At 41.1% G+C, this 228,741-nt stretch overlaps 9 protein-coding genes across 9 annotated transcripts; 2 read left to right on the top strand and 7 right to left on the bottom strand.

Moving 5' to 3' along the window:
- Nucleotides 1-5,814: 5,814 nt before the first annotated feature.
- LOC124151938 (sodium/glucose cotransporter 4-like) lies at nucleotides 5,815-25,739 on the bottom strand. Its single transcript, XM_046524637.2, has 15 exons — nucleotides 25,197-25,739; nucleotides 24,026-24,097; nucleotides 22,341-22,445; nucleotides 21,378-21,437; nucleotides 20,588-20,692; nucleotides 19,684-19,789; nucleotides 18,973-19,053; nucleotides 16,853-17,061; nucleotides 14,528-14,663; nucleotides 13,905-14,012; nucleotides 12,688-12,838; nucleotides 11,854-12,022; nucleotides 10,880-11,095; nucleotides 7,446-7,575; nucleotides 5,815-6,922 (listed from the first exon to the last, which is right to left on the bottom strand). The coding sequence occupies exons 1-15, from the start codon at nucleotides 25,272-25,274 to the stop codon at nucleotides 6,714-6,716; spliced, it is 1,935 nt and encodes a 644-aa protein (XP_046380593.2). The 5' UTR covers nucleotides 25,275-25,739; the 3' UTR covers nucleotides 5,815-6,713.
- Nucleotides 25,740-30,379: 4,640 nt separating this feature from the next.
- Nucleotides 30,380-35,754, bottom strand: LOC124151936. The gene has a single exon (XM_046524635.2). It carries the CDS (start codon nucleotides 35,628-35,630, stop codon nucleotides 34,317-34,319), a length of 1,314 nt encoding a protein of 437 aa, XP_046380591.2. The 5' UTR covers nucleotides 35,631-35,754; the 3' UTR covers nucleotides 30,380-34,316.
- Nucleotides 35,755-46,902: 11,148 nt separating this feature from the next.
- On the bottom strand, nucleotides 46,903-61,746 carry LOC124151935 (gem-associated protein 4-like). The gene is made up of 16 exons (XM_048389541.1): nucleotides 61,594-61,746; nucleotides 60,632-61,018; nucleotides 58,356-59,023; nucleotides 57,667-57,824; nucleotides 56,837-56,891; nucleotides 55,296-55,425; nucleotides 54,817-54,981; nucleotides 53,297-53,404; nucleotides 52,707-52,865; nucleotides 52,144-52,507; nucleotides 51,387-51,502; nucleotides 50,509-50,548; nucleotides 50,041-50,168; nucleotides 49,469-49,601; nucleotides 47,824-47,948; nucleotides 46,903-47,282 (listed from the first exon to the last, which is right to left on the bottom strand). Exons 1-16 carry the CDS (start codon nucleotides 61,651-61,653, stop codon nucleotides 46,962-46,964), a joined length of 3,117 nt encoding a protein of 1,038 aa, XP_048245498.1. The 5' UTR covers nucleotides 61,654-61,746; the 3' UTR covers nucleotides 46,903-46,961.
- A 3,523-nt stretch (nucleotides 61,747-65,269) lies between these two features.
- On the bottom strand, nucleotides 65,270-87,802 carry LOC124120244 (coiled-coil alpha-helical rod protein 1-like). The gene is made up of 20 exons (XM_048389464.1): nucleotides 87,732-87,802; nucleotides 86,853-87,000; nucleotides 86,443-86,476; nucleotides 85,159-85,413; nucleotides 83,348-83,535; nucleotides 82,618-82,753; nucleotides 81,677-81,784; nucleotides 80,202-80,254; nucleotides 79,043-79,130; nucleotides 77,694-77,804; nucleotides 77,186-77,292; nucleotides 76,019-76,131; nucleotides 75,125-75,212; nucleotides 74,157-74,281; nucleotides 73,710-73,780; nucleotides 72,420-72,537; nucleotides 72,045-72,146; nucleotides 69,489-69,640; nucleotides 67,806-67,914; nucleotides 65,270-66,707 (listed from the first exon to the last, which is right to left on the bottom strand). Exons 1-20 carry the CDS (start codon nucleotides 87,781-87,783, stop codon nucleotides 66,610-66,612), a joined length of 2,256 nt encoding a protein of 751 aa, XP_048245421.1. The 5' UTR covers nucleotides 87,784-87,802; the 3' UTR covers nucleotides 65,270-66,609.
- Nucleotides 87,803-91,456: 3,654 nt separating this feature from the next.
- LOC124120231 (tubulin polyglutamylase TTLL11-like) lies at nucleotides 91,457-145,298 on the top strand. Its single transcript, XM_046483003.2, has 7 exons — nucleotides 91,457-92,379; nucleotides 101,180-101,279; nucleotides 104,985-105,685; nucleotides 132,766-132,977; nucleotides 133,696-134,178; nucleotides 134,679-134,782; nucleotides 136,320-145,298. The coding sequence occupies exons 1-7, from the start codon at nucleotides 91,696-91,698 to the stop codon at nucleotides 136,700-136,702; spliced, it is 2,667 nt and encodes an 888-aa protein (XP_046338959.2). The 5' UTR covers nucleotides 91,457-91,695; the 3' UTR covers nucleotides 136,703-145,298.
- On the bottom strand, nucleotides 115,293-122,588 carry LOC124120232. Its single transcript, XM_046483004.2, has 2 exons — nucleotides 121,936-122,588; nucleotides 115,293-118,745 (listed from the first exon to the last, which is right to left on the bottom strand). The coding sequence occupies exons 1-2, from the start codon at nucleotides 122,042-122,044 to the stop codon at nucleotides 116,371-116,373; spliced, it is 2,484 nt and encodes an 827-aa protein (XP_046338960.2). The 5' UTR covers nucleotides 122,045-122,588; the 3' UTR covers nucleotides 115,293-116,370.
- Nucleotides 145,299-147,405: 2,107 nt separating the features above from the next.
- Nucleotides 147,406-177,853, bottom strand: LOC124120238 (integrator complex subunit 5-like). Its single transcript, XM_048389038.1, has 22 exons — nucleotides 177,803-177,853; nucleotides 177,298-177,502; nucleotides 176,164-176,267; nucleotides 175,349-175,503; nucleotides 174,242-174,334; nucleotides 172,932-173,133; nucleotides 171,800-171,917; nucleotides 168,109-168,184; nucleotides 167,314-167,414; nucleotides 166,123-166,181; nucleotides 164,826-164,965; nucleotides 164,024-164,132; nucleotides 163,545-163,735; nucleotides 162,750-162,946; nucleotides 162,119-162,237; nucleotides 161,492-161,692; nucleotides 153,956-154,203; nucleotides 153,747-153,817; nucleotides 153,291-153,439; nucleotides 150,480-150,584; nucleotides 149,868-149,910; nucleotides 147,406-148,160 (listed from the first exon to the last, which is right to left on the bottom strand). Exons 1-22 carry the CDS (start codon nucleotides 177,845-177,847, stop codon nucleotides 148,051-148,053), a joined length of 2,841 nt encoding a protein of 946 aa, XP_048244995.1. The 5' UTR covers nucleotides 177,848-177,853; the 3' UTR covers nucleotides 147,406-148,050.
- A 206-nt stretch (nucleotides 177,854-178,059) lies between these two features.
- Nucleotides 178,060-196,521, top strand: LOC124120243 (mitoguardin-like). Its single transcript, XM_046483019.2, has 13 exons — nucleotides 178,060-178,255; nucleotides 178,860-179,142; nucleotides 183,623-183,796; nucleotides 184,797-184,888; nucleotides 185,656-185,874; nucleotides 187,230-187,342; nucleotides 188,566-188,638; nucleotides 189,630-189,716; nucleotides 191,398-191,496; nucleotides 192,515-192,649; nucleotides 194,683-194,736; nucleotides 195,718-195,834; nucleotides 196,247-196,521. Exons 2-13 carry the CDS (start codon nucleotides 178,893-178,895, stop codon nucleotides 196,385-196,387), a joined length of 1,554 nt encoding a protein of 517 aa, XP_046338975.1. The 5' UTR covers nucleotides 178,060-178,255; nucleotides 178,860-178,892; the 3' UTR covers nucleotides 196,388-196,521.
- Nucleotides 196,522-210,669: 14,148 nt separating this feature from the next.
- LOC124120237 lies at nucleotides 210,670-220,594 on the bottom strand. The gene is made up of 7 exons (XM_046483008.2): nucleotides 220,505-220,594; nucleotides 218,700-218,832; nucleotides 217,390-217,658; nucleotides 216,711-216,861; nucleotides 216,088-216,326; nucleotides 213,534-213,681; nucleotides 210,670-210,854 (listed from the first exon to the last, which is right to left on the bottom strand). Exons 2-7 carry the CDS (start codon nucleotides 218,782-218,784, stop codon nucleotides 210,670-210,672), a joined length of 1,077 nt encoding a protein of 358 aa, XP_046338964.2. The 5' UTR covers nucleotides 218,785-218,832; nucleotides 220,505-220,594.
- Nucleotides 220,595-228,741: the final 8,147 nt, after the last annotated feature.

Here is a 228,741-nt window from a genome sequence, read left to right as displayed (position 1 = left end):
GAGTCTACAGAACGTGTTGTTTCTAATACAGTTGTTGTTGTCTGTATACATTTTTTTAATATACCAGTTTGAGTCTACATGTGAACACAATCGATGGTTGAAATGTTAGTCTAAGAACAAAACATGAACTAATTCTAAAGAACTCTGATGTATAAAGTTACCTTCATCTTTGATTGACTGATGTATTTTCAATCTTTAAGTTTATGAATAAACTGTTATAAAATATTCATAAAGTATCAGGGGTCATTTCAACTTGCAAAATGATTGACATAGTCCTTTATAGAGCGAGGATTGGGCTGTTTTCTCACCCGATTGACTGACATACAACATTCACATGGTTTAGAATGGTACAATGAATGGTAAAGCATGCAAATTACTCTATTACGCGATATTTCATAAGAAAATATCATATCTCCGTTAAAACATAAAACCAATATTTATGAGTCTACATATTGATATAAGACTTGATCACTGTATCCAATTCCAACATTTTAGATATAAACTTTCGGACAGTTCAGTTCAAAATTCTTCAACCTTTAATACATCACAGGGATTTGTAGCTAGACGACGGGAATCTACAGTCTTGACTGTGTGTGTGTTTTTTTATGAGAATGCTTCTCACCGACCTCAGCGTGTAGGGGTGTGATGTCCTGGGCAGGAAATGACAGTGTTTTGACTACTCGTCTTTCATTAATTAACGTTATGGGCATCCCTAATTAACATTTACTAATTCATGTTAAACCAACACAGGATGTTTTCTGGAAGTGGACAATCGCGAATGTAATAGGGCTGACACGACATGTGTTAATAACTGTCCTAGAACTTCTTAAGTTACTAAACATTCTTTATATCTAACGACTAAGATTATATCCACCTATATACCACTTTATTGTCTCATATTGCGGTAGTAAAGAAAACACAGTGCTCAAAGTGAAGCCCTTTTCACTCCACATTCTCAACATCGTCTCTATCAGAAGTGTTTGGCAACTATTGAACTGCATGGCAAGTATTTATAACACGACCGGGGGAGGAAATATTCTGGGGGGAGATTTTATTTCGTAGGGTGGGGGAGAATTTATTTCGAGAGGGGCGGAACTGTACCAGTATAAATGACACCGGCCGCATGGAACTCTGGGTTGGAGAGTGTAGTTGTCGCAGCGCGCATTGATCCGGGAACCAGACCGGAAGTGACAGTTTGGACCGTCGCTTATATCATTTCAAAAGGAGAGTTATTTCCCTTTGGAACAAAAAGATTGCCCAATAGTCAGTGTTGATAAGTCAATAATGATCGGTTAATCATCACACGAACAGTGATGATGGCGTTGAAATATGAGCACATACAGTCGTGCTGTGACTCGATTGATTGAATTTGTTGTTATTTATTGTCAAAAAAGAAAGACGATATTTGCAATTGCAATAAGCTCCCAATTTATGCATCACACAATATGTTATTGCAAATTTCCATTTCATCTACCCTGAGCCTTTTTCCAATATTAAATGTTCAGCTCTTACAAGGAACGTCACAGAAAGTAGTATAGGTAATGGTGATTCTGCCGCAACCCCACTGGAGCCAGATTTATATACCTATACTGCTACTACAGGGGGAATTTTTTATGTGTAAACGCTGATGCGATTCAACGATCGTCGTGAGATTAAGTTAAATTGACTCTAGCTCACCACTACCTTGAGTCAATCAATGATACCATAGAGGGAATTTTTAGCACAAAAACGATGATGAGACTAAACTAAATTGTAATGAAAATATTCTCTATTATTTTTACTCATACGCATACCATAATTTTTTAACAAAGTGATATTCAACATTTTTACTAAGTTCTTCGTTCATTTTACTAGGAGACAAGACTATATACTCTTCTTGGTAATTGGAAAGAAACAATTGATGACCGTATTTGGTTGGTCTGACATCATTGATATAATATATACCTTGTGGTAATTCTCTCCATTTGATAAATTTCTCCCTGAGCATAAATGCTTCGATAGCTTTTTCGAGTTCTTCCTTTGTTGGTTTGTAATTCTCCATTATTATATATTTATGTAAGCATTCGTTTAAATGAATGTATGATTTGTTATGCGGTGCGATCCAATGATAGGAAACAATCTATTTTTAATCTCCAACCAGTTCTTTGGTTTTGGCACGGAATAATTGACGCGCTTGTGTCCCCTGTTCTATGTACTTTTTTTCTCGTCTTCGCTAATACCACTGATCTTACGATATTAAGATCGAATCTCCTGCTTTATTGTGTTGTATTTGGTGAGTTCTGACAACACTGAACGAAAATCCTCCTCGGATATCTTACAATCAGCCAGTGCTGTTGAAATATGATCCTCAATGCTGTTCAACTTTGCTTCGGCGAGTATCGGGGGCACGGGTGGCCCAGTCGTCTAAGGCAGAGTTGCGTCCCTTGGGCACGCCAGAAACATATGATTGTGGGTTCGAATCCCGCTTCGCCCCGATTATGTTTCTAGGTTTGTCAGCACCATACCCGTGCTCGTGGGTTTCACCGAAGTGCTAAACGTCTGAGACCTGCATCACTTCGGGCTTTCCTCCCACATTAAGCTGACACGCCGTGATGTAACTGGAATACTGTTAAAAGCGGCGTTAAACCCAACTCACTCACTCATTCGGGGGCGAATATATTTCGTGACACCGGAACTACTGATGTAACTGATTTCAGAGATCTTATTAATCCTCGCAAACATTCGGATTAAATCTACTTGGCGGTGAATATTAATGAAGAACATCTTGTTAAAAAGACACACCGAAACTGATTTGCATAACTGATGACCACAACATATTGCAAAATATCAAAATAGTAAAAAGAATACAGTTTAACCTCACACAGAAGAGAAAACAAGAACGACACAGAAAAGTAAAATAGTACGTCATATAGAACTGAGATAAAGTAATCTGAGAAGGGATTCATACGTTATATACAACTTAAAAATATATTATTATGAAAAACGAAAGGAAAGGTGGGACACCCCCCACCCCCCACCACACACCCCACACAAGTAACTAAATGTATAATTCAGAAAAAATAAAGGAGATAAAAAAAAATGAATAAAAAAACACATAAACAAATTAACATTAAAACTATTGGCAACTGCAGGGCAAGTATTTATAAAACGACCGGGGGAGGAAATATTCTGGGGGGAGATTTTATTTCGTAGGGTGGGGGAGAGTTTATTTCGAGAGGGGCGGAACTGTACCGGTATAAATTCGCCGGGGGGAGATTTTATTCTGAGGGCGAATATATTTCGTGACACCGTCATAAAGCTGTAATATTGCTGAGTGCGGCATTAAACAAAAAAGAAACAAACAAACAAAACACACAGACTTGGAATGTTTATCGTCTCTACATACAAGAAGAAGAAGAAGAAGTGAGTATGGTTTTACGCCGCTTTTAGCAATATTCCAGCAATATCACGGCGGGGGACACCAGAAATGGGCTTCACACATTGTACCCATGTCGGGAATCGAACCGGGTCTTCGGCGTGACGAGCGAACGCTTTAACCACTAGGCTACCCGACCGCCCTCTACATACAAACATCACCTCGTGGTGATTCCGGGTTCGAACTGGTCCACAGCAACCTATGCTGGTCGTGAGAGGTGGTCAGGCTCGGCGACTGGTTGATTGCCTGGCATTGTACCGGACAGCGTAGATCATTGCTCATAATATCGATCACTGGATTGTCTGGTCCAGACTCGATTAATTACAGCCGCCGCCATAGAGCTGGAATATTGCTGAATGCGGCATTAAACAAGACACGCGCACACGCGTATAAAGTTTGACACCTGGCCATATTTAATAATGATAGATGAACCCCAGTCTCTCGAGACAGTCTATACATCAAATAACACCCACTTTATTGTTATGGAAGCAACGTGATTCTCTAGTCTTGTCTCGAGTTCTTCGGTGGTGATAAGTTTGGACTATATATCGAGCATCGAGCTTGGTATTGACTTGATCTTTCCGTGTACGGGAAATGTGTAAATACGAAGTCTATTTATGAAAGAAATCAAGTATATTTTCAAATTTTGTTTTCAATTCCAACGTTTCTATAAGACTTGAGAGTAAGACATGAGTCAGAAAGATGCTGAAGATATTGTACATGCACTTCAATGAGTTCGTGAACTGATATGTCGAGTTAACTTCGCTGAAATGTTTTACACCCGCTTGCGCCAGGTTCTACTACACCAAATCAAAATAAGTCGTTCAACAAGCAGTTTTCGTCGTTCAACAAGCAGTTTGAGAATCTACAAGTAGTTACACAAAAAACTGAATACCTATCAAGTTGTCTCAAAATTAGGTGACACAGTGGTCAGTTGCCCTGCCTCACTGTGGAGAGATGCCTCCCTTAGCCAGTTCTACCTCTACTGGCTCAGTGTTTCAGGGTCTACAACGCCAAATCAGAATGAGTTGTTCAACAAGCAGTTTTGGTTGTTTGCCTTCAGTGCAGATTGAATTATCTGGCGTGCGATTGGATGATTTCGTGTAAGATTTTATGTTGATGTAACGTACGTCCATCCAGTAATTAAAACTATCCATATTTTTCTATATTTTCTATATTGTCTTTTTCAACATGATGACTTTTGCTGAATGTGATCACAGATATTTTCAAGCCAGTGTCATTTGGTGCGGAACTGGGGGTGGTGTTTTTAGCTTCCTGTATTCGGAAAAGGAGCTGGCTAAGCTAGTCTTTGGTGTGTTTTTTGCTGCTCTGAGACCGAACTGTAAACACACGTACAGGTATTCATTGTTGGATGCTTAGTTATTTTTAAAAAAAACCTTATAACGTTACTATAGAGGTCTATGGGGAAAAACTTGGTTGCGTGGAACCTCCAACGTATCTCTAGGAGGCGCTTGTACAACATGTATAGGCCTATATATTTCTACAGCGAAGCGTCTGTGGTAGTATCATCATCTGTGAACTTTTCAATTTTTGTTTGACAGTGTTATTGTTTAAGTGTACATAGCCTTATACTTTTGAGATGACGTTTTCTTTTCGAGACAGGCGTTGTTTTGTTTCAAGTTTTTTTCCAATATTGTTTCATAGGTCTCTCTTTTTACGTTGTTTGAACCGGATACCGCAGTAAACGGATGAATCAACACATCACAGAAGGAAGTATGTATATATATTTTAATTTTACGAACATATGAAAGACATATGACACAACAAAAATAACCGCGTCACTCACTACCCGTGAAGATCCGGGTAAGAATAGGTCTTCAGCAATCCATGCTTGTCTCCCGTGAAGATCCGGGTTAGAATGGGTCTTCAGCAACCCATGCTTGTCGTTAGAGACGGGGAACGGCGGGGACACCAGAAATGGGCTTAACGCTTTTTACCCATGTGGGGAATTGAACCTGGGCATTCGGCATGATGAGCGAACGCTTTAACCACCAGGCTACCTCACTGTCCACGTACCTTGCCATGATTGCCGTAAAAGGCAACCATGCTTGTCGTTAGAGGCGACCAACGGGATAGGGTGGTCAGGCTCGCTGACATGGTTGATGCATGTCATCGTGTCCCAATTGTGTGGATCGATGCTCATGATGTCAATCACTGGATTTTTGGTCCACACTCGATTATTTACAGACCAAGACCGCAGTCACATAGCTGGAATATTGCTGAGTGCGGCATTAAACAACAAACAAACCAATCTCTGTGTATCTACTAAGTACAAGATACTTATAGAAAGTTCAGGACAATATTGACATTGAGTCATTACCAGTAACTGTCTTCAAAATATATCTGTTTATAGAAAACAAAATTAAACCCACCAGTACTGTGTCCCTACTACCACTACCACTACCACTACCACTACCACTACCACTACCAGAACCTAGCTTACGATTACCACATCCCCCCTAGCCCTTCATCACCAAAAAAGCAGAACAGATTTCAGAAACCAAGATGGCCGCCAGCCTAAAACTGCTAACGGCTTTCATTTTGGCTTTTGAATCGTGATTAGTGAGTAGACATATATATTTGGAGGTAAATACGGAAGATATCTAGGTTATTAAAACATGTAGAAGGGCACTTACGAGGCTGATTGGCAGACTTTTTGACGTGACCATCCGTATCCCTAAGAGTGACATATTGGGCAGCTGCTGTAGCAGCTCTTTGGCGCAATAAGTATATTCCATATTGTTATCTCAATAATCTGAATATGAGGAAATTTATCCAACTGATGCATATTATTATTGAAAAGATCATTATTTTTGTAGCAAAATATTTATATTATATATTGTAAAATAACTGTTTTTATTCTACAGAGGCGATATCTCCGTTTGATAACGTTGGCCGGAAATGGACACTTGACAGTTGCAATGCTGTTATAATACGATCCCGTTAAACTGATTTTAATGCACAATCTGAGAGAGGAATACAACTGACGGAAGGGTCAGTCATTCTTACCACTCGTTGGCGTTCACTTAAAAAAAGGCGATTAGTTACGAATGCGGGTCAGGGTCACCATGACATGACATACTGAGTATTGTGGGTAAAAGCTACAAATACTCTGAGATTAAGCAGTGTTCTATATCCTGTAAGTACTGCAACCAATGAGACAGTGTTAATAAAAGCGACTAAACCCTTTCCATATTCATAAGAAATCTCTGCTAATAGCAGAGTCGATTGTACGATTCCGATTATATCATGAGCATGACATGTGTTTAAATCATTCCTAAGCGAACAGGCCCAGAAGAAACACCGTTACGCCCATCACAATAATGGCATTTAAGTCCAAGAACTTGCTGACCCAGGGAGCCTCGTCCTTGCCTCTGTAGCGCATCGCTTCCGCTTCCTCCATCGCCTTGGTTACTGGTTTAGGTTTGAAGCTGGAGTAGCAGCACAGGATGTTGTATACTTTCTCCTTGAAATTAAATTTTCCATCTGGAAAAAATTTAAAGATCCCAATTAGAATACGGATAGAACACGAATAGGTAGTGCGTGCGTGCGTGCTTGTTGTTTGTTTCTTTGTTGTTTAACGCCGCACTCAGCAATATTCCAGCTATGTGACGACGGTCTGTAAATAATCATGTCTGAACCAGACAATCCGGTGATTGAAATCATGAGCTTCGATACACGCTATTGGGATCGATGACATGCATCATTCAAGTCAGCGAGCCTGACCACCCGTACTAGACCGGCCTCATGCCGGTTTTATAGTGGTAGCTCACTGAGATACCATGCCTCAGACTCATGCCGTCCTTGTTATATCCTCTTTATCTACCTTCGCATCAGCAACATCTGATTCAAGATTGTTGCACTTATATAGCGACGTGCACGTGTGTGCGTGGCCGCTTGTCCTAGTCCGGACTAATGCCGACTTTATGGTGCTAGCCCACTGTTTCTTTCTTTGTTGTTTAACGCCATTAAAAACAAAACAAATTCTCTCACCCTTCCCCAAACATACCTGTTTCCACTTCTTCATCCGTTTCTTGGTGTACGTCAGCGTTCCTAGCAGCTTCGTTGTCGTAGTCCTCTTCATCGTCCGTGTCCTCTCGTGGCTCGGAGTAACGAGTGCTCCACGTGACCCTCCGTAGCTGCAGGAAGACGTTGACGATTAAATGATGGTAAATTATGACCTTGAGTGTTTTCATGCCAACCAGTTACAAGACGTTAAATCTGAGCAATATGACGGTAATGTTCAATTAATATACGATTAATACTGGCTTGCCTGTCATAAAAATCTACGAGTGAATTCATGCAGAGACCATAAAATAAAGGGATCTAGCCTATGCGCGAAACCATCAGCGCTACGGCTTGTACTGCGCAGGCTAACCGGAAGCTGTCGTAAACGCGTTCACTGAAGTAACTGTTGTCGCCTTATTTTTCATGAAAAGGATATATTTCAAAATATATATTTACGCTCATGTATTTTTTAACATTGTCAACATTACAACTGAGATATATTAGTGCGCTAAAGCATATCGTTGTCATTGTATTCGCTGAATCTGGTCACACTTCGTCTTTGTCCGAGTGAGCGAAATGGCGCACATCTACAATCGGCAAAAGTGCAGATTGTGATTTTCAATAACGGACACTTATTCTCAATGAAAGACTTTAGTTCTAAGGTCTATAAAAACAACACATGTTTAAAATTAGTTTAGTGTCTTAACAAATCTAGGGCGATCGCGCAATTTGTGATTTGGACTCCAGAAATGCGACTAAATCTGATTTTTTTCCGAAATAATTACAACACCACAACACTTAATTTCCGCCTGCTTTCATTCCTATTATCGATCATGAAATGAATATGTTTATATACACCAGATTTCCCCTTTGGCTTGGTACCAAAATCATTTAGGTACGATCTGTATTTATGTTTTTTTATATATTTTTGGCGCAAACCCAAATATTTACGTCATATATTTATAGTTAAATTACCATTAAGGAGACGGCATCATATGCATTTTGTCTGTGATTATGGTCCGAATATATTTTTTGAAAAATACTAGAAAGTTTTTATTTTTGTTTGTTTGTTTGTTTGTTTAACGCCGCACTCAGCAATATTCCATCTATATGACGGCTCCTAAGGTTAACATAACATGATAACTATTTACTTTGTTTCAGTTAGGCCTCTATCACATAGCGCTGAAGAAAAGTGTACATATTTTGACGATGATAATATTTATATTCTGCAGATTTTGTCTTTATTAATTATAACAATTAATTTATTTTTCTGTTTTATACCGTATATGTAATGCAATAAGAATATTTCCTAAATATACTGAGTCAAATTAAAAACTTCACATTTTTAAAAGTAATCCCATATATGATATACAATGGACAAATGTATCAGAGAAGGTAATTTTTAATCATTAATGTCCAAAGAAGGATTTTAATTAACGGTGGTAACCATAATTTGTTCAAAGCACCTACGGTATTCGGTAATAACATCAACAGTTTAAATCATAAGTCCCAAGTACGAGAATCTGATGGCACACAAGTTCAGTAGCGTGTATGGCCACCATGTGCGTTGACAACTGCCACACAACGCCTCCGCATGGACCTTGTGATGCTTGTGAACACATGATTGGGAAGACGACGCCATTGTTGCTGCAAAATGGTGCCAAGATCTTTCAAATTCTGTGGTTGGTTCTGGAGAGTGCGCAGACTTCTGCCAAGAGCATCCTAGACGTGTTTGATGGGATTGAGGTCGGGAGACCTTGACGGCCAGTCCATGACGTTGACTCCCGCATTCTGAAGGAAATTCCTTGTCAAAATTGCTGTGTGGGGTCTGGCATTGTCGTGTTTGAAGTTCTGGTGCCAGTACCTAGTCGCGGTGAGCAGCAGCGTTGAGGTTGCCACGGATGACAAGAAGCCTGGAACGTGCATTGCCACAGAAAGCACCCCACACCATGACACTTCCGCCTCGAAATCTGTCAACTTCCTGTACACAACACTGGGCGTAACGTTTATGACGGCGCCTCCAAACCCTCGCCCTTCCATCAGCAAATCGAAGATTAAATCGGGATTCATCACTGAAGACGACTTGATTCTAATTCCTCTGAGTCAATCGTAAGTGTCGCTGTGCCCACAATTGACGTTGACGTCTGTGTAATTGAGTCCTTGCGACTTCAGCTACGGACGTTCCCGTCTGCAACATGCCGATGGCAAGTTCACTTTGCACATTTGAAAGGCGTGGCATGACAAATGGCCGTAAAGACTTTTGTTTTCTTGTGTTTTTCATTTTTTGTAAATGACTGCTAACAAGTATGGCTGAAAACACGTGCGGTATTATGGCCACGTGACCAGTTGCACGTGAAAAAACACTTTTGCCACTATAGTGCTGTGCACATGATTTTAATCGATTCACCTGCACAAAAACGGGTGTTATCTGAAGACAATACGTGTCCATTACTGCTTAAATACACAATAAGGACCCACAATGATAACTGGTCAAAATGTTAAAATATTCGGATTGTGAAGTTTTTAATTTGGTTCAGTATATGAATTATGCGCTTTATATGATCTAAGGTACAACTGACTTTGTGTATTAGACAACATTGAAATCATATAAAAATAATAATTCATTGTATGAAATATTTATATCATGAAATTATCATTTGCTTGTGGATGCCAAGAAAAAAGAAGGTTAATATTGGCAGTCGTTGGAAGGGCTACTCCAAGAGGACAAGAAGGTGTCAGTAACATATATAGATCATGGATTGGTTGGTTTGGTGTTTAACGCCGCACTCAGCATTATATCAGCTGTATGACGGGCGGTCTGCAAATAATCGAGTCTGGACCAGACAATCCAGTAACTGATATCATGATCATCGATCCACGCAATTGGGATCGATGACATGCTTCAATCAAGTCAGCGAGCCTGACCACCCGATCCCGTTAGTCGCCTCTTACGACAAGCATAGTCGCCTTTTACGGCAAGCATGGGTTGCTGAAGACCTATTCTACCCCGGATTTTCACGGGTAAGATGATGGATTGTCCTTTTCTAAAGCTAATACATTAACATATCAGAGTTTGTGATATTTTGTTTTGTTTAATAGTAAAGGTGCATGTCTCCTGCCAAATTATTGTATGATCATGTGAGTATAAATGTAGTCGCACAAAGAACATGTCAAACGTTGAAGAGGAAGTCCCGTGTTAAATACCCCACATGGGTATAATGTGTGAAGCCCATTTCTAAGCCCATATTGCTAAAAGCGGTATGCAATCCAATTCCCTCACTCACCTGATTGGTTAAACCGTGAAAGAACAGTGTAATTTGATTGGATGTCTATTTTTAGCGTGATGTTATTCAAACCAGCTTCAAAACAAAGGCTCGGGCGGTATGATGCATGTCATTTATATAATTCAAAATGGCCGCACTACCCTTGGCCTACCTTCGCTTCTGGTCTCTTCTCGGTCACGAGACTGATAACGGTGCAGACGACGGTGACTATGACGGTCAGGATAATTGCGAAGTACAGGTAGTTCACTTTGTAAAGGACTTCCGGTCTGGTCTCGTCCTCGCCGCACGCAGGTTTGGAGTAGGCGAGATCCATGATCAACCGACTCATTCCGACAGCGAGTCCCAACATCAGGCTCCAGAAAGCCGCCTTGTGACAGAAGCATTATATGAAAAACAATGTTACCAACACATTTTCAGTAATTGGAGATAGTACAATGTATTTAGACCCTAGTTAAAAATATTGGTTACGTCATGACGACCCGTCTCGATCCGGAAAACAACAACAAAACAGTCTCAGCTCCACGACTATCGCAGCTTTGTTTGTTGTTTAACGCCAGCCTCGGCAATATTCCAATTAAATAATGGTGGCCTGCAAATAATCGACCCTGAACCATACATACAAGTGATTGATATTATGAGTAGCGTCCGAAACCATTCAACAAAGTCAACTAGACTGACCACTCGATCCATAGAGTGACCTCTTACAGGCATATGTTGTTGGGGGCCTATTCTTCCCACGTGGTAGACACAGTGGTAGTGCTTGAATATTAATAAAGTCGTGGTAAATCAAACTCCATTTTAAATGCTTGAATGCTGCCAAAGTCATCGTAAGCCAAACCCACTCGTTAAGTCAGCTATGATTTGGCTTGGTTTGTTTGTTGTTTAACGCCGGGCACAGCAATATTCAATCTTCATGACGGCGGTCTGTAATACTAGCGTCTGGACCAGACAATCCAGTGATTGACATCACGAGCATCGATCTACGCATTTGGGATACGATGACATTCATCAACCAAGTCAGCGAGCCTGACCGCCAGATCCTCTTAGTCGCCTCTTGCGACAAGCATAGTCGCCTCTTATGACAAGCATGGGTTGCTCACGGGTAAAGTCAGCTAGGGAGGTCACCTTTTCTGTAGTCCTCTTCCAGACAATTCCCATTATGAAGACCACGACCCATGGTGGGGACAGATACGACTGCATGGCTTGCACGTATGTCCAGAGTTGTCCCCCTTGGGCGACGTTCAGGATAGGGATCCATGCAATGCTGACAGCTACCAATACCAGGATGAACAGTCTGGGAAGAAGAGGAGATAAGGGTCATTCATTGAAATTAATGATGAATCAGCGTCTTTGATATGATAACAATATCAATTCAGTTGCACATTACCTGTGGAAATACTGGTTCGTATTTGAGGAATGCGTCCCTTGGGTACGTGGGTTTGAATCCCGGTTCGCCCCGATTATGTTTCTATGTTTGTCAGCACCATACCCGTGCTCGTGGGTTTCACCAAAGTGGTAAACGTCTAAGACCTGCATCACTTCCGGCTCTCCTCCCACATTAAGCTGACACGCCGCGATATAATTGGAATACTGTTAAAAGCGGCGTTAACTGATGCGAATTGATGCGTAAGACCCGTATAATTACATAGCTAACATTAAAGATCTGGATTATAGCTCAGATCGTCTTTAATGGGCGCGGCGATTTTGTTTGAAGCAAATGCAAGTGATATGAGAGGTGGAATCTGATTGGTCAAAAGGAGGGACATAGAAGGGACATAACTCGAAATAACCACTTGTGGGGCTACAACCGAGCCCAGAAATCCCAATCCACTTCGGCAAGTGTGGAAACTGGACTTTTACGTCAATATACTTCCTTGCCTGGGGAAGATGACGTTGATCTAATATCACGATTGAACACACGATCTGCTGTAAAGAAAGCAAAACGTTCACAGGCATTACCTCCCAACAATCATCAGCTCCCTCTCTGATGACTTGGGTCGACATCTTGTATACAGATCTAGTGTGAAGAGGCTACTCGCGCTGTTGAAGACCGACGTCAGTGTGCTCATCAGCGCCGACAACATACACGCCAGCATCAGACCACGAACGCCTGTAAACAACATGGTCGCCTTAAAGGGGGACTAAGCTAGGGCTGGTTGACACTCCCAGCAAACTTGATTCACGTCTGAAATAAGCTAAAGGCTTCTGAGCATGTGGACTGGTGACATCAGGAACCTGCTGGGAACACTTGACTTGCCTTTGCACGTGTTTATGACGGTTGCCACATGTGTGGCAGGATACGCTCGCCCTTTCGCCAATAGGGAATACCTGGTTTCATCTCTAGTTGATAATGATTCACAAACAAATGTTCGGCCGGGGATCGAACCCCGTACCTTCCGCTCTCCGGGCGGACGCTCTACCACTAGACCACGGAGGCGGTCTATACACAGCCGAACAACCACGGGAGTAGATGCTACAAATCAAAAGATAGCATTGCATCGAACATCATTTTGGTCATTGATGCCTCAAATTTGTCCTCCACATACCGGTAGGGCTGAACAGGCTTACCCTTTTCGCGAACAACTGGTGTCATCACTGAATTTCACTGATCAATTCCTAAAATGTCCACCGCAATTTTGACTTTTGAAATGGAAGCCTTTCAATTCACTGGATGAATCCTAATGATGTTTTTCTTCCTCTGTTATGTATATATTTACATTCTCCTATCAATATCATATCATTCAGGTTAAATCAAATGTTTCATCTATAGCACGTCTTTCTATCAGACATTATCAAGCCACTCCCACTCTCACTGTGACTTTTGCTAATTTAAGGCATGACACATTTTCTTTTGCACCAGCTTGTTCTTTCTACCACAGTGAGATTATACATGGCCACAAAACCAACACACATACCCAATGCGTATATTTAACATTAATAAACTACTTGTACATTAAAAAAACCCAAGTCTTTCTCTACCATTCCACGAGGGAGTGGTTGTAGTCAAAGCCTTGTTAAATGTCGAACACGTTGTGATGAATGGATTTATATTATGAAATGTTTTCATTTCTCTGCTGGTTACTGGGTTTACCCGAGGTTGTCAGGAACCAAATGCAATTTAGGGTGATAGTTTTATAAGAAATGTTTGCATTTCTTGATTCTCGTTGTTTTCTTACCTATAGGCAAAATGTTGACGACCAGTTTTGCATATGCGATGTTGGAGCAGCCATTGCGGTTCTCACAGACGCTCTCGCAGATGTCAGGGTCAACACAGCCAACTTCATCTGAAGGCGACATCACAACATACGTCAACGAAAAAACACGAACACTAATTTTATAAACCTACTCCCGCCTTTGTCTATTGTATTGGGGTGAGGTGAGGTGAAATGGGGCTTAACGTCGCGTCCAAGATTATTGCACTTATAAAGCGACTGACTCTGAGCCGACCAGTCCTTGTTTTAGCCCCTAAATGCCGAGCGCCAAACAGGGTAAGAACAAGTACCATCTTTTAACGTCTTTTGGTATGACGCTCTCCAGGCGGACGCTCTACCACCAGACGGTTCTATTGTATTGTAGGTATATCTTCTTTCGTGTGATAACGTTAGGGGAGGCTTTACTTTCTCCAAGTAAAACCTGGTGTGAGGGTTTACCTTTAGCTTGTAAGACCTGATGATTTGAGTAGCTGATGGAATTTGGACTTAAAAATGTTTAAAAAATGTTCTAAAATCGGAGACAAGAAAAGACACTTTTGTCATTATGGATGACGGTAATCAAATCTGCAACCTGCAATTGTACCTACCCGGAAACAGAACCCTTCCCATCATTCCCGGCAAGATGACGATGAAGAAACTGAGGAGTTTGAGCCAGCCGGCCAGAAGTACCCCGCCCTTGGCGTGAGAGTGGGTCTTGGCGGATAGAACTCGCTGAACCATCACCTGAAGCAGGAACAGACCCAGTGAAATAGACGGTGGTGGCCAGGAAGCGACCTCGATTATCCAGTGTATTAAGGAACAGACCCAGTGAAATGACGGCGGTGGCCAGGAGGCAACCTCGATTATCCAGTGCATTAAGGAACAGACCCTGTGAAATAGACGGTGGTGGACAGGGGGCAACCTCGATTATCCAGTGTATTAGGGAACAGACCCAGTGAAATAGACGGTGGTGGACAGGTGGCAACCTCGATTATCCAGTGTATTAGGGAACAGACCCAGTGAAATAGACGGTGGTGGACAGGGGGCAACCTCGATTATCCAGTGTATTAGGGAACAGACCCAGTGAAATAGACGGTGGTGGACAGGGGGCAACTTCGATTATCCAGTGTATTAGGGAACAGACCCAGTGAAATAGACGGTGGTGGACAGGGGGCAACCTCGATTATCCAGTGTATTAGGGAACAGACCCAGTGAAATAGACGGTGGTGGAAAGGGGGCAACCTCGATTATCCAGTGTATTAGGGAACAGACCCAGTAAAATAGAGCAACCTCGATTATCCAGTGTATTAAGGAACAGACCCAGTGAAATAGACGGTGGTGGACAGGTGGCAACCTCGATTATCCAGTGTATTAGGGAACAGACCCAGTGAAATAGACGGCGGTGGCAAGGAGGCAACCTCGATTATCCAGTGTATTAGGGAACAGACCCAGTGAAATAGACGGTGGTGGACAGGTGGCAACCTCGATTATCCAGTGTATTAGGGAACAGACCCAGTGAAATAGACGGTGGTGGACAGGGGGCAACCTCGATTATCCAGTGTATTAGGGAACAGACCCAGTGAAATAGACGGTGGTGGACAGGGGGCAACTTCGATTATCCAGTGTATTAGGGAACAGACCCAGTGAAATAGACGGTGGTGGACAGGGGGCAACCTCGATTATCCAGTGTATTAGGGAACAGACCCAGTGAAATAGACGGTGGTGGAAAGGGGGCAACCTCGATTATCCAGTGTATTAGGGAACAGACCCAGTGAAATAGAGCAACCTCGATTATCCAGTGTATTAAGGAACAGACCCAGTGAAATAGACGGTGGTGGACAGGTGGCAACCTCGATTATCCAGTGTATTAGGGAAAGACCCAGTGAAATAGACGGCGGTGGCAAGGAGGCAACCTCGATTATCCAGTGTATTAGGGAACAGACCCAGTGAAATAGACGGTGGTGGACAGGTGGCAACCTCGATTATCCAGTGTATTAGGGAACAGACCCAGTGAAATAGACGGTGGTGGACAGGGGGCAACCTCGATTATCCAGTGTATTAGGGAACAGACCCAGTGAAATAGACGGTGGTGGACAGGGGGCAACCTCGATTATCCAGTGTATTAGGGAACAGACCCAGTGAAATAGACGGTGGTGGACAGGGGGCAACCTCGATTATCCAGTGTATTAGGGAACAGACCCAGTGAAATAGACGGTGGTGGAAAGGGGGCAACCTCGATTATCCAGTGTATTAGGGAACAGACCCAGTGAAATAGAGCAACCTCGATTATCCAGTGTATTAAGGAACAGACCCAGTGAAATAGACGGTGGTGGACAGGTGGCAACCTCGATTATCCAGTGTATTAGGGAACAGACCCAGTGAAATAGACGGCGGTGGCAAGGAGGCAACCTCGATTATCCAGTGTATTAGGGAACAGACCCAGTGAAATAGACGGCGGTGGCAAGGAGGCAACCTCGATTATCCAGTGTATTATGGAACAGACCTTGTGAAAAAGACGGAGCTTTGGTGGCGACTGGGTCGATGGTATTTATCACACTAGATTGAGAAAATAATACACTGGATAACTGAGGGTGAGGAAGAGGATCGTGATAACACGGGGGATAGATGCGAGCAAATAGGCAGTCTACATATTGCCTTCTGGTTCAATTCGTTGCCCTTTACACAGGGAGAATGTCTCAGGGATTAATTCATTGAATTGTGCGCTCTGTCTTCACTGCAACAATATACTCCAAAATATTCTGGATCACTGGCTTCTTTTGTTCAGTATAGGTTTATATAGAGTGTCAGTGCTCGTTAGTATGGGACATAATTTGTAGCTCTCATCCCGCATCAAGCTGACACGCCGTGATATAACTGAAATACCGTTCAAAGCGGCGTCAATCTACTCACTCACTACCCAATAGGTTACTGACCTGGTCCGTGCACCACGCCAAGATGGCCATGGAAGTGAGGCCAAAGATGGCGCCGGGCCACGGGATGTCTCCGTCGATGGCGTCGCGGAAGATGTGGAGGGAGTCGGCGCGAGGGAAGCCGCTGGTAGTGTTACCGCATGTGGTGACGTTGGGGACGGAGTGCATGTACTTCTCGAACAACTCGTCCATGCCGCCCACGTTGAGGAAGCCTGGAATACGTGTAGCACCATCACCAACACATACATGTATTGCAGCAACATAACTGTAGAGAGTATTCCATGTGTCGAGTGAGTGAGTGTGGTTTTACGCCGTTTAACAATATTCCAGCAATATCACACCAGAAATGGGCTTCACACAGTGTGCCCATGTCGGGATTCGAACCAGCGTCTTCGGCGTGACGAGCGAACGCTTTAACCACCAGGCTACCCGACCGCCCCATGTGTCGAGTGAAATATCATGTCATTTTATTCTCCAGTGTGAAATACTGAGTTTTGTGAAGATGAGAAATGTGATAATTTCATTTCAGTGAACATAACACTTTGACGGAACTATTGTCTTAGAATAGTTACCTCCTCGTAAATTATCTCCCCTTCATCGTAAGTGTTCCGACCAAAGGTGTGAAACCGCACTTGTCTTTTAATCAACACTAACACCTAGGTTAGTGTCGTGATCCCAACAGAAAAAAGCCTAAATTTGATTCCAAGGGCCTTTACAAAATTACTTAACTGACGTTTTACAAAGTTTTAGTAGCCCTACGGCATGCTCATGATGTCAATCATTAGATTGTCTGGTCCATACTCCATTATGCACAGATTGCCGTCACACAGCTGGAATATTTCTAGGTGCGGCGTTAAACAACAACCAACCAACAACACCCCGTTCAAAATCCTAGATTCACTGTCTAAAGAATTATTATTCCTAAAAAGATACTCAATAGCAGGCCCAGTCCATACATCAACATATACCTAGACAGATCATATTATGATAAAGTACATCACGATTTTTTATAGCATTTTCATGCATAACGGTAACCAGTATGTATGGCCTCCATGATGGGGATGTTGACACAGTGTTATGTTGTCTCGACTTGCTTTGTCATTGTGGTTAAACACTCACCTTGCAGTCGTGACTCATGGAAATTTGACTCGATATCAACTGAAAGGATGACAATGCAGGTTCCACGATCTGGTGCCATGCAGGTGTCCGCACCCTCTACCCCTCTCTCACCACCCCCCACGGGACATTGGTTTGGGACCAGGATATTGTTGTTTGGTGTGGCGACTCGAGTCATATGGGCCTCGCCCCACAACGCGATAATATCCTTACGACTGACGTAACCCGTGCTCTATGACTTACAAGTGACTTAACGCACATACTCTGTGACTTACCACCCCTTAATACACATCCTCTGTGACTTACGAGTGACTTAACACACATCCTCTGTGACTTACGAGTGACTTAACGCACATACTCTGTGACTTACGAGTGACTTAACGCACATACTCTGTGACTTACGAGTGACTTAACGCACATACTCTGTGACTTACGAGTGACTTAACGCACATACTCTGTGACTTACGACTGACTTAACGCACATACTCTGTGACTTACGACTGACATAACGCACATACTCTCAGTAAATTACGACTGACCTAACGCACATACTCTCTGACTTAAGATTTACTTAGAGCACATACTCTGACTTACGACTAACATAACGCACATTCACTGTGACTTACGATTGACCTAACGCACGTACTATGTGACTTACGACTGACATAACGCACATACTCTGTGACTTACGACTGACATAACGCACATACTCTGTGACTTACGACTGACATAACGCACATACTCTGTGACTTACGACTGACATAACGCACATACTCTGTGACTTACGACTGACATAACGCAAATACTCTGTGACTTACGACTGACATAACGCACATACTCTGTGACTAAGACTGACATAACGCACATACTCTGTGACTAAGACTGACATAACGCACATACTCTGTGACTTACGACTGACATAACGCACATACTCTGTGACTTACGACTGACATAACGCACATACTCTGTGACTTACACCATGACGTCAGTGTACACTGCCGACGTACCTGCCACGACCAGCCAAAGAGACCCAAACACCATGATGACCGTCTGCAAAGCGTCTGTCCATATCACCGCCGACAAACCGCCTGAGAAGAAGACATATTATTTTATACAGAAAATATACTGCTGGGGCTGTATATAATGCCACCTTCTATATAGTTTACACGTGCATTAGAAACAACTGCGGATTATTTACATTCGCACATCTTGGTATCTCTAGAGTGTCTTTGTCGCCATGTGATTGCAATATTGGCGATATATTAATATACGGTGGTCTTGACTGGTCATTTTCACAGCAGGGTCTGTAGCGAAGATATGGCAGAAAACAACACACATGTATATATACTGAGAATAAGTAACTTTGACATTTGACCTTTAAATGACATGCGCAAAAGGCAGGACTACTGTAAGTCTTTGGTAGAATATAATACACATTCAAAATTCTTTGCGCAGTATCTGAGAGTGAAATCACTGACAGTGGGAGTCAAATTCAGACCAAATTTTCAAAGCAGCCTGGTTCCCTGGGTACGCTGCGCTGGCGCTACAAAGTAGCCCAACTCCATAGATGCATTGGTTTATGTGACTAGTCCGAACTGTTCATCAAGATTAGACGGAAAAATGCAATATTAAACAGTTCACTGCTGGAATATTGCTGAGTGCGGCGTAAGACAGCAAAACAACCAACCACTGACCGCAAAGTGCGCTTTTCTACCAACCTATGATGGTATAGACAGCGGTTATGAGGGTAACGCTGACGATTGACGAGTACATGTCCCAGCCCACGGACTGCTGAATGAAGACAGCTCCAGCATACATGGCCACCTGACAGGGAGAACGAGCATTGGTTAATTTGTATCATAACCATAAAGCAAAATTCCAGGTATATAAGCCACCGACCATTTGATATTCTTGAGGGGGTATGGGCTTGGATTTTAAACATTTTCCCTGGAAATCATGAAAGAAAATAATTATGTTTCAGGCCTTTGAAAAATAATACCTGCCACAAAAACTACATAGTTGCAATATGAAATGGTTGGTCCCCAACGGCGGTGATTGAGATTATGAACGACACACGACGTCGGGTAATGATGCTGAGTCTCGCCCACAGTTTGTCACCTCTTACGACAAGCATGAGTGGGCTTCTGGAAACTCCAAAGTGGGAGAGGGAAAGGGTTTTTCTCGAGACCCAGGGCGCCGTTTCATAAGCGATCGTAGCACTGCGACAATCGTAAGTCTATGTTAAAGTATGAGAGTTACGATCTCTTAGCGCTAATTTTTAAGATACCTTCGTGGAATGGACCCAAGGTTCGATTCGCTTCATTGGTTTGGGTTTGGGTTGTTTTTGTTGTTTAACGCCGCCCTCAGCAATATTCCAGCTATATGACGGCGGTCTGTAAATAATCGAGTCTGGACCAGACAATCCAGTGTTGGCATCATGAGCATCGATCCGCGCAATAGGGATACGATGACATTAATCAACGAAGTCAGCGAGCGTGACCACCCGATCCCCTTAGTCGCCTCTTACAACAAGCATAGTCACCTTTTACAGCAGCTTCATTGGTAAAAACGTGCGGCGTTAAACTACAAACACATTCTGGGGAGGAGCACGAAGATTCTCACTGATATTTTCTGTACGATGAGAAGAAAGATGGCGAGACAGGAGAGGTAGATACGTAGACGTCGTCCCCCGAACCTCTTCTTCAGGTACTGCGGCATCGTGTACGCCTGAAAAGGGAGATAACCGTATGCCTTAATATTCTGTTAAGTTATAAACAGATTGAAAAAGACATATACTTTGTTCAAGTTCGAGCCTATGTCCTGACTTTTACTTTCCAAAATCAAGATTCAAACACTTTCCAAAACTATAATTAAATTGTACTTTTATATTGTGACAAAGGTTCAACCTTTAATTGATTGCAAATCGACACGACAGTGGTGATATTCACCACTAGTTTTCCTAACAACAAAACGTTTTTCATAGTTCTCTGTAGTGAGTGAGTGAGTATGGTTTTACGCCGCTTTTAGCAATATTCCAGCAATATCACGGCGGGGGACACCAGAAATGGGCTTCACACATTGTACCCATGTCGGAAATCGAACCCGGGTCTTTGGCGTGACGAGGGAACGCTTTAACCACTAGGCTACCCGACCGACCCTTCTTACAGAGAACCATGGGCGGTCGGGTAGCCTCGTGGTGAAAGCATTCGCTCGTCACGCCGAAGACCCGGTTTCGATTCCCCATATTGGTACAAAGTGTGAAACCCATTTCTTGTGTCCCAGGCCGTGATATTGCTGGAATATTGCTAAAAGCGGCGTAAAAACATACTCACTCACTCTCTGAAAGCATCATTGAACATCACTGTTTAAGGTGGATATATGGGAGGACACAGGTTCTGTGGTAAGCGCTTACCCCCGAGGCGACATACACCGGCACGAAGAGCCACCCAAGCAGACACAGCATAAACACAGCCTGGAAGTAGAAAGTAGATACAGCGATACCTCGCTAATCCGGACGCTACCACACTCTTAATATGTACTTCCTGTTATGACCGGAAGTGCAATAGCTTCGCAAACTAGCTTCATGGCTGACGCTTTTTTGGCAATCTTACAGCAATAATAACTTTGGTGCAAGGAAACCAAATATCGAGTTTGAGAGATGACTATTAATAGAAATGAATTAATGTCGTGATCATTTACTATTATTTCACCATAGCCCCGTGCAGATCAAATACACTTGTTCCATCTCTTCTCTTCGGGGTCTTGTACAAAACAGGGATAATTGCCATGAGCCAGTTCCACAAAGCCATCATGGCTCTAAGACTGTCGTAAGTGTCTGATAAAGTATGAGAGTTACGATCAGATTAGCGCTTAAATCGCTTTGTTGAACGGGCCCGTGACAATTATCCCTGTGTTGTACAATGTCAAGCCTTGGTCTTTCAACCAGCCCTCCACAGCAGCATCAATTGTTGCTCCTCGTTAAGTCTCTAACCACTTAAGTGTTTGGGTTGTTTTTTCAAAATTGAAAACGGCTTAAAGTCACTCGCGCCCAGATCTGGTGGATGGGATAGAAGCTTGTATCCCCATTCCCCTACAACAGCCATTGCGACATGATAGATGTATATTGGAGTAACACTCAATGCTGAGGAATAAGGTCAATTATCACTGGACGCCAAGATGACTCAACAAACTCAAGTCAATACTAATATATACGTCACACGTATAACCATGGCCACAACCCAGATATGCCAGGCTATAAAAACCGTATCACCTCATATATTTTTAACAACTTATCTTTTAACTCAGATGGACTTCAATACAAAAACAAATTAGGTTAATGCATGTTTCGCTTTTAAATGTCAGTCCATGTACTTACGTGCCACTCGTAGATGGTGACTCCGATGCCCCCCGCGGCCGCCGATCCCGCCATCCCCACAAAAAAATGGCTGCCAAAATTGGTGGCGTAGATGGAGGCGCCCACCTAAATAGGAGTTGAACAAACATGGAGAATGTCTTCAGCGCAAGAAGAAGAAGCGCCATAGATTAATGAAGGTGGCAGACATAAATATACCTCGGGGTTTAAAATGATGTACTCAATTTATTCTTTGAACAAGGTTTGAGATGAAAATCAGTTTTTGTTAGTTTGCTGCAAATAATGAAATCAGAAAATAAGTATGGAACGACAATATTTTGGGTTTTCAGTTTGTCACCGCATATATCAGGGATGTGAGCAGGTTTTCCTGAAAAAAGAGGAAAAGTCTAGGGGGGCCCAGAAATTTTTTAAACATTTGATTGCATTTTAAGCAATTTCGTGCAGTTTGGACATTATTCACACCAAGAAATGTAATAAGTCAATGGCAAAAGTCAATAAGTAAAAAAAACAAGATGGCAGATGCAGTAAAATTTCGAAGTTAAATCAGTACTTTTAAAAAATTGGGCGTAGCTTCCGCGCACCTGGCTACCCGCCAGGTCTGGGAGCAATACTGCCATAAACTTCAACCCCCCATCCCCCAGACACAAGGACAACTGTCACAAGCGTGCAATGTCTGACCCTTTCCCCATGTTGAAGCATATTGAAAAAAATTTACCTTGTACTTACCAGAGACCATATGGTCTCTGTACTTACTTACCTTTTGTTGAAAAAAAGCCAAAACTCCATTGCAAACATAAGACATTAATATAACATATAATATTATATCCCAATGTTATGGGTTTTTGGACGCTGAAGAAACATCCATAGTTTTCTCGCTTATCACATGAACAACTGTAAATCATCTCATTCACTCATTCACAGGCTAAAAGACAAATTTATCTTAAAAACAAGCCATCATCTGACTCAGAGTATTTACAATTTCTGTGTGACGCCACACCCCACGTTATAGTGCAAGTATTCGTGATAGAAAACGTATGATACCCGAAAACCTATGCTGCTGAAAGCTCTGGTCGAAAACAGAACAATCCGCGACGGTTGTCCGGTTTTCGATCATATTTTTCAGAGTGTTTTTTTTTAAATCTTTGATTATATTTTTACGCGGAAGATGATTTTTTCCGAGGACTACTGTTTAAAAAAAGCGATTTTCCGCGCTTCCGCGGAGATTTCACACCCCTGATATATGTGTTGTTCTTAATTTCTTCTGTATGTAATCGTATTGCTATGTGTCTATATGATTGTTACTTGATCTGTCTGGATGTTCTTGTCTTGTTATCTCGAATGGCCGGATATGTCCAAGTTACAACACGGTCCGGCTAAGAACGAGATAACGGGGTTCGAGAGTACATCCAAATAAACATAAATTTACTTCCAACAACACGATAATTTGTAACCTTTCACTGTTTATAGATCATGCAATGTCACAAAGACATTTATCGTTGTAGATTCTTCAACCGCTTCTGTATCCACGGGCCTGTTGCTTACAGTGCTACTCAGATAAACTTATCTATCTATAAACATAAGAATGTCTTCAGCAGAGAACAAACTGATGCCCGAAATAACATATTCAGTGCAACGCTGACAAAAGCGTGTGTGTTGTGTACTTGTATACATGGAACGTTCAAACTTACGGGGATCCATATCATGTCCCTTCCCGCCATGAAGTAACCTTTGACACTGCCGGTGTTGGTCGTGCATGATGACTGAAAGCAGACATATAGGGTAGGACACTGAGAAGTAAATATTTATTTACGAGCGCAAATATTTACATTTTTAAATTAACAATTTTAAATCTCTATCCCTTGTTAAAAAAGAAGCTCTGTTTTCATGGTACTGTTTGAGATATAGACTGGAGAATTAACCTAGTCATTGGCAGAGCACTGGATTTCAAGTCAAAAACACACCCATGACACACCTCGATTCACATAGTGAAAAATGGACGCCAGAGATCCTCTACGTTATCCTTGTCATCATATCTCCATTCTATCATGAATCATACCCTGGAACCAGGTACTACAACAGCTTCGATTTGAGTCGGATACAAATTAAGCTTCGATAAAAGGTTTCGTCCAATCAAATTGCACTCATGAGCGAGAGAAATTCTGTGTGACGCTACTGACAAGACATACGGAGGGGATGATATCGTTTATTTGACGAACTATAGTGGCGAATGGGTCCAGGATATTTATCAAAATAAAATACCCTATATAATCGAGGCTGGAATGCAAATCTAGTTCAAAGGGATATTATCACACATGCATTCCTGTTTTCTGAATATAAGTACAACAGAGTCGTTATTAAATGAACTAAGTGTTACGACATCTTCAGGTCATAAGACACCAGCAATCTGATGTTATGCATTGTACGGGAACAATGCGCTTCCTGTGGCCTTGACCTCACAAAACAACAGACTCATGACTGTTTAATTACTAGTAATTATGAGAAATTCACCCGGGGTAGAATAGGTCCCCACCAACCCATGCATGTTAGTCGAATGATGCGTATGATATCACATTTTATCTACATTTGTTCAAAGGTCACTCAGTTTATACCTTTCCTGAAACTGATGGCGCCAGATTACAGAAATCCCCCATGGTCGATGGTGAGTGAGTATGGTTTTACGCCGATTTTAGCAATATTCCAGCAATATCACGGCGGGGGACACCACAAATTGGCTTCACACATTGTACCCATGTAGGGAATAGAAACCGGGACTTCGGCATGACGAGCGAACGCTTGAACCACTAGGCTACCCCACTGCCCAGCAGGGAAAATATAAAGTTGTCACAGTTCAATTCTTACCCACAATCCAACAGCCATGACCAGTATGAAATATACAACGAGGACAATTATATCCTCCACGTGCAGTTCAAGCGCCATCGTTACTAGTTCCAAGATTCACTTTCCACGTTTTCACCAAAAATATATTACGTGATGTATTATTCAATGATTACAAAATGTAATCAAAGCAGGAATGGTTCTGTTCGCAAGAACACCAAACAGCTTAAACCGAAGGCTTAAACACGAACTTATATACGTTGGACACAGGTGTCAGTTATTATAAAAAAATGTCTCGGAAAAAGATTTTGCTGGGATGGTTCAACAAACAAGTCCACTTGTCTCGTCTGCTTGTCGTCTGCTTTGGCTTCCTGCGATAATACAACTACGGGACCATCTTCTTGTTTCTAGATGAATTGATTCCCAAACACTACGTCTTCCACGAGCAGCTCTCGCAGACCCGCCACCACTGATGTATGTGAACAGCGGACTGGAAATACTCAGCCAAGGCCTCTGTTAAGAGTATATATGCACCGTCACCTTGACATTTGCATTAATGTTAACAGTGACGAAGCAGACGACACAGATAACTAAAATGCGTGCACTCGATATTGACAGCAAACAAGCTTGTGTGAACATCTTTGAGGTAAACGTTACCATGCAGATAACCCGATCTATATCTTGAACTATATATACAAAGTAAAAAATATAAAAAATCGTGCATAAATTTGTTGTCAGTATTCAACAGCAGTTACCTCCCTTGAGTTGCACACACGGTCTTATTTTTTCGTGTCCGGGACCAGAGTGAGTGAGTGAGTGAGGTTTTACGCCGCTTTTAGCAATATACCAGCAATATCACGGCGGGGGACACCAGAAATGGGCTTCACACATTGTACCCATGTCGGGAATCGAACCCGGGTCTTCGGCGTGACGAGCTAACGCTTTAACCACTAGGCTACCCGACCGCCCCTTCCGGGACCAGAATATTAATAAGAGACTGTTCGATAGACAGTGTTGTTGAGATTTTAATTGTTTGTACATGCAGCATAAATTACATCGAGGAGAACGTCTTACCTTGACGGGAGGGTCGATGAAACTACAAAAACAAGGTCTCTCCAGTAATTAAATATGGCGTGAACATAATATTATACGGATAACAGAATATCGGGGCTTTTTCTTTGTAAAATATGGATCATGTGCATGTATGTATTATCTCTCGCTTCCGTCTCTCAGGTCATGTAGGTGATACTAGCGTCTTCATGTACACATCTTATGTTTGTTTGTTTGTTGTTTAACGCCGCACGCAGCAATATTCAAGCTTCATGACGGCGGTCTGTTAATAATGGAGTCTAGAACAGACAATCCAGTCCACGACATCATGAGCATCGATCATCGAACTGGGATACGATGACATGCATCAACCAAGTCATCGAGCCTGGCCACCCGACCCCGTTAGTCGCCTCTTACGACAAGCATAGTCGCCTTTACGGCAAGCAGGAGTTGTTGAAGACCTATTCTACCCCGGATCTTAACGGGTGTACGTTACAAGTGGATCTTAGTGATCATGGCCCCGTTCCACAAAGCCATCTTAGCGCTAAGGTGATCGTAACTCCCATACTTTAACACTGGTTTACGACAATCATAGCGCTAAAATCGCTTTGTGGAACGGTGCCCAGACCCTGTATCTTAACGGTGAACTCAGATACAATTTGATACTAAACGCTTGATCGTCCTCTCAACAGGCACAGTTTGTGAACTGGTTGTTATCAGCAGTGTTGGGAGAGATAATGACAGTAACACCTAACAGCATGCACATGTGTACGGTAAAGTTGGGTAAGCTAATGCTTTTAAAGTTAATGAAAGAAATCATTGCGTTAAAACATACTTCACGCGATTGTGTGTTTGTTGTTTACGCAATATTTCTGCAAGGTGACGGCGGTCTATAAATAATCGAATCTAGACCAGACAATCCAGTGGTTGACATCCGCATCGCATGCAGTAAACCAAGTCAGCGAGCACCTGATATACTTAGTAGCCTCTTACAACAATCATAAGTATACTGCCACCCGGAATCCCCAAAGTTCTAATTCACAAGTTTTGTTTGTGTATTTGTTGTTTAACGCCGCATTCAGCAATATTCCGGCTATATGACGGCGGTCTGTTAATAATCGAGGCTGGACCAGACAAGCCGGTGATTGATATTATGAGCATATATCAAGGGAATTGGGATACGATGACATGCATCAACCAAGTCAGCGAGCCTGACCACCCGATCCCGTTAGTTGCCTCTTACGACAAGCATGGGTTGCTGAAGACCTATTCTAACCCGGAACTTCACGAGTGTACTTCACAAGTAATTAACTTGACATTCAATATGAGCCAAAACTGTTATCAACATTATTTTGTACAGAAGAAGTTATAAAGAATCTGGCCTATGAAGTGAACACAGATCCAGATACCGTTTTTCAGATAGTTGCCATAGCAACCGTTTCTCATTTTTCAAAACGATAACACTTACAATTGTGTTGGGAAAGATCTCATAAATGTGCTCCATAATCTTCAAAATAAACTGTAGGAGAGATGCCAAAAATGCCAATTTATATTTGTTTAAAAATCATATTTCGTTTTAGGCTATCATTTTCCAAAGGTGGAACTCTCTTGATTTTCTTTTTATATCTGCATTATATTTGCGCGAGTGGTTAATAAAGACTCTGACAGCAACTGACAAGACATGTTGGTCATCAAGTAGAATCAATAACATATATGTTCCTAAAAAACGTAGGTGAAAAGAAACGCAGAGGTGGTAACAACACTAAATTTGGTGGAGTGAAAGCATTCCATTTGGCACTGCTACATGAGAATAAAGTCTACGTGTTCGTTGTGTTCTTGCCTTTGACATTTATTTGGGAAAATGAAAAGCGCTTTTCCCGTGCAAGTCATGGAATTTGTCACGGGTGTCTTAGGCAAGTTTATGACCCATGTTGTTTCCACAAATAATCCAGTTAAACGACGTGAATTTTGAAAATCGCCATGCCAAGACTCAGTTATCATGCTGGAGCGTATACATGAAGTCCACTGATTCTGTGGAGGAAGTGTCATGATGTGGGGAGCCATCTCTTGTAGCCGGAGACACATCTTGTTCCTCCCCGGGGCGTTGTCGTGGTGAGGACATAAACGTACTGCCATGGTCGTCAAGGTCGCCGAATTTGATCTGTTGGATGAGTTATAAATTTCACTTAACGCCTACAGGCCACAGCATCGGTAGCAATTAGCCAATGCAAGCTCTTCGACATGGTGACATCTGCAGGCTACTTGGTTCTGCGGCAGAGGTGTCGTGCGGTCATTCTGGCCAGTGATAGACACACGATACTTGACTTTTCGACTTCCGTGCTTGAGATAGTGACGTAACTGGTACATGTTACGACTTCACCGTTAACGTTTGTTGAACTCTATTTCAGCTTGTAATCTTACAAACACACACATGTTCCAGGTATCGGTTATTAAGCCTTGTAAAATTCTTTTGAAAACCACATATGCGTTTTGTTTGGGGAGTATATATTATATATATATTTTGAAAGACATTTGCACATATACGATATGTCGAGGATTAATGATCTGGCATTTGGTTCCAAACATATAATATAAAGTGAGCGTATCCTTCCGCGACGTCATTGGTGGCAAGTTGGCGGATTACAGGCCTCACCGACAATGGCAAACTGGTTCGACGGTGACAGAGTACTAATGTTGGATAAAATACAACGTGCATGCACCTCTCTCACCAACGTGCATGCACCTGTGTGTGCGTGCGTGCGTGCGTGCGCGCGCGCGTCTGTCCGTCTGCTTGTAGTGCTAGCACACTTAGAAAGCCCACTCAGGCAATATTCGGACTTGTTCATGACCAGTTCATGTTTTATCCTCTGAATGCCAAACGCCAGGCAGGGTCGTCTTTCAATAAGGCAATATTAGACTGTGTAACAGCAGCATTGCTACTGCACCACAATGTCCTCCCGTGGCCTGATTTTAACCAGATAGAGTGGAGTAAGTGAGTTTGGTTTTACGCCGCTTTTAGCAATATTCCAGCAATATCACGGGGGGGGGGTCACCAGTCATGGGCTTCACACATTGTACCCATGTCGGGAATCGAACTCAGGTCTTCGGCGTGACGAGCGAACGCTTTAACCACTAGGCTACCCAACCACCCTTTTTTGTGTGTGTGTGCTAGTCCAGACAGATGCCGATTCAAAGTGCTAGCCCACTGAGATACCATTCCGCAGTTTAACATGAATACTGACTCCGAGCCGACCAGTCCCCTTAATGCCTAGTGCCAGACAGGGTAACAACAACTGCCATCTTTTGACGTCTTTTGGTATGACGCAGACAGGATCAAACCTCCGACCTTCCGCTTTCCTCTGGGTGGACGTTCTACCACAAGACCATGGAGGCGGTCTTAACAAGACAGAACTGCAGACGCTGCAATAGCTTGCACATGCACTGCAGGCCGAGTTGGCCAACATTGCACAACAGGTGATAATTTCCCAGGCAACAACAGTTTGGTTATGCTTGGACATTAAAATAGTTTCTACAAATATCATGAATTTGTTTCTATTGGAAATTTACTAAATGTTTCTTGGAAAATTGGTATTCACAGTCATTTTTTTCACTTTAGTTGCATTTGAACTTCTTTAGAGTTGTATATATTTTCCTGTATCAACGGAGCATATTGATTGAATATGTCGTCGGACCAGTTGTATACTGAGTAATCGCTTCTATAACTATCGTTTTTTATGACAACTGATGATTTGTTTGTTTGTTTCTTTCTTTATTGACGTAGCACTCCGCAATATTCCAGCTATATGACGCAGTCTGTAATCCAGTCTGGATCACACAATCCAGTGATGTACGTCATAAGCATCAATCAAGGCAATTGGGATACATGACATCCATCAACCAAGTCAGCGAGTCTGACCACCTGACCCCTTCAGCAAGCATGGGTTGCTGAAGACCTATTCTCTTCAGGGGCCCAGTTATGCATGTCACATGTTTAGGAGTATGGCTAGCTTATGGAGTTTTATATCTAGGAATCTGTAAGGCATAATTAAAGCAGGTGTGAAGACAACTCTGCGAAACGCTTGTGCAGGGAACCATTTTTTGTTTCCATATTTTTATAAACATATTGATGATTTTGTCTGGTCACAAAAAAAGTTGGGTAGTAAGAAGTTGATCAGCTTGATGACTGAAACTGGTTTAGGACCATAACTCAGACAAGAACTGCAAGGGCAGTTCCAGCATTTTCAAAAGGGGAGGTCCAAAGTATCAAAATCCCCTCTAGATAATGTTACTGCCTACAACATACCACATTTGGTTTTCAAAAGGGGCGTGTCCAGACCTCCTGGAACGAATCTTTGAAACAAAAAACAAGCAACAAAGTATAACTAATTATGTGTATTTCAAACAGTTGTGTCACCAAAATGCACATCCATAAACCTTACATGAAAGTGATTTCAATAACAGTTGCACCAAACTGATCATGGTAACATAATTTCACACATTATCATAAGCATACCATATTCAGTGTAAACTTTAAAAGCATGAAAAGGGTCATAGCAGTTGTCATGACAACCATACCACAAAGTGGTCCCTTATATGTACAAGAGAGCAAACCAATTCATGACAATCAGCTTGTATTGGCAGTGATCATACTAATCATTACGACACAAACACAGCTCATCACTAGCATAATACAACTAAATTAGACCATACAAACTAAATTGGGTTTTTTTAATGTGAAAAAAAAGATCAGGGACAAATATATTACTGGACTGGGCATAGTCATATTTTTAGCCCTTTTTTGTGCATAACAGGCACCTGTTTTAGAGAATGAAAAGCTGCACTTTTCCTTCTGGTGAAGTCCTTGGTGTACAAGGTGTAGTAGTAGTAAGAACAAATATTGTAAAAAATGTCAATGGAATCGTAAATTTTGACATAAAATTTATAATAGACTTTATTACTCCTCCTTAGAATATATTTGTCTTTTTTAGAAAATGGCTAAAAAATGACAGGTGCTTCTTGAAAACAAGTACTTAATTTGAACTGACCATATTATTATTACACTGACTAAGCAACAGGACTTGGTGAGCTCTATATGCTGACTATATAACATAGACGATTATGTTGTAAAATATAGGCCATTTAGTCTTATGGAAATCATGCCAAAGGACAAGTCCAGACTACCAGTCAATAAGGTTTTATTGCAGTGAGAGAGTGAGCTGGTTTAACAGTATATCAGTCATATCAGGGCATCTCAGCTTCATGTGAAGGAAAGCCCAGACGTTTACCACTTTGGTGAACCAACAAGCACAGGTACTGTGCTGACAAACCAAGCATCACAATTGGATTCAAACCCAATATCAGCGACAAAAAACAAGGGACACAATTCTGAAGAATGAATTGCTCTGGAACACTTGGACACCTAAGCCCCCTTTTTTGGTACAGACTACTTTCAACTGACATATGTTTCAAAATTTAATATCATAAATCCTCATGGACATCTAGTCCTTTGTTTTTGCTTTGATCATTTTCATTTCTCTTGGGTTGTTAAAAGGTCTCATATTCTGTTTACATGTTTATCTAAGATGAGGCCTCTGTTCATAGATTGACAGTGTGAATACATTTAAGGTTAGAAACGATACTTTGTGTGCGAATGTGATCGATACCTGATTGAGAAGCAAAAATTGCGATCGACCGATGCATCGGTGTATCGCCCCACTACTACTAATTATGCTAATAAAGTGTATCATAACCTTGATAACTAATGATAATTCTACCACAAATATCACAGATGCTCTGAATGATAACCTTCAATCATAGTCAATCATAACCCTTCAGAGCAATCAATACATCAATGAACACTGATGAAGGAACTGCCGTATACCTGAGAGCATAAGCATAGGTTTGAAACTTATTATCTTTATAAAACTGAATAGCACTCATCAAAGCTATGAGATTTGGGGTTTAATGTTGGTTTAAATACCAATACCAGTTTTACTAAACATGCTAAAGGGAAAATCCACCTTGAAACCCACTATAATGATGTTGGAATTTCGGGCTGTAACAATTCACCGATGCCTATATCATCAATACTTATGTACACAAGATACTTGAATCGTCAGTTTGTGAGATCAAAATATGCTATAAATAGAACAGGAATTAATAGAGTTACCTCCCATAATGGCAGAAGTGGCATTGTGCCACCTCTAAAAATGGCAGAGCATAGGGACATGGTGGCTGAGGAAATGCCGACTATCTGTTACATTTCATAGCCATCCTTTTAAATAAAACTGCTTTGTTCATGCGGTTTTCTTTGTTAAAGCTTATGAGGTGGAAATAAATAAATGTATGAAGAAAGAGTTTTAGAGCTGAATTTCAGTGATTTCATCATTTCTTACTATTTGATGTGGTGTATCGTGATATCAGTAGTATCGTCAGTCCATATCGTGATACGAATCGTTTCGCAAGATACCAGGTGATACTCAGCTGTACTGGGTATGGTGCTGGCAGTGTGAGGATTAACATACCGAAGTACTCTGGATTCTTTTTATACACATGATATAGTTCACCAGAGTCCCTAGGAAGCTAGCTAACTGCATATAAACAATGTGGATATTCAGCTAAAACACCATTGTATTCTGATATATTACTGTGTAATCAATATGGAGAGTAGTTGACAAATATACACATTAATCACGTTAATCATGACAACTATTTAAACATCACTTGCATATGATGATATAAGGGTTGTATCTCGATGTATTGTATCATGGGCCTCCTATCGCAATACAGTACTGTAGAACCGTATCATTAAACCATGAATATATGCGTGCATTTGTAAAGCTTAACACATATGTTATATTCCTAATCTATATTTATGACAGAGAAACACACAAGGTAAATAATATCTTTGTCAATCTTAAAATAATCAAATATTAAGACATATTTTCATTCACTAATATAACAGGAAGACAATGACTGCCCTATTTATAATACAGCACCAAATGATTTCCAGCTATGTTCATTTACATATGCACTCAAACATCGGGAAACCATACCTAAAGTTTTCGGAATCTGTATGCAAAGGTTTTGGAGCCAGTGGGCATCAGTGAGTGAGTATGGTTTTACGCCGCTTTTAGCAATATTCCAGCAATATCACGGCGGGGGACACCAGAAACGGGCTTCACACATTGTACCCATGTCAGGAATCGAACCTGGGTCTTCGGCGTGACGAGCGAACGCTTTAACCACTAGGCTACCCGACCGCCCCCAGTGGGCATCAGATGTACATGAACAGTTCTTACGACAAGTTGTTCCTACTAGATGACCTCATTTGCATATTTCTCGTATTGTGGTACCAAGTTAATTGGATTGCATGCTTTATAACATCAATTACACTGACCATTATCTTGATTATGTGATAGCCCCAAACAATAATCTAGCCGAACATGATGAAAAACGAGAAATAATCAAAACATAGCATACATCATGTACACAAACATAACTTGCTCCTGATTTGAGTGGAATGAAACTGTTTATGAAACAAAAAATGATCTGACTGTGTTGCAGTCTATTGTCAATAAATTTGGTAGCACTGTTACCATGGTTACACCATAGGCTCTGCATTGTATTTACAGATGACCCTTACTACAACTGTGTACAGACACATAAATAATGATATATATACAGGATATATCTACGAACTACATGACACATAAGTTATTGTTGGCAGTAGTTATACAAGGTATTGTGACATGATATTCAATGAAATGGTAATAGCACTAAGCATGCTAAGATGACTAAGCTTTTGCTTATGACAGGCAATCAGTACATGTACCATGTTGTCAAGGTAGTAAAATTATCTTATTTTTCTTGGCGCAAAATGATAATATTCTACAAAGTTTCATCTACCTTATGGGAAAGTAGAAGTTTACAAGGAAATGTCACTATTCCCTTCTTATTTTACTCGTCTCAGACTAGTGGACATATCACATCATAATTTGTAAACCTGAATCAGCATATTTCAAAAGTGAAGAGTATGAAACCTTTCAAAAGATTCATTCACAGGTAGCATGGTTACAATTATCAAGCTCTCTATCACACAAATACATCCATAACCTTTTGAATTCTTTGTCTGCATAATGGGCAAACACGTCTTTCTATCAATCGAGATCGGACAATTCGATTTGCACAGTCTACACACAAGCACATATGCCGACATGGCAAAATGAGAACTGACTTCGTCTGATCTTGACATACAACACATTTCCTCTTGTCTTTCTCTCGTTCAATTTCAATTTCATACTCATGGGTACTCATTTCCAGCTTCTGTGCCCTGCTTGGTGTGGAAGATCGACTCCGTAAACTGTACCTCTCAGCTGGACTAGGGAGCTGGACTTCAATTTCATGGTCACTATCATCTGAGGAAAAAGTTTGAGAATTCAAAGACCCTTCACTCTCATCATCATCTTCATCATCATCATCCGAATCTTCATCACTCCCATCTTCATCATCACTACCTCCTGTCAATGTTTCATTGTCATCACTGACATACTCATTCTCTTCACTTTCATAGTCTTGATCATCAAAATCAAAGTCACTCTCAAAGTCATTGTCAATATCAAATATATTGTGTGCCCTTCGGTGCTGTCTTCTCACTCCTCGTCGCCACCAACTCAAAAATGAAAAACCTCTGTTCTGAAAAAACTTGATCAGCTCGGATACGATGACATAAAACATACAACACAACAGAATACCCAGGTACACTTCCTTTGAGAACGTAAACGTTTCTGAGAGATTTGTTGTCACATTGTCCCAGGCATTGCACAATTTGTCTCCAAGTTTCCACACACACTCAAGCAAGGATGCAAACCCATACCCAAGGCCACTGAAGACACCTTTGACAATAGATACTGTCAAAGTTCCAATCATTGAGAAACCGCCAACGACAGTGTCAACAAAGTTTCTCGACATGTCAATACCATAGTTCCATGTAGATCCACACGTTTCAATGACATCTGTTGCAGAATGCTTTAAGGTTGTTAAAGTCACATAGCTTCCAGTCCATATGCACACTGCAATTGTTTCAATTCCAGTCAAAACAAAACAAACAACTTTGTACAACAACAATAATATTCTCCAAATAAGGGCACAGAGAGTGCAGAAACACCCAAACAAATCTGTTGCGAAGTCAAAGATGTGATGTCCTACGTCCATTGTTGCACAGACGATCCTCTCTAACGCCCAGGCAAGTGTTGTGACAATCAACGATGCGTAATGACACACCGTCGACATAACTTGGTAGTTTGTATACACAACATAACTGACAATTTCACAGATCGTTGCTACGGTCTGGGACATCGTTGAACAAAATGTACAAAATCCCTGAGATACTGCTTCCACAGTGACCATCTTTGTAACACGTGTTAGCAATTATCTTCTGAATTTCATAAGTTCTGTTTCCGTTTATTGAAAAAATGATAAACACTTGAACAGAACCTGCAAGTACGCTGACACGACGCCATTTTTCTAGAGCACGGGCACTTGTTTCCGGTTTCGAAAAGAAATTCTATCAGATACAACTTATTATGCTTTAAGAATTTCATGGGATGAACAAATGACTTAGACGTGAAACAGAAGCTCAATTGACTTACAATAACGCAATCCTGTCTTTTCTTATACAGTTCGGACAGATAATAAACTTCTATATGATACTTGATTGAAATCTCAACATTTATGGTTGAATTTATGTAAGTAGTTGTAAGGAAAACATTAAGAGAATGACATAACCGGAAGGGAATTCCGTGTATCGAAAGAAGCTAAGGGATGCATCTATTTATACATGTCAAGAAGACCTTTTGCAGTAAAATGGTGCCGGCTTGATAGCATAAATTGCGCTGTGTTCAAATAGGCATCAGATCTGGCTTAATCAGGGATTTTGATAAAAAAAACTGACAATGGCAATTGAATATACCGCGTGCAAGCCATGTTGTTTACATTGGTTGCAGGATCTTTCCTGATTTCAGTGGCTGGTTGCGTTTGTGTGACATTGAAGATATACTACGCTATGCCTCCCAATCTGACGTCAGGTCTCCGCTACACCTTTGACTTTATTGTAGCATTGGCAGAATTTATCCTAAAACTCGCATACATCATTATTTTATTTGTGATAAACATTGTTACGTATGTTTTATCAAGCATACTGCAGTTTGTGCCATATTTGTTCAAGACATTTTCCTCCCTCCTCTCGTTCCTGTTCTGGATTTTGACACAGCTCATTCGAGGAATATTTGGAATGGGAGACAAGACAACAAACACGCTAAGCTGGCTGTTCTTACTGTGTTCAGTGTATTTATACTTTGATCATAAAGGATATTTTTTCAGGTCTAAGACTCCAGAACAAACTCCAGAAAACCAGGATAACAGACAGAATGTTAGAACACAAAATAATAGAACTCCGAGGGAAAATCGTAGGAACGAACCAGAAGGACGCCCACGTAATGATAATGAAAATGCACGACAGCGCATAGGGAGAGTAGTGGGAGAACGAATAAATGCAAACGACAGAGCAAGTGGAAATCAAAATCAAACAGACAGGCTGCGCGAAGTTCAACGGCCACAAGCTCAGGAAATCAGGGCAGAGACTATTCAACGTCCACAAGCACAAGAAATTGTGGCTGGGGATATTCCTGATGATGCAAATGATGACACCCAACAACTTGAAGCCGAGAATCGCGAGAATGAAAATGAAGCCAACTCCCAAGAAGAAGCAGATAGAACAAGAATGCGTGATGACAATGTTCGGAACACGGAACGGGAACTGTACGATGGTGCGGCACCACCTAGGGCAGAGGAGAATATCGATACCACTCTGTGTGTAATATGTTTGGACAGAGAACGGAACGTTGCTGTGTTTCCGTGCGGCCACACCCATCTTTGCCTGACCTGTGTCCAGCGGCTGAGAGAAGAAAATGGACTGTGTCCCATGTGTCAGAGACATATCAAAGAATACAGACAGATTTTTGTGTAAATGTTGTGGATGATTCCAACATATAATTATTAATATCAATGGTCACAGTAAATCTTGTTTGTTAATATTTTCTTTCACTTTTTGTCAATTCGTGCTTAAACTGATTTTGTTTTTGTCAGTGAAATGTTTAACATGTTTAACTCAAAGTACATACTACGTTACTCTTTTGAGCCTGAATACATGCTGGTTGTAGAGGCTGGAACCTGTGGGATAAACCATGTACATGGTTCATAATATTATAATTTCGTGAATACAATATGTGATTTGTAAATGGTGGTCACATTAAAAATTAATTTTTAAATGCAGAAAAGTAAACAGTTATCAAATCATTGCTTATCCAACTGATAAATATTAATATTCCTTTTTGTACCATATTTCACCCATCTTAAACATTTTAAACTATTTGCAGAAATGGTTTGATTTAAATACTTTTTACAATTAATCTTGTTAAGACAAACCTGATTGTGTCTGAAGGAACCTCCCTGTGAAATAGCCTAGCTTGGAAAAATGTTTTCTCTTGATGAACTGGAATTCAAGAGTATTATCTATTTGTTTGTTGTGTTTATTCCTCTTTCATATTTTTTGTATGATTTGAGGCGAGTCCTACCTACATGTTGTAATGCATGCCCTGCTGCCAGTCAATTCATATCAAAATATCATCCAATATACCCATCATTGATGTGATCCCCTTCAGTATATCTTGATTACAGTATTTGTAATGGTCTATGTGAAAACATTGCTGTGTTTGTGCTTCCAGGATCCAGGCAATCCTATTTCATTGTATTTGTTACCATGGTTATTTAGAGGACTTTAATTGATTATGTTGTTCATGAAAGTGTATTGCAATCCATTTGAAACCTCACACTGACTCAATTGGTTTCAAATTAATTTCAGAGGTTTCAAATCTCAATATTCAAAACACAATAGATTTATGTTAGACGTGTATTGAAATTTACCCCCAGTGTTAAATCTGATCTCCCAGTACCTATTAATCTAGCCATGTCAGAAAGGTCAACTGTAGTGAGCCAGTCAGCATGCTCAGATTACATGTTGATAAAAATATAAAACAATAGATTTTAGCCTTTAAATCAATATCAAAAGCTGCACTGAACATGATTTTTCTGATGTGTATCACTGTGTATTGTGTGTCACGTTATATAATGAATGTTGTATGTAATTCAGTGGATATACAAGTATTATGGTAGAATTGTCAATAATATCAAGACAGCCAGAGGGGATTCCAGGTGAAACTTGGTCACCAGCAACGTATGCTTGTCATGCCAGATGCTTGTCATACCAGATGACTTAATAATCGGGTGGTGAGACTTGGTCACCAGCAACGTATGCTTGTCATGCCAGATGACTTAATAATCAGGTGGTCAGACTTCGTCACCAGCAACATACGCTTGTCATGCCAGATGCTTGTCATACCAGATGACTTAATAATCGGGTGGTGAGACTTGGTCACCAGCAGCTTATGCTTGTCATGCCAGATGCTTGTCATACCAGATGACTTAATAATCGGGTGGTGAGACTTGGTCACCAGCAACGTATGCTTGTCATGCCAGATGACTTAATAATCAGGTGGTCAGACTTCGTCACCAGCAACATACGCTTGTCATGCCAGATGCTTGTCATACCAGATGACTTAATAATCGGGTGGTGAGACTTGGTCACCAGCAACGTATGCTTGTCATGCCAGATGCTTGTCATACCAGATGACTTAATAATCGGGTGGTGAGACTTGGTCACCAGCAACGTATGCTTGTCATGCCAGATGCTTGTCATACCAGATGATTTAATAATCGGGTGGTGAGACTTGGACACCAGCAACGTATGCTTGTCATGCCAGATGCTTGTCATACCAGATGACTTAATAATCAGGTGGTCAGACTTGGTCACCAGCAACATACGCTTGTCATACCAGATGCTTGTCATACCAGATGACTTAATAATTGGTTGGTGAGACTTGGTCACCAGCAACGTATGCTTGTCATACCAGATGACTTAATAATCAGGTGGTCAGACTTGGTCACCAGCAACATACGCTTGTCATACCAGATGCTTGTCATACCAGATGACTTAATAATTGGTTGGTGAGACTTGGTCACCAGCAACGTATGCTTGTCATGCCAGATGCTTGTCATACCAGATGACTTAATAATCAGGTGGTCAGACTTGGTCACCAGCAACATACGCTTGTCATACCAGATGACTTAATAATTGGTTGGTGAGACTTGGTCACCAGCAACGTATGCTTGTCATACCAGATGCTTGTCATACCAGATGCTTGTCATACCAGATGACTTAATCATCGGTTGGTGAGACTTGGTCACCAGCAACGTATGCTTGTCATACCAGATGCTTGTCATACCAGATGAGTTCATGAACAGAGTGGTGACACTCAGTGACTTGGATTACAGCATGTCATCTTACCAAGACAGATTGGTTCTTTGCTGATATCAATCCCTGGTTTGTCTGGTACTGACTCAATTGAGTGCGGCATTAAACAACAAACAAATCAACACTGTGCAATAGATGCGTCCTTGGTCATGCCAAGTTATGACATATGTTTTAATAATGCATTTTTCTTGAAATTGCCCATTTGAGCAGAGGCAAGTGTCATCTGTCTCTACAAGTAGTCAAAACAATCTAAAAAAACATATCTTAATACTTGCTACCACTAAACAATTGTGTAGCAATAGCAAGCATTAAGATCTGATTTTAATGAGATTGTAATCATGTGACAAGTGAAAATACTGGTTTCCTCAGGTATGTTAAAAAAAGTCATCACTATTTGAATACACAAATACATTTCTCAATTCTCATCTCCAGGGGGGCACGGGTGGCCCAGTCGTCTAAGGCGCCGCGATTCGCTGTTCAGAGTTGCGTCCCTTGGGCACGCCAGAAACCTATGATTGTGGGTTCGAATCCCGGTTCGCCCCAATTATGTTTCTAGGTTTGTCAGCACCATACCCGTGCTCGTGGGTTTCACCGAAGTGGTAAACGTCTGAGACCTGCATCACTTCAGGCTTTCCTCCCACATTAAGCTGACACGCCGTGATATAACTGGAATACTGTTAAAAGCGGCGTTAAACCCAACTCACTCACTCACTCACTCACTCATCTCCAGGGTTTAATTCTAAGTCACATTTGAATGACTGAAGATCCTCTTGCAAATACAATCTCAGAATAAATCTCAATTCCGGGTTTTATATTTTTTCAGTCACATTTTAATGACTGAAGATCCTAAATTTGATCAGGATCATTTTCTAACTTACCGGTAACTGTTTTAGTTTTACAGTTCTAGTTCCCAGCATTCCACGCCAATCATGGAAGTATCGTAGATACGCCCTCTTTTGTTAAAGGAAGGGTATAGCATCATGTGCGTTCTGTATACAATTCATCACAGTTTATTAATGTTGTGTATGGGTAAACATGTTGAACACAGTCTCCCATGTGCTGTATTGTCACTTTTTACCGTATATACCACAAAGTGCTTTAATTGTGGCAGCCTTTTGCTGCTGGCTATGCATTACCTGTCATGTCTGTGACGAATACAATCTCATTAAAATCAGACCTTAGTTCTCGCTACCGCTAAACAAAGATCTGAAGACATCCCATTAGGGGTCACGTCAGAACGACCTTTCATCAGACCAATCAGAGCGTCGCTTACCAGATCATTAAAGTGACAGTCGGAATGTGATTTCTAATCATACAACAACTTTAACATGGGGTATTCTGAACGATAGTTACCGGTTTAACGACTGAATCCATACAATCTAGACCATCTATTAGCCATTCCAGAATGTTCTTTTGTTTAGGATTCAAATTTGTGATCGAGAATTTGTCAAAATATGTTGCAAAGCGTTTTCGCCAATTTGAAATTAGTGCCGTAAAGCACGAGAAGGCTGCCTTCTGATTGGTCATTCCATTGGTCAGTCAAAGTTCGCGCAAGGTCGGTCTGACGTGACCCGTAATGGGATGTCCTCAGATCTTTGTTAAGCGTTGCGAGAACTAAGATCTGATTTTAATTAGATTGGTGACTAATACTGATTTTTTCAACTTGGTGCAATGAGAAATATGTGAATGTACAGTATTATATTTTGAAGTCATGACAATCTGATTAGCTTGCTTCTATATCATGTACACTGTTGTTAAATCTCTGACTAACAGCAGTGTTTGAAATTAAGGGGGCCCTGTGGTCCTTGAATCAAGGGACCCCCTAAATTTTAAACTTTTAACATTAATGTTATTAAACTTTCATGTTTAACTTTAAGCAGTGTAACATTACAGGGGTGGAACATGCTATTGCTGAACAGCATTTATCTATATGTCAAGCCATAATTTTCATAAAAATCTAAATTGGAAACAGTGTCACTGATCTAACTTATTATGAGTATGTATTCTTACCAATACTTATTTCAAGTATAAACAATGTGGTTAAACATAATATTCATAAGGCTGATATGCAGTGTACTCGTGACACCGGCCTCTTCAGTCAAACAGTGATATGAGGCCATGCATTAGTTATGGAAGTGAGAACCCTACTGTTGTTGGAGTAGATGGCCACAAGGCTGTAGCACGTTACACGATAATTATTGACGTTTTGATTTAATCCGAGCACTGACTGGTTTCCTGCCCGCTGGAACTGGGCTGAGTGAGTGAGTGAGAGAGTGAGTATGGTTTTACACCGCTTTTAGCAATATTCCAGCAATATCACGGCGGGGGACACTAGAAATGGGCTTCATACAATGTACCCATGTCGGGAATCGAACCTGGGTCTTCTGCGTGACGAGCGAATGCTTTTACAACTAGGCTACCCGACCGCCCCACTTCTGGGCTGAGCCATTACACTGCAAAGTTGCAGAGTGTTGGAGGCATGTAGCGTGGACAAACCTGTGAAGGTTTGACAAGACGTGTATAACAGTATAACCTAATAATAGGTTTTGGAGTCTGAAATATGATGTTGCACAATGTGTTTAATGTCAGGCCATATTCTTGTTATTGACATTTGACTTGCTGATTTTTCCACCCCTGAAATAAACTTATAGTATGTTATGTATGTGTTATGGAAAATGATCTGTCATATCTAATTTCTTTTATGTTTACTGTTGATTTGACTTGAACCTACAATCAAAATGAATGTGATCTGGCGCCATGATTATTGTAACCTAGCAACCTGTTGCTTTGAATCTCGTTGTTATGGAAACGTCATTCAATTTAGAAGTTTGAACTTTAATGGTTCTTTTTCATGCAAAATGTAAAGGTAATGGGACATTTTTGTTTCACAAAATATGGAAAGTGATTGGACTGATTCAATAAAGCAGCTTTCCGCCATTTTAACTGCTCAGCAGCTGAAAGCTTGGGGGACTTAGCAACAGTATCCATGTAGGCGTGGCTTGGAGATGTCCGTCAGACCTATGCATTTGTTATACGAGGGTCGGACCAATGGGTTAGTGCAATGTTTTTACTCAGCCATTTGATACATGATAGTACCTGATCGTGCAGGATACACTGAACCAAAACAGTTAAGGATCATGGATATTCAGGGGGTTATTTTGATGAAAGTGTGTGTTCAATCTTCACTAAAAAATACATATCCCCCAAATATTCCTGATCCCTAGTTTCTTTTATTCAGTATATATGAATAACTTCTCATTAGTAAAAACATGCAGGAAATGTCAGCTTTAGTTTGTGGTGTTCCCAGTACTGAGTTTATGTACTGTTTATGACAGTTTGTCGGATGTCTTTATTGCATAATATACTGCAGGGGTAGAACTGAAGTCTTTTCAAGTGTGCCATGGGGCACTTCTAAAGATGTTTATGTGTGCCCAGTGTTCGAAATACCTGCCTGCCTGACCGTCCGAGACGGGTTGATTTCAACTCGGGCTGCCAGATTTTCAAATCCCCCTGCCCGACGGTCGGGTTATATTTCATATGTGACAATATTCTAAATATTTCCCGATGATAATCATTAATTCACATGTAAAGATGAATGATAAAATGTAACCAAAAAGAAACCCCGTTAGCTTATCCTGAGAAACATATGATTATAGTGGGCAGGCAGGTTTTGGTCAGGGCTGGCAAGTATTTCAGCTAGCCAGTCCTGTGGTCTGGCTGAAATTTTTGGGAGTTTCATACCCTGGTGTGCCCTTTGGAACTAAGTGAGCCCACCAGAAAACTTTTCAATGAAAATCTAAATGTGTTTGTACGGATTATATGTGCGAAATAAATTTCTCGTCTCCAAAGAGCAAACATTATCTCAAGGTACTTTTGTCATGTGATTTCTAAGTGTACCCTTCAGGCACCAGTGCCGGATCTGAAACATGTCATTATGATTTACACATGGCACTGTATCAATAGGGAACCCTGTACTGATAAACAGTTTTAGTCCACTAGTCCTTGTAATAACATACAGCAAAACCCTTAAAACAAATTCCTACTACCATATTTTCTTGAGTATAGTGCGCACCCATGTATAATGCACACCCCCCTCTAGTGGATTCAGTATTTTGGAGAGAAAAAAATCGAATGTCAAGCGCAGAAAAAAATTACCCCTTCAGCGAATTCTGGTAAACGAGCGGGTGATGAGAAACTTAGTCAGTACAAATTCGAAATTTGAGATAAAAAATTACCAGACATGTTGATTTACCGTTTAAATTGTATTCTTTTTGTTCTGCTAGGCATATTTATATATCCAGGGATTAAGATTACCTTGTGTATTTTCTTGTAAACTAAGCCGGAAACAGCAATCAGCTGTACACACCTTTTCTTGGAATCTACCGATGATTCGGTCAAGACACACCCAACAGTATAACTTTACAGGATTTTCATGCAAGCATCGGCAAAAATTGTATCTGAAACTATTTTTTTTCAGGAATAATATATCCCAATATTTGGTAATTTAGTTGCAGCTTTTACTGGTCTGATGGTCCTGATGGTACCTCAACTACTGGGCAGTTTAGCAAGGACTACCCCGGTATGTCATTAGTGCCAATTAGTAATGCAGGGCACCTGTTGTCAAATTTTACTTTTATCTGTGTAGTTTTTGATAACCAACCCAAATTATGCGCAGACGATTACATAAATAGTGATCGAGTTTGAAGTAAATCTTGCATCACAACTGCTTGATTGGTCAATATTTTTCTCTCAATTTCCTACTGAGCTACTAGCATGGGCATGATATTGTTTCTGGACTTGTATACTGAAGGTGAAACTAAGGGAACAAATGGAAATAAGCAGATGGAAATCGGCCACCCGATTCTAATATTTTACTGAAGTTAATCCGTCATGCCATGTAACTATGAACAGTAATATGAAAGAATTGGATGGTCCTTAACCCTTTTAGTAATATGTATCTGAAGAAAGAAACATTACTATCTCTGTTCACTTCCGTATCTGTGTTTGGTAATACCAATTCATCAGTCAGAGTGACCTCTTGAAAATGTTTTCAATTCAAACTTTCTTTCCATGTACTTGGGAAAAGACACTGACATACCGTATTCGACGTAATAAGCGCCCCGCTCTAATAAGCGCCCACGGCGATATTTGCTAATATATTGGCGAGTGAACAAACCCAATTAGCACCCCTTCCGATTGATCAATGTACACAAGACTTATTTATTCGCGTATAATACGCACTCATGTGTTATATGCACCCTTAATTATGGGCAAATACATTCTGGAAAAATATATCTGTCGTATATAAACATATAAGGCTGTCAGCATAAACCACGAAATTTATCTTTTAACTCTGTTTTTTTTCACCAAAATAATATTCTAATAAGAGCCCCCTATTTCTAATTTTGAGAGCGCCCTGGGCGCTTATTACGTCGAATACGGTATACGCAAGATGACTTGCATTGCCCCTGTAATGGGGTCACCGCTTTTGACCAATTCCTGGCCCTTGTTACCAAACACTGCCTCTCTTAAAGCTTACTTTAGTTTTTTCCTTCAGAATAAGTACAACTTGTTTGTCATGCTCATAATTATTGCCAAATAGTTGTGTCCATTTGTCCTAAATAGCAATTTGCTGGGTCCCTTTCAAGTCAGGCTTCGACTTTAATACTTTTATATTGCAGCCATGTAATACGTTTATATATTGCAGTCTTCAGTGACTTCTGTTGCTAATTAAAACAGTTTGGTATGATGGCTTTGTTTGTCATCCTTCCTCTATTGTGTTTGTGGTTTGGGTCACTTTTAACAGTATTCCAGTTAATTCACAGCGAGTCAGCCTAATGTGATGCCGGTCTCTGATGTTTACCATTTTGGTGGAACCCCAATTAATGTATGGTGCTGACAAACGTGAAAGATAACCATGAGAGCAAGTATTCAAACTCATTATCATAGGTTCCTGGCGTGCCCAAGGGACACAACTCTACGCCTTAGACTGGCTCATCCGTGCCCCCTGTTACGCTTGATACACACACATGCACACCGAGGACTTTTACCAATTTGGTGAAACCCACTGGTGAGGTGGCGACAAACCAAGAACAATAATCAGTACGGTCTAATCTTGGATCTGTGTCTACAATCGTGGAATTTTTTCAGGCCTAAGGGACACCACTCTGCTCAGCAAGCTGTCACTCTTAGACGTCTGGGCAACCTTCCACCCAACCCCCATCCCCCCCCTGATACCCATGGATTTTAAGCATGAATGAGTTTGGTGTGTGTCTAACCAAAACCATAAGGGTCATAGTGGCTCCCAGTATCACATGTTTTTGTTTGTTTGTTGTTTAACGCTGCACTCAGCAATTTTCCAGCTATATGACGGTGGTCTGTAAATAATCAAGTTTGGACCAGACAATCCAGTGACTGACATTATGAGCATCGATCTACGCAAGTGGGATATGATGACATGCATCAACCAAGTCAGCGAGCCTGACCACCCGTTCTCGCCTCTTACAACAAGCATAGCACAATTCATGTAAGACCACACTAATGTGAACTGGACTTGTGTGTCAGTATCTGGCAACATCTCTCATCAGAAATGGACGAAACTTTTCAGTTTTTCTGTTGGACTGCCGCATGTAACAATACAAAACACTAAGTGTAATGTTTTATGTACTGATACACTGCAGATCCAGGGAGGGAGCAAGGGAAGTGAACCCCTTTTCCAGACACCTTACATGACAAATGGCTAAAGGTAATCAGGGGGCACAGGTGGCCCAGTTGTCTAAGGTGCCGCCATTCGCTGTGAAGAGTTGCGTCCCTTGGGCATGCCAGAAACCTATGATTGTGGGTTTGAATCCCGGTTCGCCCCAATTATGTTTCTAGGTTTGTCAGCACCATACCCGTGCTCGCGGGTTTCACCGAAGTGGTAAACGTCTGAGATCTGCATCACTTCGGGCTTTCCTCCCACATTAAGCTGACACGCCATGATATAACTGGAATACTGTTAAAAGTGGCGTTAAACCAAACTCACTCACTCACTAAAGGTCATCAAGGGCAGGTAACTTAAGATGTGGATCAGTCCCTCGTTGAGTGTAATATGAAATGTGAGCCCTGGAGATATAGAGGATTATTGTGACTTGACTTTTTCAAAATCCTGGATCCACTTCTGTAATACATAAGACTTGCACATCCTTGGATAGACATGGCCACTTGCCGGTTAGTCCGAGAGAAGTGAAAATCTAGACTAGATTTGAAATACCAGCTTGATATGACGTAAGGTTTGACCTATGACATCCATGTTTTTATTTAATGAACACTCATTTCTGCAAACCTGTCTCCTGCTTTTTCTCAAATAGTTTTTTCAACAATGTCTCCTGTCTGCTGTTGTCCTCCATCAGACCCACAGCTTGCACGACAACCTGGTCCAGTTCCCGGAATTTCAGGATGTTGCTGGGAGATTGTCTCCCTTTCTTAAGGTCACTGTATTTGCCTAGCAAGTCCAGCAGAAAGACATACAAGGGTTCTGATTGGTCCGAGTCCATTGTAGTCATGGCAACAGTCACATGACTTAACATCTGAATGAGTGTAAATGACACAATTTTTCTGTCCTGGACAGCCGTAAGAACCTTGGTCTGTTCCTGAAACAAGAAGGTCATGTGGTTTCCTTTAAAATCTTTTTCAGGTCCAAGGCATCAACATATTTTGTGTATTAATCAAGTAAGTTTCAATAAAGATCCCATGGTGGCCATTTTGAAAATAGGACCAGAATTATGAAGCACTAACATGCACAATTTTAGCTTCAACAAGTTAAATGCAGTATCAGCAGATTACAGAAAATAGTATTGTCTGGTCCAGACTTGATTATTTGCAGATCACCGTCATATAGCTGGAATATTGCCGAGTACGGCGTTAAACAAACAAACAAACAAAACATAAGACAGCAAGTGTAAGGTATCAAATGGCCACAAAGATCAAACAATAAAGAGTAGGATAGAGATTGTGACATCACTTCCACAATGAAGCTTTGGTGGCGTATGGATCCAGGGTATGTATGTCATAATGGCATGGAGATATAATGCTCTGGTTGATCAAGGACAGGTTCCAGACCGGGAAGCATAATTTCAATACAATATGTGGAACTAGTCAATAACAAAGGGAACAATCATCAATCAGCATTACCTGCAGAACTGTTACATAGCAGGTGTTGACATGCTGGACAGCAGACGCAGGAGCAGACGTGTCACTAGAGGTTGCCATGACAACGTTAGACAGTATCTGAGTCAAAGTCAGCAAACACTTCACCTCTGGAAATATAAATGGCAGACCTTAAAATGAAAGGCACAGCTTATAACTTAGAAAACTAACAAACAAAAATCCATCAATATTTCTTGTTTATTTTCACTCACTGACTCGCTCACTATTTTACTTTTCACATTGACATAGGCATTGACATTGCTAATCAGCCCCATGGGCACCTGGGGTAGAATGTGTCCCCAGCGCTCAATTGCTAATCAGCCCCATGGCACCCAGGGTAGAATGTGTCCCCAGCGCTCAATTGCTAATCAGCCCCATGGCACCCAGGGTAGAATGTGTCCCCAGCGCTCAATTGCTAATCAGCCCCATGGCACCTGGGGTAGAATGTGTCCCAAGCACCTCATTGCTAATCCGCCCCATGGCACCTGGGGTAGAATGTGTCCCAAGCACCTCATTGCTAATCAACCCCATGGCACCCAGGGTAGAATGTGTCCCAAGCACCTCATTGCTAATCAGCCCCATGGCACCCAGGGTAGAATGTGTCCCAAGCACCTCATTGCTAATCAGCCCCATGGCACCTGGGGTAGAATGTGTCCCAAGCACCTCATTGCTAATCAACCCCATGGCACCCAGGGTAGAATGTGTCCCAAGCACCTCATTGCTAATCAGCCCCATGGCACCTGGGGTAGAATGTGTCCCAAGCACCTCATTGCTAATCAACCCCATGGCACCCAGGGTAGAATGTGTCCCCAGCACCCCATTGCTAATCAGCCCCATGGCACCTGGGGTAGAATGTGTCCCCAGCACTCAATTGCTAATCAGCCCCATGACACCTGGGGTAGAATGTGTCCCAAGCACTCAATTGCTAATCAGCCCCATGACACCTGGGGTAGAATGTGTCCCAAGCACCTCATTGCTAATCAACCCCATGGCACCCAGGGTAGAATGTGTCCCAAGCACCTCATTGCTAATCAGCCCCATGGCACCTGGGGTAGAATGTGTCCCAAGCACCTCATTGCTAATCAACCCCATGGCACCCAGGGTAGAATGTGTCCCAAGCACCCCATTGCTAATCAGCCCCATGGCACCTGGGGTAGAATGTGTCCCAAGCACCTCATTGCTAATCAACCCCATGGCACCCAGGGTAGAATGTGTCCCCAGCACCCCATTGCTAATCAGCCCCATGGCACCTGGGGTAGAATGTGTCCCAAGCACCTCATTGCTAATCAACCCCATGGCACCCAGGGTAGAATGTGTCCCCAGCACCCCATTGCTAATCAGCCCCATGACACCCGGGGTAGAATGTGTCCCCAGCACCCCATTGCTAATCAGCCCCATGGCACCCGGGGTAGAATGTGTCCCCAGCACCCCATTGCTAATCAGCCCCATGGGCACTTAAGGGGAACTGTCTGTATACCCTAGTATACTACTTTTCTTTTGAGAAGTACATACCAACAATATCAGCAAAGGGGACATGACAATTGTGTACAAACCGGGAGAATCAAACCCCAGTCTTTGGGTTCATTTCTAGTATTCCCCACAGCCCTAAGATTTCTGCGAGTATATTTACCATTTTTTGTTGCCAACACAACCTTGTTATCCAATAGCAGCCTGTAGGGAGGAGTCAGGCAGTCGTGGGTGATGAGGGTCCACAGACAGCCGCTCACCCGTCTCCACTCCATCAGCAGCAGATTCCGCAGCATCTGCAACACCACATACGTCACCATGAGGGCAACACCAGCAGGCACTTATCTCACAATGTGCAAGGACAAGCTACACCAGCAGGATAAGGACCTTTATGGCCCACTGGAAATGGCAAATTTAAAAGATGAGGACATTGATAAGATATTGCTATTGTCATATGGCAGTGTATTTTATAGTTTAACAATGATTGTAGCTGTGCTGCATTGTGTTGTATTTTGCCAGTCGTCAGGAATGTAGTACTATTTAAGGTAAGGTCGTCAGGAAGTTACTATATTTAGAAGCTAGAGTGGTGTGGTAATTTCCGGAAACGGTGAGACCTGTCCAGCATTGTATAGAGCCTTACAGCACTGTCTAGAAAGTTCTGGAAGCTACCGGTAGTTGGACAGTATGAGAGAGATGATACAGAGATGATACAGTCCTGAGACCAATCTCACCAACCTGGGACAGAGCAGACGTAAGGACATCAGGGGAGATAACTCTGTGGCCAGATGGGATTCGCTGGTTGATGGCGGTTGCTGTTTCATCAGAGATGCTGGCACACCTCAGTAGTGGCAAGCAGTTGTCAGCTGGTAGGAACAGACAAATCTTTCTCATTTTATCACTGAGCTGAACTATAAGAAATAAGTTGTCGTATACTACACTGCTAAGGGACTCCAAAGATATGTTTTCTCCCCTTTTCTGACATACACACTTCTATCAATCAATTTTGAACAAAAAGAGTGAATGATATTTGACATCCAATATAACGATATCACAGATATAATTGTCTGGGTCCATGAAAGTATTAAAAATCTGTGCCATCAGGTCCCAATGACATGCACCAGCCATGGGACTACCAGATCCTGTTTAATCACAGGGAACTCTGGGCACCTATTCCCCTTTGTATCAGAGGAAGCCAAAACTCACCACAGCCTCGTATCACATGGTCAGCTAGGTCCTCAACAAACTACAACAGAAAAAGTGGCAAAAACTTGATGCAGGTCAAGCAAAATGATATAACCATGAAAATATTCATGTTTACACTCTTGTCACAGCTTAAATGGTCACCATTTTGAATTGTGTCATTCTGACGTGACCCGTAATGGAATGTCCTCAGATCCTTGTTTAGCGGCAGCGCGAACTAAGATCTGATTTTAATGAGATTAAGAAAATCATATTATTTGATTCGGAGGAAGCTCCAAAAGTGTCCATCATTACTACTAATCAATCTACTCCAACTCCAAGCCTTTGAAACTCACGCTAGTCCATCAGCCTAAGGCTACTAAATTGTGCTTGTAGTCGTCATCGACCATGTTGACTACAAGCATTTGAGGCAAGGTAGACGCAATTTTATGGATAACAACTTCTTTTCTACTGTGAAAAACAACGTTTCGATATAGATCCTTATACCGTTGTCAAGCAAGACTGATATAAGGATCTATACCGAAACGTCGTTTTTCACAGTATTAAAGGAGTTGTTATCCATAAAATTGTGTCTACCTCGTCATCCGTCAACTTCTAAGTAATGCCTATCAAACAATTTAAGCATTTGAGGGCTATAAATCTGAACCAGTTCTCAATTGTTCAATTTTGCTACAAACTGGAACTGAATATATATGACAGAACAAGTAAACATAGCAGTCTCATTCACGCAGGATTAGTTACAAACGCCAAGTGAAATAACGGTTTCACTCATCTTTAAAAAAACTAATTTTTAAGGCTGCCACTTGGCTAAACAATTAGGTCATTAACTTGAATCATTGGCCGACATTGTGGATTTGACTGAGATTGCCCTGTAAACCTACCACCTGGTGTCCAGCGGCCTGTGTTGTGTCCAGGCAGGACAGAGTCTTCTGAAGGTGGACCAGAACCGTCCAATCAAGATCCTTCGTTTTCGATTTCAACCAATCAGCAGCCATCACTGCAAAATAGTCGGAAAATACACATTGATATGATTTGAAGCAAATACAAATGATAGGCCTTCCATTAAAAGGACCTTTAACATAATCAGGGCCCACTTACACAAAGTGATCTTAGCGCAAAGAAGATCGTAACGCCCATACTTTAACATAGGCTTACAATAGTCTTAGCGCTAAGATCGCTTTGTGCAAGTGGGCCCAGGTATAAAAATAACGTCAGTCAAATATCACAATACCAATACATGTCACTGAACACTGCATAAATTAGTTTTCAGATAATTATTTTTTATATATAGGGTCAGTTGGTGGTCAACATGTTCATAATAAAATTGCATAGATATATTTTTGAAGCGACATCTCTGTGGTTGATAGGATAGAATATGTGAAATACATTTGAAGAAACTTCACTTTCTACACTGAGCTACTTAATGGAAGATGTTCAGTGAAATCATAACCGTGAGGAAAAAAGAAAGAAGAAAAATGATATTTTCTTTCCATATGATTCAACTTTTTTACTACTGAAATCAGACATGGTACAAAAGAAAACCCAAACTTCAAGTTTTCATCTTATTTCATATTTCCATAATTTTGGGTTGACAGATATACAAACAATGTAACCAAATATCACAATTTAGATGCTGACCGTGCAATTTGGAGAAAATTCCAGCACATTTTGCCTGCATCAGCTGGAGACATCTCAAGCAGGACTGTTTTATACCGGACTTGTTCACTCGACCATCCCACAACTCCACACAATCATCAAGTAGCTCAAACAGACATAGAAGTAGCGTCTGTGGCTGTAGTTCAATCAACCAGTCACAGTCCTTGTCACTTCTCTCCAGTACACAGATGAAGAGCCTCAAAGCAAGCTCTGTGTTGATTGGCTGTTCTTGATCTCCTGAGTTACATGAGCCAATGAAAGGCAAGATAGCTGCAGAGGCAAACTCTGCTGGGGGTAAGATGGCAGCTTCTTCAAATGTGTAGCCATTGACTTCTCTGTGAAAACTCTGAAAAGATTAATGATAACTTTATTGTCTACAACCTTACAAACAAGCTATTCTTATATCAACATCGTATATGTCAGCAATTTTTCGCTATCAATTTTTCGCTATCATGGGATATAACCAATACCTGATAAAAAACCGAAGGCCACAATCTTGTCACTGAAATATTTCATAAAGGCCAAGTTAGAAAGTGACCTCTCACCTGCACAGCAGTAGAAATAAACTTGATTAAATTCTTCTCTTCATTTCGATCAAGTTTGTTCACCAGCAAATACTTGGTGATCACATGACATAGGAGAGATTTCTCAGGTTGGTGGCTGCCATAGCAACAACGACACAAGTCCGGCATCGAGTTGAAAATCTGAGAATGAATGTAAAGAAATATTTTTGTTTAGTTTTTTATGCTGGATAGGACCTGGTACATACTTGTGAGGGAGAGAGAGAGGGAGTTAGAATGGTTTAACACCTCTTTTAGCAATATTCCAGCGATATCATCAGAAATGGGCTTCACACACTGTACCCATGTCGGGAATATTGAACACAGATCTTCGGGCGGGGTGAGCGAAGGCTTTAATCACTAGACTACCTGACCGCCCCAAGGGAGGGAGGAAGTGGGTGTATGGGTGTGCGGGAGGTTTTGCATCTTATATCACAGTGTCCCGTAAGTAATCAAGTCTGGTCAAGTGGATTATAAGATAAGTCACAATGGATGACAGACTATCAATATTTACACTTTCAACATTCATGTGGTGCTGGGTACATATTTTGGTGGGAGTCAGGTGAGTGAGATACCTTCAGTACGACTGGAATCTGTCCTGAACTTTTGACTGCAACAGTGACAGCATACTCCACCACAGCTACAGGGTCGACCAGGGACAGCCTCAACACAGCTCGGAGGTCCTGGCAGTAAAGAGATGCAAAGAGTGTGTGAGTGACATTTGTTTTAAATGCCACCTGGAACAGCATCAGCTTGATGTTTGAGGAAAGCCCCAAGTGATGCAGGTCTTACATATTGACCACTTTGGTAAAATGGGTACGTGCTGACAAACCTAGAAACATAAACACAGAGAATCTGGGACCAAATTGATGGTGCCTTAGATGACTGGGCTACCCTGCACTAGATATCAAGTGGATTCTACCATGGGTTTGGACACAAGAAAAGAAGCCAAAAGCCATCAGAAGCCATCAGAAGAAAAAAAGGACCCTTCCTGAATTCCATCTCAATAAAATCCGAACTTGTACTCAGAGACCCTACCATGCTGCATGCAGATATGTTTGTTTGTTTGTTGTTGTTTAACGCCGCACTCAGCACTTTTCCAGCTATATGACAGCAGTCTGTAAATAATCGAGTCTGGAACAGGCAATCCAGTGATTGAAATCATGAGCATCGATCCACACAAATGGGATACGATGACATGCCTCAACCAAGTTGGTGAGTCTGACCACCCGATCCTGTTAGTCGCCTCTTACAACAAACATAGTCGCCTCTTACGGCAAGCATGGGTTGCTGAAGACCTATTCTAAACCGGATCTTCACGGCAAGCATGGTTTGCTGAAGACCTATTCTAAACCGGATCTTCACGGCAAGCATGGGTTGCTGAAGACCTATTCGAAATCTAACCTGCATGAAGATATGAGGACACCAACAAATGTTACACCAGTTGAGCTTTCTAATCAGCCAATCAGCATCAAGGCTTCTAGATTCTCAATACAAGTGAGCAAAGCATTCAGACAGCATATCTGGTTTCAGTATTTTGATAACAAATATTGTTGGGGTTAATGTGCTCGGTTTCAAATAAACATAAGAGGTATCTAATGTACAGTTTGACTACCTCAAATTTCAGAACACAGTAGCACTTATTAGGTTTCAGAGACAGACACTGAAGAAAAATATCAATCAGAAGCTTCATTTTATGCTTGGTACTTTAGGCCAGACTTTTTTAATTATAAATTTCACGGATTTATTCCAGCTTTTCCACACAAGGTCGGTCATATTTAAAATAAAGAGCTATGTCAGTCATTTATTTATTTATATGAGTCATTCTGCTGTGGAGTAATAACTGCAGCTGGCTTCTTGAATGACTGACAGTGATGTAGACATGGAATTGATACATAACATTTTATATTCTATCAGAGGGTCTAGCAGGAGACATTATAAAAACAAATATTTTAATGTTTCATTTATTTCTTTTCCAGCTGCTTTTCAGTTGGGATGGCGGCCCGTGAAACGAAAAATACAAATTGTATGGCCTTAAGATGCTAATGCATTCTCTCAGTAAATCAAGTAAAGCAATTAGTCAGGCTTTACTTACTTTTTCTGATGTTTCGCTGGTGAACTGGTTGAAGGCAATGTTCATCTCCTGGTGGAAGCTGCCCACAGAGGAGAGAAGGTCAGGGTCATCACAAGACAGGAAGTTCTCAAGGATTATCTTCTCTTGGGTCAAGATTGGTAATCTTGAAAAGGCATCTAACAAAATCTACAACCATAAGAATATATAAGGAATTCAATATACCCGATAAGAATTGGAAGTGCATGTATTGTCTTTTTAATGTTATATTTCAAAATATATTTTAGTGTTTGTTGTGGTATATTACTTTTGAAGTTTTAAAACAAGTCCATGATGGATTTTGAGACATGGCTACTCAAGACATGGGTCTTGGAGACATTTTTATCTTGGAGACATGATAGGGAAATTATATATTTCACAACTGAGGCAAATTATCAACTTTTCATCGAGACCTCCTGGGGTACCACAAAAAGTAAATGAACTGACAACATCAGGAAATGTACCTGCAGGACTGGGGCTAAAGGTAGACCTTGACATTCGACCCTGATTAATGTCCGTAGTGTCCGAAGGAGAGCTTGGATGTCGGACTCAGAAAACAACAAATCACAGTTCTCTCGCAATAAATATGTGTATCTGAAAAGAGAGATGAAAACGAAACCATTGGTGCAAGTATTGTGATTATTTCCTTGAAGGTGATCCAATAAAAAAACTTGATTATCCAGTATCCAGTGTATCGTATGACAGATTATAGGGGGCTGCCAGGTGAGGTTGGTCTTAGCACTGGATCATACTTTGCCGAACCATTTTATGTAACATGTTTCCATGCCCCCAACCCCCCCCTCCCAAATTAATTTTTCGTCACTCCCCAAACAAAGTTGTCATTCATAAATTTTGCTGACCCTTTCCTCTATAATAAATATATAAATGACCAGTCCCTTAGCCCCTTATCTCGAGCCCGTTGCTACAATTGGCCATCGAGTCACAATTCTCAAAGCAGTGTTTCCAACAATTTTACTCCCAATAAGCCAGCCAGACTCATAAATCTAACGAGCCTGTCTTGTCAGTTGCTGACCCACAATTGTATGCACATGCTAGAATAGATAATCAATAGTATTTGTATTAGACTGACTTTACTCTGTGCCTCCAACCTTTACAGCTTAAACATGTTTGTAATTACATGCTTAGCTTTTGATCTCAGTTAAGTGAGTCACATGCCAATGTCTGATTTAACACTGTCAGCAGCAAGGAAATTTTGTAATAGACAGTTCATCAAATCGGAAAATATTACATCTGTCCCGAAAGAAACAATACCACATATGAAATAGCAAGCAGGCAGCTATTTCTGGTGATAAGTTAGAGACAGATTAAGGTGGTGACATCCCTTCTGAAACAAAGCTAAAGAGGCCAATGGCTCCAGGGTATTTATCCAAAATGAATGCAGATGAAATAAATTGGACAACCAAGGATCCAATGAATATTGGATTTGAGCAAAATAACAAACATTATCAAATGTTACTACATGTTTTTTGTTTGTTGGTTTGTTGTTTAACGGCGCACTCAGCAATATTCCAGCTATATGACGGCGGTCTGTAAATAATCGAGTCTGGACCAGACAATCCAGTGATTGACATCATGAGCATCAATCCACGCAATTGGGATCAATGACATGCATCAACCAAGTCAGCGAGCCTGACCACCTGATCCCGTTAGTCGCCTCTCACAACAAGCATAGTCGCCTTTTAGGGCAAGCAAGGGTTGCTGAAGACCTATTCTACCCCGGACCTTCACGAGATATGTTACAACATGTACAATAGTTTGATCTGTTGTGCGATACTCATTGATATGAAGCATGTAAATTTGCCTATAATACCCGTATCACATATCAAATACATCACAATCGAAAAACCATTTCTGGTTTGTATTATCTTTAGACACCCATCATCAACCAAGGGTGGATACTTTCTTGTGTCTGGCCGTATATATTCTGAACTGGCTACATCAATATAATACCAACAAGATCGATTTTCAAACATCTATTTATTACCTTTCATTCCTCCAACAAGCAGGATCACAGCAAGTTACGATTCTTGTAATGCATGCTGAAACAGAGTTGTTAGCTGAAACACATGCTTAGAAAAAGACAAGATTCTAAAAGGTTTTCTCTGTCTCTCTCTCTGTCTCTCTGTGTGCCTCTCCACAAGACGATTGTAGCACACGACAGTTGTACACTTATGTTATATTAGAGTTATATTAACCTTAGTGCCACCCTATAGTGACATACAAACCCTTCCACTGAGTCTGGTGACTTCGCATTTGGAAAATATTTTGACAAAGTTCTCAATTCAAAATTTGAAAACTGAACAAAAGAATATATTGGAATATCTAATAAATGGCCTTGATTGTAAGGCAGTACTTCCATGGGCAATGCAAATCCGTTCCTCTTGAGGTGACAGATAGATAACGACGAATTCAATCGTAAAGTCAGTAACTGTTTCTGGAATACCCTGTGATAAATGTTTTGAGGTTCCATGATTAGAAAACACATTCTGACTGTCACTTTCCTTATCTGGTAAGCAATGCTCTGATTGGTTGGATGAAAGGTCGTTCTGATGTAAACTGGTTATGGGATGTCCTCAGATCTTTGTTTTAGCAGAACGAGAACTAAGATCTGATTCGAATGAGCAACAAAATCCATGTCTTCTTATGACAAGCATAGGTTGCTGGGGACCAATTCTAATTAGAATCCCAACAGCATACAGCTCATAGCAACTCTCATTGTGCCCACTTGATCCCCACTTTGAAAAGGAATGGGGTCACCAAGATTTTAAGGGTGGCGTGTCCAATAGCTGGTGTGGAGGGATCGTCAAGTCTTACCCTCAAAGCCAGCCAATCTCCCAAACAATATTTCCTCAAGAGTTATCTTCCCCTGCCTCTCTTCCTCCTCCTTCTGTTTCAGTGCCATCTGGTGGCAGCGATGGGATTCAAATGATGCCAGGAACTGATGTACTGTAGACATCCTCGTATCTCCAGAGCTGCAAAAAGCATCTGCATGAAAAGTGGCTTTAAACCCAACTCTGCATAGTAAAGTGAGTGAGTGAGTGAGTGAGTGAGTGAGTGAGTGAGTGAGTGAGTGAGTGAGTGAGTGAGTGAGTGAGTGAGTGAGTGAGTGAGTGAGTGAGTGAGTGAGTGAGTGTGAGTGAGTGAGTGAGTGAGTGAGTGAGTGAGTGAGTGAGTGAGTGAGCGAGCAATATAACCACGAGGATACCCCAAAGGCCCCACAGTAAATTGCACAGTAAATTAGACGACTAGGCCACTCACGTCCCCCCTGCATGACCTGGGAAAGAAAGTAATAGATGTTGGAAATATGTACTCAGTCTCTCAACCCCATGTTCATATGAGGAATATGAAATGTTTACATGTTCAAACACACAACTTAATTACAAAACTTGACCACACTCATCATAAAATAAAAAATTGTTATTCAAAGTCTAAACATTTTTTTCAGCAACTGTTAAGTAACGACAGTTATATTTCTGAAATTTCCAATCCAAAAGTGCAATTACCTATCACTTTTGGTTGTTTCAAGTAATCTCTCATAAAAAGAAATCACATTCAAGTCCATTATGCCAAGATCTAGAGTTGTCTCCCTTGCCAGGTCTTCCATTAATGCAGCGTTTCTTCCTAATTGGCTCTCTCCTTCACTGTTCAAGTCTTTCAGAAAAGAAGCTGAAACCTCCAACCATGTTAGCTTTGGAAAACCTTGGTGAATCCTCTGTAGTAATTCTGAAAAGTTATTTTCACAATCTTGTCTTGTTCTTGACTTCAAAAGTCCTAAAATCCTCGTTGTTTCTCGATGAACAACAGTTTTATCTTTTCCCTGTTCTGACTGTAAGAGCAATGTTCTTAACTCAGTAATACAGATTTCATTACAACAAACACATCCAAGAAGGACAAGTACATGAATAATTTCAATTAATAATCCTTTAGACAGTAGCTCTTGTTGGTTAATCTTATTCAAATGCTGGTGAAACCAATCTACAGTATGTTCCATTGTCATGGCAACATTAAGCTGGCCCTGGTTGTGATTGGCTGACTTGATCACCAACCAGAAGAGGTATTTCTGACAGGTGACCACAAGTTCAAGGTTGTTGGGGTCATCTGATGACTTGACCTCTTCAATAATGGACTCGACAACTATTGCTGCTTCAGATTCATTCAGGACTTGCAAACACTGAAAACAGAAATAAGATTAAATAAAGAGAATAAGATCCGATAATCCCTAACTGTGAATCCAAATGCTCAAGTTCACAGAGATGATCACAGATGTTGATTATATTAATTACCCAAAAAGGTAGACTAACATCTAGTCTCTGAAATGAACATATCTTACTGCAAAAACAGTTGTTAAATTATCTTAATAAAAATATAATAAAAAGGAGCTCACAGACTCTCGTCATTTCCAGATACTGCAGCTGCAGTAGTCTAGACTTGCCAAACATTATAGTGAGTGAGTGAATTGGGTTTAACGCCGCTTTTAACAGTATTCCAGTTATATCGCGGCGTGTCAGCTTCATGTGGGAGGAAAGCCTGAAGTGATGCAGGTCTCAGATGTTTACCACTTCGGTGAAACCCACAAGCACGGGTATGGTGCTGACAAACCTAGAAACATAATCGGGGCGAGCCGGGATTCGAAACCACAATCGTAGGTTTCTGGCGTGCCCAAGGGACGCAACTCTGCACAGCCTGTATGATTGACTACCAAAAAGGCTGATTATCACTTTACACTATTTGAAAGTGTTAAGCATCACAGTATAGCAGAGCTCCAGATAAGCTGCGTATCTGCGTGAAATACGCATCAGAAATGCAGAAATACGCAGTAAAATAAAATCCAAGCGTATCAAATACGCAAGGAACATTACAGATACGCTACAAAAATAAAACTTGTGCGTATCATCAAAATATTGTGAAGTAACCCTGCGTATTCGATTAGCGAATCAGCAACTTATTTTGAAATTATACACGGGCATTCTGTCAACCTTGCCAAACTCCACGATGACAGTTACATCATGATCATTTGCCAGCACACTTTCTTGTGGAAGTATCGTGGTATTTGTGAGTCCTATAAAGCTCTCTAACCCACATGACATCAGTTTGCAGGGACTAGATGAATAGTGTTGTTAAATATTTAACTTAAATACCCACATGTGTAAAAACTAGTGGGTTACAGAAATTTCAATACTCAGATAGAATTACTGATACCCAATGATTTTAAAATGCATGGGTAAACACCAACAACAACAAAAACTTATCTGGAGCTCTGGTATAGTGTGGAATGCTTAATAAATATTAGTTACACGTTGGTCTAGAAGTTGGTCAGGGAGAACTTCATACAGAATACAGTATCCTGAGAATCCTGAAATACATACCTGCAGTAACCATGGTAACAGTGCTACATACCATATTCGACGTAATAAGCGCGCCGCTCCAATAAGCGCCCACGGCGACATTTGCTAAGATATTGGCTAGTGAACAATCCCAATTAGCACCCCTTCCGATTGATCAATGTACACAAGACTTATTTATTCGCGTATAATACACACTCGTGTGTTATATGCACCATTAATTATTGGCATTTAATTCTGGAAAAATATATCTGTCGTACATAAACATTTCAGGCTGTCAGCATAAACCACGAAATTTATCTTTCAACTCAGTTTTTTTCACCAAAATAACCTTCTAATAAGAGCCCCCTATTTCTAATTTTGAGACCGCCCTGGGCGCTTATTACGTCGAATACGGTACACCTTGATTACAAGCCTAGACTCATGAAAACACTCACCTCAAGAAGCTGTCCATTCCACTTAAACCTCTTAACAAGCTCAAAAAGGATTGCTAGATTCAAGCATGGGAAATGTTGAAAAATGTGATCAGCTGTTTTGGAGCCCTTGTTGTCAGTGACTGTCAGTGCCTCTGCCTTATCCAGAGATCTGTCATTACTGTTGGAAGCTCCATTTTCTTTGACTGCATCAACCTGCTGGTCCTTGTTGTGGCTGTTCTTCAAGATGTGTGTCAGCAGGAAAGACAGCAGCTTGAAGTTCCACACATTTCTGTCCAAGAGACTGCGCTCACTGTCCAGCCCATCGAGGATCTCACGGACAGATGGTGATATCAGGTCAGTGAATTTCTGCACTTCGTCCGAATCTGTAATGTCAGCTGGACTTGGAAACTGTCAGATGGAACAAAGAATGCACAAGCACTTAGTCAATGTCTTTTAAATAATAACACATTTTTTTCGAAAGGACCATTCCTCTTCTTCAAGCAAACTAGACTTGTTGAGTTTGATGTATACTTGCCTAGGCTTTTAGTAAAACAAAATACCTGAAAAATATCAATTCCACAGTCATGGTGCAGGACTATCAGCAATAGTCTATAGCCATATAGCTACATGACAGCGGTCTGTAAATAATCTTGTCTGGATCAGACGATCCAGTGATTGACATGAGAATCCATCGACGCAATTGCGATACGATGGTTCGAGTAAGTCGGTTGATAATATAGTATCTTCCTTTACTGCTTTAGTTTACTTGTTGAGCAGAAAGAGAATATTTGCTTAGAAAATTGACATTCTGACAATATAAACTACACCTATCCAGTAATGTAAACAGATACCGCCCATGAATGTAAGTGACATGATATGGAGTGGGGGCTGAACAATTGTTGAAATGTCTATCGTGGCTAGATGGCAGCGAGCAAAATGACACACAGCATGCATCTGTTGGCGAAATATAATTTAATTCGTACCTCTAACGTTGCGAATTTCGCTGCAGACTGAAAAACAGCTAGTTCTGCACAGAATTCCATCACCGTATTGACATGACAAAGCTCTCCTAATAAAAACGATGTTTAGAAAACAAATTCACGTGCGTTTTCCTAGACACCGGAACCGAACACAATCTTTACCTCCAAGTCATAAAGAGTTACATAATTATCTCCCTTCTGTCGTATCTTCTCTTAACGATAATTATTAAGGACATAATTGGAGCGGAACTGTCTTGATAAACGAGGTTGTACAGTATGAGTGCAGCATGTAAATTGTAAAACCATTTATTCAGAAATGTTATGAGATATCAAGTTAGCTGGCTGGGTTAACAAGGGAAACTGTGAGCGAAATACGCAAATAGTCGGAAAGCGCACGTTAAATCCCCCATAGTAAGTAAGTAGGTAAGACTAGGGGAGGGGCTATCCACGCTTAATATTAATTAAGTGGACAACTGACGTGATTGAATTAATTTTCTAAATGACGTTTTGGAGTAACACAAAACAGAAATATTTTAAATCATTTGACGATTTGGCAATTAAGTCTGTTTAGCCTTAGATTAATGAAAAAAATATGTTCTGTGTGCAATTTTTAAATTGATATAATTAAAACTAATTATAATGAAATCATATCTTTATATGGGATTGCATTCTGTCAAGACATGAAAAACAAGATCTTTATTGGTCAAAGTATGATTATTTGTCAAGGAGGAAAACAATTTTTTCAGTTTGTGTGTTTAGTGTTGATGTTTAACAGAAATATCCTCAGACTTCAAATGTTACCCGTCCGGAATTGCATTAAGTTACAAATAGTGAAAGAGTGAGTGAGTGAGTTTGGTTTAACGCCGCTTTTAATAGTATTCCAGTTATATCACGGCGTGTCAGCTTAATGTGGAAGGAAAGCCCGAAGTGATGCAGGTCTCAGACGTTTACGTATTGGAGAAAACACGCTTACCTCGGTTTTGGTAGACAGAGCATGCCCTGGTGAGAGGGAAAAACCGCGGGGGGAAACCGAGGGAAAGTGTTTTTCCATACTTATAAACCGTCTAAATTGATTAAATGTTATAACGAGCATCTATAAATGAGGCGCTTCGTAAAAGCGTTTCCTTGAAGACGTGATATCATAACTTGCACGTGAAATTCGCTGACTTGCCAGGCGTTCAAGAGCACTTGGATGTGTCAAAAACAAAACACAACTAAAATACTTACTTTTAAATGAAAGTGAAATCTTCGGTTTCTAAATGTTTGTGTTGCAATATTCCACTTCTTTTAAACTTTTCAAAACGAAAATTCGCAAATTTTAAAGGTGTTTTTTTGCTTTGCAAGATTTTCGACTTTAAACAATCGAACTGTTACATAGAGGTAGTTGTGACGTAACGGCTAGCAGTTACTGCACGTGCAAATTGTGCAGCATTGATAAGCACTTGTTTAAAAGCACGTGTTTTGAAACCTCGCTGTCCTTTCACCAGAGACTCTGAAGTGATGTCGCTTTTAAATGTCCACGCGGAACTCCAAATGACATTCAATTTTAATTGAATTAAAATTTTGAATTGCTACTTGTTGTCATTTTTCAGTTACTTGGTTAAACCTGGGATTTGAGGTTTTACATTCAAAGTAAAACCTCCCGAACGAAAATAAAACCTCATAATAGGTTTTACTTTGAAAGTAAAACCTCTTAATAGGTTTTACTTTGAAAGTAAAACCTCACAATAGGTTTCAATGCCTATAGAAAGAACTCTCTTACTTAATAGAGATCCCAATGAATAGGTTTATAACACTTCCGTAGAACCCACGAGCACGGGTATGGTGCTGACAAACCTAGAAACATAATCGGGGCGAACCGGGATTCGAACCCACAATCATAGGTTTCTGGCGTGCCCAAGGGACGCAACTCTGCACAGCGAATCGCGGCACCTTAGATGACTGGTCCACCCGTGCCCCCCTACAAATAGTGAAAGAAGTGATGGCCACAATCTCTTCAGCAAGTGTCCCAATGTATCTGGACTTTGGGTGGGCTGTGACAAAAAAAACTTTTTTCCATCTGTTTGATTGGTTGGTAATATCTCTGGTTTTCTTAAGTTTGTTGTGTGTGGACAGGTGGCCCGGTCATCTTAGGCACTCCAATTAACTGTACGGAGTTGCTTCCCCTGGGCACATCAGCAACCTTTGATCTTGGTTTCGAATCCCGGTTTGCCCCGATTATGTTTCTAGGTCTGTCAGCACTATACCTGTGCTCATGGGTTTCACTAAAGTGGTAAACGTCTGAGACCTGCATCACTTCAGGCTTTCCTGCCATGCTACTACCACAAAGTTTGTTTATTGTTGAATGCTGCACTCAGCAATATTCCAGCTATAGGACAACGGTCTGTAAAATAATCAAGTCTGCATAAGACAATCCACTGATTGACATCAAGAGCATTGATCAACACAATTGGGATACAATGATATGCAGCAACCAAGCTAGTGAGCCTGACAACCCGATCGCCTCTTACGACAAGAATTGTCGCCTTTTACAAATTACCACAAAGAGACTTTGTAGCTGATGTATAGGTTTCATTGTTTAGCTGATTGTGTCCTCATAACCTTTGTTGCCTGATCATGTTTGTTGCCAATCATTGATGTTGCTGTTCACTGCTGTGGCTATCAACACTTGGTTTGTCCTCTCAGCTTTCATTATATACAGGCAGTGATTATACAGCCGCACACTTGCTCATGTTCGGTCTTTAACACAAATACAATCATGCAGGAACATATTTCTGATTCCAGTGTTATCTAAATATTCATGCGCACTCAATATAGAGGTTAGGCGTGCGGCAGAGATTATGAGTGCTGGACACAGCGGCTTCGAGTCCATTGTATTAAAGTGTACATGGAGTATTCAAGAATATATTTTACTGAAATTTGGCATTAAAGGGGGAACTGTTTCAAGCCCATTTCAAATGTAAATCTAGATGTTGTAAGTAATATAACCCCGCAAGATTCCAGCTATATGAAGACGGCCTGTAAATAATTGAGTCTGGAGAGTCTGGAGCAAGACAATCAGTGATTGATCATAGGCGGATACAGAGGATCCTTTTGAGTGAGTGAGTGAGTTGGGTTTAACCCCGCTTTTAACAGTATTCCAGTTATATCACGGCGTGTCAGCTTCATGTGGGAGAAAAGCTTGAAGCGATGCAGGTCTAAGACGTTTACCACTTCGGTGAAACCCACGAGCACGGGTATGGTGCTGACAAACCTAGAAACATAATCGGGGCAAACCGGGATTCGAAACCATAATCATAGGTTTGGATCCTTTTGAAAACCAAATGTTTGTTGTAGACAATCTCCCCACTGGAAGAGGATTTTGATATTTTGGACCCCTCAGTTTTAAAATGCTGGAACCGCCTATAATGATATTGTGAGCAGGATCGTTGATGTAGGATGACATGCAATCGACCAAGTCACGGGTCTGACCATCCATTCCATTTGGTCGCCTCTAACGACCAGCATAGGTAGCAATGACCAATTCCGACCCAGAATCCAGACAGAGGTCGAAACTTATACACAACTCCTTTGTGTAGATGCCATTGTCCTCATAAATGACAGGGGGGGATATTGTGATATTAATGAGATGGAATCCCCCATGACAACGCATAGCATCCAAATAAGACGCACACACACACTGGATGCTTGTGTTGATTTTATTTTTGTATTATTTACAAAATATTCACAATATAATACATTGGATTGTGTCACAAATAAGAAGCACTTTTTGACAACAGGTCCAATATTTTTGCAAAGCCTATATGTTTCATAGATATTCAGAGAAGGTACAGTGAAAACTCCTGAACTCAACCACCAAACAGTGAGAGAGTGAGTATAGTTCTATGCTGCTTTTAGCAATATTCCAGCAATAGCATGGTGGGAATACCAGAAATGAGCTTCACACATTGTACCCAAGACTAACATTTAGTCTATGAAATCTTATGTTACACAATATCCTTCTTGACCCTAAAAATAAAATTCCCTATACTGATTTCATGTGGAACAGAGCAAGCTAGAGCTGGCCAGACTTGCTTTTGTATGCATTTCTAGATTAATCTTTTTTTTCATAAAATAAATGTATTCCACAGTCATTGTGCAGGACTACTTGTACCCATGAAGCAGACAATACATGTATAACCTAATCTCCATACTTGACAACTGACATTGTGTTGAACAAACAAGTTCATTGTGTGCTCAGTTGTGTTTGTTGGTATTCTTGGTGTGAAAAGAATAAAAACTGTTTGTCCCTCATCACTTAACTTTTCAATAAAAGAATCTAAACATGTCACACCACCGTCATTTTTGGAGAATAAAGTGACTGAGAAACTGCAGAACTACTATCATATCACAGATACAACTCGGACGGAATGTTATAGTAATATGTTATAATAAAATTATTGAAATATCTTTTTCTCACAGGATGAATATGATGTACAAGTGAGTGAGTAGCTACATGCCACTCTCTGCAATATTTCAGACACACCACAGCGAAGGCACAAGACACGGGACTCGCACACTGTACTATGTGAGCAATCTGGGGTGGCAATCAAACACTTTACCCACTATGCTAACCCTACCCAGAACAAAAACTCTCAAGATTCACAAAATATGTGTTTGTTGTGTCTCCAGCTATCTGCTTGCTGAAAGAATAATGTCTCCTTAACTTCACAAGTTTTGCATTATAATATATCATGACCATAATATATATTTGCATCTTATCCGAACGATGTGTTACAACCCTTATCTTGAGTGAGTGAGTGAGTAGGGTTTTACACAACTTGTTGCAACATTCCAGCCACATCATGTCTGTGGACACCAGAAATCAGATTCAGGCTTTGTATCCATTTGGGAACAGAACCTGGTCTTAGATGTGTGGAGCCAATGGTTCTACTACTAGGCTACCCCACTGCCCCTATTCTTGACAATGTACAAGTAGTGAATGGTTAGGCCATGATGAGACTTGTCTCCTTGTTCAAGTTAGTCTTCCTCCTCCTCGTCTTCCGATTCATCTCCCTCCTCCAGCACCGCCGCCGTCAGTGACCGCAGGTCCTCTAGCACTGATGTAATGGGCTCTCCTGCAATGTGAAGTCGAGAGATTACTTCACAACTTCCACATCATACAGTATTTATTTAACTCATCTCCTCTTCCTCTCCATCCTCAATTATCCAGTGTTATGTCTTCGTTATAATATATACTACTCAAAAGAAGTTAAAGAACACACAATTCTTTCATATAAACAATACTTAATCTGTCATCTGTAGTAATATGAGAAAATAGGGCGGTCCTTAACTTTTTTTTTAGTAGTATATAATACTCTGGAGCCATTTACCACCATGGTGAGTGAGTGAGTATGGTTTTACGCCGCTTTTAGCAATATTCCAGCAATATCACGGCAGGGGACACCAGAAATGGGCTTCACACATTGTACCCATGTCGGGAATCGAACCCGGGTCTTCGGCATGACAAGTGAACGCTTTAACCAGTAGGCTACCCGACCGCTCCTTACCACCATGGAATCATTTAAGTCAAACTCAAATGACACAATGCAATAAACAAGTGCCTGTCACTCCAAGGTAAGAGAAACTGTCAAGGAAGTTACCGGTACTGAGAAGAGGCTTGGCATGGAAGTGATTGGCAATGTGCTATGTATTGATCATGACAGAACAGAGAGACAATACACTAGATAATCGAGGATACTTACCCACATTCCCTGACCTTCCAACAGTGTTTTCCATACAACTATTACATATGCTATACCACGCAAGCTTTGATAGGGTCATCAGATACTTCCTATTTAAATATAGACTTAAATATAGACTTGACATAATATGAGAATCGTTTTTTTGTAAAATGCAAAGATAAAAATATCTCTTTCAAAAGTTGAGTAGCATATATTGACTCATTGTTCATTGAATGTGTTGCCAATTTTCAGTGCAGTCTATGTCAAAACCTTTTGAGACAACCAGCCTGAAACATGGCTCTTCGTATCCTTTTCAGAAGACTTTAATGTTATGATATGGACTATTATTAACTGAGCTAGACTTTTATGAGACTCAGGCTTCAGACTAGTGGCTAAAGTCGCAGACTGTCAGTGTGAATGATTAATGACTCTTCAGTCTTACAGTTGAAGATATTATTTGCCTTATTTTAGTGTAATCAGTATATAACCCACCTTTACTGTTGGCTGTGGGCTGAGTCTGTACCTCCTCACACTGGAGAGTGACGGGTTCCCCACGATCACATCGCACTTTGCTCAGCAGCCCCTCCTGGCGCAGAGTGGCCTGCAAACAGGGAGAATACAACTGAAGTAACAGAAGCAAACAGCTGAAGTAACAGAAGCACACAACTGAAGTAACAGGATACAGCTGAAGTAACAGAAGTACACAGCTGAAGTAACAGAAGCATACAGCTGAAGTAACAGAAGCACACAGCTGAAGTAACAGAAGCACACAGCTGAAGTAACAGAGGCACATGGCTGAAGTAACAGAAGCACACAGCTGAAGTAACAGAAGCACACAGCTGAAGTAACAGGATACAGCTGAAGTAACAGAGGCACACGGCTGAAGTAACAGAAGCACACAGCTGAAGTAACAGAGGCACACGGCTGAAGTAACAGAAGCACACAGCTGAAGTAACAGAAGCACACAGCTGAAGTAACAGAAGCACACAGCTGAAGTAACAGAAGCATACAGCTGAAGTAACAGGAGCATTAACAGAAGCATACAGCTGAAGTAACAGAAGCATACAGCTGAAGTAACAGGAGCATTAACAGAAGCATACAGCTGAAGTAACAGGAGCATACAGCTGAAGTAACAGGAGAATACAGCTGAAGTACCAGAAGCACACAGCTGAAGTAACAGAGGCATACAGCTGAAGTAACAGAAGCATATAGCTGAAGTAACAGAAGCATACAGCTGAAGTAACAGATGCACACAGCTGAAGTAACAGAAGCATACAGCTGAAGCAACAGAAGCATACAGCTGAAGCAACAGAAGCATACAGCTGAAGTAACAGAAGCATACAGCTGAAGTAACAGAAGCACACAGCTGAAGCAACATAAGCATATAGCTGAAGTAACAGAAGCGTACAGCTGAAGTAACAGAAGCATACAGCTGAAGCAACAGAAGCACACAGCTGAAGTAACAGAAGCATACAGCTGAAGTAACAGAAGCATACAGCTGAAGTAACAGGAGCATACAGCTGAAGTAACAGAAGCATACAGCTGAAGTAACAGAAGCATACAGCTGAAGCAACAGAAGCATACAGCTGAAGTAACAGAAGCACACAGCTGAAGTAACAGAAGTACACAGCTGAAGTAACAGAAGCACACAGCTGAAGTAACAGAAGCATACAGCTGAAGTAACAGAAGCATACAGCTGAAGCAACAGAAGCACACAGCTGAAGTAACAGAAGCACACAGCTGAAGCAACAGAAGCATACAGCTGAAGTAACAGAAGCACACAGCTGAAGTAACAGAAGCATACAGCTGAAGCAACAGAAGCATACAGCTGAAGCAACAGAAGCATACAGCTGAACTAACAGAAGCACACAGCTGAAGTAACAGAAGCACACAGCTGAAGTAACAGAAGTACACAGCTGAAGTAACAGAAGCATACAGCTGAAGTAACAAAAGCATACAGCTGAAGTAACAAAAGCATACAGCTGAAGTAACAGAAGTACACAGCTGAAGTAACAGAAGCATACAGCTGAAGTAACAGAACCACACAGCTGAAGTAACAGAACCACACAGCTGAAGTAACAGAACAACACAGCTGAAGTAACACAAGCATACAGCTGAAGTAACACAAGCATACAGCTGAAGTGACACAAGCATACAGCTGACAACACACATTACCATCATCATGTTTCTCTCTTTCTCCACCAGGATGAGCTGCTGCTGTAGTTTATCCACCTGACGCTTGAAGTGTTCCTCCACTGTCTGCATCTCCTCTCTCAGTCTCTCCCTCTCTCGGCCGCTCTGTCTCTCCAGCTGACGCACAGACACAACTGTAACACACGAGGGTAGCTCACTTACTTCCCTTGAACTGACAGGGGAAGATGTCAAGGGCCTGTCATTTATTTTCAAAGCAGATCCCGAATTGAAAAAAGGGGCTTGCAGACCATACCACAGTTTTCCTAGACACAGATCCCAGAGCATACGAAATATTCTGTATACTCGTATATTCTGTGAAACAATCACACCCATTCAAGGATTGTAGTTGTATTTGTTGACGTTCATCAGCTGATGAAGACAGTGCCTCACGTGAGCAAATTCCATGATGTACGAAGCGCTTCATGGTAAATTTGCTCACGTGAGGCACTGTCTTCATCAGCTGATGAACGTCAACAAATACAACTTCAATCCTTACATTGACAGACACATAAATCATGACAAAACGATCCATTAAACATCAAACTTTAATAATTGAAAGCGAACTATATCAACACGGAGAGTTGTGACATCGTGAAGTCATCCGTCCCAAACATTCATCGGGAAATGAATGACATGTCAGCTTGGTAGTGTTCATCTAGGCGAGGTCACCCGCTACTGTCAATATTCGATACTGATGCCTTTCTCATCCACAATCATCCCCCTCTTCAGCAGACTTATTTTAGAGACTTGACTGTTCCTTTTTAGAATTATTATTTTATTTAACCTCCTACAAAACTTTATTTCAAGGACTGTATATTAGACTAACTCTATAAAAAGCCACATTGTAAACTAAAACACATGATGACTGAACCGCAAATGTTTGTGTGTTAAGGTAGGTGGGTGGGTCGGAAGGAAGGAGTGTATCAAACTACAAGTAAGGACTACCCAGGACCCCATTCATAGTCATACTGTAAATCTTGAAATTAACGCAAGCATGAATTAAATGCGAAAAATGCGAGTGGTCTTTGCTTGCATTTTTAAACATCGCATTAATATCAACAATAAGACATTTTGGATAGCAAAAATACCAACTTAGACATACGCTGATGTATTCCACACCACTGTTTATTGAGCAGCACTTGTATATAAAGTATATAAACAATATCATCCAAACACTAATTACGTCCTGTGAATTGTCACTGCTGGGGTGAAGATAAGAGTTCTACTCACTTATGTCAATACTGATCACACCTGCAAGTCCAGACAGACATCACCCTTTGTTCTTTGCGACTGCGTCAAAGGCCGACATGAGCCAGCGCGCATGTATTGTTTTTGCGGAAATACTTTACTCAGCGCTAATAAGCGGTGCTATTTGGTGTGTGATTGGATTAATGTAAGGTTGGATTAAGGTGAGGATTCTAAACCTGACTGAGGACATCCTTAGATAGAAATCCACTGATGCTTGAGAGGAGGGGGTGTCGCATTCATAGTGAGTCGCATTTTTGGCTAGGGTCCAGTGGTCGCATTCTTTTGGAGACGCAATAATTTCACGATTTACAGTTTATACTTCTCAAGAGACGTTAACAAACACCCGATTCTTTCATATGCCATGGCATGACTGATTAACAAATGAAAGAATTGGGTGTTGCTTAACTTCTTTTGAGTAGTATATGAGCAAAAGCATATATACTTTAACATTGGTTTACAACAAGACATGATGAGCTGTCACTGTGAAACTCAAACTTGTCATGCTTGGATCAGTGTCATGCCAGTTATCTGATAAACTATTTGCGCACAGCTGGAATGTGGAGAATCATTGACAGAAACAATATGAAGTGCTACAGGTTGTCGTGTCAGCAATCCATCGATGTGTTTATTTCTTCTATGAGATATCCACATTAAGAACAACCTCTTTTAGGATGTTAGTAAAAAGAACACGCTTTAAAAATATTTACCTGTATTTATATCTTAAATGATTTAAATAATCTCACAATTTTCATGTCAATTATCTGTACCTTTTCTCCCATTACTGATTGTCATACCTCTCCCACTTTTGAAAGCGATTGTTCAGCCATTCCGTTTATCTAGGTTGCCCAGCTACATCTAGGGGGAACAACTCACCAGACACTTCCCTCTCAAAAATAACGTCGTCCAATTTACGATATCACCAAGTCGTATGTTCAAATCTCCAGAAATTAGGTCATGATAGAACAATGTTTTATCATATAATAAACCATGCTTCGTCATTGTTTTTCGTGATTTATCACGTAAATATCTATGTTTGCTGATAATGATGCACTCAGCAACATTCCAGCTATATGATGGCAGTCTGTAAATGATCCAGTCAGTGTCAGACAATCCAGTGATTGACATTGTGAGCAGCGATCCACGTCATCAGGGTACGCTGCCAAGCATCAACCAAGTTGAGCCTAACCATCCAATCCACTTTGTTGCCTCTCACAACCAGCCAAGGCTGCTCGGGACTTATTCCATATATCCACAATCAAGTCTTGTCAAGACCAGCTGTAGTTCACTCACCAGCCTTGGTGTGCTCCCTGCGAGCCTCGTTCAACTTGCGGTCCATCTCTGCCAGCTGCTCAGCGTATTCGTCTCGGTCTTGTTTCCTCTGTTCTTCCAGAGCTGCAGCATATAATGGATAAAAGTGTGCAACCGGTTCAGACCCATGAGAAGGTTCCAGTTTCTGCATAAATTGGAAGAGGGTCCTCTTGGCCCACTGGCAATGTCAAATGCAATGTTGAGGAAAACTAACTGTTTCAGTCATCTAGTCCTAATAATGATAACATATAGCAAAACCCTTAATAATGGCAAATTTCTACTTGTTCTTATGATACCTGAAATATTGGACAGTTAGGACTACAGGACGAGTGCCAAATCCTAACGCTGTGGATGTACCTGTCTGTGTGGCAAACTCCTGTTTTGCCAGTTCAGATCTCAACACGTCTGCCCTGTCCTTGACGTCGTCTAGCTCCATCTGCGTCTGCTCCAGTTTCTCGCTCAGACTGGCACATGTCTGCAGACACATCAACAAGACACTGGGTTTGTAGACTAAAGCCAAACGTACATTCTTGTCAAAGACAAGCACAGATGCAGCTGTTTGGAAAAGAAGGCTTCATTTTGTGTCATTCATGTTCAGTAATCGTGTAATTTTGACAAATGAGTCATAATGTTGTCACATGTTTGAACCTCACATGTGTATCCTCGAGCCAAAGGGCATGGACGCACAAGGCAAACCTGGGACTCAAAACATCAGCAAAGATCCAATTTAGTCGCCTCTTACTGTCAGCGATAGGTGCTGGGGGACATATACAAGTCCCCAGGGGGTTGAAAATGTGTCTTTGACTCATTGACTTCAATATATTCATCCACATTTTCTGCCTTTTTTGCCTTTACAGACATTTCAGCTGGTATGGTTGTGGTGATATATTAAGAACACCTTCCATTGTTGGCTGTGATTCTTTCCACAGGCAAGTTGCTAAACATGGCTCATACACAGTTTCAGCCTTTTTAGGACCTTTTTAAGTCCTATCAAAGCAATGATCTACCTTTCAAGGCTTAATGTTATAAAACAGATTTATTAGGACATTCTTACCATCTTTCACTGTCAGAAAGGCTCGATTTGCCGTAAAAAGCAACTATGCTTGTCGTAAGAGGCGACTAACGGGAACGGGTGGTCAGACTCGCTGACATGGTTGATGCATGTCATCGATCCCAATTGTGTGGATCGATGTACATGTCAATCACTGGATTGTCTGGTCCAGACTAGATTATTTACAGACTGCCATCATATAGCTGGAATATTGCTGAATGAGGCGTTAAACAACAAACAAACAAACCATTCAAAGGTAAAACATGAGTGCTTCAACATTATTTATCAAATGCGTATAAACAGACCAATCTTTTGCTACATGATATAATATCATGACACATTATTGAAGAAAACGTTATTGTAATATATCTTAGTGATATCCGAGTTAACCAAATTCAAGGCAGATTCAAATTCAAGGCAGATTCATATTCAAGGCAGATTCATATTCTTCAAGTTAGATTCAAATTCAAGGCCTATTCCATGCTGGACTGCTACATTTAAGGCAACAGTAGGCTAGTTCTGTATTAAAATATTTCAAATGCTGGTTCGTCTTCCTGAATACTGCCCTAGATGTAAGGAAGGGAACCAAGCCTTACTTGTGATTTCTGTTGAACGCTAACTTCCAGATCTTCAACTGTTTGCTTCAGGCTTGTGATCTCTCCCTCATCTGCAACAGAACACAATCATTTGGACAGTGGATTTAGGCAGTGGATTTTCATGTTAACTTCATGAATCTGGAGCACACATGGAGGTGAACTTAATTACCCATGCAAAACTTAACAACAAACACTCGGACACAGAATTGCTAAAGTTTCACGTTTGAGTGAGTGAGTGAGTATGGTTTTACGCCGCTTTTAGAAATATTCCAGCAATATCACGGCGGGGGACACCAGAAATGGGCTTCACACATTGTACCCATGTCGGGAATCGAACCCGGGTCTTCGGTGTGACGAGCGAACGCTTTAACCACTAGTCTACCCCACCACCCCTTCTGTTAGACCAGTGAGGGTGACACATGTAGTGAGAGTTGAAGCAGTCCTTACACTCCGCTCTCGCCATGTCCAGCTTGTGGGAGAGAAGCTCGGCGTCCTGCTGGATCTGGCTGGCGAGCAGGTTCCTCTCACCCAGGACTCTCTCCAGCTCCTGGCTCAGATGGCTGGTGTCAGCCCTGTCGGGGGAAGATACACTGAGAATCAGAAGCTAATTTTAGCTACAATCTCTTAATCACATCTTTAACTCCGCTTTGATACCTCTCTCCACAAAGATCTGACAACCCTCCATAGGTGGTTGCGTCTGCTGAACTTTGTATTCAGCAATCAGCAATCAGCATTAAGGCATTCAATTCTTGGTAGGAGCAAGTGAAGAATTTTTAGCAGAAAATTTTATTTCTGAACACAGACAGGCAGTCCTGAGCGGAAATGATAAAGGTCATGCTGTACATGTTGTTGACATTCTATACATCCTGTTCTTTCTGAGCACCATTGACACCAAAAAGGGAGTACTATCAAGGAAATATTTATGTTTAGTGTGGATTTTCTCTTGTTTCGAAACAAGGTGGTAATGAAAAGAAACTTAATCATGTTGTGGGTGGCTGTCAAGAATTTACTTACACAGAGATGTGCATGTGTGCATGTGCATGTGCATTTGCGTATGTGGCTGCTTGTACTAGTCCGGACTAAATGCTGGTCTTAAAGTGCTAGACCCCTGAGATACCATGCCACAGTTAACATTGATACCCCACTGAGACACATAATACTGAGTCCGAGTTGGACAGTCTTTATTCTATCCCCTTAATGCCAAGCACAGGGCAGGGTAACAACAAGTACCATCCTTTAACAGATATTCGTATGACCCTCAGGGTTCGAACCACTGACTTTCAGCTCTCCAGGCAGATGCTCTATCCACTACACCATGCTACAATACAGAGGAAGTCTCCAACTGAGAAAACATTCCCACCGTCAGTGATATTGAAGTGTTGCAGCCGTGTCACCCCTGAGTCTAGCCTACCTACCGAGGACTTGTCTCTGTCTCTGTCTCCTGGTCCACATCTTGGCTCTTGGCCTGTAACCGTAGCAACGCTTCCTTCCTTGCAAACTGACCTTGAAAATGTTAGACAAAACACACTGACATTATTACAGTTTTGGATCAACAACCTGTACTGAGATGCCATGGAAACACATTCTGATTATAGATGATTTAAGAGACTTACTCTTTACAATATTTTATCAATTTTAATTTTTGATCAACCAAAACCACTCAGATGTATACAAATTGGGGAGAATCTGGTATTCCAATCCTGAATCAGCGGATCATCACACACATAAGGGACACAACTCTGCAAATTTAAATTAGAGCCAAGTAGATTCCAATAGCTGTGGTCACTATGGCCTTGGACCCAGATTCATACTTCAAGCTCGACCCAAGAAGATCCGGGTTAGAATAGGTCTTCAGCAACCAATGCTTGTCGAAAAAGGTGACTGTGCTTGTTGTAAGAGACGACTAACGGGATCGGGTGGTCAGGCTCGCAGACTTAGTTGATGCATGTCATCATATCCCAATTGCGTAGATCAATGCTCATGATGTCAATCACTGGATTGTCTGGTCTAGACTCGATTATTTACAGACCGCCGTCATATAGTTGGAATATTGCTGAGTGCAGCGTTAAACAACAAACAACCACAACTTCAAGCTCATAGGGGCATGGCCAAAAGGTCACATGGTACTTGTGCTATGGCTTCCATGTGTACCATAGGCGCATCCAGATGGTACAAGGGGTCTGGACCACCCTCTTTTGAAAACCAAATGTGGTATGTAGTAAACAATCCCAAACCCCCAACCCCCACGGAGGGAGGATTTTGTTATTGAATGCCTCCCTTTTAAAAACGCTGGATCCACCCTTGTGTACCTTGCAGCATCTGGACCCTGTGTCCGGCAAAGCTGATCCTCTGTCCGTGTGTCTGGAGAATACCCATCATGTCCTGCAGTACCTTCAGCTTCTCCTCAAACTGACCACTCACGCTGGAATTGGAAAAAGGGGGACAACTCATACATGATGAAAGGGCATTGATGTTGCTAGAGACAAAAGGCATAAGGCTAAAAAAAATAGTATTGGTTCTCAGGCACCGCCTGCATCATCATAAACTTTGCTGAGTGTTTCATTTTTATTTCCATATTTTAAAAAATAAATAATCCTCAAATATTCCAAGTCCAACGGTAGTCAAATACTGTATTCCAGTATTTTAACTCCCAGGTTGATTGTAAACAACTGTTTATTAGGCTGCACAACTTTTTATTTGGTAACATACTAGTTTGAACAACAAACCAATTCTTTTATTTTTTTAAGCCTAATATGCATGATTTATTTTGATAGGACATTTTTCCATATCAAACCAAATCTGAATAAATCTTTTGGACATTTTGAAAGGTTTTTTTTACCGGTATGTTCATCTTGACTGTCAAAAAGAATTGCTCTTTGAAAACGTCTGCTCCAGTCTTTGATAAACATTTAGAAGTAGGAAGAACATGAAGACTGATAAGAAGAATAATAAAGAATAATAAAGAAGTTATCATTCATAAACATGTCATGTCTTCAAACCATCTGCTATTGACGCGCTTTGTCCCATATGCTTCCAAAAGAAAAATGAACTTGATAACAAATATTTCAGCTTATTGTCTCACAATTCTAACAAGCTGGAGACAATGTTTGTTTTGATTGTTGTTTAACGCCGCACTCAGCAATATTCCAGCTATATGACGGTGGTAAATAATCGAGTCTGGACCAGACAATCCAGTGATTGACATCATGAGCATTGATCTACGCAATTGGGAACAATGACATGCATCAACCCAGTCGGCGAGCCTGACCACCCGATCCCGTTAGTCGCCTCTTACGACAAGCATAGTCGCCTCTTACGACAAGCATAGTCGCCTTTTAGGACAAGCATGGGTTGCTGAAGACGTAGTCTACCCTGGATCTTCACGGATCAGCTGGAGACAATGAACTAGATCACTATGGAAGAATTGCAGCAGGCAGACACAGAACAATCCAATAATTTGAGAAAGTGTTTGGTACCTCTGTGCCAACTGTTGCAGACCCTCGGCACTGGTTCTGTTCTGAGATAGGTTGTCATCGAGACACAGTGCCACCTGCTGGGCTTGAGTTATCTCCTCTTGGTATCTCTATTTTAAGCGAAGACAGGAAACAGATCACATAAGTGAACGAGCACAGTAAGTTAAAACTGAAACTGGGAAAGACAAAATTTGGTTCAAAATTTATAAAAATCTGGGTAAATTTAAGATTTCATTCAATTCCAAAATGTAAAACTACCGGTAAACATTTAAGACTCTTCCTTTTTTACGGTTCCTGTTGTCATTGACATGTAAGTCAATAACATGAGTTATAACAAGAAAAACAGGAATTCTTAATTCCAATTTTGTTCTGACATTTGCTTCCCATCTGACCCAGATATCAGCCTCTCAGAAAGTCTTGATAAATCCCTGAATGGCAAGTCATACCACTACAGTCGCTGTGTGATAGGGGCCATGTGACTTGAACACTCAAACAGGAGACGTTCCACTACCTGACAGTTGTTCTGTTCCATCTGCAGCTGGGCGTTCTTCTCCATCAGTGAGTGAGTGAGCACCTCGACCCGACTCCCACTAGACACCAGCTGCTCCTCCAAGTGCTTCACCTGGTCAGTTAGTCAGGATTAATGTTACTTGATTTGTTTGTTTGTTTATTTGTTTGTTTGTTTGTTGTTTAACGCTGCACTCAGCAATATTCTAGCTATATAGCAACAACAGTCTGTAAATAATCGAGTCTGGACCAGACAATCCAGTGATTGACATCATCAGCATCAATCTTCACAATTGGGATACGATGACATGCATCAACCAAGTCAGCGAGCCCGACCACCCGATCCCGTTAGTCGCCTCTTATGGCAAGCACAGGTTGCTGAAGACCTATTCTCACATCACAGTATATTTGCTTTATATGGGAGGAAAGCCCAAAGAAATGTCTTAGAGAATGTTGTTGCAAACAGCAAATTTCCTGCAACAACCCAGCAGCCTTGAATGGATGAAGTCTGAACCAGACAAACCAGTGGTTGATATTATGAGCCCTGTCCCCCACATTTGGTGTATATTGCTCTCACTAGGGAAATACGAGACTTTAGACACTCGTGTCATACACATAGCATGACAGAAAACACTCATAAAATATCCTCTATCTATGATCGATGGGAAGAAGTAGTAACGATTATCAATATGAAATTGTTGTCTTTGATAATAACTTACATAAACTAATGTGATGAAATAAAGTTTAGATTTACCGAAACAGACTTGTTATTGTCAATCATGTCAATTGTCAAAGATGGATAGCAACGGCTTTTGTTATATCTCAAATGTCCACAAAGTAATCGATGCATATATGTGTCACTGCTCACCAGTGGCATGAAATGTGTTGATTTCTTTCGGGACTTTTGTGTATTTGCTTAAAGTTACTTCTCAAATATTTATCAACAATTGCTTGATATTAAGTAAGTGATTATCGATCTCTATGATCTATATTGATAGCCAGCCTTTGGTGTATATTGAAAGCCTGACCAGCTGATATTACTGGGGATCAGCTCTAACCAATAATCTAACCAAGTGATGTAGGTGGACATTTAAAACTTCATTGAAACCCATCACCATACAGTAAAGGTTGACACAGTTGTGGAATAATAGAAACTGCATTAAAGTTGCTTATTCAGAGTCTTGTCAGCTTTGTTAGTGAGTGAGTCAGTGAGTTTGGTTTTACTCTGCTTTTAGCAATCCACCCTTCAAAATATTTTAACTTTGTGTGTTAGCTTCATGGATCTTTTGACCAGACCCATAGCTAGCAAGTATCAACCACCCGAAATCTCCCACCTCCCTACCACACTCTCACCTTCTCTCTCCAGTTCTGTTCATTCTTCTTCGCTACAATATCAGCAGATTTCTGCTGAACCAAAAGTGCGAAAACTTTGTCCCGCCACCTAGAACACAGACACACCTGAGGTCAAAACAAGGGCACATACAGCCTTAAGACATAGGCGAAATAATGGGGGTGCACTAGTACTGTGAAAATAACAGAAATAACCCGGAAAACAATTGTTAGCCCGAAATTAGACAATTGCTACCCAACAGGAGAAAGGGGACCTTATGGGTAAGAGTATACATTTGTGCTGTGTCATCATTAAGAAAGATGTTTGATGTCGACTTACTTCCGTAAATATCGCAATGTGTGCGGACTGTACAAAAATACTAGATATCCAAGATATTTTTTATATTTGTATACTTATCCTACATTACTTAATTCTTATTTTTCTCCCCTTAGTTCGTAATGTAATAAAATCATTATTTCAGCATACATGTCAAGGTTAAATTAATCTGACATCATATCTAAAACCTGCAGTTATTACATAAACGGGGGCACGGGTGGCCCAGTCGTCTAAGGCGCCGCGATTTGCTGTGCAGAGTTGCGTCCCTTGGACACGCCAGAAACCTATGATTGTGAGTTCGTATCCCGGTTCACCCCGATTATGTTTCTAGGTTTGTCAGCACCATACCCGTGCTCGTGGGTTTCACAGAAGTGGTGAACGTCTAAGACCTTTCGGCTTGCCTCCGACATTAAGCTGACACGCCATGATATAACTGGAATAATGTTAAAAGCGGCGTTACACCCAACTCACTCACTCATTATTAATATTACATTAACAGTTATGAGTCTGAAAATGGGACTTTGCAGAAAATGAGTCCAAATATTTAATGCCATGTATCTCTGTAATAAATATGAACTGACACTTGTGATTTGTATTTTTGTGTTCCTAAGATACTGTAGTTTTAAAATATAACGAGAAGTCAATATGAGATTTTTCACCCATAAGGTCACAATTGTTGTTTTTGTTCAAACATTCCCATATGATTCAGTTATAGCATTTAAATACGTCAACATAGGTATACTTCAAAAAGGGGCGTGGAGCTGCATATCCATGCACCAACCTCAGGATCATAAACATAACGAAACATGCAAAACAAAACGTAAGTCCACGTCAGTATATTCCTACCTGGTCAGGAGCAAAGCTTCCTGCTTACTACTGGAAATATTCTCACACTTGGCCTGCAAGATAAATGTACACCACCTAAAACTCACACTATTCACAATCACAAAATTCTAGAGTTATTTATATGAACTACCGTATTCGACATAATAAGTGCCCAGGGCGCTCTCAAATTTTGAAATAGGGGCTCTTATCAGAATATTATTTTGGTGGAAAAAACAGAGTTGAAAGATTGTAAATTTCGTGGTTTATGCTGACAGCCTGAAATGTTTATATACGACAGATATATTTTTCCAGAGTTTAATTGCCCATAATTAAGGGTGCATCTAACAAACGAGTGCGTATTATACACGAATAAATAAGTCTTGTGTACATTGATCAATCGGAAAGGGTGCTTATTGGGATTGTTCACTAGCCAATATATTACTATTATTAGCAAATATCGCCATGGGCGCTTATTAGAACAGAGCGATTATTACGTCGAATACGGTATTATATCAGATGAGGTTACGGACTGAACCAAACTTCACTAAAGATGCCTCTAAAGTGAACAAGTACCACATGCCATGACAGATAAATTACAGTAATATGAAATAATTGGGTGTTCTTTAACTTCTTTTGCGTACAGTGTCTCAATCTGTTCACACCTTCAACCAATTAGAATTTTGTTTGTTTGTTGTGTAACGTTGCATTCAGCAATATTCCAGCTCTATACTGGCAGCCTGTGAATAATTAAGTCTCAACCAGACAAACCAGTGATTAGTATTATGAGCAACGATCGACACTGACAGAGTATTATCAACGAAGTGACACAGCCTGTGAACCAATTCTAACCCGGAATCCCCACTGTGGACCAATTCTGACCTAGAATCTCCACTGGGAACCAATTCTAATCTGCAATCGTGACTGCGGACCAAATCTCATTTGGAATCCCAAATGGAGATTAATTCTAACTTGGAATCCCAACAGGGACCAATTCTAACCTGAAATTCCCACTGGCGACCAATTCTAACCTAGAATCTCCACTTGGAACCAATTCTAATCTGCAATCCTGACTGGGGACCAATTCAAACTTGGAATCCCGACTGGAGATTAATTCTAACTTGGATTCCCGACTGGGTACCAATTTCTAACCAAGAATCCCCACTGGGGACCAATTCTAACCCGGAATCCCCAGTGGAAACCAATTCTAACCAGGAATCCACACAGGAGACCAGTTCTAACCAGGAATCCACACTGTAGACCATTTCTAACCTGGAATTCCCACTGGGGAATACTACATGCATCAATACCACACAAGGATATTGGTCAGTAAGCATGAGAAAAACAGCAAGAAAAACACATTGTTGTTGAAAATGATTGCCATGATATATACAGACATCTCTAACTGTTTTGTATTTATTGTTTACATTGATTACAATTAAAGCTATATTGTTTGTTACACATATTCTGGAGCTACTGACAAGTTCATATTGACATACCTTGGACAGCTCTGCTTCCTGTACATTGAGAATCTCGGACATTGACTTGAGTCGGATGTTGACCAGCTCCATGTTGGATTCTAGATTGTCCTTCTCAGCAGCGTAAATCTGAAACACCACCGAAAACATCATGATGCTGAGAACATACAACCTTATCATGAAACTGAGAACATGGCAACAACAGCCTTGACATGACACTGAGAACATGGAAACAACGGCCTTGACATGACACTGACAACATGGAAACAACAGTCTTGACATGGCACTGAGAACATGGAAACAACAGCCTTGACATGACACTGACAACATGGAAACAACAACCTTGACATGACACTGATAACATGGAAACAACAGCCTTGACATGACACTGATAACATGGAAACAACAGCCTTGACATGACACTGACAACATGGAAACAACAACCTTGACATGGCACTGAGAACATGGAAACAACAGCCTTGACATGACACTGATAACATGGAAACAACAGCCTTGACATGACACTGAGAACATGGAAACAACAGCCTTGACATGACACTGAGAACATGGAAACAACAGCCTTGAGATGACACTGAGAACATGGAAACAACAGCCTTGACATGACACTGAGAACATGGAAACAACAGCCTTGACATGACACTGAGAACATGGAAACAACAGTCTTGACAAGAGGATTCAAACAATTGATGCATGACTTTTGAGTGGGTTTAACACCACGTGAAGTATTTCAGTCATATCATAGTTTGTCAGGTAATGACAATTTAGTTAACCCACAAGCACAGGTTCAGTGTTGAAAACCTAGGTAAAAATCTGAGCACACCTGGATTTAGAAACCCATGACCAACTGATCCTGGCATTGAAAAGGGTTGCAACTCTGCAAAGCAAATTGCTTCACCACAACACCATCAACCAGTGAGTCGAGCTTGGTTTGATGGACTGACCTTGATTCTGTTATTGAGCGTCTCCCTCTCTCTCCTCCACACCTCTGCTGGCTGGTACGTCTTCTCTGTCTCCCCGATGTAGGTCTTCAGTTGCAAGATTTGCTGATTCTGATTGTCAGCAAGCATAGACTTTGATCTGGAGACCAAAAGCATCATCATGTTTACATCATCATCATCATCATTAATAACAACATTTTCATCATCACTCTGATGTGTCTCAGGAGAATGACACTGAAGAATTCTGACAAATGGTATATTTACAGGACAAGTCGTCCATCATGTAACATAGATGCTGTCCTTAAGTTAACACATCAATTCTGTTTCATTGGAATTAATCTCCACACTAACCTCACCTCCACATGCACCTTGAGCTGAGCTATGGTTGCAGAAGAAAGACTCAATGACTCAATCTTACCTGATCTCTGCCTGGAGGTAAAAGACTCAATCTCTCTACACTAACCTGATCTCTGCCTAGAGGTAAAAGCCTCAATCTCTCCACACTAACCTGATCTCTTCCTAGAGGTAAAAGACTCAATCTCTCCACACTAACCTGATCTCTGCCTAGAGGTAAAAGACTCAATCTCTCTACACTAACCTGATGTCTGCCTAGAGGTAAAAGACTCAATCTCTCCACACTAACCTGATCTCTGCCTAGAGGTAAAAGACTCAATCTCTCCACACTAACCTGATCTTTGCCTAGAGGTAAAAGACTCAATCTCTCCACACTAACCTGACTTCTGCCTCAAGCTGAGCGATGGTGGCAGCAGATTCTGATCTGAGAGATTCAATCTCGGTCTCCAGACCACGCAGGCGAGCCACGTACTGCGACTTTGTTTCGGCTAGCTCCCTGGTGGTGTTGTCCAGTGCAGAGTTGATGTCGTCCACCTCCTTCTGATGCTGATGACTCAGTCGGTCCACCTGGGGATCAGTATGGTACACTCTAGATTGGTGGGTGGTCAGATCAAAGGCAGTATATATATATATGTGTTGTTTAATGCTGCACTACGCAATATTACAGCTATATGGTAGCGGACTGTAAATATTCAAAACAAAGATACAATCTAGTGATCGATATTGTGAGCAACGATCCATGTCGTCAGGTTATGATGACATGCAATCAACCAGGTCACCGAGTCCCTAAACCTAATGTTAATGGTTGAAAATTTGGGGGGTCTCTTGATAGGGGTGAAAGATACAGCAAGGTACGATATGATACCTATCACGATACATGGATCACAATATGATACATATGGTGATGTGCATATTTACATCAAATCGAGTGGAAACTTCTTAATAAACATTTCAAAGCAGGTTCAAAAGGAAAAGCTAGCTGTAGACACATATTTGTAGAGGCTATTTTTAATAGTGAACTTGAAACGCTAATTACAACACATCTTGTGATATTTGACTGACAGAAATGCTTACGGTCATTAAACGTGTTAAATGAGTAGGAAGCATTATATTTCAGCAAGTGTTTTGTCTGTATGTATCAATTCAGAAAAAAACATATCACGTTGCAACAATTTATCGTTTCACCCTTATCTCTAGATGCAAATACTGTAGGAGCAAACCTCAGGGACCCCAGTGCCCACTTGCACAAAGCAATCTAGGCGCTAAGATGATCGTAACTCCAATACTTTAACATAAGCTTACGATAGTCTTAGCGCTAAGATTGCTTTGTGCAAGTCGGCCCAGGACCCTTAAGTTCAAAAACTGCAAGATAATGGACACTTTTATCACAATTGGCTTGCTAAATGGGCTGCAAAATGGACTGTCCACTTACTATCACTGAGTGATATAACAATAGTTTAGTTTTGCTCATCTTCCTGTGGCAAGGGATTTAACTGACAATAGAAGTCCAGTTTAGTTACCACCCTTGCCGAACTAGGCTGGAATTTCGTGGCTCGATAGTAGCACACGAGTGGCTATTAAGAGTTATGTCCCTTCAAGTCCCTCCTATTGACCAATCAGATTGCACCTATCATATTACCTTCATTTACTCAATACAAAATGGCAGCCTAGTTTGGCAAGGGTGGAAACTGGACTCTTATAATCAATTAGCTCCCTTGATCTAGCTACATTGATTTGCAATTATCAATGGTCCAATTGCAATACATTGATGACATATAAAGATATCAATAATCAACATCAATCTCTCTCAAAGATTGCCTTCTGACTTCAAAGAAAGAGTGAGTGAGTGAGTGAGTTGGGTTTAACGCTGCTTTTAACAGTATTTCAGTTATATCGCGGCGTGTCAGCTTAATGTGGGAGGAAAGCCCCAAGTGATGCAGGTCTCAGACGTTTACCACACGGGTAGGGTGCTGACAAACCTAGAAACATAAACCAGGTGAACCGAGATTCGAACCCACAATCATAGGTTTCTGGCATGCCCAAGGGATGCAACTCTGCACAGCGAATCACGGCGCCTTAGACGACTGGGCCACCCATGCCCCCTCAAAGAAAGAGAAAAGCCTAGTGACCTTGCCAGTTGGAATAACAAACTTGCAGCCCCATTTAATTAGAGTCAGTATGAGGAAGTACCTGTTGCTCATATCTCTCCTCACTCTCCCGCACAGCCATCTCCAGCCCGGACACCCGGTGATTGGCCTCCCGCTCCTGCAGCGCCATCTGTCTCTCCACGTCAGACATGTTCTCCTTGTGCTCATGCTGGAGAGATCGTATCTCACTCTTCAGGTTCTCAATCTCCCGGGACTGACGACTGATGAGTTCATCGGCATATTTAGTTTCTTCTTTTGATGACGGCTGGTGTACAATGTGAACCTTAGGTGCTTGTGTCTAAAATGATATAAATTATAATGATAATTGTCCATTTGTATGGCACTTTTACATGCTCGATATCACGCTCAAACCATACAGAGAATTATTACCCCGGTCATTGAATCAGTGTGTACTAGAATTTCATTCTCAGCTCCCTGGAGAGCATACAAGCTGCCTGTGGGGTCCTAGAAGGTTAAAAGTCACATTTCTGTAGCACATGTGGTGTGTCCTTGGGCAAGTGATTTTGTTCCAAATATGCTTCTCTTTGTCAAGTAGTGAATGGCTACCTGGTAGAATGAGATGGTAGTGTGACCTTCCTTCAAAAGGAAGCCTTGGTTGTATACTCCCCAGGGAGCTGAGAATGAAATTTGAGTGCACACTGATCCATTGGGGTAATATTGTAGTGCTTTGAGCATGTTTTGGGGTGTGCATTTGGCACATCATATACTGTAAACAGGGAATATTTTGCGACCATTTTATTATTGCGAGTTTTGCGAACGAGACTCAATCGCAAAAGTTAAAAAAGCAAAAATATGTATAAATAATACATACATACTTTATTCATTGCAACACGTCATCAAATGTTGAAATCATCAACCCGAACCACAAGTTACTCAATAAGTTAAAAACACGAATGCATGCAGAATGGTCACACAATACATCACAAATGACAGTGTAAACAGACCAATTAGTGTCTTCTTATATAGTTTGCATTCAAACTCACAGTCATGACACTGAGTTGAGTCAATTATCGTATTAGATAATTGGTCGCAATCCCTTCCGGTCAACTTTCCGGCCAACTCAGATTTACTAGCTTCGGAGAGAAGCTGTCTATTGTTTGGTAATCGAGGGGTCATCTCAACACGGCAACTCGCAAAAATATCTCGTCGCAGTATTGTCTTTGGTGTGGTATTCGCAATATTTTAACGGCGCAGAAATAAAGCTGTTTACAGTATGTATCCACATTATTATTATTATTGTAGTCTGTTTGACATTAAACTGTATCTTAGATAGGTCAATTGTGTTATAAGGAAAGAGACAGCTTACCTCTGGGACTACAGCAGATCTTTGCCTTTCAATTCTGTGACAAAAAATAAACAAATAATAAGCATTCAAAATTTCCAAAACAGTTTTTGCTTTTAATTCAAAGCTATCTTAGTCATGATTAACGATGGTGATAATTATATTAATTCACTTCTGCAAAGAAACCAGTCATTACCATATATAAACAAAACACAGGTCAATCAAGATAAAGTGAAAGAGGGATAGGATATTGGGCTAACACCTAAGAGTAATCTCTTTTTAATCAAGAGAAAGTGAGTTTGTTTTGAAGCCACTTTGAATAGTATTTCAGCGATATCATGGTTTGTCTACTTAAAGTGCAAGAAAAGCCCGAAATACAGCAGGTGTTAGATGTTTACTACTTTGGCATGCTGATCACCACACATGGTTTATACCTCAAGTTTTCAATTTCTTGTTTGAGTTTGTTGAACTCCTCCTTGGCACGGGCGACTTCTTGCCAAGGGTCTTCCTGGGTCTTCACGTTCTTCCTCTGGCTGCTGCTCTCGAACACACTGGGGGGCATCAACTCCAGGGGATTCATGTCTGTAGGGACAGTTAGCATCATGAACGTATGAGGGTATGAGTTAGCTATCTCATCTCTTTTAACAAAATAGTCTTATGCAATTTGAGGAAGATCCCTACATTTTTATGAAGTTTGGCAGAGAAAATGGCTACTGTGTATTTGCATAAAGGTAAACAATCAGTGCTCATCACTTGGTAAATGAGCACTTGTTATTTCTAATAGCGCCTGTGATCCATGGTAAAGTGTTTGCTAATTAGATTAACTCTTTAGCCTCGCTTAGCTTCTAGCTGGCAACTTGACCTCGATCCTGTGTGCGGCGCTAATTGAATCCGAAATATTCAAGTCTATATTGAAATACAATTTCTCAAGAACTGTCTAGAGAGATTGGCACTGAATACGGAATAGATCTAGGCCTAACATCCAAGGAAAATCAGCAAGTAAAACTATAAACAGTGAACATGGTGAAATCGCATAACGTTTCCTTGGGTATTATAGCAGTACGTCAATACAGATGTTATTGTGTTCGTCAGAGTTGCCCCGTGGAATGTTGTGAACGTCGTGAAATACAAACGATAAATGTTGTCATCACGAACTTATAAGCATGTCCAGTGCGCGCAAGCCTCAACATGTCAGTGACACAAACATGTCAAAAGTGTACATAATCAGGCATAAACTTCATGTGAAACAAACAATTAATCATAAAAGATAGATATGTTATCATTCTCGACGGTTGGATCGACCTAAAACATACTTGGTACATTTGGTTTGAAGAAATCACTCGGCTTATTCAAAAACGCCGCCATTGTTGTTTACATTTTAAAGGGCGACAACTCGTTCATAACTAACCCAATACTCCTTACTAAGCAGATTCTTGATAAAATGACTCTGTTAGGAGTTTTTAAATACACATAACCAGAAAGGGCTTCTTGTTATATAAATCTTTGAACGAGGCGAAACACACAAATGAACAGGTCTTCAATGCGCCAAATGCACACTCTAAAGCATGCTCAAAGCGGTACATTATTACCCAGGAAGAGTGTGCGCTCGATTTTCTATCTCAGCTCCCTGGGGAGTATGAAACCCGTGCTGCCTGTGAGGCTCTAGAAGGTAAACAGTCATCTTATCCTACCGGGTATCCATTCACTACTGGGTGAACATTCAGCATATACAAAAACAACATGGGTAGCCTGTTAATCGTTAGATGAACAAGCCATGTTGTAATTACAAAACGAAATATTGTTAAGGAAACTTTTAGTTTAGTCAGAGATCAAATACCAATATATGGTCTCTGGTTTAGTTTATAAATTTATATATCCACCTTTTAAGCAACCCTGCACAATGACTGCGGAATATCTTCATTTCATCAAAGTAAATCTAGATGATAGTAGGTGATAAAACAAGCAAATCAAGCTGGCAAAATTCCACACAAAACATTCGCATTAGAACAAAAATGAAACTGACACATTTCTTGTGTAATACAACATTTCTTAAGGGTATATGTATATGTCTATCTTTTAGTTTGGTTTTGGTTTGGTTTGTTGTTTAACGGCGCACTCAACAATATTCCAGCTTTATGACGGCGGTCTGTAAATAATCGAGTCTGGACCAGACAATCCAGTGATTGACAACATGAGCATCGATCCACGCAATTGGGACCGATGACATGCATCAACCAAGTCAGCGAGCCTGACCACCCAATCCCGTTAGTCGCCTTTTACGACAAGCATAGTCGCCTTTTACGGCAAGCACGGATTACTGAAGACCTATTCTACCCCGAATCTTCACGGGCCTACCTTTCAGTCCAATGACTGGTTTCTTTGGGTGAAGTGAGGTTGTAAAATGTTTGAAGTGAAATGTGGCCAGTGAATAGATAATGGAGGTTGCCTTCCTGGTGACAATACCATCAATGAAAGGATCAAACTTATAACTAAATACACTCTCCCCAAAATGGCTGGGTGTACTAGTTCGGTTGTATAGTGCTAGCAGACTGAGATACCATGCCACAGTTTAACATGGATAGCCCACCCAGACAAAGTGTACTGACTCCGAACCGACACGTTCGTGTTTTATCCCTTTGGTGTCGAGCTAGGCCGGGTAACAACAAGTACCATGTTGAATTTTGGTAATTTAAGTATTTTGGTATGGGTGAGTGAGTTGGGTTTAACGCCGCTTTTAACAGTGTTCCAGTTATATCACGGCGTGTCAGCTTAATGTGGGAGGAAAGCCCGAAGTGATGCAGGTTTCAGACGTTTACCACTTCGGTGAAACCCACGAGCACTGATATGGTGCTGACAAACCTAGAAATGTAATCGGAAGAACCGGGATTCGAACCCACAATCATAAGGGACGCAACTCTGCACAGCGAATCGCGGCGCCTTAGACGACTGGGCCACCCGTGCCCCCTATTTTGGTATGACGAGACCAGGGATATCAAAACACTTACTTTCCGCTCTCCGGGCAGACACTGTATCCTCTAGTCCACGGGAGTTATGATTAAGTACACGACCAAGACCTACGCCCCAAATATCTCATTATCGTGGAGCGATTCTTAAATTATGTTGTTGCTTTTTCGATTGACGACAAATGTTTTGCACATTTTACGAATGCTTCCAGTAGTGGGGATTTCGTACTGATCGTGGAATGACATTCTGTAGAGCATGATTTAAAAATACTTTAAAAAGTTAATAAACGAATCTCAAGAATTAAACATACATCAGTTAACGAATATAAATGTATACAGAAACACATTTGTATATACAAGTAATGTCACTGTGTCCTATACAGACGTGGAGTGGAAGTGTAAATTAAATATAAATTAGCAGCTAATTAATTCCAGCACGATATTTACGGATATGCGTCAAATCATCAGTGACACGTGAAGGTCCGGGGTAGAATAGGTCTTCAGCAACCCTTGCTTGCCGTAAAAGGCGACTACCGGGTATGCTTGTCGTAAGAGGTCACTTACCGGATCGGGTGGTCAGACTCGCTGACTTGGTTGATGCATATCATCGATCCCAATTGCGTGGGTCGATGCTCATGATGACAATCACTGGACTGTCTGGTCCAGATTCGATTATTTACAGACCGCCGTCATATAGCTGGAATATTGCTGAGTGCGGCGTTAATAAATAAACAACAACAACAAACAAACAAATCATCAGTTGTCATATAAACGATAGTTATACAAGCGATTACTTAATGTACAGCCTGGTCCCACGACATATTCAATAAATATACTCCGCCGATACAGGAAAATATATACAAATCAAAAGAAGTTAAAATGCAACTAAAGTGAAAAATAAATGACTGCAAATACCAATTTTCCAAGAAACATTTAGTCAATTTTCAAGAGAAAAAATTAATAATATTCGTATAAACTATTTAAATGTCCAAGTGAAAGTGCTGAAATCACACGCTCCGCAATCGGGCCCGTTCCACAAAGCTATCTTAGCGCTACGATTGTCGTAAGTCAGTGTTAAAGAATGGGAGTTACGATCGACTTAGCGCTAAAATCACTTTGTGGAACGGGGCCCGGGCCTAAAATTTCCGGCGCATCGGTGACAAATGTTTTCATTTGCCGATATGTTTGCCGTGGGTATCTTTCTGGTGATTCTTAGCCGTTTTACAGTTCCTGTTTCTGCTATTTCTATTAATCCTACAAAAAAAAATAACATTACATACATTGTTGAAGATCTTTGATCTTGACATTGTGAATAATTAAAATAACAATCAACAATCGGTCACTGGCGTTTATTGCCAACAAATAACACAGAAAACACCAGCAACCGCCGGTCCTATTCCACACAGTAAATGCCTGTCAGAGATTAATCCCTTGTGTAAATGAATAATCATCAATGACACGCGCTTTTTATGATAATTTTCTTATATTCATATTTGAACAATATTTTTATTATACATATTTTTCATAATAAAATGGAAATATAACACTCTGTATTTTCGAGGATGATTATTGCCCGATGAATTATTTTCACTTCCGTTATTCTTCTTATTTTTTAAAAGGGAGGTGTCCAAAATATCAAAATCTTCTCTCAGTGTGTGAGGATGAGTACGCCATATTACATTTGGTTTTCAAAAGGTGGAGAGGGGCGTCCGGACTCTCTGGATGCCCCTCCGCTATTTTATTAGAAACAAAAAACTAAGTTTGTAACCATTAAACACGAGTCGGAAATTGATTCAGTCGAGCGAATCCAATACATTTTACGTGCGACTCGATCAATTGTCAAACTCTTTAAGAATGTTTTAATCTCAGAAGCCGAGAAGAATATTTACTTCGACAAAGACTGTTTATATCTGTTTAGATACAGTAGTTACAATAGCGGGTATCGACCAGTGCTGCCCGAGGCTCTATGTATTCCAATCAAGCCCGGCAGGGCGGGAGGGGCTGTTGCCATGGACGCAAGTACACAAAATGTCGGGAGCTTCCCCTATGTGAATGATTAATGAATAACAATGGATTCTATGGCGCGGCCGTCAAAAGCTATTTCGGTGGAGGGGTATGATCCAATACAGCATAGTGACATGGTATATACAAACACATAGATTACGCGACCAATTTGACTGTGTGCCGGACCTGTATTCGCTGGAGAGATTTTTCAGTGTCGTTATCGCCAATATCTTGGCCTTGACAGGTGCCCGTTTACTTGAAACAAAATGTGCCTCTTAACAATGTAATCAGATATGGCATAAATTGAAGCATGAGTGCCCCGTTGGAAAATAGGCTGGAAAACAGCCCATATAGCAAGCCCCAAGACCACAGTCGTCGGGACTTAGCTTTGAAGAAAGCAGCACAGTTGCGACGGGAGAGGTTAGCGAAAGAAGCGAATGACTCGAAACAACGGGAAGAGAAAAGGTTTCGCGAGGAAACTGACATGAGACATCGCGAGGACAGAGAGAGGAGATATCGAGAGGACGTGGACATGAGACACCGAGAAGAGAGAGAACTGAGACGACGTGAGATATCTTATAGAGAAGAGAGTCTTAAGAATGACACGCGACACCGAGAGGAGAGAGACTCCAGGTTAAGACAAGATAAAAGTTCGGGTGATCAGAAAGTTGAAAGTCAGGACAGTCGCCACCCACGGGACGACAGTCGGCACCGTAAGGATGAAAGTCGCCTACCTCGGGACGACAGTCGCCACCGTAAGGATGAAGGTCGCCTACCACGGGACGACAGCCGCCACCGTAAGGATGACGGCCGACAGCCTAGGGAGGACCGGCGCCACCCTGATACATCAGCGACGCTGGTGGTACCCCCAGCGGTGCGGCCACCCCCACTGTTGAAGCCTATATACAGGGGACATGTGACGGTGGATACTTCCAAAGCACGGTCTAATATTGATGTAGTTCGAAGATGCATTCACGATTTGGGCTGGAGAGAGGTAGGTTAATTTAAGTGACAATTGTTTAAATTTTGTTAATTAATTTAGAAAAGTTATTCTTTAGTAATGAAATTCCAAACTGTTTGAAAGGTGACAAATTAAACTTTTTCAGTTACCTATCATGCCTGTTTCATAAAGTTTTAAAGTAAAGTAAACTTGGAACTATTAAAAACATTGTTTCAAAAACTTCATGGAAAGTAGATAGAAAACTGTATAGAAGTTTAGGGTATTGAAATTTACTTATCATGCCTGTTTCATAAAGTTTAAAAAGTGATGTGAAAAATCATAACTATTCAAAACATTGTTTCAACAATTTCATGGAAAGTGAATATAGTATACTTTATAGAAGTTTAGGGTATTGAAATTTATTGAACTGACTGAAAATGTGTGTATTGTAAATACAACATATATTGTGGAAAAGCCATATATTTGATTCATGTATTAGAAACTACATGTAGTCACCACATTGTTGCAACAGCTATGTTAAATGAGTTTATACCATGGTTTAATACTGTATATTGAATTATGATCTTATTTTATGTTACCATATGTTGTAGAATAGATTGTTATATTTTTAAAAAGTCATTAAATGGTTCAGATATATAAAAATGTGCAGATATGTTTGGCATATGTTTCCTGGCTGTTTTTGTAATTGTCATTTTGTCATTAGGGTTTGTAATCATATCAACATATAACTACAAGATATAATTAATCATAATCATACTTTATAATTTAATAAATGCAACCAAATAATAAATTTTTAACACTTTATTCATTGTAAAACGAAAATTTATTTTGAAAGATATAAATTTGAAATATAGTTAACTTCAATATTTGTGAGTGAATGTAAATATTTTAAAATTGAGATTTTTAAGTCAGATACACAACCTCAAGTGTTTTAAAAAAATCACATGAAGGTTGAAAATAGCTTTGTCATGTTTCAAGTAAAACTTGATACCATCTGTGATGGAGCATTTTAATGCAGTTGTTTTGGCATGTTCAAGATTGACTCAAACTGCCTGTGTCAATCAGTCTATTTCTTCAAGACAAATGTTACATTGCATTACGGTATGTACTGGCGTGATAGGTCAGTTATATAATTGAGCCACCAGAGCACTCCCTTGATTAGACCTGTCCGTGTCGAGGGGTCTGGAGTCAAACCAACACATGACCTTTGCATGGAAATATGCACTTTGTGGCGTAACGTAAAACAAGAAGATTGGTTGATCGAACTGTAGCAGTTACCATGGGTACAGGATTGCAATTAGAGGTGATCTTGATGTAATGAGGGGCTTTGATGTAAAACCTCACTCACTCACTCACTCACTGAGTTTCAGTGTTTAAATTACTATGTCTAAGTTAATTCATGAACCTAACAAATACACAGGTATGTGTGTATACTAGACCGATGCCAGTAACATTATTCTGGACCACTAAATTTGTTGACAGTAACAAGAATGTACAGATTAAGCTATCACAGAAGAGTAATATCCTACTAAATATGCAAAGCAGTTGGAACTATAAAATAGTGATGCTGTTCCCTTTACCTGGCCCATCCTAATGTGAGGTGGCGAACCATAGATTTTTAGCACACCAGGACGGAAGATATATAAAGTTCATGGCATAGTGCATTGCCGTCTCAGTCTGTCACCATATCTGGAAAATAAAATGCCAAGAGAGTTACAAAGTTAAAAATATATAGACTAAAGACCTACCCTGTTCTTGATAAACAATTATTAATATTTCCCAAACATAATTGGTTTTGGGCCTCAGAATGACAAATGAAATGTCTGTACGCTTTAAATCCAGCTGGGGCAGCGGGGTAGCCTAGTGGTTAAAGCGTTTGCTCGTCACACCAAAGACCCAGGTTCGATTCCCCACATGGGTACAATGTGTGAAGCCCATTCCTGGTGTCCCCTGCCGTGGAATTGCTAAAATGTTGCTGAAAGTGGCATAAAACCATACTCACTCACTCACTCACTCACTTTAAATCCAGCCATGATATACCTGGAATAATGATCTAAGAGGTGTAAAACCATACTCACTCACTCACTTTGCATTTTAAAACTGTGAGATGTGTGAATTAATCAGGATTCATCCATGGGTCAGTATATTACCTGGGTATGTAGTCCTGTGTGAATTGCTGTCATTTCAACAATACTAAGTTTCATCGTGATGTTGAAAAGCATTTTCTTTTCCTCAGAGCTTAGAACAATAGCCTACTAACAGAACCAGATTTATCACTTTAACTTATTACTTATATCTTATTTCCATTGCCCTAAACGACAAATTATATGACTTGTAAAAGAAACTGCATAATCTAAAAAAAAATTCTTGAAACACATAAATAGCATAGATTTTGCAATCTACATACAAAGTATTTTCTATTCATACACAGATATATTTTTTTTATATGGTTATTTTTGATATTATTTTAAATGATTTTAGATTATTAAAAAAAATATTCTTAACTAATATACATTATCGCCAAACATCTACCAAATTAAATTTTTGAACCACACACACACTTCACAATCTGTTCCCTGTAATTCTCCTAGATTTACCTGTACAGGTAGGTACTTGGTAGCAGTTTAATAAAGAATACACGGTACAGGTTATTGACAATTCATATTTTCGATAAGCCACACCTAGAGTGTGTACACACAACTAACATGAGGCGGTGTTGTCACACACAAACACGAGAAGTAGTGACCGTGTCATAATATCAATGTCCAACACAACTGTGTAAACATATCACATGTAGAGTACAAATACATAAAGATAGTCAAGCCAATCAAACATATTTGTTTATTCCAAATCAATAATTATCCCGCAGCAAGTACATTAAACTTGCAAATATTCTCTCTCCATGATTGTCTTGTCAGCACCGCTGGGCCCGAGATAATCCACTCGGAGCTGGTCGATCAAGAATATAGATAGGCTGGGCATGCATTTCATATCGACGTAAGGCATTGATCCGTGGAATGGGTTTATTATTTGGTTACTGCGTGTGACAGGAGATTAAACTGATTGGTTAATGTCAGAGTTACTTTAAAATGGAATGAGCATTCTTATAATTGGAGGGACAGTGAGGTAGCCTAGTGGTTACAGCGTTTGCTCATCACGCTGAAGACCCGGGTTCGATTTTCCACATGGGTACTATGTGTGAAGTCCATTTCTAGTGTCCCCCGCCGTGATATTTATTGAATATCTTAAAAGATAAATTATGTGAATCACTTCGAAATGCCTTTCAAAGAGCATCTTGAAAAGCTGTGTAATACCATACCCACTCACTCACTCACTCTAATTTGGGTTTTAAGAAAGTCGGTCCCTAGCAACCTCCGCCCTTCTTGTAACATACCGTACAGTAAACTACCGTTATAACGAACTCAAAGGGACCACTAATGTTAGTTCATAATAACCGTAGTTCGTTATAAGCATATTTATAGCATATATATACAACAGATGGCTGGGGCTAAAAAATAAGTTTGTTATATCGGTCAGTTCGTTATAAGCGTGTTCGTTATAAACGTAGTTTACTATGCCTTGAACCTGTTACATTCTGTAGTTTTTTAGATATTAGGGTATTACAATTAAACTGCAAGTGGTTCAGTGGTATTTGATCAGCTAACCAAGCAGTATTTTTTGTTTATATATATTGTTTATAAAAAACAAAATTAGGCGATGCCCACGAACAGACTATTCTTTCCTGATGGGACTTCCCGTATTTAGGCCAACTCATAATTATGTTCATGAGCCTTCTTTAGGCCAATGGACTTAAATTCAGATATTTATTTTGAATTGATCCTCCTTAAGTTAATAACTTACTCCCTTCGAAAGTTAATACGTGGCAATGCACTAAACGAGGCAAATTCTAATGTGCATTCAACAGTCTGGTTCAAAGTTAAAATTCATGTTTTATATTTTCTCAGTTAAATCAACTTAACAGTTTCTGACGTATTTAGCAAAGGGTGTCCCCTATTTAGGTAAGAAAGTGTTAGCTTCCCAAATTGGTGGGCTTAATTTCGGATATATTTTAAATGAGAAAATTCTATTTAGTTTAATAAATAAATGCGAAAATTCTATTTTCCGTAATGAATCCTGGGGCTTAAATACAACACAAAATTTGGTGTTTTTGAGAAAACGACACCACTATCAGTATGAATTCCCAACATCCACAATGCACCCTCCCTTTCCAATCAGCTGTACCCCAACCTGAAACTTGTTCCCGATTAAAGTCACACAAAAGAATTGAGGAATATCTTAGACAAAAGAATTATTCATATATTTTTACCCATCAGCAACAGCCCTCGAAGTGAGTAAACCCACCTTTAACAATATCAACACATAATAAAATTGCTGTATTGATTTTGTATGCTACAAAGTAACCACGATTACTCATCCGTGGATAATCATACCTACCAATCCTAGTTTTATATCTCCCCCGAGATCAACGACGCTTGACTCTGAATGTTGTTTAATTCCACACTTGGGTACCTGTGACCGGTTACACATCAATAATGGAGGTCTACACACACGGCAGGAGGTAAACTGCGACAGCTGTACGTGAGATCGTGAGCAACGGACTTGAACTGTTGGACGGTCCATCAGGCAACACTATTTTATGTTTCCCATTTACAAATCGACTGACCGGAATGAATGGTTAGCAACAACAAAATAAATACAGAATTTTTATTATGTTTTTTCTGTTTTCTCAGTTTGTTACACCAGTGGATAATACAATGAAAACAATAGACTAGTTTGACGGTTTGTGAGGTTATGTATGTTTTTTATTGTTTACAGATCAACTGAACAGAATAAATCAGAATTTTAAGAAAAACAGTAATTAAAATTTATTTTCCTGTTTGTTTATCTGTTCTTTCATGGATTGGTAAAACAAAATGATGCAACTACAAGGGTGTGTTTGTTGTTTAACGCCGCCCTCAGCAATATTCCAGCTATATGATGGCAGTCTGTAAATAATCAAGTCTGGACCAGACAATCCAGTGATTGACATCATGAGCATCGATCCATGCAATTGGGATCGATGACATGGATCAACCAAGTCAGCGAGTCAGACCACCCGATCCCGTTAGTCGCCTTTTACGACAAGCATAGTCGCCTTTTATGGCAAGCATGGGTTGCTGAAGACCTATTCTACCCCGGATCTTCTCAGACTCCAACTACAAAAAGCAACAAATAGCAATAAAGAGCAACTTATTTTTTTAGAGTAATCACTGAGTCAGTGCATATTATTTATAATTATAAAACAACCAATAAAGAAAACAAGTCTGACAGAAGCAATTACTGTAAACACGATAAACATCCAAAGCTAAAGAGTTGTACTATGATAGCTTGTGTTTAAGTCGCGACTCACCACACCGACCATCAGGGCAGTGATTCCAGCCATGAACAATGCGTCCAGCCTATTCTTCATGTCTATCGAGTCTCCATTAATATTTCTTGTGCTGTGTCAATAGAACCATACAATAATAGAAGGTAGTCTTTTATTCAATATGGACTTGACTACAGATCCATATACTGTGATATGGCCCACTGCAGTGTATGTGGTACAATGTGTAATCAATGTGACAGTATTTTTCTCCTAACAAGCATTGCATTGTAAATATTTAAACTAATACTATGGGCAATATGTTCTTGCTTATTTGGCATTAATACAACTTATTTAATGATGGCATTGTTACATATTTCAAGGGCAAATATTTCTCTCTCAAATTAAACTATTCTGAACAGACAAGTATGAAAGGTATTCACATCTGGCAATGCTCTCATATCTACCAGTTTCAATTTGTAGATTACGACAACTTGAACAGAACCTTGTCAAAGCTGTCCTAAATTTATCAAGTGAGATAACATTAATAACATTTTCACAACCAAATACATATTTAATACAACTACCATATTCAGCGTAATAAGCGCCCAGGGAGCTGTCAAAATTAGAAACAGGGGGCGTTTATTAGAATATTATTTTGAGTTCGTGAAAAACTGTAAATTTCGTGGTTTATGCTAACAGCCTGAAATATTACATACGACAGATATATTTTTCAAGAATTTAATTGCCCATAATTAAGGGTGATATAACACACAAGTGCGTATTATACAAGAAAAAATAAGTCTTGTGTGCATTGATCAATCGGAAGGGGTGCTGATTGGGATTGTTCACTAGCCAATATATTAGCAAATATCGCCATGGGCGCTTATTAGAGCGGGGCGCTTATTACGTCGAATACGGTAAATGTGTATGTGTTAGAACCACTGGAAAATGCACAATGTCTTGTACATGATGCCTTAAAACATAACTTGATTTCAGAAAGAAATTGTTTGACATTACCTGCAGCTGGAGTGCTCCAAACATGACCAGATCCCAATTTACAAATCAGCGTCAGTAATTTAGTAACCCATCTTGAATAAATGACTATATAATAGAAACCAGAATTAAAGAATGTTCAGAAACTCAAATATATTTTATCTTTTATCTCAACCTACTGAGGCTTATGTGTCTGAAATAAAACACATGAGCCAAAAACAAGTGTGACCTTTAAAGCTCACAATGGTAACAACGAAAAATGAGCTGACATTTAGATCTGTACATGACTCTATAGATATGACTATACGGTTTGTGTGACATTGGACCTCGTTGTCCATAGCTTCCTTTCACAATTGCCATCTTTTTCAGTCTGTTTCCTTGTATGTTTTATTCGTAACTGGATAGTGCGTATGTCTTTGTAGAGGGGTTTTCTAACTTGTAAGAAATTGTCCACAATCTATTTCACTGATGTGAATAAAATATTCACAATACAATGAGGTGCAAGTCAGGCTTAGTATCTCCCTGTGGCTGTGAGTTTTGCGTTGAACCTCACAACTGATTAAATTTGACGAACAAATAACTTAACCTGAGCAGGTTTTTAAACAAAATATGTTTTCCTGAATCAAAATAGTTCAATCTCTTTACCACCTCTTCATCTTTCAAATTATGTAACCATGGTTACTGACACAGCAATATTTGACACATTAGAAGTACTCCTATGTCAAACTCCTGCTATCATGTAACATTTTTATCTTATTTTTTTGGGAAAATAACTTGAGATGCATCTTTCAAATAATATCTTGATTTTGTTACTATAAATCTAACATTACTGAGAATGTTTTTAATTGAATTTTAGTCAACATGTTTCAATTTTGAGTCCTGACTTCATTTTAAATTATACATATTTTTTTATATTTTTATTGATTTTTTTAAACACAACTTTCCTTGGCAATTCTTCTGTGTTGTTACCATGTATACTGCAGGCAACATACATGTAAATACAATCACTGCTTTAACAAGCCATTAATTGAATTACTAGACTGCATTAAGTCTCCATTTTAACTATATTAACATATAAAAAATACCATTCTCATAATTTAATCTAAAACTATTGAAAAAATTAATATGATTTAGTTTTCAAAATAATTCTGAAAAACTAGAATGGAATATTGAGGTTTAATAATTTGTGGTTAGTGGCGCCTGAGCGAGGCTATCAAGTCTTGGCTATGCTATTGATTTATGTTATATAAAGACAGGATTAAGTGAGACCACACGAACAACATGTGATTGTCGTCAGCACGCCCGGTATGATGGCGGCTGTGGATGAGTGTAACAAACAATGTTGTACATGCAAATCAAATCGAAACTCAAGCGTTGGATAATGCTTTATTTGAATCTACTGGAGGCGTTTTAAGCCATTTTGAGTGGTTTGTCTTTTGTTAGAGAAAGGACTGATTGATCATGGGAAGTCAATGGCAATAGACTTGCTGCAAGTCACTGCAGTGGAAGAATTAGACAAGTGCTAGGAGATTAGACCAAACCAGACTTACCATTATCTCGTTCTTTATGGATGCTGCAAACTTATGTATACTACTCAAAAGAAGTTAAGAACACTCTTTTTTTTTCAAAAGACTTCTGCAGATTAAAAATTGATGTCACAATGCCTGAGGAAAAAATAGGATATGTGTGAAGGAAGGAAATATAAATATTAAATTAATAAAAAAGAATTTATTTTTTAAAGATTGGACTACTTCTATGTTCCCCCAAACAGTCTTGATCTTAGAAATGAAAAAAAAGCTGTAACCAAGCAGGCATAAATGTCAGTTTATTTTCAGTTTACACAAAATTTTGTCTTATTGTAAATTAGAAATGAAAAAAAAGCTGTAACCAAGCAGGCATAAATGTCAGCTTATTTTCGGTTTACACAAAATTTTGTCTTATTGTAAATTGAGTGTATGTTTACCTCTAAAACAAGGCCACAATTGATGGGTTCAGTTATTTCAAAATGCTACTTTGATTTGACCTTGTGTTTGGAACATGTTCTTAAATTTATATATGTTGGTAGTGTTTGACACTGATTGATACTTATTGGACATGCAGATGCTTTTTTCTATGTACTAAAGTAAGTATTACTCAGAATGGTCAGTTGTCGCCATTTTTTTGCCATGGATACAGGGGAGATAACAATGTGAGAGAAAAATCACTTCCACTTTTCCGCTGTTTTGTCAATCGTTTTCAAAGGGAAACATCATTTGTGAATGAATTTCTGTGTAGATTTTAGTTCAAACAATACAAATGATAACGAAACTTGATATATTTGTGTTACCCAATATACCACAAAACAGAAACAATATGGCTGGCATACTGATAATACCATTGGCCGAGACTCGAGTGTTGCCATGATATTGAAGCGATGTTGCTGACTGTAGAGTAGATGAGCATTCCCTCACTCACTCTACTCCTATGTTCCAGGTCATCATGCCCCGGAGAGAACCATGTGACTTCTACTGGCACGCGATTGGCTTCCAGGACCACAGCGACCTCACATCGGGGAGAGTCAACAAATTTCCAGGTCTGTTGTCCTCCTGGGAATAAATCTTTCCCATTTGTTCTTACATCGGAATTCTGTTAGAAACAGGGAAAATATAAAAAATAGCTTTTAAGATCCCTGTGCTAAAATATATGCATAAATTAATGTGAAATCCAAACATGGTTATCGGCTAAAAATAGAAATAGAAATATCATAGACAATGCCAACAGAGCATTATTACTGTCATTTCTTCACACTTTAGACCCAGGTTTGATTCCCTATGTGGGTGCCATGTGTGAAGCCAATTGCTAATAGTGGTATAAAAACCTAGTTCCCTGATGTTTTCGTTGTACATTTCCCAATATCACTAAGTTTGTGATATGCAGAGTTGCTTCTCTTTGGTGTGTCAGGATCCTCTGAACATTAGTTCGAATTGTGGGTTCATCCCGCTTTTGTTCCTTGGTTTTTCAGACAATGTTCAATGGTTTTTATTAAAGTGGTAAATGTTTGGGATCTGCACCACTCCAGGTGAGAGATCCCACATTAAGCGGACATGCTATGACATAACTGATATATTGTATTAACACAGACGGTCTGGGATTTGAGAAAAGGGGGACAATATGGCAACTTAATAAATTGAACCCAAAGAGACATCCCCCCACTACATCCACACCCACACACCTACACACCACTCATCCACCCTTCACCACACCCTCATACTCACCCACCCCCACCTCATCCACCCTACACCCACACCACCACCCCACCACCCTACCAACCCACACCACCAGCACCCAGCCCACACACCTACACACCACTCATCCACCCTCCACCAACACCCTCATACTCACCCACCCCCACCTCATCCACCCTACACCCACACCACCACCCCACCACCCTACCAACCCACACCACCAGCACCCAGCCCACACACCTACACACCACTCATCCACCCTTCACCACACCCTCATACTCACCCACCCCCACCTCATCCACCCTACACCCACACCACCACCCCACCACCCTACCAACCCACACCACCAGCACCCAGCCCACACACCTACACACCACTCATCCACCCTCCACCAACACCCTCATACTCACCCACCCCCACCTCATCCACCCTACACCCACACCACCACCCCACCACCCTACCAACCCACACCACCAGCACCCAGCCCCCACACCTACACATCACTCATCCACCCTCCACCAACACCCTCATACTCACCCACCCCAACTTCATCCACCCTACACCCACCCCACCAGCACCCAGCCCCCACACCTACACATCACTCATCTACCCTCCACCAGCACCCTCATACTCACCCACCCCCACCTCACCCACCCCACCCCCACCCCACCTCACCCCCTACACCCCCAGCACCCACACCCTACACCCATTACCCCAACCACGATCCGCCAGTGATGATTAATCCCAACTCATTGACTGTGAAAGAGCCAATACCTGAGACAGCCTGGCAACGGAAGTAGTTCGAGTGTGGGTGTGACATGTCACATATTGGTTAACTAAGTTTCCTTCTGTAGCCTAAAGAAACTGCTGCAAATTCCTTCAAATGTATTGATTCATATGCACATCATACGATGTCTATTACCATGGGTAATACAAATATTTAACGTCACGGGCATTGCAGTATCATTGAAGCAGGCCGTTTCGAACATTCATTTGTGATTTGGCTAATATCAGTTCTTGCATAATGTGTACCAAAGTTCTCATGCCCCTCGTAAAGACACTCACAGATGCCCTATTAATTTCAGGGTATGTTTTTTAACTGCTTTTAACACTTGACTTTAGTCAATGAATGAGTAGGTGTTGGTATGTCTGACGAGGTCAGTGCTGCTGTGGTAAATCACCTTGTCAGGTCTGATAAGGGTGTGTTTACAAGGGCTGAAACAACGGGGTGCAAAGAATGATTGATTCAGGCGATTGTCCATGGGACATTGATAAGTACTTTAAATATTTATAGTCAACATTGGTGCCATGCTCTGCTGTGAAGGTGTTGATAAAATGAAATATTTGTGTTGGTAGCGTTTCCATTATTTGTATAGTGAGTGAGTGAGTATGGTTTTACGCCGCTTTTAGCAATATTCCAGCAATATCACGGCGGTATTTGTATAGACATATCAATATTCATTCACAGCTATTGGTGAAAATATTCTAATGAAGACTGTATTCATAGTCACACCACTAGGGTTGCTGTATCCATTTTTCCACAGGTTGTCCTTTTGTAACTACCCTGTATGTGCCATGCCGAGGGTGGATGATTTGATTTTGATGAGAGGGGAGTGAGCTTTGACTCAGGTTTTGCATTACTGTGTAAAGGGCTTCATGGTTGTAGCCCAGGTGGTGTAAGCAGGTTAGCATCTCCCCCTACAGGTGATTTGAACTCTCCCATTAGAAGTGAGTGAGTGAGTTGGGTTTAACGCCGCTTTTAACAGTATTCCAGTTATATCGCTGCGTGTCAGCTTAATGTGGGAGGAAAGCCCGAAGTGAAGCAGGTCTTAGACGTTTACCACTTTGGTGAAACCCACGAGCACGGGTATGGTGCTGACAAACCTAGAAACATAATTGGGTCGAACCGGGATTCAAACCCACAATCATAGGTTTCTGGCGTGCCCAAGGGATGCAACTCTGCACAGCGAATCGCGGCGCCTTAGACGACTGGGCCACCCGTGCCCCCTCTCCCATTAGCACGGCATGTCACCTTAATGTGGGAGGAAAGCCCGAAGTGAGGCAGGTCTTAGATGTTAACCACTAAGTGAAGCTGGCGAGCATGGGGTGCAAACAAACCTAAAACAATAATCGAGGCAAATGGGGATTTGAACCCACAATCGTAGGTTTCGGGCATGCCCAAGTGAGGCAACACTGCACAGCGAATTGAGGCGTTTTAGACGACCTGTGCCCCCGAAAACATCATAGGAGAGAACGTGATATTTGGTATAGAAAATAATATTGGTTGCATGTTTGTATAGATCTGTATCTGATTCACATGATACCTCAAACTTGAGGGTTTGTTCTCAGCTCGAGTAATCTACAGTAAACAACATTTATAACCAACATGCTCATAACGAACTGACGGATATAACACACTATTTCTTCAGTCTCGGCCATTGGCTGTATATTTTATAAAAAAAAATAATGGATATAATGAACATGCTTATAACGAAATAACGGATATAGCGAACTCAATTTGTGGTCCCACGTGTACTCTGTCAGTGACAATGCTTTTCCTTATAATGAACTGGGGTAGTCGGGTAGCCCAGTGGTTAGAGCATTCGCTTGTCACGCCGAAGACCCAGGTTCGATTCCTGACATGGGTTCAATGTGTGAAGCCCATTTCTGGTGTCCCCCCGTGATATTGTTGGAATATTGCAAAAAGCAGCGTAAAACCATACTCACTCACTCACTCACTTATAATGAACTGTTAATCTCTGAGCTGCTCACGTGACACCGATCAGCCAATCAAAACATTTGCGGCCACGTGATTAACTGGATTAGTACTGAGACCTTGACCCCAATTAACACTCACAGTTAACGATAGTAAAACAGTGATTGGGCTATAGTCTTTGAAAGTCTTTAAATGCAACGACTACAGAGGAAATTCAGTCGAAATGCTTATAACGAATACGGTTATAACGAACTAACATTAGTGGTCCCTTTGAGTTTGTTATAACCGTAGTTTATTGTATATGTATTTTAGAAAAAATATTGCATTTTCATTGCAGGGATACAAGAAATGTTAAGTAAAATCAATCTGTGTCGAACACTGGACTTCATGAGGAATCTGTTCCCAAGTGATTATGACTTCTATCCCCGCTCATGGTTTTTACCCTACCAGTTTCACGAGTTCAGCAACGAGGTCCGACAGCTGACCGAGAAAAAGGTGAAACCGAAACCCACGTATATTGTCAAACCGAGCGAGGGCTCGCAGGGCGAGGGTATCTACCTTCTCCGGGAACCCACGCAGTACAACAGCCATAATGGCCGCTGCCATATAGTCCAGGAATATTTGTCCAATGTGTTTTTGTTGGAGAAATTCAAATTTGATCTCCGAGTGTATGTGACAGTGACGAGCGTGGAACCGCTGGAGTTTTATATATGTAAAGAGGGCCTTGCCCGATTTTCTACCATTCCATACGAAAATCCGACCAATAAAAACTTGCAAGAAGTGTTCATGCATTTGACGAATTATTCATTGAATAAGCGAAGTAGTACTTTCAACCAATCGGAGAAGGACGAGGAAGGGAGTAAGCGTAAGCTGACATCAGTATTCCAGCAGATGAACGCGATGGGTCACGATACAGAGTGGATCTGGGAAGAGATTGAACGAATTGTGTGCAAGACGATGATCGCAGTTGTTGGCGATCTGAAGATTCATGCTCAGACCTCCATGCCGACCGGAAAACCAGGCCCCAGGTGCTTCCAGGTGAGATATAATGCTGTGTGTTGGGGTGAAACGATACAAGATGGTCACGATACAATATGTATCATCATACAAGCTGGTCACAATACAATACGTATGACAATACAAGCTGGTCATGATACAAAAGGTATCACAATACAAGCTGGTCACGATACAATACGTATGACGATACAAGCTGTTCATGATACAAAATGTATCACGATACAAGCTGGTCACGATACAATACGTATGACGATACAAGCTGGTCACGATACAATACGTATGACAATATAAGCTGTTCACGGTTCAATACGTATCACGATACAAGCTGGTCATGTTACAGTACATATGATGATTCATAGATTGCGATATGTAGCGTTATGCAGTATGCATATTTTCGTCAAATTTCATAGAAACTTCTTAACTATAAATGGTTCAAAGGGAAAGGCTAGCTGTAGACACATTTTCGTAGTGGCTGTTTTTAATAACTGGAAATGCTAATTACATTTTGCAGTACTGACTGACCAAAAACGCTTGGGGGTCATTAAATGAGTTAGAAATATTTTATTTTAGCGAGTGTATCATCTTGTATCGATACAGTAAAAAATGTATCGTGTATCGTATTGTTGTAATAAGACTCAAGATGCATCAGCAACATCTTAGACCTGTGGACTTTTCAGGTATTGTTTTATGAATTAGTGGTGTAATATCTGTGAAAAGCCATATGTGAGGTCACAACAGATCTGTGACCAACGTAAGGTCACCACAGAGCTGTGACCAACGTAAAGTCACCACAGATCTGTGACAAACGTAAGGTCACCACAGATCTGTGACCAATATACATGACCTTGTATTTTCTAAAAAGAAGGTATTTAAAATTTACACTCAAAGCAAAGCATGTTCTAACATATACTTATACCGAACTCCTCATGCATGTGTACTGCGCTACTTGCCTAATTATTACCTATGATCTGATTACAGATCAATCGCAAAGTAGCCTCTGACTGTGTCTCATGTTCTGATGTTGTAACTCGTGCAATCAGTCATGTGATATGTGTCAATATGGTAATTCCGTTTAGGAATGTAAAGTGCCCACTTATAAGGCCAGGTTGATCAATACCTGCAGTGGGGCGAGCAGGACAAGTCATGCCTGGCCTTTGTATACTGTATTCCAACTAAAAAATGTCTACCACACACAACCATTAGACTTGAACATGCCCTTGAACCCCATGCTTGGTGTAGTGGATAGAGCATGGTTTGGAGACTGGGACTTGCATGTTTGATCCCCCGGCCGCGTCATAGCAAAAGATGTTATAAGATGGTACTTGTTGTTACCCTGGATGGCGCTCAGAATTAAGGGGCTAAAACAAGGACTGGTCGGCTCAAAGTCAGTGTCATGTGCCTGAGTGGGGTATCTGTGTTCAATTGCATCATGGTATCGAAGTGTGCTAGTACTATTAAACTGGCATATGTCCTGACTAGTACAAGCAGACACACACACATGCATGTCGCTATATAAGTGATATTAACCCTATTTTACCTAACTTCACCTCACATCGCCTTGAACACACCAGTCACGTTCCAGAAGGGAATCTCAGTTGTGTCAGTGTTAAAGTATGGCAGTTACAATAATCTTAGTATACGATCGCTTTATGGAATAGTTTCAATACCAGTGAATATCTACATTCCGGTATTTGTTTTCTTACGAATCTAGTTGCTACATAGACCACAAGTCTGAAAAGAGCTGTGGATTATTATTTATATTCTCTATAAAAGTAAGTATTTTTGTACGCAATGACTGCACATATTATGTTACCTGTACATTGTTCATAGAAAGGTAGAACGATGGTACTCTATTTTATTACCTACAAGGGCAAACATATCGGGCTTCATAATAATCATATGTACCCTCGGGTCATATCACGTCACGAGACAACAGTGTATTGTTTCCATCATCCAGATGTCATTGTTGACGTCATTCGAATCTTATTGTGATGTGAGGTCTGAATGACGTCACATTGAAAATGATGCCATTGCTGAAGATTGTTGATGTCATTCAAATCTTATTGTGATGCGAGGTCGGAATGACGTCACACTGAAAACGATGCCATAGCTGAAGATTGTTGAACATTCAACAACTTGCTGTCTTTATAGCTAAACACTCAAATTCGTCTCTGTATGTAGACATCTTCTTCTGTAATAAATAGAACATTATATTCGTGTTCATGTCATAGTATGACATAAAACACTCACATAATATCCTCTATATAATGGCTTTTATCATGTCGCAATACACAGGTTAAACTCTCTGGTCATCTTTGTGTCCTAACAAGCACAATGTTGCTTACACCTACCAACAAGGAGCATGTGGGTTAAATACGGTAATAATGTTCACAATCTGCTTGATCTCTTACTTGCATAGGTGATTATCTCAAATACCTCATAAATCTCTTAAGCCTAATTCCATTACTCCACTCCAGGAGTTGCAAGGCTCTGTCTCAGAGCTTAGGGCACAGCAAGCCAACATTTGCCCTTACTTGATCTAACATTAATCTTCTTAACACGCCCTAGCTAGAATACTCAGCAGTCGCCCTTCACAAGTTTCTACTTCTGGTGGCTTTGTTCACAGACCTGCAGCAAAATTTATTATGGCCTCAGAAAGTTTTGCATGTCCTGGGCGATTGTAGCACCAAGCTGATCGTAACTCTCATACTTTAACATAGACTTACGATAGTCGTAACACTACGATCACTTTGTGGAGCAGGGCCCGGAGTGCTGAGCTGATCATAAGTCTCATACATTAACATAGACTTACAACAAACGTAGCACTGTGATCGACATACGACAGTCGTAACACTACGATCACTTTGGGGAGCAGGGCCCGGAGTGCTGAGCTGATCGTAACTCTCATACATTAACATAGACTTACGACAGTCGTAACACTACGATCACTTTGGGGAGCAGGGCCCTGAGTGCTGAGCTGATCGTAAGTCTCATACATTAACATAGACTTACGACAGTCGTAACACTACGATCACTTTGGGGAGCAGGGCCCTGAGTGCTGAGCTGATCGTAAGTCTCATACATTAACATAGACTTACAACAAACGTAGCACTGTGATCGACATACGACAGTCGTAACACTACGATCACTTTGGGGAGCAGGGCCCGGAGTGCTGAGCTGATCGTAACTCTCATACATTAACATAGACTTATGACAGTCGTAACACTACGATCACTTTGGGGAGCAGGGCCCTGAGAGCTGAGCTGATCGTAAGTCTCATACATTAACATAGACTTACAACAAACGTAGCACTGTGATCGACATACGACAGTCGTAACACTAGGATCACTTTGGGGAGCAGGGCCCGGAGTGCTGAGCTGATCGTAACTCTCATACATTAACATAGACTTACAACAAACGTAGCACTGTGATCGACATACGACAGTCGTAACACTATGATTGCTTTGTGGAGCAGGGCTCGGAGTGCTGAGCTGATCGTAACTCTCATACATTAACATAGACTTACAACAAACGTAGCACTGTGATCAACATACGACAGTCGTAACACTATGATTGCTTTGTGGAGCAGGGCCCTGAGCCCTAAGACCATAGTAAATCCCACACTTTAATATAGACTTACAACAAACAAAGTGCTGTGATCGATTTGTGGAACAGGGCCCGGAGTGCCTAGATGATCGTAAGTCTCATAATTTAAGCTAGACTTACGACAGTCGTAGCTCTGCGATCAATTTGTGGAACAGGGCCCGGAGTGCTAAGATGATCCTAAATCTCATAATTTAACATAGACATATGACAGTCGTAGCTCTGCGATCAATCAATTTTGTGGAACAGGGCCCGGAGTGCTAAGATGATCGTAAGTCTCATAATTTATCATAGACTTACGACAGTCGTAGCTCTGCGATCGATTTATGGAACAGGGCCCGGAGTGCTAAGATGATCATAAGTCCCATACTTTAACATAGATTTACGACTGTCATAGTGCTAAGATTACTTTGTGGAGCAGGACCCAGAGTGCTTAGCAGATCGTAAGTCCCATAGTATAACATAGACTTACGACAGTCGTAGAGCTACGATCACTTTGGGGAAAGATTATGTGTTGTAATGGTGAAAGTGACATGGTGGCAGCTGTTTCAGGGTGGCAGCTGACTGTGGAATTTGTTAAATCTTTTAAAACCAGTCAGGGCATTAGTAACAAGGATTTATGAATATAGTGTCGTATCACTCATGGATTTATGCAGTGTAAACACCTCCCTAAATGAAAATATTTAAGTCCATCCTTAAATATCAGGTTTTTTTGTAGCCTTATTCAGAATTCACTGTTGACAAATAAACATATACATATTTGAAACAAGGGATTAAGAAAAAACTGGTATGTAGACTGGAACTAGTTTATGATTTGCAGCCAATCAGAGATGTGCGTGCTGCACATGGGCAGACAACCCATAGTCCCAGTACAGATTTTATAAAGTTGATTTTAAAGGGGCACTGATCTAACGCAATTCCCCGGGACTGGTTGTTGCCTTTGTTATTGTTTTTTCCCAGTGAGTACCCGGATGTATAGCAGAAATCTAGACTAGTTCGCGACCTCTGCTGCGCCATTCGTAAGCGCGTTAGTCACTTGTATGGGTAGTTATAAGGGCGTATTGTCACATTGATCAACAAAATGAAATACAGTTTTCGAGATAATAAGGAAATGTAGGTATCTTTGTGGGTAGCATCGGTAATGGTGACGAAGTTTTGATAAAACACTTGCTTAGTAATTTTGCGATTTTCGTTTACACTATTTTGACTTGCAATACAAAGTAAATATTTCACCTGAGCATTGCTTTTATATAGTGTGTATATTTTTTTACTGTCAAAATGTGTAACATTTTCAAATTTATTAAACGCCTAAATATTCAGTTATTTTACAAAGTGACTGAAAAACATTTTCATCTGTATTATTATGATAACGAATTCCAAACATTTTGATGTTTAATGTCATCACCAAGAGACTGAAAATGTTACGTTGAAAAGTACATTTCTATGTTGTTTGGCTTCTAATCCTACAGAATAATCAGTTGTGATGTTTGTAGGCCCTTTTGATCGTCTTAATCAATCTGGACAGATTTTTTAGTCAAAATGACTGAAATATTTACACATTTTATAAATTGCCTGAGAGAATCACATTTTACAAATTGAAGGTAATATATACACGCTTACAAAGGAAAAGGCCTGTGAAAACAACGTCTATCGCGCAGTGAAGAATTTCCCAACCAAGACGTAGAGGAACAAGGACGAATCGGTTCAATGCTACAGCAAATGAAGGAAAACAAAATGCAAATACCATAATTACAACCTACCAAATTTATGTGTATAAATTTTAGGCAGCTTCCTTGTTCGAGGAATGTATCCATGAATATCCACACAAAGGAACAATATCCCACTCGTCTGCAGCTGTACAAAGAAACTTATTCGTTGTCACGTGTCTCTGTAACAATCACATATTTTAAAAGCTATATATCGTTTTGGGATATTTTAACCCGTGTTCGTTTCTCAACTGATCACTTGGATTGTTTCAGGTGTTTCACATAGGTGTCAAGTCTCAAGGGTCAGCTGAGAAAGCCCACGTGACAACTATTTTCATAACGTCCACAGTTCCTAAAAAATCCATTGAGTGATAGATAACAATGATCAATCAATCAACGTATAATCAGTTAACCCTTTGAACAAAGTATGTTGTTTTTACATCGGCACTTCACGCCATGATATGAGTGTATTCCCTTTGTTTTAGTAAACCTAGACATGTAAACACTCACTTTTGACATATCCACTGTGCAAGATATTAACAGTGATTAATCAATCAACATATTTTCTGTTAATCCTTTGATGACTAGGAACGATCCGTTGATTTACACAAAAAAAGGAAATCAACTGATCATTCACCTCTTGCTGGTCTGCCACGTGCATATTACATAACACACATTTCACCTCACTTCAAACCTGGATTTAGATTGAATAATTACCCCAGACACAATAAATGCCAAATGGGAACCTTTGTCAGGTAATCTAAGTGGTTCTACCACTAATTGTACCTGTAATAAATTCATTAACTCAGCTTGAAGTGAATGACGACAAATACACAAGTGTAGGGTTATACGAGAAAACGTGGATGACAACAAGGGAGTAGATATCGTATTATCGACGCAATCCGAAATCCGAAAATGCTTTCACTGCATGGATACTTTTTTTAGTATTAAACTATGACCATCTGGGGTATTTCCAAATGACGACATCCGATGGGCTCCGCCGTTCTTTTTGTCTGTTTGTTTAGGTTGAAGAAATTAATTAACATGCGCCCTTTGTCGAAATTTTTATAGATCACGGTTAACCAATCAGTGTTTATGCAAAAATGCGTAAAACAAATATTGCCTCCAGCCTCCAAGTTTATTTAGCTGTCCTTGCAGACGGTAGCCCAGTCTCTGGTCACGCTCAGTTGCGTTGCGTATCATCCGGGTACTCACGGGGAAAAAACAATAACAAAGGCAACAACCAGTCCAGGGAATTCCATTAGATCAGTGCCCCTTTAAATGATGAAAGGACGAGTGGACACAATAGCGGCAGGCAGGAGATAGTTATATGTGCAGTGAAGTGATCATCAAATTTGAGATATATTAAGATTTAAAACTTCTGATCGACCAATCAGAATACAAAAGTTCTTGTAGAAAGAGCGACTGATTTATAAATAAGTGTGCTGTAGAAAGAATGAGTGATTGAGTGCTCAACTGTTGAAATATTCACATCTTGCAATTCTATTATATCGTGAAGTTTATTAATGTTAATCACCATTCTGTTTGATTAGCAAGCAAACGTTTATTGATTATTGATTATTGATCTGTATACTGTTATAATGATTGTTGATACTTGCTTTTTCCTAAGGCAGTAATATGATCCAGGTGCCAACGCTTGTCCTTGGAACAATTGGAAGCCAGATTGTGTTTGTGTGACGAGTGATGTATTCTTATTGATTACTGACGCAGTTCTTGTAATGCATGACGAGAATACTGAAATCTAATTTCCTCTGTACTCAAGCTTTGATTGTGTACCGAGGCATCTGTCTGGTGTGTGATGAAGAAACACGACTACAATGACTGAAAATTTGGAAGTTAACGATGTAGCTCTTATTACATTTGCTATTTAATCTAAATCTGCTTTTTAAATCACAGGGTTCAGTGTCAAAAGACATACATACATACATACATACATACATACATACATACATACATACATACATACATATACACACGCACGCACGCGCACACATGCACGCGCACATACACGAACACACACACACAGAACACACACACACACAGAGAACACACACACACACACACACACACACACACACACACACACACACACACACACACACACACACACACACACACACACACACACACAGAACATACATACATACATACATTTTTTGTAGACTTTTTGTGACAAAAATAGAATACATCAATGTTTATTAATACATGTTTGTTTTTTAAATATTTAGAAAATCAAGATGTTTTAGTAGTAATGACCTCCTACATGGTCTAGTGGATGGAGTGTCTGCCTGGTGAGAGGTCTGGTGTTCGATCCCTGGATGCGTCATACCAAAGATGTTAAAAGATGGTACTTCTTGTTACCCTGCCTGGTGCTTCGCATTAAGAGTATAAAACAAGTACTGGTTGTCAGTTTTCTGTGTCTGAGTGGGGTATCTATGTTAAACTGCAGCATGGTATCTCAGTGGGTTAGCACTATAAATTCGGCATCAGTCCAGACTAGTACAATCATCCACAAACACAGAAACACACACACACACACAGTCCTGCATGTCCTGCAGCCCTGATTGTGTTTCTAAATGGTCGACCTCATAGGTCAGGTGATACTTTAGGTCTTCCAGCCTTTACTTCCAGTATGGCTTGATGACTACCTCTAAGACAAGGGTCATCCAAAAAACATGGAAATTAATTGGTCTGGTGTTAGCCTGCAGGCACTGTCAAACATTTAATTACAAACATGTTTCACTTTGAGTACAGTTTAATTCTCATAAGTCAAACTACACAATCAATATTTTGGTTGTCACTATAAAAGACGCCATATTTTACACATCATGGTATCTGCATTGATAACATGGATTTGTGTTGTAGTGTTATACACCTTGGCTTTGTGAAAATGTGAAGAAGTCACAGCACATGTTTTACTTCAGTAACTAGTTTTCAATGACTACCCGGTAGACATTTCTTAAATAATACTGAAAACAAATAATTCTTTGGTTGCTAGGAAACTCTGAAATATTCAAAACATTAGAATTTGTTAACATGACACGGAAGGTATAAATATAATGCTAGATTTTGGGGAGGGGCACTGACAAAATGGATGGCTATTTGCCTGTTACAATATTCTACATTTATATTTTATTTTTGTAAAAAGTCATGAAAGGAAATCAGACCCAACAAAATATGAGGTGAAAATAGATTTTAGATATATATTTGCCATTCTTTTGCCAAATGTTTAGATACATGGCACTTTCATATATATACCAGACAAAAGAAGTTAAAGAAAACCCAATTTTTTCATATGACTATAGTTAATCTGTCATGGCTTGGGGGTATTGCAACACACAGCCTTCCTCCAATTGTGGGTGTTCTTTAACTTGTTTTAAACGAGTAGTATATATATTCTTCACCTGACATGAATGCTTCAATGGAGACAGCTTAAGCTACAACTATAGGAGTCTAAAGGCTTTAGTCTATGTGTTGAGTGAGCACCTTGTGTAGAATGGGGGTAATCTGTTGCTGATGGCGTGTACGAGATAATAACAGTCAACAAGCAAAGTTAAACTTGCCAGGACTGCCGGGACCCAAGTCATGCCATTTACTTAAGTTTGTGAAGCTCTGGGTCCATATGCACAAAGTGATTTTAGCGCTGTGATGATTGTAACTCTTATGCTATATCATCGACTGAGCGTTAAGATCATTTTGTGCATGTGATCCCAGCATCATGCCACTTATACGAAGTCATGCCATTTACTAAAGTTTATCAAGATCTGGGTCCATATGCACAAAGTGATTTTAGCACTATGATGATCGTAACTCTTATGCTATATCATAGACTGAGCGTTATGATCATTTTGTGCATGTGATCCCAGCATCATGCCACTTATACGAAGTCATGCCATTTACTTAAGTTTGTCAAGCTCTAGGTCCATATGCACAAAGTGATTTTAGCGCTGTGATGATCATAACTCTTATGCTATATCATCGACTGAGCATTAAGATCATTTTGTGCATGTGATCCCAGCATCATGCCACTTATACGAAGTCGTGCCATTTACTTAAGTTTGTCAAGCTCTGGGTCCATATGCACAAAGTGATTTTAGCGCTGTGATGATCGTAACTCTTATGCTATATCATCAACTGAGCGTTAAGATCATTTTGTGCATGTGATCCAAGCATCATGCCACTTATACGAAGTCATGCCATTTACTTAAGTTTTCAAGATCTGGGTCCATATGCACAAAGTGATTTTAGCGCTGTGATGATCATAACTCTTATGCTATATCATCAACTGAGTGTTGTGCATGTGATCCCAGCATCTTGCCGCCTAAGTGGTAATACCTGCAGCCCAAGAAGGAACGATGAGGCCAACATTTAATATTACTTGGATCACAGAGGAGGAACTTAACATATTATTACCCCCAAAACTCTGGAACATCCAGCAATTTTTTTTTTTCATAAAACCCGAGGACAAATTATCTCTTTCACAGCATTTTGCAAAAACGACTTTTTGAGAACCCCTCAGAAAATCAAACAGTGAGTCCCATGGCAGTATTGCAGATTTACCTAACTGAGTGAATTATCTACATCTGACATATGAAAACATGCATACATGTTCAGAAAAAAAATTAATCAGTAAAATTAATTTTAATTTTTTCCAAATTTTTAGAAAACAGGTGATCCAATATGAAAAAAGCAAATGTTGATCTTATAACATGGATGGACATAACTTGGAGTGGTTCAAAGTAAGGGGGAGTATGGCAGTTCTTTTAAGTCTTGTAGCACCTACATACTCTTTTACAGAAAGATGTTTAAAACAGGAAATAATTTAAACTACTTTGTAGTTTTTAAGAGTGCAGAATGAACTGTTCAGACAGTATATACTGTATATTTCTTTGAAGAAGTGCCATTTACTCAAGATCTGGGTCCATATGCACAAAGTGATTTTAGCACTATGATGATCATAACTCTTATGCTATATCACAGACTGAGCATTAAGATGATTTTGTGCATGTGATCCCAGCATCTTGCCGCTTATACCAATCGTGCCATTTACTAAAGTTTATCAAGATCTGGGTCCATATGCACAAAGTGATTTTAGCACTATGATGATCGTAACTCTTATGCTATATCATAGACTGAGCATTAAGATGATTTTGTGCAGCAAGAACTGTTTAGACAGTATATACTGTATATTTCTTTGAAGAAGTGCCATTTACTTCAGTTTATCAAGATCTGGGTCCATATGCACAAAGTGATTTTAGCACTATGATGATCGTAACTCTTATGCTATATCATAAACTGAGCGTTAAGATAATTTTGTGCCGAAAGAACTGTTTAGACAGTATACTGTATATTTCTTTGAAGAAGTGTCTTTTGTGGTCAATGATGTGGATTTTCAGATTTGACTCTGACAATGTTCTCAATGTCTTGTATTGAACTAAGGCTAGCCTGGGAGTCGGACTCAGATTCCTGCTGACTCAGGGATTCGTTCATGATTCTCTGTTCCCGCTTCGTTGGCCTCTTGCCAAGTCTCCGATCTCGCACATACTTTCTCCGATTCTGAAGAGCTTCACCCAGCCTTCTCCACAACATGTCCCGGAAAGGGACGAGGTTTGGTGCCAGTGTGAACGCGCACTGGTAGAACACTTTTTTCTGGTGTTCACTGATGGCCCGTATGCTCTGAGGAACGTCCTGCCACAGTTTGGCCATCATGGCTGACTCGCGGATCACCTGTTGTCCGAGTCGCTGTGGCTCGGAAGGCTTACCTTGCTTTGATTTCTTTGTCAAGAGTTCTTCGCCGGTGTACTGGGCTATTCCTCGGTCTATCGTACTGTAGATTCTCATTTCAGGGACTTCCTCCATCACAAAAGAGTCCCACATGCCCGAGTTCTCCAGATCTTCGTTTGAGACAGCATCATCAGACTCTTGATCAGTCCTCATGATGAAGTTTGATGACTGTTGTTCATCACAGGAGGTCTGCAGCGGGGGTTCAAACAAGTCGACAGGTTTCCTGTCTATGTGACGGTCATATTGAACAGGTCCTGTTCGGATGTGATGGTGTCTGGAATCAGATTTGGACATAAACAGCCGTTTGTGGAGGTTCACCTTCTCAATGTCAGCAGGTGGCTCACATCGCGTATCCACTTGCCCATCCTCAAAGTCCACCATGTGGAAGTCTTCCGAATATCTTTGCCTTTTGATTTCAGTCCTGTATCTCATCTCAGCTTCTTCCTTGAGAGCAGAACAGGCAGCAGAGGACAGGAGAGACAGGTTCTGGGAGCTGGAGGAAGAACAGTCCAGAGCACTCCTCTTCCTCCGGAACACTTCTTCGTTGTCTCTCACCATCTGCTGCTTGTGGTCTGCCTCGGACTCTGCACTGTTCTGAGTGTCCATTGTGGAGTCCGGGTATGTCTGTCTGTCTTCATCTTCAGCAGTGTTGTACATCATCGGGACCTGATTGTCGGAGATGTCTGGTCGACTTAGGGTGGAGCTGGGGCCATTATTCCAGTTGGGTGGTTTCCTTGCTCTGTCGCCCTGACTAGATGAGGTGGAAGTATCCGGTACCTGGTCCTCAAAGTCTTCAGCAGGTTCCGGAGAGTCGCAGTAGTCCAAATCAATGACATCTACATCCGAAGAAGCTGACTGTTCATCCAGCCTCTTACCACGTTTGCCCAGTACCTTGTCTCGGAGGTATTTACGGCGGTTCAACAGAGCTTCTCCAAGTCTCTTCCACAACAGGTCCTTGTACTCTCTCAGATTGGGAGCCATGAAAAATGAATACTCAAAGAACATCTCCTTCTGCATGGTAGTGAGGAGCTGAAGACAAGGAGGATCATCCCAAATGCCTGCGCGTGACGACGCCTCCCGGACCACCATCTGCCCAAGTCTCTGGGCCTCACTGGGTTTTCCCTGCTTTGCCTTCCTGCTGAGAAGGTCCAGACCAGAAAACTGGGTCAGTCGGTGGGTCAACACTGATGGAATAAACTTGGAATCCGTCAGCTCATGTTCTGCCTGAAACGGGGACTGATGTCTGTTGGATTGGGAAAGATCTGCCGGGGCATGAGACTCATTCTCAGCAGCTAGCCGTGACTTGCTTTGAATGAAGTGTGATAGTGCAGCATGGGAAGATTGTCTTGGGTATTCTCTGTAGTCAGTTCCAATGGTGCTTGCTTTGGTAGAAGCTTTTGATGACCCGTCTTGGCTTAAGTTCTGAGGTTTTAGATGATGAGGTAGGGAATCTCTTGTAGAGCTGTTTTGAATGAATGTAAAATGTTTCAAGGGTTCTGTCACAGATTTGCTGTAAGATAATGGCATCGGAACATGATGAGTTTGTGTCTCAGTCTGGTTGTCATGGATACTGGTGCCATGAGGATTTTTGCACAGTCCTTGGTACGTGTTGACATCAGCTCTATAACAAGCACCTGTTGTGTCTGTTAGTTTCTCAAAGGATCGAATCAGGTGAAACTGCTCCTCTGACAGAACGTTATCTTTCGTACCAGCTGCGTAAGATCCAAATCCACTGTCACTTCGAACATTTCTGATTGATTCGGAAACATGACTGTTGGCAGTTTTCTGAACTCTGATTGGCTCTGGGGTTGGTATATCCTTGGTTTTGATTGGATGTGTTTGAACAGGGTTGTTGTCCTTTCCTTGAAGGATCTTCCTGACAAGATGTCTGTCTTTGAAGATGCTGAACAAATCCTTGATGTCATTGTCCGTCAGCTCCGTGAACACCTCACCATCCACCTGGTGCTCTGAAACAATAACAGATAAGAAAAAGGAGTGAATAAGATTTAATGCTGCTTTGAACAGTGTAAAGTCATATCACAGCATGTCAGCTTGATGTGGGAGGAAAGCCCCAAATGATGCAGGTCTTAGATGAATTGTTTGGCGTTACTTAGAAGTTGACGAATGATAAAATAGAGATAATTTTATGGTTGGTTGGTTGGTTGGTTGGTTGGTTTGTTGTTTTATGCTGCACCCAGCAATATTCCAGCTATATGACGGCGGTCTGTAAATAATCGAGTCTGGACCAGACAATCCAGTGATTAATTTCATGAGCATCGATCCACGCAATTGGGATCGATGACATGCATCAACCAAGTCAGCGAGCCTGACCACCCGATCCCGTTAGTCGCCTTTTACAACAAGCATAGTGGCCTTTTACGGCAAGCATGGGTTGCTGAAGACCTATTCTACCCCGGATCTTCACGGGTCTGATTTTATGGATAACAACTTCTTTATTTACTGTAAAGGCAACGGTTCAGTATATAAAGAAGTTGTTATCCATAAAATTATCCCTACTTTGTCAGGTCTTAGATGTTTATCACTTTGGTGAAACCCACAAGTATGGGTATGGTGCTGACAAACCTGGATCATAAGCTTCTGGCATGCCTTAGATAGGCAACTCGGCAGAGTGAATTGTGGCACCTCAGACAACTGAGCCACCTGCACCCAAAAATCAGAGTTAGTGAGTGAGTATGGTTTTATGCCGCTTTTAGCAATATTCCAGCAATATCACGGCAATTAACCACTAGACTGCCTGCTCGCCCGCCCGCCCGCCCGCCCGCCCGCCCGCCCGCCCGCCCGCCCCAATTCAGAATAGGACTACCGCCATAATCAGCGTAATTAGTGACCCAATGTCATGACCTCTCCTTATATTTTTTCTTTCATGGCATTGGGCGGTGGGGTAGCTTAGTGGTTAGGGCATTCACTTGTCATGCCAAAGACCTGGGTTCGAGGATATTTTTCAAATTTCACGTCTCATGTGAAGCATACTCTGTTTTCCATAAAATAAAATGCTTGACAACTGACGTTGAATAAAAGTGCCAAGCTCAGTGTGTTTGAAGTTATGTTTACTGGTTTTCTTGGTGGGGAAAAAGCTGTCCAGGAAATATAGAACTAACATGCTTTAGATGTTCATTTGGAATCTTAACAGCAAATCAAATCTTGACATTCAAGTCTTTACAGTATGATAACTATTCTTGAGTACTTGAAATCTAGTCTTGACATTTTGGGATGTAGGTCCTGACAAATTTGAATCTAGGTCTTGAGAAATGTAGGACTGTCTTGACAATTTGAAATCTTGTCTGCCAATTCAGACTTAGTGTCCCACGTGACATTTAAACACATCAACATTTAAAGAGTGTAATCAGTTTTAATAGTTCTACAAAATATTGAGTTAGCCAACAAAGAAAAGCTTTATTTCGATGACATAACTTAATCAATCCCTGAGACAACCTCAACTGTATTTAAGCCATGGCCATTTACAGACTCCAGGTTATGTTTAAAGAGCACAAAAGAAATTCTATCAATGGATGTTTTTTTCTCATCTGAACTTAATTATTTATCGTTTTGTGAAATAAAAAAAAATAGTTTAACAGATAGATTTGATCAGTAACACTTTATATCCTTAGTTTTATCCTTAGTTGTATCCTTACTTGTTGGAAAACATTCTGAGCTTTTCTAAAATGTCTTTTTTGTTATCACAAATATTTTTAGTCTATTTGTGAGCGACAATTTATCAAAGAACACAGTTACCTTCCCTGTGAAAAACATCTATACAAGAAGAAGCATACCGTATTCGACATAAATTAGAAATGGGGGGCTCTTATTAGAATATTATTTTGGTGGAAAAAACAGAGTTCAAAGATAAATTTCGTGGTTTATGCCGACAGCCTGAAATGTTTATGTACGACAGATATATTTTTCCAGAATTAAATGCCCATAATTAAGGGTGCATATAACACGCGAGTGCGTATTATACGCGAATAAATAAGTCTTGTGTACATTGATCAATCGGAAGGGGTGCTAATTGGGATTGTTCATTAGCCAATATCTTAGCAAATGTCGCCATGGGTGCTTATTAGAGTGGGGCGCTTATTACGTCGAATACGGTAAGTGTTTTAAAATCATGATAATAAGTTTCTGTTATTTTTAACTCTACTCTGTAGACACGCTGCTGTATTTCTACTTGCGATAAAGGCAGACAACTCCAGGCATGTGTTGTGCCAAAGGTTTAGGGAGTTTGATGAAAATGTTCAGTCACAGTTGGTATTCTATGTACAAAATTAATAGGGACAAATCACAGTAGTTTTATGCATTGAAAAATAATGAAATTATGAAATATAAATAGAAAAAAACACTTTTCATCTTTCAATGTAGCATGGATGATACCTTGGAAAATAAAAGCTATTATTTCAGAAAATTTCATTTGGATATTTTTAAAACTTTTTCTGCCATGCATGAGGTTTCGTTTTATTTGTTTGTTGTTTAACGCCACACTCAGCAATATTCCAGCAATATGATGACGGTCTGTAAATTATCGAGACTGGACCTGACAATCCAGTGATTGACATCTGAGGTATTCAGTATCTACAAAAACTAAACTGCAAATTAGAAATATTGATACGATTGATATAAAATATTATCATATTTTTTTGACAAACTGGCAATTTGGTAATTTGAGGGGGAGATCAGGAAAAAAAAGGAAAAAATGACACAGCGAAAGATGGGGAGGTGTGGGGTCAGTTCTGTTTTTTCAAATAATCATTATTATGAATTTAAACATTATTTAAAGACCGGTCCTTTATTATATTATAGGGGAGGGTGCAAGACAAAATGTTACATGGATATAGGGGTGGGGATGAGTGTGTGTGAGGGGGGGTCATGAAAATATGTTGATACATATAATACAGTCGTACCACCAGTCTCACCCTCCTTTCCCCACCCCAATAATAAATGACCAGTCCCTTAATGTATATCTATGAAACAAAAAAGTAAAACCTATTTTATACAAAACTTTATATTTATAAATCATAACAAATATAAAGCCAATCAAAGGAATACAATTTTTCCAGATGGATTGTAATAAATTATTCAATATGAAACCCAAGATATGACAAAAGATTAGGATTATGAAAAAAACTCTTTTAGAATAAATACCTCGAACAGCGTTCACACCAGTGGCACTGACACCAAGTTTGGACAAATACTCAGCAATATTGCTGCAAGACATGTGATTCAGTGCCCCGCGTCCAGTCATCGCAGACATTAGTCCAGATTACAGTTCAAACACCAAACTGTCAAAATCCTTGGTTTCCACTGAACAGAATCTGCCATCATTCTCAGTTATCAGCTAGATCCACGCCATCACATTCACCAGACTGTTTTTTCCACGGACAAACTTCGCAAGACTGTAATTGTTTCAGGGTTCATGGCAAGAAGTGCCATTAGCGACCTGCGATCACTGTAGCACGCTTCAAAGGTTACTGATCGTGGGTATCCTCCATGTTTTTTTATATGTTAGATAATGCAGGTGTGAAAAACTGCTTGCAGCTTATGGAACACTGATGACTTTTGAATAATCCGAGCACGTCTAGCCACTGACTAGAGTAATGGTGTGGTGGCTGTTATCAGAATTCTGGATTATATTTACACAGATAGAGACACATTTAGCCAATTATGGCATCGGAGATGGAGGCAACTTATCCTTGTGTCTGACTGGCAGTGAAATTCATCATCAAATAATATGTCTAAGCTGGCGATTGGTTAAAATAATGGACCTCACAGTGAATCCATTACTGCCTGGTCATGAAAACTAGGTCATCCCCATTATTCACCATGGCAACAGTCCATTAAATACCAGCTGTCAGAGAAGAAATGGAGTTCCCCTCACTTTACATCCTCGCTATAATGCGGAAATGGGAGACGTATGTTTTTGAACATTTTGGCTATATCGGTAATAGAGTTTTTCTATAAGACTGATTTGATTGTAGCAATGTCATAAATTAATTGTTTATTTGATGACAATGATGGTTATAATATGCTTTATAGCGAGGTTAACAGGTCTATTAATACTTAGAGATGTGGGTTACAGCTCAATCTGATGTAATGTATTGACTGTCTTTGGTAAAACTATAGAAATATCACTGGAAGTCCATTTGATATTAGGTTAAAGAGATAACTTAACTAATAGATATCATCAAAGGCAACAAGCACTTGCTTGAGGAAATACATCCTTGTCAATAAGGTCTCTTAAGATAAGATAAGAAATTTATTGCAAAGAACATCCCATATTTGAAACAGATTGCAAAATGCGCTACATTACATAAACATAAGACTAAAGAAGGATGTGTGGAAGTGATATTGAAAGTTGGTGTACGATAGGTTACATTACTGACGTTGTAGAGGGAAATATTATATCCTGCAACATTGAATAAATGGGAACAGATACTACTGGTACTGAAACATTATTTCACATGTTTTAAAAGGAATCTTAATTTATTAGGCATGTTTTTGAAGGATCATAGTCTTTTAGCTTTCTGAAAAAGTCATTTTTTGTCAATTAAATCATTTTTGGAATGTAATAGCTTGTATATTGATGTGCCCACTTCCTGAAATTATTATGATATGTTGAGAGAAATTCTCTAAAAAATATAAAGTATTTTTCAGGATGTCTTTTAATAAATTTCAGTAATAAAAAACACCCACCAAATTAGAATGACATGAAAAGGGATGTCTTCCTCAAATATAAAAAATGGTTGGAGATATTATTAGAGGAAAAGAACTTGGGATATTAGAAACAAAATATAAGTGGAAACAAATCAGAAAAGTCTTTTAGTTTTCATTCAGCAAATCCAAAATGTTTGTACACGTATTTACTAAAATAAAACTTTGTCAAAGTACAAGACTGGCATGTCGAACACAGCACACATAAATTCAGAATATGTTTTAAAGAAGAAAAATAAAATTCAAGTAATTAAAATTGGTTCCTCAACTACAGACAAGGATTTTTTGCTAAAAACCTAAGAAATAAAAAAAGTGTAGGCAAAAATTAAATTTGCATGTTAATTAGGAGTCCATTTATAATGCACTCAATTCCATTCACCAAGTGAGAGCTCACGGCGCCACATCATCACCCTGGTCAATGGATCAGTGTGCACTAAATTCCATTCACCAAGTGAGAGCTCACAGCACCACATTATCACCCTGGTCAATGGATCAGTGTGCACTAAATTCCATTCACCAAGTGAGACCTCACGGCGCCACATTATCGCCCTGGTCAATGGATCAGTGTGCACTAAATTCCATTCACCAAGTGAGACCTCACGGCGCCACATCATCACCCTGGTCAATGGATCAGTGTGCACTAAATTTTCATTCTCAGCTCCCTGGGAAGTATCCAACCCAAATATATGTTTTATTTCTTTTACAAATAATATTATGTATTGAAGTAAAAAAAGAAATAATAAGTCAAAAAACCCAAGTTTGTATCCTTTATTTATTGTTTTAATTTCATGTTGGCACATTTGTGAATCGAAAACAAGAACATAAATATCTGGTGGTGTAATGAAAAACAGAAGGAAGGCATTGATAGATAAATGTAAACTCACACTTTGGGAAGAAGATATCCCTCTACCTAGCGAAACTCTAAGGTAAATAAGGTCTAAACTCATAAGTAAATAGATACTAATGTTCATCAGTATTAGACCCGTGAAGATCCGGGGTAGAATAGGTCTTCAGCAACCCATGCTGGCCGTAAAAGGCGACTATGCTTGTCATAAAAGGCGACTAACGGGATCAGGTGGTCAGGCTCGCTGACTTGGTTGATGCATGTCATCGATCCCAATTGCGTCGATCGATGCTCATGATGTTACTGGATTGTCTGGTCCAGACTCGATTATTTACAGACCGCCGTCATATAGCTGGAATATTACTGAGTGTGGCGTAAAACAACAGTAGAATAATAGTTTGATAAATACAAACAGAAAGTTTGTTATAAGCACACAATTTCAATAAAACACTGCAGTTTTAACATATTTTTCCATTCTAAAACATGAATTGGTCTAGTTATATGGATAGAATTAACCAAAAAGATAAAGTTTACTTGTGTGATGTGTTACCATCAAAGACATTGCCTGAAGCTGAGGAATGACATGCATTTTGCCGAGAACGTACTTATCTGTTTTTGTTGACTTTTTAAGCTTGAAAATAATAATGTCATTATGTAAGACATGGATCCACTTGCACAAATCCATCTTAGCTCTAAGATTATACCAACTCCCATACTTTAACATCACCTTATGATAGTCATAGTGCTAAGTTCGCTTTGTGCAAGTGGGGCCAGGTGAGCTACAGCGGTGTGACACACTTATTTAAATGCTTGGGTCAGAATATAAGTCATATGTTACGAGTTGAATATTTCTCAGGATTTAAAATGTACAATCAAAGAATAGAGCTGGAAATATTTTATCAATACATTTGGTATTTGGTTGAATTCTTCCATGGTGGAACGAAGGCCTGTGCCAAGACTTCAGTGACGGTGCGTTTGGAACGGACAATGTATGCCCGGTTTGTATTCTCTGTACGTGTGCTACATACACGTATATGCTGTCTCTACTGAATCCATTAGGAGTGTTTGTTAAGGGGGTGGGGCCCTGTGTGAGGAAAGTACCTTCTTGATCTTTCTATTGGCAGTCATACTTGCTTTATCACCCACATATTTATGGGGTCAGGAGAGTGGGTTTTCAAATGTAGACTGTTTGCTTAATCTACAGTAGTCAATGTTCCCCACCGAATGATGGGATTTTGCTTTTGTTTTAGATGTTTGTTTGTCAAAATATACTTTAATGTTTTGTTTATCATATGATTTGAATTTTTGCATGTTGGTTGTTTTGGGGCAATATCAAACTGTTTGTTCAGAGAAGTAATCATCAGTCATTCAAGAATAATTATTTGATTGGCATTCTATGAGGGTTGATTGATAAGTTGACAGAAGGAATTGTGTAATAGTGAAATCTTTAGTTGTCAGTGAGTGAGTTGGGTTTAACAACGCCGCTTTTAACAGTATTCCAGTTATATCGCGGCGTGTCAGCTTAATGTGGGAGGAAAGCCCGCAGTGATGCAGGTCTCAGACGAAACCCATGAGCACGGGTATGGTGCTGACAAACCTAGAAACATAATCAGGGGGAACAGGGATTCGAACCAACAATCATAGGTTTCTGGTGTGCCGAAGGGACGCAACTCTGCATAGGGAATCGCAGCGCCTTAGACGACTGGGCTGCCCGTGCCCCCTTTTGCTGTGGACATTACATGATGTCATAGAGGTATTGAGTCAGTTGAGGAAATTGTTTAGCTGTGACAACTCAATAAAGAAGCAGTGTTCTGTGACCTTTGAAAAATGATCAAACATTAGAACCATGCAGTGACCAAGTACTTTCAGACACAAACCCATCTATGTAGATATGAGTACAACACAATGGAAGGATTCTCCTTCCTATGCCACTTACCGTGGACAGCAGAGTTTAAGCTTGGCAGAGAGAGCCTTGAAGACAACTCATCTCTATCATTCAGCAACACCAGACATTATCAAGAGAGTACACGATATGTAGACGACCAGCCGGCTAATGACTGGGTGTCATATTGCTAGTTCAGTAGGCTTTTGCCAGGAGAGCGTACATTTGGCAGTAAAGAAAGTATCAGCTGGGTTCCAAAGCTTCTCTCTGGGACAAGATGGCTAATAATAACCTATCTGTTTGAAGCTGATCCAGTAAGTTTCTTGCAACAATTAGTGACTTGATGAAATCTGGGTTCACTATAAAAATTAAACAATCAAAGAAGTGGAAGCATTTGACATCACAAACCCCAGAGTAGGAATAGACTGTCTCATCAGCTGGAAAGATTATTGCATTCTTGTTCTGGGATGCCAATATGGACCAAAAGCCATCCATGGAGATATGAGCACCAGCAACGGATGCCCCTTCATAAAAGAGGTGGGCAGCAGAGTTTAAGTTATGCAGGGAGAGCCTTGAAGACGACCACCCTCCTTGAAGGCCTGTGATGTCAGCAACACCAGAAATGATCCAGAGAATCCACAATATGATAACTTTCCGGCGAATGACTAAGCATCATATTGTGAGTTCAGTAGGCATTTCCTACGAGAGAGTACACCCATTGTCACAGGAAAGTTTGAAATAATGAAAGTATCAGCTTGTTGGGTTCTATATCATCTGACATCTAATCAAAAACGCACCAGGCACAACATGCTTTGTGATAATATAACTCTGTTTGAAGCTGATTCAGAAAGGTTCTTGCAATGATTAGTAGCTATCAATGAAACCTAGGTTCACCTGTTCCAGTTCAAACAACAATCAAAACAGTGGAAACATTGACATCACCACCACCAAAGAAGGCAAAGGCTGTCCCATCTTCCAAACAGCTAGACAATGTAAGACGATATAAGACAACAAACAAACAAAAACATAGGGTTACACAGTACGTGTTACGTATCATTACATAAATGAAAACCATTTGTAATAATTAATATTTTACAGATTTCGTATTAGTGGCTATCTTTGTCAACATTGTAAACTGTTCACTACAAATCTAGGTGAGCTATAATGCTGTGGCACTATTTCTTTTTCTGTAAGTATATTTATGCTATTCAACAAAGGAAATGTCTACCATGGGTAAGCTGACAATGACAGCAAAACCAGATGAAAGGAGCCAAGCCAACCATCTGAGTAGCCATTCATCACGTCAACAACAGATCAACAAAGTATTTCAAGGACCTTTTTCAACAACATATCCACTGACTTTCAATATTTATGATCTCTTATGATTGGTCTGTGTGTCACATGTCTAGATTTTGGAGTATCATAGCGTCGCCTGATCCTATAACTCTTGTATGTGGCATGTTATCGTGTCATGTCCGTAGGGGAATAAATACACTACACCATAGGCTGATATGAATAAATAACACTACACCATAGGCTGATATGAATAAATGACACTATTGATACTATTTGTGATATGATAATTAGTTCATGAAGTTCTCTGTGCGGGCCTCTGCTAGTGCCTTGTTAGTTGTGGTTTCCTTTTTCTTATCTCACCTGACTAAAAGTCCCATGCTTCATTATCCAATCTCATTATAATCTGATCTCTTACTCCGATACAACACCCCTCCCCGTGAAGATCTGAGGACCTTCATTGGAGGTCGTGTCAGGTGAACTTTCTAATCAGCCAATCAGAGTCAAGGCTTCTAATTCTCAGTGTGAGCGAGGGAAGCATTTAAGTGTCACATGAGTGAGTGAGTGAGTGAATAAGTTGGGTTTAACACCGCTGTTAACAGTATTCCAGTTATATCACGGCATGTCAGCTTAATGTGGGAGGAAAGCCCGAAGTGATGCAGGTCTCAGATATTTACCACTTTGGTGAAACCAACGAGCACGGATATGGTGCCGACAAACCTAGAAACATAATCGGGGTGAACCAGGATTCAAACCCACAATCATAGGTTTCTGGCGTGTCCAAGGGATGCAACTCTGCACAGCAAATCGCAGCGCCTTAGACGACTGGGCCACCCATGCCCCTGCGTCACATGTGACATAACATACCAGTATGTTTGTTTGCGTATCGAACCAATCTAATATCTCTTGAATATGAGTAATTCTTCATATATTGTTTTCGCGTTTCTCTTGGCATCAGTATATCATAGTGATCTTAGCACTGTGAGAGTTAAAATATCGGAATCAGGATCATCTTAGGGATAAGATCACTTTGTAAAATGGATCCCACAACAGACTCATAAACTGTGATGTCTGTTCCGCATTTCCCACCTTGACATATAGTAGACAAGAAGTAAGTTCTCTGCTCAAAATATCAATCACTGTCTGGTCCTGACTCGATTATTTACAGACTGAGTTGCTGACTGTGGCGCTAAACAAGCAGTGTAACATTTGATGGCAACATCAGATAGAGAGTTCTGGTTTTATTGAGTAATTGATGAGTACACAATAGTTATGCAGATTCTTGAAACATGTTTGTATTGCCAACTGGAATATTAATAACCTGTCTCAGCACCGGATGTCTTGCATGCTGTTGCGGCTCTCACTGGTGTTGTTGTTAAATATTTATTGGTTCCTTTTGACTCGTAACTAAGGGACTTTTTATTGGATTACAGATCATATTTTAAAAACCAGAGTCAGTGGCTAAAGGGGAAATGAAGCTACTTTCTGTTAAATATTGTTTCTCAAAAGAATGGTCTGTAGATGAAATAAGAAATTAATACATTCTGCTTTGACTGTTTCTTTGAGAGTCATATTTCCCATTCCTATATGGGGGGCACGGGTGGCCCAGTCGTCTAAGGCGCTACGATTCGCTGTGCAGAGTTGCATCCCTTGGGCACGCCAGAAACCTATGATTGTGGGTTTGAATCCCGGTTCGCCCTGATTATGTTTCTAGGTTTGTCAGCACCATACCCATGCTCGTGGGTTTCACCAAAGTGGTAAACGTCTGAGACCTGCATCATTTCGGGCTTTCCTCCCACATTAAGCTGACTCACAGTGATATAACTGGAATACTGTCAAAAGTGGCGTTAAACCAAACTCACCCAACTCATTCCTATATGACTACATGTATTGTGGGTAAAGAATTTGATGCTATAGTGTAGGCCTGTTGTGAATGGCATACAATTTCAAGGGAACAGTCTGCAGAAAGTAAAAACAGGCTGCAAAGACTTACATCCACTTCATCAAAACCACAAACATTTGCCATGTAACACCCTAGGTATAATCATGTCTTCAGCAACCCATGCTTGGCATAAAAGGTGACTATGCTTGTCGTAAAAGGCGACTAACAGGATCGGGTGGTCAGGCTTGCTGACATGGTTAATGCATATCATCGATCCCAATTGCGTGGATCGATGCTCATTATATTAATCACTGGATTGTCTGGTCCAGACTCCATTATTTACAGACCGCCGTCATATAGCTGGAATATTGTGGAGTGCGGCGTTAAACAACAAACCAAACCAAACCAAAACCTAAGGTATGATCATGTGATTTTCTTTTCTTTTTTAAAAAACACTAAAATTTTAACTCTGGATTGTCATCTATTCTCCAAGTCTCAGTCTTTGTGGACATTTGGAAGTTATAAATAAGACAAGACATATTGTAGATAAAAACTTCTTTATTGATATTTACATAAGAAAATTTTATTCATAACAATCTTTGCTTTATTATATTTTTGAATAGAAGGAGCCCAGGGAATCTCATCATGTTTAGAAGAAATCTAGACTTGCCAAATAATTGTAGACTTGCTTGGGATTTTATGGATTATTTTAACTCATTCACTATGGTATTTATCTAGAGAGGAGCTGTTTTTGTTTTGTTTAATAACAGCTTATAAGAAAACATTCTTGTACTGGTAGTAGGGCCGAGACGAGTCCAAATTTACTACCCGGGTACCCGCCACCCTATTACCCGGCCTTACCCAGATACCCGCTATAGGTCTCAAGAGTTGGGTACAAGAAATGTGAACATTAGCTGTACTTGTAGTGTAACCATTGAGTTTTATTGTTAATGTCATAAACAGTATGTCACGTGACTAACCACGGGTCTGGGTAGTCATGTGGGTACCCGTGTCCTACTCAGGACCCACCCGACCCGAGTACCCGAGTTACCCGTCCCATCCCTACCTGGTAGTTACTTCCCAGATTCTATTTGGGGCCGGACTAGTTGAAAAGAAGTGCCTGCATTTTAAGAAAGACAAGAAGTGTTAATAAACAAAATCGTTAAACCCTAAAACCGTCAAGCTGGAGAGCGTGATCATATAAAAGTACACAAGTTAGCTGCACTAGTCACACAACCTGCCGAACAGGTGGGAGAAGTGATTAATATTTCATTTCTAGTCGGCGATGAGAAAGTCCTGTATTGCTGGGTGTGTTGGTCACAGCGGCTGTTTACAGATATTTACCACAGTAACCACACTGGACTGAAACCAATTCCTTGGGTTGTATTTGTCGTTGCTGTGTGCGGAGTATTTTATCGTGCCGAGGACAGGCGACATGAGGCTGAAGGCGTTGAACATTAATTTGATTTCAGCAATGAAAACATCAAAATTGATTTCTTCAATGTTACTTGGGTCTCAAAATATTCGGATTGACATAATTCAATTTATCAAGCCCTCTGAGCTATTTTTTTCATGAACTGAAAACATCCAAATTGATTTCTTCTATTTTACTTGAGTATCCAAATATTTGGGATGACCAGGTTCAGTTTAAGCATTGATCCAGTTCACACTCACCAAATGTTTTGAAACAATATCTTATCTGTCTTTGAAAACAGTTCTCAGATCGAAGTTTTCACTTTCTCACAATCAGGTTAGGAATAGAGTTGAAATGACAGTTTATATATGAATTCACCACTGAACCATAGTATGTACCCTTGTCCCCTAATGAGTGAGTGAGTTTGGTTTTACGCCGCTTTTAGCAATATTCCAGCAATATCACAGGGGGACACCAGAAATGGGCTTCACACATTGCACCCATGTCGGGAATCGAACCCGGGTCTTCGGCATGACGAGCGAACGCTTTAACCACTAGGCTACCCGACCGCCCCTTGCCCCCTAATGAGTCGAATACAGTATTAGCTGTTGTTATTTAACAAATTATTTATGATTATCCAAAACCAATATTTCTATGAATAGTGAAACAATAGTTCAATGAATGATAAAAATAAACATAAAATACACATTCTACCTTGAACAACAGTGGCATCCATAATCTTAGTTAAGTGTCAGTATTTGTTAGTTACCTGTTAACTCGAATCAAGATGAGCTATAGTGTCATGGCACTTTTTAGATTTACTGTATTTGACGTAATAAGTGCCCAGGGCGCTCTCAAAATTAGAAATAGTGGGCTCTTATTAGAATATCATTTGGGTGAGAAAAAAAACAGAGTTGAAAGATGGTATATTTCGTGGTTTATGCTGACAGCCTGAAATGATACAAAAGAAAAGTCTGTGCATATTATACACGACAGATATATTTTCCAGAATTTATTTGCCCATAATTAAGGGTGCATATAACATACAAGTGCGTATTATACACGAATGAATAAGTCTTTGTACATTGACCAATCGGAAGGGTTGCTAATTGGGATTGTTCACTAACCAATATATTAGCAAATATCGCCCTGGGCGCTTGTTACAGGGAAAGCGGTACTTACTTAAAGATTTGACTGTTTAATGATTTGTAATCTTATGATGGTTTGTGAGGAATCATTATTAACTGACCAAAATAATTGAAGAAAATGGCCCCAAAATTCCTTGACACTAAGGAGTAATTGTTGTGGACCAGAACAAATTGATCTATCATTTTCACCACCATCACAGTACCGTCTATATTTCACTAGCATAAAGTTGTTGTGCAGATTACTGTTTTCAAAGAAGAAACAAAGATTAAAATACTCCCTCCAAATATATATATATATATATATATATATATATATATATATATATATATATATAATTGGAGGGGGTATCTATATAGGGACATATAATATTTATATAGGGATATATATATATATATATATATTTTAATGAGGGTAAAATAGGGAACACATGCATATTTGTCTCGGCCTAAGACAGAACAAGCCAGCCAGCCTAGTGTTGTGGGGTTGTGGCCTTCTATATCCCACTGGAATAGATGGTATATTATATTGAACAAAAAAAGTTAGGGATCTTGAGTATTCTTTGGATATTTTTATGATATTATGTGTATGGTCTCTACTACAAAAAAACCCCCAAAATATTCATGATCCCTTAACTTCAGTTTCACAACCAAAAAATACCCCCATCCCCCCAAAAAAAGAAAGAAAAAAAAAGAAAAGAAGAAATATTCATGATCCAGGATGCAGTGATGGACATCTCAAATATTCAAATATTCAACTTTTTTTGTTCAGAATGTCTTATTCTCTTGGTGTTTTTTTTTCAGATTCTGGGCTTTGATATCCTTCTGTTGAAGAACTTGAAGCCCATCCTCCTGGAGGTGAACGCCAACCCAAGCCTCAGCATCTTCGGGGAGCAGGAGGTGCTCCCGGGGGTGTTCGAGTGTGTGGAGAGTCTCAAGGACGAAGAAGTCAAGGTTCCTCTTGTCAAGGACACGTTCCTCCTCATTGCGCCCAAAAATAAATTCACACGTAAAAAGTAAGTCATAATTCTAAGTTGCCCATGTGCACTTAGGAGTTATTGAGTAAATGATCGTCTTGGACTGTGTCATCTGTGTCATTAACCAGATCATAATCTTCATCGTTGTCGTCATCATTATCTGCATCAGGGAAGAGGATTTATGGATGTCAGCTTCTATATTATGTAGTTGACAGCCATAAATTCTCTTCGTTATATGTATCACTTCTAAATGCCTTTCATAGACCTCATTATCTGCATCATTGTCTGTGTCATTAACTAGATCATTATCCAGTGATTGACATCATGAGCATCCATCCACACAATTGGGATCGATGACATGTATCAATCATGTCAGCGAGCCTGACCACCCGATCCTCTTCGTTGCTTCTTACAACAAGCATGGGTTGCTGAGGACTTATTCTAACCCGGAATTTTCACGGGACTATTTTGACAGTGAAGCCAAAGGATTTGCCTCCCAAAGCTGATTTTGCGACCGATGAGGTCTGTTTCGACTGGGTGCACTGGTTGTTTTGTAATACATGTCACTATCAACATTACATTATGGCAGATTCCAGATCTTCAGGGGTCTTATCTAGATTCGTCACTTTCTTCATCATCATGTAGATCATTATCTTCATCGTAATCTAGATCCTTATATTGTCCAGATAATTCTCTTCTACATAATCTTTAACACAATCTTCATCACCATCGTCATCATTTGCATCTTCTTCATCAGTTGCAGACAACACCGCAGACGGAGAAATGAAAACAACGCCAACAATCAGCAGAGACAGGGCGAGACGGCCATCATCATCAAGATGGAGGAGATGACCGTTGTCAAGGAGACCGCCATCAGGATCATGGACCCCAGCATGGAGGTTGACGACGGCGACAAGAAGGATGACAGCAATGACAAGAGTGCCGATGACAGTGACGCGAGAACGGACAGTGATGATCGAGGCACGGACTCAGATAACAAAATGGAGGAAGGTGACAGTGGGCGAGAAGAATACGACTCAGGAGAGGAAGGAGATGAAGAGGAGGAGGAGAAAGACGATGAAGACAAGGAGTCGTGTTTGAAGCGGATATATCCTGATGTCTATGGCACCCAGTTTGACTATCTGCGGCTGATGGAGAGACTCGCTACACTGTTCACAAAGTCATTAGGGGTGCGAGGAGCTCATCGGATAGGGTCAACAGCTTTCAGAATGTTTGCAAGGTAAATTTTCTTTTATCCTTTGTGAGTGAGTGAGTGTGGTTTTACACCACTTTTAGCAATATTCCAGCAAAATCACGGCGGGGGACACCAGAAATGGGCTTCACACGATGTACCCATGTCGGGAATCGAACCCGGGTCTTCGGCATGATGAACACGCTTTAACCACTAGGCTTCCTGACTGCCCCTCTTTTATCTTTAAGTGTGACTTGTCTGTCATAGATCATATGCTTATTAATAAGTGGAATTTTAGAACAAGAGTTGGATATGGCTTTGAAAAAAGTTGAAATCCATGAAGTCAATTCCGGACTTCAATATCATATTAAATCAGTTTTTGATAAGGATTAGATACTGAGCAAAAGTATGAAAAATTCACATTTTTAATAGGTTTTGATTCTTTTCTCAACTTTTTACTCAGGTATGAATTATTGTTTGTATCTTTTTGATTTTGGTTTTGGTTAAGTTAAAGTTTAAATAATGTTATCGTTCATGTACAATTTCAGAAAATGTCGTCTGAATCGCCGAGGAGTAACGAATGCATCCGTGGACATCCTGTACATAGATTATCAAAGGAAGTGGGAGTTTATGAACCCTGACCGTACATCAGGTAACTCAAAAGTCAAGGTCATTTGACTATTGAAGTTGTGGAAAACGTTAAATACATTATCAGGCCAAAATTTGGAATTGTTTGGCAACACATCTTACCATTATTCATCGTAAAATCTGATTGGAGGAACACCATCGTGTTAAACCCAGATGTCGGACCTGCCTTGATGTCATAATGTTGGTTCTGACATCACTTCCTTGCCTATAGATGTTGATCCTGTTGTCAATATTCATCTTCATTATTGAAAAGTGATTGAGTGAGTGAGTGAGTTGGGTGTAACGCCACTTTTAACAGTATTCCAGTTATATCACGACATGTCAGCATAATGTGGGAGGAAAGCCCGAAATGATTCAGGTCTCAGACGTTTACCACTTCGGTGAAACCCACGAGCACGGGTTTGGTGCTGATAAACCTAGAAACATAATTGGGGCGAACCGGGATCCAAACCGACAATCAAAGGTTTCTGGCGTGCCCAAGGTTCGCAACTCGGCACAGCGAATCGTGGCGCCTTAGACGACCCCCCTGCCACAAAAGAGATCTATTTGTCACATCAAAATATTTTGAATAAACATAGATTTTGATTGGTTGTGAACTTAGATACAAATAGTAACAAGCATCAACAATGGTGTTTATGGAATTTATGAGATATTCATGGAGTGAGTGAGTGAGTTGGGTTTATCCAATTTTTAGCAATATTCCACAAATAAGGCTTCACCATTGTAACCATCGAGGAATCGAACCCAAGCCTTCATCATCACAAGTGAACGCTTTAACCACTAGGGTAACTCATCATCCTGAGTTGTATGTGTTCCTGTCCACCTTGTCAACTACCATACACCCTACAGTTGTGTCATAGGCTTTAACTGTAATGTAATGGGAGTGTGTACTGCAGTCTGATTGGTTTATAAACATTGAAAGGGATTCGATCTTGGAAAGTTTTTTAACTTTTTACTTTGTATTAATACTTTTCTTGATGTTTTATCTTCTATTCCTCAAACCTACATTTGAAGAAAATGTATCATTCAGCTTGACAAACAGAATACCACCACACTAGTTCAATATTAAGTTTGATCAATATTCATCAGAACAACTTATGTTAAAGAGAGAGAATTTAGAGATGTCAACGTCTTTGTTAAGAGGTTCACAACGTTTCAGAATATATGGTAAATCTGGTAATATATCATGATGGTGAAAGCATATACTCCCGAAATGTTGTGTTCCTCACAATAAAGAAGTTGACATCCATAAATTCTCTCCCTCACGTGAAATTCTCTCTCTGAAAAGGGGGCTGTCGGGTAGCCTAGTGGTTAAAGCGTTCGCTCGTCACGCCGAAGACCCGGGTTCGATTCCCGACATGATTACAATGTGTTAAGCCCATTTCTGGTGTCCCCCGCCGTGATATTGCTGGAATATTGCTAAAAGCGGCGTAAAACCATATTCACTCACTCACTCTCTGAAAAGATTTAATGTCTGTCTCCAACATGTCTCAGTCAGCCCGGATGCAGTAATGGACATCTCTCTCTTGTCTGTATTTCAGGTTTGGGATTCCAGGGTTTCGTTGACGCCTGTTTCGAGATTTCCAGACGCAAGTTCTTCAAGACGAACCGTCGTGACATGTTGGAATCCTTCATCTGTTACTGTGAGGAGGGGCTGAACGAACATAAGCAGGAAGAGGAGGCGCTCCGACGCAGGTTCTCACGGCCACCACGACGCCTCCTCCGACGTCCTGTTCATTTGTTTCAGAGAGCCACAGTTACCTCCCTTGAAGAGGAGTCCGTCCATAGTGTGTATGAACACCCTCTTGTCAGGAGGAGTCTGACTTTTGCGAAATCCTCCGAGTTTAGCATGTTGATGAGCCAAAAGAGGAAGCAGACGTACAAACCCAAGCCATTAAGTCTGTACTCTTCTGATGATGACTGACTAGGCAGGGTGTGGCACTAACTTAAAGGAAGTCTTCAAGCGCTGTTGGAAATCTTCCAGTGTCTGAGCCCATTTTTTCACTTGTTGACATATTTTCTTCCTCAAAACCATATATTGTCAAAAGTGTTTGCAAGTGAAAACAGTACCTGTTAAAGTGTGATCGGTATGATGAAATATAAAAAAGAAAAGAAAATATATAAAAAGAAGCTGCTTGGAAAGTTTTTTGGAATTTCAAGTCAAAGAGTTATGTCCCTTTTCTTCCTCCAAACCATATATTGTCAAAATTGTTTACAAGTGGTAAGAGTACTTGTTAAAGTATGGCCGGTATGATGATATATGCAAACTTACAAGAGAAACTTTTTGGAAAGTTTCTTTGAATTCCATGTCAAAGAGTTGTTCCATTTCTTCCTCAAAACCGCATATTGTCAAATATAATTGCAAAAACATTTTTTGTGGTAACGGTACTTTTTAAGGATCAAACATAAAGATTTACTTAAAGAAACATGCTGTTTGGATAGATTCTTGGAATTGCAAGTCAAAGAGTAATGTCCCTTTTGTTATTTCTATACTGTGGGAGTTTTTCCTGCTGAAATACTAAGAAGAAAGGGGTTTTCTTTATATCCATTATATTCCACAAGTGTGACAGTTTGGGTTGGCAGTTTACTCTTGTCAAGAGATCATGTCAATCTACTGACATTGTTTCCTAATCAGATGTATTTATATGTACACATTTTGTTGATTTATTCCCTTGGAGAGTAATTCAGAAAGCTTCCTGTATCTCCTCCATCAGAGATATATGGTAGCCTCTGTGACCTATGATTAATTACTGTAAGTGCAATAAGTGGAATTTGTTTGACCAATGTGACATATTTATGGATGGACCAATTTCATAGATCAACTTTTATAAAGAAAAACAAAAAGACTGAAAATAAGTTTATATTATCCCCAACTTGCTATCTGCTCTCTTAAATATATTTGAAGACTATATTTTCTTTTTGGTAAAAAAAAAGTTGAAGTAGGTGGATAGTAAGTACAAGTGATTCAAGTTTAGGACAGACAACTGGTCTGACGGCACTTGAACAAAGGGAGATCACTCAATTGTGTACATATATCAAGGGAGATCACTCCAGCTTCTTCATCAAAGCTCCTCCCAGCAATAGCCTGTTCACAGAGCTCTCTATACTATCGCTGCTTCCAGTCCAAATTCCCCACTGTGATAGGTGGCCTCAACCATGCTTGGAGCTGAACTCGCAGCCCACTGACCTTTTCAAAATTCACTATGGTGGCATTCCCAAAGACATAAACAAAAGTATAAACGATACTACATTTGGGGTTAGAGGGCAAATTTCAAAAGTCTTGTAATGGCTGTGCCAACACTGGTGGCAGTGATGTTACCGAGAATGTAACGAAGGTGTCACGAGTTGGGAACAAGCTTGCTTCTACATCATGTCAAGGGAGATCACTCCCATTTCTATATAAAGTCTACACAAGGCTCTATCACAGTGGTAGTTTTAATTTTGATGAATATTTGTCAAAATGAGGCATCACGTGACTGGTATGGAAGCCATCTTCCTGCTGTTTTAACACAAGCCTGCTTGATTGGTGCTCCAAGATTTCCTTTAAGTTAGGTTTTATGCATATGGTCCATTTCAATACTAAGTCTTTGTCTGAGCCCACATTAAGCTGACATGCAGTGATATAACTGGAATACTGTTAAAAGCGGTGTTAAACCCAACACACTCACACCACACAACTGGACAAAAGAACAGGATATATATGCCTGGCTCCCAGGCACTCCTGTCATCAAAGTGATCTGAAACTTCTTTGAGAACACAGCCCCAGTGGACACAGATGCCATGCCATTATTTTGGAGTAGGAGTAAGGATTCATCGATTCATATTGAATTGTGATGTTTGAAATAGGGATGTATGAATAGAATCACTTGAGGATTCATCCTAGTCTCCCCTTTATTCACATGAAAGTTCACAAAAACAGATACAAGGTCTTTTGACAAATGAACAATCAGGATGATATAGTTCATAATGCAACAGGGTGATAATATGGACATGGCGCAATAAGTGTTGCTTGTGCCCTTTCCCACTGTGCTTTTGGATAATTAAATATGTCAAAACTCATGACCAATACTGTCAAAAATCTTCATTACAGTATCATGTTTCTCAACATTGAAGTTGGACCAGAAAATATATGTTTATACTCATTACCAATACTGTCAAAACAATCTTCCGATTCTTTTGAATCTGTTTGTTTGAAGTCCCCATCCATGAAGCATCCTTGTCCGTAACCATGGTAACCAGACTTTCACCATGGAATACAGGTTTTTGAGTCTAATATGCATTCTTCCTTGTACAACTTTCATCTAAGCCATCTTTGGTATTGATTTATTACTTGTATAAATGTGTTTATATGTTATCTGCTGCAGCAGTGAGGGTCAATGTACTGTATATATTGATTTAAACACGCTATACCAGGGTAATATCGACACAAGAAGTGATAATGAAGGCTTGTTCCTGACAATCAGGCTGGGTCGACCTTTTTCCCCATGGTCAACACATAGTCTCCATCTGTGACAGGTATTAATACCAGAGGCGGATCAGGTTTATAAAAATGAGGTGGGGGTTACAAGATATAGGTATTTTGGACTGGGTAAAGGTCAGTTTTGGTCCATATGGTTTGTTTTTTTCAAAGGGGGTCACGATCTGATAAAGACCTTGTCTGAACAGGAATGGGTTTTTTCCCAAATTAATGAACCACCTGCTAAAAGAAAAAGAAGGTGCTTAACACAAGTAAGTACTATACTTAGTCACTGATTGTGTTGTTTCAAAATGGTAATTTGGGGAAAAGATCTATTAAATGTGATGAAATTGGCGTGGTCTTATTATACAAGATTAAGTTAATAAAATTCAATTCTCAAGCAGTATACTGATAAAACTTTAAATTTGAAGTAAATTTATCCTTTTATAAGCAAGCCTAAACCATAATGTTGTGTATGGCCTGGACTGACTTGTTGGGACTGAAAGTGCTCACCTATAAAAGGATTAATTGAATCCAAGTTAAATATATAGACCAATGAACCAACCCATATCTGTTTTGGGTGTTACCTGAAACACAAGACATGTTTTTTCCCAGTTGTGATGCGTAACAACCAATGGTTTGATTGAACTAGTGCATTTCCAGACAAGCAAAGTGTTGTCTGGATAACTGAGGTCCCTGTCCCAGCCTGATTGACAGAGATGAGCCCCCCTTTAAATGTGTACATACAGCGTTGCTCCACCTTAACATGCACAGTATTCACAGAACTAGCGCATTTCCAGACAAGCAAAGTGTTGTCTGGATAACTGAGGTCCCTGTCCCAGCCTAATTGACAGAGATGAGCCCCCCCCTTAAATGTGTACATACAGCGTAGCTAGCTCCACCTTTACATGCACAGTATTCACAGAACTAGTGCATTTCCAGACAAGCAATGTGTTGTCTGGATAACTGAGGTCCCTGTCCCAGCCTAATTGACAGAGATGAGCCTCCCTTTAAATGTGTACATACAGCGTAGCTAGCTCCACCTTAACATGCACAGTATTCTGTTGAATCATGTCACCAGTATTTGGATATATTTTTCATATGAGTGTTATGCTCAATACTATTCTACCTTGCTCAACTGTTCACAGCTGTGATATTGTCAAGCTTTCGCGTGATATGTGTCGGTGATCATCAAGCCTTTTATTGATGTGTTGATATTGTCAAGCCTGTGTGTGTTGTGTATATGCGACATTATCAAGCCTGTGTGTGATGTGTGGCTGCGGTAGTTATTTCTCACTAGCATGTATTTTCATGTAACCATACAGCCACAAAACAAATACTACCTATCTTTACAATATGGAAGTAACGCAGTGTGGAGCTTGAGAAAGATACTGTGCACAGTTATTTCCCCTTATTGTAACCATGACAACATGTTGATTTTAGAAAACATGCATTCTGAGTTCCAATTTGAGTAACTCTGACTTTGAACAATATATAAGGATGTGACAATTCCAGTTGTGGTCTAATTATTTCTTAGAGGAAATGTCAATTGTTCAAATTTTAACAAAAACCTAAAATATTTAGTTTTAGTTGTGTATGTGAATTGCATTATCATAACATTCCCCTTTAGTTGCTCAAATCATTCATGTGCCAAACAAAGATTGTTGACATAGATTGTAAATAACAATTAACATTCTTAAGGCAAGTAAAGATTGCACGAAAGGTGACCTTGGCTATTAAGAAGTTGCATATAATTATTACGTCTTGAGGAAATATGAGAAGCCATTTGTACAGGTCCAATATTTTGTGAAAAGTGTTTTAATTATCTTAAAACTATTGATTGTGTATTTTAAAAGTTAAAGCAAAATATTTGAGAAATGGCTCTGACATTTTGAGTCTGGGAAGCCATTTTTTGATAGTTAAATTATATGTTGATTTGATGAATCGATGTATGAATGAGTAATGAATATGGTTTGTGATGGTGTTAAGAATGGTAATGAAAAGGTCTTTTAGAATTAGAAAATTGAACATTCATTGCCTGGTGTATTTATGAATACTGATTAGTGATAAACCTTATTGAGAATATTAACAGCATTTCACAGCATATCAACTTACACCAGAAGATTGAACCTACAGATATAAACACATGCTTTGTAAACGTGTGAAGATATTTGCATATCCTATCAAGCATTCCTTACATTCCATGGTTAGAATATTATTTCATTATATCAGGCCATAATAAGTTAATTCTTGACAGAAAATGCAGAAAATGGTGTGTTGCCTTTGATCTGATTGATGAAATATGACATATGTCAATTCTCTATCCACTAAAGTTTGTTTCAAGGCATCAATAGTGGTTATATGACCGTGGTTGCTGTAAATAACGGTAAGATGTGCGATCTTCCAATCACTTCACATACGAGTTCGTCAAAATGAAGGGAAACAAAGAAAATGTTGAATGAAATTTTGAATAAAATTAATAAAGTAGATTACAAACATAAGTCCAGATATATAAAAAATTCTTTTTATAACCAGTCAGTGTAAATACATGATTAGTTTGCATACTTCAGTACGGATTTGTTGACATGGTATTTTCGGCGTTATGTTCTCACAGTAATGTTTTGGGGAAAAAAACATCAAAACTCTTCAACCTTCAGCCCCCACTTGAAAGCCCCCTCATTCTAGGTACGAAAAACTTGCCTTATACACAGCGATATACGGCAGTCCTACCAAGCATGCCGACTTGATGTACACAGATATTTAAACATTTTGTTTGAAAAAAAACAGAATTCTCCCTCCTCTCCTTTTCGAAAGATTTGATAAAAACCTAATAATGAATTCATTGTAGCCGAATAGAGTGAGTATTGTTTTACGCCGCTTTTAGCAATATTCCAGCAATATCACGGCAGGGGACACCAGAAATGGGCTTCACACATTGTACCCATGTCGGGAATCGAAACCGGGTCTTTGGCGTGATGAGTGAATGCTTTAACCACTAGGCTGACCCGTCATCCAGTAGCCTAAAAGAACATACACATGACGTTGACTGTTTTCAGATCAGGTTAGAATAGGTCATCAGAAACCCATGCTTGTCGTAAGAGGCGACTAATGGGATCTGGTGGTCAGTAGACTTGGTTAATGCATGTCATCGTATCCCAATTGCGTAGACCGATGCACATGTTGTCATTCACTGGACTGTCTGGTCCAGACTCGATTATTTAAAGACGACTGTCTTATAGCTTAAAAATTGCTGAGAGCGACGTTACAAACCAGCAGCCTGAACCTACAGTCTGTTTGCTGCAATGTCATACCCATGAAATGCAAAAGAGATATAAATCCATAAGCAACAATTCGTTTTAAATGGCGTGAAAGTTGTTTATTGTCCATACCAACTTGTCACTATAATTTCAGATATTGTCATGAAGTAGATAAAAAGTTGTTTAACAAACCCCCTTGTAATAACAGGCATTGAAACATCAACAATTACATGATAGTTTGTTAAATAACTTTGTTTTCCATTTGTGATGACCACTTTAATGTTAGATACAGTTTGAATAAGACAGCCATGACATCTGTACATCATTTCGTGTGATATAAACTGTTTACAGAGTTAGTATTTACCAATCCTCCGTGAAAGTATATGCTATGCATTGTATTTTTATATGACTTTTATATACCTTACATTGCACATTCCGAAGTATTGGATAAGTGTTTTATGCATTAACTTATTTTTAATTGCATAGATGAATGATTAATTGTTATTCAAAAAGAAAGCCTCTAAGTGGCTGACCAATTAATATTCTGGAGACCAGGGTGCCATTGTACAAAACAACCTTAGCGCTACGTCTGTCGTAAGTCTGTGTTAAGGTATGGGAGTTATGATCACCTTAGCGCTAAGATCGCTTTGTACAACGGCACCCTGGGACTTTTTGGACAAACAATCTGTACACGAAAATAATAGCAAAAGTAATTCCTTCAGTAAAAAATATAAGACAAAAATTGTTCACTAGACATGCTCAAACAAAAATCCTAGCCACATATTTGACTGTGAGAAGTGCTATGTGTTTGACTACATGATTTATGTGTCTTGTTTTGTTATAAGTTGTTGACAGTTGTTATAACTGTTGTTAGAGATAGTGTTTTTTGATATCATTTGCCTCACAGCCATTTGTCCTCTACAGACAGCCATACATTACAGGAGGCCCTTATGGGGATCCATACATTACAGGAGGCCCTTACAGACACCCATACATTACAGGAGGCCCTTTTAGGGATCCAAACATTACAGGGGGCCCTTATAGGGATCCATACATTACAGGAGGCCCTTACAGACACCCATACATTACAGGAGGCCCTTTTAGGGATCCAAACATTACAGGGGGCCCTTATAGGGATCCATACATTACAGGAGGCCCTTACAGACACCAATACATTACAGGAGGCCCTTTTAGGGATCCAAACATTACAGGGGGCCCTTATAGGGATCCATACATTACAGGAGGCCCTTACAGACACCCATACATTACAGGAGGCCCTTTTAGGGATCCAAACATTACAGGGGGCCCTTATAGGGATCCATACATTACAGGAGGCCCCTACATACACCCATACATTACAGGAAGCACCTACAAACACCCATACATGAAAGGAGGGCCTTACAGACACCCATACATTACAGGAAGCACCTACAGTCAACCATACATAACAGGAGGCCATGCAGACACCCATACATTACAGGAGGCCCTTATAGAGATCCATACACTAGAGACCTTTACCCACAAGGCCAACTGATGCTCTGATTGCCCTTTTTGTGTTTGTTTTTTGTCCCCTTTCCTACTGAAAAAGTCTGTGATTCAAGTAATAGAGAAGGGTTGGCCCAACTGATATGCTGGACTCTGTGAGTCCCCATCATTGAGTAGCTAATCTACCTTTACAGTTTACGATCAACAAATAATTATGATCATTTTGAAATACTTTAACTAAAGAAACCAACTGAACTGAACATAGCGATGGAAGGATTAGGTGTATTATTGCATGTAATTACAATATCAAGTGATCACTGCTCGGACATGCACCGTTCGGAAGATAAAGCCTCACCAGACTGGGATCAGATTTCTGCTTATTGCTCACACATGAACTTTTTACAACCTCTTTGGCAATGTTGTAGAAGCAATGGCTTCATGAAAACACCAGGCCCAGTTAAGGTGGTATTTATTTCATGTTGCCATCTGTTGTTCGTCTTGTCAAGTGTTTATCAGGTCCATGCATGGCAAGGGCAGGTAACTCTAACAGTAACAGTGACAGTTAATTTGACAGCATTCTGTAAATAGTGCAAAAGCCAAACCTTACCCCCCTGCTCCCTGCCACAAAAGTCCTTATCATGTTGTTATATCTAATAACGTCTTATCTCAAAATTTACATTGACATTTAACTCCTCCTTCTATCCTGACTGCTCGGGAAAGACTTAAATCGCCAAAAGAAAACAGACAGCATTTTTTCCAGACACAAAGAAGAAAGAAAAAGAATAAGAAAATAATGGTAAGAAGCTTGATTCATTAACTGATTTTTTTATTTAATGATTTTATTTATATATTTTTTATATTTTGGGGGATAATCTGTAAAATAAGCTATTAAGCTTGTCATACCTGCAATTGAGTTACCTTTGTCATGAAACACAACACAAATACCTACAAATGGCTGGGGGGTAACAGAAAGGAGTGGTCTCTATTTCCCCAGTATCTTCAGTCAGTATTACACACCTGCTTCCATCAGATAGAGGCTTGTTATCACATGCGTTACACAAGACTGAGGCTTGTTATCACATTGGTTACACAAGACTGAGGCTTGTTATCACATGGATTATACAAGATAGAGGCTTGTTATCAAATGGGAAATACAGAGTAGAGTCTTGTTATCACATGAGTTGTACAAGGCAGGATTGTTATCACATGGTTATACAATATGGAGGCTTGTTATCACATGAGTTATACAAGATAGAGGCTTGTTATCACATGGTTATACATCATTATCATGGTGCAATATTTGCGAATAAAGGCTTGCTGATACCTACATTGTGCTTGTGTTCAGTTTATGAATGAGTGAGTCAGTGTGTTGGGTAGAACACTGTTATGAATTGTAATTCACTTATATCAAGTCAGCTTGATATGGGAGGAATGCCTGAAGTGATGCAGGTTCGTACGTTTACGAACACAACTGGCTCCGTGTTGGAGGAAAGCTCAAAGCGATGCTGGTCATAGAATCTGGGTTTGAACACACTGTTAGCAGATCTTGGTGCATCTATGCGAGACCATACTTGTAGTCTTAAGTGCCATCCTCTTTAATCCAGGACTATGTTTTGCATGTTAAGAGGTGAGGTGAAATGGGGTTTAACGTCGCGTCCAAGATTATTGCACTTATATAGTGACGTGCATGCACTTGTGTGTGTGTGTAGCTGCTTGTACTAGTCCGGACTGATGCCGATTTATAGTGCTAGCTCACTGAGATACCATGCCCCAGTTTAACATGAATACCCCACTCAGACACAGTATACTGACTCCGAGCCGACCAGTCCTTGTTTTATCCCCTTAATGCTGAGCGCCAGACAGGGTAACAACAAGTACCACCTTTTAACGTCTTTTGGTATGATGCAGTCGGGGATCGAACTCCGGACCTTCCGCTCTCCGGGCGGACGCTCTACCACTAGACCACGTAGGTGGTCTGCATGTTAAGAGTTCCCGAGAAAAACACAGTCTCAAGTCTGTCTCATCTAAGTTGCATTGTCTGATTATTTAGAGCCTGGGATATTTCTGGAATTTTGCTGAGTGCGGCGTTAAACAACAAACACAATGTAACCAGGTGAAACTCTTGTAAGTCAGTCCTTGACTGAGTGAGTGTCGAAGTTAGTAAGGTCTATCACGCGGCCTGTATGTATTCAAGTCTGACAAACCTGTGGTTGAAAATAAGAACAATGATCCACGACATCAGGACACGAGGACACACACACCAAGCATGACCAGCTCATCCAATTTTGTCTCTTTTTATGACAAGAAATAGGTGCTGGGCTTCTATTCAAACCCTGGGGCGGTCGGGTAGCCTAGTGGTTGAAGCGTTCGCTCGTCACGCCTAAGACCCGGGTTCGATTCCCGACATGGGTACAATGTGTGAAGCCCATTTCTGGTGTTCCCCTGCCATGATATTGCTGGAATAGCGCTAAAAGCGGCGTAAAATCATACTCACTCACTCACCCACTCTATTTAAACCCAGAATCCCCACGAGGTTGCCAGCACATGATATACATGGCATACTTGGGATTTGTCCTGCACTGGCCTTTAGAAATGTCCTGTCAAGGTGAAGGTCAAGGTGAAGGTCAGGGTGAAGGTCAAGGTGAAGTCCTACAATGAGACCACTTCTCCGCATTTACAGCAACAGACACAAGAAAGTATGAATATTTGGTTTTATTTCATATTTTATACATCATTATACAAAGTGTGGAAACATTTAGCACTTTACTCTTGCACGAAGTCTTCTGGTCTGCTGACAGAGCATCACTGACAACATTGTTTAAGTACAGTGTTCGCCTAACTGAGTGACTTGGGTTTATCACTGCTGTATTTCGTTACATCACGGGTCGTCGTCGCACAGGTAGTAGGCCTTTCCCACATTGATGGAACCCTTGAACACAAGTATGGATCTGACAGGTCAAGGTGTCATAAGAAGGTCCACGCTAGGAGGTACACACACAACCAGCAGTTCCTGCCAGAGGGAAGGGAAGCTGCAACTCCGCACTCATCATGTAATAACTGGTATGTAGTGCTCCTGTTATCTGATCTGTTGCATATTGACACTTCTTCCATGAGCTTCATTATACAACTACATGTACTTCAGTGGGTTAGCATCATAAAATCGACATTAGTCCAGACTAGTACAAGCAGCCACACACACACACGTCACTGTAGTCTGGAAGGTAAATTAAGGTACCGATGTTTACTACAATATCTGAAAAACTATTGGACCTACTCCAGTCAAAGTTGGTATGAGATTATTAAACAGTCATACATAACTGGATATTACATTTAAAGACGATCGGTGCATGAATAAAAAGTCTGTCTATTTAGCTATCACTATATTTCATCAACAACCAGACCTGTTCGTCACGGGTGGAACGAGCATTCATTGTAACAGCCATCTGCATAACGCTACCCCTGCGTCACAGGGCCATATGACACAGTTGAACCAATCAACTCAACTCGAAAGGGTGCACGGGAATCACGCATGTTGAGATGCCCAACGCTAACACCATATTCATGCGTGCATGATTCCCAGGTCAGATATTGTAGTAAACGTCGGTACCTTAAATTACCTTCCAGACTATATGCAAGTGCAATAATCTTGAATGCAGCGTTAAACCCCACTTCCCCTCACCTCATTATACAACACTTCTAGTGGGGTGCACAAGTACTTCGTAGACTAATTCCAGCCCTACTTTTCAACTCTGACTGTTTCGTTCCTTTGTTCAAACAAATGACTTTGATAGGAACTCATGGCATCCAGTGTGACATATCCCTTTGTGAGATCCATTAATAATCATCAAGAGCCCTAAGTCTGGATATTTTATTGTCTGGTTGTCCTTTATGATCCGTTGCATTATCTATTTGGCTTGAACTGTTTTGACCTTTGCAGCACAGATAACCTTGACCTACAACTAGAAAGGTTATTGCGAGGTCATGATGGTGAAAAGGTCACGGTATAATGTTTTTGAAGCACTGTTATTGGTCAGAAGTGACAGGATCTTTGAACTGACAGCCCTGGGGAATGTTTCACTGTTGATTGGTGGACTGGTCAAAGAAGCGTTGGTACAGGTGCCCAATCTTGTTGATGTTGGAGTGGATGATGGACCGGACTACCTCAGTGTACTTGGCATCACATACTGGCAACAGAAGACAGACTCAGGTCACTGGTGGGGGCAGAAGCTCTGTCGGGGGTGGGATCAGAGGTGATGTGGGTGGTATCAGAGGTGATGTATGTGGGTGGGATCAGAGGTGATGTGGGTGGGATTAGAGGTGATGTGGGTGGGATCAGAGGTGATATGGGGTGGGATCAGAGGTGATGTGGGTGGGATCAGAGGTGATATGGGGTGGGATCAGAGGTGACGTGGGTGGTATCAGGTGATGTGGGTGGGATCAGAGGTGATGTGGGTGGGATCAGAGGTGATATGGGGTGGGATCAGAGGTGATGTGGGTGGGATCAGAGGTGATGTGGGTGGGATTAGAGGTGATGTGGGTGGGATCAGAGGTGATATGGGGTGGGATCAGAGGTGATGTGGGTGGGATCAGAGGTGATGTGGGTGGGATAAGAGGTGATGTGGGTGGGATAAGAGGTGATGTGGGTGGGATCAGAGGTGATGTGGGTGGGATTAGAGGTGATGTGGGTGGGATCAGAGGTGATATGGGGTGGGATCAGGGGTGATGTGGGTGGTATCAGAGGTGATGTGGGTGGGAACAGAGGTGATGTGGGTGGGATCAGAAGTGATGTGGGTGGGATCAGAGGTGATGTGGTTGGGAAAACAGATGATGTGGGTGGGATCAGAGGTGATGTGGGTGGGAACAGAGGTGATGTGGGTGGGTTCAGAAGTGATGTGGGTGGGATCAGAGGTGATGTGGGTGGGATCAGAGGTGATGTGGGTGGGATCAGAGGTGATGTGGGTGGGATCAGAGGTGATGTCGGTTGACAATAGGAGTAATGCTGGGGTGGAAGTGATGGTGTGGTGACAGAGACACAGAAACAGGACATTTTTACATCCTTACAATTGGGATACGATGACATGCATTAACCAAGTCAGCAAGCCTGACCACCCGATCCCGTTTGTCGCCTCTTACAACAAGCATAGTTGCCTTTTACAGCAAGCATGGGTTGCTGAAGACCTATTCTACCCTGGATCTTCATGGGTCCAGAGACAGAACATGATTCATTACCTACGTGCAATTGCTCAGTGCTTTGTTTTGCACACAGAGACAGGACATGATTCATTTACTATGTGCAAAACAAAGCACTGAGTCTAGAGTGGGTTTGCCACTATCCAACTCATTAAAATCAGACCTTAGTTCTCGTGACCACCAAAGATCTGAGAACTTCCTTTTACATGTCACGTCAGAAAAACCTTTCATCCGACCAAGCGACCAAGCATTGCTCACCAGATCTTGAAAGAAACAGTCAGAATGTGTTTTCTAATCATGCAACGTCGAAATGGTTAACATTGGCTATTCCAAACGACAGATGGGATAAATATCTGAAACGGAAAGGACTTTTCATCTCCTGTGAGCAGTACTGCCATATGATCCCAGCCATCTATTTGTCATTCCAGAACTTTCTTTTGTTCAGTTTTCAAAATTTGAATTGATATTTTTCAAAGCATAGCCTGTAAAGGAAACTAGTGTCGTAAAGCTCAAGAAAGCTGCTTTCTGATTGGCCAATGTTGACTTCTTGTAAGTCATTTCATTGGTCGGTCAAAGTTAGCGAAAGGTTGTTCTAACGTGACCTGTAATCGGATGTCCTCAGAACTTTGTTAAGCGGCAGTGAGCACTAAGATCGGATTTGAAAGAGATTGGCCACTATCAGGACATTCAAACATCCTTACCTCGGTTCTCTAAATCTTTCCTTGTGATAGTAGGGGGATTCTCCTGCAAGAAGACAAGACAAAGTGGTCACATTGGGAGGTTTGTAACAGTGCTTGTGTCATGACTGGCCAACACAAAGCAGCATAGAAACTCCAATAAAATACATACATGGAAGTCATTTAAAACATCTCTGTGTCCTAGAATGAGGTGAGGTGTGGTGAGGTGAAATGGGGTTTAACGTCTCGTTCAAGGTTATTGCACTTATGCAGCGATGTGCATGCATGCAAGTGAGTGCGTGCGTGCGTCTCTGCTTGTACTAGTCCAGACTAATGCCGATTTTATAGTGCCAACCCACTGAGATACCATGCCTCAGTTTTAACATGAAACTCTGGCACAGAATGCTGACTCTGAGCCGCCCAGTCCTTGTTTTAGCCCCTTAATGCCAAGCACCAGGGCAGGGTAACAACAAGTACCATCTTTTTACCTTCTTTTGGTATGACGCGGCCAGGGATCGAACCCTGGGCCTTCCGCTCTCCGGGCGGACGCTCTACCACTAGACCACGGAGGCGGTCATAGGACCAGTATTCTTACCCGGAATCCCCACGGTCCCAGACTTCAAGGAGACAACTCACCTTGATGTACCTCCATATTGCAATGAGAAGCAGATAGCCTTCATATGGTGTGACAAAGTGGAACAAGTCCACCACGTGGCCGAGTGGGGAGGGCAGCATCTTGCTCTGTGGAGTAGAAACATGTTCACACTGAGATACATCTACCTCTTCTATCATTGCATACTTCTATCATTGCATACTTATGTCATTCACTCTGAAAACATCTGCACAACTTGAAGGGTACACACAAACAAGTCCATAGCTAATATCAGACTTGTGGTTTATAGTCGGTCCTCTTACAACAAGCACAGTCAGACCTCTTACAACAAGCACAGTCGGACCTCTTACAACATGCACAGTCAGTCCTCTTACAACAAGCACAGTCAGACCTCTTACAACAAGCACAGTCGGACCTCTTACAACAAGCACAGTCAGACCTCTTACAACAAGCACAGTCAGACCTCTTACAACAAGCACAGTCAGTCCTCTTACAACAGGCACAGTCAGTCCTCTTACAACAAGCAGAGTCAGACCTCTTACAACAAGCACAGTCAGACCTCTTACAACAAGCACAGTCAGACCTTTTACAACAAGCACAGTCAGACCTCTTACAACAAGCACAGTCAGACCTCTTACAACAAGCACAGTCACTCCTCTTACAACAAGCACAGTCAGACCTCTTACAACAAGCACAGTCGGACCTCTTACAACATGCACAGTCAGTCCTCTTACAACAAGCACAGTCAGACCTCTTACAACAAGCACAGTCGGACCTCTTACAACAAGCACAGTCAGACCTCTTACAACAAGCACAGTCAGACCTCTTACAACAAGCACAGTCAGACCTCTTACAACAAGCATAGTCAGTCCTCTTATGACAAGCACAGTCAGACCTCTTACAACAAGCAGTCAGTCCTCTTACAACAAGCATAGTCGGACCTCTGACAACAAGCACAGTCAGACCTCTTACAACAAGCAGTCAGTCCTCTTACAACAAGCATAGTCGGACTTCTTACAACAAGCACAGTCAGACCTCTTACAACAAGCAGTCAGTCCTCTTACAACAGGCACAGTTAGACCTCTTACAACAAGCACAGTCAGACCTCTTACAACAAGCATAGTCGGACCTCTTACAACAAGCACAGTCAGACCTCTTACAACAAGCACAGTCGGACCTCTTACAACAAGCACAGTCGGACCTCTTACAACAAGCACAGTCAGTCCTCTTACAACAAGCACAGTCAGTCCTCTTACAACAAGCACAGTCAGTCCTCTTACAACAAGCACATTTGGACCTCTTACAACAAGCACAGTCAGACCTCTTACAACAAGCATAGTCAGTCCTCTTACAACAAGCAGTCAGTCCTCTTACAACAAGCACAGTCGGACCTCTTACAACAAGCACAGTCGGACCTCTTACAACATGCACAGTCAGACCTCTTACAACAAGCATAGTCAGTCCTCTTATGACAAGTATAGTCAGTCCTCTTACAACAAGCACAGTCGGACCTCTTACAACAAGCACAGTCAGACCTCTTACAACAAGCACAGTCAGTCCTCTTACAACAGGCACAGTCAGTCCTCTTACAACAAGCACAGTCAGTCCTCTTACAACAAGCACAGTCAGTCCTCTTACAACAAGCACAGTCAGACCTCTTACAACAAGCACAGTCAGTCCTCTTACAACAAGCACAGTCAGACCTCTTACCTCTTACAACAAGCACAGTCAGTCCTCTTACAACAAGCACAGTCAGTCCTCTTACAACATGCACAGTCAGTCCTCTTACAACATGCACAGTCAGTCCTCTTACAACAAGCACAGTCAGTCCTCTTACAACATGCACAGTCAGACCTCTTACCTCTTACAACAAGCACAGTCAGTCCTCTTACAACAAGCACAGTCAGTCCTCTTACAACATGCACAGTCAGTCCTCTTACAACATGCACAGTCAGTCCTCTTACAACATGCACAGTCAGTCCTCTTACAACAAGCACAGTCAGACCTCTTACAACAAGCACAGTCAGTCCTCTTACAACATGCACAGTCAGTCCTCTTACAACATGCACAGTCAGTCCTCTTACAACATGCACAGTCAGTCCTCTTACAACAAGCACAGTCAGACCTCTTACAACAAGCACAGTTAGACCTCTTACCTCTTACAACAAGCACAGTCAGACCTCTTACCTCTTACAACATGCACAGTCAGTCCTCTTACAACAAGCATAGTCAGTCCTCTTACAACATGCACAGTCAGACCTCTTACGACATGCACAGTCAGACCTCTTACCTCTTACAACAAGCACAGTCAGTCCTCTTACGACAAGCAGTCAGTCCTCTTACGACAAGCAGTCAGTCCTCTTACGACAAGCAAGGTGGGTCATCTTACGACAAGCATATAAACGGTCCTCTTACGACAAGCAGTCAGTCCTCTTACGACACGCACAGTCGGACCTCTTACAACAAGCATAGTTAGACCTTTTACAACAAGCATATTCGGTCCTCCTACAACAAGCACAGTCTGGCCTCATTCAACAAGCAGTCAGTCCTCTTACGACAAGCCAGGTGGGTCATCTTACGACACGCATAGTCAGTCCTCTTACAACAAGCACAGTCAGTCCTCTTACAACAAGCACAGTCAGACCTCTTACAACAAGCATAGCAACGGTCCATGCTACCAGGATATACAGACAATCAAAGTCACCGAGTCTGACCACCCAATCATTTAGTCACCTCTTTCAAACAAATATAGGTTGCTGGGGACTTATTCTAATCTGGAATCCAAATGGGGGATCATAAATATACTAAAAGTACTAGGAAAGGCCTGAACTGACCCTCCCGAGACACTGGACAAGACAGCAGGCTGCATCATAATACTGGGGGCAGTTCCTCATTGCCTTCTCACGGCAGTTGTCGTAGTGATTCAGGACAGTTCCCATAATGCATCTCAACACTGGCGACAGGAAGCAGATGACACTGGAACCTGGACAAGACACATGACCTCATCAGTGCTCAGTATTACATAACAGACACAAATTCCTGTTTCATCACAGACATAAATTCCTGTTAAGGCTGTCGATCACACTAAAAAATATTTTCAATCTTAATGAAAGAAGTGAGAATTTTCTAAATGACAACTCTTTATTATCTATCTATCAGTGAAATGAAGATCAAGTTATAAGATGATCAAAAGTAATCGTCAAATGGGCACCCTCTAAATTCCATGGGGCACAGCTTAACACTAAGGAGAGTCTGGTGCCCTTCACAAATGTTTCTATCCCTGTACTCACTGTGCGAGAAGGCGGAGAAGATGCTCCACAGGACCGGGTGTTCCTCCATCTGCCGCCACACCTGCAGGTCCCTGGGGGAGGGGCCGGAAAGAGAGTGAGTGAGTGATTGAGTATGGCTTACGCCGCTTTTAGCAATATTCCAGCAATATCATGGCAGGGAACACCAGAAATGGTGTCTTATCTTATCTTAAATACGTTCCTTGGCCTACCTCTCGAGTGAGATCCTAAGAAACTCCTCCTCTGGCCAGTGTGTGTCGTTGTACAACATATCGGGGGTGGCCCGCTCCACCAACACACTGCTCAGCATCCGCGCTGCCACCTCGTCGATGTTCTGACTTCTTGTCTCCTTCACTTCCGTTTCCATGGAGTCGTACAAACTGTCGTCCCTAGCAACAATTTCTTGGCAACAGATGAGCAGAGCGTCAACAAGACTCTGAACATTGCGAGAAATTTGCTCCTGGAAATAAATAAATAACAGCATGGTCACGATAACTTACAAGGACTTCCAGTCCCATGACCTACCTTGTCTTTTAAATATGTACATTAAATTGTGGTCTGAAGTAATTTTAGTAAAATCTAAATATTTTTTACATTTGTATACTTATCCTGCATTACTCCGTATTGCATTTACTGCTATGTTTGACAGAGAGACGAACTGTGTGAGATCCAGCTGCTGAAGAAAGTTGTCCCAACCAGCCCAGGAGGCAGCGCCCTCTCACAGTCGGCACGTGACCCGGAAGTCATGACGTCACACCAAAAGACATAACTGCTTTAAACATAACATCTGAAACTTCGTGGGGAGGTAGCGTAGCGAAAGGGAGGGAACTTAGACTTCGTAATGCAGGATAAGTATACAAATGTAAAAAATATTTAGATTTTACTAAATTTTTTAACTTATCCTGCATTACTCCGTATTGCATCTTTATCAGACGGCTTGGCCGGTGGGCATACTTGCAGATGTGAACCATATTAAACCCTCGTCAAGGTCCGATGAATCCGCACCGCATACAAGTGATGACCGGAACATCTACGACCATTCCTGTCTTCAGGAAACAAGAGTCGATGCAAAAACGAAACGCCCGAATAGGTAACCGAAATACAATGAGGCGTGTAGCCAAAATATATAACTTACTGAAGAGCGAAAGCGAAACGCAGTAGAACCTAGAGCTAATCTGAGGTGATAAACACCAGAGAGTTCGACGGGCCCCGCTCGGGGAATCGAAGAATCAGCGGCGTCGGCGGCAAAATCTACGACCAATCCCAAGAGCGAATGCGAAACGCAGGAGAGCCCTCTAGGCTGGAGGCAAGGAACACCGGTGAGGTCGACGGGCACCGCTCAGGTACCAGAGAAGCAGCGGCGTTGGCGTCGGCGCCGGTGTCCACATCTACTACCATTCCTGTCGTCAGGAAACGAGAGTTGATGCAAAAAGTAAAACCCGGATAGGTGACAGCAATAGAATGAGTCGGGTAACCCAAAACTAAAACTGACCTAAGAGCGAATGCGGAACGCAAGAGAGCCGTCTCGTCTGGGGTGATAAACACCAGAAAGGTCGACGGGCCCCGCTCAGGGTATCGGAGAATCAGTGGCGTCGGAGATAGATGACCTGTTGGGCTACAACCAGGGACCAAAACTGTGAACGCCGGCGACAACTTTCAAGGCTACATCACGGAAGTAGTGGTTGGTGAAGGCGGTGTCCGATCGCCACGAACAGGCTTCCCTGAACGACGGGATGGAACAGTATACCGTGAAGAACCAGTGTAAATACGATCGCCCTGATCTCATTTTATTTCAGGTAATAGCCTTTGGGGGGAGGGTCCAATCCGGCGGCTCATACGCTTTAAGGATGACCGCCCGGAGCCACAGGGAAAAGTATTCCGGCTGACCAACGACAGCGACGAAGGGGAGACCGGCAGAAAAAGGTGTTTCCTAGACTTGCGGCAGTCTTTAGATCGTAGAATAACCTTCAGTGCCCTTACTGGGCATAATGACGCTCATCCTCATCCTCGGCACCCACACTGGACGAGGGGGGAGGGGACAAGGAATGATCTATCAGGCTGTCCTGGGAGTTGAGTCTTTACGCTGACGTCCCAGTACGGTCCAGGATGAACGCGGCGCCCTGGGTACCGCATTCGAACCGGGCATGGGAGACGTCGAGGGCGTGCTGTACATGGACTCGAGCGGCAGTAGTCAAAACCAGTAGAAACACCCGTCTTCTACTTAAGGTCGAAGAAGGAAGACGAGGGGAGTGGTTCGAAGGGCATTGAAGACCAAATTCAGATCCAACGCAGGCGGTCCGAACTTGGTCTTCAGGTCTTCAAGACTGAACGAGCGCAGCCAGGCCCGTAGGTCGGGAATTTTCGTCTTTCTCCGATCGTCCGGGATGGCCAGAAAGGAGTAGATGGCGACCAGGTATGTGGGGGTGGTAAGCCCTTCAACCGATGGGTGCTACACAAGTACAGAAGGAACTGATCCAGGATCTGCGGTGACGCTGTCATCGGATCCTGGTGTTTGTCAGAACAAAATGCCTGGAACAAGCATCATTTATCAGCATACAGTCCCCCTGTAGATGGACGGTGGGCTGAAGCAATAGCCTTGGTCGCTCTAGCCGAATAGCCCTTGGCTTTCTGCATGTGTGTCATGCAGACGATAACATGCGGGTATGAGGGTGTGGCAACAGACCGTGTGGATGGAGCAGAAGGTTGGACCACACCGGAAGTTCCAGGGGTTGTCTCTGGCTATGTTTCGGAGGTCGATAACCCAACTTCTGGCTGACCAATAAGGCGAGACCAAAGTCAATGGCAGGTGTCGAGTGGCCTGGATCTCTGAAGAACCGTGGGAGGGAGAACCGGAGTCGGAAAAGCGTACGCGCGTAATCCTTCTCAGGAACGATGGAAGGCTTCGACTGCCACAGCGGTCGTATCCGGCACAGGTGGAATGGAAGACGACAGCTGGCCACATTCAGATATGAGGCAAACAGATCTAGGGTTGGGGTGTCGACCGTTTCACATAGTCTGGCCCGAGGCGCCGGAGAGCGTGAGGCGTCGGAGAGCTTGAGGCGCCTGGAACGCCGAAGATGGTGATTCTCGGGGGCGCCGGTCGAGTTTGTGGCGCCGGGAGAGGGGCGAGAACTCTGGGTCCGCAAACACCACACTACGGTGACGTCGTCAGTGGACACGATCAACAGGGCGTGACCGAGAATGCACTATCAGCAAGTGCCGTCCTGGATAAGCATTTATCTCGAGGCTGTTGCTGTGCCAATGGTGTTGATCTCTGGATCACAGGTGGTCACAATGTGGGCTGGCGTGGGCCACTAGCCACTGACAAGGTGGCAGGGGAGGTCGTCAGCAACAGGGGTCTGCGATTGCGTACCGTCGGTACGATTCGGAAAAAGGTGTGATCGCCTGCGAGCCAACCTCAAGTAGACGAAGTAAACCAGCTTCACAATCGACCGCCGGGGCATCGACGTAACCGGGTAGTAGGAAGTCGAGGCAATATGGCCATTGCACGAAGTAATGAGATCGTTTTCATCCCTGAAGCGGCGTATAAGTACTCCTGTTCTTATATCGAGGTGACGATGGAGGACGACAACACGATACGAGGCAGGTATGCAACAGGGGTCAGTGGGACGGCCGAGGGACTTTAAGTATCAAATCGACACTGTGTCCGGTAGTCAAGGCGGAAGATAGGAAGGTGTCGTAGTCGAAAAGATCAAACCGGACGAAGGAAGGCGATCTTTTCCATCCCTTGAACGCCTATAGGCGCTATCGTTCTTATAGCGAAGGGTTGATGAAACAAGGTTCCTCGTGACAGCCGTGTTGGTAGAGGAGGTCTATTGTTTCCAACATCCGTGCATGGATGGACTGCGACAGGCGCCTGGTTGAGTGGTATCACCAAGCGTACAGGTAGACATGGAAACCAATCTGTAGAAATACATGGCACCCCTTGCCATGGTAAGTTGACCTAAATCCGGTCGGAGTTGTTGACAGTCCGAGTACTTGACACGTGACATGTAAATCACTCTGCGCAGTAGCCGAGAAAACCGCCTTGGAGTCGGAACTGAGGTGTAAACTCCACACACAGACAATCCTCAATGAACTGTGTGAGAGACGATCAAGTGGTGTACCCGAGTTTTGCGATAAAACACGGAACCCCATTGGCGTCGTGGAAAACCCGGGGAGCGCCGAGGAAGAGTCTCTCTCAGGAACGCTGGCGCTAGGGTAGGGTAGAACAGCGTTGATGTCTGCGATGTCGACGAAGTAAACTCTTTGTAAGTGGATGTCGTCGTCGAATCTGATACAGACGCTGTTCACATGACGCTCTGTTTCGATGGAAACCCGCAGGTCATCTCTCCGGAATCATAGCGCTTTAAACGACGGGATTATGGATAACGTCTCAGTGGGCAAGTTGAATCAGACCAACTGTCTATTGGTTGAAATGATTCCACCCAGGAAGTAGAACGATAGTCACGATCCCGAAGACCGACGGGAGAGTAGCGAAAGGAGCGGCGACAGTTGTTTCACCATGCTTCTCCGTGTGACGAGTTATGAGACGGCAGCAAGAGAAGAGGGCAGTGGCGCCGGGGAGGCGATTGCCGATGGTGCCCCTTAAGCCGCAGTAGAAGATCGGATGGTCGGCTCGTTGATCTGAGCTTGATAAAGCTTGTTGATCTGAAGCTTGTTGAGCGCCGAAGACATCAGAGGATGCGGAGGCGCCGGAGCGCGGAGACATCAGAGGCGCCGGAGGCGCCGAGACATAAGCGGCGCCGAGTCATCAGCTTATCATGAACAAGTCATGAAGCTTGTTGAGCGCCGAGACATCGGAGGCGCCGAGACATAAGCGGCGCAGAGTCATCAGCTTGTCATGAACAAGTCATGAAGCTTGTTGAGCGCCGAGACATCAGCGGCGCCGAGTCATCAGAGGCGCCGGGAGCGCCGAGACATCGGAGGCGCCGCGTCATCAGAGGCACCGGAGGCGCCGTGTCATCAGAGGCGCCGGGAGCGCTGTGTCATCAGAGGCGCCGGAGGCGCCGCGTCATCAGAGGCGCCGGAGGCGCCGGGAGCGCCGGGAGCGCCGGGAGCGCCGCGTCATCAGAGGCACCGGAGGCGCAGAGTCATCGGAGGCGCCGGAGACATCAGCGTTGACGGTGTTGGAGACCGTGAACGGTCTGGGTCGTGCCAGGGGAGGCAGACTCTACGCTGGGAGCGCTGGAGCCGCCGGTGGAGTAGGAGACCGTGAACGGTCGTATGTCGTGCCATGGGAGGCAGACTCTACGTTGGGAGCGCTGGAGCCGCCAGTGGAGTAGGAGACCGTGAACGGTCGTATGTCGTGCCATGGGAGGCAGACTCTACGTTGGGAGCCGCCGTGAAGCTCCGCTGAGCGCTGCTGCCGTCAACGTAGGTGGGGGTCGACGAGCACGTTGAGCGAGGTGTGTCCTGGATACTCGCATGAGCTGAAGGATCACAGCGACGAATGACTGCAACATCGGCACTGCCTTGTGAAAGTACAGGGCGTCGTACAATCACGGCAGAAAGGGGCGGCCCCGACCAGATTTGTTCCCGCGGAAACAAGTGCAGCGAGGCAGAAAATCTGGAATTTAAGCAAAACATAACTATGTGGCAAAGCCACAAAGTGCGGGAAGCATAATGTGTGGCCAATCACAAAGTATGGGAAGCATAAAGTAACTCAAAAACAGTATATTTTATTAAAGTTTATGAGATAAACAAGTACGCTAAAAGGGAGCGAAAAGGCAAAGCCTTAAGCAAACACGTAACCATGTGGCAAAACCACAGAGTACGGGAGACATAATGTAACTCATAAACTTCGTATTATATTGAAGTTTATGAGAAGAAACAATTACGCTGAGCGGTAGCGAAAAGGCAAGGCTTTAAGCACACCAAAACAACATACATAAATGTAATGTATTACCCAAGCCAAAGAGAGAATTCAAAACGCAGAACACGACATTACGTGGCCACGTGGTGAATGGCCAAAATGGCGGGAAAGAAAACAAAATGGCGGGAACAACATTGCGCCCATAAATTACTGTGACGTGAGCCACAGACGAGCGATAAACGTTACAATTTACGAATGGGAAGACCCTAAGGTCACGGCCCATAACAGGTAACAATGTAGCAGCATATAATGAATGTAGAAACACGCAAAATATAAAAAACAAATAATAAGCTTTAATTTCCACAAGGGATACAAAGTACGTCCGTCCGTGGAGGTGACAAAGCAGTTATGTCTTTTGGTGTGACGTCATGACTTCCGGGTCACGTGCCGACTGTGAGAGGGCGCTGCCTCCTGGGCTGGTTGGGACAACTTTCTTCAGCAGCTGGATCTCACACAGTTCGTCTCTCTGTCAAACATAGCAGTAAATGCAATACGGAGTAATGCAGGATAAGTTAAAAAATGTGGCTTATCAGAGGAGTGAGTGAGTGAGTGAGTTGGGTTTAACGCTGCTTTTAACATTCTTCCAGTTATATTGTGGCATGTCAGCTTAATGTAGGAGGAAAGCCCGAAATGATGCAGGTCTCAGACATTTACGACTTCGGTGAAACCCATTGGCACAGTTATGGTGCTGACAAACCTAGAAACATAATCGGGGCAAACCAGGATTCGAACCCACAATCATAGGTTTCTGGTGTGCCCAAGGGACGCAACTCTGCACAGCGAATCGCAGCGCCTTAGACAACTGCGCAACCCGTGCCCCCTTATCAGAGGAAGTGAAATAGGGTTTTACGTTGCATTCAAGATCATTGCACTTTGAAAGCGATGTTTATGCAAGCATGTGTGGCTGCTTGTACTAGCCCAAACTAATGCCGGTTTTATAGATCTAGTCCACTGAGATACCATGTCGCAGTTTAACATGGATACTCCACCCAGACACAGTACACTGACTCCGAGCTGACCAGTCCTTGTTTTAGCCATTCAATGCCGAGCGCCAGTCAGGGTCACAAGAAAAAACATCCTGTAACGACTTTGGGTATGACACGGCTGGGGATCAAACCACCACCTTCTGCTCTCCAGGCAGACACTCTATCCACTTTTGGAGGCAGTTCCTGATCAGAGGAGGTGAGGTGAGGTGAGGTGAGGTGAGGTGAGGTGAGGTGAGGTGAAGTTGGGTTTAACGTCGCGTCCAAGATTATTGCACTTATATAGCGACATGCATGTACATGTATGTGTTTGTGTAGCTGCTTGTACTAGTCCGGACTGATGCCGATTTATAGTGCTAGCTCACTGAGATACCATGCCGCAGTTTAACATGAATATCCCACACAGACACAGCATACTGACTCCGAGCCGACCAGTCCTTGTTTTAGCCCCTTAATGCCGAGCACCAGACAGGGTAACAACAAGACCATCTTTTAACGTCTTTAGGTATGACGCAGCTGGGGATTGAACCTGGACCTTCCGCCCTCTGGGCGGACCCTCTACCACTAGACCACGGAGGCAGTCCCTGATCAGAGGAACCCATTAGTGATTGATAGTGTGATGCACCCTCATGTTCAGCCAAGTTAGAGTTGGAGTAGATCTTACCAGGGCCTGTCCCACAAAGTGGTCTTAGTGTTACCTACGACACTCATCCTTGAACTTATGGCCGATGATGCACTCGCTAAGATGTTGAACTGGGCCCTTGGAAAATCAATTATCATCACTAATATAAATCTATTTATCATATTGGACAGTCACTATTGACCATGAAGACATCAGCATCCATTTGTCTTAGGTCAAATTTTCTCACCTTTGAATAATTATTTTTGATTTGCTGTGGCTTGAGACCTTGACCTATGACCCCTGCATGGAAGACACTGGATGAAGTCTTTGGCAAGGTCATGGACATCGCCCGCTGTTGGTTTTCTCGGAACAAGGAGACATTGTCTTGAGATTGCAAACTCTTTTTGGATGTGGAATCAAATTTTCCTCCAAACAAAAAACAGTTCTCCTGCAAAAGAACAGAGAACATATATTATAGTTGTTGTTAATATTCCAGCTTTATGATGTTGGTCTGTAAATAATCGAGTCTGGACCAAACAATCCAGTGATTGACATCTCGAGCATCAATCTACACATTTGGGACACGATGACATATATCAACCAAGTCAGCGAGTCTGACCACCCATTAGTCGCTTATTACGACAAGCAAAGTCGCCTTTTACGACAAGCATGGGTTGCTGAAGAACAATTCTTACCCGGACCTTCTCTGGTCTATCTTGTTTGCAAACAATGAAAATATTTCAGCTTGATTGATAAAACGTAAGTCTGCAGATGGATAATTTCTTGTTCAAATTGAGCATACTTAAGTGAACAGCTCTGGAGAACAATGACCTTGACATATGTCAAGAGTCAGAGGTGAAGGTTGAAGGGTTACCTGGGAGGTTGCGCCTTCTGTCAGGAACTGTATCAACATACACTGTGCTGAACAATGGCGGTGGAGCTGGCGGAAACAGCTCTTACATAGCCGGACATTTCTTAAAGTTTTGGCATCATCTGGCAAAGGAAAGGATAAGAGATTGTCAGAATGAAATCCCTTGAAAGAGGACAATGTTTGAGTCTAGCATTTACCTGTATACTGCAGCATAGTGAAGGTGAGTCTAGTATTTACCTGTATACTGCAGCATGGTGAAGGTGAGGCAAGTATTTACCTGTATACTGCAGCATACTGAAGATGAGTCTAGTATTGACCTGTGTACTGCAGCATGGTAAAGGTGAGTCTAGCATTTACCTGTATATTGCAGCATGGTGAAGGTGAGTCTAGTATTTACCTGTGTACTGCAGCATGGTGAAGGTGAGTCTAGTATTTACCTGTGTACTGCAGCATGGTGAAGGTGAGTCTAGTATTTACCTGTATACTGCAGCATGAAGGTGAGGCAAGTATTTACCTGTGTACTGCAGCATGGTGAAGGTGAGTCTAGTATTTACCTGTATACTGCTGCATGGTGAAAGTGAGGCAAGTATTTACCTGTAAACAACAGCACAGTGAAGGTGAGTCTAGTTTTTACCTGTGTACTGCAGCATGGTGAAGAAGGTGTGGGTGAGGTTGGAGCAGAGACAGATGAGGACGGGGGTGTGGAGCGTGAGGGGGATCTGGATGTGGCTGAGGATCTGCAGCACGGTGGAGGAGATGTCCCGACTGGGGTGGAGCAGCAGCTCTGACAGGGACAACAGGTGCTTCTCCAGACACTTCCGCAGCTGGGAACTACAACAACGGACACACACAAGTCAGTCCCAAAATAGCAGGCACTGGATTGCCTTAAAATCGAAATTTAACAAATAACAATTAACAATGATTGACTGATGTTTTAAGTTATTTTGAGCAACATAACAGCTACATCACGGCAACCTGTAAATAAGTCTCAGCCAGGAAAACTGGTGGTTGATAGGATGAACATAACTCTATGCCTTCAGGGCAGGATGACACACTGTCATCCAGGTAACATGTTGTAGATCCCATTTAGTCAGCTCTTGAAATAAGACAGGGTACTGGAGAGTTGTTGTTCCCTGGAATCCCGACAGGGATATTCGTGAGTTCGTGAGTGAGTTCGTGAGTTCGTGAGTGAGTTCGTGAGTTCGTGAGTGAGTTCGTGAGTGAGTTCGTGAGTTCGTGAGTGAGTGAGTGAGTGAGTGAGTGAGTGAGTGAGTGAGTGAGTGAGTGAGTGAGTGAGTGAGTGAGTGAGTGAGTGTGGTTTTATGCTGCTTTTAGCAATATTCCAGCAATATCACAGTGGGCTTTACAAATTGTACCCATGTGGGGAATTGAACCCGGGTCTTCAGTGTACATGGGTACAAGCCATTACCTGGTGGTCTTTGTCTTGAAGGACGTTGTCTTTTTCTCCCATTGGATGAGGAACAGCAGATTTTTTAGAAGTCGGAGCTGATTGGTTGATGTGTGAGGTTGTAGCAGGTCAAACACGTGTCGCATGGTTGTTGTAATCAGGTTCGGAATGCCAATCTCTATTCCCTTCTGCAGTCTGAGAAACACTGTGGACTACAAAGGATACAGTGTCACATGGCATCAAACATGGCCTCATGTTGGTAACATGTATGCATTTCTTCCTTTTTCTTTTGATCATTATGTGGAAACAAAGTTTCCAGCTTCTAAAAACAATTCACCCAAACACATGCCAGCATCACCATGGTCACCAGGCAAACAAAATTTTCTATGTGATTTCTGATTAACTTCTTATGACAAATGTTTCAAACTGGGCTCCCTCATTATTAAAAGTGCGCTATTACTGCTGATGTTTCTCAATGTAAAAAAGCAGAGATACTGTACCTGCATTGGCCGAACCGACTGAGCTATGACTCCTGACAAGATGGTGGCAGCACAGGACTGGCCAGAGTACAGAGCAACGAACGTCAAAATCTGCTGCACCCATAGATGGCTGGAATCAGACAAGGGAAATATTGATTCAGTAGGGTTGTGATGTCCTCAGCTAACACATCAAACACAACACAAACACATATTCTGTCATTGCACATTATTATAACCAACATCACTCACAGTCCTACAGTTGATGCTTGTTATAACGAAACTAGAAAACTCCACAAAGTTCTGTAGCTCACCTGAGTGAGTGAGTGAGTTTTATGCCATTTTTAGCAATATTCCTGGCATATCACAGCAGGGGACACCAGAAATGGACTTCACACATTGTACCCATGTCAGGAATCGAACCCAGGTCTTCGACGTGACGAGCGAATGCTTTAACCACTAGGCTACCCGACCTAAGCATAAGATATGTTAGCGGCTACATACTTCTATTTTCTGACCACATATTCATGTATTTGTTTAGATTTGCTGACTTCATTCATTACTTACAATATAGCAAGATGTGGTTTGAATAGAAATACAACCCTTTCATATATCTTATCTGGTGTTACCCACCATGATAGCACTGCATGCAGCGTAAACCTATATTGTAATCACTCACCCTTATGATATGGGTTGTTTCTTACTTAATATTTTCTATAAGTATAACCTTAGATTAAACCCAGGTCTTCGGCGTGACGAGCGAATGCTTTAATCACTAGGGTACCTCGCTGCCCCGGCAGCAACTGAAGTAAGTGTGTGTTCTCACCTCTGCCCCTCGCTCTCTATGAGGAGTTTGAGAAGTCGGTGGACGTCCCCGGCCAGTCCAGCAAGTAGCGGCAAGTCCTGGTTGGGCATGCTCTTCTTCCGGGAGTGAATCGTGTGTTGGATTTCATAGATCAGCTTATCCTAGAACACAGACATGACAACATAATAAATCTGAGTCACTATGTTTGGTCGGTCTGTATTTCAGCTATATAATAACAATCTGTAATTCTGGATGCGACAAACCAGTGATTGATATTATGAACATTGTCCCACTCATGCGGGTGAGGTGAGGTGAGGTGAGGTGAGGTGAGGTGAGGTGAGGTGAGGTGAAATGGGGTTTACCATCGTGTCCAAGATTATTGCACTTATATAGCGACGTGCATGCACGTGTATGTGTGTGTATGTGGCTGCTTGTACTAGTCCGGACTGATGCTGATTTATAGAGCTAGCACGCTGAGATACCATGCCACAGTTTAACATGAATATCCCACTCAGACACAGTATACTGACTCCGAGCCGACCAGTCCTTGTTTTAGCCCCTTAATGCCGAGCGCCAGACAGGGTAACAACAAGTACCATCTTTCAACGTCTTTTGGTATGACGCGGCTGGGGATCGAACCCCGGACCTTCTGCTCTACCATTAGACCAAGGAGGCAGTCTCCCACGCATGCAGGGTATAACCTATGAAGGCTGAGTATATAATATGGACGTAATGTATGGTCAAGGAAGCATTACATAAGCAGAAGTATCTTAAATTTACGTTTAGAAGCTGTGACATCAACGAAGACTTGATGGACTTATTAATGAGTGAGTTTGGTCTTATGCCATTCACCACTTTAGTGAAACTCACAAGCACAGATATAATGCTGACAATCCTAGACACATAATCAGGGCAAACCTGGATTCAAACCTATGATTATTGGATTCTGGCACAACTTAGGGATGCAATTATTTACCATCAGTTCATGACAGACCTGACCATCAGTTCATGACACAACTCACCATCAGTTCATGACAACTCACCATCAGTTCATGACAATTCACCATCAGTTTATGACCACTAACCATCAGGTCATGACACATCTCACCATAAATTCTTGACACAACACACCATCATTTCATGACACAACTCACCATCATTTCATGACAACTCACCATACACACCATCAGTTCATGACACAACTCACCATCAGTTCATGACACAACTCACCATCTGTTCATGACAACTCACCATCAGTTCATGACACAACTCACCATCAGTTCATGACATCTCACCATCAGTTCGTGACACAACTCACCATCAGTTCATGACACGCATCCTGGACTTCCTTCACTGGACAGGTTACCTCCATTCCATCTGATAGAACAACACTATACTCCATAAACTCAAGAATACAGGTTGTCAGTGACAACAATTCAACTACAATACATAACGATACATGGACAATCTCACATCTAGCAGTCTGGTAAAGTTAAGATATCCAGTAACTTGATGAGATGAATATGCCGTTTGACTAGAAGAGCCAACTATTTATTTTTTAAACTTTAGTCTCCATGAAAATGCCAGAAAATGTTCTGTTAAAGGGATCAGTTCAAAAGTTTGATGTCGGATAAAAAACGTAATTCCGTAAGTTTTGAGACACACCCCCAACCCACTAACCCCCCAAAAACTTCAACCTAAAAGTAGAAGCAAAGTGGCTTCTTTTATTGGCTGAAGATTATTTACAAGGTGTTGACAATCATTTGTAGGGGTTTTGAAGATCAAATCTGCCATGTTATATCACACACACTCGATGAATCTACCACCATTGCTGGCTATGATAAAACCCTACTTTGTGGAAAGAACGAATGTATTTAACGAAACTTCTAACAGCTTATGAATATAAACAGTATAAGAGTTTTTCTTAGTTTTGTTGCAATATAAAACATTGAGAAATGAGGTACAGGGTCAGTTGATTTTACTGACTAGCAAGGCAACTTGAGGAACTAAGATTTTTATCTGACATCAAACTTTTGAACTGGTCCTTAAATTATGCCAACAAGCTACAAACTTTCCAGTGACACACGATTGTTCAGTGTTCAATTTATTTACTCAAACACACATTTTCTTGTGTTTTACTAATGTTGTAATGAAATAAAAGTGATGAATCAGAGTGAGTGAGTTGTGTTTAATGCTGCTTTGAACGTACTCAGTTATTTCACGGTGTGTCAGCTTGATGCGCGAAGAAAGCTCAAAGTGATGCAGGTATCAGACTCACCACCATGGGGTATGGTGCTGACAAAACAAGAAACATAATCGGATCCGGGATTCCAACCCATGACCACTAGTGTCTGGTGTGTCCAAGGGACACAACTCTGCACGGCAAACTGCAGCGCCAAAGACGCAACTTGGCCACCTGTGCCCCTAATGAGTTAGAAGGGTATTTGTTAGGGGGAGATTCAGTATTTCAGCCTCGCTGTGGAAATGTGCAGTCACTGATTATACCAACCTTGTTGTTGTTTAGGAGCAGCGGCTGTGATGAGGAACTCCACTACATCGTAACCGCCAACATCACTCTTCACCGCCAAGTGGACCACGAGACTCAGCAGGCTGCAACACAGTGAGTGAGTGAGTGCACATTGTTTTACGCAACTCAGCTTTGTTCCATGAGACAGGTCACACATTTCAGTCAGGTCTTGAGGTGTTTACGACTCCTTATTTTAATAGAAAAAGGAATTATAACCCAGAGAGTCAAAGAGTAGGGTTTCTGGGCCCTGTTCCACAAAGCAATCTAAGCGCTAAGATGATTGTAACTCCCATACTTTAACATAGGCTTACAGTAGTCGTAGCACTAAGATAGCTTTGTGGAACGGGACCCAGGGTCCCAGAGCGGAGTGGAGCGGAGTGGAGCGGAGTGGAGCGGAGTGGAGCGGAGTGGAGTGGAGTGGAGAGGAGTGGAGTGGAGTGGAGATGAGTGGAGTGGAGTGGAGTGGAGTGGAGTGGAGTGGAGTGGAGTGGAGTGGAGTGGAGTGGAGTGGAGTGGAGTGGAGTGGAGTGGAGTGGAGTGGAGTGGAGTGGAGATGAGTGGAGTGGAGTGGAGTGGAGTGGAGTGGAGTGGAGTGGAGTGGAGTGGAGTGGAGTGGAGCGGAGCAGACAGGAGAGGAGTGGAGAGTAGTGGAGAAGAGAGGAGCGATAGTGTGGACACTTTCATGACGACTACAGAAGAAAAGTACCGTGACCGATGTGAGGGTTAGCTTGGGGCAGAAGCACATATATTTTGAGTAGCATATAAATCAGTACACACCTCTCGTATTCTTTTAAGTTTGCCATCTTCCACTTGGAGAATTGGCTGTGAAGTTTGTTGAGTACTTCAGGTGTCACTGAGGAGAGTCAAATTCACATGGATCACAGTGAGCAGGCATGTAGTTACTTCCTTTCAACCACGGCTAATAATGGATTGCCGACGACAGTAAGAGACAAATCACGTGTTGATCAGTTAAAATAATGCAAACAATTACCTGAGAATCTACAAGGAGTTATGATAAAACTGAATAGGTAAATTGGCTTACAATTATCTTCCAGACAGTCAGGCAGGTGAAGGAAAATTTCATGCAGCCCGACAAAGTCACCAGCCTCAGGCAGGCAGTTATTACTATGCAAGATAGCTCCTTGAACTTAACATAACTAGTCCTGCTTTCTTTTTGAAAATCCGTGCACATATATCTATTTTCTACCATTTAGAGTTTGTGTTTCATACACAATTACTGACGTACATCAGTGTGTGAGTTGTGTGAGACACTGCTTGATCAGTATTTCAGTCAGACATTTACAACATTTGTGAAACTAAAAGGTCTGGGCATGTTGCCAACAACCAAGAGTTTTAATCAACATAAATGTGGGATTCAAATTCATGATCTTAGGATCCTGGTATCACTAAGGGGCGCAACTCTGCACAGTGATTTGTGAGGTCTAAGCCCACTGGGTCACTCGCACCCCCAGCCTAAACACCTGAAGGCTTACAGGCTTTGATTATGCTCATACCCCTAGCCTAAACACCTGGAGACTTACAGGCTTTGATCATGTCCGTACCCCCAGCCTAAACACCTGGAGACTTACAGGCTTTGATCATGTCCGTACCCCCAGCCTAAACACCCAGAGACATACAGGCTTTGATCATGTCCTTACCCCCAGCCTAAACACCCGGAGACTTACAGGCTTTGATCATGTCCGTACCCCTAGTCTAAACACCTGGAGACTTGAAGGCTTTGATCATGTCCATACCCTAGTCTAAACACCTGGAGACTTACAGGCTTTGATCATGTCCGTACCCCCAGCCTAAACACCTGGAGACTTACAGGCTTTGATCATGTCCATACCCCCAGCCTAAACACCTGGAGGCTTACAGGCTTTGATCATGTCCATACCCCCAGCCTAAACACCTGGAGACTTACAGGCTTTGATCATGTCCATACCCCCAGCCTAAACACCTGGAGACTTACAGGCTTTGATCATGTCCATACCCCCAGCCTCAACACCCGGAGACTTGAAGGCTTTGATCATGTCCATACCCCCAGCCTAAACACCTGGAGACTTACAGGCTTTGATCATGTCCATACCCCCAGTCTAAACACCTGGAGACTTACAGGCTTTGATCATGTCCATACCCCCAGCCTAAACACCTGGAGACTTACAGGCTTTGATCATGTCCATACCCCCAGCCTAAACACCTGGAGACTTACAGGCTTTGATCATGTCCATACCCCCAGCCTAAACACCCGGAGACTTACAGGCTTTGATCATGTCCATACCCCTAGTCTAAACACCTGGAGACTTACAGGCTTTGATCATGTCCATACCCCTAGTCTAAACACCTGGAGGCTTACAGGCTTTGATCATGTCCGTACCCCCAGCCTAAACACCTGGAGACTTACAGGCTTTGATCATGTCCGTACCCCATGTCTAAACACCTGGAGACTTACAGGCTTTGATCATGTCCGTACCCCTAGTCTAAACACCCGGAGACTTACAGGCTTTGATCATGTCCATACCCCTAGTCTAAACACCTGGAGACTTACAGGCTTTGATCATGTCCGTACCCCTAGTCTAAACACCTGGAGACTTACAGGCTTTGATCATGTCCATACCCCCAGCCTCAACACCCGGAGACTTACAGGCTTTGATCATGTCCATACCCCTAGTCTAAACACCTGGAGACTTACAGGCTTTGATCATGTCCATACCCCTAGTCTAAACACCTGGAGGCTTGAAGGCTTTGATCATGTCCATACCCCTAGTCTAAACACCTGGAGACTTACAGGCTTTGATCATGTCCATACCCCTAGTCTAAACACCTGGAGGCTTGAAGGCTTTGATCATGTCCGTACCCCCAGCCTAAACACCTGGAGACTTACAGGCTTTGATCATGTCCATACCCCTAGTCTAAACACCTGGAGACTTACAGGCTTTGATCATGTCCATACCCCCAGCCTAAACACCCAGAGACTTACAGGCTTTGATCATGTCCGTACCCCTAGTCTAAACACCCAGAGACTTACAGGCTTTGATCATGTCCATACCCCCAGCCTAAACACCTGGAGACTTACAGGCTTTGATCATGTCCATACCCCCAGCCTAAACACCCGGAGACTTACAGGCTTTGATCATGTCCATACCCCCAGCCTAAACACCTGGAGACTTACAGGCTTTGATCATGTCCATACCCCCAGCCTAAACACCTGGAGACTTACAGGCTTTGATCATGTCCGTACCCCCAGCCTAAACACCTGGCGACATACAGGCTTTGATCATGTCCATACCCCTAGCCTAAACACCTGGAGACTTACAGGCTTTGATCATGTCCGTACCCCCAGCCTAAACACCTGGAGACTTACAGGCTTTGATCATGTCCGTGCCCCCAGTCTAAACACCTGGAGACTTGAAGGCTCTGATCATGTCCGTACCCCCAGCCTAAACACCTGGAGACTTACAGGCTTTGATCATGTCCGTACCCCCAGCCTAAACACCTGGAGACTTACAGGCTTTGATCATGTCCGTACCCCATGTCTAAACACCTGGAGGCTTACAGGCTTTGATCATGTCCGTACCCCTAGTCTAAACACCTGGAGACTTACAGGCTTTGATCATGTCCGTACCCCTAGTCTAAACACCTGGAGGCTTACAGGCTTTGATCATGTCCGTACCCCTAGTCTAAACACCTGGAGGCTTACAGGCTTTGATCATGCTCGTACCCCATGTCTAAACACCTGGAGGCTTACAGGCTTTGATCATGTCCATACCCCCAGCCTAAATACCTGGAGACTTACAGGCTTTGATCATGTCCATACCCCCAGTCTAAACACCTGGAGACTTACAGGCTTTGATCATGCTCGTACCCCATGTCTAAACACCTGGAGACTTACAGGCTTTGATCATGTCCGTACCCCCAGCCTAAACACCCAGAGACATACAGGCTTTGATCATGTCCGTACCCCTAGTCTAAACACCTGGAGACTTACAGGCTTTGATCATGTCCATACCCCCAGTCTAAACACCTGGAGACTTACAGGCTTTGATCATGCTCGTACCCCTAGTCTAAACACCTGGAGACTTACAGGCTTTGATCATGTCCGTACCCCCAGCCTAAACACCCAGAGACATACAGGCTTTGATCATGTCCGTACCCCCAGCCTAAACACCCGGAGACTTACAGGCTTTGATCATGTCCATACCCCTAGTCTAAACACCTGGAGACTTACAGGCTTTGATCATGTCCGTACCCCTAGTCTAAACACCTGGAGACTTACAGGCTTTGATCATGTCCATACCCATAGTCTAAACACCCGGAGACTTACAGGCTTTGATCATGTCCGTACCCCCAGCCTAAACACCTGGAGACTTGAAGGCTTTGATCATGTCCGTACCCCTAGTCTAAACACCTGGAGACTTGAAGGCTTTGATCATGTCCATACCCCTAGTCTAAACACCCAGAGACTTACAGGCTTTGATCATGTCTGTGGTGAGCACCTGCAGCAACATCTGCGACATGGACGCCAGCTGCAGCAGGAACGGCACAGTCTTCACCTTCATCACATCACTCTCGCCACATAAACTCTCCTGAAACCAGTACAGTCAAACATTATCCCTTCAAAAGTTCACAGTTACTTTTTGTAGTTTATTTAATCAAAATAGAGCTGTTGGGCAAATAAAAAGAATTATTAAAAATGAAGTTTATTTCATGTTTGTGCCTTTTGGCTCCAACTGACTGAATTAAAAAAATGAACTTAATGCGAACAATGTTCTGCAAGGCTCCATCATTTTCATGCTAAAGTACCAAATACAAGTTGGTTACACAGCTATGAAATATCACAAACAACAGAAAGTTCTCTATTGTTACAATGTTACACCTATCTTTGTTAACTGAGGTGAAATTGGGTTTAACATTACGTTCAAGATTATTGCACTGATATAGCAATGTGTGTGTGCATGTGTGTGTGGCTGCTTGTACTAGTCTGGACTAATGCTGATTATATAGTGCTAGCCCACTGAAATACCATGCCGCAGCTTAACATGAATTCCCCACTCAGACACAGTATACTGACTCTGTGCTGATCAGTGAGTGAGTGAGTATGGTTTTACGCCGCTTTTAGCAATATTCCAGCAATATCACAGCGGGGGACACCAGAAATGGGCTTCACACATTGTACCCATGTCGGGAATCGAACACGGGTCTTCAGCATGACGAGCGAACGCTTTAACCACTATGCTACCTGACCGCCCCCTGTGCGGATCAGTCCTTGTTTTATCCTCTTAATGTGGGGTGCGAGGCAGGGTAACAATAGGTACCATCTTTTAACATCTTTTGGTATGACGTGGCCGGAGATCAAACCCATGACCGTCAGCTCACCAGGCAGACGCTTTATCCTCTAGAACACGGAGGTGGTGCCCTTTCTCAAGTATGTATCCTTATAACCACAAAACACCCACCTACACCATACAGCACTTCATCCTTTGCTTGCTCAAGTAATAAACACAATTTCACCACTGGGCAATAAAATATCATTAACAACAGAACATTCTGCCACACCATTGACCTTAGTCCAACTATTCCTTGCCAGTTGTTTTGCTCACCTCAAATAATTTCATGAGTGCACGTCTGATGTCTTGTCCATGTTTGGAGGCAAGATGTCCAAGAATTCCTACAACCGATGCCATTTTGGGAAGCTTTTGTCGTGAGGACATTTCCCTCTCCGACATATCGGTTCCCAGGTTACAGAAATCCTTCAGGCCACAGTTCAACACTCGAGTTATGATCATCTTCGGGAAGCACGATCTGAAGCCGATAGACTCAAAGTGTAGCTCAGTGGGTCAGGGAGTAGGTTCAAATAACGTTGGAATAGGTTTGAGCCTTCTCTTGACAGATGTCAGACTTATCATTAAGAATATTCATCTTGTTGTGAAACATTGTAAGCAGAGAACTCTCCTCCACAACATACGATCATTGTCAGCAACATCTGGGCCCTGTTCCATAAAGCAATCTTAGCGCTAAGATGATTGTAACTCCCATACTTTAACATAGGCTTACGGTAGTCGTAGCTCTAAGATCGCTTTGTGGAACAGGGCCCTGGTTGGCAGCTCTTCAGAAAATCCTCCCACTTTCATTAAGTTACTTAGACTCCTTGTTAGTTCATTAAAGGCCCTATAGTTACAGGCCTCGACCAAAAGGCTGGCTTTCCAATCACAAAGTTGATAGTCCTATCACATTTTTAGCAGTCCCTCCTTAAAGAAACTTCCTAACTGCTAGAAAATACACTAGTAAAGAAGAAACTATCAATTTCCACACCAGTGACACAATTGAGCTACACACAACTTACCCTATGTGAGCTACGACCCAGTCAAAGTGTGGGCTGTACTTGACTGGGCAACACACAACTTACCCTATGTGAGCTACGACCCAGTCAAAGTGTGGGCTGTACTTGACTGAGCCACACACAACTTACCCAATGTGAGCTACGACCCAGTCAAAGTGTGGGCTGTACTTGACTGAGCTACACACAACTTACCCTATGTCAGCTATGACCCAGTCAAAGTGTTGGCTGTACTTGACTGAGCTACACACAACTTACCCTATGTGAGCCACGACCCAGTCAAAGTGTGGGCTGTACTTGACTGAGCTACACACAACTTACCCTATGTGAGCTATGACCCAGTCAAAGTGTTGGCTGTACTTGACTGAGCTACACACAACTTACCCAATGTGAGCCACGACCCAGTCAAAGTGTGGGCTGTACTTGACTGAGCTACACACAACTTACCCTATGTGAGCTACGACCCAGTAAAAGTGTGGGCTGTACTTGACTGAGCTACACACAACTTACCCTATGTGAGCTATGACCCAGTCAAAGTGTGGGCTGTACTTGACTGAGCTACACACAACTTACCCAATGTGAGCTACGACCCAGTCAAAGTGTGGGCTGTACTTGACGGAAGCCTCGAGTAGAGCATCTACACAGATGTCAGGGGCTCCACCAACCCTGCAACAGATGGGATCACAGGAATGAGTTGGTAGTCATATCACAAGTATGTTAGCTTGTTGTTACAGGAAAGCCCAAGGTGATGCAGGTCCTGAAATGTTTTTTCACTTTTCACTATGGGAAACCATAAGCATTGTAGACTGGTATGGTGCCGCTGGACCAAAGGTCATAACAACATTAAATCTGGGATTCAAACCCAGCATAACTGTGCAGGTAGATAAACGGACGATATGGAAATAAAGACAGTGATTTATCCTGGATCAAGTAGGTCCATTTTAAGGTGTATGTGTATTTTGAGATTGCATGCAATGCAATAATATATTACTCAGCTTTACAACCTTCTCCTATTTATCTGTCCTGTTGTCAGTGTATAACAGGTTACTGTATTCGACGTAATAAGCGCCCTGCTCTAATAAGTGCCCACAGCGATATTTACTAATATATTGGCTAGTGAACAATCCCAATTAGCACCCCTTACGATTTATCAATGTACACAAGACTTATTTATTCGCGTATAATATGTGTGTTATATGCATCCTTAATTATGGGAAATTAAATTCTGGAAAAATATATCTGTCGTATATAAACATTTCAGGCTGTCAGCATCAACCACGAAATTTACAATCTTTCAACTCTGTTGTTTTTCACCAAAATAATATTCTAATAAGAGTCCCCTATTTCTAATTTTGAGAGCGCCCTGGGCGCTTATTATGTCAAATACAGTATTTCTACAAAGCCAACTAATAATTTATTTTGGGAAGTTTTAAAGACATTTGAAGCCAAATATCAGCCCCTGAGCAGGTCTAAATAAGTCCCTGAAAGATGTTGATACCAATTAATTTAAAACACCATGCTAACAACACAAGGTTGTCAGTCACTGTGTGTGTGGAGGATGGGAGAGAAACGACAGAGACAGAGAGAGAACGAACAAATGTCAAAGAAAAGATAATTTGTTGATATTCTTGCTCAGGAGATACAAATCCAGACGTGGGTGAGTTGGATGGTGAGACTCACATGGCTGCGAAGCACTCGGAGGCAAGCTCCATGAGAAGCTTGGTGGGGGAGCAAGTCATCCACAGCTGCAACACCTCGTTTAGGGAGCTGGAGTGAGTCATTCCTCGCTTCTCTGCATACTTGCAGCTGATGTGACCCAGGAGCTCCAGGGACCACTGGCAAACAGCATGATAGAACATTTTTATAATCTTGGGTTTAATCTAAGGTTATACTTATAGAAAGTATTAAGTAAGAAACAACCCATATCAAAATAGTGAGTGATTACAATATTGTTTTACGCTGCATGTGGTGATATCATTATCATGGTTGGTAAGACCAGATAAGATACATGAAGGGTTATATTTCTATTCAAACCATATCTTGCATTTTGTTATATTGTAAGTAATGAATGAAGTCAGCAAATCTAAACAAATACATGAATATGTGGTCAGAAAATAGTTGGTTGGTTGGTTTGTTGTTTAACGCCGCACTCAGCAATATTCCAGCTATATGACGGCGGTCTGCAAACAATCGAGCCTGGACCAGACAATCCAGTGATTGATTTCATAAGCATCGATCCACGCAATTGGGATTGATGACATGCATCAACCAAGTCAGCGAGTCTGACCACCCAATCCCGTTAGTCACCTTTTACGGCAAGTATAGGTTGCTGAAGACCTTTTCTACCCCGGAATCTTCACGGGTCAGTCAGAAAATAGAAGTATGTAGCCGCTAACATATCTTATGCTACTGTGTAGCATGCAGCCACTGAATTGTTACTACATGTAAACATATCTTTGTCAAGCATTTTTGTCATCACATAAGCACCCACTTACAGCAGACAGGATGGGAGCCCAGGCTTCTGGGTTGACTTGGATAAAGCTGAGAAGTACTCCAGAGATATCCTGGAGGATTCCCTCTTTTATCTTCACAGTCTCGTCTAAAACAGCAAGCCCCCTATTATTCAGCAGAGTTACCATGGTTAACTTTAAAGAATTCTCTTTTTTTAACGATGCACACAACGCTCTAACTTTTTTTATGGTGGCCTGTAATTAATCAAGTCTGGATCAGACAATCCAGTGACCAGTTATCAGCAACATTCCATGCTGTTGGGGTATCTATGATGACACATAATCAACCAAGTGACCGAGTCTGACCACCAGAGGAGGTGACCTATGATGTGCTGGAATACCCACTCTTACATGACCCAGCACAAGTCTTAGATTTGCAGATTGCGAGTCGCTATTTTTGGCAACAATGCAGTTTACCGGGCACAGCCCGAGCTCTACCATCAGCTCAGTTACCGCGCTATAGTGCCGCCGCTGTCTCGTTATACCTTTACCGTGCCTCACCCTCTGGTGACTCCCGTTTCACGATCCAACGCCTGTTTTCAGTCTTAGAGAAACTTACACGTCTTTGCGATCCAACACCCGTTTTCGGTCCTTAGGGAAACTTAAAGATCTTTACGATCAAACACCCGTTCTCAGTCTTAGGGAAACTTACACGCCTTTGCGATCCAACACCCGTTTTCGGTCTTAGGGAAACTTACACATCTTTACGATCCAAAACCCCTTTTCGGTCCTTAGGGTAAGCTTGCTTTGGGCAAGGGTTAGCCATAAATTCTTACCTTTACAAGCGTTAAAGCTGTTAATCCCATTGGTCGGTCATGTTGACATAAACACTTCCGGGTGTGGTTTCAAGAAACAATTCATTGTTTACTGAATTACGCATGAATGTTAATTGGGGATTCTAATGACCCGTTAAACGAGCACTGATTACATGTGATAGTGCCTGTGGTCCAGTGGTAGGGCGTCGGCTAATTAACACATTAATTAGCAGAGCCGGTGAGCCGGCGAAGCTCGTTCGAGCCCCCACAGCGCTAATTGGATCTGAAATAGTGCGCCTGGTAAAGTGCACTACTCCCAATTTTTTTATAGAGAAGAACTGCATTGTTGACCTGTTCAACTCACCTGTAACACTTTGTCCCAGCTCCATCTGTAACAGATGGTTGTTGACCGCCTCATCAAAGACATTACAGAAGTGTTCCAACACTGCGTGCCGGGCGGCAGGCATTGTCCGCAGCAGGAACAACGCTGACTGGGCAAGGTTCTCTTCTCCGATCTTACTGTCATAGCTGGCCCCACGTAAAAAGCGATTCACTTCATTCAAAATATCCTATAAACGAAGTGGATGAATTACCGGATTGTATTAAAAAAAGAATATTGAAACATGAGAAATACGTACATACATATAAGTTTGACATTAACGAAAACGTGGGAGGGGGACGAGGGACATCAATGCATCTGCACGAAAACTGAAGGTGTATGTGGTAGTCATTAAAAGAGCCCACAAAAGTGATGAAAAAAGAACGCGATATTTGGTTTTGAAAAGACAAGCAATGGACTTATCAATATAAGGGTTGTCAAAGCGATTGGTTATCTGAAAATGTACACTATCAAAATAAACAATCAAAACCTGAGGTGCTGTTGACACTCCGAGAGCTTCTGTGGCCGCGGCCATTTTCACAAAGCATTCAGAGTTGTGTTAGAAAAAAGTTTCGAATCAAACATAAATTTATGTGATAACTAGTTTAAAATATCGAAATTTGTCTCAAACTTGTTAATTCACTCATCTACTTAAAATAAATAATAAATAAAATACATTGAAACCATGGGACTTTGTCTGATTCGTTGAAATACGAATATGTGGCTGTATCAAGCCCAGTAAAGCCAATTCCGAACCAAGGGCATGATTCTGTCAAGAGCACATAGCGGCTTCACTAGAACAGAGATAACGTGATTTATAACGGAACAGATATGCATAGTTACAGCATCTCTTAGCTTACAGTTAGCTTTGAAGGCTTCTTGGCAATAGTTGTACTTGAGATCTTCATTACAGCGCTGGGATCAATAATATATCTACATAATGGTAATTTTGTTTTTGTTCAATGTCCTGGAATCAACAGAACTTGATCGCTGTTATTAGATTTGAAAAATAATTTAATGTGTGTTGTCAGCATGGTCAGTATATCATGTAGGCCCATGTTGATATCTAAGTATTGACATTGTTATTTATAATGTGTTTGTTATTGTTGTATTAATAAGTACTACAATATTATTTTTTATGTTTATGCCGAAATATGTCAACATCAACAAAAACGTATTCTAGAATCACTGACACGATTGAAATTTTTGTTGATTGTGTCAGATGTATTATTAAATTTCTTTGTCGTCTCACAGAAGCCGAGTAGACATATTTTTTTTTCATCTTTGAAATTATTAGCACATTTTTCTCCCAATTTGACCATTTATTATTTTTCTTATGACATTTTTTTCATGTCATTCGATAACTAGTAGAATGATCAATAACTGTACTTAATTTTGTTTTATTATTTTCACAAATAACGCTTGTAGAGACATTTTTGTGCAACATGCGGAAATCCATGGTCCACCGACAGACCGTCCCGCATACGAGTGACCCCCTCTCTGATTAGTGTAGAAATTTATTCAGTAAAAAATTGAAATGGTTTCAGATGCAGTGAAGTTGATAGAGGAACTTCGCCACCATGTTCAAGAATCTCGCCCAAATTCAGCAACGCCTACCAGCGCTGCCACAACTGTCACGCCAGTTCAAGTATACTGCCTTTAGTGTTTCTCTAGGCATTGCTTTGATTGGTTTGATAGCTGCAATGCTACGTCGAAGGAGGGGTCGGCGACCTCCCACACTGAAGAAAGGAAACAAGCATAAACCAGGCTTGGCAGAATTACAGAGGAAATATGGACGAATAAGAAAACCAGCTGCTACACCAAATGGAGGTACTTAGATACACCTCCACTTTAATTGTTATAATGAATGCAGCGGTAGAAACTAACATTTTTTGTCCACTTGTACTTACAGCTGTAGAAACTAACAGTTTTCGTCCACTAGTCCTTATATTGATAACATATAGCAAATCCCTTAAAAATAGCAAATGTCTACTAGTCCTTATGATGCCTTAACTATTGGTCATTTAGGCAAGGACTACAGGACTAGTGCCAATTTCTAATGCTGCGAATGAAAAATACACTTTGTGATGATGTATGCTGGTATACTACTAAAAATAAGTAAAAGAACATCTGATTTTTAAATATGACTATTTAATCTGTCATGAAAAATGTTTTCCTATGGCAAAAAATGAGGTGTTCTTTAATTTATTTTGAGTAGCATATATTATACAAATCCATTGATAAATGTTCTTCACAAAGCTAATCTGGACAAACATGTATACTTAAAGTAAATATTAACATGGACATACAATATGCTTAGTATGATCCATAAAGTATACCTGGGAATTTAGAGGTGAGGTGAAATGGGTTTTTTACGTCGCATTCAAAATTGTTGCACTGTATATGCTATGGTATATAGTGATGTGCATGCACATGTGGGTGTGGCTTCATGTACTAGTCTGGACTAATGCCGATTTTATGGTGCTAGCCCACTGAGATACCATGCTGCAGTTTAACTTCAATTCCCCACTAAGACACAGTATACTGACTCCGAGCCTACCTAGCCCCTTAATGCCAATTGCCATCCAGGGTAACAACAAGTAGCTTCTTTTAATGTCTTTTGGTATGACATGGCCGGGGATCGAACCACAGATGAGGCCTGGGATTTACCAATTGAATGGGATGTTATTATACCCAAAGGATAGAATGGAGGCCAGCGTCCTACATGTTCTCGATCAGTAGACTGTTAGACAACTTACACAAGGTTTATTCATTCGTCAAAAGTTTTCAATAGAAACAGCGAGTTGCACACGCGCAACACTGCATGCAATCTCTCACAGTGCATAACCAATTCCTATGTCGCTGCATGTAGCTTTGCATCAGCTGACAATGGCAGAATGGAAAGGTTCATTTCATCACTATTCAGCAAGGTTTCAGCATATTGTGTGTTTTGTTACATTGTGTTAACTCTTTCATCACTGGCTGCCCCAGAGTTATGTCCCTTGAGACCCTGCAGTCCCTGACACTGACAAGCCCTGTACACTGGCCTCCCTGGCAGTATTATTGGAAAATCACACTATCATTTTTGATGCACTTTTTCTACCAGAAACTTGCTTTTAATATACATTTATCATATACCATTGTAAAGAGGATTAAGTATACTTTAATATTCTTTGTTGTTATTGTCTGTAACCTTTGTTATTTTCTAATTACAGGTGTTTACAAGTGAAATAAAACTTGAAAACACTGAAAAAATGAAAACAGACAATGAATTTTGGCTCAAATTGTATTACAAATCACAAAAATAAATCACAGATACAAGGTAAACATAACACAGTGGTCTTGTCATCTTGGACGGCACAGGTAATCCCAGGTGTTACAGGTAAATTCTCTTCATGCACATCTGTAAACAAATAAACAAGTTTACAACTCTTGGTACTGACTTTGTTTTCTATACTGATGTCACATATTACTTATGATACACTTACAGCCTCTTAGGTAAACTCGTTAACACAGGTAAACTTGTAAACGCAGGTAAACTCGTTAACACAGGTAAAAACACAAATATTTGATTTATTTTGTTCTTTATCAGGATTTGAAACAAAAATTAAGTATTTAAGTTTTCAAAAAGTTATTTATCACATTATCTGAACATTGAACCACAGCTACTATAAGAATGACATCACAGGGAAGATAACACAGATTGATCTGAAGAGGGAAACATTGTAAAAGGACGGAAAGATCGTAAATTCAAGTTCTGCAAATATACAAGTTGTGATAACATATTTACAATACACTGCTATTTACAATTGCATAATAAATTAAATCAGTACTTTATTAAATCAATTAATAAATAATAAACATTACAGTTACTAAAATTTAAATTAAGATGTAAAAAACAAGAAAACAAACATGAATATGGAAATAAATTATATTCAAATTGGGCGAAATATAAGGACATACGACAAACCGGCAAACTACAATTCGGATTGCGATCAGAAAAATAAATTTTTAAAAAAAGAAACAGATACGTCATGCCACTCACCTTTGTTGTTGTTGTGATCGCTCGTTCACGTGTAGGCTGCATTCTCATTCGTCGCACTGATAATCTGTTCAAACACAGAATCATTGTAAAACAGTTGGAAAAAATCAATAGCACGACTCTTCACTCACCGTGTCAATATATATTCTTGAATCCGGTCGCCTCTTCAAAATCCCTCATGTCTCCACTGTCGTGTGTCCCTCTGCCACTCCCATTCTCGAAAGTTGGCGGGGGGGGGGACACCTCGTCGAAACCGTCAAAATCTTCACGAAAATATTCGCGAAATTCCCTCTCCCCTTCGCGTAAATTATTCAATTCAAACACATTATTATTCCCGATATAGTCGTTGTTAATCATCTGATCGCTATCCGAATCGTAGTTGGCCGCCATTACGCTTGATTTACGATTCAAGCGAGAAAAATACCTGTCGCGAAAACAGGTGACATACCCGCGATTTTCGCGCCAAAAAGACGGGGAAATTCCATCGAATGACGTGTCAATACGTGTAGATCTCGTTTCCATATTTAGAACGAGATTACACACGAGAAAGGAAGTAGAAAGAGCGATTTTGTAAACACGCTCGCGCCGCCCGATTTATCGGGCAGCCGGGTTCTGGGCCTCGGCTTATGCTGCCCGATTTTTCGGGCAGCCGGGTCCTGGGACACGGTTTATCCTGCCCGATAAATCGGGCAGTCGGGGCGAAAGGGTTAAGGATCATATCAGACGGGCAGAGATAAAAATTTCATAGTTTTTTAGGACCTTATTGAAACAAATTTACCATGTTTACAATCACACTGAACAGAATAATCTGATGTCGACCATTGAGAAATCCTGGACCATGTAGCGTGTATGTTAACAACTAGCAAGCATTACATCAATGTGCGTATGCTGCAGCTACTCAACATGTTAAAGGGACAATGAGATACTTTGTATTCGAGGACAAGTTCTTGAACTCAGTGTTTATGTTTTGTCAACTTGAAATTAATCTGAACATTCTTCAGTTCCATGGCAATATGGAATACTAATGATGCTATTCTAGTAATAACATTTCCCTGCAATCAGTCACATGCAGATCCCATGTGGTCACTCATTAAGTCCCTATTAAAAGTGGGGTGGTCGGGTAGCCTAGTGGTTAAAGCATTTGCTCGACCCGGGTTCGATTCCCGACATGGGTACAATGTGTGAAGACCATTTCCGGTGTCCCCAACCGTGATATTGCTGGAATATTGCTAAAAGCGGCGTAAAACCATACTCACTCACTCACTTACTCCCTATTAAAAGTTGAGTACCATATTATAGAATTTATAAGGGAGTATAGTGTATCAGGAAGAGTTTCCTCTCTCCTCCTACTGTTACAGCCTTCTACCATTACAGCCTGATCACCAAATGCATAGAGAGATTTTATTTGTTTTATACCACAGTCATGTTAAATGGAGACGATGGTTATCTAAAAAGAATATTAAGTTTTGCAACAAATACAACATCAAAAGATTCACATCAGATGGGTATGGTTTGCTAATTTGAAAAATGTAGTAACCATGGCAATAGCTTGTATTTCGCTGACAACAGGACCAATAAAGAGGAAGATGCTTTACTGCTTAGTTAAACATTGTTGCACTGAATGCAATATTAAATACAATGTTCAAATACATCTGAATTAAGGAAGATAAGAACTAAGGAACTAAAAAAGGTTATTTTTCAAATCACAGTATTAAAGAAGTTGTTATCCATAAAATTGTGTCTATCTTGTCATCCATCAACTTCTAAGTAACGCCTATCAAACAATTTTCAAATCTTGAAAATGTCAAAAATTTGAATCTGCCTTTAGTGCATTTAAGTGAACATACAGAGAATATTAGAATATTTGTGTATACATGTGGATTTAATCTGACAATGAAATAAAGTAAGAATATCCTTATAAATATGTTTGAAGCATACTTGGGTCTTACTTTAAGCATTGTGTGCTTCTTGTAAGAGCCGACCAAATGGATTAGGTGACCGGGCCTGGTGACTTGGTTAATTGTGTGTCATCGTACCTTGACAGCGGGATCGGTGCTCGCTCTTTCAATCTCTGGATTGTCTGGTCCAGACTTGATTATTTACAGGCCGCCGTCTATAGCTAGGTTAATGCCAAACCAAAACTTACTTTTAACCTTGAAGAGTGTGATCATTGCCTTGACCACAATGCTTGAAAAGCATTAACTATGATGGCTGAGATTTTGTTTGAACCAGCTGTACCTAATGAGATCTTGAAATTATTGTTTTTAGACGTCCCATCTCGGTTGCGAGACAGCGTCAGTCCGAGTGGGTCGATGCGCTCTCTCATCCAGCAGAGGTCCCTATCCAGCTCTCTCTCCAGCCTGGGTGGGGCGTCATCGTCGACAGTCACACACCCCGGCGTGGACCCTGACAATATGTCCCCGCTACAGCTGTGTCAGCTCGGTGAGTCACTGCAGCAGAAAATATGTAGTTTTAGAAGTTTTACACAACTTTGGGGATTTTCTTTGACTGTGGTTTACATTATCTGTTATCTGTGATGTAAAAATAGCCATCCACTCAAGTTACAAAGAGATAGTGATTTCAATTCTGTTGTGGTGGTGAATGAATCAGGCTGCAGAGTTCAAACTTTTACCAAGTGGCCATATATAAGTAATTTTTTCCTGGTAGCCAGTAGTAAAATCAAGAAGTCAAGCCAATATTGTAGGTAGCCAAAAGCATTTGAAATTATCTTTTATCTAATAAAAAGTTTATTATATGTACAAGTCATAGCACTAGTCTTGAAATTGTATAATAGTTGAAACTGTACTTGATTTTTGTTATTTGTGACTCAAACAATGATGCAATTTATGTTACTAGATTATTTAGGTACATGTATATCCTTGCTTATCCAATGCGCATTGTCATCTGAAACACAATAATAATTACATTGATATTTATGTATTTCTGTTCATTGTCGACTTTAGGAGGTATTATACACAAGTACAATTATAAGCGGACATGTTTTCCACAATCAGCTATTATTTATTTTTGTGTCTTCAAATGTGAAGCAATAGAATTTAGTCGCCACAAGATATTTTTCAAGGGAGTCATTTGGCTACCTCTGAATTTTAGACAGTAGACAAATTGAAATTTAGGTTGAATTGGCGACTGTTTTCATCGCAACTTTGAGGCCTGTGAGATTTCTATTCTATAGTATTAGTATCAGTACTAATCTGGAAGTTGAAAATTAGTTTTTGCAACCACCTACTAAATGGCTTTACTATTAATTTCCGTAAGTTTTGTCACCTTGTTATGTTGTGTATCACTTTGTTGTAATGCTGACCTAGCTCTTCAGTACTCATATCTTGGCACAGGATTAACGTTAAGTGGATTGTTAACCCCCTTGAGATGTAACACACAAGATGTACTATGTGTTGTACGTTTGTCTCACCTTGTAATTCAGGTATGGAGAACCTGGGCGATGCTGTTGCATTCTGGGAGGATGCGGTGATGAAGCTGTCGTACTTGGATGACCAGCCGTACCCTGCTATACCGGTATGTTAGGAACTAATACCGACATTTAAATGATAATACAAAAATTCCCTCACAGGCAATAAATAATTATTTTATAAAAATATATATATATACTTTTCAAAACAAGCTAAAGCGCACCCACAATTGGAAGGCCCTGTGTTGCAATACCCACCAATTCACTATAGTCATATGAAAAAATCGGGTGTTCTTTAGAACATGAAGTAGAATATGTTGTAGTATATGGATCGGGTGGTCAGGCTTGGTGACCTCGTTGATAGCGTGTCTTCGTACCTTGGTGGTGAGGATTGTAGCTTACATTATCAATCACAGGATTGTCTGGCCCAGGTTCAATTATTTACAGGCCGCTGTCATACAGCTGGAATATTGCTAATTGCGGTGTTAAAGAACAAACAGACACTCTTCTGACCATCACACATATGTCAAGTTGCCTGTAGTGTTAGAGGGGGCACTAGTGGTCCAGTCGTCTAAGGCGCTGCGATTCGCTGTGCAGAGTTGCGTGCCTTGGGCACGCCAGAAACCTATGATTGTGGGTTCGAATCCCGGTTCGCCCCGATTATGTTTCTAGGTTTGTCTGCACCATACCCGTGCTCGTGGGTTTCACTGAAGTGGTAAACGTCTGAGACCTGCATCACTTCGGGCCTTCCTCCCACATTAAGCTGACACGCCGTGATATAACTGGAATACTGGGAAAAGCAGCGTTTAGGTTCATGTCAGAAAAGAGGATGAAAAGCATGACATGTAGCCTGACTTATCTATGGTGTTTACAGGACCCTGACACGGCAGCACTGCAGCATCGTCTGGAGCACCTGCTGGACCTGGCGTACCGTATGCAGGACAACTACGAGCGCCAGTGCGAGCGACATGCAGACCAGGTGGCGCTGGAGTCAGCCTTGTCTGCCTTTGCAGAGATTGACCGTCTCCAGGAGAGGCAGCGGAGTCTCGACGAGTCTTCCAGCGATCAGGACTCTTTCGTGTCGGCCACAGATGTGAGTATTAACTTTGTGTACTATTATATATTTGATTAGTAATGATTCGTGTTTGTTTTGTCAAATTACATGAGGGGGCATACCATACCCGTGCTCGTGGGTTTCACTGAAGTGGTAAACGTCTGAGACCTGCATCACTTGGGGCTTTCCTCCCACATTAAGCTGACACGCCGTGATATAACTGGAATACTGTTAAAAGCGACGTTTAACCCAACTCACTCACTCACTCAAATTACATGACATGCATGAGTAATGATACACTTGGAATTCTTTTTAAATTTTGAACACGATTCAAATGACACAAGGCTATTAAAAGTCATCCAATCAGAGGACTCTCACAAGTGAGGTTAGTTCTGTGGGGAGATAGAAGGAGATGGTGACATCACTCCCGAAACAAAGCTATGGTGGCAACTGGGTCAAGTGTATTAATCTTAATAAAATGGAGATATAACACACTGGGTAATCGATGATGCAATATAGTGCTCTAGTATTCGTGAGGCACGGCAGACCCGTGAAGATCTGGGGTAGAATAGGTCTTCAGCAACCCATGCTTGCTTAAGAGGCGACTATGCTTATCATAATAGGTGGCTAATGGCTCATGATGTCAATCACTGGGTTGTTTGGTCCAGACTCAGTTATTTACAGACCACTGTCATACAGCTGGAATATTGCTGAGTGCGGCAAACAAAAGGCATGGCAACTTGCTGTGCAGATTTGAACCCCCTGGTCTGGCCAGCATCTTCTGATGGTGTGTTAGAATCCTAGTTTTATCCGATTATGATCCTTGGTCTCAGCTTGTGACTGTGGCTTTTATTTATGTACTGACTACATTGTGGTGGTACGTGGTCCTGTTTACAGCCACAGGTCACAATCAGGCAAAGTTAAGCAATGTTGGGCGCTGAGAATAGGTGGATGTGTGACCTTGTGCTCATGAGCGTTTGTAGGGCGACGGTCCCGCCCCACACCGAAGCACGTAGAGCACATGTGGTGTCTCCTTGGGCAAGTGACTTTGTTCGAAGTGTGCCTCTGTTTACTTAGCGGTGAATGAGTACCCGGTAGGATGAGAGGGTAATGTGTCTGTTAACCTTGTAGCGCCTCACAGGCAGCTTGGGATGTATACTCCCCAGGGAGCTGAGAATGAAATTTGAGTGCACAAGGATCCAAGGATCATTGTTATAATTTTATGGAGCCCCGGTGAGCGCCCATCCAAGCCGGAAGCCATGCGCCTTAGAAATACATTATGTTATTAATATGTTATTTATTTAAAAATGTACTTCTTGCCATTTTGTTATTTTCTGAAAGTTAAATATGGTTGGTATGGCAGTATTGATGTTACAGGTTCTCCTTGGTTTCAGATGGCCAACCTGGCTGACCTCGAGAAACACCGAGAACTGTTCCGCTACCTGCCACTGTATGAGGCCGGGCTGCTCGAGCTCAAGTATGGGAACATCTCCTGCAGATCTCTCAGGTAACCATGGTAACATGCAGCAGGATTACCAAAATGATTATTTTAAGTTCATGATATTTTGATACTCTGACACTCCTTTCCAAATTTATTCATGAAAACAAAAACAATTTTTCAGTCATACTGCCTCTTCTAAGTATCCAAGGTAAAGTGACAGAAGTGACTGTGAAATGTTTTACCCATTCCATGGCATTTCGGCACCACGGTTTCCAGTGTTACACAACAGCATTCTTTCACAGTGGCAGTCTGTGTCAAATAATTCTAAGTCTATAAGTATGACTAGCCTGAAATTGTCTCTGTGCATCAATTTTTAAACTTATCCTATCTCACACTATGCATTTCTCTTTCTTCTCTCGATCCTAAGTGGAAACATGCCTGAACATATGTTTCCAGCTTCTTAAAAATAATTCACCCAAACACACCCAACATCACCATGGTCACCTCCCAGTAATCTGGGTCATGCACACTTTTCTTGCCGGTTGACCCACACGTACTGAACATGTGGTTTCCCCAGCCAACTCATTCTCTTTCTAATCACCACCTTGTGCAAGAAGAAAGAGAAATTTGTGGTGTGAGATAGGATAAGTATTATAAATATAAAAACGACTATTATTATTTATGTCTGTATTATCTGAATCACTAGACCAAACAAAAGTTTTATAGACTCGGGCTTCAGACTAGGTTACAGAGACTGCTGTAGGGATTCTGGGTAAAATACTCTCTACTCTCTTCTTGTTTCAAGAGCCAACGTATTATCTCCCTTTGGAGAGACGTCATGTTTAAGCTGGGGCTGTGACTATTTGTGTATTTCACCAGTATAAACCCTAAAATCTCCAGACTAATGTCTATGTGAGGATTAGTAGTGATGGAGGAAGTGTTCAAGACAAAATGGGCGTTTCTATCGATCTATGGAGGTTCAGAATCGGAACTTTTGACAAGTCTCACTTGGCACGTCCCCGCCATTACGTGCATGTTAATTATGAGTGAGTGAGTGAGGATGGTTTTACTCTGCTTTTAGCAATATTCCAGCAATATCACGGCGGGGGACACCAGGAATGGGCTTCACACATTGTACCCATGTCGGGAATCGAACCTGGGTCTTCAGCGTGATGAGAGAACGCTTTAACCACTAGGCTACCCAACCACCCCACATGTTAATTATGTAAAGTACTCATGGTGGCTTGTTTCTGCAGTGTCATGGTGGTAACACATGTTTTTTCTTTCAGAACTGAGATGGCGGAATGTCTTTCTGATACCGAATTTTTAGCAAAGTTATTTGGTCTGAGGCTAGCATTTGAGGTATGTGCTTAATACTCTGAACTTGTTTTTATTAACACTGCAATGTATTACCCGTATGCCAGTATGCTGGGATACCAAACTGCAGGAATAACCATTGCGATATGGTCTGAGTGGTTCGGTATGGGCATAAGTGTATTTATTTGGGCTTTATCAATACTGAAATGTATCTCAGACAAATAATACTTGTAGTACACATTGCTATTTGTCACTGTGTTACTACTGTTGATGTAGTTTTACTATGGTTACAAATGGTGGGCAAGCCTTGACTATGAGATCGTTCCCAACAATAGGGTGAAAGCTGATGTATGACACTATTTGATCTAGAATGAAGGGCACTTCGAAAGTGGAAGAAAGCTGTATGTTCTTGGCAACATATTGCAATACATATCACAATACAGACCTAAGTGTTGTAAAATATTGCAATACAAAATTACAGTGCAGGATGAAATTATAAATACATACAGGAATGTCATATTTGTGATAATACTTCCCTAGTAAAGTACAAATTCTAGTTCTTTTGGGGGTTGAGTCCCATCTGGGATTCGAACCCACACTCTCAGAGTGAGGCAACAATTCACCTCAGCGATCTAACCCACTCAGCCACCGAGGCTTCCACAAAAATGAAAGTCCAACAACTGGTACTCTAGATCACATACTTTGTGTACCACCTCTGATGTGGGTAAATTGACATGGCTCTGATGGCCGAAAGCTATGAATGCACAATGCCAATGAAGTATTACACATGTCTTAAAATATAACACTAAATTGTGCTCCTGTTATTATTTTGGTTATGTTTTATCCTACGTATTTCAACAATATTTAAGCTGGTCCCAGGTAATCTGAAATTACCAGTCTAGCTATATTTACCAGTAAAAAATCGGTAATTACAGGTTAAAGATGCACAATTTAGGGAGAGTAGTAAAAAGTTATTTCATGGTGGTCATATGAATAATATTTTTCGTGATTAGTGTTTTGTTTTTGTGTTTTCCAGCATATTTTCAAAGATGATGCGAAGCGTGAATGGTGGCGGGTGACGGGCAGGAGGCTGATCGGGGACATGCTCATACAGGCAGAAAAGGTGAAGGTCACGTCAAGATATTAGTCTCACAGCTCAGTGGCCAGATCGATCTGGGTTGAGACAGTGCTGTTTGTGCCCTGGGTGAAATTGTCTGTGTTTAATCAGACCTACATTTGTTTAGTCAAATGTTGTTTCCTTTCTTACATGTCCTTACTGAAACAAACCCTGTGGGAATTTAAGGTTAGAATTAGTCCCCAGCAACTTACATTTGTCGTAAGAGACGATCGGGCGGGCAGGTTCGGTAGCATTGTTGATTGCAGTGTTTCCCAATGGCATGGGAATTTGCTCATGATATCAAAATTTTGTCTGACTGACCCTTACTTGTCCACACAAAAACGATCTGTGAACACAATGACTCTACGTTTTATACCATACTACATCACTAGTCCCTGTGTTATGTGTAATTCAAACCACAGTCAACAGAAATCTGAGATTTTATTTATATAGACTAGTTTATGATTCGATGTTTTGACTTTGATACATAAATGGGACCAGGGTGCAACCTGGTTTTGTCTGGTGCAACTAGGTTTTCATGTCCACATGCACCTTGTGCATGTTAAGTCAAGTTCCTTTAATCAAGCCCTGTATAAGGATGAAATTAGATGGTCCAGTAGGGGTAGATTTAACAACAAATTTGTATGTAGCCAGCAGGGCTTCCTCCTTTTAAGAGTTACTGGCCCTTCTCCAAACTAACTTGCCTACAACTGGCCCTGAAACACCTTATGAGCAAATAGAAATGTTGTACACAACATTACAAAATGGCAACTGGATGTCATTCTACCGAGATGAATGACAAATATCTCTCTTTCACACGGCCTCATATAAATATTTTACATGATTTGCGAGCATATAAAAAAATTAAACATTCATGGAGAAGGGGATAAATTTTGACTAGCCAGACGGGCCATCTATGTTACGTTTCAGCAAGTCCTTTGTAACTTTAACTGGCCATGGGCCAACAGGCCGGCGGTTAAATCGACCCATGTCCAGAATGAGGATGCCTGCCCCAGGACTGAAGACATCTGATCTGTCATCCCACATACATTTGATGCTTATGCTGTATGCTTGTATTGTGCTGCAGGGTCCCACATACACATGACACTTATGCTGTATGCTTGTATTGTGCTGCAGGATCCCACATACACATGATACTTATGCTGTATGCTTGTATTGTGCTGCAGGATCCCACATACACATGATACTTATTCTGTATGCTTGTATTGTGCTGCAGGATCCCACATACACATGACACTTATGCTGTATGCTTGAATTGTGCTGCAGGATCCCACATACATTTGATACTTATGCTGTATGCTTGTATTGTGCTGCAGGATCCCACATGCACATGATACTTATGCTGTATGCTTGTATTGTGCTGCAGGATCCCAAATACACATGATACTTATGCTGTATGCTTGTATTGTGCTGCAGGATCCCACATACACATGATACTTATGCTGTATGCTTGTATTGTGCTGCAGGATCCCACATACACATGATACTTATGCTGTATGCTTGTATTGTGCTGCAGGATCCCACATACACATGATACTTATGCTGTATGCTTGTATTGTGCTGCAGGATCCCACATACATTTGATACTTATGCTGTATGCTTGTATTGTGCTTCAGGATCCCACATACACATGATACTTATGCTGTATGCTTGTATTGTGCTGCAGGATCCAGAGGAGTTTTATGTCTGTTTTGACAAGATGGTGGCGTTCGTGGAGGTTCCAGATAGCTGGGACAAGATTGAGGAAGAGCTTAAAGGCAGAGGGGTGAGTTCTGGCAAGAGGGGCGAGTTCTGGCATGAGGGGTGAGTTCTGGCATTGATGGGTGAGTTCTGGCATAGATGGGTGAGCCCTGGTATTGAGGGGTGAGTTTTCTGGCATGAGGGGTGAGTTTGGCATTGAGGGGTGAGTTCTGGAATAGATGGGTGAGCCCTGGTATTGAGGGGTGAGTTTTCTGGCATGAGGGGTGAGTTTGGCATTGAGGGGTGAGTTCTGGCATAGATGGGTGAGCCCTGGTATTGAGGGGTGAGTTTTCTGGCATGAGGGGTGAGTTCCGGCACAAGAGGTTAGTCCAATAGCATGATTATGGGGTCCAAAGCAGGTGACATATTCCAAGAGTTTGACTGATGTCATATTGTACATACTCAGCTAGAAGTCTATTATTGATGGGGAAAAGAATAGAAATGACAGTTCTATGCAACATGCACACTAAAATATTGATAGTTTTTAAGATTTAATAACACCATACTGTTTTGCACAGGACTCTCAGCGTAAATTATGTGTTTATTTCAATTTTTATGAGAGTATAGGATGTGAGAAATACCAGCATGTTTCAGATTGCCAGGGATCGGTGTCACCAGGAACAAACAGCCCTTCTTTTCTGTGCAGTGTAGGGGCGGTGGGGTGGCCTAATGGTTAAAGCATTTTGCTTGTCATGCCTGGGCCTGGGTTCGATTCCCCACATGGGTACAATGTGGAAAGCTCATTCCTGGTGTGCCCCGATGTGATATTGCTGAAATATTGCTAAAAGCGGAGTAAAACCATACTCACTCCCTCTGTGGGGCCTAGAAAGTGACTACTATACTCTTGAGTGAGTGAGTGAGTGAGTATGGTTTTACACCGCTTTTAGCAATATTCCAGCAATATCACGGCGGGGGACACCAGAAATGGGCTTCACACTTATACTCTTGACCCTGAATAAATGTTTGTGTACTTAATTAGATTGAATTGAGGTCATATTTTTGTATTTCCTTTGTGTCATGACTTGTTTATTTTTCAACTTCAGGTGAAGACTATGTCCTTCTACGACATTGTGTTAGAGTTTATAATGATGGATGCGTTCGATGATTTAGACAACCCGCCAGCATCTGTAGTGGCTGTTGTACAGAATCGATGGTTGTCAAATGGTTTCAAGGAAACAGTAAGTATTATCTATTGGTTCAGAATATTAGGTGAGGTGAAATGGGGTTTAACGTCGCGTCCAAGATTATTGCACTTATATAGCGACGTGCATGCACGTGTGTGTGTGTGTGTGGCTGCTTGTACTAGTCCGGACTGATGCAGATTTAAAGTGTTAGCTCACTGAGATACCATGCCGCAGCTTAACATGAATACCCCACTCAGACACAGTATACTGATTCCGAGCCGACCAGTCCTTGTTTTAGCCCCTTAATGTCGAGCGCCAGACAGGGTAACAACAAGTACCATCTTTTAACGTCTTTTGGTATGACACGGTCGGGGATCGAACCCTGGGCCTTCCGCTCTCCAGGCGGATGCTCTACCACTAGACCACGGAGGCGGCCGTTCAGAATATTAGATGAGTGTGTTTCCCTATCATAAATATATAGTGGGAATAAGGTTTGTATTATTTATGATATGGAATTACACAGGATAATAATACTAAAGTGCATCAGTGACACTGGTCCTGACTCCATTATTTACTGGCATCCCGGCCCATGATACAGCTTAGTTAATACAGACTGCTGTGTTTACACTCTCCCTAAGTAGTATATTAAGTTTGCAGCTTTCATACTTGAAAACAAGATGCTAGCTTTATGCAGTTTTGGAGCATAATATCCATGTTTGACTGTTTTACAATGTCCATGATTGTTTGTTTTACAACGTCCATGATTGACTGTTTAACAAGGCTATATTACATTAAGTAATACGTTACCACTGTTATACCAAGGCTGTTGTCTCCCACAACTGCTCTTATAGCGAAATCTACCACAGAGATCTCAGTTACCTCATGCACATGTGTAGCCACCTGAGCTGCCATGTGACACCCTTCACTCTTGTCTCTTCGCTTGCCTCAGCAAGATGTACAAAGACTGCTCTGAAATAGATTTCGCTATAAGAGCAGGTGTGGGAGACAACAGCCTCGGTAGAACAGTGGTAACGTATTACTTATAGAATATTCCGAATAGGAAAATTCTACAAGATCGTTTGTTTTACAATGTCCATGATTGTTTGTTTTACAATGTCCATGATTGTTTGTTTTACAATGTCCATGACTGATTGTTTTACAATGTCCATGATTGTTTGTTTTACAATGTCCATGATTGTTTGTTTTACAATGTCCATGATTGTTTGTTTTACAATGTCTATGATTGTTTGTTTTACAATGTCCATGATTGTTTGTTTTACAATGTCCATGATTGTTTGTTTTACAATGTCCATGATTGTTTGTTTTACAATGTCTATGATTGTTTGTTTTACAATGTCCATGATTGTTTGTTTTACAATGTCTATGATTGTTTTACAATGTCCATGATTGTTTGTTTTACAATGTCCATGATTGTTTGTTTTACAATGTCCATGATTGTTTGTTTTACAATGTCTATGATTGTTTTACAATGTCCATGATTGTTTGTTTTACAATGTCCATGATTGTTTGTTTTACAATGTCCATGATTGTTTGTTTTACAATGTCCATGATTGTTTGTTTTACAATGTCTATGATTGTTTTACAATGTCCATGATTGTTTGTTTTACAATGTCCATGATTGTTTGTTTTACAATGTCTATGATTGTTTTACAATGTCCATGATTGTTTGTTTTACAATGTCCATGATTGTTTGTTTTACAATGTCTATGATTGTTTTACAATGTCCATGATTGTTTGTTTTACAATGTCCATGATTGATTGTTTTACAATGTCCATGATTGTTTTACAATGTCTGATTGTTTTACAATGTCCATGATTGATTGTTTTACAATGTCCATTATTGTTTGTTTTACAATGTCTATGATTGTTTTACAATGTCCATGATTGTTTGTTTTACAATGTCCATGATTGTTTGTTTTACAATGTCTATGATTGTTTTACAATGTCCATGATTGTTTGTTTTACAATGTCCATGATTGATTGTTTTACAATGTCCATGATTGATTGTTTTACAATGTCCATGATTGTTTGTTTTACAATGTCCATGATTGTTTGTTTGTTTTCAGGCTTTAGCCACTGCTGTGTGGTCGGTGTTAAAAGCCAAGAGAAGAATGTTGAAGGTTAGTACATGAGCTGAAATATATACAGAGTTTTGTGCCTTGGCCTTGTCAGGATCTGCTCATTGTTGGCATGACATTGGGCCTTCATCTGTTGCTTAGCTGTCACTCTGTTATATGACTGAAATACTGTTCACAACATTATCAGACTCATTATTAAGGTGATCTTGCACTGCATTCTTCTTGTTCTCATCCTTAGGAGCATCAGCATTCAACAATTGTGAATTTGGAATGTTATGTCTCACACACTTGTGCTTTTTAAGAGAATTCACACATTTGCATCAAATAATAATGTTCATATTCATAATTAACCAAATCCACACCCTTAAGAATGCCCAAAGCCCTACATTTATACCCAGTTCAGTGGATCAGTGTGCACTTGAATTTCATTCTCAGCTCCCTGGTGAGTATACAACTTATGCTTATGAGGTGCTAGGTTAGTATCTCATCCTACCGGGTACCCATTCACTGCTGGGTGAACTGAGGCATAATTCGAACAAAGCCTCTTCCCTAAGCAGACACCACATGTAACATGTGTTTCAGTGTTGGGCAGGACCGAAACCCTAGAAACTCTCAGGAGTGACACGGGGGCACGAGTGGCCCAGTCGTCTAAGGCGTCGCAATTCGCTGTGCAGAGTTGTGTCCCGTGGGCACGCCAGAAACCTATGATTGTGGGTTCGAATCCTGGTTTGCCCCGATTATGTTTCTAGGTTTGTCAGCACCATACCCGTGCTCGTGGGTTTCACCGAAGTGATAAACGTCTGAGACCTGCATCACTTCGGGCTTTCCTCCCACATTAAGCTGACACGCCGTGATATAACTGATATAAATGTTAAAAGCGGCTTTAAACCCAACTCACTCTGTTTAATATCTGTTTATCATGTTTATTTGAGATATATTTTTTTAACATTTAATATATGTTTATTATATTTATTCTTCAGTGAAAGATTGTTCATAATTCTGGTCCTGTTCCATTGATTGCAGTTTTCCAATGGTTTTATATCCCATTTCTATGGAGTAACAGAACACGTCAGTCCAGTGTTAGCCTGGGGATTCCTAGGACCTGAGTCGGATCTCAAACACATGTGCAATTTTTTCAGGGTAAGATTCACATATATTTTACCCTGACCTAAGAGGGTGGGGTTTTTAGTTATACCAAGGAATTCCTTCCTTCCGTCCGTCCTTCTGAGGACATTTGTTGTGCGACCTATATCTTGAAAACTACTGCATAGATTCTTTTCACACTTGGTAAATACTTTCTACACCAATAGGAGAGGTGCAGTGCGAAGTTTGATTTCAATATTTGGATTTTCTGAAAACATACAGCTATTTTTCTTTTTTTGACTTAGAATGTTTTTACTGAAACATTTGGGTGACCAATAACTTTAAAATTACTGCATGGATTCTGTTCAAATTTTAGTAAACAGTTTAAGTGAATATGAAGTTATATTGTGAGTACTGATCACCTGCTGACAAATACCTGTACTTTCAATCATGACAATTTTCCTTTCAGGAACTTATTCTAGGATTCATCTGTGATATGTTCAGTTTCGACAAGGTTCGGTTCACGACGGTGGAGGAGCTTGCAGCCGATATCATGAAGTTGGCGGAACAGCGGAGTCAGCAGGCAGAGGACCGGTTGTCTGTGTCATAGTCTGCCCAGGGACAACTCTGTACCTTCACCTCAATAGACATCACTACCTGCGAATAACACTGTATCTACACCTGGTCAATAACACCATACTGTTATCGCACGGGGATACAGGAGTAGACATCACTACCTGCGAATAACACTGTATCTACACCTGGTCAATAACACCATACTGTTATCGCACGGGGATACAGGAGTAGACATCACTACCTGCGAATAACACTGTATCTACACCTGGTCAATAAACACCACACTGATATCGCACGGCAGATACAGGAGTAGACATCACTACCTGCGAATAACACTGTATCTACACCTGGTCAATAACACCATACTGTTATCGCATGGGGATACAGGAGTAGACATCACTACCTGCGAATAACACTGTATCTACACCTGGTCAATAAACACCACACTGTTATCGCACGGCAGATACAGGAGTAGATATCATATATATCTTCCTGTGTGAGGAATATCAGCATTACATGATAACAGATAAAGACTGGAACGGAAGAAACTCAAAGTCCCACTTTCGACATGTTTAATATTGAGTTGAGAATTTGAAGAGTCATCGGTATCAGACCCAGTTGCCATGGTGATTTTAAAGACATGGATAGCTTTTAGTGCAGTGTTTCAAATCGTGATCATGTTGGATTCTTTATCTTGTTTAGTATTTTACATCAGATGACGTGAGAGGGTCACATGTTACACAAGCAATGTAACCATGGAAACAGGAAATTCTTCACATGATTTCTACCTGTTCTGTTCACAATGAAGAGGGCCATTACAGAGTGTTCAGAAAACTATTACTAATATTGAAATATCACATTTCTCATTTCATTTTCAGTCATTTGTTACTTGTAAATATTCCATTATGCATGTTGTTGTTACTAAGATGTATATTTATCTTGTATATCACTGCATGTTCATAGCTGCAGCGGTAGAGGACATTTAGCGATAGCAATGGTAACAGGCATGATAGCGCTATGAGGTCTTGTGTAACCATGGTAACACCAATGATATCACTTGCATGTGAGTTGATACCTTGGTGACATACATGATAACTTTGCGATTGAAACTGTTACCATGGTAACAGCAACACTGTCAATTGCATGTTACCTGTAACCATGGTAACAGACAAGATAACTTTGAGATGACTAGATTAAACCATTGCATCAAGGACATGTCCACTGTTTATGGTTAAACTTACGTGGCTACTGTTCCCATGGTAACATGATAATCATGTCCTGACAAATTGATATTCTTTTTTGAAAAGAAGTTTTCATATGAATCATTTTCAACATCAGATCTTCCCGTTCATTACGTCAATACTGATATGTTTTTAATGTGTTGTTATATTGTTTAATATGTAAACAATGATATTCAGTAATTCTCAGATGGAATTTTCAACTGCTTCAGATGCGAATGTTTCTATATTGCTACAGGCAAGTAGTGATGTGTCTAAGCGGTTCAAGATATACACAATCTCATTAAAATCAGATCTTAGTTCTCGCTCCCGCTAAACAAAGACGTGGGGACATCCCATTACGGGTCATGTCAGACCGACCTTGCGGGAACTTTGACCGACCAATGGAATGACCAATCAGAAGGCAGCTTTCTCGTGCTTTATGGCACTAATTTCAAATTGGCGACTACGCTTTGCAACATATTTTGACAAATTCTCGATTACAAATTTGAAACCTGAAAAAAAACATTCTGGAATGGCTAATAGATGGTCTAGATTGTATGGATTCAGTCGTTAAACCAGCAACTATCGTTTGGAGTTAAAGTTTTCGAGGTTGCATGATTAGAAATCACATTCCGACTTTCATAATCTGGTCAGCGATGCTCTGATTGGTCGGATGAAAGGTCATTCTAACGTGACCCGTAATGGGATGTCCTCAGATCTTTGTTTAGTGGTAGCGAGAACTGAGGTCTGATTTTAATGAGATTGAGATTTACACAGTATGGCTCTCAGTGAGGACAGTTGTACGGGACTGTGCTGTATTTTGTCGTAATTCTACAGCAAACATTAGTAAACACTCTCCAAAGAAATTCATGTTAGTACAGTTCTGACTGTGATGATGGCTTGGTCATGTTGACTTGTATTTCCATGACAACAGGACCAGTAAAGAGGAAGGGGCTTTAATGCTTATTTTACATGTTTGCATTTATTTCAATGTAAGAAAATAAGAACTTTAAAAATATTTCCCAGTTCTAAACCAAACAGTTATTTTATTTCAAAATGCCTGCCAAGGCCGATTAATTTGGAATCCCTATAAATTCCTGAAAATTCATCATTAAATGTGTTCTCATCCTTGCATCTTATTTCCCTGGTCTGGCAAACCCTGTTTAGGTCTGAGATGATATGCCCTGTTTGAGAGATTGAGTACTATTTACTGTTAATGTGTGTCAATAGGTCAACTTTCCTGCTGTCGATATTTATTGATTCATAGTAGACTTTAGAATGGTATTACATGTATAATCATAACTTGACCTGTCAGTGATCTTGTATGCTAATTATATTGTATTCTTGAAGATATTGTCAAATTGTTTCATGTGTCTGAACCCACACTTGAACGCCATGTAACAGTACATTGAAAGATTGTTAACTCTTACTCAATTATCTCAATGTTTTGTTTGTTTTATGCTCTCAAAAGAATTGTTATCAGCATGTGGTCTAATATGGTCACTCAGTTGTCTCCAGATATGGCAATTGTACATGGACGATGGTTCCAACGACTCTCTACCCTATTCTTGTTAAAGATTTTTAATTCTCCTTTTTAGTTTTGTATGTCATATTCCAATTTGAACTCTGCAGCCTGGGTGAATTTTAAAATATGTAGCAGTGTTGTAAGAAGTAATAGTTTTTCTAAGGCTACACATTTTCTTTTTCTTTTCATGGGCCCAACACCCCTACTGATAAGCAGCTGGAAAAGAAATAAATTAAACATAAAAAATAATAATGTTTATTATGTGTCCCACTAGGAATATAGACCCTCTTATAAAATATAAAATGTAATATATTAATTCCATGTCTACATCACTATCAGAGATTCAAGAAGTCAGATGCAGTTCTTACTCCACAGCAGAAGGACTTTCATATTAATAACTAAATAATTGACATAGCGATTTATTTATTTATTATTTTTTTTATTTCGACCGACCTTGGAAAAACTGAAATAAATCTGTGAAACATAAAATTAAAAAAGTGTGGCCTTAAAAGTTTTAAATAAATCAGAAGATTAACAGCAGAGAGACATCTTCAGATATTTGGGATACTTGGTATACAGAAGTTTCAATATATTTATAAAAAAATAAAGAACACCTGATTTTTTACATGACTATAATCTGTCATGACATCAAATATGGGGATCGGCTGGCTCATTGCTCATGTTTTCAGTCACAGGTTTGTCTGGTCCAAACTTGATTATTGCAGGTTCTGTGATATTTCCAGAAAATGTTGACTGCAGAGTTATTCAATATACACTCACTCGCCCCATGGTTTTGAGTTGACAAACTTTCACTGTATATCATTGCTCACGATGCACTTGTTGTATAGTCACATGATCTCCTAGCCAATCAGAAGCATGAACTGTGTAACCATGGTGATGTGCACAGATGCTACACGTTGTACCCTATACCCATTACTGCTGTGATATGCAAGTGCAATTGATTTGACCAATCCTGCTTCCTGCCTCTCTACTGCTAGCAATGTTTATTACTATCCGTTGTGTTCTACTATGTGTTAAGGGGTCACGGGTGGCCCAGTCATCTAAGGCGCCGCAATTCGCTGTGCAGAGTTGCGTCCCTTAGGCACGCCAGAAACCTATGATTGTGGGTTCGAATCCCGGTTCGCCCTGATTATGTATCTAGGTTTGTCAGCACCATAGCCGTGCTCATGGGTTTCACCGAAGTAATAAACGTGTAAGACCTGCTTCACTTCGGGCTTTCCTCCCACATTAAGCTGACACGCCGTGATATGACTGGAATACTGTTAAAAGCGGCGTTAAACCCAACTCACTCACTCACTCTACTATGTGTTTGAAGCTGACCGACTTGCCAAAGGTATGAGAGAAACAGCCTCGATTAACCATTGTATAATGTCTTCCTTCTGTTGTGATAAATACCCTGGGGCACTTGCACAAAGCGATCTTACGCGGTACGACTATTGTAAGCCTATGTTAAAGTATTGGAGTTACGATCATCTTAGTGCTAAGATCGCTTTGTGCAAGTGGGCCCTGGACCCATTAGCTATAATAGCTTTATCAGGAAGTGACATCACCATTTCATCTGTCTATCATTAGCTTCCCAGTTTCTCTCGCGCATGAGTGTAATTTGATTGGATGGCTATTTTTAGCTCCGCATACTTTAAATCGGACTTAAAATGAAGCTATGGTGGTCCAGGGTATTTATCTCAGCAGAGTGGCGATATGATACACTGGATTAATGAGGATGTGATTGAATATGCTACCTGGAATTCCTGTTATGTTGTTTGAGAGCACTGTGTTTAAGTCGCTGTTAAATCGATGTAAAGTGCCAGATCCTGTGTTTGGGTTTGGCTGCATAAGAATAGTTTAAATGTTTCTTGGTCACTTTGGTTTTCAAACATTTGAGGAAAGGAGGAAGGAATTTAATTCTTAATTTCATTGAGAAAACTAATGTGGATTGTTGATTTATAGAAGATGGAAGATGAAATGAAACGAGAAACCCCAGATCAGCAGTGAGCAACGGTTCTGTTATAAGGGTTACCGTATTCGACTTATTAGGCACCCTGTTAAAAAATATGCCCTGCTCCAAAATACACCCCCTGACCAACTGTTGGACCCGTCTGTTTGTAATCTTTATAAACACCCCCTAATTAGACCAACAATTTACATGAGTCATTCTGTATTTCATGAGTACATGTATATTACAGACTTTTTTTACAATTTTTTAACAGCAGCACAGAGGGGGTATATCATTATGTTTTGCTTGAGCTGGAATAGTCTACTTCAACATGTCTGATGATCTGTTTACCATCTCATTCTTTAAAAGTTTATTTAATAAATACAATAATAAGTTTTGAGGTCAATTAAGTCATGTTAAAAAGGGTTAAGTGATGTTTATTTATGAACAACACAACTGCTGATATGTTTGATGTTTTGGTTCTGTGGTAATTTGTGGCAACAATGTCCATATTTTGTTCACTTTACTAAAGCATAATATGGGTAGTGAGGGGCGACTGTTGACCGGGTGGTCAGGCTTGGGGACTTGTTTCATAGCTTGTCATCGTACCCCGACAGAGTGGATCGATGCTCATGATGTCAGTCACTGGATTGGCTGATCCAGTCTGGTGTTGTATAGCTGGAATATTGCTAGGTGTGAAAGAGAAACAACTCTCCCCTTATCACAAGTGTAACAAAAAACTATTATATGAAGGGTAAGAACATTGTGGAACAAACTAGGAGACTGTCTTCGTAAGTACCCCCTTCCTATGGTATTCAAGTAAATTCCCAACTGAAATGTGACTTGGTCAAAGACAGGGAATTAGTTGTGTTCGGTCTGGTTTTGAATGATTCAGCTCTGGTTGATACATCAACAGGGGGCATAGGTGGTCCAGTCGTCAATTCGATTCTCGATTCGCTGTGCAGAGTTGGGTCCCTTTGGACATGCAGGAGCCTATGATTGTGAGTTCGAATCCTGGTTCACCCCGATTATGTTTCCAGGTTTGTCAGCACCGAAGTGGTAAACGTCTGACACCTGCATCACTTCAGCCTTTCCTCCCACGTGAAGTGGACACGCCGTGAAATAACTGAAATACTGTTTAAAGCGGCGTTAAACCCAACTCACTCACTGATACATCTTCAACCTCCCCTTTGCAGGTTTCACCAAGGTGTTAAACATCTAAGTCCTGCATCACTTCATGCTGTCCTTCCACATCAAGGGTGGTGGGGTAGCCTCGTGGTTAAAGCATTCGCTTGTCCTGCCAAAGGCCCAGGTTCGATTCCCCACATAATGTTTGAAGCTCATTTCTTTTGTCCCAGCCGTGCTATTGCTGGAATATTGCTAAAAGCGGCATTAAACCAAACCCGCTCACTCACGCCCACATAAAGCTGACATGCCATGATATAACTGACACACCATCATATAACTGAAACACTGTTCAAAGTTAAATTGTCTGGGGGCACAAATAATGTTGATTACAATATTGAGAGATTTTATCGATGGTCACACTCCCTGTAGCTCATGCCAATCAGTTCAATGTCCACCATGAGTGCTTGTAAGTGTTCCCCTGACACCTAGATTTGTGAAGATCCGGGGTAGGATAGGTCTTCAGCAACCCATGCTTGCCGTGAAGATCCGGGGTAGAATAGGTCTTCAGCAACCCATGCTTGCCGTGAAGTTCCGGGGTAGAATAGGTCTTCAGCAACCCATGCTTGCCGTAAAAGGCGTCTAAAGGGATCGGATGGTCAGGCTCGCTGACTTGGATGATGCATGTCATCGCATCCCAATGCGTAGATCAATGCTCATGACGTCAATCACCGGATTGTCTGCTACAGACTTCATTATTTACAGACTGCCATCATATAGCTGAAACATTGCTGAGTGCGGTGTTAACAACAAACAAATGTTAGATTAGTTGTCACTGATTTCCTTGAACTGTGAGGTGCATTAAGTCATCATGGCAGGGGTGATGGGGGATGTGTCACAAGGAAAGATTGCCGTGATGGCTACAACGGGAACAGCGTTGTTCCTATTGACAGGAACAGCGTTTTTCCGATTTAGAGGAACAGAGTTGTTCCAATTTACAGGTGTCTGGTTTGAGGATCGCTCTTACTTATGAGGCGTCAATGTTACTCAAGAACGCATGCCTCAGGGACCAGCCATTTCATATTCTGTGAAGGGTGGGAGACTTAAAACAATAAATAAGTAACATGTCAAAGAAATAGTTAAAATTATAAATTTGGCCTCTGGTTTTACAAACAAATATGTGTTCACTGGACAAGGTGGATGTCCTGAAATAAAAGCATTTGTCGAAAAACAATTGTTTCAGATGCGACTGACGGAGAATGAATATGTCTGGAAGCAGTGACAGAGAATAGTCAGTTTCTAACCAAAAACCAAGCCACACATCTCCCCTCACGTCCCCCCTCACGTCCCCCTGTCTCCAGGCCTCAGAGTATTAAACGTCAGTCCCTTTAAGGTGACTTGTATCCCATTTTAAAATGAGTACCAACAATGATGGATAGTGTTACAGCCGAGGGTGGATAGATGTTTTCAATTATACTACCGTATTCAACGTAATAAGCGCCCAGGGGGCTCTTATTAGAATATAATTTTGGTGAAAGATGGTAAATTTTGTGGTTTATGCTTACAGCCTAAAATGATACAAAAGAAAAATCTGTGAGTATTATACACGACAAATATATTTTCCCAGAATTTAATTGCCTGTAATTAAGGGTGCATAAAACACACCAGTGCATATCATACACGAATAAATAAGTCTTGTGTACATTGGTCAATTGGAAGGTTGCAAATTGGGATTGTTCACTAGCCAATATATTAGCAAATATCGCCGTGGACACTTATCAGATCGGGGCGCTTATTACATCGAATATGATATTCTATGATACAAGGGATGAGAATTAGTATGCCAGGAGTCCTGTTGGTGCTGGGCATAATCCTAAGCCATTTGATACACTCTGAATTGAATTAGTGTTATTGGTTATAAACCTGAATATATTTTGTATAGTTTCTTTTATGTCTTTGATTTTACGCCTGTGTTCTGATTGAGTGTTGTGATGTGTTTAGGCTTTTAGTTTTGTTGGAGTATTTTGGACATAGGCTTAATCAAGTGTTAGGCTTTATGGTTAGTATAGTTTCTGTGATGATATTTTAATCTTAATTCTTCAGGCAGCTGATTTTAATATCGATGAGTCTTTTTGAATCAGAATACACAACACATGTGTAATGTCAACGTTAATTAATGACATTTGCACTTATTTGAAGAATACTTTTTGGATCAAGATAGGTATCAATTTTCTTTATCAGTTACCATAGTAACGATTTGTTCTTGAACATTTTTTTCGCACATACAGGTCAAAACCCATAGTCAGAGTATAAAACACTTTGTTTACAAGACTTGTGTGAGATCTCGTTGATGTTCATATCACAAATAACATCAGGCTTTCAGGGTACTTAGGCGAAAAAATAAAATATATTCATGACAGGTTTTGCAGACCTGAAAATAATAAATAGTTTGTTTAATACTGCCTGATGCCAACTTCACCATGTGTGTGTTCACGACATACAATAGCTTAGACTGCAAGAATGACAAGACAAGCATAACTAACAGTGCTTGTTATCTTGTGGACTGGTTTGACTTAACTCAATGATGAATTAAAAAGTTTGGGTTTTTTTCAGGAAGGGGCATGTAAGAATATTTTCTTCTTAAAACTAAGATATTATATTTTCACACAAATTTTATTTACATTTGTAGGTGAAGAGTGAAGTGAACACTCAGCCTATTCAGTGTACTTAAATGTTTTAGTCAAGAGCGATGTGGGGAGGCATAAAAAACTACAGGTTTCCCCCGATAAACAACTTTCACGTCTTTTGAGGGTCAGGTAAACAATGGACAAGGAATTTCAGAGCTACGTTTTAGAACTCATGGATGTTCCAGCAAATTCTTCCCAAACCCACCCTAAGACCCCGCTCAACCCTTATAATCCCACACCACCCTATTATGAATGATCAGACCCAAAGTTTTCAGATATTCTTATTTATATTAAGTCGTTATTGAATTTTTTATCTATGCTTTTGATGTGATGTACTACATCATCTGCTTGTCAGTGCTCAACTTTGTGTGCATGTACTCTAAGATGTCCGCCATTACGAGAAGAAACAATCTGATGTGATGATACTATGTCTGATATTAGTATGACTGATACTAGTATGACAGGTACTAGTATGACAGGTACTAGTATGACTGATACTAGGCTAGTGGTTGTTTTATCACTGTTGTATTATACATGTCTATGTCATGAGCTGTGTGTGAATGACACAGGAAGATAGTCAATATTCTGTTATTCTTACCCCGGTAACCTAGTAATCAGATACTGGGAACTGTAACATGAAACAATGATAAAGTCAGAAAGAAAGTAGATGTTTGTTTGTTGTCTTTGAAGATGGAAGGATGACCAGGGTTCGAAACATCTTCCTGAGGCAAGGGCATTGACTGACCATAAAAGTCTGAACTAGGTAGGAATTTCCATCGTAGCGCCACCAGTGGCTATTAGGAGTTATGCCCCTTCTATGTCCCTCCAACTGACCAATCAGATTCCACCTCTCGTATCACTTGCATGTGCTTCAAACAAAATGGTGGTGCCGTCAAGATCGATAATCCAGTTTTATATTGTAATAAAACGGGTCTTACCTTGTGAAGTGCATCAAATCACTTGAGCACCTTGATTAAAAACATAGAAAGATTTGCAAAATATCTGTCACACCTAGTTGCTTTGCAAATCCTGCAATTGAATGAAACCTGCACGGCAGATTATGAACCGGATGTCAATTTCGTTACAAAATGTTAGCCAAAATATAGTTCTGGAATTCCAGCCTAGTTTGGCAAGGGTGGAAACTGGACTTTTATTGTCCGTTAACTCCCTTGCTTCAAGAAGATGGGTTCTGAAAGGTCCCCAGCATCGTATGTTGGTCATATGAGGCGACTTATGGATCAGGCAGTCGGGCGCTGTGACTTTGTTGTCATTGTACCCGGACTGGTTTGTCTAGTCCAGACTTGATTATTTACATGCCACTATCCGATTGCTGGAATATCACTGAGTGAGGCATTAAACAACATATGAACAAAGACACAAAATCATTTGACTAGATTATTTTACAGGCCGCCGTCAAAAAGCTGGAATATTGCATCATAAACTGATAGTGTCGCATCACCCCCTTTCAACATATAAGTCAATGAACACCAAGAAATAAATTCAAATTTATTGCTGTTAACAGTCATGGTGAGAAAATCACAGACGTAAAGGTACCTGATGTAGACTATTCCATAGATACAGTGTAACATGGAGACTTTGGACATTGTACACAGGAGGTAGAGGGTCCAGTCAGGCAATACAAAGACTCTGGCCCACAACTGAAGTGAGCAGCAATACAATGAGTTAACAGTATGTGTCACTGTCACCTTTTACGGCAAGCATGGGTTGCTGAAGAATAGGTCTTCAGCAACCCATGCTTGCCGTAAAAGGTGACTACGCTTGTCGTAAAAGGCGACTACGCTTGTCGTAAAAGGCGACTACGCTTGTCGTAAAAGGCGACTACGCTTGTCGTAAAAGGTGACTAACGGGATCGGGTGGTCAGGCTCGCTGACTTGGTTGATGCATGTCATCAATCCAAACTGCATGGATCGATGCTCATGATAATAATCACTGGATTGTCTGGTCCAGACTTGATTATTTACAGACCGCCGTCATATAGCTGGAATATTGCTGAGTGCGGCGTTAAACAACCAACCAACCGACCAGCCAATCACATGGTCTTTGACATTGATAGTTCCCCACAATCTGACCTCATCCACAACAAACATGAAGAGGTCCATGGAATCTAGGGAAATCTAATTTCAACATTTCGATTATGACAATGACACTTCACTTTCGTCCCAGAAATATTCACTTGACGTGATCTATGTACTAAGATCTTCACACAGTGAGGACTCCTATTGGAGTAAAGGATTTGACATTGATTTTGCTGCCTCTCAGTTTTTTCAAACAAACAAGTCCACAACATCATTAAGACCAATGCAAGCAAAGTACTAAATAAAACCATGTATATATCATTATATACATGTTTCAACCTTATCTTCAGGGAGAACTGTTCGTGTTGTGTGATTATTTTGTGAATTTCTTTATATATGTGCTGCTGTACTCTAGTGAATTATATTATATACATGTATATATTCAAAGATATTTCATTTTTACTGTACAAAAAAGTGAATAGTTTTTGGAATTTTTGTCATGAAGACTGAGATTCTCTAAACATGTACGGCACATGAAAATTTTTTTTCCTGATCCCAAACTAGTTTTATTCAATATATACTCAGAGACCATATATCACATGGTCATTGATATACTGATGGAAAGATATAAGGGAAGAGTACTGAGGGCATGTGTTACAATGCATATATCCATCTGATGTTATATATCACCAGGATGATCACCATTGATTGTCATTACGGTGAATTCATAAGGTGCGAATATTTCACTAAGTGGCTGAATTATTGATACAATACATGTACACATTTAATATTATGTATAATGAAGCATTTTGATTTTGAGAATTTCATTTCCCACTGGATCATTAAGTACTATCATGTCATGCATGAATCATTTTGATTGAACACTGAAGTAATCATTATTTGGTTTTATTGCTAGGTGTTCCCTTTCTTTTTCCTATGAGTATATATAATATAAATGACTAAGTAACAAGTGACCACAGTATTGATTGTCCACATATATTATGTCAAACTCAGATAAGGCGAAAGTTAATCCTTGAGTAATTATATATATTTGAGCAGAAAGGTGGGTTGCAAATTATCACAGCCTATGCAATGTATGGACAGGTTTTAAAAAGATTATATAAATATAAGAACACTGAAATAATTTGGAAACAGAGATTAATGTAAACTATTAACAGTAGTTCTATCAAAGTTGATAACAATGGTAAAACTTTCAAAATCATAAAAACAATAGGTCCAAATACAAGCTGCATATTGATCTGGCGATAATAGTTATCCATTCAATATTGTGCTACAGTCATCTAATTCACATACACATTTAGCCAGAGTTGACATTCACTCCATATACTGATCTAGCCACTGTTGCCATTCAATCCACATTCTGATCTATCCACTGTTGCCATTCAATCCACATTCTGATCTATCCACTGTTGACATTCAATCCACATTCTGATCTATTCACTGTTGACATTCAATCCACATTCTGATCTATCCAATGTTGACATTCAATCCACATACTGATCTAGCCAATGTTGACATTCAATCTACATTCTGATCTATCCAATGTTGACATTCAATCCACATTCTGATCTATCCACTGTTACCATTCAATCCACATTCTGATCTATCCACTGTTGACATTCAATCCACATTCTGATCTATCCACTGTTGACATTCAATCAACATTCTGATCTATCCACTGTTGACATTCAATCCACATACTGATCTAGCCAATGTTGACATTCAATCCATGTACTCATCTATCCAATGTCTACATTCAATCCACATACTGATCTATCCACTGTTACCATTCAATCCACATACTGATCTATCCACTGTTGACATTCAATCCACATACTGATCTATCTAATGTCAACATTCAATCCACATACTGATCTAGCCAATGTCAACATTCAATCCACATACTGATCTATCCAATGTTGACATTCAATCCACATACTGATCTAGCCTATGTTGACATTCAATCCACATTCTGATCTAGCCAATGTTGACATTCAAATCACAAACTGATCTATCCAATGTTGACATTCAATCCACATACTGATCTAGCCAATGTTGACATTCAATCCACATACTGATCTAGCCAATGTTGACATTCAATCCACATACTGATCTATCTAATGTCAACATTCAATCCACATACTGATCTAGCCAATGTCAACATTCAATCCACATACTGATCTATCCAATGTTGACATTCAATCCACATACTGATCTAGCCAATGTCAACATTCAATCCACATACTGATCTATCTAATGTTGACATTCAATCCACATACTGATCTATCTAATGTTGACATTCAATCCACATACTGATCTATCCAATGTTGACATTCAATCCACATACTGATCTGGCCAATGTTGACATTCAATCCACATACTGATCTATCCACTGTTGACATTCAAACCACATACTGATCTATCCACTGTTGACATTCAATCCACGTACTGATCTATCTAATGTCAACATTCAATCCACATACTGATCTAGCCAATGTCAACATTCAATCCACATACTGATCTATCCAATGTTGACATTCAAACCACATACTGATCTAGCCTATGTTGACATTCAATCCACATTCTGATCTAGCCAATGTTGACATTCAAATCACATACTGATCTATCCAATGTTGACATTCAATCCACATACTGATCTAGCCAATGTTGACATTCAATCCACATACTGATCTATCCAATGTTGACATTCAATCCACATACTGATCTATCTAATGTCAACATTCAATCCACATACTGATCTAGCCAATGTCAACATTCAATCCACATACTGATCTATCCAATGTTGACATTCAATCCACATACTGATCTATCTAATGTCAACATTCAATCCACATACTGATCTATCCAATGTTGACATTCAATCCACATACTGATCTATCCAATGTTGACATTCAATCCTCATACTGATCTATCCAATGTTGACATTCAATCCACATACTTATCTAGCCAATGTTGACATTCAATCCACATACTGATCTATCCACTGTTGACATTCAAACCACATACTGATCTATCCAATGTTGACATTCAATCCACATACTGATCTATCCAATGTTGACATTCAATCCACATACTGATCTAGCCAATGTTGACATTCAATCCACATACTGATCTATCCAATGTTGACATTCAATCCACATACTGATCTGGCCAATGTTGACATTCAATCCACATACTGATCTATCCACTGTTGACATTCAAACCACATACTGATCTATCCAATGTTGACATTCATTCTACATACTGATCTAGCCAATGTTGACATTCAATCCACATACTGATCTAGCCAATGTTGACATTCAATCCACATACTGATCTATCCAATGTTGACATTCAATCCACATACTGATCTAGCCAATGTCAACATTCAATCCACATACTGATCTATCCAATGTTGACATTCAATCCACATACTGATCTAGCCAATGTCAACATTCAATCCACATACTGATCTATCCAATGTTGACATTCAATCCACATACTGATCTATCCAATGTTGACATTTAATCCACATACTGATCTGGCCAATGTTGACATTCAGTCCACATACTGATCTATCCACTGTTGACATTCAAACCACATACTGATCTATCCAATGTTGACATTCAATCCACATACTGATCTAGCCAATGTTGACATTCAATCCACATACTGATCTAGCCAATGTTGACATTCAATCTACATACTGGTTTCATAGTCTTCAAAGAAACTTGAAGCTAGTTGTGGACTAGTCATCATCATCATCAAAATCGAAACTAGGGAGAGACGGCATGGACCAACCGCCCCCGCCCCCGCCCCCGCCCCTGCCCCCGCCCCCCCTACACTTGCATATGATCACGGAAACTATGATGGTAATAGCTGCAAAGACACCAAAACAGATCCAGACGATGGTTCCTACACTCAAGCCCCCACCTGCAAACAAACAATGGAATCATAAATACACCACTTACAAAGTAAACGAATGTTTTTCTATGCCATGCTTGGCAATATTCCAGCTATATCGCACTCTGCAATATTCCAGCTATATCACACTCGGCAATATTCCAGCTATATCGCACTCGGCAATATTACAGCTATATCACACTCGGCAATATTCCAGCTATATCACACTCGGCAATATTCCAGCTATATCACACTCGGCAATATTCCAGCTATATCTCACTCGGCAACATTCCAGCTATATCGCACTCGGCAATATTCCAGCTATATCACACTCGGCAATATTCCAGCTATATCGCACTCGGCAATATTCCAGCTATATCGCACTCGGCAATATTCCAGCTATATCACACTCGGCAATATTCCATCTATATCACACTCGGCAATATTCCAGCTATATCGCACTCGGCAATATTCAAGCTATATCACACTCGGCAATATTCAAGCTATATCACACTCGGCAATATTCCAGCTATATCACACTCGGCAATATTCCAGCTATATCACACTCGGCAACATTCCAGCTATATCGCACTCGGCAATATTCCAGCTATATCGCACTCGGCAATATTCCAGCTATATCGTACTCAGCAATATTCCAGCTATATCACACTCGGCAATATTCCAGCTATATCACACTCGGCAACATTCCAGCTATATCACACTCGGCAACATTCCAGCTATATCGCACTCGGCAATATTCGAGCTATATCACACTCGGCAATATTCCAGCTATATCACACTCGGCAATATTCGAGCTATATCACACTCGGCAATATTCCAGCTATATCACACTCGGCAATATTCCAGCTATATCACATTCGGCAATATTCCAGCTATATCGCACTCGGCAATATTCCAGCTATATCGCACTCGGCAACATTCCAGCTATATCGCACTCGGCAACATTCCAGCTATATCGCACTCGGCAATATTCCAGCTATATCGCACTCAGCAATATTCCAGCTATATCACACTCGGCAACATTCCAGCTATATTGCATTCGGCAATATTCCAGCTATATGGCATTCGGCAACATTCCAGCTATATCGCATTCGGCAATATTCCAGCTATATCGCACTCGGCAATATTCCAGCTATATCACACTCGGCAACATTCCAGCTATATCGCACTCGGCAATATTCCAGCTATATCGCACTCGGCAACATTCCAGCTATATCGTACTCGGCAATATTCCAGCTATATCACACTCGGCAATATTCCAGCTATATCACACTCGGCAATATTCCAGCTATATCACACTCGGCAATATTCCAGCTATATCACACTCGGCAATATTCCAGCTATATCACACTCGGCAATATTCCAGCTATATCACATTCGGCAATATTCCAGCTATATCGCACTCGGCAATATTCCAGCTATATCGCACTTGGCAACATTCCAGCTATATCGCACTCGGCAACATTCCAGCTATATCGTACTCGGCAATATTCCAGCTATATCGCACTCGGCAATATTCCAGCTATATCACACTCGGCAACATTCCAGCTATATTGCATTCAGCAATATTCCAGCTATATGGCATTCGGCAACATTCCAGCTATATCGCACTCGGCAATATTCCAGCTATATCGCACTCGGCAATATTCCAGCTATATCACACTCGGCAACATTCCAGCTATATTGCATTCGGCAATATTCCAGCTATATGGCATTCGGCAACATTCCAGCTATATCGCACTCGGCAATATTCCAGCTATATCGCACTCGGCAATATTCCAGCTATATCGCACTCGGCAACATTCCAGCTATATCACAGCAGCCAGAATATAATATCAAGTCTAGGGCCTACAAAACGATCTTAGCGCCAAGATGATCTTAACTCCTATACTATTCAGCTTTGCTAAGCATGCACCAGTGCAACTGATTTTTAAAAAATGCAATATTCATATGTACATGCACCAAGAGCATGTAAAAAAATCTCATATTTGTGTCAGCCTGACCCTTATTTTTACCCACAAAAAATTATAAAATATTTTTAAAAAATTGAACACACTCAAGGTTTATTTACTAAATTACATCACTAGTCCCTGTAATTTGTCACACTTTCTTGGGCTTGACGTCGTCAAACTGTGAGTATTTAGAATAGTGTGCCAATGTTGCTATTATGTTTTGCTGCAATTTGTCATTAATTTATGTGACACTTGCAGCAGACCAGCCTGTTTCAATTTTGATAATTTTTGGCCCAGGGTGATATCTGGTTTTGTTTGGTACAACTTAGTTTTCATGTCCACATATACCTGCTGCAAGTTAAACTAATTCCTTAAATCAAGCCCTGAAGTCCGGACCAGGCTTAACAAATAACTGTCAGCGGAACAAACGCCCCATGCCATTGGGTACAATGACATGCAATCAGAGAAATCAGAGGCCTGACAACCTGATCATTTTAGCTTCGACCAGTACTTGAGTCATGAGTGAGTGAGTGAGTTTGGTTTTAGGCCACTTTTAGCAAGGTTCCAGCAATATCACGGCGGGGGACACCAGAAAAGGAGCTTGACACATTGTACCCTTGTCGGGATTCGAACCCGGGTCTTCGGTGTGACGAGCGAATGCTTTAACCACGAGGCTACCCGACCGCCCCTCTTGAGTCACCTGAAGCCTGCCTCCTGCTGGTCACTGTAATCTCACCTTTCTCACTGAGGTCATAGTTGTCCCATATCTTGATATAGAAGCCATGTTTGTCTTTGTCCACGGGTCCGGTGCGGATGGCCTTGAATGATACCTCCTCTCCATCAGTACAGAAATCTTCTGGCATTGGCTCAGAGCATTTGACACTCTGCAACAGATTACATCAGACTCAGCCTCCTTCCTGGGACGGATATTACTCAGCCCCCTACCTGGGACGGACATTACTCAGCCCCCTTCCTGGGACGGACATTACTCAGCCCTGTTCCTGGGACGGACATTACTCAGCCCCCTTCCTGGGACGGACATTACTCAGCCCCCTACCTGGGACGGACATTACTCAGCCCCCTCCTGGGACAGACATTACTCAGCCGCCTTCCTGGGACAGACATTACTCAGGCCCCTTCCTGGGACAGACATTACTCAGCCTCCTTCCTGGGACGGACATTACTCAGCCCCCTTCCTGGGACGGACATTACTCAGGCCCCTTCCTGGGACGGACATTACTCAGGCCCCTTCCTGGGACAGACATTACTCAGGCCCCTTCCTGGGACGGACATTACTCAGCTCCCTTCCTGGGACGGACATTACTCAGCCCCCTTCCTGGGACGGACATTACTCAGCCCCCTTCCTGGGACGGACATTACCCACCCCCCTTCCTGGGATGGACATTACTCAGCCCCCTTCCTGGGACAGACATTACTCAGCCCCCTTCCTGGGACGGACATTACTCAGCCCCCTTCCTGGGACGGACATTACTCAGCCCCCTTCCTGGGACAGACATTACTCAGCCCCCTTCCTGGGACGGACATTACTCAGCCCCCTTCCTGGGACGGACATCACTCAGCCCCCTTCCTGGGACGGACATTACCCACCCCCCTTCCTGGGACGGACATTACTCAGGCCCCTTCCTGGGACGGACATTACTCAGGCCCCTTCCTGGGACGGACATTACTCATGCCCCTTCCTGGGACGGACATTTCTCAGGTCCCTTCCCTGGGACGGACATTACCCAGCCCCCTTCCTGGGACGGACATTACTCAGCCCCCTTCATGGGACGGACATTACCCAACCCCCTTCCTGGGACGGACATTACTCAGCCCCCTTCCTGGGACGGACATTACTCAGCCCCCTACCTGGGACGGACATTACTCAGCCCCCTCCTGGGACAGACATTACTCAGCCCCCTTCCTGGGACGGACATTACTTGTCTAACACCTTTAAAGAACGGATTACCTTTATGTCATCACCTTGATCAGGACGGATAACCTTTATGACATTCCCTTGATCGGGACGGATGACCTTTATGACAACACCTTGATCGGGACGGATTACCTTTATGACATCACCTTGATCGGGATTGATTGCCTTTATGACATTCCCTTGATCGGGATGGATGACCTTTATGACATCACTTTGATCGGGACGGATTACCTTTACGACATCACCTTGATCGGGACGGAATTACCTTTATGACATCACTTTGATCGGGACTGATTACCTTTATGACATCACCTTGATCAGGACGGATTACCTTTATGACATCCCCTTGATAGGGACGGATTACCTATATGTCATCACCTTGATCAGGACGGATTACCTATATGTCATCACTTTGATCAAGACAGATTACCTTTATGACAGCCCCTTGATCAGGACTGATTACCTTTATGACATCCCCTTGATCGGGACAGATTACCTGTATGACATCACCTTGATCGGGACGGATTACCTTTATGACATCCCCTTGATAGGGACGGATTACCTATATGTCATCACCTTGATCAGGACCGATTACCTATATGTCATCACTTTGATCAAGACAGATTACCTTTATGACAGCCCCTTGATCAGGACTGATTACCTTTATGACATCCCCTTGATCGGGACAGATTACCTGTATGACATCACCTTGATCGGGACGGATTACCTTTATGACATCACCTTGATCGGGACGGATTACCTTTAGGTCATCACCTTCATTGGGACGGATTACCTTTATGTCATCACCTTCATCGGGACGGATTACCTTTATGTCATCACCTTCATCGGGACTGATTACCTGTATGACATCCCCTTGATCGGGACGGATTACCTTTATGACATCACCTTGTTCGGGACAGATTACCTTTATGTCATCCCCTTCATCGGGACGGATTACCTTTATGTCATCACCTTCATCGGGACGGATTACCTTTATGTCATCCCCTTCATCGGGACTGATTACCTGTATGACATCCCCTTGATCGGGACGGATTACCTTTATGTCATCCCCTTCATCGGGACTGATTACCTGTATGACATCCCCTTGATCGGGACAGATTACCTTTATGTCATAACCTTGATCGGGACGGATTACCTGTATGACAGCCCCTTGATCGGGACGGATTACCTTTATGACATCACCTTGATCAGGACTGATTATCTTTATGTCATCACCTTGATCAGGACTGATTACCTTTATGTCATCACCTTGATCGGGACTGATTACCTTTATGACATCCCCTTGATCAGGACGGATTACCTTTATGACATCACCTTGTTCGGGACGGATTACCTTTATGACGTCACCTTGTTCGGGGTGACCGTGGTACATGATGAGTTCGTATGTTGAACATGACCTATCCCTGGGCCACTCCTCGAACGTTACACAGATCTCGCTCTTCTTGCTGTCCTGTACATCACGGTATGTGAATGTCTTCACACAGCTGGTGGTATTGATGCTGTCCACTATCTTCATGTGCATCTTGCTGTTCTGCAGGTAGTGTGTGGTTCCGCAGTTATGTAACATGAAAGCTGCAAAATTACAAAAGAGAGCCTCAGACGGACGGACAGACGGACAGACCGACCGACCGACAGACAGACAGACAGCATGTTACCATAATTTAACAAGCATCTAGCAAGCTTCGTGTAGAAGCAGTTATCTTGGGTGAGTGACTGAGTATGGTGTTATGCTGCTTTTAGCAATACTCCAGCAGTACCATGGCACGGGACACCAGAAATGGGATTCACACATTGTAGTGTTGACGGGCGAACGCTTTAACCACTAGGCCACCCCATCGCCCCTACAGCAGTTGGGTTTGTACAGACACTGACTACAAAATTATAACCATGATAGTAATAATGGATGTTTCAATATTTAAGACAAATGTGTTGACATAAATTAGAACTGAAACTCACCAACTCTGACCTGACTGGTAATTCTGGCCACATCAAGGAGGAGGGTGACATCCTGTATCCTGGCATCTGGCAGGGTGGTTTCCAGCACGATCTTCACGTTTGCAGCACTCCTGGAACACCACTCCATCGTGTCAGTGTGGCAGTCCAGGATCTGTGGCACATACGTTCAGTTAGTGGATCACTCTTGTCTAACCGATGTTATATTTGGGATAACACTTTCTTAGTGAAGTGAAGATTCTCGTACTTTTTTGGGTTGAGTCCCGTCCGGGATTCGAAGCCACACTTGCCAGCGATCTATTCATAGCTTTCGGCAATGGGAGCCGTGCCAATTTACACTTGTCAGAGGGGTACTCAAAGTACGTGATCTAGACTACCAGTTGTCAGACTTTCATTTTTGTGGAAGCCTCGGTGGCTAAGTGGGTTAGATCGCTGACTTTGTGTGCTGGCGATTAGGTGCCTCACTCTGGCAAGTGTGGGTTCTGTTCCCGGACGGGACTAAACCCAAAAAAGTACGAGAATCTGTACTTTACTAAGAAAGTGTTATCCAAAATATAACATCGGTTACATTTGACCACTTTCTAAATGGTATTGTGTATTCATCAATCTCTTGTCTGTTAAACATATTGTCACAATGGTTGCACAACTTATGACACTCAGTATACATTCTGTCCATACTTACCCTCTGTGCAGAGTAGTCTGTTGTGACAGGGACAGTCGTCCTAGAGGCATCAAATGTGTAATACTTGAGACGCAGCGAACATCGGTAGAAGTGGACTAATTGTTCGTTGATACAGACAACCTTCGACCCTGACATGAACGCTTGGAAGCACGGAAAGTAACCAGTCAGATTCTTGTCAGCATTGCTGTTGCCGCTTCGCTCCACCTTGAACTGGTTCTCGTCGTCGAGGTGCACCTTGTAGCTACAGGTGTCCTCCGTGTCCATGTACACTGGAAAGAAACAGTGCAACAATTAACAGACTATACTGCAGGGAGTGCCTCAGTTCACCCAGCAGTGAATGGGTACCCGGTAGGATGAGATGGCAATGTGGTTGTTAACCTTCTAGCGCCTAACAGGCAGCTTTTGTTGTATACTCCCCAGGGAGCTGAGAATGATCCTTGAGTGCACAATGATCCATTGATCGGGGTAATAATACCGCTTTGGGCTCATCCTCGATAATCAATGGTATAATATGTCCACTCTAGTCATCTTCCCGAGGCAAGAGAGTTAACTGACTTTAAAAGTCCAGTTTCTACCCTTGCGGAACTAGGTTGGAATTCCTGGACTCATTGGCTTTAAAAGTCCAGTTTCTACACTTGCTGAACTAGGCTGGAATTCCTGGGCTCGATGAGTTTAAAAGTCCAGTTTCTACCCTTGCTGAACTAGAATTCCTGGACTCGTTGGCTTTAAAAGTCCAGTTTCTACACTTGCCGAACAAGGCTGGAATTCCTGGACTCGATGGCTTTAAAAGTCCAGTTTCTACTTACACACAGTTGCTTACAACTACACACACATGGGTCATCACAGCAACAGATACAATTAGAAACAGCAATTAAAGCACATATGAAAACAAAGCTGACTCATTGGTATAAAATAGAGAATAAATGAGAATAATAATAATATATGTGTGAATACTCAATGGCTCTAAAAATTAATGTTTGTTTGTTGTTTAACGCCGCAATAATATAATATTCCAGCTAAGTGACGGTGGCTGTAAATAATAATCAAGCCTGGACCAGACAATCCAGTGATTGAGATCATGAGCATTGATCCACGCATGTGTGACACGATGACATGCATCAACCAAGTCAGCAAGCCTTACCAACCTATCCCATTAGTTGCCAGCATTGGTTGTTGAAGACGTATTCTAACCCGTAAATCATTGGGAGCTCGGACTGATACAAGTTATCCGACAGCAGTAATCACATTTCTTTATATCAGATCCACAAATTAATTACTGTCTTCATACTGAAACAAGACGAGCAACATACCAACATGTAGTTTTCCATGGACACTGCCTGACTGCAGGACCATCACACAGACTGCAAACACCCAAAGACTCCTGACACCAGTCATCTTCTACTGCAGTACAAGGAATCTGCCATGCGCCAATATCAAGCAGATCTGAAACCAATTCATGAAATTCATCGAGATGTCATCAATCTGTACCCTTCCGGATGATCTTGTTTTGCAAATACACATTACCGTATTCGACGTAATAAGCGCCCAGGGCGCTCTCAAAATTACAAATTGGGGGCTCTTATTAGAATATTATTTTGGTGGAAAAAAAACATAGTTGAAAGATAAATTTTGTGGTTTGTGCTGACAGCCTGAAATGTTTATGTACGACAGATATATTTTTCCAAAATTTAATTGCCCATAAATAAGGGTGCATATAACACATGTGTGCGTATTATACCGAATAAATAAGTCTCGTGTACATTGATCAATCAGAAGGGATGCTAATTGGGCTTATTCACTAGCAAATATATCAGCAAATAACGCTGTGGCCGCTTATTATGTTGAATACGGTAAGAGAAATTACCCCGAATCCTTGATTTTTTAAAAGTTGTTTAAAGGCATTTAGAAGGGATGCACATAAGGAAGAGAATTTAAGGATGTCAACTTCTTTATTATGAGGAACACAAAGATTCGGAGTATATGCTTACTCCTTCATCAGGTGAATGGTCCATTCACCTGATGAAGGAGTAAGCATATACTCCAAAACGTTGTGTTCCTTATAATAAAGAAGTTAACATCCATAAATTCTCTTCCTTGTGATGTTTTAAATTAATAATTTTGTTTATCCAGATGTGTGAGTATGGTTTTATAATGCTTTCAGCAATGACAGCAGAAAACACCAGAAATGAGCTTTACATATTGTACCAACGTAGTGAACGAAGCCAGCGTTCGGTGTGACAAGCGAACACTTTAACCACTAGGCGACCCCAGCGCCCCTAATCCAGATGAATTTACAGGGTTACAGTACAATATGGATTAATGAGGTAATCTGTGAATATATTGTAAAACAAACATTCAAATCTTTTTTATTTAATTTCAATTAACTGTTTGGAGATAAAACATGGTAGTGGTGGGTGGGGGTGCTCGTTCTAATGGGGGACATATTGCTCCTTGTAAAATAAGACCTATTCACATATCACATGTTAAATCATATTTGGTAGGTAGAATTTAGTAGGTGGAGTCACAAAACTCCCCCTACCCCTATTTAAACCTGTTAGCCAACATATGCACAATCATTACAATATTAAAAAAATGTCTCATAAACAAAGGACACCAATTAGATGCATGCATGCCTGATTCGTATACATTATTTCTTGAAGAAATAGTGAACGTTTTATGAGTTATGAATCGGAAACTAGGTTTTAATAACAGACGAACACACAGTAACAATGAGGGGTATTTGTTAGATTAAATACGGTACATGCCCCGAATCCTGTGCATTCCAGTCATAACTGTATTTCAGTCGGAAATGTACTCTTTAGGTTCAATGTATATTTCAAGGTTTTGACACCTAACACAAGTGGACAAATGTCATTCAGAATCTAAGTACTACCAACAGATTACATACGACATCAGTAGTAACAGGTTTCTATAATCGGTTCATTCAGATCCACATCTTTGCGGAATAATTTCCGTAGTCGGAAGACTAAACGACCCCAGCAACCGAAACCGTAATCACTGTTGAATAGGAACGGCATTTATGAACTTCTCGTGAACAACTGCCTTTGTAAAGCATTGGTTAGATATAGTTCGTTAAACTGTCAAACTGGCCTACCTTTGTACCCTTCGTCTCCTTTCTCACCCGCCACCACAATGGGGTTACTAAGTTTGTTACCGACGGGAGCTCAGATCGCAGTCAGGAACGACTGGGCCATCTATTCCTTTGCGCTGAGAGAGAGGTTGTCCTTTTTTCATAGACGGAACCCCGGCAAGAGGCTATTTTTAATCTGTGCGAGGTGTGTGGCACAATTAAGGTGATATGTGTGGATGAACTATGTATGACAGTGCGTACAATTTGTTTTATAATTTCATAATTTGTTTTCTGAGTAAACAATATATGTAGACCTCACTGATATTCAGAAGAACATGACACTGCATTGGACACGGAATGGAGTTTTATTCGTTTGGCAGTGATATCTGGCCAAACATATCAGTAAAATTATGTATGCGTTGAGTTCATATACAGGACCGTGTTACTACATCTACTACTACTAATGAAAATGACCTTGCAGACTTCCGCCTCGTCCGCGAGTTTGTTTGTTATTATTATTAGTTACATGGTCCTGTGGTTCACATAAACAGATGTCGTCATTCTGCTAAATGGTTTCTATTACATCACATATCGTTCAGTAAGTGGAGCGAATTACGTCACCAAACCAATTACCGCATCATACATTGGATGACGTCATGTTTCGTCACTACACGGATTTATTACCCATATGGTTAAATATAACCGAGTTAATAAAAATGGTATGTGCACTAGTGCAAATATCACTTCACGCGCACAATTGTATCGTTTGCCTCATCCGGACGTCATTGTTGACGTCATTCGAATCGTATTGTGACGTAAAGTCGAAATGATGTCACACTAGAAACGACACCATAGCTGAAGATTGTTGACGTCATTCGACAAAGTGTGTTTTTCTGAGACGGCCGCCGTGTAATAAAGACGTTATTACACTCGCACGTGTGTCCAAAACAATTTTACGAAGCTCTTTAATTGCTCGGGAAATACAAGAATTCTGACACTATTTTCGTAAAATCAGTATGAAACACATACTCGTATAATAATCTATATGTTACAGTACATATATTTCATTACACTTTTTATAATTTTAACAAATTAAACTTAAACTGGGAAATTCTAAAATTCGAAAGTCGCTAGACCAGTATTTCTCGTTTTTATCGCCACTGGTCGACCATGACGGCTGCTCCTTGGCAAGCTCATTCACGCCAACAGTAAATTACGTAATCATAGATAAAGTCGGCGCGTTCGTCCGCCCCGGCCCTTGTTCTATTGATAATGTTTTGTTACTAGCTGGCGCACGTTTTGACCAGTATCTAAAACCATAATTAAAATAAACTCTTGTTAGGCAATACTGATACTGTTCTATTACCACCTGCTTTTGTGTAGTCAACTTGGACAGCCTAGCGCAGATAACAGAGACCGAAATTACAACTTCAAAGTAATTGTTTTATGTGATAAGGGTAGAGCTGTGGGGGTATATAACTCCTTGGGCGTCGGTCCTCAGCACACTTGTTTGAATAAACCCTAAGGACCTCACAGCTCTCTTCTCTCTTGTTTCAAGGCTAGCTCCCAATAGCTAATTCCCCAAACCGAGGCCTGACAGTTATTGGGATCACCCCACAAGGCTGTCTTATATATATCCTATTATCTATCGTGTATTCCTTATTCAATATGCGATTGTAAGTATACCACTGTGCCTGATTTGCTGGAAGTTGTCCTGGAAACGTTGCTGGAACATATAGAGAAAGAAATACGTATTTGATACCATACATTTGAAATAACTATATGTCTCCATTCCCTAATCTACACGATACGTGATGATCCGGGGTAAAATAGGTCTTCAGCAACCCACACTTGCGATAAAAGGCGACTATGCTTGTCGTAAGAGGAAACTAACGGGACGAGATCGGGTGGTCAGGCTCGCTGACTTGGTTGAAGTATGTCATCGTATCCCAATTGCGTGGATCGATGCTCATGATATCAATCACCGGATTTTCTGGTCCATCCTCGATTATTTACAGACCGCCGTCATATAGCTGGAATATTGCTGAGTGCGGCGTTAAACAACAAACAAAACAAAACAGACAAATCCTTAGCTGTGTAACACAATTTACCTGACCTTGTTCATCATACAATCACATCATATCATAATTTTTTTTAGGTAAACGACACTTTGGGATTGTCAAAATATGTAACCAATACTTTACACATCTTGTTATAGCATATATATGAATGGAGTATCGGCCACACTCACCTAACACTGCAGTGTTCGAGGCAGACAGTTTTAGATTAAAAAACCGTTTTCAATCGTACACTTGACCCTTATCCAACTTGTCTACCTTTTCGAACTCCGAAAGGGGGGCACGGGTGGCCCAGTCGTCTAAGGCGCCGCGATTCGCTGTGCGGAGTTGCGTCCCTTGGGCACGCCAGAAACCTATGATTGTGGGTTCGAATCCCGGTTCGCCCCGATTATGTTTCTAGCTTTGTCAGCACCATACCCGTGATCGTGGGTTTCACCGAAGTGGTAAACGTATGAGACCTGCATCACCTCGGGCTTTCCTCCCACATTAAGCTGACACGCCGTGATATAACTGGAATACTGTTAAAAGCGGCGTTAAACCCAACTCACTCGAACCCCCAAACCTCCACAACGTACATTATCATGGCATTATCGGCTCCTCAAAGTTTGAAGAAGAAATCTGGTGAGACCGGTTGCAAAGAGTAAACATCTCAAAATATTTACCCATGCCTTCTTGGCCTACAGTGCTTTAAGTCTGCCGTTTTAGACCAATTAAGCTATATTGTTAAAACAAAAACGCAGAGAGCTGTAACAAGGAACAACTGCAACTACAAAACAATTTCTCAAAACGAGATGATCCACCACAATTTTTTAAATTTTCAAGTTTCACAGAAATTTTGAAGAATATTTAATTCTTTTAGAGATAAAAAACAGCATCACCAAACAGTATCAAATCTTCAGCAACTATAAGAAGTAGAAGGTGAAATGCATCTGGATGTAACTGCACACCAACTGGACTCTTCTTTTATAGCACAAGAACTAACTTATTTATGAAAAGCTGAAACAGGAACGGACTTATCACACAGCCTCGGCGAACACCAATAGAACAATTATATGCGCCAGACATGTTGTAGTTCTGTTTGTTATTTAATCAATCACACATCAATCACTGGATTGTCTGGTCCAGACTCGATTATTTACAGGCCTCCCTCATATAGCTGGAATATTGCTGAGTGCGGCGTAAAACAACTACCTTCATTGTTGAAAAAAATACGACGTGACATCATCAATAATTATTGTTTGTAACGTCACAAATTTATAACATTTCGTCACCTGAAAAATAGGGTAAATTCAGGCGTAAAACTGTATCCCTGAAAACTTCAACATTAATTCAACATTAAATATGTCGACTTCTTTCGTGAAAGCTTCGATGATATGAATGTCTTTTAATAATAATGAGATTGACGGGTTACATCAATCATAAAAAGACTGCATACACAGATCAGCAAGGAAATCAATCAAGGATGACTAACCGGTCATTAGTTCTCGGTATTTTCCGATCACGAACAAACATGAGTTAATGGTCTAATGTGGTTTTTAATTACTAAAAATGATGTATCAGGACATATGACAAAAGCGGGTCAGGCTCGAACACTTTTAAAAGATAGTTTCAGCGTTAGGAGAGTGGTACCGGTTTTACAATCAGTTGATCGAGTCGAATCTTGGTGGTTTCTATTACCCACTCTGTGACGAGCCTGTCCTGTCTTGTAGTGTTCAAGTAAGTCGGGTAGCCTAGTGGTTAACGCGTTCGCTCGTCACGCCGAAGACCCGGGTTCGATTCCCGACGTGGGGACAATATGAGAAGCCCATTTCTGGTGTCCTCCTCCGTGATATTGCTGGAATATTGCTAAAAGTTGCGTTTTGAGAGATGGACTGAAACTTAGTTAAGAAAATGTGAATATCAAACCTTGTTTGTGTTATTAGCAAAATGTTACTATGACAAGATGTTTTAATTACTATCTTCCAACTGGGAGATAAAGTATGGCTCCACTTAACAGCGCGTGCTGTAGGAAAAAGTGAATAGTTAGGCCAGATGTTTCAAGGCCCTCATTACATTGCTGATGAATTGCCACATTTTACCTACACATTCCGTCCTTGTGATGGCCACAGAGTGCTTAAAGTTCCTGTCCACGCTAACCGGCTTTAAGGTATGTCAACCCAAAATATAGGCCAACAGACCCACTTCCAGTTGTCGCTACCCCGTCTCCGTCTCCGTCTCCGTCTCCGTCAAAATTAATTTGATACGGACACTGACATGACAACCCCTACTTCTCAACAATTAAGAAGTAACAGTTACAAATACCCCCTTTGATTTGCAGGAGGATGGCGTTTTCATAGTAAAATAAACTCAACGCATAAAATAGTCAATGAAGAAGAGGAGGTTTATTGTATTGTAGGCCCCCGACCCCACATTCAAAAGTTACATAGTAAACAAAAGATTCAGCCACTTACGCAAACAAACGTTACATGCAATATCACATCAGTTCGGATATAGTGAGTGAGTGAGATTGGTTTTACGCCGCTTATAGCAATATTCCAGCAATACCATGGCGGAGGACACCACAAGTGGGCTTGACACATTGTACCATGCATGTCGGGAATCGAACCTGATTGAAATTTCTGGTTGTTTACGTAGATACTCTTTGGTTGTATATATTGAACTGTCAAATCACTAAAGGTTGGATATATAAACATAAAGTGAATTTCATTTCCTTTAATTTAATTACATGACATACATGTTCTCTCGTTTTTATTGGTATGGTTCTGCATCTCCTCGGCACTGACTGGATAAGTGTACGATTTCTGTCCTGCGGAATTCTGCGCCATTCTGTTTGTAACGCGTTGGCCAGTTGTGGGAATGTCTGCAGCGTATTCTGACGTTGACGTACACGTCGATCGAGTTCATCCCAGAGGTGTTCGATTGGGCCGAGATCTGGAGATCTCGACGGCCAGGGCAAGACGTTGATGTTGGCACTATGAAGGTAGTCTACCGCGATACGAGCTGTGTGCGATGGAGCGTTGTCCTGTTGAGGCAGCTTCCTCTGGCGGTCAATGATTGGAAGAAGGTGAGGTTGAAGAAATTGATTCATGTAGCGATTTGTTGTCAAATTTTCCTGGATCACAACCAAGTTAGATCTCTAAGTGTAGGATATGCCCCGCCCCACCCACACACCATGACACTATCGCAACCGAATTTGTCGAATTCACCTACACAATGTGGAGCAAAACGCTCATTACGACGACGATAAACACGTTGTCTTCCATCTCGCCGGTGAAAAAGAAATCGTGATTCATCGCTAAGCCACACACGCCTCCAGTTTCTCAAATTCCAAGGCTATAAGGTATGGCACCAACGCAAGCGTCGCTGTCGATGAATCAGTCGTAAAACAGGGACGATAACTGGTCTTCTGGGTCGGATTCCAGCCTCGCGAAGATGGTACCTGACAGTCTGGTCCGATATCCTCCTCAAACCAGGGATGCGTCCTGCAATCTCCTCAGCTGTGACGTTGCGATGACGTAGGTTGAACAGTCGAATGTAGCGATCCTGTGCAGAGGTGGTGATTCTCGGTCTGCAGTGGAATTAAACTGTGTGTATCGGCCACAAAGGCGGCAAATGGTGCTGTGGTGGACGTTGAAGTGGCGTGCAACAGAAGACTGCGATTCCCCTCTTTGGATACGTCCTATGGCGATGTTCCGATCAACAGCGCTGAGCCTCGGCATTTTCGAACTTGCAAAATGTTAACAATTGAATGACAAATTATTGGCTTATGCTTGCCTTTTTATAGCCATTACCACGAGTTACGAATGCCATAACTTGCACGTGCATTTTGCTTTACTGTTTTCCTCTATGACATTTTTTTGAAAAGTGTGAAAAAATGCCGTTTAAGATATTGCAAATCGACAATGGCTTCGTTTTGACGCACCGTTTATCGATTATCAGACCACCAACATTTTCCAATAACATATATCCAATTTATATACCGGAATTTTTGTGTAGTCAGGTTCAATGAACTACATACTACCTGTGCGTTTCTTTTTTGAGTGTATTGTATATTTTCGGTAGACCTTGTTCCTGCATTTCTTAAATTTTGATCCAGAATTTATGGCATCTGGGGGCGGTCGGGTAGCCTAGTGGTTAAAGCGTTCGCTCATCACGCCGAAGACCCGGGTTCGATTCCCGACATGGGTACAATGACTTGTGTGAATCCCATTTCTGGTGTCCCCCGCCGTGATATTGCTGGAATATTGCTAAAAGCGGCGTAAAACCATCCTCACTCACTCACTCACTTATGGCATCTGATTTGTGAAACTATGTGTAGAGGATACCTACCACCTTCACGTAAACCATAGGAATCGGCGTAGAGGGACCAACCCCAAGATATTTTGTATATGCCAATAGATGCATTATTTCCAGACGATCAAATTTTTTTGATCCCAATTCTTCTGAACCATAAAGAGAAATTTGTTGTATTTGTGTATCGAAAAGCATAAAAAAGACATTTAGGGGAACATTTCCAAGTTTAAAACAAACAACAAATTCTTGAACATAGCTTCTAGATCTGATGCGGATTTCTTAAAATTCATTGTGTTAGAAAATACCAGTCAAGGGTATGTGTAGGAATAAACAACATAAATTGATTTTCCTGGAGAAGAACATTTTAGATTGATGCTCATGATGTCCATCACTGGATTTTCTGGTCCAGACGCGATTATTTACAGACCGCAGCCATATAGCTGGAATATTGTTGAGTACGAAGTTAAATAACAAACAAACAAAACAAAAATACAACAATACTACTCAGCAGCAAAGAGAAGTTTCAGAAGTTCTAATAAGTTAGGGAACATTTGTACACAAATCAGAATTAAGAATTTCAAAATACAGTTTATTGATGTAGAAAGAGAAGAGAATACGACTAAGGCTCCATTCCTGACACAGTCCATTCGGACAATAAAAAAAAGTCTGTGACATCATATCCACAATGAACACATGGAGTAACATCTGAGTCCATGGCTTTCATACGGTGGCCCATAAGGGACATGGAGTCTGTTTTTTTCATATTTTGATATTTCACTTACATTTATCTTAACCTTTTGCAAATTAACACGATTTGTCTTACAAATATGTGATAAATCATGTGTAAAGAAGATATTGAATCGCTGAAAAACGAAACGAAAATGTCAAAAACTAAAATGAAAATGTCAAAAACACAAAACGAAAATGTCAAAAACTAAAATGAAAATACAGAAAACTATTTCCACCGCGGTGATAATATCCCCACCGTGGTGGAAATAGTTTTCTGTGTATTCATTTTAGTTTTTGACATTTTCGTTTTGTGTTTTTGACATTTTCATTTTAGTTTTTGACCTTTTCACTTCACATTTCAGCGACTCAAAAGCTACTTAAAAGTACATTTTCTATGTTTTCGGATGTTTTTATACATGATTTATCACATATTTATATGGCAGATTGTGTTAATTTGCAAAACATTAAGATAAAAGTAAGTTAAACATCAAAATATTGAAAAACAGACTCCATGTCCCTTATGGGCCACCGTACTTTCAAGACGGAATACATTCTACCCACAAGGCCAACTTTTGTGACACACTGACATAATTTAGAACGATCAACAGTCAAATGCCTTTTTTAAATCAACAAATGCTACATATCAATTATGTCTTCGTAATGATAACCTTATATGGATTTAATGCATATAAAGTAAAGATGTGGTCAGTAGTTGAGTCTTTCTCTAGGAAACCAGCTTGAGATTCAGGAAGCTTTCGTGCATATTCGCCCAGAGTGAAAGCGGCATCTAATGATACTTACTCACTCACTCTGTTGGTCTTTCTCTAAATACGCCCGGAGACCCAGTACAGATCTCTACATGGTCTATATGATACTTGGACAACAATAATTTAACATAGTTAGGTTTATTGCATCATACAACGATGGGGTTCTTGTGTTGTCTTTGTTTGTTGAGTCTGGACCAGACAATCCAGTGATTGAAATCATGAGCATAGATCCACACAATTGGGATCGATGACATGCATCAACCAAGTCAGCGAGCCTGACCACCCGATACCGTTAGTCACCGTTACGACAACCATAGTCGCCTTTTACAGCAAGCATGGGTTGCTGAAGACCTATTCTACCCCGGATCTTCACTGGTCCATTGCTCTTGTGAGA

Source organism: Haliotis rufescens, unplaced genomic scaffold, assembly GCF_023055435.1.
Source record: "Haliotis rufescens isolate VD_foot unplaced genomic scaffold, xgHalRufe1.0.p SCAF_8, whole genome shotgun sequence".
Classification (NCBI taxonomy): Eukaryota; Metazoa; Mollusca; class Gastropoda; order Lepetellida; family Haliotidae; genus Haliotis; species Haliotis rufescens.
The sequence above is the reverse complement of the archived record's forward strand: the minus strand, read 5'-3'. Positions and strand labels throughout refer to the sequence as shown.

Coding starts and splice junctions, on each gene's coding strand:
- LOC124120237 (XM_046483008.2), bottom strand. CDS start 218,784: ATGACTGGTGTCAGGAGTCTTTGGGTGTTTGCAGTCTGTGTGATGGTC. Junction 216,327..216,710: donor TACCAGTCAGGTCAGAGTTG/GTGAGTTTCAGT, acceptor GTAATTTTGCAG/CTTTCATGTTACATAACTGC. Junction 210,855..213,533: donor CTATGACCTCAGTGAGAAAG/GTGAGATTACAG, acceptor GTTTGTTTGCAG/GTGGGGGCTTGAGTGTAGGA.
- LOC124151936 (XM_046524635.2), bottom strand. CDS start 35,630: ATGGTCACTGTGGAAGCAGTATCTCAGGGATTTTGTACATTTTGTTCA.
- LOC124151938 (XM_046524637.2), bottom strand. CDS start 25,274: ATGGCGCTTGAACTGCACGTGGAGGATATAATTGTCCTCGTTGTATAT. Junction 20,693..21,377: donor CGGTGTATGTCGCCTCGGGG/GTAAGCGCTTAC, acceptor CTCCCTTTTCAG/GCGTACACGATGCCGCAGTA. Junction 17,062..18,972: donor TCTTTGGCTGGTCGTGGCAG/GTACGTCGGCAG, acceptor CACGTATTCCAG/GCTTCCTCAACGTGGGCGGC.
- LOC124120243 (XM_046483019.2), top strand. CDS start 178,893: ATGTTCAAGAATCTCGCCCAAATTCAGCAACGCCTACCAGCGCTGCCA. Junction 188,639..189,629: donor GTCTGAGGCTAGCATTTGAG/GTATGTGCTTAA, acceptor TGTGTTTTCCAG/CATATTTTCAAAGATGATGC. Junction 194,737..195,717: donor CCAAGAGAAGAATGTTGAAG/GTTAGTACATGA, acceptor CATTGATTGCAG/TTTTCCAATGGTTTTATATC.
- LOC124151935 (XM_048389541.1), bottom strand. CDS start 61,653: ATGGAATTCTGTGCAGAACTAGCTGTTTTTCAGTCTGCAGCGAAATTC. Junction 55,426..56,836: donor GCTTGTTGGAGGAATGAAAG/GTAATAAATAGA, acceptor CTCTCTTTTCAG/ATACACATATTTATTGCGAG. Junction 51,503..52,143: donor AATTTTCTCCAAATTGCACG/GTCAGCATCTAA, acceptor ACTATTTTGCAG/TGATGGCTGCTGATTGGTTG.
- LOC124120244 (XM_048389464.1), bottom strand. CDS start 87,783: ATGGCGGCGTTTTTGAATAAGCCGAGTGATTTCTTCAAACCAAATGTA. Junction 77,805..79,042: donor AACAGAACTGGAGAGAGAAG/GTGAGAGTGTGG, acceptor CTAACTGACCAG/GTGAAGCACTTGGAGGAGCA. Junction 66,708..67,805: donor GCCCACAGCCAACAGTAAAG/GTGGGTTATATA, acceptor TTCACATTGCAG/GAGAGCCCATTACATCAGTG.
- LOC124120232 (XM_046483004.2), bottom strand. CDS start 122,044: ATGTCTGCGATGACTGGACGCGGGGCACTGAATCACATGTCTTGCAGC. Junction 118,746..121,935: donor TGGTGTGAACGCTGTTCGAG/GTATTTATTCTA, acceptor TTATTGTTTCAG/AGCACCAGGTGGATGGTGAG.
- LOC124120231 (XM_046483003.2), top strand. CDS start 91,696: ATGAGTGCCCCGTTGGAAAATAGGCTGGAAAACAGCCCATATAGCAAG. Junction 92,380..101,179: donor ACGATTTGGGCTGGAGAGAG/GTAGGTTAATTT, acceptor CCTATGTTCCAG/GTCATCATGCCCCGGAGAGA. Junction 134,179..134,678: donor GCTTTCAGAATGTTTGCAAG/GTAAATTTTCTT, acceptor GTACAATTTCAG/AAAATGTCGTCTGAATCGCC.
- LOC124120238 (XM_048389038.1), bottom strand. CDS start 177,847: ATGGCCGCGGCCACAGAAGCTCTCGGAGTGTCAACAGCACCTCAG. Junction 163,736..164,023: donor AGTCGGTTCGGCCAATGCAG/GTACAGTATCTC, acceptor TATCCTTTGTAG/TCCACAGTGTTTCTCAGACT. Junction 161,693..162,118: donor CAGAAGGCGCAACCTCCCAG/GTAACCCTTCAA, acceptor GTTCTTTTGCAG/GAGAACTGTTTTTTGTTTGG.